Consider the following 288,358-nt stretch of genomic DNA (forward strand, 5'->3'; position numbering starts at 1 on the left):
AAAAGTAAGGTTCAACTCTGTTAGTTGAATGCACAGAACAGAAAGAATTTTCACAGAATGCTACTGTGTAGTTTATATTTGAATATATTCCTTTTTCCACTATTACCCTCTTAGCGCTCCGAATGTCCACTTGCATTTTCTACAGAAAGAGTGTTCAGAACTGCGCAATCAAAAGTATGGTTTAACTCTGTTAGCTTAATGAAAATATCAGAAATAATTTTCACACAATGCTTCTGTGTAGTTTTTATTTGAAGATATTATTTTTCCCAATAGAGGCCTCTTAGCGCTCAAAATGTCCAATTGCATTTTCTACAGAAAGAGTGTTTCAGAAAGGCTCAATCAAAAGTAAGGTTCAACTCTGTTAGTTGAATGCACAGAACAGAAAGAAGTTTCATACAATGCTTCTGTGTAGTTTATATATGAACATATTCTTTTTTCCACTATTACCCACTTAGCGCTACGAATGTCCAGTTGCATTTTCTACAGACAGAGTGTTTCAAAACTGCTCAATCAAAAGTATGGTTTAACTCTGTTAGCTGAATGCTCAGATCAGAAAGAAGTTTCACAGAATGCTTCTGTGTAGTTTATATTTGAATATATTCCTTTTTCCACTAATACGCTCTTAGCGCTCCAAATGTCCAGTTGCATTTTCTACAGAAAGTGTGTTCAGATCTGCTCAATCAAAAGTATGGTTTAACTCTGTTAGCTGAATGCACAGATCAGAAAGAAGTTTCACCGAATGATTCTGTGTAGTTTATATTTGAAGACATTCCTTTTTCCACTATTACCCTCTTAGCGCTCAGAATCTCCACTTGCATTTTCTACAAAAAGAGTGTTTCATAACTGTTCAATCAAAAATATGTTTTATCTCTGTTAACTGAATTTACAGATCAGAAATAAGTTTCACAGAATGCATCTGTGTAGTTTTTATTTGAAGATATTCTTTTTCCCAATGTAGGCCTCTTAGCGCTTAGCATGTCCAATTGCAGTATCTACAGAAAGAGTGTTTCAGAACGGCTCAATCAAAAGTAAGTTTCAACTCTGTTAGTTGAATGCACAGAACAGAAAGAATTTTCACAGAATGCTACTGTGTAGTTTATAATTGAATATATCCCTTTTTCCACTATTACCCTCTTAGCGCTCCGAATGTCCACTTGCATTTTCTACAGAAAGAGTGTTCAGAACTGCGCAATCAAAAGTATGGTTTAACTCTGTTAGCTTAATGAACATATCAGAAATAAGTTTCACACAATGCTTCTGTGTAGTTTTTATTTGAAGATATTATTTTTCCCAATATAGGCCTCTTAGCGCTCAGAATGTCCAATTGCAGATTCTACAGAAAGAGTGTTTCAGAAAGGCTCAATCAAAAGTAAGGTTCAACTCGGTTAGTTGAATGCACAGAACAGAAAGAAGTTTCATACAATGCTTCTGTGTAGTTTATATTTGAACATAGTCTTTTTTCCACTATTACCCACTTAGCGCTACGAATGTCCAGTTGCATTTTCTACAGACAGAGTGTTTCAAAACTGCTCAATCAAAAGTATGGTTTAACTCTGTTAGCTGAATGCTCAGATCAGAAAGAAGTTTCACAGAATGCTTCTGTGTAGTTTATATTTGAATATATTCCTTTTTCCACTACTACTCTCTTAGCGCTCCAAATGTCCAGTTGCATTTTCTACAGAAAGAGTGTTCAGATCTGCTCAATCAAAAGTATGGTTTAACCCTGTTAGCTGAATGCACAGATCAGAAAGAAGTTTCACAGAATGATTCTGTGTAGTTTATATTTGGAGACATTCCTTTTTCCACTATTACCCTCTTAGCGCTCTGAATCTCCACTTGCATTTTCTACATAAAGAGTGTTTCAGAACGGCTCAATCAAAACTAAGGTTCAACTCTTTTAGTTGAACAAACAGAACAGAAAGAAGTTTCACACAATTCTTCTGTGTAGTTTTTATTTGTAGACATTCTTTTTCCCAATATAGGCCTCTTAGCTCTCAGAATGTCCAATTGCAGTTTCTACAGAAAGAGTGTTTAAGAACGGCTCAATCAAAAGTAAGGTTCAACTCTGTTAGTTGAGTGCACAGAACAGAAAGAAGTTTCATACAATGCTTCTGTGTAGTTTATATTTGAACATATTCTTTTTTCCACTATTACCCACTTAGCGCTACGAATGTCCAGTTGCATTTTCTACAGACAGAGTGTTTCAAAACTGCTCAATCAAAAGTATGGTTTAACTCTGTTTGCTGAATGCTCAGATCAGAAAGAAGTTTCACAGAATGCTTCTGTGTAGTTTATATTTGAATATATTCCTTTTTCCACTACTACGCTCTTAGCGCTCCAAATGTCCAGTTGCATTTTCTACAGAAAGAGTGTTCAGATCTGCTCAATCAAAAGTATGGTTTAACTCTGTTAGCTGAATGCACAGATCAGAAAATGTTTCACAGAATGATTCTGTGTAGTTTATATTTGAAGACATTCCTTTTTCCACTATTACCCTCTTAGCGCTCCGAATCTCCACTTGCATTTTCTACAAAAAGAGTGTTTCATAACTGCTCAATTAAAAATATGTTTTATCTCTGTTAACTGAATTTACAGATCAGAAATAAGTTTCACAGAATGCATCTGTGTAGTTTTTATTTGAAGATATTCTTTTTCCCAATGTAGGCCTCTTAGAGCTTAGCATGTCCAATTGCAGTTTCTACAGAAAGAGTGTTTCAGATCGGCTCAATCAAAAGTAAGGTTCAACTCTGTTAGTTGAATGCACAGAACAGAAAGAATTTTCACAGAATGCTACTGTGTAGTTTATATTTGAATATATTCCTTTTTCCACTATTACCCTCTTAGCGCTCCGAATGTCCACTTGCATTTTCTACAGAAAGAGTGTTCAGAACTGCGCAATCAAAAGTATGGTTTAACTCTGTTAGCTTAATGAACATATCAGAAATAAGTTTCACACAATGCTTCTGTGTAGTTTTTATTTGAAGATATTATTTTTCCCAATAGAGGCCTCTTAGCGCTCAGAATGTCCAATTGCAGTTTCTACAGAAAGAGTGTTTCAGAAAGGCTCAATCAAAAGTAAGGTTCAACTCTGTTAGTTGAATGCACAGAACAGAAAGTAGTTTCATACAATGCTTCTGTGTAGTTTATATTTGCAAATATTCTTTTTTCCACTATTACCCACTTAGCGCTACGAATGTCCAGTTGCATTTTCTACAGACAGAGTGTTTCAAAACTGCTCAATCAAAAGTATGGTTTAAATCTGTTAGCTGAATGCTCAGATCAGAAAGAAGTTTCACAGAATGCTTCTGTGTAGTTTATATTTGGATATATTCCTTTTTCCACTATTACTCTCTTAGCGCTCCAAATGTCCAGTTGCATTTTCTACAGAAAGAGTGTTCAGATCTGCTCAATCAAAAGTATGGTTTAACTCTGTTAGCTGAATGCACAGATCAGAAAGAAGTTTCACAGAATGATTCTGTGTAGTTTATATTTGGAGACATTCCTTTTTCCACTATTACCCTCTTAGCGCTCCGAATCTCCACTTGCATTTTCTACAGAAAGAGTGTTTCAGAACGGCTCAATCAAAACTAAGGTTCAACTCTTTTAGTTGAACAAACAGAACAGAAAGAAGTTTCACAAAATTCTTCTGTGTAGTTTTTATTTGTAGACATTCTTTTTCCCAATATAGGCCTCTTTGCGCTCAGAATGTCCAATTGCAGTTTCTACAGAAAGAGTGTTTCAGAACGGCTCAATCAAAAGTAAGGTTCAACTCTGTTAGTTGAATGCACAGAACAGAAAGAAGTTTCATACAATGCTTCTGTGTAGTTTATATTTGAACATATTCTTTTTTTCACTATTACCCACTTAGCGCTACGAATGTCCAGTTGCATTTTCTACAGACAGAGTGTTTCAAAACTGCTCAATCAAAAGTATGGTTTAACTCTGTTAGCTGAATGCTCAGATCAGAAAGAAGTTTCACAGAATGCTTCTGTGTAGTTTATATCTGAATATATAACTTTTTCCACTAATACGCTCTTAGCGCTCCATATGTCCAGTTGCATTTTCAACAGAAAGAGTGTTCAGATCTGCTCAATCAAAAGTATGGTTTAACTCTGTTAGCTGAATGCACAGATCAGAAAGAAGTTTCACCGAATGATTCTGTGTAGTTTATATTTGAAGACATTCCTTTTTCCACTATTACCCTCTTAGCGCTCTGAATCTCCACCTGCATTTTCTACAAAAAGAGTGTTTCATAACTGCTCAATGAAAAATATGTTTTATCTCTGTTAACAGAATTTACAGATCAGAAATAAGTTGCACAGAATGCATCTGTGTAGTTTTTATTGGAAGATATTCTTTTTCCCAATGTAGGCCTCTTAGCGCTTAGCATGTCCAATTGCAGTATCTACAGAAAGAGTGTTTCAGAACGGCTCAATCAAAAGTAAGTTTCAACTCTGTTAGTTGAATGCACAGAACAGAAAGAATTTTCACAGAATGCTACTGTGTAGTTTATATTTGAATATATCCCTTTTTCCACTATTACCCTCTTAGCGCTCCGAATGTCCACTTGCATTTTCTACAGAAAGAGTGTTCAGAACTGCGCAATCAAAAGTATGGTTTAACTCTGTTAGCTTAATGAACATATCAGAAATAAGTTTCACACAATGCTTCTGTGTAGTTTTTATTTGAAGATATTATTTTTCCCAATATAGGCCTCTTAGCGCTCAGAATGTCCAATTGCAGATTCTACAGAAAGAGTGTTTCAGAAAGGCTCAATCAAAAGTAAGGTTCAACTCTGTTAGTTGAATGCACAGAACAGAAAGAAGTTTCATACAATGCTTCTGTGTAGTTTATATTTGAACATATTCTTTTTTCCACTATTACCCACTTAGCGCTATGAATGTCCAGTTGCATTTTCTACAGACAGAGTGTTTCAAAACTGCTCAATCAAAAGTATGGTTTAACTCTGTTAGCTGAATGCTCAGATCAGAAAGAAGTTTCACAGAATGCTTCTGTGTAGTTTATATTTGAATATATTCCTTTTTCCACTACTACTCTCTTAGCGCTCCAAATGTCCAGTTGCATTTTCTACAGAAAGAGTGTTCAGAACTGCGCAATCAAAAGTATGGTTTAACTCTGTTAGCTGAATGCTCAGATCAGAAAGAAGTTTCACAGAATGATTCTGTGTAGTTTATATTTGGAGACATTGCTTTTTCCACTATTACCCTCTTAGCGCTCCGAATCTCCACTTGCATTTTCTACAGAAAGAGTGTTACAGAACGGCTCAATCAAAACTAAGGTTCAACTCTTTTAGTTGAACAAACAGAACAGAAAGAAGTTTCACACAATTCTTCTGTGTAGTTTTTATTTGTAGACATTCTTTTTCCCATATAGGCCTCTTAGCGCTCAGAATGTCCAATTGCAGTTTCTACAGAAAGAGTGTTTCAGAACGGCTCAATCAAAAGCAAGGTTCAACTCTGTTAGTTGAATGCACAGAACAGAAAGAAGTTTCATACAATGCTTCTGTGTAGTTTATATTTGAACATATTCTCTTTTCCACTATTACCCACTTAGCGCTACGAATGTCCAGTTGCATTTCCTACAGACAGAGTGTTTCAAAACTGCTCAATCAAAAGTATGGTTTAACTCTGTTAGCTGTATGCTCAGATCAGAAAGAAGTTTCACAGAATGCTTCTGTGTAGTTTATATTTGAATATATTCCTTTTTCCACTACTACGCTCTTAGCGCTCCAAATGTCCAGTTGCATTATCAACAGAAAGAGTGTTCAGATCTGCTCAATCAAAAGTATGGTTTAACTCTGTTAGCTGAATGCACAGATCAGAAAGAAGTTTCACCGAATGATTCTGTGTAGTTTATATTTGAAGACATTCCTTTTTCCACTATTACCCTCTTAGCGCTCCGAATCTCCACTTGCATTTTCTACAAAAAGAGTGTTTCATAACTGCTCAATGAAAAATATGTTTTATCTCTGTTAACAGAATTTACAGATCAGAAATAAGTTGCACAGAATGCATCTGTGTAGTTTTTATTTGAAGATATTCTTTTTCCCAATGTAGGCCTCTTAGCGCTTAGCATGTCCAATTGCAGTATCTACAGAAAGAGTGTTTCAGAACGGCTCAATCAAAAGTAAGTTTCAACTCTGTTAGTTGAATGCACAGAACAGAAAGAATTTTCACAGAATGCTACTGTGTAGTTTATAATTGAATATATCCCTTTTTCCACTATTACCCTCTTAGCGCTCCGAATGTCCACTTGCATTTTCTACAGAAAGAGTGTTCAGAACTGCGCAATCAAAAGTATGGTTTAACTCTGTTAGCTTAATGAACATATCAGAAATAAGTTTCACACAATGCTTCTGTGTAGTTTTTATTTGAAGATATTATTTTTCCCAATATAGGCCTCTTAGCGCTCAGAATGTCCAATTGCAGATTCTACAGAAAGAGTGTTTCAGAAAGGCTCAATCAAAAGTAAGGTTCAACTCGGTTAGTTGAATGCACAGAACAGAAAGAAGTTTCATACAATGCTTCTGTGTAGTTTATATTTGAACATAGTCTTTTTTCCACTATTACCCACTTAGCGCTACGAATGTCCAGTTGCATTTTCTACAGACAGAGTGTTTCAAAACTGCTCAATCAAAAGTATGGTTTAACTCTGTTAGCTGAATGCTCAGATCAGAAAGAAGTTTCACAGAATGCTTCTGTGTAGTTTATATTTGAATATATTCCTTTTTCCACTACTACTCTCTTAGCGCTCCAAATGTCCAGTTGCATTTTCTACAGAAAGAGTGTTCAGATCTGCTCAATCAAAAGTATGGTTTAACCCTGTTAGCTGAATGCACAGATCAGAAAGAAGTTTCACAGAATGATTCTGTGTAGTTTATATTTGGAGACATTCCTTTTTCCACTATTACCCTCTTAGCGCTCTGAATCTCCACTTGCATTTTCTACATAAAGAGTGTTTCAGAACGGCTCAATCAAAACTAAGGTTCAACTCTTTTAGTTGAACAAACAGAACAGAAAGAAGTTTCACACAATTCTTCTGTGTAGTTTTTATTTGTAGACATTCTTTTTCCCAATATAGGCCTCTTAGCTCTCAGAATGTCCAATTGCAGTTTCTACAGAAAGAGTGTTTAAGAACGGCTCAATCAAAAGTAAGGTTCAACTCTGTTAGTTGAGTGCACAGAACAGAAAGAAGTTTCATACAATGCTTCTGTGTAGTTTATATTTGAACATATTCTTTTTTCCACTATTACCCACTTAGCGCTACGAATGTCCAGTTGCATTTTCTACAGACAGAGTGTTTCAAAACTGCTCAATCAAAAGTATGGTTTAACTCTGTTTGCTGAATGCTCAGATCAGAAAGAAGTTTCACAGAATGCTTCTGTGTAGTTTATATTTGAATATATTCCTTTTTCCACTACTACGCTCTTAGCGCTCCAAATGTCCAGTTGCATTTTCTACAGAAAGAGTGTTCAGATCTGCTCAATCAAAAGTATGGTTTAACTCTGTTAGCTGAATGCACAGATCAGAAAATGTTTCACAGAATGATTCTGTGTAGTTTATATTTGAAGACATTCCTTTTTCCACTATTACCCTCTTAGCGCTCCGAATCTCCACTTGCATTTTCTACAAAAAGAGTGTTTCATAACTGCTCAATTAAAAATATGTTTTATCTCTGTTAACTGAATTTACAGATCAGAAATAAGTTTCACAGAATGCATCTGTGTAGTTTTTATTTGAAGATATTCTTTTTCCCAATGTAGGCCTCTTAGAGCTTAGCATGTCCAATTGCAGTTTCTACAGAAAGAGTGTTTCAGATCGGCTCAATCAAAAGTAAGGTTCAACTCTGTTAGTTGAATGCACAGAACAGAAAGAATTTTCACAGAATGCTACTGTGTAGTTTATATTTGAATATATTCCTTTTTCCACTATTACCCTCTTAGCGCTCCGAATGTCCACTTGCATTTTCTACAGAAAGAGTGTTCAGAACTGCGCAATCAAAAGTATGGTTTAACTCTGTTAGCTTAATGAACATATCAGAAATAAGTTTCACACAATGCTTCTGTGTAGTTTTTATTTGAAGATATTATTTTTCCCAATAGAGGCCTCTTAGCGCTCAGAATGTCCAATTGCAGTTTCTACAGAAAGAGTGTTTCAGAAAGGCTCAATCAAAAGTAAGGTTCAACTCTGTTAGTTGAATGCACAGAACAGAAAGTAGTTTCATACAATGCTTCTGTGTAGTTTATATTTGCAAATATTCTTTTTTCCACTATTACCCACTTAGCGCTACGAATGTCCAGTTGCATTTTCTACAGACAGAGTGTTTCAAAACTGCTCAATCAAAAGTATGGTTTAAATCTGTTAGCTGAATGCTCAGATCAGAAAGAAGTTTCACAGAATGCTTCTGTGTAGTTTATATTTGGATATATTCCTTTTTCCACTATTACTCTCTTAGCGCTCCAAATGTCCAGTTGCATTTTCTACAGAAAGAGTGTTCAGATCTGCTCAATCAAAAGTATGGTTTAACTCTGTTAGCTGAATGCACAGATCAGAAAGAAGTTTCACAGAATGATTCTGTGTAGTTTATATTTGGAGACATTCCTTTTTCCACTATTACCCTCTTAGCGCTCCGAATCTCCACTTGCATTTTCTACAGAAAGAGTGTTTCAGAACGGCTCAATCAAAACTAAGGTTCAACTCTTTTAGTTGAACAAACAGAACAGAAAGAAGTTTCACAAAATTCTTCTGTGTAGTTTTTATTTGTAGACATTCTTTTTCCCAATATAGGCCTCTTTGCGCTCAGAATGTCCAATTGCAGTTTCTACAGAAAGAGTGTTTCAGAACGGCTCAATCAAAAGTAAGGTTCAACTCTGTTAGTTGAATGCACAGAACAGAAAGAAGTTTCATACAATGCTTCTGTGTAGTTTATATTTGAACATATTCTTTTTTTCACTATTACCCACTTAGCGCTACGAATGTCCAGTTGCATTTTCTACAGACAGAGTGTTTCAAAACTGCTCAATCAAAAGTATGGTTTAACTCTGTTAGCTGAATGCTCAGATCAGAAAGAAGTTTCACAGAATGCTTCTGTGTAGTTTATATCTGAATATATAACTTTTTCCACTAATACGCTCTTAGCGCTCCATATGTCCAGTTGCATTTTCAACAGAAAGAGTGTTCAGATCTGCTCAATCAAAAGTATGGTTTAACTCTGTTAGCTGAATGCACAGATCAGAAAGAAGTTTCACCGAATGATTCTGTGTAGTTTATATTTGAAGACATTCCTTTTTCCACTATTACCCTCTTAGCGCTCTGAATCTCCACCTGCATTTTCTACAAAAAGAGTGTTTCATAACTGCTCAATGAAAAATATGTTTTATCTCTGTTAACAGAATTTACAGATCAGAAATAAGTTGCACAGAATGCATCTGTGTAGTTTTTATTGGAAGATATTCTTTTTCCCAATGTAGGCCTCTTAGCGCTTAGCATGTCCAATTGCAGTATCTACAGAAAGAGTGTTTCAGAACGGCTCAATCAAAAGTAAGTTTCAACTCTGTTAGTTGAATGCACAGAACAGAAAGAATTTTCACAGAATGCTACTGTGTAGTTTATATTTGAATATATCCCTTTTTCCACTATTACCCTCTTAGCGCTCCGAATGTCCACTTGCATTTTCTACAGAAAGAGTGTTCAGAACTGCGCAATCAAAAGTATGGTTTAACTCTGTTAGCTTAATGAACATATCAGAAATAAGTTTCACACAATGCTTCTGTGTAGTTTTTATTTGAAGATATTATTTTTCCCAATATAGGCCTCTTAGCGCTCAGAATGTCCAATTGCAGATTCTACAGAAAGAGTGTTTCAGAAAGGCTCAATCAAAAGTAAGGTTCAACTCTGTTAGTTGAATGCACAGAACAGAAAGAAGTTTCATACAATGCTTCTGTGTAGTTTATATTTGAACATATTCTTTTTTCCACTATTACCCACTTAGCGCTATGAATGTCCAGTTGCATTTTCTACAGACAGAGTGTTTCAAAACTGCTCAATCAAAAGTATGGTTTAACTCTGTTAGCTGAATGCTCAGATCAGAAAGAAGTTTCACAGAATGCTTCTGTGTAGTTTATATTTGAATATATTCCTTTTTCCACTACTACTCTCTTAGCGCTCCAAATGTCCAGTTGCATTTTCTACAGAAAGAGTGTTCAGATCTGCTCAATGAAAAGTATGGTTTAACTCTGTTAGCTGAATGCACAGATCAGAAAGAAGTTTCACAGAATGATTCTGTGTAGTTTATATTTGGAGACATTCCTTTTTCCACTATTACCCTCTTAGCGCTCCGAATCTCCACTTGCATTTTCTACATAAAGAGTGTTTCAGAACGGCTCAATCAAAACTAAGGTTCAAATCTTTTAGTTGAACAAACAGAACAGAAAGAAGTTTCACACAATTCTTCTGTGTAGTTTTTATTTGTAGACATTCTTTTTCCCAATATAGGCCTCTTAGCTCTCAGAATGTCCAATTGCAGTTTCTACAGAAAGAGTGTTTCAGAACGGCTCAATCAAAAGTAAGGTTCAACTCTGTTAGTTGAATGCACAGAACAGAAAGAAGTTTCATACAATGGTTCTGTGTAGTTTATATTTGAACATATTCTTTTTTCCACTATTACCCACTTAGCGCTACGAATGTCCAGTTGCATTTTCTACAGACAGAGTGTTTCAAAACTGCTCAATCAAAAGTATGGTTTAACTCTGTTTGCTGAATGCTCAGATCAGAAAGAAGTTTCACAGAATGCTTCTGTGTAGTTTATATTTGAATATATTCCTTTTTCCACTACTACGCTCTTAGCGCTCCAAATGTCCAGTTGCATTTTCTACAGAAAGAGTGTTCAGATCTGCTCAATCAAAAGTATGGTTTAACTCTGTTAGCTGAATGCACAGATCAGAAAAAGTTTCACAGAATGATTCTGTGTAGTTTATATTTGAAGACATTCCTTTTTCCACTATTACCCTCTTAGCGCTCCGAATCTCCACTTGCATTTTCTACAAAAAGAGTGTTTCATAACTGCTCAATTAAAAATATGTTTTATCTCTGTTAACTGAATTTACAGATCAGAAATAAGTTTCACAGAATGCATCTGTGTAGTTTTTATTTGAAGATATTCTTTTTCCCAATGTAGGCCTCTTAGAGCTTAGCATGTCCAATTGCAGTTTCTACAGAAAGAGTGTTTCAGATCGGCTCAATCAAAAGTAAGGTTCAACTCTGTTAGTTGAATGCACAGAACAGAAAGAATTTTCACAGAATGCTACTGTGTAGTTTATATTTGAATATATTCCTTTTTCCACTATTACCCTCTTAGCGCTCCGAATGTCCACTTGCATTTTCTACAGAAAGAGTGTTCAGAACTGCGCAATCAAAAGTATGGTTTAACTCTGTTAGCTTAATGAACATATCAGAAATAAGTTTCACACAATGCTTCTGTGTAGTTTTTATTTGAAGATATTATATTTCCCAATAGAGGCCTCTTAGCGCTCAGAATGTCCAATTGCAGTTTCTACAGAAAGAGTGTTTCAGAAAGGCTCAATCAAAAGTAAGGTTCAACTCTGTTAGTTGAATGCACAGAACAGAAAGTAGTTTCATACAATGCTTCTGTGTAGTTTATATTTGCAAATATTCTTTTTTCCACTATTACCCACTTAGCGCTACGAATGTCCAGTTGCATTTTCTACAGACAGAGTGTTTCAAAACTGCTCAATCAAAAGTATGGTTTAAATCTGTTAGCTGAATGCTCAGATCAGAAAGAAGTTTCACAGAATGCTTCTGTGTAGTTTATATTTGGATATATTCCTTTTTCCACTATTACTCTCTTAGCGCTCCAAATGTCCAGTTGCATTTTCTACAGAAAGAGTGTTCAGATCTGCTCAATCAAAAGTATGGTTTAACTCTGTTAGCTGAATGCACAGATCAGAAAGAAGTTTCACAGAATGATTCTGTGTAGTTTATATTTGGAGACATTCCTTTTTCCACTATTACCCTCTTAGCGCTCCGAATCTCCACTTGCATTTTCTACAGAAAGAGTGTTTCAGAACGGCTCAATCAAAACTAAGGTTCAACTCTTTTAGTTGAACAAACAGAACAGAAAGAAGTTTCACAAAATTCTTCTGTGTAGTTTTTATTTGTAGACATTCTTTTTCCCAATATAGGCCTCTTTGCGCTCAGAATGTCCAATTGCAGTTTCTACAGAAAGAGTGTTTCAGAACGGCTCAATCAAAAGTAAGGTTCAACTCTGTTAGTTGAATGCACAGAACAGAAAGAAGTTTCATACAATGCTTCTGTGTAGTTTATATTTGAACATATTCTTTTTTTCACTATTACCCACTTAGCGCTACGAATGTCCAGTTGCATTTTCTACAGACAGAGTGTTTCAAAACTGCTCAATCAAAAGTATGGTTTAACTCTGTTAGCTGAATGCTCAGATCAGAAAGAAGTTTCACAGAATGCTTCTGTGTAGTTTATATCTGAATATATAACTTTTTCCACTAATACGCTCTTAGCGCTCCATATGTCCAGTTGCATTTTCAACAGAAAGAGTGTTCAGATCTGCTCAATCAAAAGTATGGTTTAACTCTGTTAGCTGAATGCACAGATCAGAAAGAAGTTTCACCGAATGATTCTGTGTAGTTTATATTTGAAGACATTCCTTTTTCCACTATTACCCTCTTAGCGCTCTGAATCTCCACCTGCATTTTCTACAAAAAGAGTGTTTCATAACTGCTCAATGAAAAATATGTTTTATCTCTGTTAACAGAATTTACAGATCAGAAATAAGTTGCACAGAATGCATCTGTGTAGTTTTTATTGGAAGATATTCTTTTTCCCAATGTAGGCCTCTTAGCGCTTAGCATGTCCAATTGCAGTATCTACAGAAAGAGTGTTTCAGATCGGCTCAATCAAAAGTAAGTTTCAACTCTGTTAGTTGAATGCACAGAACAGAAAGAATTTTCACAGAATGCTACTGTGTAGTTTATATTTGAATATATCCCTTTTTCCACTATTACCCTCTTAGCGCTCCGAATGTCCACTTGCATTTTCTACAGAAAGAGTGTTCAGAACTGCGCAATCAAAAGTATGGTTTAACTCTGTTAGCTTAATGAACATATCAGAAATAAGTTTCACACAATGCTTCTGTGTAGTTTTTATTTGAAGATATTATTTTTCCCAATATAGGCCTCTTAGCGCTCAGAATGTCCAATTGCAGATTCTACAGAAAGAGTGTTTCAGAAAGGCTCAATCAAAAGTAAGGTTCAACTCTGTTAGTTGAATGCACAGAACAGAAAGAAGTTTCATACAATGCTTCTGTGTAGTTTATATTTGAACATATTCTTTTTTCCACTATTACCCACTTAGCGCTATGAATGTCCAGTTGCATTTTCTACAGACAGAGTGTTTCAAAACTGCTCAATCAAAAGTATGGTTTAACTCTGTTAGCTGAATGCTCAGATCAGAAAGAAGTTTCACAGAATGCTTCTGTGTAGTTTATATTTGAATATATTCCTTTTTCCACTACTACTCTCTTAGCGCTCCAAATGTCCAGTTGCATTTTCTACAGAAAGAGTGTTCAGATCTGCTCAATGAAAAGTATGGTTTAACTCTGTTAGCTGAATGCACAGATCAGAAAGAAGTTTCACAGAATGATTCTGTGTAGTTTATATTTGGAGACATTCCTTTTTCCACTATTACCCTCTTAGCGCTCCGAATCTCCACTTGCATTTTCTACATAAAGAGTGTTTCAGAACGGCTCAATCAAAACTAAGGTTCAAATCTTTTAGTTGAACAAACAGAACAGAAAGAAGTTTCACACAATTCTTCTGTGTAGTTTTTATTTGTAGACATTCTTTTTCCCAATATAGGCCTCTTAGCTCTCAGAATGTCCAATTGCAGTTTCTACAGAAAGAGTGTTTCAGAACGGCTCAATCAAAAGTAAGGTTCAACTCTGTTAGTTGAATGCACAGAACAGAAAGAAGTTTCATACAATGCTTCTGTGTAGTTTATATTTGAACATATTATTTTTTCCACTATTACCCACTTAGCGCTACGAATGTCCAGTTGCATTTTCTACAGACAGAGTGTTTCAAAACTGCTCAATCAAAAGTATGGTTTAAATCTGTTAGCTGAATGCTCAGATCAGAAAGAAGTTTCACAGAATGCTTCTGTGTAGTTTATATTTGAATATATTCCTTTTTCCACTACTACGCTCTTAGCGCTCCAAATGTCCAGTTGCATTTTCTACAGAAAGAGTGTTCAGATCTGCTCAATCAAAAGTATGGTTTAACTCTTTTAGCTGAATGCACAGATCAGAAAGAAGTTTCACAGAATGATTCTGTGTAGTTTATATTTGAAGACATTCCTTTTTCCACTATTACCCTCTTAGCGCTCCGAATCTCCACTTGCATTTTCTACAAAAAGAGTGTTTCATAACTGCTCAATTAAAAATATGTTTTATCTCTGTTAACTGAATTTACAGATCAGAAATAAGTTTCACAGAATGCATCTGTGTAGTTTTTATTTGAAGATATTCTTTTTCCCAATGTAGGCCTCTTAGAGCTTAGCATGTCCAATTGCAGTTTCTACAGAAAGAGTGTTTCAGATCGGCTCAATCAAAAGTAAGGTTCAACTCTGTTAGTTGAATGCACAGAACAGAAAGAATTTTCACAGAATGCTACTGTGTAGTTTATATTTGAATATATTCCTTTTTCCACTATTACCCTCTTAGCGCTCCGAATGTCCACTTGCATTTTCTACAGAAAGAGTGTTCAGAACTGCGCAATCAAATGTATGGTTTAACTCTGTTAGCTTAATGAACATATCAGAAATAAGTTTCACACAATGCTTCTGTGTAGTTTTTATTTGAAGATATTATTTTTCCCAATAGAGTCCTCTTAGCGCTCAGAATGTCCAATTGCAGTTTCTACAGAAAGAGTGTTTCAGAACGGCTCAATCAAAAGTAAGGTTCAACTCTGTTAGTTGAATGCACAGAACAGAAAGAAGTTTCATACAATGCTTCTGTGTAGTTTATATTTGAACATATTCTTTTTTCCACTATTACCCACTTAGCGCTACGAATGTCCAGTTGCATTTTCTACAGACAGAGTGTTTCAAAACTGCTCAATCAAAAGTATGGTTTAACTCTGTTAGCTGAATGCTCAGATCAGAAAGAAGTTTCACAGAATGCTTCTGTGTAGTTTATATTTGAATATATTCCTTTTTCCACTACTACTCTCTTAGCGCTCCAAATGTCCAGTTGCATTTTCTACAGAAAGAGTGTTCAGATCTGCTCAATCAAAAGTATGGTTTAACTCTGTTAGCTGAATGCACAGATCAGAAAGAAGTTTCACAGAATGATTCTGTGTAGTTTATATTTGGAGACATTGCTTTTTCCACTATTACCCTCTTAGCGCTCCGAATCTCCACTTGCATTTTCTACAGAAAGAGTGTTACAGAACGGCTCAATCAAAACTAAGGTTCAACTCTTTTAGTTGAACAAACAGAACAGAAAGAAGTTTCACACAATTCTTCTGTGTAGTTTTTATTTGTAGACATTCTTTTTCCCATATAGGCCTCTTAGCGCTCAGAATGTCCAATTGCAGTTTCTACAGAAAGAGTGTTTCAGAACGGCTCAATCAAAAGCAAGGTTCAACTCTGTTAGTTGAATGCACAGAACAGAAAGAAGTTTCATACAATGCTTCTGTGTAGTTTATATTTGAACATATTCTCTTTTCCACTATTACCCACTTAGCGCTACGAATGTCCAGTTGCATTTTCTACAGACAGAGTGTTTCAAAACTGCTCAATCAAAAGTATGGTTTAACTCTGTTAGCTGTATGCTCAGATCAGAAAGAAGTTTCACAGAATGCTTCTGTGTAGTTTATATTTGAATATATTCCTTTTTCCACTACTACGCTCTTAGCGCTCCAAATGTCCAGTTGCATTTTCAACAGAAAGAGTGTTCAGATCTGCTCAATCAAAAGTATGGTTTAACTCTGTTAGCTGAATGCACAGATCAGAAAGAAGTTTCACCGAACGATTCTGTGTAGTTTATATTTGAAGACATTCCTTTTTCCACTATTACCCTCTTAGCGCTCCGAATCTCCACTTGCATTTTCTACAAAAAGAGTGTTTCATAACTGCTCAATCAAAAATATGTTTTATCTCTGTTAACTGAATTTACAATTCAGAAATAAGTTTCACAGAATGCATCTGTGTAGTTTTTATTTGAAGATATTCTTTTTACCAATGTAGGCCTCTTAGCGCTTAGCATGTCCAATTGCAGTTTCTACAGAAACAGTGTTTCAGAACGGCTCAATCAAAAGTAAGGTTCAACTCTGTTAGTTGAATGCACAGAACAGAAAGAATTTTCACAGAATGCTACTGTGTAGTTTATATTTGAATATATTCCTTTTTCCACTATTACCCTCTTAGCGCTCCGAATGTCCACTTGCATTTTCTACAGAAAGAGTGTTCAGAACTGCGCAATCAAAAGTATGGTTTAACTCTGTTAGCTTAATGAACATATCAGAAATAAGTTTCACACAATGCTTCTGTGTAGTTTTTATTTAAAGATATTATTTTTCCCAATAGAGGCCTCTTAGCGCTCAGAATGTCCAATTGCAGTTTCTACAGAAAGAGTGTTTCAGAAAGGCTCAATCAAAAGTAAGGTTCAACTCTGTTAGTTGAATGCACAGAACAGAAAGAAGTTTCATACAATGCTTCTGTGTAGTTTATATTTGAACATATTATTTTTTCCACTATTACCCACTTAGCGCTACGAATGTCCAGTTGAATTTTCTACAGACAGAGTGTTTCAAAACTGCTCAATCAAAAGTATGGTTTAACTCTGTTAGCTGAATGCTCAGTTCAGAAAGAAGTTTCACAGAATGCTTCTGTGTAGTTTATATTTGAATATATTCCTTTTTCCACTACTACTCTCTTAGCGCTCCAAATGTCCAGTTGCATTTTCTACAGAAAGAGTGTTCAGATCTGCTCAATCAAAAGTATGGTTTAACTCTGTTAGCTGAATGCACAGATCAGAAAGAAGTTTCAGAGAATGATTCTGTGTAGTTTATATTTGGAGACATTCCTTTTTCCACTATTACCCTCTTAGCGCTCCGAATCTCCACTTGCATTTTCTACAGAAAGAGTGTTTCAGAACGACTCAATCAAAACTAAGGTTCAACTCTTTTAGTTGAACAAACAGAACAGAAAGAAGTTTCACACAATTCTTCTGTGTAGTTTTTATTTGTAGACATTCTTTTTCCCAATATAGGCCTCTTAGCGCTCAGAATGTCCAATTGCAGTTTCTACAGAAAGAGTGTTTCAGAACGGCTCAATCAAACGTAAGGTTCAACTCTGTTAGTTGAATGCACAGAACAGAAAGAAGTTTCATACAATGATTCTGTGTAGTTTATATTTGAACATATTATTTTTTCCACTATTACCCTCTTAGCGCTACCAATGTCCAGTTGCATTTTCTACAGACAGAGTGTTTCAAAACTGCTCAATCAAAAGTATGGTTTAACTCTGTTAGCTGAATGCTCAGATCAGAAAGAAGTTTCACAGAATGCTTCTGTGTAGTTTATATTTGGATATATACCTTTTTCCACTAATACGCTCTTAGCGCTCCAAATGTCCAGTTGCATTTTCAACAGAAAGAGTGTTCAGATCTGCTCAATCAAAAGTATGGTTTAACTCTGTTAGCTGAATGCACAGATCAGAAAGAAGTTTCACCGAATGATTCTGTGTAGTTTATATTTGAAGACATTACTTTTTCCACTATTACCCTCTTAGCGCTCTGAATCTCCACTTGCATTTTCTACAAAAAGAGTGTTTCATAACTGCTCAATCAAAAATATGTTTTATCTCTGTTAACAGAATTTACAGATCAGAAATCAGTTGCACAGAATGCATCTGTGTAGTTTTTATTTGAAGATATTCTTTTTCCCAATGTAGGCCTCTTAGCGCTTAGCATGTCCAATTGCAGTATCTACAGAAAGTGTGTTTCAGAACGGCTCAATCAAAAGTAAGGTTCAACTCTGTTAGTTGAATGCACAGAACAGAAAGTATTTTCACAGAATGCTACTGTGTAGTTTATATTTGAATATATTCCTTTTTCCACTATTACCCTCTTAGCGCTCCGAATGTCCACTTGCATTTTCTACAGAAAGAGTGTTCAGAACTGCGCAATCAAAAGTATGGTTTAACTCTGTTAGCTTAATGAACATATCAGAAATAAGTTTCACACAATGCTTCTGTGTAGTTTTTATTTGAAGATATTATTTTTCCCAATAGAGTCCTCTTAGCGCTCAGAATGTCCAATTGCAGTTTCTACAGAAAGAGTGTTTCAGAACGGCTCAATCAAAAGTAAGGTTCAACTCTGTTAGTTGAATGCACAGAACAGAAAGAAGTTTCATACAATGCTTCTGTGTAGTTTATATTTGAACATATTCTTTTTTCCACTATTACCCACTTAGCGCTACGAATGTCCAGTTGCATTTTCTACAGACAGAGTGTTTCAAAACTGCTCAATCAAAAGTATGGTTTAACTCTGTTTGCTGAATGCTCAGATCAGAAAGAAGTTTCACAGAATGCTTCTGTGTAGTTTATATTTGAATATATTCCTTTTTCCACTACTACTCTCTTAGCGCTCCAAATGTCCAGTTGCATTTTCTACAGAAAGAGTGTTCAGATCTGCTCAATCAAAAGTATGGTTTAACTCTGTTAGCTGAATGCACAGATCAGAAAGAAGTTTCACAGAATGATTCTGTGTAGTTTATATTTGGAGACATTGCTTTTTCCACTATTACCCTCTTAGCGCTCCGAATCTCCACTTGCATTTTCTACAGAAAGAGTGTTACAGAACGGCTCAATCAAAACTAAGGTTCAACTCTTTTAGTTGAACAAACAGAACAGAAAGAAGTTTCACACAATTCTTCTGTGTAGTTTTTATTTGTAGACATTCTTTTTCCCATATAGGCCTCTTAGCGCTCAGAATGTCCAATTACAGTTTCTACAGAAAGAGTGTTTCAGAACGGCTCAATCAAAAGCAAGGTTCAACTCTGTTAGTTGAATGCACAGAACAGAAAGAAGTTTCATACAATGCTTCTGTGTAGTTTATATTTGAACATATTCTCTTTTCCACTATTACCCACTTAGCGCTACGAATGTCCAGTTGCATTTTCTACAGACAGAGTGTTTCAAAACTGCTCAATCAAAAGTATGGTTTAACTCTGTTAGCTGTATGCTCAGATCAGAAAGAAGTTTCACAGAATGCTTCTGTGTAGTTTATATTTGAATATATTCCTTTTTCCACTACTACGCTCTTAGCGCTCCAAATGTCCAGTTGCATTATCAACAGAAAGAGTGTTCAGATCTGCTCAATCAAAAGTATGGTTTAACTCTGTTAGCTGAATGCACAGATCAGAAAGAAGTTTCACCGAATGATTCTGTGTAGTTTATATTTGAAGACATTCCTTTTTCCACTATTACCCTCTTAGCGCTCCGAATCTCCACTTGCATTTTCTACAAAAAGAGTGTTTCATAACTGCTCAATGAAAAATATGTTTTATCTCTGTTAACAGAATTTACAGATCAGAAATAAGTTGCACAGAATGCATCTGTGTAGTTTTTATTTGAAGATATTCTTTTTCCCAATGTAGGCCTCTTAGCGCTTAGCATGTCCAATTGCAGTATCTACAGAAAGAGTGTTTCAGAACGGCTCAATCAAAAGTAAGTTTCAACTCTGTTAGTTGAATGCACAGAACAGAAAGAATTTTCACAGAATGCTACTGTGTAGTTTATAATTGAATATATCCCTTTTTCCACTATTACCCTCTTAGCGCTCCGAATGTCCACTTGCATTTTCTACAGAAAGAGTGTTCAGAACTGCGCAATCAAAAGTATGGTTTAACTCTGTTAGCTTAATGAACATATCAGAAATAAGTTTCACACAATGCTTCTGTGTAGTTTTTATTTGAAGATATTATTTTTCCCAATATAGGCCTCTTAGCGCTCAGAATGTCCAATTGCAGATTCTACAGAAAGAGTGTTTCAGAAAGGCTCAATCAAAAGTAAGGTTCAACTCGGTTAGTTGAATGCACAGAACAGAAAGAAGTTTCATACAATGCTTCTGTGTAGTTTATATTTGAACATATTCTTTTTTCCACTATTACCCACTTAGCGCTACGAATGTCCAGTTGCATTTTCTACAGACAGAGTGTTTCAAAACTGCTCAATCAAAAGTATGGTTTAACTCTGTTAGCTGAATGCTCAGATCAGAAAGAAGTTTCACAGAATGCTTCTGTGTAGTTTATATTTGAATATATTCCTTTTTCCACTACTACTCTCTTAGCGCTCCACATGTCCAGTTGCATTTTCTACAGAAAGAGTGTTCAGATCTGCTCAATCAAAAGTATGGTTTAACACTGTTAGCTGAATGCACAGATCAGAAAGAAGTTTCACAGAATGATTCTGTGTAGTTTATATTTGGAGACATTCCTTTTTCCACTATTACCCTCTTAGCGCTCCGAATCTCCACTTGCATTTTCTACATAAAGAGTGTTTCAGAACGGCTCAATCAAAACTAAGGTTCAACTCTTTTAGTTGAACAAACAGAACAGAAAGAAGTTTCACACAATTCTTCTGTGTAGTTTTTATTTGTAGACATTCTTTTTCCCAATATAGGCCTCTTAGCTCTCAGAATGTGCAATTGCAGTTTCTACAGAAAGAGTGTTTCAGAACGGCTCAATCAAAAGTAAGGTTCAACTCTGTTAGTTGAATGCACAGAACAGAAAGAAGTTTCATACAATGCTTCTGTGTAGTTTATATTTGAACATATTCTTTTTTCCACTATTACCCACTTAGCGCTACGAATGTCCAGTTGCATTTTCTACAGACAGAGTGTTTCAAAACTGCTCAATCAAAAGTATGGTTTAACTCTGTTTGCTGAATGCTCAGATCAGAAAGAAGTTTCACAGAATGCTTCTGTGTAGTTTATATTTGAATATATTCCTTTTTCCACTACTACGCTCTTAGCGCTCCAAATGTCCAGTTGCATTTTCTACAGAAAGAGTGTTCAGATCTGCTCAATCAAAAGTATGGTTTAACTCTGTTAGCTGAATGCACAGATCAGAAAAAGTTTCACAGAATGATTCTGTGTAGTTTATATTTGAAGACATTCCTTTTTCCACTATTACCCTCTTAGCGCTCCGAATCTCCACTTGCATTTTCTACAAAAAGAGTGTTTCATAACTGCTCAATTAAAAATATGTTTTATCTCTGTTAACTGAATTTACAGATCAGAAATAAGTTTCACAGAATGCATCTGTGTAGTTTTTATTTGAAGATATTCTTTTTCCCAATGTAGGCCTCTTAGAGCTTAGCATGTCCAATTGCAGTTTCTACAGAAAGAGTGTTTCAGATCGGCTCAATCAAAAGTAAGGTTCAACTCTGTTAGTTGAATGCACAGAACAGAAAGAATTTTCACAGAATGCTACTGTGTAGTTTATATTTGAATATATTCCTTTTTCCACTATTACCCTCTTAGCGCTCCGAATGTCCACTTGCATTTTCTACAGAAAGAGTGTTCAGAACTGCGCAATCAAAAGTATGGTTTAACTCTGTTAGCTTAATGAACATATCAGAAATAAGTTTCACACAATGCTTCTGTGTAGTTTTTATTTGAAGATATTATTTTTCCCAATAGAGGCCTCTTAGCGCTCAGAATGTCCAATTGCAGTTTCTACAGAAAGAGTGTTTCAGAAAGGCTCAATCAAAAGTAAGGTTCAACTCTGTTAGTTGAATGCACAGAACAGAAAGTAGTTTCATACAATGCTTCTGTGTAGTTTATATTTGCACATATTCTTTTTTCCACTATTACCCACTTAGCGCTACGAATGTCCAGTTGCATTTTCTACAGACAGAGTGTTTCAAAACTGCTCAATCAAAAGTATGGTTTAAATCTGTTAGCTGAATGCTCAGATCAGAAAGAAGTTTCACAGAATGCTTCTGTGTAGTTTATATTTGGATATATTCCTTTTTCCACTATTACTCTCTTAGCGCTCCAAATGTCCAGTTGCATTTTCTACAGAAAGAGTGTTCAGATCTGCTCAATCAAAAGTATGGTTTAACTCTGTTAGCTGAATGCACAGATCAGAAAGAAGTTTCACAGAATGATTCTGTGTAGTTTATATTTGGAGACATTCCTTTTTCCACTATTACCCTCTTAGCGCTCCGAATCTCCACTTGCATTTTCTACAGAAAGAGTGTTTCAGAACGGCTCAATCAAAACTAAGGTTCAACTCTTTTAGTTGAACAAACAGAACAGAAAGAAGTTTCACAAAATTCTTCTGTGTAGTTTTTATTTGTAGACATTCTTTTTCCCAATATAGGCCTCTTTGCGCTCAGAATGTCCAATTGCAGTTTCTACAGAAAGAGTGTTTCAGAACGGCTCAATCAAAAGTAAGGTTCAACTCTGTTAGTTGAATGCACAGAACAGAAAGAAGTTTCATACAATGCTTCTGTGTAGTTTATATTTGAACATATTCTTTTTTTCACTATTACCCACTTAGCGCTACGAATGTCCAGTTGCATTTTCTACAGACAGAGTGTTTCAAAACTGCTCAATCAAAAGTATGGTTTAACTCTGTTAGCTGAATGCTCAGATCAGAAAGAAGTTTCACAGAATGCTTCTGTGTAGTTTATATCTGAATATATAACTTTTTCCACTAATACGCTCTTAGCGCTCCATATGTCCAGTTGCATTTTCAACAGAAAGAGTGTTCAGATCTGCTCAATCAAAAGTATGGTTTAACTCTGTTAGCTGAATGCACAGATCAGAAAGAAGTTTCACCGAATGATTCTGTGTAGTTTATATTTGAAGACATTCCTTTTTCCACTATTACCCTCTTAGCGCTCTGAATCTCCACCTGCATTTTCTACAAAAAGAGTGTTTCATAACTGCTCAATGAAAAATATGTTTTATCTCTGTTAACAGAATTTACAGATCAGAAATAAGTTGCACAGAATGCATCTGTGTAGTTTTTATTTGAAGATATTCTTTTTCCCAATGTAGGCCTCTTAGCGCTTAGCATGTCCAATTGCAGTATCTACAGAAAGAGTGTTTCAGAACGGCTCAATCAAAAGTAAGTTTCAACTCTGTTAGTTGAATGCACAGAACAGAAAGAATTTTCACAGAATGCTACTGTGTAGTTTATATTTGAATATATCCCTTTTTCCACTATTACCCTCTTAGCGCTCCGAATGTCCACTTGCATTTTCTACAGAAAGAGTGTTCAGAACTGCGCAATCAAAAGTATGGTTTAACTCTGTTAGCTTAATGAACATATCAGAAATAAGTTTCACACAATGCTTCTGTGTAGTTTTTATTTGAAGATATTATTTTTCCCAATATAGGCCTCTTAGCGCTCAGAATGTCCAATTGCAGATTCTACAGAAAGAGTGTTTCAGAAAGGCTCAATCAAAAGTAAGGTTCAACTCTGTTAGTTGAATGCACAGAACAGAAAGAAGTTTCATACAATGCTTCTGTGTAGTTTATATTTGAACATATTCTTTTTTCCACTATTACCCACTTAGCGCTACGAATGTCCAGTTGCATTTTCTACAGACAGAGTGTTTCAAAACTGCTCAATCAAAAGTATGGTTTAACTCTGTTAGCTGAATGCTCAGATCAGAAAGAAGTTTCACAGAATGCTTCTGTGTAGTTTATATTTGAATATATTCCTTTTTCCACTACTACTCTCTTAGCGCTCCAAATGTCCAGTTGCATTTTCTACAGAAAGAGTGTTCAGATCTGCTCAATGAAAAGTATGGTTTAACTCTGTTAGCTGAATGCACAGATCAGAAAGAAGTTTCACAGAATGATTCTGTGTAGTTTATATTTGGAGACATTCCTTTTTCCACTATTACCCTCTTAGCGCTCCGAATCTCCACTTGCATTTTCTACATAAAGAGTGTTTCAGAACGGCTCAATCAAAACTAACGTTCAAATCTTTTAGTTGAACAAACAGAACAGAAAGAAGTTTCACACAATTCTTCTGTGTAGTTTTTATTTGTAGACATTCTTTTTCCCAATATAGGCCTCTTAGCTCTCAGAATGTCCAATTGCAGTTTCTACAGAAAGAGTGTTTCAGAACGGCTCAATCAAAAGTAAGGTTCAACTCTGTTAGTTGAATGCACAGAACAGAAAGAAGTTTCATACAATGCTTCTGTGTAGTTTATATTTGAACATATTATTTTTTCCACTATTACCCACTTAGCGCTACGAATGTCCAGTTGCATTTTCTACAGACAGAGTGTTTCAAAACTGCTCAATCAAAAGTATGGTTTAAATCTGTTAGCTGAATGCTCAGATCAGAAAGAAGTTTCACAGAATGCTTCTGTGTAGTTTATATTTGAATATATTCCTTTTTCCACTACTACGCTCTTAGCGCTCCAAATGTCCAGTTGCATTTTCTACAGAAAGAGTGTTCAGATCTGCTCAATCAAAAGTATGGTTTAACTCTTTTAGCTGAATGCACAGATCAGAAAGAAGTTTCACAGAATGATTCTGTGTAGTTTATATTTGAAGACATTCCTTTTTCCACTATTACCCTCTTAGCGCTCCGAATCTCCACTTGCATTTTCTACAAAAAGAGTGTTTCATAACTGCTCAATTAAAAATATGTTTTATCTCTGTTAACTGAATTTCCAGATCAGAAATAAGTTTCACAGAATGCATCTGTGTAGTTTTTATTTGAAGATATTCTTTTTCCCAATGTAGGCCTCTTAGAGCTTAGCATGTCCAATTGCAGTTTCTACAGAAAGAGTGTTTCAGATCGGCTCAATCAAAAGTAAGGTTCAACTCTGTTAGTTGAATGCACAGAACAGAAAGAATTTTCACAGAATGCTACTGTGTAGTTTATATTTGAATATATTCCTTTTTCCACTATTACCCTCTTAGCGCTCCGAATGTCCACTTGCATTTTCTACAGAAAGAGTGTTCAGAACTGCGCAATCAAAAGTATGGTTTAACTCTGTTAGCTTAATGAACATATCAGAAATAAGTTTCACACAATGCTTCTGTGTAGTTTTTATTTGAAGATATTATTTTTCCCAATAGAGTCCTCTTAGCGCTCAGAATGTCCAATTGCAGTTTCTACAGAAAGAGTGTTTCAGAACGGCTCAATCAAAAGTAAGGTTCAACTCTGTTAGTTGAATGCACAGAACAGAAAGAAGTTTCATACAATGCTTCTGTGTAGTTTATATTTGAACATATTCTTTTTTCCACTATTACCCACTTAGCGCTACGAATGTCCAGTTGCATTTTCTACAGACAGAGTGTTTCAAAACTGCTCAATCAAAAGTATGGTTTAACTCTGTTAGCTGAATGCTCAGATCAGAAAGAAGTTTCACAGAATGCTTCTGTGTAGTTTATATTTGAATATATTCCTTTTTCCACTACTACTCTCTTAGCGCTCCAAATGTCCAGTTGCATTTTCTACAGAAAGAGTGTTCAGATCTGCTCAATCAAAAGTATGGTTTAACTCTGTTAGCTGAATGCACAGATCAGAAAGAAGTTTCACAGAATGATTCTGTGTAGTTTATATTTGGAGACATTGCTTTTTCCACTATTACCCTCTTATCGCTCCGAATCTCCACTTGCATTTTCTACAGAAAGAGTGTTACAGAACGGCTCAATCAAAACTAAGGTTCAACTCTTTTAGTTGAACAAACAGAACAGAAAGAAGTTTCACACAATTCTTCTGTGTAGTTTTTATTTGTAGACATTCTTTTTCCCATATAGGCCTCTTAGCGCTCAGAATGTCCAATTGCAGTTTCTACAGAAAGAGTGTTTCAGAACGGCTCAATCAAAAGCAAGGTTCAACTCTGTTAGTTGAATGCACAGAACAGAAAGAAGTTTCATACAATGCTTCTGTGTAGTTTATATTTGAACATATTCTCTTTTCCACTATTACCCACTTAGCGCTACGAATGTCCAGTTGCATTTTCTACAGACAGAGTGTTTCAAAACTGCTCAATCAAAAGTATGGTTTAACTCTGTTAGCTGTATGCTCAGATCAGAAAGAAGTTTCACAGAATGCTTCTGTGTAGTTTATATTTGAATATATTCCTTTTTCCACTACTACGCTCTTAGCGCTCCAAATGTCCAGTTGCATTTTCAACAGAAAGAGTGTTCAGATCTGCTCAATCAAAAGTATGGTTTAACTCTGTTAGCTGAATGCACAGATCAGAAAGAAGTTTCACCGAATGATTCTGTGTAGTTTATATTTGAAGACATTCCTTTTTCCACTATTACCCTCTTAGCGCTCCGAATCTCCACTTGCATTTTCTACAAAAAGAGTGTTTCATAACTGCTCAATCAAAAATATGTTTTATCTCTGTTAACTGAATTTACAATTCAGAAATAAGTTTCACAGAATGCATCTGTGTAGTTTTTATTTGAAGATATTCTTTTTACCAATGTAGGCCTCTTAGCGCTTAGCATGTCCAATTGCAGTTTCTACAGAAACAGTGTTTCAGAACGGCTCAATCAAAAGTAAGGTTCAACTCTGTTAGTTGAATGCACAGAACAGAAAGAATTTTCACAGAATGCTACTGTGTAGTTTATATTTGAATATATTCCTTTTTCCACTATTACCCTCTTAGCGCTCCGAATGTCCACTTGCATTTTCTACAGAAAGAGTGTTCAGAACTGCGCAATCAAAAGTATGGTTTAACTCTGTTAGCTTAATGAACATATCAGAAATAAGTTTCACACAATGCTTCTGTGTAGTTTTTATTTAAAGATATTATTTTTCCCAATAGAGGCCTCTTAGCGCTCAGAATGTCCAATTGCAGTTTCTACAGAAAGAGTGTTTCAGAAAGGCTCAATCAAAAGTAAGGTTCAACTCTGTTAGTTGAATGCACAGAACAGAAAGAAGTTTCATACAATGCTTCTGTGTAGTTTATATTTGAACATATTATTTTTTCCACTATTACCCACTTAGCGCTACGAATGTCCAGTTGAATTTTCTACAGACAGAGTGTTTCAAAACTGCTCAATCAAAAGTATGGTTTAACTCTGTTAGCTGAATGCTCAGTTCAGAAAGAAGTTTCACAGAATGCTTCTGTGTAGTTTATATTTGAATATATTCCTTTTTCCACTACTACTCTCTTAGCGCTCCAAATGTCCAGTTGCATTTTCTACAGAAAGAGTGTTCAGATCTGCTCAATCAAAAGTATGGTTTAACTCTGTTAGCTGAATGCACAGATCAGAAAGAAGTTTCAGAGAATGATTCTGTGTAGTTTATATTTGGAGACATTCCTTTTTCCACTATTACCCTCTTAGCGCTCCGAATCTCCACTTGCATTTTCTACAGAAAGAGTGTTTCAGAATGACTCAATCAAAACTAAGGTTCAACTCTTTTAGTTGAACAAACAGAACAGAAAGAAGTTTCACACAATTCTTCTGTGTAGTTTTTATTTGTAGACATTCTTTTTCCCAATATAGGCCTCTTAGCGCTCAGAATGTCCAATTGCAGTTTCTACAGAAAGAGTGTTTCAGAACGGCTCAATCAAACGTAAGGTTCAACTCTGTTAGTTGAATGCACAGAACAGAAAGAAGTTTCAAACAATGATTCTGTGTAGTTTATATTTGAACATATTATTTTTTCCACTATTACCCACTTAGCGCTACCAATGTCCAGTTGCATTTTCTACAGACAGAGTGTTTCAAAACTGCTCAATCAAAAGTATGGTTTAACTCTGTTAGCTGAATGCTCAGATCAGAAAGAAGTTTCACAGAATGCTTCTGTGTAGTTTATATTTGGATATATACCTTTTTCCACTAATACGCTCTTAGCGCTCCAAATGTCCAGTTGCATTTTCAACAGAAAGAGTGTTCAGATCTGCTCAATCAAAAGTATGGTTTAACTCTGTTAGCTGAATGCACAGATCAGAAAGAAGTTTCACCGAATGATTCTGTGTAGTTTATATTTGAAGACATTACTTTTTCCACTATTACCCTCTTAGCGCTCTGAATCTCCACTTGCATTTTCTACAAAAAGAGTGTTTCATAACTGCTCAATCAAAAATATGTTTTATCTCTGTTAACAGAATTTACAGATCAGAAATAAGTTGCACAGAATGCATCTGTGTAGTTTTTATTTGAAGATATTCTTTTTCCCAATGTAGGCCTCTTAGCGCTTAGCATGTCCAATTGCAGTATCTACAGAAAGTGTGTTTCAGAACGGCTCAATCAAAAGTAAGGTTCAACTCTGTTAGTTGAATGCACAGAACAGAAAGAATTTTCACAGAATGCTACTGTGTAGTTTATATTTGAATATATCCCTTTTTCCACTATTACCCTCTTAGCGCTCCGAATGTCCACTTGCATTTTCTACAGAAAGAGTGTTCAGAACTGCGCAATCAAAAGTATGGTTTAACTCTGTTAGCTTAATGAACATATCAGAAATAAGTTTCACACAATGCTTCTGTGTAGTTTTTATTTGAAGATATTATTTTTCCCAATATAGGCCTCTTAGCGCTCAGAATGTCCAATTGCAGATTCTACAGAAAGAGTGTTTCAGAAAGGCTCAATCAAAAGTAAGGTTCAACTCTGTTAGTTGAATGCACAGAACAGAAAGAAGTTTCATACAATGCTTCTGTGTAGTTTATATTTGAACATATTCTTTTTTCCACTATTACCCACTTAGCGCTACGAATGTCCAGTTGCATTTTCTACAGACAGAGTGTTTCAAAACTGCTCAATCAAAAGTATGGTTTAACTCTGTTAGCTGAATGCTCAGATCAGAAAGAAGTTTCACAGAATGCTTCTGTGTAGTTTATATTTGAATATATTCCTTTTTCCACTACTACTCTCTTAGCGCTCCAAATGTCCAGTTGCATTTTCTACAGAAAGAGTGTTCAGATCTGCTCAATCAAAAGTATGGTTTAACTCTGTTAGCTGAATGCACAGATCAGAAAGAAGTTTCACAGAATGATTCTGTGTAGTTTATATTTGGAGACATTCCTTTTTCCACTATTACCCTCTTAGCGCTCCGAATCTCCACTTGCATTTTCTACATAAAGAGTGTTTCAGAACTGCTCAATCAAAACTAAGGTTCAACTCTTTTAGTTGAACAAACAGAACAGAAAGATGTTTCACACAATTTTTCTGTGTAGTTTTTATTTGTAGACATTCTTTTTCCCAATATAGGCCTCTTAGCTCTCAGAATGTCCAATTGCAGTTTCTACAGAAAGAGTGTTTCAGAACGGCTCAATCAAAAGTAAGGTTCAACTCTGTTAGTTGAATGCACAGAACAGAAAGAAGTTTCATACAATGCTTCTGTGTAGTTTATATTTGAACATATTCTTTTTTCCACTATTACCCACTTAGCGCTACGAATGTCCAGTTGCATTTTCTACAGAGAGAGTGTTTCAAAACTGCTCAATCAAAAGTATGGTTTAACTCTGTTAGCTGAATGCTCAGATCAGAAAGAAGTTTCACAGAATGCTTCTGTGTAGTTTATATTTGAATATATTCCTTTTTCCACTACTACGCTCTTAGCGCTCCAAATGTCCAGTTGCATTTTCTACAGAAAGAGTGTTCAGATCTGCTCAATCAAAAGTATGGTTTAACTCTGTTAGCTGAATGCACAGATCAGAAAGAAGTTTCACAGAATGATTCTGTGTAGTTTATATTTGAAGACATTCCTTTTTCCACTATTACCCCCTTAGCGCTCCAAATCTCCACTTGCATTTTCTACAAAAGGCGTGTTTCATAACTGCTCAATTAAAAATATGTTTTATCTCTGTTAACTGAATTTACAGATCAGAAATAAGTTTCACAGAATGCATCTGTGTAGTTTTTATTTGAAGATATTCTTTTTCCCAATGTAGGCCTCTTAGAGCTTAGCATGTCCAATTGCAGTTTCTACAGAAAGAGTGTTTCAGATCGGCTAAATCAAAAGTAAGGTTCAACTCTGTTAGTTGAATGCACAGAACAGAAAGAATTTTCACATAATGCTACTGTGTAGTTTATATTTGAATATATTCCTTTTTCCACTATTACCCTCTTAGCGCTCCGAATGTCCACTTGCATTTTCTACAGAAAGAGTGTTCAGAACTGCGCAATCAAAAGTATGGTTTAACTCTGTTAGCTTAATGAACATATCAGAAATATGTTTCACACAATGCTTCTGTGTAGTTTTTATTTGAAGATATTATTTTTCCCAATAGAGGCCTCTTAGCGCTCAGAATGTCCAATTGCAGTTTCTACAGAAAGAGTGTTTCAGAAAGGCTCTATCAAAAGTAAGGTTCAACTCTGTTAGTTGAATGCACAGAACAGAAAGAAGTTTCATACAATGCTTCTGTGTAGTTTATATTTGAACATATTTTTTTTCCACTATTACCCACTTAGCGCTACGAATATCCAGTTGCATTTTCTACAGACAGAGTGTTTCAAAACTGCTCAATCAAAAGTATGGTTTAACTCTGTTAGCTGAATGCTCAGATCAGAAAGAAGTTTCACAGAATGCTTCTGTGTAGTTTATATTTGAATATATTCCTTTTTCCACTACTACTCTCTTAGCGCTCCAAATGTCCAGTTGCATTTTCTACAGAAAGAGTGTTCAGATCTGCTCAATCAAAAGTATGATTTAACTCTGTTAGCTGAATGCACAGATCAGAAAGAAGTTTCACAGAATGATTCTGTGTAGTTTATATTTGGAGACATTCCTTTTTCCACTATTACCCTCTTAGCGCTCCGAAACTCCACTTGCATTTTCTACAGAAAGACTGTTACAGAACGGCTCAATCAAAACTAAGGTTCAACTCTTTTAGTTGAACAAACAGAACAGAAAGAAGTTTCACACAATTCTTCTGTGTAGTTTTCATTTGTAGACATTCTTTTTCCCAATATAGGCCTCTTAGCGCTCAGAATGTCCAATTGCAGTTTCTACAGAAAGAGTGTTTCAGAACGGCTCAATCAAAAGTAAGGTTCAACTCTGTTAGTTGAATGCACAGAACAGAAAGAAGTTTCATACAATGCTTCTGTGTAGTTTATATTTGAACATATTCTCTTTTCCACTATTACCCACTTAGCGCTACGAATGTCCAGTTGCATTTTCTACAGACAGAGTGTTTCAAAACTGCTCAATGAAAAGTATGGTTTAACTCTGTTAGCTGTATACTCAGATCAGAAAGAAGTTTCACAGAATGCTTCTGTGTAGTTTATATTTGAATATATTCCTTTTTCCACTACTACGCTCTTAGCGCTCCAAATGTCCAGTTGCATTTTCAACAGAAAGAGTGTTCAGATCTGCTCAATCAAAAGTATGGTTTAACTCTGTTAGCTGAATGCACAGATCAGAAAGAAGTTTCACCGAATGTTTCTGTGTAGTTTATATTTGAAGACATTCCTTTTTCCACTATTACCCTCTTAGCGCTCTGAATCTCCACTTGCATTTTCTACAAAAAGAGTGTTTCATAACTGCTCAATCAAAAATATGTTTTATCTCTGTTAACTGAATTTACAGATCAGAAATAAGTTTCACAGAATGCATCTGTGTAGTTTTTATTTGAAGATATTCTTTTTCCCAATGTAGGCCTCTTAGCGCTTAGCATGTCCAATTGCAGTTTCTACAGAAACAGTGTTTCAGAACGGCTCAATCAAAAGTAAGGTTCAACTCTGTTAGTTGAATGCACAGAACAGAAAGAATTTTCACAGAATGCTACTGTGTAGTTTATATTTGAATATATTCCTTTTTCCACTATTACCCTCTTAGCGCTCCGAATGTCCACTTGCATTTTCTACAGAAAGAGTGTTCAGAACTGCGCAATCAAAAGTATGGTTTAACTCTGTTAGCTTAATGAAAATATCAGAAATAATTTTCACACAATGCTTCTGTGTACTTTTTATTTGAAGATATTATTTTTCCCAATAGAGGCCTCTTAGCGCTCAAAATGTCCAATTGCATTTTCTACAGAAAGAGTGTTTCAGAAAGGCTCAATCAAAAGTAAGGTTCAACTCTGTTAGTTGAATGCACAGAACAGAAAGAAGTTTCATACAATGCTTCTGTGTAGTTTATATATGAACATATTCTTTTTTCCACTATTACCCACTTAGCGCTACGAATGTCCAGTTGCATTTTCTACAGACAGAGTGTTTCAAAACTGCTCAATCAAAAGTATGGTTTAACTCTGTTAGCTGAATGCTCAGATCAGAAAGAAGTTTCACAGAATGCTTCTGTGTAGTTTATATTTGAATATATTACTTTTTCCACTAATACGCTCTTAGCGCTCCAAATGTCCAGTTGCATTTTCTACAGAAAGTGTGTTCAGATCTGCTCAATCAAAAGTATGGTTTAACTCTGTTAGCTGAATGCACAGATCAGAAAGAAGTTTCACCGAATGATTCTGTGTAGTTTATATTTGAAGACATTCCTTTTTCCACTATTACCCTCTTAGCGCTCAGAATCTCCACTTGCATTTTCTACAAAAAGAGTGTTTCATAACTGTTCAATCAAAAATATGTTTTATCTCTGTTAACTGAATTTACAGATCAGAAATAAGTTTCACAGAATGCATCTGTGTAGTTTTTATTTGAAGATATTCTTTTTCCCAATGTAGGTCTCTTAGCGCTTAGCATGTCCAATTGCAGTTTCTACAGAAAGAGTGTTTCAGAACGGCTCAATCAAAAGTAAGGTTCAACTCTGTTAGTTGAATGCACAGAACAGAAAGAATTTTCACAGAATGCTACTGTGTAGTTTATATTTGAATATATTCCTTTTTCCACTATTACCCTCTTAGCGCTCCGAATGTCCACTTGCATTTTCTACAGAAAGAGTGTTCAGAACTGCGCAATCAAAAGTATGGTTTAACTCTGTTAGCTTAATGAACATATCAGAAATAAGTTTCACACAATGCTTCTGTGTAGTTTTTATTTGAAGATATTATTTTTCCCAATAGAGGCCTCTTAGCGCTCAGAATGTCCAATTGCAGTTTCTACAGAAAGAGTGTTTCAGAAAGGCTCTATCAAAAGTAAGGTTCAACTCTGTTAGTTGAATGCACAGAACAGAAATAAGTTTCATACAATGCTTCTGTGTAATTTATATTGGAACATATTCTTTTTTCCACTATTACCCACTTAGCGCTACGAATATCCAGTTGCATTTTCTACAGACAGAGTGTTTCAAAACTGCTCAATCAAAAGTATGGTTTAACTCTGTTAGCTGAATGCTCAGATCAGAAAGAAGTTTCACAGAATGCTTCTGTGTAGTTTATATTTGAATATATTCCTTTTTCCACTACTACTCTCTTAGCGCTCCAAATGTCCAGTTGCATTTTCTACAGAAAGAGTGTTCAGACCTGCTCAATCAAAAGTATGATTTAACTCTGTTAGCTGAATGCACAGATCAGAAAGAAGTTTCACAGAATGATTCTGTGTAGTTTATATTTGGAGACATTCCTTTTTCCACTATTACCCTCTTAGCGCTCCGAATCTCCACTTGCATTTTCTACAGAAAGACTGTTACAGAACGGCTCAATCAAAACTAAGGTTCAACTCTTTTAGTTGAACAAACAGAACAGAAAGATGTTTCACACAATTCTTCTGTGTAGTTTTCATTTGTAGACATTCTTTTTCCCAATATAGGCCTCTTAGCGCTCAGAATGTCCAATTGCAGTTTCTACAGAAAGAGTGTTTCAGAACGGCTCAATCAAAAGTAAGGTTCAACTCTGTTAGTTGAATGCACAGAACAGAAAGAAGTTTCATACAATGCTTCTGTGTAGTTTATATTTGAACATATTCTCTTTTCCACTATTACCCACTTAGCGCTACGAATGTCCAGTTGCATTTTCTACAGACAGTGTGTTTCAAAACTGCTCAATGAAAAGTATGGTTTAACTCTGTTAGCTGTATACTCAGATCAGAAAGAAGTTTCACAGAATGCTTCTGTGTAGTTTATATTTGAATATATTCCTTTTTCCACTACTACGCTCTTAGCGCTCCAAATGTCCAGTTGCATTTTCAACAGAAAGAGTGTTCAGATCTGCTCAATCAAAAGTATGGTTTAACTCTGTTAGCTGAATGCACAGATCAGAAAGAAGTTTCACCGAATGATTCTGTGTAGTTTATATTTGAAGACATTCCTTTTTCCACTATTACCCTCTTAGCGCTCCGAATCTCCACTTGCATTTTCTACAAAAAGAGTGTTTCATAACTGCTCAATCAAAAATATGTTTTATCTCTGTTAACAGAATTTACAGATCAGAAATAAGTTGCACAGAATGCATCTGTGTAGTTTTTATTTGAAGATATTCTTTTTCCCAATGTAGGCCTCTTAGCGCTTAGCATGTCCAATTGCAGTATCTACAGAAAGAGTGTTTCAGAACGGCTCAATCAAAAGTAAGTTTCAACTCTGTTAGTTGAATGCACAGAACAGAAAGAATTTTCACAGAATGCTACTGTGTAGTTTATATTTTAATATATCCCTTTTTCCACTATTACCCTCTTAGCGCTCAGAATGTCCACTTGCATTTTCTACAGAAAGAGTGTTCAGAACTGCGCAATCAAAAGTATGGTTTAACTCTGTTAGCTTAATGAACATATCAGAAATAAGTTTCACAAAATGCTTCTGTGTAGTTTTTATTTGAAGATATTATTTTTCCCAATATAGGCCTCTTAGCGCTCAGAATGTCCAATTTCAGATTCTACAGAAAGAGTGTTTCAGAAAGGCTCAATCAAAAGTAAGGTTCAACTCTGTTAGTTGAATGCACAGAACAGAAAGAAGTTTCATACAATGCTTCTGTGTAGTTTATATTTGAACATATTCTTTTTTCCACTATTACCCACTTAGCGCTACGAATGTCCAGTTGCATTTTCTACAGACAGAGTGTTTCAAAACTGCTCAATCAAAAGTATGGTTTAACTCTGTTAGCTGAATGCTCAGATCAGAAAGAAGTTTCACAGAATGCTTCTGTGTAGTTTATATTTGAATATATTCCTTTTTCCACTACTACTCTCTTAGCGCTCCAAATGTCCAGTTGCATTTTCTACAGAAAGAGTGTTCAGATCTGCTCAATGAAAAGTATGGTTTAACTCTGTTAGCTGAATGCACAGATCAGAAACAAGTTTCACAGAATGATTCTGTGTAGTTTATATTTGGAGACATTCCTTTTTCCACTATTACCCTCTTAGCGCTCCGAATCTCCACTTGCATTTTCTACATAAAGAGTGTTTCAGAAAGGCTCAATCAAAACTAAGGTTCAAATCTTTTAGTTGAACAAACAGAACAGAAAGAAGTTTCACACAATTCTTCTGTGTAGTTTTTATTTGTAGACATTCTTTTTCCCAATATAGGCCTCTTAGCTCTCAGAATGTCCAATTGCAGTTTCTACAGAAAGAGTGTTTCAGAACGGCTCAATCAAAAGTAAGGTTCAACTCTGTTAGTTGAATGCACAGAACAGAAAGAAGTTTCATACAATGCTTCTGTGTAGTTTATATTTGAACATATTATTTTTTCCACTATTACCCACTTAGCGCTACGAATGTCCAGTTGCATTTTCTACAGACAGAGTGTTTCAAAACTGCTCAATCAAAAGTATGGTTTAAATCTGTTAGCTGAATGCTCAGATCAGAAAGAAGTTTCACAGAATGCTTCTGTGTAGTTTATATTTGAATATATTCCTTTTTCCACTACTACGCTCTTAGCGCTCCAAATGTCCAGTTGCATTTTCTACAGAAAGAGTGTTCAGATCTGCTCAATCAAAAGTATGGTTTAACTCTGTTAGCTGAATGCACAGATCAGAAAGAAGTTTCCAGAATGATTCTGTGTAGTTTATATTTGAAGACATTCCTTTTTCCACTATTACCCTCTTAGCGCTCCGAATCTCCACTTGCATTTTCTACAAAAAGAGTGTTTCATAACTGATCAATTAAAAATATGTTTTATCTCTGTTAACTGAATTTACAGATCAGAAATAAGTTTCACAGAATGCATCTGTGTAGTTTTTATTTGAAGATATTCTTTTTCCCAATGTAGGCCTCTTAGAGCTTAGCATGTCCAATTGCAGTTTCTACAGAAAGAGTGTTTCAGATCGGCTCAATCAAAAGTAAGGTTCAACTCTGTTAGTTGAATGCACAGAACAGAAAGAATTTTCACAGAATGCTACTGTGTAGTTTATATTTGAATATATTCCTTTTTCCACTATTACCCTCTTAGCGCTCCGAATGTCCACTTGCATTTTCTACAGAAAGAGTGTTCAGAACTGCGCAATCAAAAGTATGGTTTAACTCTGTTAGCTTAATGAACATATCAGAAATAAGTTTCACACAATGCTTCTGTGTAGTTTTTATTTGAAGATATTATTTTTCCCAATAGAGGCCTCTTAGCGCTCAGAATGTCCAATTGCAGTTTCTACAGAAAGAGTGTTTCAGAAAGGCTCAATCAAAAGTAAGGTTCAACTCTGTTAGTTGAATGCACAGAACAGAAAGAAGTTTCATACAATGCTTCTGTGTAGTTTATATTTGCACATATTCTTTTTTCCACTATTACCCACTTAGCGCTACGAATGTCCAGTTGCATTTTCTACAGACAGAGTGTTTCAAAACTGCTCAATCAAATTATGGTTTAAATCTGTTAGCTGAATGCTCAGATCAGAAAGAAGTTTCACAGAATGCTTCTGTGTAGTTTATATTTGGATATATTCCTTTTTCCACTATTACTCTCTTAGCGCTCAAATGTCCAGTTGCATTTTCTACAGAAAGAGTGTTCAGATCTGCTCAATCAAAAGTATGGTTTAACTCTGTTAGCTGAATGCACAGATCAGAAAGAAGTTTCACAGAATGATTCTGTGTAGTTTATATTTGGAGACATTACTTTTTCCACTATTACCCTCTTAGCGCTCCGAATCTCCACTTGCATTTTCTACAGAAAGAGTGTTTCAGAACGGCTCAATCAAAACTAAGTTTCAACTCTTTTAGTTGAACAAACAGAACAGAAAGAAGTTTCACACAATTCTTCTGTGTAGTTTTTATTTGTAGACATTCTTTTTCCCAATATAGTCCTCTTTGCGCTCAGAATGTCCAATTGCAGTTTCTACAGAAAGAGTGTTTCAGAACGGCTCAATCAAAAGTAAGGTTCAACTCTGTTAGTTGAATGCACAGAACAGAAAGAAGTTTCATACAATGCTTCTGTGTAGTTTATATTTGAACATATTCTTTTTTCCACTATTACCCACTTAGCGCTACGAATGTCCAGTTGCATTTTCTACAGACAGAGTGTTTCAAAACTGCTCAATCAAAAGTATGGTTTAACTCTGTTAGCTGAATGCTCAGATCAGAAAGAAGTTTCACAGAATGCTTCTGTGTAGTTTATATCTGAATATATTCCTTTTTCCACTACTACGCTCTTAGCGCTCCAACGGTCCAGTTGCATTTTCTACAGAAAGAGTGTTCAGATCTGCTCAATCAATAGTATGGTTTAACTCTGTTAGCTGAATGCACAGATCAGAAAAAAGTTTCACCGAATGATTCTGTGTAGTTTATATTTGAAGACATTCCTTTTTCCACTATTACCCTCTTAGCGCTCCGAATCTCCACTTGCATTTTCTACAAAAAGGGTGTTTCATAACTGCTCAATCAAAAATATGTTTTATCTCTGTCAACTGAATTTACAGATCAGAAATAAGTTTCACAGAATGCATCTGTGTAATTTTTATTTGAAGATATTCTTTTTCCCAATATAGGCCTCTTAGCGCTTAGCATGTCCAATTGCAGTTTCTACAGAAAGAGTGTTTCAGAACGGCTCAATCAAAAGTAAGGTTCAACTCTGTGAGTTGAATGCACAGAACAGAAAGAGGTTTCACAGAATGCTACTGTGTAGTTTATATTTGAATATATTCCTTTTTCCACTATTACCCTCTTAGCGCTCCGATTGTCCACTTGCATTTTCTACAGAAAGAGTGTTCAGAACTGCGCAATCAAAAGTATGGTTTAACTCTTTTAGCTTAATGAACATATCAGAAATAAGTTTCACACAATGATTCTGTGTAGTTTTTATTTGAAGATATTATTTTTCCCAATATAGGCCTCTTAGCGCTCAGAATGTCCAATTGCAATTTCTACAGAAAGAGTGTTTCAGAAAGGCTCAATCAAAAGTAAGGTTCAACTCTGTTAGTTGAATGCACAGAACAGAAAGGAGTTTCATACAATGCTTCTGTGTAGTTTATATTTGAACATATTCTTTTTTCCACTATTACCCACTTAGCACTACGAATGTCCAGTTGCATTTTTTACAGACAGAGTGTTTCAAAACTGCTCAATCAAAAGTATGGTTTAACTCTGTTAGCTGAATGCTCAGATCAGAAAGAAGTTTCACAGAATGCTTCTGTGTAGTTTATATTTGAATATATTCCTTTTTCCACTACTACTCTCTTAGCGCTCCAAATGTCCAGTTGCATTTTCTACAGAAAGAGTGTTCAGATCTGCTCAATCAAAAGAATGGTTTAACTCTGTTAGCTGAATGCACAGATCAGAAAGAAGTTTCACAGAATGATTCTGTGTAGTTTATATTTGGAGACATTCCTTTTTCCACTATTACCCTCTTAGCGCTCCGAATCTCCACTTGCATTTTCTACATAAAGAGTGTTTCAGAACGGCTCAATCAAAACTAAGGTTCAACTCTTTTAGTTGAACAAACAGAACAGAAAGAAGTTTCACACAATTCTTCTGTGTAGTTTTTATTTGTAGACATTCTTTTTCCCAATATAGGCCTCTTAGCTCTCAGAATGTCCAATTGCAGTTTCTACAGAAAGAGTGTTTCAGAACGGCTCAATCAAAAGTAAGGTTCAACTCTGTTAGTTGAATGCACAGAACAGAAAGAAGTTTCATACAATGCTTCTGTGTAGTTTATATTTGAACATATTATTTTTTCCACTATTACCCACTTAGCGCTACGAATGTCCAGTTGCATTTTCTACAGACAGAGTGTTTCAAAACTGCTCAATCAATTGTATGGTTTAACTCTGTTAGCTGAATGCTCAGATCAGAAAGAAGTTTCACAGAATGCTTCTGTGTAGTTTATATTTGAATATATTCCTTTTTCCACTACTACGCTCTTAGCGCTCCAAATGTCCAGTTGCATTTTCTACAGAAAGAGTGTTCAGATCTGCTCAATCAAAAGTATGGTTTAACTCTGTTAGCTGAATGCACAGATCAGAAAGAAGTTTCACAGAATGATTCTGTGTAGTTTATATTTGAAGACATTCCTTTTTCCACTATTACCCTCTTAGCGCTCCGAATCTCCACTTGCATTTTCTACAAAAAGAGTGTTTCATAACTGCTCAATTAAAAATATGTTTTATCTCTGTTAACTGAATTTACAGATCAGAAATAAGTTTCACAGAATGCATCTGTGTAGTTTTTATTTGAAGATATTCTTTTTCCCAATGTAGGCCTCTTAGAGCTTAGCATGTCCAATTGCAGTTTCTACAGAAAGAGTGTTTCAGATCGGCTCAATAAAAAGTAAGGTTCAACTCTGTTAGTTGAATGCACAGAACAGAAAGAATTTTCACAGAATGCTACTGTGTAGTTTATATTTGAATATATTCCTTTTTCCACTATTACCCTCTTAGCGCTCCGAATGTCCACTTGCATTTTCTACAGAAAGAGTGTTCAGAACTGCGCAATCAAAAGTATGGTTTAACTCTGTTAGCTTAATGAACATATCAGAAATAAGTTTCACACAATGCTTCTGTGTAGTTTTTATTTGAAGATATTATTTTTCCCAATAGAGGCCTCTTAGCGCTCAGAATGTCCAATTGCAGTTTCTACAGAAAGAGTGTTTCAGAAAGGCTCAATCAAAAGTAAGGTTCAACTCTGTTAGTTGAATGCACAGAACAGAAAGAAGTTTCATACAATGCTTCTGTGTAGTTTATATTTGCACATATTCTTTTTTCCACTATTACCCACTTAGCGCTACGAATGTCCAGTTGCATTTTCTACAGACAGAGTGTTTCAAAACTGCTCAATCAAAAGTATGGTTTAAATCTGTTAGCTGAATGCTCAGATCAGAAAGAAGTTTCACAGAATGCTTCTGTGTAGTTTATATTTGGATATATTCCTTTTTCCACTATTACTCTCTTAGCGCTCCAAATGTCCAGTTGCATTTTCTACAGAAAGAGTGTTCAGATCTGCTCAATCAAAATTATGGTTTAACTCTGTTAGCTGAATGCACAGATCAGAAAGAAGTTTCACAGAATGATTCTGTGTAGTTTATATTTGGAGACATTCCTTTTTCCATTATTACCCTCTTAGCGCTCCGAATCTCCACTTGCATTTTCTACAGAAAGAGTGTTCAGAACTGCGCAATCAAAAGTATGGTTTAACTCTGTTAGCTTAATGAACATATCAGAAATAAGTTTCACACAATTCTTCTGTGTAGTTTTTATTTGTAGACATTCTTTTTCCCAATATATGCCTCCTAGCGCTCAGAATGTCCAATTGCAGTTTCTACAGAAAGAGAGTTTCAGAGCGGCTCAATCAAAAGTAAGGTTCCACTCTGTTAGTTGAATGCACAGAACAGAAAGAAGTTTCATACAATGATTCTGTGTAGTTTATATTTGAACATACTCTTTTTTCCACTATTACCCACTTAGCGCTACGAATGTCCAGTTGCATTTTCTACAGACAGAGTGTTTCAAAACTGCTCAATCAAAAGTATGGTTTAACTCTGTTAGCTGAATGCTCAGATCAGAAAGAAGTTTCACAGAATGCTTTTGTGTAGTTTATATCTGAATATATTCCTTTTTCCACTACTACGCTCTCAGCGCTCCAAATGCCCAGTTGCATTTTCTACAGAAAGAGTGTTCAGAAATGCTCAATCAAAAGTATGGTTTAACTCTGTTAGCTGAATGCACAGATCAGAAAGAAGTTTCACCGAATGATTCTGTGTAGTTTATATTTGAAGACATTCCTTTTTCCACTATTACCCTCTTAGCGCTCCGAATCTCCACTTGCATTTTCTACAAAAAGAGTGTTTCATAACTGCTCAATCAAAAATATGCTTTATCTGTGTTAACTGAATTTACAGATCAGAAATAAGTTTCACAGAATGCATCTGTGTAGTTTTTATTTGAAGATATTCTTTTTCCCAATGTAGGCCTCTTAGCGCTTAGCATGTCCAATTGCAGTTTCTACAGAAAGAGTGTTTCAGAACGGCTCAATCAAAAGTAAGGTTCAACTCTGTTAGTTGAATGCACAGAACAGAAAGAATTTTCACAGAATGCTACTGTGTAGTTTATATTTGAATATATTCCTTTTTCCACTATTACCCTCTTAGCGCTCCGAATGTCCACTTGCATTTTCTACAGAAAGAGTGTTCAGAACTGCGCAATCAAAAGTATGGTTTAACTCTGTTAGCTTAATGAACATATCAGAAATAAGTTTCACACAATGGTTCTGTGTAGTTTTTATTTGAAGATATTATTTTTCCCAATAGAGGCCTCTTAGCGCTCAGAATGTCCAATTGCAGTTTCTACAGAAAGAGTGTTTCAGAAAGGCTCAATCAAAAGTACGGTTCAACTCTGTTAGTTGAATGCACAGAACAGAAAGAAGTTTCATACAATGATTCTGTGTAGTTTATATTTGAACATATTCTTTTTTCCGGTATTACCCACGTAGCGCTACGAATGTCCAGTTGCATTTTCTACAGACAGAGTGTTTCAAAACTGCTCAATCAAAAGTATGGTTTAACTCTGTTAGCTGAATGCTCAGATCAGAAAGAAGTTTCACAGAATGCTTCTGTGTAGTTTATAACTGAATATATTCCTTTTTCCACTACTACGCTCTTAGCGCTCCAAATGTCCAGTTGCATTTTCTACAGAAAGAGTGTTCAGATCTGCTCAATCAAAAGTATGGTTTAACTCTGTTAGCTGAATGCACAGATCAGAAAGAAGTTTCACAGAATGATTCTGTGTAGTTTATATTTGAAGACATTCCTTTTTCCACTATTACCCTCTTAGCGCTCCGAATCTCCACTTGCATTTTCTACAAAAAGAGTGTTTCATAACTGCTCAATTAAAAATATGTTTTATCTCTGTTAACTGAATTTACAGATCAGAAATAAGTTTCACAGAATGCATCTGTGTAGTTTTTATTTGAAGATATACTTTTTCCCAATGTAGGCCTCTTAGAGCTTAGCATGTCCAATTGCAGTTTCTACAGAAAGAGTGTTTCAGATCGGCTCAATCAAAAGTAAGGTTCAACTCTGTTAGTTGAATGCACAGAACAGAAAGAATTTTCACAGAATGCTACTGTGTAGTTTATATTTGAATATATTCCTTTTTCCACTATTACCCTCTTAGCGCTCCGAATGTCCACTTGCATTTTCTACAGAAAGAGTGTTCAGAACTGCGCAATCAAAAGTATGGTTTAACTCTGTTAGCTTAATGAACATATCAGAAATAAGTTTCACACAATGCTTCTGTGTAGTTTTTATTTGAAGATATTATTTTTCCCAATAGAGGCCTCTTAGCGCTCAGAATGTCCAATTGCAGTTTCTACAGAAAGAGTGTTTCAGAAAGGCTCAATCAAAAGTAAGGTTCAACTCTGTTAGTTGAATGCACAGAACAAAAAGAAGTTTCATACAATGCTTCTGTGTAGTTTATATTTGCACATATTCTTTTTTCCACTATTACCCACTTAGCGCTACGAATGTCCAGTTGCATTTTCTACAGACAGAGTGTTTCAAAACTGCTCAATCAAAAGTATGGTTTAAATCTGTTAGCTGAATGCTCAGATCAGAAAGAAGTTTCACAGAATGATTCTGTGTAGTTTATATTTGGATATATTCCTTTTTCCACTATTACTCTCTTAGCGCTCCAAATGTCCAGTTGCATTTTCTACAGAAAGAGTGTTCAGATCTGCTCAATCAAAAGTATGGTTTAACTCTGTTAGCTGAATGCACAGATCAGAAAGAAGTTTCACAGAATGATTCTGTGTAGTTTATATTTGGAGACATTCCTTTTTCCATTATTACCCTCTTAGCGCTCCGAATCTCCACTTGCATTTTCTACAGAAAGAGTGTTTCAGAACGGCTCAATCAAAACTAAGGTTCAACTCTTTTAGTTGAACAAACAGAACAGAAAGAAGTTTCACACAATTCTTCTGTGTAGTTTTTATTTGTAGACATTCTTTTTCCCAATATAGGCCTCTTTGCGCTCAGAATGTCCAATTGCAGTTTCTACAGAAAGAGTGTTTCAGAACGGCTCAATCAAAAGTAAGGTTCAACTCTGTTAGTTGAATGCACAGAACAGAAAGAAGTTTCATACAATGCTTCTGTGTAGTTTATATTTGAACATATTCTTTTTTCCACTATTACCCACTTAGCGCTACGAATGTCCAGTTGCATTTTCTACAGACAGAGTGTTTCAAAACTGCTCAATCAAAAGTATGGTTTAACTCTGTTAGCTGAATGCTCAGATCAGAAAGAAGTTTCACAGAATTCTTCTGTGTAGTTTATATCTGAATATATTCCTTTTTCCACTACTACGCTCTTAGCGCTCCAACGGTCCAGTTGCATTTTCTACAGAAAGAGTGTTCAGATCTGCTCAATCAAAAGTATGGTTTAACTCTGTTAGCTGAATGCACAGATCAGAAAGAAGTTTCACCGAATGATTCTGTGCAGTTTATATTTGAAGACATTCCTTTTTCCACTATTACCCTCTTAGCGCTCCGAATCTCCACTTGCATTTTCTACAAAAAGAGTGTTTCATAACTGCTCAATCAAAAATATGCTTTATCTCTGTTAACTGAATTTCCAGATCAGAAATAAGTTTCACAGAATGCATCTGTGTAGTTTTTATTTGAAGATATTCTTTTTCCCAATGTAGGCCTCTTAGCGCTTAGCATGTCCAATTGCAGTTTCTACAGAAAGAGTGTTTCAGAACGGCTCAATCAAAAGTAAGGTTCAACTCTGTTAGTTGAATGCACAGAACAGAAAGAATTTTCACAGAGTGCTACTGTGTAGTTTATATTTGAATATATTCCTTTTTCCACTATTACCCTCTTAGCGCTCCGAATGTCCACTTGCATTTTCTACAGAAAGAGTGTTCAGAACTGCGCAATCAAAAGTATGGTTTAACTCTGTTAGCTTAATGAACATATCAGAAATAAGTTTCACACAATGCTTCTGTGTAGTTTTTATTTGAAGATATTATTTTTCCCAATATAGGCCTCTTAGCGCTCAGAATGTCCCATTGCAGTTTCTACAGAAATAGTGTTTCAGAACGGCTCAATCAAAAGTAAGGTTCAACTCTGTTAGTTGAATGCACAGAACAGAAAGAAGTTTCATACAATGCTTCTGTGTAGTTTATATTTGAACATATTCTTTTTTCCACTATTACCCACTTAGCGCTACGAATGTCCAGTTGCATTTTCTACTGACAGAGTGTTTCCAAACTGCTCAATAAAAAGTATGTTTTAACTCTGTTAGCTGAATGCTCAGATCAGAAAGAAGTTTCACAGAATGATTCTGTGTAGTTTATATTTGAAGACATTCCTTTTTCCACTATTACCCTCTTAGCGCTCCGAATCTCCACTTGCATTTTCTACAGAAAGAGTGTTTCAGAACGGCTCAATCAAAACTATGGTTCAACTCTTTTAGTTGAATGAACCGAACAGAATGAAGTTTCACAGAATGCTTTTGTGTAGATTTTATTTGTAGATAATCTTTTTCCCAATATAGGCCTCTTAGCGCTCAGAATGTCAAATTGCAGTTTCTACAGAAAGAGTGTTTCAGAACGGCTCAATCAAAGGTAAGGTTCAACCATGGTAGTTGAATGCTCAGAACAGAAAGAAGTTTCACAGAATGCTTCTGTGTAGTTTATATTTGAATATATTCCTTTTTCCACTATTACCCTCTTAGCGCTCCGAATGTCCACTTGCATTTTCTACAGAAAGAGTGTTCTGAACTGCGCAATCAAAAGTATGGTTTAACTCTGTTAGCTGAATGCACATATCAGAAATATGTTTCAAACAATTCTTCTGTGTAGTTTTTATTTGAAGTTATTATTTTTCCCAATATAGGCCTCTTAGCGCTCAGAATGTCCAATTGCAGTTTCTACAGAAAGAGTGTTTCAGAACGGCTCAATCAAATGTAAGGTTCAACTCTCTTAGTTGAATGCACAGAACAGAAAGAACTTTCACAGAATGCTAGTGTGTAGTTTATATTTGAATATATTCCTTTTTCCACTATTACCCTCTTAGCGCTCCGAATGTCCACTTGCATTTTCTACAGAAAGAGTGTTCGGAACTGCGCAATCAAAAGTATGGTTTAACTCTGTTAGCTGAATACACATATCAGAAATAAGTTTCACACAATGCATCTGTGTAGTTTTTATTTGAAGATATTATTTTTCCCAATATAGGCCTCTTAGCGCTCATAATGTCCATTTGCAGTTTCTACAGAAAGAGTGTTTCAGAACGGCTCAATCAAAAGTAAGGTTCAACTCTGTTAGTTGAATGCACAGAACAGAAAGTTGTTTCATACAATGCTTCTGTGTAGTTTATATTTGAACATATTCTTTTTTCCACTATTACCCACTTAGCGCTACGAATGTCCAGTTGCATTTTCTACAGACAGAGTGTTTCAAAACTGCTCAATCAAATGTATGGTTTAACTCTGTTAGCTGAATGCTCAGATCAGAATGAAGTTTCACAGAATGCTTCTGTGTAGTTTATATTTGTATATATTCCTTTTTCCACTACTACACTCTTAGCGCTCCAAATGTCCAGTTGCATTTTCTACAGAAAGAGTGTTCAGATCTGCTGAATCAAAAGTATGTTTTAACTCTGTTAGCTTAATGCACAGATCAGAAAGAAGTTTCACAGAATCATTCTGTGGAGTTTATATTTGAAGACATCCATTTTCCACTCTTACCCTCTTTGCGCTCCGAATCTCCACTTGCATTTTCTACAGAAAGAGTGTTTCAGAACAGCTCAATCAAATCTAAGGTTCAAATCTGTTAGTTGAATGCACAGAACAGAATGTAGTTTCACAGATTGCTTCTGTGTAGTTTGTATTTGAAGATATTCCTTTTTCCACTGTTACCCTCTTAGAGCTCAGAATGTCCCCTTGCATTTTCTACAGAAAGTGTGTTCAGAACTGCTCTATCAAAAGTATGGTTTAACTCTGTTAGGTGAATGCACAGATCAGAAATAAGTTTCACAGAATTCTTCTGTGTAGTTTATATATGAAGATATTCCATTTTCCACTATTACCCACTTAGCGCTCTGAATGTCCAGTTGCATTTTCTACAGAAAGAGTGTTTCAGAACTGCTCAATCAAAAGTATGGTTTAGCTCTGTTAGCTGAATGCACAGATCAGAAAGATGTTTCACAGAATGCTGCTGTGTAGTGTTTATATGGAGATATTCTTTTTACCAATATAGGCCTCTTAGCGCACAGAATGTCCAATTGCAGTTTCTACAGAATGAGTGTTTCAGAAAGGCTCAATCAAAAGTAAGGTTCAACTCTGTTAGTTGAATGAACAGAACAGAAAGAAGTTTCAGAGAATGATTCTGTGTAGTTTATATTTGAAGATATTCCTTTTTCCACTATTACCTTCTAAGCGCTCCGAATGTCCACTTGCATTTTCTACAGAAAGAGTGTTTCCGAACTGCTCAATCAAAAGTATGGTTTAACTCTGTTAGCTGAATGCACAGATCAGTACGAAGTTTCACAGAATGTTTCTGTGTAGTTTTCATTTGAAGATAGTCCTTTCTCAAATATAGGCCTCTTAGCGCTCCGAATATCCTATTGCAGTTTCTACAGAAAGAGTGTTTCAGAACGGCTCAATGAAAAGTAGGGTTCAACTCTTTTAGTTGAATTCACAGAACAGAAAGAAGTTTCACAGAATGCTTCTGTGTAGTATTTATTTGAAGGTATTCCTTTTTCCACTATTAACCTCTTAGCGCTCCAAATGTCCAGTTGCATTTTCTACAGAAGGAGTGTTCAGAACTGCTCAAACATAAGTGTGGTTTAACCCTGTTAGGTGAATGCACAGATCAGAAAGAAGTTTCACAGAATTCTTCTGTGTAGTATATATTTGAAGATATTCCATTTTTCACTATTACCCACTTAGCGCTCTGAATCTCCAGTTGCATTATCTACAGAAAGATTGTTTCAGAACTGCTCAATCAAAAGAATGGTTTAACTCTGTTAGCTGAATGCACAGAACAGAAAGAAGTTTCACAGAATGCTGCGGTGTAATGTTTATATGAAGATATTCTTTTTACCAATATAGGCCTCTTAGCGCTCAGAATGTCCAATTGCAGTTTCTACAGAAAGGGTGTTTCAGAAAGGCTCAATCAAAAATAAGGTTCAACTATGTTAGTTGAATGCACAGAACAGAAAGAGGTTTCACAGAATGCTTCTGTGTAGTTTATATTTGAATATATTGCTTTCTCCAATACTACCCTCTTAGCGCTCCAAATGTCCAGTTGTATTTTCTACAGAAAGAGTGTTCAGAACTGCTCAATCAAATGTATGATTTAACTCTCTTAGCTGAATGCACAGATTAGAAAGAAGTTGCACAGAATGCTTCTGTGTAGTTTTAATTTGAAGATATTCTTTTTCCCAATATAGGCCTCTAGCGCTCAGATTGTCCAATTGCAGTTTCTACACAAAGAGTGTTTCAGAACTGCTCCTTCAAAAGTAGGGCTCAACTCTGTTTTTTGAATGCACAGAACAGAAAGTAGTTTCACAGAATGCTTCTCTGTAGTTCATATTTGACGATATTACTTTTTCCACTATTACCCACTTAGAGCTCGGAATGTCCACTTGCATTTTCTACAGAAAGAGTGTTCAGAACTGCTCAATCAAAAGTATGGTTTAACTCTGTTAGCTGAATGCACAGATCAGAAAGAATTTTCACAGAATGCTTCTGTGTACTTTTTATTTGAAGATATTCCTTTCTCCAATATAGGAGTCTTAGCGGTCAGTATGTCCAATTGCAGTATCTACAGAAAGAGTGTTTCTGAACTGCTCAATCAAATGTAAGGTTCAACTCTGTTAGTTGAATGAATGGAACAGAAAGAAGTTTCATAGAATGCTTCTGTGTAGTTTATATTTGAAAATGTTCCTTTTTCCACTATTACCTTCTAAGCGCTCCGAATGTCCACTTGCATTTTCTACAGAAAGAGTGTTTCCGAACCGCTCAATCAAAAGTATGGTTTAATTCTGTTAGCTGAATGCACAGATCAGTACGAAGTTTCACGGAATGCTTCTGTGTAGTTTTTATTTGAAGATAGTCCTTTTTCCAATATAGGCCTCTTAGTGCTCCGAATATCCAATTGCAGTTTCTACAGAAAGAGTGTTTCAGAATGGCTCAATCAAAAGTAGGGTTCAACTCTTTTAGTTGAATGCACAGAACAGAAAGTAGTTTCACAGAATGCTTCTGTGTAGTATTTATTTGAATATATTCCTTTTTCCACTATTACCCTCTTAGCGCTCCGAATGTCCACTTGCAGTTTCTACAGAAAGAGTGTTTCAGGACTGCTCCTTCAAAAATAAGGCTCAACCCTGTTAGTTGAAAGCAGAGAACAGAAACAAGTTTCAGAGAATGCCTCTGTGTAGTTTTTATTTGAAGATATTCCTTTTTCCACAATTACCATCTTAGCGCACCGAATGACCACTTGCATTTTCTACAGAAAGAGTGTTTCAGAACTGCTAAATCAAAAGTATCGTTTAACTCTGTTAGCTGAATGCACAGATAAGAAAGAAGTTTCACAGAATGCATCTGTTTAGTTTTTATTTTAAGATATTCTTTATCCCAATATAGGCATCATAGCGCTCAGTTTGTTAAATTGCAGTTTCTACAGAAAGAGTGTTTCAGAACGGCTCAATCAAAAGTAAGGTTCAACTCTGTTAGTTGAATGCACAGAACAAAAAGAAGTTTCACAAAATGCTTCTGAGTAGTTTATATTTGAATATATTCCTTTTTCCACTATTACCCTCTTAGCGCTCCGAATGTCCACTTGCATTTTCTACATAAAGTGTGTTCAGAACGGCTCAATCAAAAATATGGTTTTACTCTGTTAGTTAAATGCACATATCAGAAATAAGTTTCAGAGAAGGCTTCTGTGTAGTATTTAGTTGAAGATATTCCTTTTTTGAATATTAACCTCTTAGCGCTCCGAATGTCCACTGGCAGTTTCTACACAAAGTGTTTTTCAGAACTGCTGCTTCAAAAGTAATTCTCAACACTGTAAGTTGAATGCAGAGAACAGAAAGAAGTTTCACAGAATGCTTCTGTGTAGTTTATATTTGAATATATTCCTTTTTTCAGTATTACCCTCTTAGCGCTCTGAATGTCCACCTGCATTTTCTACAAAAAGAGTGTTCAGAACTGCTCAATCAAAAGTATGGTTTATCTCTGTTAGCTGAATGCACATATCAGTACGAAGTTTCACAGAATGCTTCTGTGTAGTTTTTATTTGAAGATAGTCCTTTTTCAAATATAGGCCTCTTAGCGCTCCGAATATCCAACTGCAGTTTCTACAGAAAGAGTGTTTCAGAATGGCAAAATGAAAAGTAGGGTTCAACACTTTTAGTTGAATTCACAGAACAGAAAGTAGTTTCACAGATTGCTTCTGTGCAGTATTTATTTGAAGGTATTCCTTTTTCCACTATTACCCTAGTAGCGCTCGGAATGTCCACTTGCAGTTTCTACAGAAAGTGTGTTTCAGGGCTGCTCCTTCAAAAATAAGGCTCAACTCTGTTAGTTGAATGCAGAGAACAGAAAGAAGTTTCAGAGAATGCCTCTGTGTAGTTTTTATTTGAAGATATTACTTTTTCCACAATTACCAACTTAGCGCACCAAATGTCCACTTGCATTTTCTACAGAAAGAGTGTTTCAGAACTGCTAAATCAAATGTATCGTTTAATTCTGTTAGCTGAATGCACAGATCAGAAAGTAGTTTCAGAGAATGCATCTCTGTAGTTTTTATTTGAAGATATTATTTTTCTCAATATAGGACTCTTAGCGTTCAGAAATCCAATTACACTTTCTACAGAAAGAGTGTTTCAGAACTGCTCAATCAAAATTAAGGTTCAACTCTGTTAGTTGAATGCACAGAACAGAATGTAGTTTCACAGAATGCTTCTGTGTAGTTTATATTTGAATATACTCCATTTTCCACTATTACCCACTTAGCGCTCTGAATGTCCAGTTGCATTTTCTACAGAAAAAGTGTTTCAGAACTGCTCAATCAAAAGTATGGTTTAACTCTGTTAGCTGAATGCACAGATCAGAAAGCAGCTTCACAGAATGCTGCTGTGTAGTGTTTATATGAAGATATTCTTTTTACCAATATAGGCCTCTTAGATCTCCGAATGTCCACTTGCATTTTCTACAGAAAGTGTGTTCAGAACTGCTCTACCAAAGTATGGTTTAACTGTGTTAGGTGAATGCACAGATCAGAAATAAGTTTCACAGAATTCTTCTGTGTAGTTTATATTTGAAGATATTCCATTTTCCACTATTACCCACTTAGCGCTCTGAATGTCCAGTTGCATTTTCTACAGAAAGAGTGTTTCAGAACTGCTCAATCAAAAGTATGGTTTAACTCTGTTAGCTGAATGCACAGATCAGAAAGAAGTTTCACAGAATGCTGCTGTGTAGTGTTTATATGAAGATATTCTTTTTACCAATATAGGCCTCTTAGCGCTCAGAATGTCCAATTGCATTTTCTACAGAAAGAGTGTTTCAGAAAGGCTCAATCAAAAGTAAGGTTCAACTATGTTAGTTGAATGCACAGAACAGAAAGAAGTTTCACAGAATGCTTCTGTGTAGTTTATATTTGAATATATTCCTTTTTGCACTACTACCCTCTTAGCGCTCCAAATGTCCAGTTGTATTTTCTACAGAAAGAGTGTTCAGAACTGATCAATCAAATGTATGATTTAACTCTGTTAGCTGAATGCACAGATCAGAAAAAGTGTCACAGAATGCTTCTGTGTAGTTTTTATTTGAAGATATTCTTTTTCCCAATATAGGCCTCTTATCGCTCAGATTGTCCAATTGAATTTTCTACAGAAAGAGTGTTTCAGAATGGCTCTATCAAAAGTAAGGTTCAACTCTGTTATTTGAATGCACAGAACAGAAAGTAGTTTCACAGAATGCTTGTCTGTAGTTCTTATTTGACGATATTACTTTTTCCACTATTACCCTCTTAGAGCTCCGAATGTCTACTTGCATTTTCTACAGAAAGAGTGTTCAGAACTGCTCAATCAAAAGTATGGTTTAAGTCTGTTAGTTGAATGCACAGATCAGAAAGAAGTTTCACAGAATTCTTCTGTGTAGTTTTTATTTGAAGATATTCCTTTTTCCAATATAGGACTCTTAGCGTTCAGAATTTCCAATTGCAGTATCTACAGAAAGAGAGTTTCAGAACTGGTCAATCAAAAGTAAGGTTCAATATTGTTAGTTGAATGCAAGGAACAGAAAGAAGTTCTACAGAATGCTTCTGTGTAGTTTATATTTGAAGATATTCCTTTTTCCTCTATTACCCTCTTAGCGCTCCGAATCACCACTTGCATTTTCTACAGAAAGAGTGTTTCAGAACGGCTCAATCAAAAGTAAGGTTCAACTCTTTTAGTTGAATGCACAGAAAAGAAAGAAGTTTCACAGAATGCTTCTGTTTAGTATTTAGTTGAAGATATTCCTTTTTTGACTATTACCCTCTTAGCGTTCCGAATGTCCACTGGCAGTTTCTACACAAAGAGTGTTTCAGAACTGCTCCTTCAAAAGTAAGGCTCAACTCTGTTAGTTTAATGCAGAGAACAGAAAGGAGTTTCAGAGAATGCTTCTGTGTAGTTTTTATTTGGGGATATTCCTTTTTCCACTATTACAATCTTAGCGCTCCTAATGTCCACTTGCATTTCCTACAGAAACAGTGTTTAATAACTGCTCAATCAAAAGTATGGTTTAACTCTGTTAGCTGAATGCACAGATCAGAAATAAGTTTCACAGAATTCTTCTGAGTAGTTTTTATTTGGAGATATTCTTTTTCCCAATATAGGCCACTTAGCGCTCAGAATGTCCAATTGCAGTTTCTACAGAATGAGTGTTTCAGGACGGCTCAATCAAAAGTAAGGTTCAACTCTGTTAGTTGAATGCACAGAACAGAAAGAAGTTTCACAGAATTCTTCTGTGTAGTTTATATTTGAATATATTCCTTTTTCCTGTATTACCTTCTTAGTGCTCCGAATGTCCACTTGCATTTTCTTCAGAAAGAGTGTTCATAATGGCTCAATCAAAAGTATGGTTTTACTCTGTTAGTTGAATGCACATATCAGAAATAAGTTTCACAGAATGCTTCTGTGTAGTATTTAGCTGAAGATATTCCTTTTTCGACTTTTATCCTCTTAGCTCTCCGAATGTCCAATTTCAGTTTCTACACAAAGAGTGTTTCAGAACTGCTCCTTCAAAAGTAAGGCTCAACTCTGTTAGTGGAATGCAGAGAACAGAAAGAAGTTGCAGAGAACAGAAAGAAATTTCACAGAATGCTTCTGTTTACTTTATATTTGAATATATTCCTTTTTCCACTACTACCCTCTTAGCGCTGCAAATGTCCAGTTGCATTTTCTACAGAAAGAGTGTTCAGAACTGCTCAATCAAAAGTACGGTTTAACTCTGTTAGCTGAATGCACAGATCAGAAAGATGTTTCACAGAATGATTCTGTGTAGTTTATATTTGAAGATATTCCTTTCTGTTCTCTGCATTAAAATCAATCAAAAAATTATATTGAAATTGAAATACTGAATTTTATACTAAAGACAAGGCATACAACTGAAAATGAAATTTTCCAGGTGAAAATTTCCAAATCATAAATATGTAGGGACAAAAAACTTTATTTATTAAGAAAAAGATAATTCTAATTAATTGATGATTCAAAGGTTTACAACTTTAAAAGTAAATATTATCTTTGAAGTAAAGTCCATTTAAATTATTTATGCCGCCAAAATTTTAGTAATTGTATATGTATATCATGTAAACTTTTTCGAGAAAGATGGAATTGGAAATGTTAGAGTATTATGCGGAAAAAATCACCTAAAGGAAAAAATTATCTCCTCATGAAATATTACTTTAGCCACTTTGACAGGTGTAGGTAAAAGAACACTTAATGCACATCAATATGATTAGGAGATGCGCGCTTAGAAATACGTTATCATTGAAAAGAGAATTGTATTATCAGGTTTGCAGGGGCCCTTCTTATCCTTCATATTTATGTAACTTTGTCATCTATAGAAAGATTATAACAATTTTAAAAATAGCTGATAGTTAAGAAACATCACCATAACACTGTGCTGAATGCATAATAAAACATTTCCCTTCTCTCTAAAAGCCTTTTAAAATTATGTACCATAATCAGTATGGCCAGCAGAGGGTCATTTCCATGTTCAAGTTCCTCTGTTTCTCGAGGGTGAGAATCCTTCTATAGTCTTCTGAGGGTGACACTGTAGTGTTTTCTTAGCCTGATTATTTTTATCTATTTTTTCCGATCCTTTCCTTTGTATATTTACATTTTACATATTGAAAGTTATTTTTTCAAATATTTTATATGCAAATTTACAAAGTACAACGACTGTACATTAAAATAACTTATTTATGCCATATGGAAGATTAAATATAATTTTACAATATCTAATATTGATTGTTTAGTTTCTAATCATTGATACTTGACATGATTTTTCCCAGCATACCTCAAAATATTCTTCAAAATCCTGCGAATTAATTCCTGTAACACTTCTGAGGTGTATTAATAAGCTAGAGATGTAAAGAAGATTTGCAGAGAAAATTAGGTTCCCAAATTAGAAATTTTGTCCCACTATCGACTAGAAACCTCTTGAAATGATCAAAAACAATAATAATGCATGTCATAGAGGAAAACCAATAAGGCTGCTGCAGCATGACTACCTCTGTGACCTCATACAAGTTACGTGTGGGTCCCTACTTCTGTGACCTCAGACAAGTTACGTGTGGGTCCGCACTTATTTTCTTCATCTCTAATAAATATTTGACAAATCTCATTTTCAAAAGTCTTTTAAGGCCTATCCACCTTTATTTTTCAGATGGAGTTTTGCTCTCATTGCCCAGGCTGCAGTGCAATGTCATGGTCTCGGCTCACACAACCTCCGACTCCCGGGTTCATGTGATTCTCCTGCCTCCACCTCCTGAGTAGCTGGGATTACAGGTGCGCAACACAACGCCCAGCTAATTTTTTGTATTTTTAGTAGAGATGGGGTTTCACCATGTTGGTCAGGCTGGTCTTGAACTCCCGACCTCAGGTGATCTGCACGCCTCGGCCTCTCAAAGTGCTGGGATTACAGGCATGAGCAACCGCGGCCTGTGAGGGCTTTCTACTTTTAAGATGTCAGGACGTATAGCCTGGGAGGTAAATGGTAGTATATATATACATATATATATATATGTATATATATATACACACACACACTGTATATATATACATATATACGGTATATTATACTATATATACATATATACTGAATATTATACTCTATATATACATATCTACTCTATATTATATGTATATATATATATACACATACACACATACACACATACACACATGAGACAGAGAGAAGAGATAGACAATTTCATGTGAAAATATAAACTGTTAACATAATATTTTGCTTCTCTGAGGAATATTTAGCATTGTTCTCAATCTTCTCTGCAGAATTTAAGCATTTTTCTCAGAACTCACCAGATAGAATGAGGGAGGGGCCATATGATACGAGCCAGAGATGAAGGGAGAACAATAGAGAGGGTGCTTTGGGAAAAATAGTACAGTAAGGCTAGGGAATACTTCTCTCCAACAAAAAGACCAAGGTCACAGCTGTATCTCTTCAGAAGCCAAACTTTCTTTTAAAATGTCAATTTCCATCTATTTCTTGCTTCACAGACATTCCATTCATTGCTGGATTTCAAATAAAGCCTTTCCATGTGCAACCTTTCTATAGAAAAAGAGAAATATGGGGGACAGTACAGTCTAAGAAGTGATTAAGAATATCTAGTGGACTTTCCCAGACTGTAAATCTTTACATATATCTGAGCCTAATGAGGTGATTTATTGTGCTATAATGCACAGTGAACTATACAGATGCTTCTTTTTGATCATGCTGCAGAATGGAACTAAATACTAAATACCAAATAGCACTCCCATGATTCTTATACATGTCATTCATATGGCATATTTATGCTTTTTTATATAGCAATTCTTATTCTTAGCTCTTAGGCAATTACGGAACCTTTTTGTCATTTTAATAATCATGCTCCATTTGAGTTATGCAAGGTAGAAATTCTAAGTAGAAAATCTTGTTTTTATTGAAAGTTTTTAGTAAACATTTTGGAAAAAGTCTGTTTTTTGATGCTACTTCTGCACGCTTTCTCAACATGATATTACTTGGTATTGTCCTTATTAACCATAGTACACCATATTCTGCAAATGTTAGAGAGGGTTAAAAATCAGTCATGTATAAGTAAAGCTAATGAAATAGAAAGGAAACCATATTTAGGAAATGGAAGGCAGAAGCAAATGTATTAACCGTGAGTTAGAAACGGTTTAGTCTTTGGAATGAAGCAGCAAGAGTTTAAAAATCTGATTTGTGATTCACTAGCTTTGTGACCTTGGAGAATTACTTCAGATTTCTGAGTATCAGTTTAGTAGGTGATATCAATTGCAACTTCGCAGAAATATCACAAGTATTAAATAAAGGACTTAGTATCTGGGAGAGCATAGAAAATTACTAATAGTTACATTTTTGTTAATATTACCGTTATTATTATCATACGTATAGTATTTTCTTTCACTGACAATGCATTTAGGACATAAGGAGAACTATAGAACAGTGCTTCTCCAACTTAAATGCAGAGCATGAATCACCTGGAGTTTTGTCAAAATGCGAATTCTGACTCAGTAGCCCTGCAAACTAAGGAAATCTTGATAATGCTGGTGCTGCTAGTTCACCAACAGACCACACGTTTTGCAACAGCTATATAGAATGTCCTGTTTCTTTTTTTAATCACAAAACATGGCAAGCTCTAAAATAAAGCAGAATAACAGATTTAAATGTTAGTACTCATGTCCTCAATTTATAATTTCTCCCTCCCTAACAATGGTATAATTCTGATTAAAAATTAGCAAAGAAAAAAATGGAAATTAATCTTCCTATGTTTATTCTTTTAACAAATTCTGTGTGATTACTACTGGGTTACTTGCTGTAGGAAATAGAAAAATTGCTTTGACATAGATCCTCAAGAATCTGTCCCACTACAAGCTTATTTTTGTAGGAAGCTAAAAGATTTATATAAATAACCGTAATTAAAGAGACAAATGAAGAAGTGCAATGAAAGACGTAGGGAAAGTGCTAGAGGAGTTCGGGGTGGAGGAAAATTATCCTATAATAATATCTATGTGTAACATTATGCTATCTTCCCTAACCAGCGCTTGACCAGATTGTCACAGTGAACTTTGGTCCTTTCTTATATCTTAGTTTTGGTTCCCACATCCTTCTGTTTGGGGAAGTTCTTGTTTTCCTCATGTAATGACAACAACACTTAAACAATGTATACTAGATAAAAGGAACTATATTGCTTGCTTTATTTACATAGTTAATTTAATTTGTACAATGAACTATGAAGTAATCAGCATTATTTCCTTCATTTTACATATGAGAAAATGGAGAATCAGCGACATTGAATCATCTCAAGTTTCTAAAATATCCACTCTCACCAGGCTGTTTACCCTGTTTTTGTCTGTATGCTGCTATAACAAAATGCCACAGATTGAGTAATTCATAAAAAACAGAAATGTATTTCTCACAGTTCTGGGGCTGAGAAGTCCGAAATCAAGGCAGTGGAGATTTGGCAGTTGGTCCCGAGGTGGCACCTTCTTGCTTCGTCTTCACGTGACAAAAGTGGGCAAAAACGGACAATGTAACGACATGGCAGAAGAGACTGAGGAGCCCGGCATTCCTCTAAAGCATCTTTTACGAGGACGTTTATCTCATTCATGAGGGTGGATCCTTCTTCATTTAATCACTTAACCAAAAGCCCCATCTCTTGATGTCATTGTCCTGGGATTTTAGTTTCAACATACAAACTTTGGATGGGCACATAGGTTCAAATCATAGCACCCTCCAAATTATAATGCCTCTCTCATGCCTGTTCTCCTTGAAGTACCCTCTGGTTTTGCTCTCTTCATTCTTGCCATCACAGTTAACCCTTCAGTTCCATTTCTTTAAGTAATCTCTAAATTTGTAAGATGGTTCCATCTTTTTTTTTTGTATATGGCAGTCTCAAACATATTTGTCATATGAACTAAGCAGGTAAATATGTAAATGCCAGCTAAATTTTAGTGAATGATATAATGGCCTAAAGTTGTATCTACCCTTCAGCCAAATATATTTACTTTTAGTAGCAATCTCCTGTCATATACAAAGTCACGACTCTAGGGGTAAACATTTTAGCCTGTGGGTAAGATGTAAAGCAGTGGTATGTTATAGTGACAACTCACTGTCATAGCACTGGGACATGCTCCTCTATCTGCTACAAATTGAATCAACAAAATATATATGATTTTGTCAGATTTAAATGTATGCTCCTGTTAGTAAAATAAAAGTATGGGAAAACTTTACGGAGTAGATTTAATAGAAATGTTTTCCTGAGTTATCTGCCTTCTTTATTTTTATGTTATGCTTTAAGTCTATGGTCAATGTATAGAGCTATGATTGATGTGCTTTTCCAATTCTGTTCAGATCAGACAGGTTAATTTTCTTCTTTTAAATCTTCTTGAATTTTGTCTAACACTTTTTGTTCCAATTTCTTACTAGATTATACTCCCTTCCCTAACTGCTTCATGATTACTTATACACAAACAATATTATGATATTGACACATTGAATTCATTTTAGGTGATGATTTTGGTCATAAACATGAGCAGGTTGTGAAGTGTTTCAGCCATCCCAGGGCATGGCTGTGAGTCCCTTGTCTAATGTTTCAAAAAAATCTTGAATTTGTGATGATGCTGTGATGGTCCCTCAGATATTCTTACACACATCTTTGCCCCTTGTTCCCTCTAACTTTCCTCTTCTGATAAAAAAGCAAACACTGCCAAGCTCAAATGGAATTACATTTGGATGCAAGTGTCACTATGCAATGGTTGCCAATAAAAGTACACAAGGAATTTCATTATGGTGAATTAAAGGCAAACAGACTTCAGAGAAATGAGCACGAACATGAAAATGGCGCATGGTACGCGGATCTCACTGGAAAGTCATTCGGTACACAATGTTTTCACTAGAAAAATCCATTAGCTTTAGCTAGAAATTGAAATTACTTTGTAGGAAATCAGAATAAAATATGTGAAAACATTATATTCTGTGCAAGATTAATACCACGCCTGGTGTTGAAAGGTTTGTGGTCTTGCTTCGACGATGCTAAAAGGTCAGAAAGCACAAAGATGCATATGTGTTGTCGTTTGCACAGTTACTAATTTTTCTCATTATTTCCATAATGCGATGTGCTGTTTCAACAGAGAAACCCTCTGGAGAGTGGCTTGCACTGTTTTCAGGCAGCTCTTTTGCTTTCATGTTTTGGCCTTGGCCAGGGAATTCAGACAGACTTTTCAGTTATTTTTGACAAGAATGTATTCATTGATTGTTTTAAATAATAATAAATAGATTTTAAAATTACTGTACATTACTGCACTTTAAACGCCATGAGGTCAAGGACTCTAAAGTCTGGACATCATTGTATACCCTACATCTTGCACAAGGTTTAGAAAAAATGGCATGGACACCTATTTTTTGAATCAATAAATGAATACATAAAAGAATTCCAAACTCTAGTCCAAGGTTTTAGATTAATAATGTATTAAAATGCGTAAAATTTATAGACAAAACTCTTCTTATTTAGAAGTTTATTCTTTAGTTGGAGAGATAAAATATATGCACATAAAAGCTTAAGGAAAAATAATAAGGGTTTTGAAGTACTTACTATGTGAAAAATTTAGCATAAATCTTACATCCATTTATTTAACACATTTTATACGTTGCATTATTTATATATAGTGCTGATTGGTAGAATTCATATGTGAACGGAACTATAAAAATTTTGAGGATAAGCACTAGAAACACAGAATAAATAGAGTGTTAACATGCAAAACACAGAAATACTTAAATTGACTAGGTGAAAGAAAAGATTTCTGGTTCCATGTACACTGATTATTGAGGGATGAGTATGACATTATTATGCCAGAATCAATAAATATTTTAAATAGGGAGAAAACTATAATTATATATCTTTGTGTTCAACAGGAGTAGCAGTACTGATAAAGTAGAAGTTTGTTATACCTTTTTTATAGTCTTTTAAAGTTGTTTATAAATAAAATCTACTCTTAGTTAATTAATGGTTGATGTTCATTGAAGTGTTTTCAAATTTTTGACCTCTGAATTGCCTCGTACATATGGAGAAATAAAGCTTGCCTAGCATAATTTCTTGAGTGGAGAATGAATGATCTGGATAGATTTGTTGACAATATGTCTGTACTTATTTTATTAATTCTTTAATCTTCATGAAGAAAAATATAAGAGTCATATTCTAGTATTTTATAACATGGAAAAAATGTCTTATCCTTTTCCTAAGGAAAAATACATCATGACACAAAAGTAAAGTTAATTAAATTACTTACTTTATTAATTAACTGTCTATTATTTCTATGGGTTGAAGTAAATTTGATACTCAATGCTATTTAATCTAATTCTAAAAGCTTGAATGAGTAATGATTTTTTCATGTAAGGTTAGTTGAAATAAATTATCACTGATTTTCAGATTTAATATTAATTAGCTATTGCATATTCTTAATGGGAAATAAGTGTTTAAAAAGCCCTTTTTGGTTGCGAAAAGACCACGCCCATTGTAGACTTCTTAGAATACATCACATCTGGCCTCCTTTTTAGAGTGGGGAATTCAACTCATAAGTGGCTGGACATTGATTCTGAACATTTTGAACATTATTTGCCTGTCTTCACTCATACTGGTTGCTGTTCTTTTATAAGTAATCACCATGTTTAGCATGCACTTGAACTATTGTTACTTAGGGTGCTTGACTATTTACAAGTCTCACTAGGATTCTAGGTATTCATTAGTCTCGTGGTGTGTATTTGCTGATGGTCCTATTATCTTTGTTGGTTCAGTTACACAGTACCATCCAAGATGCTGCAACACATTATACACAGGCTATGGGTTGTGGGAGCTACAGATTTCAGTTATTATTTAGGCTCAGAAACTTAGAATCTCTGCAAGGTTGGACATGATCCTTAGTCTTGTTTTAAGACCGTCTTGTTTTAAAAGTTAAACCCAAATTCTTAAAATATAGAATAGGGGTGCTAGTAGTGCTCACAGAATTGTAGTAAAGATCAGCTGGGAAAGAAGAGCCTATTAAACAGAGCCTGGTATTTAATAAGTATCAGCTGCCTTCAATTAGGAATCTGTGTTGTCATGATTAGAAGATTGCTGGTTTATTTTACAGATCTGTAAGTATAGCCAAAATATGTCAAAATAACCACCAGAAAGAATCATATACCGTCCCTTGAACATTTCATCCCTAGAATCTAGCCAGATTAGCATGTCTATACTGGCAATACTGTTAACACAGATTGTGCTCAAACCCCTCATTGACTTTTCAGCACCTGTAAATTACTGGAGATTTAGGAAGAAGTCTGGGGTTATGGCTTAGTTAAGCTGAGTGGCCAGAAAGTGTGAGATGCTGGATGCCTCCTCCAGTTCATTTCTCCAGCGGCCGCACCAGGCGTATCCATAGCTCCGCTCCCGGGAGCTCGTCTCCGGCGTGGGGTGTGTGCGCACCCCTGGCCGGGCGGAGCCTGGAGCCTGCTCATTAGCAGCGCGGGCAGCTCGTGCGCCCGCAGGAGGGAGGCGGAAGCACAGCCCTGAGCCGCCAGCAGGAGGAGGGAGCGCAGCGGCTGCAGGCAGGGGAGGGAGAGGAAAGAACGGATGGACGGTTCCCGGACAGAGCGGGAGGAATCGGGGAGCGGCCAGTCCAGGGGGAGCTGCTCCGCTGCGCTGCGCTCGTTATTCACAGGACGCGGCGGCGCTTCCCGGGGCCGCTTCCCGGTCCCCTGGGTGGAGGCTGCCATCTAAACCTGACTCCAGGTGAGTTCCCCAAAGAGGCGAAGCGAGGGGTCTCGAACCAGAGACTTGGAACTGGCGAGGCTGCTCGGCTCCCCAAGCGCTGCTGCCTTGACATTTCCCGATTCACGGGAGGTTTTGGGGGCGGCTGCACAGGCTGGAGGGGCGGATGGGCGGTTGCGATCCTCAGCCGGCGTGGGGGCGTTCGGGAGGAATTAGCTTCAGTGAACGGGGTTTTAGGAGATGTCCGCAAGGCACGCGCTATGTACGCGTTTCTAGACGAGCTTTTGAGACAGAAATTTGGCTTCCCGGATGCCCGTTTTGGCCTTCTGTCCTTCCTTTTGCTTGCCTCATGCCCAATTTTCCAAGCCGAGGAAAGGACTGGAAGGGCGTGGAAGTAGGAGGTCTGGGCACAGCATTCGGCAGGGCAGCCCTGGTCTCCAAGTTTGGGGGTGGGGGGTGGGACTCTTTTCCTTTCAGCCTAATTTACCAGGGGAAAACCCGCAGAGCACCTTGAGGTGCCTTTGCTCCGCACCCTCCATAAGCTTATTAGAGGGAACTTGAGGCTCGCTAGACAACCTGTGACAGGTGACGGCAATTTAGCTTAAAAGCCATGTTGGTTCACTTCGTCTCCTCTTTATCCTTTGTTGCAAAATTGATACCTTTTTGGATTTCTTTAACAGCACAAAGTTTAAGTGGCCGGCTGACAGGAAATATTTCTTTTGAAAATGCTATGAGAAAAGTGATGAGTTAACGTTGAGAGAAAGGCAACTTTATTTTCTCGGAAGAACTTTGGGGAAAGAGATTGATAGGGAAATTCTGGGCATGAAATTATGGACATTTCCCACAGAACTTCCTTCATTTATTTATTTTTTTACATTTCCTTCATTTTTTTTTTAATCGTGTGTGTGTGTATCAGAGAGACAAAATTCGTTGGAGGTATTAGGACTTTATTTGGTTTAGAAGTTTCTTTCTTACTAATAGCACTAATTTGTGATCTTCATGATTATAAGAATTTACTAAGTGTTTTGCTTTTAGGTGTTTTGGGTCTGTTTTTTAAAAAAATTCAATACTTACTTTGTGGGCCTTGCTGAATACCTCTCAATAAAATCGGTGGGCATACAGTTAGTGACATGACCCCTGTGGATTTAATAGCAGGTAAGTATACAAATGATAAGTTTAGGAAATAAATGTCAGAATCAACATTTAGGTGTGAAATTGAAATATCTTTCAAATATTTACCAAACTCTCCTATAGGATCCAATGTCATTTTATGGTCAAGAGAGCTTAAAGGTTTCTCAGATTGAGATATATGTATCTACTTTGTTAATCCAAATGTAATGTTTTATTTTGTTCTTTAATGACTGTTTGAATTCAACAAATAAAACTTGCATATTTAATGTAAGGTTCTTTCACATATATTACTTCTCCAATTTTTAATATAAATTTAAGGAGAAAAGCAATATTCCATTTTGTAGATGAAGAGACTGTGTCACAGAAGTATTACTTTACCTAGATTTCTGTAATTATTATGTTATAAACTTAGAAATTACATATTATTCTGGAACATATAAAATATATGAATGTTATAAACCATAAGAATTCAGACCTATGCTATTTAACTTCAAGTTTAGTTCTTTACCCAAACAATTGCATGACTACATTGAGACTACTGAAGTAATTATATATGAACACGCTATACGAAAAAATACTTAAAACATTTCTTATTTTTGTCGTTTCTCTTTGATATAAAATATACTATAATTTAATGGAGTTATATTCCATATTTAGATGCTCCTAACTTCCAAATAACACCTAAACTCCTAAAAACTGACCTGTGTCCTTCTTAATAGAAGTGGCTTGACCGGGAGACCCAATTTTTACTAAGAATATTCTTGGGATAATTTATGTCTTATAATCAAGATAAACACAGGCCACATTTAGTTGTATTTTTAAACCACTTAGTGTGAAGTTGCAACGCAGACATAACTTGCTTTCAGGCTACACTGCCAGCTTTGCAGTGAATAGTCTTTAAGATTCCGTGGAAACATTGGCAGATATAGCTAATGTCTATCTGATGTAGGATTTATGAGAAAAGGAGAGGTAGAAACTGAATGCTCTTATATTTCATATGTGACCACATTCATAAAACTTTATTGATAAGTACTTTGTTGTCTGACACGGGCTGATACAAATAGGCTTCTTCAAGAGTTCAGGAAGAAAACTAAATCCCTATAATACAGCCTTTTTCCTCCTTTTCTTTCTTAAGCGGTAATAGTTGATCCTAGCTTTTGTGTGTCTATGCATGCTCAATACAGTTAGGGGTATAAGGAGAAGTTAAGCAAGAATATTGAATGCTAGCTAGGAAAGTTTTTGGAGTCTCAAATACTTTGGAACGATTTTTCACATTATATACATAAAATTCCTAGTTACATTTGGGAACTAAGTATATTATACACAACTTTGCATCTGATTACAGGATTCCCTGTACATTTATAGCTCAGGTATTCTGGAAAGAGTCAAGATAATTAGTTTTATGGCTCTTGCCCGTGTGACCTGTTTCTTTCTGGTCCTGATATTAAAAGGATGACTTAAATTTTCTGGAATGTCAAAATTTTCTCTTCCCTTGGATCCTACAAAATACTTCAAGCAGTGTATGTGTGATACTCGCTGTCATTCCAACATTTCCAATCCTCCTGAGAATGCTAAACAATGCCCTAGATTTCTTCCTTTGTAATTCTTTCAGATAGAGGGTTAGCTGAGTTAGGAAGAAAGGAGCGAGGGAGAGAAGAAGAGAGATGACATTTTATCCCTCAGGAAAGAACAAGACCAATTGTATTCCTAATTTAGAAATATTATTCTACAAACATTCCTGAACAAGAGGGCTTTGCATATACATTAAAGCAGAATACCTAGTCAACTTCTAGTTGTGCCATGTAGTGAAATGGAAGTAAGATGAGCAGGCCGAGATCATTTTTGTTGGAGAACTGAGACCACATGAAATAGGTAACAGAGTTACCCCAACTGGGGGGCAAGAGGACTTGAAAGTTTCCTCCATAAATTTGCAGTTAGTACAGGGCTGCTCCAGTGATCAGAGTCATGAATGCCCTAGAGTGTCTGTATAACCCTGTACACAGGCTGAGACAGCTCTAACGGCCCAGAAAAGCCTCTGGACAGAATCACTGCACCCTTGGACATTGTCCGACCGCATGTATGAGAATAGTGAGTGCTGAGGAGTTGTGGGTAGCTCGGTACAACTCTTGCTAAAGGAGTGTCATCAACATTCATTGCTGAAAGTGAATTTTTTCATTCACATATGTGATGCCTATTAGGTCATGATTTCTTGGATACCAATTTGTACAAGATATGAATTAATTTTTGAACATCCTTTCTTAAAAGTACCATGTTCATATAGTTGCTCATTTTAATATGAGTAGTTCAGATGGGACATAATAGAGTAAGGAAATGATTGAACATCCTAAGATCTAGTGTATATACCTTTGTTCATGATGAGATTCATCCCCTGTCCCCCTTTGTAGTGACACTGATGGCATAAGGAGTATTAGATGAAATTTAATGCAGAAAACAATGGGATATATGAATGGTAGATATGGTTGACAACCACCATTTTCACTGAAGTTGTTTCAAAGCAAAGAAATTTGGGATAAATTCATTTTATTTGCTCCTGAAGGGTAATTAGGAATAAGTAGGAATTGTGAAGAGGCTGTAGTGTTGACATTAAGAGAAGTTTTTGATTCTTAAAATAGGATATATTACACAAGAGTGAACAAACAGAAGATACTGAACAAATATTCTGTCATAAGTAAGTGATGGATTATTCGGACTTGTTGAACTATGTTTTTAAATGTATTATTTAAATATTTAAATATTATTAAAACCTTAAATAATATTTAAATATTATAAAAGTTGTAGAAAATTATGTTTTCAATACAAATATACACTTATAAGCTATATTGTAGATATGGGAGTAAACAATGCAATTTTTTTTAACTGAGTGAAAAATTTAGTTTTTTAAAATTCCAAATGGAGCTAACAGCTTAGTGTGATACATATTTTGAATTTCAAAATTTGTAACCAAATAGGACAAATGTGTTGAACTGTACTTTTCTTGAAGAACCGTGATAAGAATGAGCGGTGAAAAAATTACAGCATACTTACCAGGGATCAAATACTTGCTTAGGGTTAATAAGAAAAATCTCAGCAAACGCTAGAAATGAGGTACACGATCTATCAGAGACCCATGATTAAAGTGGTATCTTGTTAGGTATATGAGCTTGAAAAGAAACGGCATAGCTTCACTTTACCCCAGTTGCTTCTTTTGTAAAACGGGGAGACTAAGAGTGTGGTAACTCAAAATCCTTTGTTAATGATTTTCTTCTTAGAACAGTGCCAGGTCCAATTAGGATTAGATTGCTATTTTTATTATTGATATTTGCCCTAGTTCTGCCTTTTATTGACTGTGTGAAATTGGTGAAGATCCCTTTCTGAAGCTTTGTTTCTTACCTACAAGCTGGGAATAGAATACTTGCTATGAAGAGTGGTTGTTAGTACATTAGAAAGGCTGGATATTTGTTGATATAAGGGGCTCAGCGCATGGTAGAAATATGATAGCATTTTTTTCTTGCCCTCCCATGTATTACTGTGGAGACATCCCACATATTATGTCCAAGTTTTTATTTTCCCCTCAAATGCAATGTCAAGCACAAAACATTCCCATCTCCCAATTCTCTTCTGATGTTCTACAACCATTAAAGTATAGAAAACTAGAATGAGTGTTTTTATAACTTTTGCTGTACTTAAGCATGTGGAGAGAAGAGCGCTAGATCACAGGACACACTTTGATAGGAAAAGGGAAATATTTACACTGCAAACAACTTTCTCCTCATGCTTAACAGTTTTATGCTGTCATTCTGTCAGCACCAAGTGAGATTTTTCTATTTAAATAGTTTTCTATTTGTGGTATGATAATTCATGTATGGACTTCATGTAACTAACATAAATATAATGGATGGTTGAGAAGTGGTTTATTTTTACCAAGAGGAAAAAATGTGTACACGATTTTTTAAAATATTGCTTTGAAAATATTTAAAATTAATTTTGATTCAGTTGGTGGAAGATAGCGTCACAAATTCACTGCTAGTGGTATTCTTGAGAAGTAATGTTTGAATTTTCTAGGTATTGTCCCCAGACTGGCTTAAAAGAATTTAATTTTAGATGTAAATTTTCTGCTTAACATGGAAGATTTTCCCTGAAAATATTAGCTTCATCAGATACATAGTTGCTTAGGGGTAGCTGCATGGAATTATGGGAAGAGTGAAATAGAAAAAAATTTTCATGTCTAAGTTATACATACTGGTGTAATCATATTGATTGGATGATAATGATAATTACAGCAATAATGTGATTGAAAGGGTAAGCAAGTAACATATACTACAGTTACTAATATAATCCTGTGATTGAGTTTACCACTTCGTTTCTCTTTCCTGGAAACCCTTAAGTTTGTCACTATTGCACTTTATTTCCTTTGCTTATTGTAGTGGTGTATTAGTTGTATTACTGCTGCTATAACAAATTACGACACATTTACATAACTTAACACATATTTATTGTCTTGCAGTTTCAAAGGTCAGAAGTCCAAAATCACTTTAATATGGCTAAGTCAATGTGTCTGCAGTGTGGGTTCCTTCTGGAGGTGCTGAGGGGAGAATCCATTCTCTTGCATTTTCTGCTTCTGGTGGCACCTGTCTTCATTGTCTTTTCCCCATTCCTCCATTTTCAAGGTGCGTTGCTTTTATTTCTGTTTCTGTCTCCGCGCTGTCTCCTCCTTTAACTTTGAGTCCTTCTCTCCACTTCATCTAAGGACTCCTGTGATTACTTTGGACTCACGTGGATGATCTGGGATAATCACCTTGTCTCCAGATCCTTAAATGAATCGTATCTACAAGTCCTTTGGCTGTGTAAGGCAGCACATTCCCAGGGCCGGGAGATTAGGTGAAGAACATCTTTTGGGACTATTATGCAGCCTATCACAAGTGGTAATATCACTTTTATGCCTTGAGACCCTGAAATTAATGTACTTGCTTACGCATGGAAAAACAATGTATCTGTGGGGGTAACAGTTTATTTTTGAACCATTAGAAGGTATTGATGGGGAAGTTTTCATCTGACAACAGATACTGATAAATTAAATACCCTTAGATTTGTCAAAACTAGCTTTAGTAAAATATAAGTAAAAGTATTTGCACTGCTAGGGTCAAAAATATTAATTAAACCCATTATTTATCAAGGCCAAGTCCTGGATTAGTTAGGTTTAAATTAACCTAGAACATTATCTTCCATAGTGCTTAATTGTGAAGCTTAGTTCTTGTTGACAAAAGCTCATCCATATAAGAAAGCATCGAAAGGTTGGTGTTTTTTAACCTTTGCAGAATATAACTTTTCAAAGGGATGTTAGACAGTAGTTCCATCACAATTGATGCAGTTCACAGACATTCTTTGTGAATATTTTATCTCATGAGTTATATCTATGACACTAATCATAGACTTCTAGAAGAAATTTAGCAATGGTCATGTCAGCCTTTCAAATCTTTCTTTAACCTAGAAGAGGATCATTGCATAAGATAGATTCATTTTCCCCTTTATTCCATTGTTGCCAGAGAGAACTTGAAATGCCCTGTTCAAATTAATTTAATGCAAATGAATTCTTGCTGCCTCACAAGTAGTTTGTCCTTCATTTTTCTTAAAATTAGATTGAAAATGGATGTGACCTGCTTTACTGGTTGTTGTGCAGGAAGCGTTGTCCTTCCTGAAAGCTCCCTCAGTTGTCAAAATGAAGCCATTAAGAGAAAAGTAAATTATATTATCTGATCATAGTATCACAATTGACCTTAAAACAATAAATTTTATAATCAGTGCAAATTGCTGAATAGTGTTTGCAGTTGTAGAAATTTCAAAGGAAACCCTGGTTGAGATACAAAGCTGCTATAATCATTTTTAAAATCTTTGTTTTTCTTTTACTTTGGAACAGTAGTGCAGTAAGTACTTTTGCCTTATTGTTCTCTCTGCCTTCCAGAAACCCTCATTCAAATATTCTAAGTTTTTAAGTCTTTTTCATTTCTTTTAATATTGTAACATTTAACAATGTCAAAGAAAGTATAATTTTTCTGAAATCAAGCTAAAAATAAAGAGAAGCCGATGTAAATGAACATCAAATTAACAAGATTGATTAGGAAAAGTAATTTTTGAAAAGGGCCCAAAATCCCTTTGCACATAAATGCAAAAGAATTTAGTGAAAGAAGGTGAAACTGGAGTAAAGAACTCTACGGATGCGTAAGTAACTCTTAATAAGAATGAGTAACGTACATGCATATCTTTAGCTCCCAGTTTCAGAGATACAGTAGTTGTACAACAAATGGTCCTTTCCTGCTCTTAAGGAAGCCTCTCCTCCTCCAGCCATGCCATTCCTCAGAGCAAGCTCTTCCACTGAGTTTTCAGCAACCATAAGTAAGAAGGATGGTACGATAGGCTGCGTGTACATATGGCCCTCATTAGCAGGCCAACTGTTCCTTTTGCCCACCCACATCACTGGGGACATATGGCATTACTTTGACTGTTGAAACAAGTGTGTGTGGACATATCTTGGTATGAGTAAAAGACTGTTGATTGTCTTTCTCTTGTCGCTCGTGCAAGCGTCTCCTTGTGGAGATCGTATTATCCATAACACTAGATTTGAGGATGATAAATGACGTTGTTATTATTAACTGAATTTGCCTCTCTAGTTTGATCACAAAACCAGCGAATGTTTGCTTATGGAACATGTAAAGCTTATAGAAGACGGAAAGCTTACAGAAAGAAATGATGGCTTTTCTAAGCATAAGAATCAGGTCTTTTTCAATCAAAAACTAACTCATTCAAAAATTCAAGAGTTCTGTAAAACCAGAACAGCAGAGGTTTCAGAAATGCTATTGAGATCATTTATTATAAAATAGCCATTAATGAAATGTAATAGTGAGTCTGTTGTTGTGACTATGTGGAGAAATGAATGAGAAAATATAAGATAGGCTGGAATGAAGAGAGTCATCGGATCCCAGCATAATTCATTTTGTATAGTTCACAGTATTGTAACTTTAAAAAATTATGAATTTTTTCAGTACTGTGAATTCTGAATTTGCAATATGAGGCTTTTCAATCCTTGCAACAAGTGTGTATTTTTCAGTGGTTCTAGAATTATCGGGGCTTTCGAGCTGCTTCTGATAAGAAGGCAAGGCTAGAGGACTTGTGTTGAGGTGGCATTTGCACAGGACTTTAGATAACATACATCGATGATGTAGAGAGAAGAGCGGGTGATGTTGCTGTGGATTATAGGGGAAAGGCACCTTTTGCTCCCTCTGCTGACCTATTTGTGTATTCAGCTGTGTAGCATATTTCTTGTATAATTACATAGTAATTTCACACACTACATTAAGAAAATCTGAACAATTTTTACTAAACTCATGTTTTCTAAATATTAAGTAAATAAAACCAATATTTGGCTAGGTAACATTTATAAAAACAGGATTTCTAGATAGATGATGATAAATTTTCATCTATATCTATAGAGCTGATAAATTTTCAAAACCCTTTGAATATCACTTGTACTACAAAGTCTCGTTTCAGTTTCAGTGCCATGGCACATTGATTAATCACCACTAAAGCGGTACATGAAATATTTGGCAATATAGGTATTTGGTAATGGTGATTGATGCACAGAATACGGCACCATTATTATGCACTGGCCTTGAGAACTTTAGTTTTCATCTTCGTTCACCTGATAGAGAACAAACTAACAGCTTTTTTCTTTCACCTTGCTGGAGAATAAACTAACAACTTCAAATTATCTGATCCATCCAAAAACTTATTTCCGTGAAACTCACTGATTTATTTATTATTTCGTGGGGATCACTATTATTTGCTGTAGTAAAATATCAAATGATCGATGTTTTATACCAACATGGCAGCTCACATGGTAGGCAACAGAATGAAAACAAACAGGTTTACTACCAAGAATTATACTATATTGCTTTTATTGACAGAAAAAGCATACAGATAATTTTATTCAGAGATTTTATGTGAATTATTTTGATAAGTGTACACATATATTTATAACTGACCTTTCTTTGTCAAGTGTGTGCCCACACACGTATTCATACTAAATCAATCTTAGAGATCTTATCCAAAGATTGAATTTCTTAAAGTGACTGTTCCAAATATGTATAATTTATGGCAAAAAAGTCACAAAATGGCAATACAAGGAGGCATAAAACTGAAGATAAAGGGGGAGATGATGGTTAAAAACACCTGTAAATGAATAATTGATTTTGATTTAAATTCTTTTTAGTTCTTAGCTGATGAAATGAATATAAATGAAATTATTATGCAAAACACCTCTATTTGTTGTATATGTATGTACATATATGTGTTACAAATACAAAACTGATAGGATATTATTTAACATATATTCACACTCATAATGTGCATATATGTACAAAATGAAAATGAGTGCTTGTTTTATATGTATGTATACACACACATACACATATTGCATACTTTCATTTTTTAAAATTTTACTTTAAGTTCTGGGATACATGTGCTGAACATGCAGGTTTGTTACATAGGTATACTTGTGCCATGGTAATTTGCTGCACCCATCAACCCGTCATCTAGGTTTTAAGCTCCACATGCATTAGCTATTTGTCCTAATGCTCTCCCTCCCCTTTCCCCACACCCACCTACAGACCCCAGTGTGTGATGTTCCTCTCCCTGTGTCAACATGTTCTCATTGTTCAGCACCCACTTATGAGTGAGAACATGCAGTGTTTGGTTTTCTGTTCCTGTGTTAGTTTGCTGAGGATGATGGTTTCCAGCTTCATCCATATCCCCGCAAAGGACGTGAACTCATCCTTTTTTATGGCTGTGTAGTATTCCATGGTGAATATGTGCCACATTTTCTTCATCCAGTCTATCATTGATGGGCATTATGTTGGTTCCAAGTCTTTGCTATTGTAAATAGTCCCATGATAAACATATATGTACATGTGTCTTTAGAGTAGAATGATGTATAATCCTTTGGTATATACCCAGTAATGGGATTGCTGGGTCAAATGGTATTTCTGGTTTTATATCCTTGAGGAATCACCACATTGTATTCCACAATGGTTGAACTATTTTACAAGCCCACCAACAGTGTAAAAGTGTTCCTATTTCTCTGCATCTTCTCCAGCATCTGCTGTTTCCAGAATTTTTAATGATCACCATTCTAACTGGTGTGAGATGGTATGTCATTGTGGTTTTGATTTGCATTTCTCTAATGAACAGTGATAATGAGCTTTTTTCATATGTTTATTGGCCATATACATATCTTCTTTTGAGGAGTGTCTGTTCATATCCTTTGCCCACTTTTTGATGGGGTTGTTTGTTTTTTTTTTCTTGTAAATTTGTTTAAGTTCCTTCTAGATTCTGGATATTAGACCTTTGTCAGATGGATAGATTGCAAAAATTTTCTCATATTTTGTAGGTTGCCTGTTCACTCTTGTGATAGTTTATTTTACTGAGCAGAAGCTCTTTAGTTTGATTAGATTCCATCTGTCAATTTTGGCTGTTGTTTCAAGTGCTGTTGGTGATTTAGTCATGAAGTCTTTGCCCACACCTATGTCCTGAATCATATTGCCTAGGTTTTCTTCTAGGGTTTTTATAGTTTTAGGTTTTACATTTATGTTTTTAATCCACCTTGAGTTAATTCTTTTATAAGGTATAATGAAGGGGTCTAGTTTCTCTTTTCTGCATATGGCTACCCAGTTTTCCCAGCGCCATTAATTACATAGGGAATCCTTTCCCCATTGCTTGCTTTTGTCAGGTTTGTTGAAGATCAGATTGTTGTAGATGTGTGGTGTTATTTCTGAGGCCTCTATTCTGTTTCATTGGTCTATATATCTGTTTTGGTATTAGCACCATGCTGTTTTGGTTACTTTAGCTTTGTAATATAGTTTGAAGTCAGGCAGCGTCATGCCTCCAGCTTTGTTCTTTTTGCTTAGGTTAGCCTTGGCTCCACAGGCTCTTTTTTGCTTCCATATGAAATTTAACATAGTTTTTTTCTAGTTCTGTGAAGAAAGTCAATGGTAGCTTGATGGGAATAGCATTGAATCTATAAATTACTTTGGGCAATATGGCCATTTTCATGATATTGAGTCTTCCTATCCATGAGGATGGAGTGTTTCTCTATATGTTTGTGTCCTGTCATTTCCTTGAGCTCTGGTTTGTAGTTTTCTTTGAAGAGGTCCTTCACATCCCTTGTAGGTTGTATTCCTAGGTATTTTGTTTTCTTTATAGCAATTGTGAATGGGAGTTTACTAATGATTTGGCTCTCTGCTTGTCTGTTATTGGTATATAAGAATGATTGTGATTTTTGCACATTAATTTTATATCCTGAGACTTTGCCAAAGTTGCTTATCAGGTTAAGGAATTTTTGGGCTGAGGTGGTGGCGTTTTGTAAATATACAATCATGTCATCTGCAGACAGAGACAATTTGATTTCCTCTCTTCCTATTTGCATGCTTTTATTTCTTTCTCTTACTCGATTGCCCTGGCCAGAACTTCCAATACTATGTTGATAAGAGTGGGGAGAGAGGGCATCCTACTCTTGGGCCAGTTTTCAAAGGTAATGCTTCCAGCTTTCGGCCATTTAGCATGATATTAGCTATGCATTTGTCATAAATAGCTCTTATTTTTGTGAGATATGTTCCATCAATACCTAGTTTATTGAGAGTTTTTAGTATGAGGGGTGTTGAATTTTATTGAAGGCCTTTTCTGCATCTATTGAGATAATCATGTGGTTTTTGTCATTGGTTCTGTTTATGTGATGGATTATGTTTATTGATTTGCATATGTTGAACCAGCCTTTCATGCCAGGCATGAAGCCAACTTGATCGTGGTGGATAAGTTTTTGATGTGCTGCTGGATTCTCTTGCCAGTATTTTATTCAGGATTTTCGCATCGATGTTCATCAGTGATATTGGCCTGAAATTTTCTTTTTCTATTGGGTCTCCGCCAGGTTTTGGAATCAGAGTGATGCTGGCCTCATAAAATGATTTAGGGAGGAGTCTTTCTTTTTCTATTGTTCAGAATAGTTTCAGAAGGAATGGTACCAGCTCCTCTTTGTACCTCTGGTAGAACTCGGCTGTGAAGACATCTGGTCCTGGGCTTTTTTTGGTTGGTAGGCTAGTAATTACTGAGTCAATTTCAGAACTTGTTATTGGTCTATTCAGGGATTTGACTTCTTCCTGCTTTAGTCTTGGGAGGGTGTATGTGTCCAGGACTTTATCCATTTCTTCTAGATTTTCTAGTTTATTTGTGTAGAGGTGTTTACAGTATTCTCTAATAATAGTTTGTATTTCTGTGGGATCAGTGGTGATATCCCCTTTATCGTTTTTTAATGTGTCTATTTGATCTTTCTCTCTTTTCTTCCTTGTTAGTCTGGCTACCGGTCTATCTATTTTGTTAATCTTTTCAAAAAACCCACTCCTAGATTCATTGATTTTTTTTTGAAGGTTTTTTTGTGTTTCTCTCCCATTCGGTTCTGCTGTGATCTTAGTTATTTCTTGTTTTATACTAGGTTTTTAATGTGTTTTCCATTGCTTCTTTTGATTGTGATGTTAGGGTGTCTATTTTAGATCTTTCCCACTTTCTAATGTGGACATTTAATGCTGTAAATTTCCCTCTAAACACTGTTTTAACTGTATCCCAGAAATTCTGATATGTTGTGTCTTTGTTCTCATTGGTTTCAAAGAACTTATTTATTTCTGCCTTAATTTTGCTATTTACCCAGTAGTCATTCATAAGCAGGTTGTTCAGTTTCCATGTAGTTGTGCAGTTTTGAGTGAGCTTCTTAATTCTGAGTTCTAATTTGATTACACTGTGGTGTGAGAGATTGTTTGTTATGATTTTCATTCTTTTGCATTTGCTGAGGAGTGTTTTACTTCCAATTATGTGGTTGATTTTAGAATAAGTGCTATGTGGTGCTGAGAAGAATGTATATTCTGTTGATTTGGGGTGGAGAGTTCTGTAGGTATCTATTAGGTCCACTTGGACCAGAGCTGAGTTCAAGTCTGAATATCCTTGTTAATTTCCTTTCTTGTTGATCTGTCTAATATTGATAGTGGGTTGTTAAAGTTTCCCACTATTATTGTGTGGGAGTCTAAGTCTCCTTGTAGGTCTCTAGGAACTCGTTTTATGAATCCTGGTGCTCCTGTATTTGGCATATATATATATTTAGGATACTTAGCTCTTCTTGTTGCATTGATCCCTTTACTACTATGTAATGCCCTTCTTTGTCCTTTTTTATCCTTGTTGGTTTAAAGTCTGTTTTATTAGAGACTAGGATTGCAACTCCTGCTTTTTTTTTCTTTCTTTCCATTTGCTTGGTAAATATTCCTCCATCCCTTTATTTTGAGCCTATGTGTGACCTTGCAAGTGAGATGTGTCTCCTGAATACAGCACACCTGTGGGTATTGACTCTTTATCCAATTTGCCAGTGTATGTCTTTTAATTGGGGCATTTAGCTCATTTATATTTACCGTTAATATTGTTATGTGTGAATTTGGTCCTGTCATCATGATGTTAGCTGGTTATTCTGCACATTAGTTGAAGCAGTTTCTTCCTAGTTTCATTGGTTTATATATTTTGGTGTGTTTTTGCAGAGGCTGGTACTGGTTTTTCCTTTCCATGTTTAGTGCTTCCTTTAGGAGCTCTTGGAAGGCAGGTCTGATGGTGACTAAATCTGTCAGCATCTGCTTGTCTGTAAAGGATTTTATTTCTCATTCACTTATGAAGCTTAGTTTGGCTGGTTATGAAATTCCATATGTACATCATGGAAACGAGTGCATGTGATACACACACACACACACACGCACACACATTGCATACTTTCATTTTTGTGTCCATTTCTTTTCTGATTTTATCAGCAGCCAACTAAAGAAAATAGAAAAAAAAATTGGTAATTCGATCTTTCATGTTCTGCATCTTCCAGCTTCACAACTTATAGTTTTCTATTTTTATTGTTATTGTGATCAGAATGAAAATGTATACAATAGAATCAGAATCAGGTCAGAATCAACAAAAATACTATAATGTTTGTACATGCTTTCGATGCAGTTTGTCTCTGCAAAGGGTGTGTGTGTTTCTATGCACATGTGCATATACACAAGTGTGTAAATAAGTGTTTTATTCATGATGGAGAAAGGCTGGTCAAAATGATTCTGAATGAGATAGCACCACTACAGCAGATAATTAGGTCTCTATCAATAAAACAAGTCATTAAACATGTTTCTAAGCATCTACTCAGTATCTGGCACAATGTTAAGTATTGTAAATATAATCATTAGCAAAATTCAGCTTCTACCCTCAATGGTATATGTGTAGAACAAATTGGTAAAGCTGGAGTACATTTCAGGACCAAAAACAGTTTCTGTGTAGTTCCCACTTCATCAAGACCATGTTGTATACCTCTCATACACTTAAGCCATAGGGAAGCAATTATTCCATCCATCCTTTTACAGGGTAGTGGTGGGGAAGAAGAGCTGACTGTCATGCTTGAATTCACATAATTTCATAATTAAATAATTTCATGTTACATAATCTCGATAAACCTAAAATCCAATATATGATAAAGATAGTGTTTCAAATCAGTGGATAAGTGATAAACAGTTCATAAAATGGTGTTCAGATAATTGGCTATATGTATTTTATAGTTGCACAAAGGTATAATATGTCATTAATAAATATTAATTCCATAGTGGATGTCAAATACACTTTTCCAACATATAAAGAAAAAATACCATAGACAAATATCACTTGCAACATTACGGTTAAAATTAAATATCCAAACATAGCCCTAACCAATAACAGAAAATTTAAAAAAAAATTTATGGATTGGAATTTGTTAAAATATAAAACTTTTCTTTTTCAGAGGATACAATGAATATGTGTAAAAAGCAAATATCAAATCAGCAACAAGTGCTTGCAGTTCACTTGACATATTTAAAATATGAGTAGTTCCAACAAATCATAAATAAATGATTAGTAGTCCAATAAAAAAAAGACAAAGTACATTGACAGGAAACTGTATGAAACTCATGAACACTAAATGTCTTAGATTCTCTATTGTTAAACAAAATGCAAAAACAATAGAGAACATTATGAATATGGAGTTAATATTTAACAAAATTATTTTATCCATGTTATAAGTAAATATTTACATCCAAAAACCCTTGTTTTCTCTGAAAGTTGTCACTTATGAGTCTATTTTGAAAATGTTTAAAGAATAGTAATTAATTAACTTTAATAAATAGGTACTCCTATTGAGGGAAAACAGACATTTCCATAATTTTTCTTCTGTTTCTAATCTAGTAGATGGTAGGAAAATAATGACAATTGCATATTCATACCTGGAGAATATGCATTCCATTTCTTTTAAACTTTTGCATTCTCAAAACTATATTGATACCTCAAAGCATACCCTTTGCTGTTGAAAACAGCCTTTCAAGTATAAAGACACACACATCACTTTCCTTAAATCTTATATAAGGCAAGGGCCTAGATTCCTATCAGAAAATGTATTTCAAGAATGCTTTTTTAGTAGTTCCTGTGGCCTTATCTTATAGAGGAAGGTTTTTTTTTAAACATACACACAGTATTTGATGCACATTTTTATTGGAAAGAGCTTTTATTTCCTTAAATGTTTTGTTGTCTAAGTGTGAAAAGTATCCTGCAGTGGAATTTAGTGGCACAGATGCTTATTGTGATAGATGAGATGAACTTGCTTCCCTAAGCATGCATGGTCATGAAATGCATCTGGCTTCTGTACGTAAAAGTCAGTTATGTTCCCAAATGTGTCTCTGCATTTACACAGACGTTTAGGGGCAGACACCCTACTGTTCCCTCAAAAGGCGGCTCTGCTTAATTATGAAGTTCAAGTTAGACCAGAAGTTGGAAAATACTAAATTCCACATTGCAGACAGAGCCTGAGCAGGTGATGTCACCACTGCATTCTAAGGTGGCAAGTCCTCAGAGAAGTCACATATCACCTTACCATGGAGAAAAACAACCGTGTCCAGAACACAAGAGGATGCTTTTAGGTAGCGTACAATCAAGTGTGCAAACCTGTGCAATACATACCAGATGAAATCCAGTTCAGAGGCTCAGGAAAACAAACAAATGAGGATATGCTTTAAAAAATAGGACTTAATATAAACAGTCGTGAGAGTAAAACTATTGCTAAGCACATAGGAAACATAAACCAGGCTTTCAGGAAGGAGTTTGGCACATGTGTGCACTGGTAGGAGGTGTAATGTGCAGAAATCCGGCCTTTTGTGGCATAGCAACTAAAGTTCCTTTTCTATTGTCCAGACAACCTTAAATATTCCTTTATGCAGTACTATTTTAAAAAGGCCATCTACTGTGCACAATGTGTTAGCATCAAGGACATGAAATTTATCTGGAATATACCAAAACTTTAATCAATAGACTAGGACCAAAGCTTTTAAAAACAGGTTTTCGTAGATAAATCATTATAAGTTATTATTTCCTCGCCATAGGTAAGGCATGATAGATAACTTTACTTTTTCTCAGTCACTTAGTGTGTAGGTAGAATAATGACCCTTAGCAGGATGACCTTTTGAATGTGTTGTTAGGCAGCATGGAAGCATTATGGTTAGAGGTGGAATTAAGATTGCTAATCACCTCACCTTAAACTGGAGCGATTATCCTGAATTATCTAGGTGGGCCCACTGTAGTCACAAAGAACCTTCAGACAGGAAGGCGGAGAGACCAGAGTGAGCAGAAGAGCTTGGGGAAACTGGAGCCGAGGCTGAAGTGATGTGCTGTGTCCAAGATGTGCAGAGGCCAAGAGCTCAGGGATACATGTGACCCCTCAAACCTGGTGAATTCTCTCCTGGAATCTCTAGACAAAATATACACTTGATGATACCTTGATTTTAGCACACTAAGACCCATTTTGGACTTCTGACCCCCAGAAGTATAAAGAAAAAAAATGTGTTGTTTTAAGCCTCTGAGTTTATGTTAATTTACTGTAACAGCAGTAAGAAACTAACACAGTAAGACGGCTTTTATTTTTATGTGATGTATAGAATTAAATTGGATATGCTAGGAAATATTGGAAATTTATTGATTTATTTTTTTGTCTGAGCTGGAGTCTGGCTCTGTCGCCCAGGCTGGAGTGCAGTGGCGCGATCTCGGCTCACTGCATGCTCTGCCTCCCGGGTTCCCGCCATTCTCCTGCCTCAGCCTCCCGAGTAGCTGGGACTACAGGCGCCGCCACCACGCCGGCTAATTTTCTGTATTTTTAGTAGAGACGGGGTTTCACCGTGGTCTCGATCTCCTGACCTCGTGATCCGCCCGCCTCGGCCTCCCAAAGTGCTGGGATTACAAGTGTGAGCCACTGCGCCCGGCCAGGAATTTATTTTCTTAATATAGTTCTTCATATTAGAATAATGAGAACCATCGAGTAATGAAGTGTTCTATTTTGTGAAGGATGATTATATAAACAGTACGAAGGTTAAAAACCGGGCGGGACCGGCTGGGCACAATGGCTCGTTCATGTAATCCCAGCACTTTGGGAGGCCGGGGCAGGTGGATCTCTTGAGCCCAGGAGTCTCAGATCAGCCTGGGCAACATGTGAAACCCCATCTCCACAAAAATACAAAAAACAGGCAGACGTGGTGGCGGCGCCTGTGGTCCCAGCCACTCAGGAGGCTGCGGTGGAAGGATCGGAGCCCGGCAGGTGCAGGCTGCGGTGGACCGTGATTATGCCACTGCGCTCCAGTCTGGGTGACAGAGTGAGACCTTGTCTCCATTAAATAAATAGATAAATAAATATATATATAAGTAAAAGAGGAGGGTGTCTTTTGAAGGCTATTAAAGTCGTCTAAGTGTCCTCTGATTATATGAGGCTGGAATGGTGCATGGAATGTTGTGTTGAATAACCTGATACAGTCTCTGAAACTATAGAAGCATTAGTAATTTTAGCCTGAGAGTGCTATAATCTGGGATAATTTGGTCCAATACTTCCAGAGAGGGTTGAAGTTTTGAGATAGCTGGAGTTATTTCAGTTGAAGACCTGAATATGAGGCAACTGGATACTCAATTACAATTCAATTTCTACTCTTTATATAAGGTAGAAATGGGTAACATGTGGGACACTGTGTTAAAAGTAATGCAGCCATAGTGTAGTGGTAGAAGCAGATGAAAAGTACTATAATAGTCGTATAGATGAGGTACTGGAAAGAAGCAGAGTTGAAAAATTGGAGATAAATGTCAGTTTTCCAGAGCCATGGGATGAAAACCAAACAGGATTACAACAGATTCAATTCACTCAAGATGTCTAACTTGGTAATAGGTCAGAAAACTCAATTTGTCGTATTTTCTTAAAAGTACACAAAAATGTTCCTTTTGATAAAACACGTGTAGTGCACCTTCGGATTTGATTTTTCTTTATGTTCTGTAAACTGCTCACAGTAAAACAGAAAAAAAGTCTGACAAATATGATGGTCCTTAAATCTTGTAGGAGTATGATGCTTCTCCAAAGAATAGAGGTTTTCCTAGGAAGGCCCTAAGCAAGGAATCAAGTTTCCTTTTGCAAGAAATAAAATTCTCAAAAGTTCCCTGCACCTTGGAAAGGCTCTGGTTGAAATTAATAGCACAACGTTATTTATTTAAATTTTAACTTTTAAGTTCAGGGGTACAAGTGTAGGTTTGTTACAGAGGTAAGCTTATGCCATGGGATTGGTTGTACAGTTTATTTCATCACCCAGATATTAAGCCTAATATCCATTAGTTGTTTTTCCTGATCCTCATAGCAAATATTACCCCCATAAAGTTTTATGGTTACTTTTTTCTTATCTTCTGATTAATGCCATTAGATTCACCAATTGAAATTATTTTTCAGTAGTTTAATTCCCTCTAGAAGGTTTAAAAAATGTTTCCGAATTTCCTAAGTCTTCTTTCTTTGTTAGTCTTCTAAAAAGCTATATTCAATAGAATTCATGTGCTTAGGTACAGTTTCACTAAAAGCGTATCTTCAACATTTGATCTGTTTAAAAGTTCTTAAGGTGTTAAGGAACATTAGGTATCAGAGTTTATGGCATTTGATTAATCTGAATAAATCTTGGCATCAAATTGAATTCAGCAAAAGTAACAGTGATAAATCAGAGAGCAATATTTGAAATGTCTCCAGGAAACATTTTAAAACAATTTTTAAGTTCACTAATTTGAGTCATTACACTTGGCCCTAATATGGTAGATTTTAAGTGAAGCTCAGTCGAACCTGGCAGATATCATATACAAACTTTTAATAGTCCTAACAATTCCTGTACCTCATTTGGATAAAGATTATTTCCAGAGCATCAGTGCTTTGACCAGAAAGGCATTTATTATTCTGTAGCACTTTTCTTGAGAAATTAGCATGATTCATCATTTGAGTACGCTCTCTCAGATAAGATTCTAATATTTGGGTGTGAATAAAACTTCAGGGCATTGAAAACAGCTGGAAGATAGACAATAGGGTGATCATCCTCTCTTGTCATTCTCTATCAAGGTCCTCTTTAATTATTGGCCTAAACAGCTATAACTTTATGGTGAAAACAAACCGCTCGGATATAGCGTTAAAGGTTGAAATAATGAATTATACATAAATCGATTTAGTTCAGTTATATTCTGTTGAATTGGGAGAACATCGAATTTTTAAATTTCTCTGCATTTCTTGAAGTTAGGAATAAAAGCTGGGGTGGGGTCTCCTGAAATAATGAGGTCTAGAATAATTTCTGTTAAATTTACTTTTTAGTAGGATAAGTCTACTAAAATCAATATGAATGGAACCTTCAATGTACCACTGAAGATAATTAATCTTTGAGAGGTTAAGTAACCATTACAAGGTAATTTACCTAATTAGCAACTAAACCAACCAAATTTTAGATTTCTTAACTTTAAGACTATTGCTCACATAGTCACGTAAAGTATATCTTCCACATAGTCACAGGCAATCACAAGCTAACACGAGCAGTTAGCACAAAATAGATGTTCCACATAGAATGCAGAACAAAAAAAGACACTTTAAAAATCCTTTTCCCTTTTCCAAATTCATATTTAAAAAGTTTCTTGTGGAATTTCCCAAATGCCAGCATGGCCACATATAATACAGATTGATACTCAGACCTCTAATGAGAAACAGTTAGAATTATGCTAAACAAGGAACATTCTATATTGATTTCACAAATTCTCCTCTTTCCACTTATAGTTTCTCATAAAATGTAACATGTTTGTCTCGTGTGGAGTCTGTATAGAAAAAGTGTGATAACTGAAGATATAGACACACAGGTGTATGTATGTCTGTGTGTTCCTGTGTATTATAGCCTTTCTTTAATGGTTTTCTCTTTATATTTATATATATATATATATATATATATATACTTTAAGTTCTAGGACACATGTGCACAACGTGCAGGTTTGTTACATATGTATACATGTGCCATGTTGGTGTGCTGCACCCAGTAACTCATCATTTACATTAGGTATATCTCCAAATGCTGTCCCTCCCCCTCACCCCACCCCATGACAGGCCCCGGAGTGTGATGTTCCCCTTCCTGGGTCCATGTGTTCTCATTGTTCAATTCACACCTATGAGTGAGAACATGCAGCGTTTGGTTTTTTTTGTCCTTGTGATAGTTTGCTGAGAATTATGGTTTCCAGCTTCATCCATGTGTCTACAAAGGACATGAACTCATCCTTTTTTATGGCTGCATAGTATTCCATGGTGTATATGTGCCACATTTTCTTTTTTTTTTATTATACTTTAGGTTTTAGGGTACATATGCACAATGTGCAGGTTTGTTACATATGTATCCAGCCACATTTTCTTAATCCAGTCTATCATCGTTGGACGTTTGGGTTGGTTCCAAGTCTTTGCTATTGTGAATAGTGCCACAATAAACATACGTGTGCATGTGTCTTTATAGCAGCATGACTTATAATCCTTTGGGTATATATACATATATATATAAAAAAACTATATATATATATTTTGGGGACGGAGTTTCTCTCTGTCACCCAGCTGGAGTGCAGTGGCGCGATCTCGGCTCACTGCAAGCTCCGCCTCCCGGGTTCACACCATTCTCCTGCCTCAGCCTCCAGAGTAGCTGGGACTACAGGTGCCCGCCACCATGCCCGGCTAATTTTTTGCATTTTTAGTACAGACGGGGTTTCACCGTGTTAGCCAGGATGGTCTCGATCTCCTGACCTCATGATCCACCCTCCTCGGCCTCCCAAAGTGCTGGGATTACAGGCATGAACCACCGCGCCAGGTCTCTATTTAAGTTAGCTCTGTCCAGGGCAAACCAGCATTTCAAAGATACAAACTGTTTTTGCAAAAAACAGGTATACACCTATCCATAGTGCAGACATTATGTCTACTTATTTCTCTCTAAATAGATCTTTCATTTTAACAAGTACTTCACCTTCACAAAATTTAGTTGAGTCAGTGAACTCTTATCCAGATGCTATATCTTGGCCAGATTATCAAGAATTAAGCCTCACAGATAGGCTGTTTCCATTTCCTTTAACAAAGTTTATCAGTCCTGAGTTACTTCTTGATTTCTTGCCAGTGGCATATAATGATGACTCAGCCAAGTCAGTTCCCAGAGTTGGACTCTTTTTTTTCTTATACACAGGAAACTTCTTTTCCAAGAATACTTGTTCCAGTTGCTCACAATCTTCATAGTTGATGATTATAGAATGATCTATGTACTTTCAGTGTACCTTCAAAAATGAGATCTGCAGCTGGATAAGACGTGTGTGTGTGTGTGTGTGTGTGTGTCTTAGTAGACTTAAACCGTTCATTGAATAAGAAGCCTAGTTGATAGTGTAAGGTGAGAGTTAGAAGAACAGGGAATTATTTGGTTTAAGGAATTGTGAAGAAATGTGCTATGCCATTAAAATTTTTCTCTACTTTTGTGTTAAATCTTAATTTTGTGCAGAATTTACTAAGCTGCAGGAAACTGTCAAAATTGACTCTTGCTAAGTTCCATATTGGTTTGTAATTATCTTAAAACAAAAGTTGGTTGATACTAAAGTGCAGTTTTTCCTCTAGCTTTCATAAATTGAGACAGGTCTTTTTCTCACCCTCCACATACCTATGGCTGGAAGCCGAGGTGGTTGTTCTTGGTTCCCGTTACAACTTCTAGACTGTTAATTTCTCCGCTCCTTGCAAATTAGACTGTTCCTTTGAAACTCAAACCCCTTGGAAATATCGGCCATGCCCCTTTGGTATTACCATCATCAACAGACCTCCCTCCTGGGCACTCTGGTCTTATTTTTTTTTTTTTTTTTGAGATGGAGTCTTGCTCTGTCACCCATGCTGGAGTGTAATGGTGTGATCTCGGCTCACTGCAACCTCCTCCTCCCGGTTTCAAGTGATTCTCCTGCCTCAGGTTCCTGAGTAACTGGGATTACAGGTGCATACCACCACACCCAGCTAATTTTTGTATTTTTGGTAGAGACGGGGTTTCGCCATGTTGGCCAGGCTGGTCTCGAACTCCTGACCTCAGGTGATATGCCTGCCTCAGCCCCCCAAAGTTCTGGGATTACAGGCATGATCCACTGCACCTGGCCTCTTGCCATTTATTTAAGGCTGTAGATCTTTTGCTCAATATCATCTTCAGGCAAGTTCAGCCATCATTTTAGTGGCTCAGCTTTCACGTGAAAGGACCAGTACAAACCTCGGTTCCCCGTTTTTTGACATCTTTATTTCCATTACTTTTTTTCTTTCCTCCACTTTATTGTCATCAAATCTGAAACATTTTCTATAAGGGTATATACCACCAGGATCTAGATGCAAATATTCTGCCTCCTGGACATCACTCCTTGCCAGCTCGTTGGCCCAGATGTCCTCATTCCTACAACCCTTCATTTTCACTGAGACTCTTCTTAGGACACAGCTGCTGCTGCTCCCTCACGATCCATCCGTACTCTCTTGCTTTCAGTTTCCACGTTTTCCTCCTCAAATGCCATAGTTCATTTTTAGCATTCCCTTGCAACTACCCTGAGCTTCATTTTCCCACAATTTATTTGTTTCTGTTTCTCTTCCCAAATTTTAAATATTGATGTTTCTAAGGGTTCTGTCCTAATTGCTCTTCTTTTCTCTCCACACACATACTCTCTCTAAGCTCTAAACACTACTAAACAGCTCATAATTTCCAGTCTTAGAGTTTGGCCCAGACCTTTATTCTGGGAGTTGATGATTTACATGACAATAGCACTCGAATAATTCAGAGGTAACATGTCCTGGTTTCCCACATGTCAGTAAGTGGCACTGCCAGCCATGCTAGACGCTTATAAGTCATTTTTGGCCCTTCCTCAATATTCTGACAATATCCAATTCAACATTCATTTAAAAAATATTTTGGTTCCAAATACATCTGTAATTTCCTCCACCTCTTTTGATTTCCAATGTCCCCAGCCTAGCCAGAGCCACATATTTTCTTACCTATGCTTATTTTCTTAGGTCATCCTTAGTCAACCTACTTTAATTCTTAATCTCCTACACCCTGTTAGCTACAGAGAAACCAAAGTGATCTCTTAACATGTCTTTCAGTTTCCAACTCTCCCACTTTTCTGGTGTACTTGGACTAACATTTATGTTCCTCATCATTACTAATGAAGACCTGTACTGTTTCACATATCCTTCTCTTTCAGCCACGTCTCACATTAGTCTTTCTCCCTTCTGTACTTCATCCAGATTCCTACTTTTCAGTTTTTCATTTCATCCAATTCACAGGTTTCTTCTACATGCCAAGATCTTGCTCATATATTAGGGTCCATGAACACTGGGGGTTTTTCCTAAAAGACGAATCTTTCTGTAGTGTATGAAAAGCTAACTCTTTTTATTCTCAGGTCTTACCTTAAATATTCTCACTTGAAAGAAGTGGTTAGAATCTGTATAATCCAAATTAATATTTCTTTTTTTCTTTTTCTTTTGAGACAGGGTCTTGCTGTGTCACCCAGGCTGGAGTGCAGTGGCACAATCTTGGCTCACTGAAACCTCTGCCTCCTGGGTTCAAGCAGTTTTCCTTTCTCAGCCTCCTGAGTAGCTGGGACTACAAGCGCACACCACTACACCCGGCTAACTTTTTTATTTTTAGTAGAGATGGGGTTTTGCCATGTTGATCAGACTGGTCTGAAACTCCTGGACTGAAGTGATCCATCCGCCTTGGCCTCCCAAAATGCTGGCATTACAGGCATAAGCCACCACGCCCGGCCCAAATTAATATATCTATATATAAAAATTATATGTATGAATCTTATATAATCTGAATTAAGATTGTATCTAATGTTCGCCCCAAAACCCTTGTTGTATATTCAGTCCCTTGCTTCACTTTGCATGTGAACACATTTTGTAATAATCTCTTCTCTTTGCTCAGTTGGGTTTCTGTGCCTGTCTTTGTCTTCAGAATTGAAACCCTGGGAGTACAGGACTGTGGCTTTCTTATTCACCACTGCAGCTCCGTAACTAAGAGAGCATCTGATACATATGTGTGAAGGGAATTGGTTAAATATAGACCACTATGTCCAGTGGAGTCCACAGCCTATTCACTTCATGTAGTTTCCAAGAAACAAAGGCTTCTCAACATATATTAATGAATGAGATATGGGCCAGGATATCTGGTCTGGCTGGAGATGGCTTAACTTTGAGTTCACTTGAGAGGGTATCAGTGTGAGCAGGGATGCTTTCACTCACTTCAAGAATTGCATGGTGTTTAGGGGGAAGAATCACCCTGCTTCTCTGGAGAGACATGAGGGCTCTGTGGCTCCTGTGGGCTCTCAAACTGTTGGAAGATGACTGCTAAACCTGAGTTTTCAGGTCTCCTAGTTATATTCATTTAAACTTATAGATGATTTGTCACTATTTTAAGTTGTTTTTCACTGAAAATTCAGTCTGAATATAGAGCCTTATTTCATTCAGAACAGAAAGAATGGGTTACGGTGAAATCTGTTTATCTATAATTTTTAAGTAAGTACAATTTTATAAACCAGTTATTCCTAACTTGAGAGGCCTGGAGGATTTATTACAATGTGTATTTCAGGGCCACATCTGCAGAAGTTTTGATACAACATTTCCTTACTAATCCCCCTGACAGCACATTTTAGCAGGCATCCTGTGTTATTGAGAAGCAGAACGTTTATGCACCACACTTTGGGAGAGAGAAGTGCATGTTATGTTACCATTTAAAGATGCCTGGTTCTTGTGGGGCAAATTGGCAAATGATTTATCTGAACTAATGGCAGAGTGGAATTTTAATATTTTAGGGTTTTCAGGAATCTTAGAGCTGTTTTCATTTGTCTCATACATAGAGCCTGAACCTTGAAGACATTAATGAATTTGTCACAGAAATTAAATTGGGCCAAAATTTACATTTCCAACCCATGTCTGTGCTCTTCATTCTAAAGCACAATGGCCTAGAGTCATATTTTAACCTCTAACTTTTATCTTATTAAAAAATAAAATAAAATAAATAATTGTAAATACATGCATGTATTATACCTATATATACAATTTATATACATTACAATATTAATTTGAACTACACATGACATCACTAGTAAAGGCCAGTTACAGTTTAGACTGAGATAAGCCCTGTGAGAATTTACTAAGATCAAAAAGACTCCTTTTAATAGTGACTCAGTGGCACCTACTCTAAGGACAAAGGCTCCAGTATGTATCCTAATCTAAGTTATTACTGAATGTGAGTCCTGTGATAGCTTCTAATGAAAATTTCCCATTGGAAAAAATCAATGTTAATAACTGGAACTCGAGAGCTGTAATGGGTTCTGCTGTGTTTTTCGGGCTTAGACTGTGTGCTATAATATGCTAAGAAGAGGAGTTGATGACCTGTGAGCTCTGGTCACTTCCTGATCTCATTTGATTCTTTGGTCTTTAGTTTTAAAAGGGTGATCAGAGAGGTTGCTTTATAATGGAGAAGTTGAACAAAAGGACCATCAACCTGCAGGCTCACTGGCACAGCGCAAGTTTCACCGGATAAGCATTTCAGTAAAGAGGACTATTGCCAACAGCAATACTTGCAAGGAAGCTTTGTTCCAGAGAGGATTTTTGTTTTTAAAGAAGCTGCTAGAAAAACTGACACTAGAAGCTAACTAGAGTCACTCTTTCTAGATATCAATGAAATTGTAAGTCTGAAGACATTACTTACCTAGATACAGAAATGGACTTTATTTAAGAACCAACTTTATACATATCTAATATACCTAGGCTTGTTGATCAAGTTGGCTGGCTGGGGAAGAATAAGACCATCTAGAAGATCCACATGATGAGAGAAAGCATTCGGGGAGGGCAGACAGATACTTGATGCTGGCCACAGATAGAACCCAGAGACGCTCTGTGATTGAAGTGGTTCTAATACCTAGAAGCTTCGATTTGCTCTTATAACGTGTTCTAAAGCCATTTAATTCAAGACTACCCTTCCTGGTTGGTACCTGTAGATGTAATGCATCTCCTAAGGTATTACTCTAGGCTCCATCGGACAGAACAACTACATGGAGGTAGGTGGTGGAGCCTCCGGACTCCACGACACATTTCACAGTGCTGTTTACTCCAAAACACTGGCCTAATTGAACTAATGTAGCTATTGGGTAAGATGAGAAGTAATACACGAACATTCTTAAAGTCTGTTCTCTTTTGCCTTGTGACCTTAAACATTTGAAAGACCAAGATGAACACTATTGAATAGAATTGTGTTTCCATCGTCATAACTAACCTGAAAGCCTAAGTTTTACCTCTTTCACTGCACATCCGATCTATTTTATGGGCAGAAGAGCACAATGGGCTCAGCTATCCAGGCTTTAGGAGTTATTTTAATCTTTAAAGAACAATAGACACAAGTAAAAGTACATACATAAAGTAGGTATTTTATATTTAATTTTTATTTTCATATGCATGAAAAGGGTGTTCCAAAAAAAGATTAGAGAAGTCCATGGCATGTCTTTCTGGTTAATGTTACTTTATTTTTTGGTTCATCTACCATACTACTTACAAGTTACTTGATTTTGTTCATGGAAAATTATTTTAAATGAATTGATTTTACTTTTCATCAGCACAGTTGTTGACTAATACCAAAGTTAGTTAGAAGGTTATGATTTTTGTATTTATAGAATGGCAGGGGCAGCATTTAGATAATACATCATAGTAACTTGGCATTTATGAAATATTAGTTTTCCATAAACATGAACTCAGAGAGGAAGGTTACATTTTTTTAAATTATAATAACATTTTGAAAAGCATCTGTCCTTTAAAATGTTACTGAAATATATATTGGAACTGGTGTTTTAGATGCCAGTCCTTCCTGAAGAGTGTTTTGAGATTTTTTTCAAATACTGCCTCAGTTCTATATAAAATAGAAAAAATTCTGCCTTGTAAAATGACTACTGGATGTAGGTAAGAAGAAGTTAAGGAAATATTACATAAAAATAGATTTGCAAAGGTAATTTGCTGGAGGATTATTTACACTTTGATGAGTGGATCTGGATATTTTGATACTAAGTGAAAGTGGTTCCACTGGAATTAGAAGGGAACAGAGATCTGCAAGCAGGAGTGAAAAGAATGTGTGTAAGCCGGGCACGGTGGCTCATGCCTGACCTCAGGTGAGCCGCCCACTTCAGCCTCCCAAAGTGCTGGGATGACACGCTTGTTAAGTGGTACTCTAATTAATCAGTAATTTAAACCTCAAAAGAGATTCATTATGTACACAAAATTAATCTTGTGTAATCAAGTGTATAAGTAAAATTAATTGAAGAAATCAAAAAACGCACGGTGGCTGACACCTGTAATCTCAGTGCTTTCGGAAGTCCAGGTGGGAGGATCCCTTGACTTAAGGAGGCTGAGACCAGTCAAGCAACACGGTGGGACCCATCTCTGTAAAAAAATTAGCCGGGGATGGTGGTGCGTGCCTGTAGTCCGAGCTACTTGAGAGGCCGAGGCAAAAGTATCGCTTGAGCCTAGGACTTGGAGTCTGCAGTGAGCTATGATCACACCACTGACTCCAGCCAGAGCAACAGAGGGAGACAATGAGAACACGTGGACACAGGAAGGGGAACATCACACTCTGGGGACTGTGGTGGGGTGGGGGGAGGGGGCAGGGACAGCATTAGGAGATACACCTAATGCTAAATGACGAGTTAATGGGTGCAGCACATCAACATGGCACATGGATACATATGTAACAAACCTGCACATTGTGCACATGTACCCCAAAACTCAAAGTATAATAATAAATAAATAATAAACCACAAAACACTTGTAATTCCACATCCAGATATATAAACCACAGGAATACTTAGATAAACACACGCTATACACACATATAGTATATATATGATAAAATATATTTGTATGTTCAACTTGGGAAAGGTTGATGATTTTAGAAACAAACTAATAATTCTTTTGCCTTGTGCTCTAATGATTTTCAATATGAAGATGTATTTGGGATCAAATACATGAGGCTCCACATACAAGACATCTTTCTTTCCCCTCTTCTCAGCACCATTTTTTGGCTGATTATTGGACTACAACTGGGAGATCTAGAACTAAATTCCTGCTTAGTGTTTACTTGTTCAGAGCATAGGCTTTGAAATCGTCCTGTTTTGCCTCAGTCTCCACAGTGGTACCTACTAACCTCATGACTAGGGGATCGTGTAGCATTTCTCTAAGCCTTGTTTTCTTAGCTGTGAAGTGGTAAATTTTGGAAGTGCTTTGTTCATAGGATTTCTGTGAAAACTGAATTGGGTAAAGAATGTAAGGCATTTAGCACAGTAAAATAACCTGGATTACAGTAACTTTTCCAGGAGTGTTTATTAGTACTTAAACTGTCATTGTCATCAAAATTCTGTTTTTACATATGAACTTAGAAATGTCATTGTAACCTTCTCAACTCATTTGGTCATTTAAAATGGAGAGGTTGAGTTAGGTGTTTCTTAAATTTCTCTTTAGCTCTGATACTATGAGTCTGACGTTAAGTAATGCAAAGTTGGTAATTAAATCTTCCCCTTTCGTGATGTAGGAGAAAGGCATAAAAAATTTCTGGGTGACTGGATTCCCTTGCAAGTTTATTAGAATTGTAATTACGTAGCATTTTGAATAAAGCATTCATTCTGGAAATCATTAAGTTTATTTTTCTTAACTCCGTTATTTTGTCAACTGTGGAAAAATTGGGATTTAGGAGTAACCTCTGATTTAAAATTCCACCTACTAACCATTTAAATTGTAGTCTTGTAATTTCCTAACTTTAGTCTTGAAGGTGTTTCTCATTCTTATGCGTTATTATACTGTATTATATATTTATGCAACATAATATTTATAGTTTTAACTATTGCACATGTTTACATATGAAAGGTGTAATTTTGAACTTATCATTATTAAATTTGCTAGTTTTGCTTCACTATTCATTTTGGACACTTATCCATATTAGTACATGCAACTCAAGTTTATTCTTTTGAGCTACTGTATATCATTCAAATGTATGAATAAATAACCTTGCTTTGGTGGACATTTAAGTATTTTCATGTATCAGTATGAAAAGCAGTTTCAAAATGAACATTCAAATATACATTGTCATATATGTGTATAATATTTGTATATATGAAGGTTCCTGTGGGTCATATATCTGAAATCAAAATTACAAGTGTTTTGTACCTTCTATAATTAATTTTACTCTCAATTTTAAGTAAACAAGATTAGTTTTTGCACATGATGCATCTCTTTATTCAGTTAAAATTACTGACATAATTAGAATACCACTTAAAACTTGAGAATATTTTCAAGGGTATTTATGCAAAACTTACATAAATGTGTTGAAAAGTCCTTTTGTATATATGTAGAGATTACATGGTATGTTAAATTCATCAATTTGCCTAAATATCAAGTTATACTTAAGTAGTGTCCATACACCATGCTTTTGCTTGACTGAACTCCAATATGTATATCGGGAGTACTTTTTAACATTCATAGGTTAAGTGGCCTGTTTTGGAAAATGATATTAAAAATGGAATTCAGATGAATGCTTAAAGATTAAAAATGAATGAGCTTTCGTATTAATCATCAATATGACAACCCTAAAGGGAAGCATGATTTTCAAATGTACCTCCTTGTAGGCAGGATAATTCAGAAATGCACAGTGCATATTAGATATGGGATTTGAGTCGTAGTGTATTTCTCTAAGAATGTAATTTATTGTACTTTCACATCCACCCCACTGAATATGCAGAGTTTAAGATGCAATGGCCAGAAGACACGAGCGTGTCACTAGAAGGATGTGGACGTGGGCTCCGGGGCTGTTGATGATGACGGTGGTGTTTTGGGGTCATCTGGGGAATGGACAAGGCCAAGGTAAGTGCAAGGATTTTCTAATTCTTTGCGAGTTGGATACGAATTTCACTTTGTGATGAAATTATGTTTAGTGTTTGGTTTGATGTTTAAGCAATTTGTTACAATCTTCCGTCAGGTTTTTGTTACAGGGTATTGTAATATCTCTGCAGTTAAATTGAAATAGAATTAAGTGTGAGTAAATGCATCAAAATTGAAGCCATGTTTCTGAAATTGGCTTTTCTCTGTTGTAATTGATGATATGTATATATATGTGAGGTATTATGAGGCCATATATATGCGTGTGTCTCTGTTGCATTTGGTGACATGTATATATATGTGAGGTATTACGAGGCCATATAAATTCGAGTGTGTGGGTTTTGGGTGGGTGGGTGTGCCTGTGAGTTTGTGTATGTGGTATTTTACAGGAACACGTAGCATATAAAGTTGTTGTGATTTTGAAGAAAAGTTTTTGGACGTTTGTCTGTTTAGGGTTTTTATGTTTTTGGATGTTTGTCTCTTTAGGGTTTTTATGTTTAACATTTTAAAATTTCAAGAACCTATTCTTAAAGGATGTGATGTTCTTTAGAAATTAAATGAAAAATGTGACGTTTCTCGTTCTTCTGCCAAGGGTATTTAGGGGAAATTAATGAGAGAGTGGAGCTGCAAGGTTGTGGCATCCTGAAATGTCAGTTGGAGAGTAGAAAAGGGCCATAGATTTTGGAATAAGGCTTTCAATACTGATTTCATCAATAGCTGTATGGAGTGGTTTGTGCCAAATCTAGTATCTGTGAATGTATTTTGTGATAAGTATTGTATTATTTTTGGAGGTGTGTTGCCTGCTCATATACAAATTGCAATTCTGTACTTTATGTGATAAAACATCCTGACACCCCTGAAATTTTCTTTTCCTTTCGGGGCAAGTATATTCAGCATTGATTTTCTGCATTTTCAAGGCTTGAAATGAAATCTGTGAGCAGGAAGTTTACAGAGTTATTTCAAGGGATAGATATATTTCTCCAGATAAAATTGAAAGTGTGCAGTGTTATTATATAATTGTGATGAAGTTGAGCTTTGCTAGTTTGGAGTATCTAATAAAGTTTAACACTTTTTAAAAGATCCTTCAAAAAGGTCAGTTTTCTTGCCATATGTAATATTGTTCAATGAAGATTTGAAATGAAATAGATATTTTTTCAAAACCACAAATGCATCTGTGCCTTTGTATATGAACAGTTGTATATACATGTAAGCAGATAATACATTTTGTTAATTAAGATCAGCTTTGATTTTAATTTTTCTTTCCTGTCATTCAGAATTTGTATTTGCATCTAATAGAATTCTCATTTTTCTTTTGTGATAAAACTAATGTAAAATATATTCAATACACATAGTAGTTTTTTTCACCAAAGGTCTAAAACAAGAATATGTAGACAGTAGCTACGTTGGATTTCTTTGGCTATAAGAGTTGTCTATTTCTCTGGTGATGTGTAGAATTACTAAAATGCAGCATGACAACTGTTTCTCTGTAATAGTGATCCAACATGACATGTAGTATTACACAGGGTTGCTAATACCTTCCTCTGACCATCATTTCCAGTAATTGTGGCTTGTTTTAGATGAGGAATAGGTTATTAGATATTTAAAATATTTGAGAAAAATAGGTATCTTCTCTCTTATTTACCCAAACCCTTTTATTTACTCAATATTGATGGCTCAAGTATTCTATCTTTCACTAGGGACCATCATTTATTAAAAAATGGCCTGAAATCAATTCCAAGTCTAGCTGTAGTGAAGCTTCTAGTGGGAAATGCAAGTTAAGTAATTTGTTTTCTTTCTAAAAGGATAAATTAAAATAGACAATGATTCAAAGAACAAAACAACTTAATAGAAAACATAATGGAATACTTTGATACTATGATTCAGGGAATTTTGCTTCCTTAGTGGTAGCTAGATTGAGTGAAGGAGATTGCTTAGGTATAATGAGCAAATCTTATAATTGCAAGTATAACCCAAGCTGCATATCATCATTTAGCTCAATAAGCCTCATTAAATATTAAATATTACCTTTTAACTTTTATGCAATTAAGCAGAATTTAAAAATAAAAGTTTTAAAAATTAAAGTTTTTATTACTAAGTATCTTTTAAAATACAAATCTCACAGCTCCTTATTGTCAAGAAAAGAACACATGAAAATTTATAAATAAGGTTTTCTCTCTATTAAATTTACAGTCTTGCATTAAATATTGGTTATTGGGACCCACCATGTCCATGATTATGATTAAGTATCAATGAAAGATGACTCTTGCAGCAAATATGCATGCAAATGTTTTAAGATTATTTTCACATTATTTCACATAATTTCTTAAGCATAATAGGATAAGTAAATTATACTTTCTACACAAGCTCTTCATATTTATGAATAGACCATGTTCTAAATTTTTCAATCATTGGGGAATCCCAATGTCATATTTATGAATGGACCATGTTCTAAATGTTTCAGTCATTGGGGAATCCCAATGTCATATTTATGAATGGACCATGTTCTAAAAGTTTCAGTCATTGGGGAATCCCAGTGTCGTATTTATGAGTGGACCATGTTCTAAATGTTTCAGTCATTGGGGAATCCCAGTGTCGTATTTATGAATGGACCATGTTCAAAATGTTTCAGTCATTGGGGAATCCCAGTGTCGTATTTATGAATCGACCATGTTCTAAATGTTTCAGTCATTGAGGAATCTTCCTAGAGAAACCGTGTGAGAAATTGTAGCTAAGCTCAAAAACGGAAGACAAAAATCGATTTAACGAGGAATGTAGATTAATGTCATAGTATTATCGCGACTGTGTGCAACCACTACTTATAAACAATGATATAAGAAATGCAATCTGAAATCTGAATTCTAAATAGGAATGTAGTGCCATTATCCCTCTGGGACCCTTAGGGTCAAAATAAGATAAAAGGGATGAATGGTGGGTTGGAAGTCAGTCAGTGATCCTTGTCAAATTTTTGTATCTGTCAAGAAAAGCATCTGCTTGAGGACATCCATTTTCCTACTTCTGAGTTACAGAATAATAGGTACTTATCCTGAATGTGACATTCCCTGACGTGGACTCTGTCTTTGCTGCTTAGGTGGTGTGTGCATGAGAAAGTGCTTAACATCTGAAAACGGAGACAATCCTTAGAGAAAGATATATATGAATTTTAAAAGGAAATATACCTACGATGGAAATAAAACAAATAGCATAAATATCTAGCTGTATTTGGTCTTTTTGGTAACTATTACAATATATACATTTTCAAACAACTAAGTTCAGCACTGACTTTGGGAGAATCTAGATAAAACTGAACTGACATATAATAAGCATTGGTGTAATTAATAGCACAGCGGGCAGAACCATGGGGGTATTTCCTGAGGAAGAGGGACTATAGAGAGGCAAAAGAAAACCCAGCTCATTCTGGGGAGTGCCAGGAGCAGTTATTATATTCAGAACTGAGAACTTATTTCTAACTCACCAACCCATAGTTCTGGCTGAAGTGCAGTGGTGCAGTCATAGCTCATTCTCAGCCCCAAACTCCTGGGTTCATATGGTCCTCTCATCTCAGCCTCCTGGTAGCTATGACCACAGGTGTGCACTACTTTGTCCAGCCAGTTTATTTTATATTTTATTTTCATTTCATTTGTAAAGACTGGGTCTTGCTATGTTGCCCAGGCAGGTCACAAACTCCTATCCTCAAGCAGTCCTCTAACCTAGGCCTCCCAAAGTACTGACATTACAGGCATGAGCCATTGCATCTGGCTCAAAAATATTTCTGTCCTAATGGCTTTAACAAAGAAGTGCCGTTTTGGGGATATATACAATGGTGTGCTGCTTGGGAGTGACAAAAAAATAATTATAAGAAGAATGGAACGAATATGTCAGTATGTTTTCAAAAGCAAGTTAGCCCAAGTTTTTAAACAAGCATAATTTTAGGGTTTTTGTAACTAACTTAGGGTTTAAATGTAGCAAAAATTTTAAACATTATCATGAATACACAGAAAATTTTAATCAATTTGGTTTCCATGATGAATTTACATGCTTAAATTCCTAATTTCAATTTGCTGCTAGATATGAGAAAGTTTGAGATTTTGAAGAAGCAAGTGGTTCTTACAAATGTAGCAAACTTAAATTTTGAGGACAATTTAATTTAACTTCCATTTTTATGACCAGATTTTGGGTCAGCTGTTAAGCATTCAAAAAATAAAATCTGATAATATCTGGCAATTCCAATTTTCAGTTTTATTGATCTTCACCATGAAATAATATATAAGGTAAGGGGCAAAATTTTGGAAAAGCAGATCACTTTGTTGTCCTATTTAGCAAGTTCTCAAATTATGCCATCTTGGAATCATTACAAGTAATTATACGAAGACAGTATCTTGTGTTTTGTATTTCATTGTTACACATCCAATTGTTCTCTAGAGATATCAGAGAAAACCCACTCAAGAAGGGAAGGTTAGGTAAACAGCCCTCTCTCTCTCTCTCTCTGTCTTTGCCTCCATTTGGTTCCTTATGTTCATTTCTCAGTGCATTTCAGTTACTTTTATTGTTCCCTTCATTTTCTCTTTCATTCCAGAAGTTTAAGTGATTGCATAATTCTTTTGACAGCTGAAAGTAGTATCCGACTTTGAATGAAAGGTTTACAGCTACAGCTTTTCAATTAGAAAATCTCAGATCATGTGATCTATGAGTTTTAATATCTTAGGATCTCGACCAGTAAGGAATAATCACTTTGAAAAACCTTGATGCTACCTAGAGTTTGTGTTTTGTGAGGTTGCTTGGTAAATTATTCTCCTTTGATAATTGAATATTGCTTCAAGAGAGGTGAGCTCAGACGTTTGGCAATGAATATTGAATGTGTATTCCAAGAGACATGACCTTAAAATATCATCAAGCTAAGTAGTAGTGAAATTGAACTCTGCTGTATAATAGAAGTCAGTGTTTCTTACATCTTTGTGATATATAAATATTTTTACATTGTGGTAGATAATAATTTGTATGGGAACATTTAATTGAATTTAATTTATCCTATGGCAGAATTATGTTGCATAGGTCATTTTAGTTTTTGATTTAAGCATCTTAAAATTACAAATGCAAATATTCAACACGTAAAACCCACATGAATACACACTCCCAAACATTTGAAATCCTAACAGTCATTTCCAACAGCTTTTTCCTACAAAAGAAGTCAGCTCTTCTTAGAGAAGACATGCATTCCCATAGCTTGAGAGGTGCACACTATAAGGTAAACAGAGAAAGGATTACAGCAGTTTAAGTATACCAGCGGATTTACTTTATAGACAATAGACTTTTGAATTACTTGTCTTCAAAATTTGGTTTCTTGAGAAAATTATCTGTGTAGATTAATCATGCATTTCAGATACTTTCCAGACATCTGAATGTTGTTTTCTTAAAAGTAGCCAGCACGCCTTTTTATGCAGTCTGCATGGGAGATAGTAAGACATGTGTATGCTCTATATCTACTAGTAGAGATTTGTTTATGAGTGCTTCCTTAAAAAATTATTTTTTCTGAAGAAAGGGATTTCTTTTTTATAATTTAGATTAGATGATTTTAAATGTTTTTAGGTTTTAACCTCTCTGATCATCAGGGTCATTGCCATGGAAAAAATGCAAGTTATAGCATATTTCATTTTTATAAGGAAAGAAGTTGATAATTTAGACTTTTTTCTTTTACTAAATTGAATTACATCACTCAATATTTGGATGGCATTAATTCACAATAGCAACAAAAAAATCTTACTATTCAACAAAATAAAGTATGATTTCCTTCACATTTAACTTAATTTGTTCTTTAAAACATCTCCTAACGAAGGTTTTCTCATCCTCTGAAGCTGAATTTATTTAGGAAAAAATATTTTAAACACCATCCCAAGTGATATAACTATTTTTATTGAGCTTTGATGTTCTATTTGAACATATTTGAAGACTGTACAAGCACTCAATTTAGAATTAAGATTTTATTTGGAGATTTTGGTTGTATTTGAAATCTGTTGTGGAATTAAACATGAAGAATACGTCAATTTACTAGATGTCATTGTCTATGACACATTTTAGTCTTATCTTTCTGCCTATATGTAAAGAGGAATAGAAATAATTGGTATAAACAGGAAAAAAGAAGTAAAGTGGTAGGATCAGATGTGAGAAATATATAAGCTAAGATACTCTTTTTTTGTTTGTTTGTTTTTTGTTTTTGTGAGACAGAGTCTTGCTCTGTTGCCCAGGCTGGAGTGCAGTGACACAATCTTGGCTCACTGCGGCCTCCACCTCCCAGGCTCAATGGTTCTCCTGCCTCAGCCTCCTGTGTAGCTGGGATTACAGGTATGCATCACCACACCCGGCTAATTTTTGGATTTTTAGTAGAGACTAGGTTTGACCATGTTGGCTAGGCTAGTCTCAAACTCCTGACTTCAGTTGATCCGCCCACTTCAGCCTCCCAAAATTCTGGGATTTCAAGTGTGAGCCACCAGGGCCAGCCTAAGCTAAGATATTCTAGAAGCTATTAATAGTAAAATATAATGTAAATTGTTTAAAATTAATCTGTATATGAAATTTTTTCTAGGACTTTCCTGCCAGAAAAGTAGGAATAGAATGGCAAAAGGAAGGAGGTTCCTTCTACAAGTAGGCACACATCCTATTTCACTTTATCCTGTGATCAGTCTCATAACCATCTCCTGGTGTGAAGTGCTAAAACTGTGCTTTAAGAATAACTTAAGTCCTTTATGTACAAACTAAAGTATGAGAGCCTGAACCTTGGAAACCAAGAGATTCCAAAAAGCCTTATGTGTGAGACTGGGTGCCACAGATCTTGGCAGAAATTACTGCTTATTCTTAATTCTTATTGTTCCTTTCTAGCACTTCAATTTATAATGCCAATATCTACCTCAGCCTAAAGACAAGCTCTAGAATCACTTGTGTTACTTATTACATTTCTTTTAAAAAGCTCATGAATTACACATGAATTTCAAAGTTGCCAACTGAGATTCCAAGGACTTAGAAAAGAAAAAACGTGGCACCTTTCCATTATAAAGGCTGTACGCAGTCTTCATAGTGTTTGTCTTTAAGGGACAACATGCCTCATCCATCAGCAACTTTTCTTCCTTAAATCATCATATCTTGCCTAAAAAGGTTTTCTGAAAACTAAGATTTGCAGATTGTTATATCACATCTTAATCTACGTATCAACTTTAGCATTATCAAAGCATGAACTGTTCTGGGTTTTCATAGTTAATTATGTTTGTGGTAATAACTGGGATGCAATTGTTTTTCTTCTGATGATTTTGTACTTGCTTTTCTTATGGTAACTTCTGATGCTTGTTTGTAAGATCTTCCTCTCTTTTCTCCATCTGGTTATCTTCTTACCTTCTGTCCTTTAACTCAGATGTCACCCACACTGTGTGTCTTTCTGGATTGCTTCTTATTTAACTGTTGCTTCTCATAGTTTACATACCTCCTCCTGTACCACACTATCAACATTTCTCAAGCTGCACTATATGCTGGGTTGTGTCTTTATTTATTTATAAGTTCCTTGATAATTCGGACTATATATTAGTATATTCAAAAAATACTTATGAAGTGTTTACTTTGGGTCAGGAATTATTGAGTGAAGGAAATTGACCAAAACTCTGCCATCATGAAGCTCGCATTCTAACTTAGGGAGACAGATAACAGACAATGAGCCACATAAATATGCAAAGTATCGTAAGTTAGATGGTGAAAAGTAATCCTGGATGGGGATCAGATAATTTTGATAGGATAATTTTTAACTGGGTAGTCAAGAAAGGCCGCACAGAGAAGATGGCAATTGGAAGAACAAGGTGGTGAGAACTGCTGAGTCTGGAGCAAACACACAATTTGGAGCAGTAGAAGATTCCAGAAGTAACAGTATAGAGGCGAAGAAGTGGGAATTGTGTGGAGTCTTTTACTTGCTGTTGTAATGACCTTGGCTATGCTTTGAAGTGAGGTGGAAAGTTGGCAGGGACCTTAGTTTTCTTTTTAATAATTCACTATGAATTTTGAACGGTCACTATTATAGACTCAATAATTTTGCTTTATTACTCTTGCAATTGACTACAAAAGAGCATATTGAAGAAATGTTAAATTCTAATTTAAACTGATTGAAATAGGTTTTTATCTTTTTATGTTTCTCATCACTGAATATCTCATTTTTAATTAGTTTGAAAGCATTCTAAGATAGTGAGCCAATGCAATTTAGCATAATGCATAACTTATTATTCATCAGATTTAGGTATTTAACCGAGGATGCTAATTAGGAAAGTAACTTGTTCTGTTGGATGATTTTGATAAAGCTACTTTCAAATGATTATCACATCCATTGATGTCATATTAAGTTGTGTTTCTGGAAACCAAATTTAGGCAGTGGTAATGAGTTAATATCTCTAAGTGGATACCTTTTATCTCTACAGTCAAGGATACTTGAAAGTGGAAAAACATACTGGCTTCAAGTCTTGGGAACTAGGACTTACCGGAAATGTGTGTGTTTTTTTTGTTTCCTGGTGGAATTGTCTTCTCGGAAAGATGGTGTTTCCTTTTCAATAGGAAAAAATTGATCCTATGCTGCTTTACTTTAATGCTTTGCTTTTGTCAAAATAGTGTTTTCTTAGGAAAATTAACCTATCATAATATAATGAAAAGAGAAATGCTGAAGACACAAAATGATGTCCATGTTAATATTGAGTAGGAAGCATCAAGGGACATGAGAAGAGGGAAGCGAAGAGAGGGAGAAGAGAAATTTATAGTGTAACAACAATTAGTAAAAAGGATTAGCATATACATGTAGTCAATAAGTCAATAAATGGCTGTTTATAGAAAGCCTACCAGGCACTAGGGGATATAGCAGTGAAGAAGGCAAAGACACAATTGGCTATACTGTAGTGAGGAGGCAAAGAGGAGGAAGACATACAAATACCTAAAAAAAGCAATGGTGTGAAGGGCTATAAAGTACACTACTACGAAGAAGATTACATGTGATAACATGGCTGAGTAAAACTGTCAAGGAGGAAGGCACTGATCTGGCTGTAGGTATTTCAGAGCATTTTTCTCTCAGAGGAGGTAATATTTCATTTGAGAGTTGAGTGAAGACAAAGAGGAAGGTACTTTGAAGATCTGGGGTGCTCTGAGCAGAAAGAAGGGCAGATATAAAGATTCTGTAATTTAAAAAGAGAGCTTGATAGTTTCTTACAAAGAAAAGAAGGCCGGTTTGGCTGGAATGTCCATGAAGGAAGAGCATGGAGAGAGATTACATGAGTGTTCTCAGGGACCAAATCTAGATCTTATATCAAAATGTGAATATAAATTAACTACATTGAAAAGTGTATGATGGATGTGTGATACGATGAGGTTAGCTCTTAGGAGGGTGTACTATTGTGGAAGGGTACACTAGTGAAGGAAGGGGGTTCATTTAGCTGACTATTGCACCTGTCCAGTTGAAGGATGATGGTAGTTGGGATTATGAGTGTAGCAATAAAGTTGGAGAAAATCAGTTGAGATTGGAAGTTGATTTGAAGATGATTGAATTTACTGAGCAAGAATTATATCAAGGTATTTGGATTTAGGGACATGGGGGATTATGGTCACTTTTAGTGATATGGCAAAGTCTTGATGACATGAGGCAGTTTGCAAGTGACAGAGGTGTGGGTAGGTGCGTATGTGTGATTGATTTTACATTTTTTAATCTTAAATTAAGACGCTAGTTAGAATCCAAGTGGAGACATCAAGTAGGCACTGACAAGTTGACTTGGCTAGAGATGTGAGTTAGATCATCGTAGCCTATAGAGCATGCCTAAAGTCATGAATCTAGGTGAGGGGTTGGAAAACTATTATAGCCCATGAGCCAGATCTGGTCTGCCACCTATTTTTGTATGGCTCATGAGTTATAAGTACGTGTGGCATTTATAAGTCTAAAATGTAAAATACAGGGAAATTTTTCAGCAGGGAAAGTTCCATAAATTTGCCTCTTGGCAACACAAAGCCTGCAATATTTACTATCTGGCTCTTTGTCAAAAATGTTACTGACTCCTGATCTGGATGAAACCCTGTGAGGAGGGAGTGTTGACAGAAGAGAGAGAAGCATCACAGTGGAAATTAAAATTATGTCAACTGAAGTGTGTAGGGTAGAGAATTTAAGCCTGAGTATAACAGTAAGAGATTAAAATAACAGTAAATTCATTATCAGCGTGATCAATGAAACCTTTGGGGGCAAAGAGGAACTATCTTCGTCACACCTTTCACTCACTCATAGAAAGATCTTAGGCAGGAAATATAACTTGTTTGAAGATCTGAGATAAGGCTAATGTAGTTTGGACAAAGAAAGCCAATGGGAGGATGACATTACATCTGGCCAAAGATTTAGGGAAGAGTCAAATACTTCAGGCTTTTTAAAGTGATCTTTAGATAAAGAGGAGGTCATCAAGGCATTCCGAATTTGGAGGATCAAATCACATCTGATGGAAAAAATCTGGCTGTATGTGCATCTAGGATGTAAGGAAGCCAACATGGATGTGAAGTTAAAATTGTCCATTGCAAATAATAAAATGAAGGCCCCAGGTAGCCTTGGCAAGGGCAGATTTGGTATAAAATCCTTATTGGAATGGGCTTAAGCAGTAACGGGAATACGGATCTAGCTGTTGTGTTTAGTGGAATTTTATCAGTCTTTTTGTTGTGTATGATATATAGATGGTCAAAATAAGGAACTTCTACATTTTCGGTTTTTGTTTTATTTTAATTGAGATTTGAATTAAAAATAAGAAACTTTTATTTTGAAACTTGGAGACTGTGTTTAAAAAGTATAGAGTAGGGCTAGAAAAAAACCTAAAACTCTCCTGATGAGGAGAGTGCTAATCGTGACTCTAATAATAATAAAATACTTTTCTGATAATTTTTTGTGTGTTTCATTATTTATATATGTATGGGAAGTTGTACCCTAGCCAGATGCCAATTCACCTGGTGAACTTGCTCTTCAACGTGGCACAAATATTTCCTTCTATCTTTAGCCTTCCGGGGTTTCTCACATGGACTATTGGCTCTTCCTACATGAACCTGCTGGTAGTACCCTGTAGGAGACATGCTACTCCATGACAGCAGGCACCACGCTGTAGGGGAATTACCATACCTGTCAATCACTATCTCTAGAATGTGGCCTTTCATGAGCCCTGAGATTTCATACTGTTTCTCTGAGCTGTAACAATATTTATATTGAAAAAATAAACATGTTCTTCTATCTTTAATATTTTATATCTTATAATTTGAATATCCCATTTTCATTATACTACTTAGCTGCTAAGTTATGTTATAAAAACAAGTTTTAATTATCTGCAAACACCTTCAAATCTAATCCTTACCGGTGAAGACTGATGTCTGGTTAACATCTGTTAGGACATTTATTTCCATACAGTATTTATAGCGCCTTTTTGTTATTGATTGGTATGATAAATGTGTAACTCTTACACAAAGACAAAATTTTTAGATTTTTGTATTTAAAATACTGGTTATCAAAAGAAAAACCCAGATGTTATTTGTTTATGTTTCTGCTTGAGGTACTGAATCTATTTCAAGTCATATTTCTCAGTATTGATATACTTAATTTTGCTGAAATAATAACACACTAACTTTAGCTACTTTTTTTCTCAGTGTATCTCCTTGTCGCTCACCATTTCCGCCTCATTTCACTTCTCATCTTTATTTCTTTTTCTTTGGTCTTCTTTTACTTTAGGGATTCTTTCAATTTAGAAGTGTTCTTGTTTTCTGTTAATTACTATTCTTCTTGGATGTACACAGTTATCCTTTTCCATTTCATTTGTGAATTCATCTCAGAGGCATTTTGTATGTGCCTTTTACTCATAGCTTCTCAGAAGTCCCTTTCGAGGTTACCGATTTAACATGTCATGTACTATAAGATTTGCATGGCATGGTGGCAGCTGACTTTGGTCTTTACAAGGATTGAAATGTTCACTCAACATGGATTGGTAGAATTTATTTTTTCCTTAAACATTTCATCGCCTTGTAAACAAACAAAAGCAAACCCAAGACTCAAAACTGACATTACTATTGGTGCCCCTGGAAATAGCTACCTTCTCACTAAAGTAGATTTTGTCATCCAACTTTATGTGTTGTTGAACACACATGGTGCTGTATGAGCACTCACTCACTAGTCTAGAAAACATTGCTGTGACCAGTTACCAGAAAAATAAATTCAGATTGCTCTTCACCTTCCACAGATGACCCTTCTGAAAGCCATTTGAATTCATTATAAATTATAGTTATATTAGTGTGACTTTAATTCACTTGTAATCTGAACTTTATGTGCAATGCATTTTTTCCCGTGTTTAATCATTTTTGAATGCTAAATCATTTGCAAACAAATGGCTTGTCCTTGAGAAAGAATTTAAGGCTGAAAGTTCATTAAGTGCCATCTGGGTATCTGTGTCAATGGTTTTGTCACTACAAATGTGTGTGTGTGTGCATATCACCTACTTTATCACATTTATTTGATAAAATTGATATGCAATCTCTAAATCATTGTGTCTCCAACTTGTGTTATGCCACAAATACAAATTTTTGTCCTAAAGTTGATGGTACCCTTTGTAAAACTAGAAGTTCTCATTTGTGCAAAGGAAGGAAAAATAAAACAAGAAACAAATTCAATAAAAAAATTAAAGGTCAGATTTCTTTTATAGCTGCTGAATTCCTTTCTTTCCTTTCCATCATCCTCACATTCCCAAATCTCAACAAAGTTAAGAAATTAAAACACACATCATGAGATCATATGTTCACCTTGTTCAGGAACTGAAGGATTACATATACAAGACTATACCTTAATAAGTAGAGGGAGAAATATGAAGATATGAATAGAATATGAAAATTTATTATAATGCAGTTGTATTCTAAAGTGTTTCCTAGGCAGGCTAAGAGTATGTTGCCAGGAAATTTTAAGAGACCCACTCCATTATATAGAAGAGGATGTGTGTAGATCTCTTAATTCTGAAATGTTTAGAACTGAGTACAACAGGTCTTTGAATAACGACGTTTCATTCAATGTCATTTCATTATGATGTTGATGAGAAAAAACAAATTGATTCCAATTGGGGTTCACTGTCTGTGTAGAGCTTATGTATTCTCCCCATGTCTGCATTGATATTCTCTGGATGCTCCAGTTTCCTCTCACTTCCCAAGGCTGTGCATGTGAGGTTGATTGACGTGTCTATGTGGTCCCAGTCTGAGTAACTGTGGGTATGTGTGAGTGCACCTGCAATGCGACGGCACCCTGTCCAGGGCTGGTTCCCACATTGCGTCCTGAGCTGACAGGATAGGCTGCGGTCAACTGCAACCCTAAACTGAAATAAGTAGGTAAATAATGATTTTACTAGCTTTTATTAATCTTAAACGTATGAATAGCTGAAATTTATTTCAGCATTTAATATTAGAAGTGTTTTGATCTTTATTTACAAGTTTGTTGACGTTTTAGTTACCAAAAGCCATAGAAGCTTAACTCTTTTGATGTCAACCTATGGTAAAATGGGTTTCGCTGACTGTATTTTTGTACCAATTAACCATCCCCAATTTATCCCTCCGTATGCGTGTATCAAAACATCACGTGACCATAAATATATATACCTATGACCAGTTTTCAAGCACCTGTCAATGATGTTAAGTGAAGACTTATTGTAGTCCTTTTTTGGCATAACGAAAATGTGTGTGTTTTGTTCAAGATTGGAAAAGTTCTTTGTGTAAAGAACTAGACAGTAAATATTATAGGCTTTGCTGGCCATATGTAGTCTCTGTCTCTCCTTCATCTACTCATTCTTCTTCTCCCCTTCCTTCTCCTTCTTTAAACACTTCCAAAATGCCAAAACAATTTTTAGCTCTCAGCCATATGAAGCAAGCCATTGATTAAATTTGGCTTGTAGGCCCATAAGGTGTGAATTCCTTTACATCATCAGAATGCCGCATATATATGAAATGTTATCTATGAGAAATTAATGGGGCTCCCAGCAGAGAGAAATTAGCCTAAGTTAAGTTTGGGCTTTGGAATTCAGGGGAATGCCATGCACAAAAATGCTCTGCTTTTAAAACTAGTTACTAACAGTCCATTTCTGATATCAGAAATACATGAAAACTACCAATTGAACGGACATTATTCACTACTTTAGTGCTGCTACTCCTGTGTGGTGGAAAAAGAATCCAGAAAGTTTTCCTTTCCATTTGAACATTCATGCAATAAAAATTTCCAAATCTTTTTTTGAACACATTTTTATCTGATAGCTCTCTTGTGTACTTTATAAGTACGTTTTGCTGCTTATTCTCAGTAACTGTATTGAAACAATCTGTTTTCCTTTATCAATCAAAATAAAATAAGAAATTTAGCTTAATACTAATATTAAGCTGAAGTGCAAGATATATGAAAAAGAGAGAAAAGAAGCAGGATAAACTGACCTTTTGATAACTGCAGAGGACAGCAGATCAAAGACTGGACTTTAACGTCTGACATTTTCAGAATCTATCACAGTAAGTCCACTGGGTCCAGAAATAGGTTTTAATCCTAGATTGAAATGACAATGCTGTCATGACATTGAGTTTGATGGAAAAAGTGAAGTTAAAGTTTTTCTCAATATTTTTTTAAAATCAATGATTGATTTAACTATAAAATGGACTGATTCTGAAGAACTCATTCTGACGTTGGAGGTGAAAATGCTTTTACTCTAATCATTAAAATCAATTTCTCTAGATATCTGACTTTATTCTGCTTTATAACATAAAGAATGAAACTATATTTATTAATGAAGTGTAATCTAGCAAAGTGGCATAAGCATAATTATGAGTCACTTACTAAAGTTGTGTGTTTTTTTCCATTGCATGAAAACCCTGCCTTGTTTTAATTTTTATTGACTCTTTAAAAGCAATTTTAGGTTTGTAGAAAGAAGTGAATAAGCATTCACACGTCATCCTCAGCCTCTACCCCAATTTCCCCGATTTTTAACATCTTGCAATAGTGTGGTACATTTGTTAGAGTTGATGAGTCAATATTGGTACATTACTATTGACTAAAGTATGTAGTTTGTATTAGAGTTTACTCCTTGTCTTATGAATTCTATAGGTTTTGTCAAATGTGTAATGACAAATAATCCTCATTACAGTGTCATACAGAATAATGGATTCACTCTCCTAAAATTCTTCCTTGCTCCATCCGTTCATCGTTTCCTCTACTAATTTATGTAGAAGATAAATTAGTAGATTGAGTTGATGGTTATAGCAGTTTAAAGCACAGATAGAAAACTAGATTGACCTGCCTACCCAGACTGTGCTTCTCACTCTCACTGTGCCCTTTCTTAACCTTTGGAAATGCTTTTATTCATATATAAAATAGGCTATAACTTCATATAGTTGTATTACAAAAAGTTAATGCACAGAAAAAGACTTGTGCTAGGTATATGGTTTCTTCTCAGTTAAATGGAAGCCATTGCGTGTGTTTGTCAATAGAATTCGTCATACTTTATCTCACATATCTTTACGTCATTGTTGGCACATGACATGTTTAGACTGCACAAATCTCCTCCAAATCCCTAATAGCCACTGATCTCTTTACTGTCTCCATAGTTTTGCTTTCTCCAGAAGGTCATGTAGTTGAATCATACGGTATGTAGACTTTTCAGACTGGCTTCTTTCACTTGGCAATATGCATTTAAAGGTTCCTGTGTGTCTTCTGTAGCTTGACAGAATACTATTCCATTGCCTGGATATACCACAGTTTATTTTTCCATTCACTTCCTGAAGGACATTTCGATTTTAGTGATCATGAATAAGGCTCCTGTAACATTCATGGGAAGAAGGCTTTTGTGTGCATGTAAGTTTTCAAATCCTTTAAGTAAATACCGGGAATGTAATTGCTGGGTTGTGTGGTAGGAGTATGTTTAGTTTTATAAGAAACTGCCAAACTGACTGCCAAAGTAGCTGTACTATTCTGCATTCTCACAAGCAATGAATAAAAGTTCCTGTTTCTCCTCACATTTGCCAGCTTTTGGTATCATCAGACTTTTGGATATTGGTCATTTTAATAGTCATGTAATAATATCTCACGGTTGCTGTGACTTGCAGTTCCCTAATGATACATGACTAGTAACTTCAAAATCCCCATTTGACAGCTGTATTTAGACCTTTGGACTATTTTTTAAATGAGTTGTTTTCTTTCTTATTTTCGAGTTCTCTGTATACTTTAAATACCAGTAATTTATCTGATATGTTTTGAAAATGTTTTGAATATGTTTTGAAAAAATTTTCTCCCAACCTGTGGCTTTTGTTTTCATTCTAAGCACAGTTTTAATAACAAAAGTCTTTAATTTTAATGATGCTCAATTTCTCAATTTTTTCTTTGTCTAACCCAATAAATCAGAAAGCTTTTTATCATTTCACATGACTTAATATTCAGGCAAGGTCTATATAGGCCCCTTTCAAACAGTCATAAAGTTTAGAAGCTCTGACCTCACAAACAATAACAACGACAACATAGAAACAAAAATGACAGCTTTTGATGTTGTCTCAGTAATTTCTCAATTCAAGAACAGATTACTGAGCTTTATAAGCAATACGTATAGATATCAATTTCACAGTAAAATACCTTATGATATTTATCAAATCACCTTAGTTTTGGTCACTTATTACTATTAGACTAAAATGTAATTTGTCAGACATGAGAAATCCTTTGGAGTATTTTTTAGAGAACCAAGTATTTGTTTTAGCCTTTTCAGTTCTTCTCTTGCTGTTTCTCCAGTATAGTCATTCCAATTGTCTCTATAGATGTATTAATACCAGGTACATAGTAAACACAATTATCTCCCACGTGTACCCCAACCCCCTTCCCTGTTCATGCAGTGAACATAAAGGAAGCAGGTCAAAAGGAAGCAGGTCATGTACCCTGTGATGTGCTGGGTTGTAAGGAAAGGTACACAATTAATGTACCATGTCTGAGTTTTCTTCTTCTCTGTATTTGTTCCATTTAATGCATGTATGTTTTTTATTCCTTAGGCCTCTCCAGTCCTAACACACTCAGGGATACTTGATACAGCTATAAGGCTGTGTCTTTATCAGGTACCTTTGGGTTATCCCCGGCCAGGGGTGGGAAATAGAGGAAGTGAATGTCTGTATCCTCATTAAGTATCACACAGAGCAGAAACATAAAGAAGCCTGTGCCATGAATGGGTCTCTTCTTTCTCCAAAAACCACCTACCCCTTCAACTCCCACTGCTTAAAGGAAAATCTTGTATTAGTCTCCCCATTTGCTCCTCAAACTTGCTTTAGCAAAGCAGTTCCTAAACCTCTGTTAATGTATGTCCCCACCCCTAACTCAACACACAGTCTCATGTCACATCACAGAAAAGAAGTTCAAAACAAAACAAAACAAAGCAACAGTCTTATAAGAAAAATAGGTAAGTTTTACAAAAGTTCTGTACTGTATCTCTGCTTTGAATTTTGTCATTGGCCAAGGATAGTAAAACTCTTGGAAAACTATAAAACAGGAACTTACGTAACATGTTTTACCCAAGATTTTTCAAACATTTTTGGAAGGATACTTATTAACATCTTGCAGAGGTAATGTTACATGAAAAACTTAGCATAAGACCAATCAGGTATTCTATGCAATAATGCAGATATATGAAAAAATAATATAATGAAATAAATGACTTTTCAAAAGGTATTGATCCTAGATCCACATTCTTTTTTTGGTTCAGGTGAGGCAATTAGAATGTGAAAAAAAGAAGCATAGAACAACTGTCTAATGAGAGGGACGAATGCTCCTGGGTGGAAAGTTATTAGAAGATAAATTAGTAGATTGACCCTTTTGTGTAGTTTATATTTGGAGACATTCCTTTTTCCACTATTACCCTCTTAGCGCTCCGAATCTCCACTTGCATTTTCTACAGAAAGTGTGTTTCAGAACGGCTCAATCAAAACTAAGGTTCAACACTTTTAGTTGAACAAACAGAACAGAAAGAAGTTTCACAAAATTCTTCTGTGTAGTTTTTATTTGTAGACATTCTTTTTCCCAATATAGGCCTCTTAGCGCTCAGAATGTCCAATTGCAGTTTCTACAGAAAGAGTGTTTCAGAACGGCTCAATCAAAAGTAAGGTTCAACTCTGTTAGCTGAATGCACAGAACAGAAAGAAGTTTCATACAATGCTTCTGTGTAGTTTATATTTGAACATATTCTTTTTTCCACTATTACCCACTTAGCGCTACGAATGTCCAGTTGCATTTTCTACAGACAGAGTGTTTCAAAACTGCTCAATCAAAAGTATGGTTTAACTCTGTTAGCTGAATGCTCAGATCAGAAAGAAGTTTCACAGAATGCTTCTGTGTAGTTTATATTTGAATATATTCCTTTTTCCACTACTACGCTCTTAGCGCTCCAAATGTCCAGTTGCATTTTCTACAGAAAGAGTGTTCAGATCTGCTCAATCAAAAGTATCGTTTAACTCTGTTAGCTGAATGCACAGATCAGAAAGAAGTTTCACCGAATGATTCTGTGTAGTTTATATTTGAAGACATTCCTTTTTCCACTATTACCCTCTTAGCGCTCCGAATCTCCACTTGCATTTTCTACAAAAAGAGTGTTTCATAACTGCTCAATCAAAAATATGTTTTAACTCTGTTAACTGAATTTACAGATAAGAAATAAGTTTCACAGAATGCATCTGTGTAGTTTTTATTTGAAGATATTCTTTTTCCCAATGTAGGCCTCTTAGCGCTTAGCATGTCCAATTGCAGTTTCTACAGAAAGAGTGTTTCAGAACGGCTCAATCAAAAGTAAGGTTCAACTCTGTTAGTTGAATGCACAGAACAGAAAGAATTTTCACAGAATGCTACTGTGTAGTTTATATTTGAATATATTCCTTTTTCCACTATTACCCTCTTAGCGCTCCGAATGTCCACTTGCATTTTCTACAGAAAGAGTTTTCAGAACTGCGCAATCAAAAGTATGGTTTAACTCTGTTAGCCTAATGAACATATCAGAAATAAGTTTCACACAATGCTTCTGTGTAGTTTTTATTTGAAGATATTATTTTTCCCAATAGAGGCCTCTTAGCGCTCAGAATGTCCAATTGCAGTTTCTACAGAAAGAGTGTTTCAGAAAGGCTCAATCAAAAGTAAGGTTCAACTCTGTTAGTTGAATGCACAGAACAGAAAGAAGTTTCATACAATGCTTCTGTGTAGTTTATATTTGAACATATTCTTTTTTCCACTATTACCCACTTAGCGCTACGAATGTCCAGTTGCATTTTCTACAGACAGAGTGTTTCAAAACTGCTCAATCAAAAGTATGGTTTAACTCTGTTAGCTGAATGCTCAGATCAGAAAGAAGTTTCACAGAATGCTTCTGTGTAGTTTATATTTGAATATATTCCTTTTTCCACTACTACTCTCTTAGCGCTCCAAATGTCCAGTTGCATTTTCTACAGAAAGAGTGTTCAGATCTGCTCAATCAAAAGTATGGTTTAACTCTGTTAGATGAATGCACAGATCAGAAAGAAGTTTCACAGAATGATTCTGTGTAGTTTATATTTGGAGACATTCCTTTTTCCACTATTACCCTCTTAGCACTCCGAATCTCCACTTGCATTTTCTACAGAAAGAGTGTTTCAGAACGGCTCAATCAAAACTAAGGTTCAACTCTTTTAGTTGAACAAACAGAACAGAAAGAAGTTTCACACAATTCTTCTGTGTAGTTTTTATTTGTAGACATTCTTTTTCCTAATATAGGCCTCTTAGCGCTCAGAATGTCCAATTGCAGTTTCTACAAAAGAGTGTTTCAGATCGGCTCAATCAAAAGTAAGGTTCAACTCTGTTAGTTGAATGCACAGAACAGAAAGAAGTTTCATACAATGCTTCTGTGTAGTTTATATTTGAACATATTCTTTTTTCCACTATTACCCACTTAGCGCTACGAATGTCCAGTTGCATTTTCTACAGACAGAGTGTTTCAAAACTGCTCAATCAAAAGTATGGTTTAACTCTGTTAGCTGAATGCTCAGATCAGAAAGAAGTTTCACAGAATGCTTCTGTGTAGTTTATATTTGAATATATTCCTTTTTCCACTACTACGCTCTTAGCGCTCGAAATGTCCAGTTGCATTTTCTACAGAAAGAGTGTTCAGATCTGCTCAATCAAAATTATGGTTTAACTCTGTTAGCTGAATGCACAGATCAGAAAGAAGTTTCACCGAATGATTCTGTGTAGTTTATATTTGAAGACATTCCTTTTTCCACTATTAACCTCTTAGCGCTCCGAATCTCCACTTGCATTTTCTACAAAAAGAGTGTTTCATAACTGCTCAATGAAAAATATGTTTTATCTCTGTTAACGGAATTTACAGATCAGAAATAAGTTTCACAGAATGCATCTGTGTAGTTTTTATTTGAAGATATTCTTTTTCCCAATGTAGGCCTCTTAGCGCTTAGCATGTCCAATTGCAGTTTCTACAGAAAGAGTGTTTCAGAACGGCTCACTCAAAAGTAAGGTTCAACTCTGTTAGTTGAATGCACAGAACAGAAAGAATTTTCACAGAATGCTACTGTGTAGTTTATATTTGAATATAATCCTTTTTCCACTATTACCCTCTTAGCGCTCCGAATGTCCACTTGCATTTTCTACAGAAAGAGTGTTCAGAACTGCGCAATCAAAAGTATGGTTTAACTCTGTTAGCTTAATGAACATATCAGAAATAATTTTCACACAATGCTTCTGTGTAGTTTTTATTTGAAGATATTATTTTTCCCAATATAGGCCTCTTAGCGCTCAGAATGTCCAATTGCAGTTTCTACAGAAAGAGTGTTTCAGAAAGGCTCAATCAAAAGTAAGTTTCAACTCTGTTAGTTGAATTCACAGAACAGAAAGAAGTTTCATACACTGCTTCTGTGTAGTTTATATTTGAACATATTCTTTTTTCCACAATTACCCACTTAGCGCTACGAATGTCCAGTTGCATTTTCTACAGACAGAGTGTTTCAAAACTGCTCAATCAAAAGTATGGTTTAACTCTGTTAGCTGAATGCTCAGATCAGAAAGAAGTTTCACAGAATGCTTCTGTGTAGTTTATATTTGAATATATTCCTTTTTCCACTAGTACTCTCTTAGCGCTCCAAATGTCCAGTTGCATTTTCTACAGAAAGAGAGTTCAGATCTGCTCAATCAAAAGTATGGTTTAACTCTGTTAGCTGAATGCACAGATCAGAAAGAAGTTTCACCGAATGATTCTGTGTAGTTTATATTAGGAGACATTCCTTTTTCCACTATTACCCTCTTAGCGCTCCGAATCTCCACTTGCATTTTCTACAGAAAGAGTGTTTCAGAACGGCTCAATCAAAACTAAGGTTCAACTCTTTTAGTTGAACAAACAGAACAGAAAGAAGTTTCACACAATTCTCTGTGTAGTTTTTATTTGTAGACATTCTTTTTCCCAATATAGTCCTCTTAGCGCTCAGAATGTCCAATTGCAGTTTCTACAGAAAGAGTGTTTCAGAACGGCTCAATCAAAAGTAAGGTTCAACTCTGTTAGTTGAATGCACAGAACAGAAAGAAGTTTCATACAATGCTTCTGTGTAGTTTATATTTGAACATAATGTTTTTTCCACTATTACCCACTTAGCGCTACGAATGTCCAGTTGCATTTTCTACAGACAGAGTGTTTCAAAACTGCTCAATCAAAAGTATGGTTTAACTCTGTTAGCTGAATGCTCAGATCAGAAAAAAGTTTCATAGAATGCTTCTGTGTAGTTTATATTTGAATATATTCCTTTTTCCACTACTACGCTCTTAGCGCTCCAAATGTCCAGTTGCATTTTCTACAGAAAGAGTGTTCAGATCTGCTCAATCAAAAGTATGGTTTAACTCTGTTAGCTGAATGCACAGAACAGAAAGAAGTTTCACCGAATGATTCTGTGTAGTTTATATTTGAAGACATTCCTTTTTCCACTATTACCCTCTTAGCGCTCCGAATCTCCACTTGCATTTTCTACAAAAAGAGTGTTTCATAACTGCTCAATCAAAAATATGTTTTATCTCTGTTAACTGAATTTACAGATCAGAAATAAGTTTCACAGAATGCATCTGTGTAGTTTTTATTTGAAGATATTCTTTTTCCCAATGTAGGCCTCTTAGCGCTTAGCATGTCCAATTGCAGTTTTTACAGAAAGAGTGTTTCAGAACGGCTCAATCAAAAGTAAGGTTCAACTCTGTTAGTTGAATGCACAGAACAGAAAGAATTTTCACAGAATGCTACTGTGTAGTTTATATTTGAATATATTCCTTTTTCCACTATTACCCTCTTAGCGCTCCGAATGTCCACTTGCATTTTCTACAGAAAGAGTGTTCAGAACTGCGCAATCAAAAGTATGGTTTAACTCTGTTAGCTTAATGAACATATCAGAAATAAGTTTCACACAATGCTTCTGTGTAGTTTTTATTTGAAGATATTATTTTTCCCAATATAGGCCTCTTAGCGCTCAGAATGTCCAATTGCATTTTCTACAGAAAGAGTGTTTCAGAAAGGCTCAATCAAAAGTAAGGTTCAACTCTGTTAGTTGAATGCACAGAACAGAAAGAAGTTTCATACAATGCTTCTGTGTAGTTTATATTTGAACATATTCTTTTTTCCACAATTACCCACTTAGCGCTACGAATGTCCAGTTGCATTTTCTACAGACAGAGTGTTTCAAAACTGCTCAATCAAAAGTATGGTTTAACTCTGTTAGCTGAATGCTCAGATCAGAAAGAAGTTTCACAGAATGCTTCTGTGTAGTTTATATTTGAATATATTCCTTATTCCACTACTACGCTCTTAGCGCTCCAAATGTCCAGTTGCATTTTCTACAGAAAGAGTGTTCAGATCTGCTCAATCAAAAGTATGGTTTAACTCTGTTAGCTGAATGCACAGATCAGAAAGAAGTTTCACCGAATGATTCTGTGTAGTTTATATTTGTAGACATTCCTTTTTCCACTATTACCCTCTTAGCGCTCCGAATCTCCACTTGCATTTTCTACAAAAAGAGTGTTTCATAACTGCTCAATCAAAAATATGTTTTATCTCTGTTAACTAAATTTACAGATCAGAAATAAGTTTCACAGAATGCATCTGTGTAGTTTTTATTGGAAGATATTCTTTTTCCCAATGTAGGCCTCTTAGCGCTTAGCATGTCCAATTGCAGTTTCTACAGAAAGAGTGTTTCAGAACGGCTCAATCAAAAGTAAGGTTCAACTCTGTTAGTTGAATGCACAGAACAGAAAGAATTTTCACAGAATGCTACTGTGTAGTTTATATTTGAATATATTCCTTTTTCCACTATTACCCTCTTAGCGCTCCGAATGTCCACTTGCATTTAATACAGAAAGAGTGTTCAGAACTGCGCAATCAAAAGTATGGTTTAACTCTGTTAGCTTAATGAACATATCAGAAATAAGTTTCACACAATGCTTCTGTGTAGTTTTTATTTGAAGATATTATTTTTCCCAATATAGGCCTCTTAGCGCTCAGAATGTCCAATTGCAGTTTCTACAGAAAGAGTGTTTCAGAAAGGCTCAATCAAAAGTAAGGTTCATCTCTGTTAGTTGAATGCACAGAACAGAAAGAAGTTTCATACAATGCTTCTGTGTAGTTTATATTTGAACATATTCTTTTTTCCACTATTACCCACTTAGCGCTACGAATGTCCAGTTGCATTTTCTACAGACAGAGTGTTTCAAAACTGCTCAATCAAAAGTATGGTTTAACTCTGTTAGCTGAATGCTCAGATCAGAAAGAAGTTTCACAGAATGCTTCTGTGTAGTTTATATTTGAATATATTCCTTTTTCCACTACTATTCTCTTAGCGCTCCAAATGTCCAGTTGCATTTTCTACAGAAAGAGTGTTCCGATCTGCTCAATCAAAAGTATGGTTTAACTCTGTTAGCAGAATGCACAGAGCAGAAAGAAGTTTCACAGAATGATTCTGTGTAGTTTATATTTGGAGACATTCCTTTTTCCACTATTACCCTCTTAGCGCTCCGAATCTCCACTTGCATTTTCTACAGAAAGCGTGTTTCAGAACGGCTCAATCAAAACTAAGTTTCAACTCTTTTAGTTGAACAAACCGAACAGAAAGAAGTTTCACACAATTCTTCTGTGTAGTTTTTATTTGTAGATATTCTTTTTCCCAATATAGGCCTCTTAGCGCTCAGAATGTCCAATTGCAGTTTCTACAGAAAGAGTGTTTCAGAACGCCTCAATCAAAAGTGAGGTTCAACTCTGTTAGTTGAATGCACAGAACAGAAAGAAGTTTCATACAATGCTTCTGTGTAGTTTATATTTGAACATATTCTTTTTTCCACTATTACCCACTTAGCGCTACGAATGTCCAGTTGCATTTTCTACAGACAGAGTGTTTCAAAACTGCTCAATCAAAAGTATGGTTTAACTCTGTTAGCTGAATGCTCAGAATAGAAAGAAGTTTCACAGAATGCCTCTCTGTAGTTTATATTTGAATATATTCCTTTTTCCACTACTACGCCCTTAGCGCTCCAAATGTCCAGTTGCATTTTCTACAGAAAGAGTGTTCAGATCTGCTCAATCAAAAGTATGGTTTAACTCTGTTAGCTGAATGCACGGATCAGAAAGAAGTTTCACCGAATGATTCTGTGTAGTTTATATTTGAAGACATTCCTTTTTCCACTATTACCCTCTTACCACTCCCAATCTCAACTTGCATTTTCTACAAAAAGAGTGTTTCATAACTGCTCAATCAAAAATATGTTTTATCTCTGTTAACTGAATTTACAGATCAGAAATAAGTTTCACAGAATGCATCTGTGTAGTTTTTATTTGAAGATATACTTTTTCCCAATGTAGGCCTCTTAGCGCTTAGCATGTCCAATTGCAGTTTCTACAGAAAGAGTGTTTCAGAACGGCTCAATCAAAAGTAAGGTTCAACTCTGTTAGTTGAATGCACAGAACAGAAAGAATTTTCACAGAATGCTACTGTGTAGTTTATATTTGAATATATTCCTTTTTCCACTATTACCCTCTTAGCGCTCCGAATGTCCACTTGCATTTTCTACAGAAAGAGTGTTCAGAACTGCGCAATCAAAAGTATGGTTTAACTCTGTTAGCTTAATGAACATATCAGAAATAAGTTTCACACAATGCTTCTGTGTAGTTTTTATTTGAAGATATTATTTTTCCCAATATAGGCCTCTTAGCGCTCAGAATGTCCAATTGCAGTTTCTACAGAAAGAGTGTTTCAGAAAGGCTCAATCAAAAGTAAGGTTCAACTCTGTTAGTTGAATTCACAGAACAGAAAGAAGTTTCATACACTGCTTCTGTTTAGTTTATAATTGAACATATTTTTTTTCCACAATTACCCACTTAGCGCTACGAATGTCCAGTTGCATTTTCTACAGACAGAGTGTTTCAAAACTGCTCAATCAAAAGTATGGTTTAACTCTGTTAGCTGAATGCTCAGATCAGAAAGAAGTTTCACAGAATGCTTCTGTGTAGTTTATATTTGAATATATTCCTTTTTCCACTAGTACTCTCTTAGCGCTCCAAATGTCCAGTTGCATTTTCTACAGAAAGAGAGTTCAGATCTGCTCAATCAAAAGTATGGTTTAACTCTGTTAGCTGAATGCACAGATCAGAAAGAAGTTTCACATAATGATTCTGTGTAGTTTATATTTGGAGACATTCCTTTTTCCACTATTACCCTCTTAGCGCTCCGAATCTCCACTTGCATTTTCTACAGAAAGAGTGTTTCAGAACGGCTCAATCAAAACTAAGGTTCAACTCTTTTAGTTGAACAAACAGAACAGAAAGAAGTTTCACACAATTCTTCTGTGTAGTTTTTATTTGTAGACATTCTTTTTCCCAATATAGGCCTCTTAGCGCTCAGAATGTCCAATTGCAGTTTCTACAGAAAGAGTGTTTCAGAACGGCTCAATCAAAAGTAAGGTTCAACTCTGTTAGTTGAATGCACAGAACAGAAAGAAGTTTCATACAATGCTTCTGTGTAGTTTATATTTGAACATAATGTTTTTTCCACTATTACCCACTTAGCGCTACGAATGTCCAGTTGCATTTTCTACAGACAGAGTGTTTCAAAACTGCTCAATCAAAAGTATGGTTTAACTCTGTTAGCTGAATGCTCAGATCAGAAAGAAGTTTCACAGAATGCTTCTGTGTAGTTTATATTTGAATATATTCCTTATTCCACTACTACGCTCTTAGCGCTCCAAATGTCCAGTTGCATTTTCTACAGAAAGAGTGTTCAGATCTGCTCAATCAAAAGTATGGTTTAACTCTGTTAGCTGAATGCACAGATCAGAAAGAAGTTTCACCGAATGATTCTGTGTAGTTTATATTTGTAGACATTCCTTTTTCCACTATTACCCTCTTAGCGCTCCGAATCTCCACTTGCATTTTCTACAAAAAGAGTGTTTCATAACTGCTCAATCAAAAATATGTTTTATCTCTGTTAACTAAATTTACAGATCAGAAATAAGTTTCACAGAATGCATCTGTGTAGTTTTTATTTGAAGATATTCTTTTTCCCAATGTAGGCCTCTTAGCGCTTAGCATGTCCAATTGCAGTTTCTACAGAAAGAGTGTTTCAGAACGGCTCAATCAAAAGTAAGGTTCAACTCTGTTAGTTGAATGCACAGAACAGAAAGAATTTTCACAGAATGCTACTGTGTAGTTTATATTTGAATATATTCCTTTTTCCACTATTAGCCTCTTAGCGCTCCGAATGTCCACTTGCATTTTCTACAGAAAGAGTCTTCAGAACTGCGCAATCAAAAGTATGGTTTAACTCTGTTAGCTTAATGAACATATCAGAAATAAGTTTCACACAATGCTTCTGTGTAGTTTTTATTTGAAGATATTATTTTTCCCAATATAGGCCTCTTAGCGCTCAGAATGTCCAATTGCAGTTTCTACAGAAAGAGTGTTTCAGAAAGGCTCAATCAAAAGTAAGGTTCATCTCTGTTAGTTGAATGCACAGAACAGAAAGAAGTTTCATACAATGCTTCTGTGTAGTTTATATTTGAACATATTCTTTTTTCCACTATTACCCACTTAGCGCTACGAATGTCCAGTTGCATTTTCTACAGACAGAGTGTTTCAAAACTGCTCAATCAAAAGTATGGTTTAACTCTGTTAGCTGAATGCTCAGATCAGAAAGAAGTTTCACAGAATGCTTCTGTGTAGTTTATATTTGAATATATTCCTTTTTCCACTACTACTCTCTTAGCGCTCCAAATGTCCAGTTGCATTTTCTACAGAAAGAGTGTTCAGATCTGCTCAATCAAAAGTATGGTTTAACTCTGTTAGCAGAATGCACAGATCAGAAAGAAGTTTCACAGAATGATTCTGTGTAGTTTATATTTGGAGACATTCCTTTTTCCACTAGTACCCTCTTAGCGCTCCGAATCTCCACTTGCATTTTCTACAGAAAGTGTGTTTCAGAACGGCTCAATCAAAACTAAGTTTCAACTCTTTTAGTTGAACAAACCGAACAGAAAGAAGTTTCACACAATTCTTCTGTGTAGTTTTTATTTGTAGACATTCTTTTTCCCAATATAGGCCTCTTAGCGCTCAGAATGTCCAATTGCAGTTTCTACAGAAAGAGTGTTTCAGAACGCCTCAATCAAAAGTAAGGTTCAACTCTGTTAGTTGAATGCACAGAACAGAAAGAAGTTTCATACAATGCTTCTGTGTAGTTTATATTTGAACATATTCTTTTTTCCACTATTACCCACTTAGCGCTACGAATGTCCAGTTGCATTTTCTACAGACAGAGTGTTTCAAAACTGCTCAATCAAAAGTATGGTTTAACTCTGTTAGCTGAATGCTCAGATCAGAAAGAAGTTTCACAGAATGCCTCTCTGTAGTTTATATTTGAATATATTCCTTTTTCCACTACTACGCCCTTAGCGCTCCAAATGTCCAGTTGCATTTTCTACAGAAAGAGTGTTCAGATCTGCTCAATCAAAAGTATGGTTTAACTCTGTTAGCTGAATGCACGGATCAGAAAGAAGTTTCACCGAATGATTCTGTGTAGTTTATATTTGAAGACATTCCTTTTTCCACTATTACCCTCTTACCACTCCCAATCTCAACTTGCATTTTCTACAAAAAGAGTGTTTCATAACTGCTCAATCAAAAATATGTTTTATCTCTGTTAACTGAATTTACAGATCAGAAATAAGTTTCACAGAATGCATCTGTGTAGTTTTTATTTGAAGATATACTTTTTCCCAATGTAGGCCTCTTAGCGCTTAGCATGTCCAATTGCAGTTTCTACAGAAAGAGTGTTTCAGAACGGCTCAATCAAAAGTAAGGTTCAACTCTGTTAGTTGAATGCACAGAACAGAAAGAATTTTCACAGAATGCTACTGTGTAGTTTATATTTGAATATATTCCTTTTTCCACTATTACCCTCTTAGCGCTCCGAATGTCCACTTGCATTTTCTACAGAAAGAGTGTTCAGAACTGCGCAATCAAAAGTATGGTTTAACTCTGTTAGCTTAATGAACATATCAGAAATAAGTTTCACACAATGCTTCTGTGTAGTTTTTATTTGAAGATATTATTTTTCCCAATATAGGCCTCTTAGCGCTCAGAATGTCCAATTGCAGTTTCTACAGAAAGAGTGTTTCAGAAAGGCTCAATCAAAAGTAAGGTTCAACTCTGTTAGTTGAATTCACAGAACAGAAAGAAGTTTCATACACTGCTTCTGTTTAGTTTATAATTGAACATATTTTTTTTCCACAATTACCCACTTAGCGCTACGAATGTCCAGTTGCATTTTCTACAGACAGAGTGTTTCAAAACTGCTCAATCAAAAGTATGGTTTAACTCTGTTAGCTGAATGCTCAGATCAGAAAGAAGTTTCACAGAATGCTTCTGTGTAGTTTATATTTGAATATATTCCTTTTTCCACTAGTACTCTCTTAGCGCTCCAAATGTCCAGTTGCATTTTCTACAGAAAGAGAGTTCAGATCTGCTCAATCAAAAGTATGGTTTAACTCTTTTAGCTGAATGCACAGATCAGAAAGAAGTTTCACAGAATGATTCTGTGTAGTTTATATTTGGAGACATTCCTTTTTCCACTATTACCCTCTTAGCGCTCCGAATCTCCACTTGCATTTTCTACAGAAAGAGTGTTTCAGAACGGCTCAATCAAAACTAAGGTTCAACTCTTTTAGTTGAACAAACAGAACAGAAAGAAGTTTCACACAATTCTTCTGTGTAGTTTTTATTTGTAGACATTCTTTTTCCCAATATAGGCCTCTTAGCGCTCAGAATGTCCAATTGCAGTTTCTACAGAAAGAGTGTTTCAGAACGGCTCAATCAAAAGTAAGGTTCAACTCTGTTAGTTGAATGCACAGAACAGAAAGAAGTTTCATACAATGCTTCTGTGTAGTTTATATTTGAACATATTCTTTTTTACACTATTACCCACTTAGCGCTACGAATGTCCAGTTGCATTTTCTACAGACAGAGTGTTTCAGAACTGCTCAATCAAAAGTATGGTTTAACTCTGTTAGCTGAATGCTCAGATCAGAAAGAAGTTTCACAGAATGCTTCTGTGTAGTTTATATTTGAATATATTCCTTTTTCCACTACTACGCTCTTAGCGCTCCAAATGTCCAGTTGCATTTTCTACAGAAAGAGTGTTCAGATCTGCTCAATCAAAAGTATGGTTTAACTCTGTTAGCTGAATGCACAGATCAGAAAGAAGTTTCACCGAATGATTCTCTGTAGTTTATATTTGAAGACATTCCTTTTTCCACTATTACCCTCTTAGCGCTCCGAATCTCCACTTGCATTTTCTACAAAAAGAGTGTTTCATAACTGCTCAATCAAAAATATGTTTTATCTCTGTTAACTGAATTTACAGATCAGAAATAAGTTTCACAGAATGCATCTATGTAGTTTTTATTTGAAGATATTCTTTTTCCCAATGTAGGCCTCTTAGCGCTTAGCATGTCCAATTGCAGTTTCTACAGAAAGAGTGTTTCAGAACGGCTCAATCAAAAGTAAGGTTCAACTCTGTTAGTTGAATGCACAGAACAGAAAGAATTTTCACAGAATGCTACTGTGTAGTTTATATTTGAATATATTCCTTTTTCCACTATTACCCTCTTAGCGCTCCGAATCTCCATTGCATTTTCTACAGAAAGAGTGTTTCAGAACGGCTCAATCAAAACTAAGGTTCAACTCATTTAGTTGAACAAACAGAACAGAAAGAAGTTTCACAAAATTCTTCTGTGTAGTTTTTATTTGTAGACATTCTTTTTCCCAATATAGGCCTCTTAGCGCTCAGAATGTCCAATTGCAGTTTCTACAGAAAGAGTGTTTCAGAACGGCTCAATCAAAAGTAACGTTCAACTCTGTTAGTTGAATGCACAGAACAGAAAGAAGTTTCATACAATGCTTCTGTTTAGTTTATATTTGAACATATTCTTTTTTCCACTATTACCCACTTAGCGCTACGAATGTCCAGTTGCATTTTCTACAGACAGAGTGTTTCAAAACTGCTCAATCAAAAGTATGGTTTAACTCTGTTAGCTGAATGCTCAGATCAGAAAGAAGTTTCACAGAATGCTTCTGTGTAGTTTATATTTGAATATATTCCTTTTTCCACTACTACGCTCTTAGCGCTCCAAATGTCCAGTTGCATTTTCTACAGAAAGAGTGTTCAGATCTGCTCAATCAAAAGTATGGTTTAACTCTGTTAGCTGAATGCACAGATCAGAAAGAAGTTTCACCGAATGATTCTGTGTAGTTTATATTTGAAGACATTCCTTTTTCCACTATTACCCTCTTAGCGCTCCGAATCTCCACTTGCATTTTATACAAAAAGAGTGTTTCATAACTGCTCAATCAAAAATATGTTTTATCTCTGTTAACTGAATTTACAGATCAGAAATAAGTTACACAGAATGCATCTGTGTAGTTTTTATTTGAAGATATTCTTTTTCCCAAAGTAGGCCTCTTAGCGCTTAGCATGTCCAATTGCAGTTTCTACAGAAACAGTGTTTCAGAACGGCTCAATCAAAAGTAAGGTTCAACTCTGTTAGTTGAATGCACAGAACAGAAAGAATTTTCACAGAATGCTACTGTGTAGTTTATATTTGAATATATTCCTTTTTCCACTATTACCGTCTTAGCGCTCCGAATGTCCACTTGCATTTTCTACAGAAAGAGTGTTCAGAACTGCGCAATCAAAAGTATGGTTTAACTCTGTTAGCTTAATGAACATATCAGAAATAAGTTTCACACAATGCTTCTGTGTAGTTTTTATTTGAAGATATTATTTTTCCCAATATAGGCCTCTAAGCGCTCAGAATGTCCAATTGCAGTTTCTATAGAAAGAGCGTTTCAGAAAGGCTCAATCAAAAGTAAGGTTCAACTCTGTTAGTTGAATGCACAGAACAGAAAGAAGTTTCATACAATGCTTCTGTGTAGTTTATATTTGAACATATTCTTTTTTCCACTATTACCCACTTAGCGCTACGAATGTCCAGTTGCATTTTCTACAGACAGAGTGTTTCAAAACTGCTCAATCAAAAGTATGGTTTAACTCTGTTAGCTGAATGCTCAGATCAGAAAGAAGTTTCACAGAATGCTTCTGTGTAGTTTATATTTGAATATATTCCTTATTCCACTACTACGCTCTTAGCGCTCCAAATGTCCAGTTGCATTTTCTACAGAAAGAGTGTTCAGATCTGCTCAATCAAAAGTATGGTTTAACTCTGTTAGCTGAATGCACAGATCAGAAAGAAGTTTCACCGAATGATTCTGTGTAGTTTATATTTGTAGACATTCCTTTTTCCACTATTACCCTCTTAGCGCTCCGAATCTCCACTTGCATTTTCTACAAAAAGAGTGTTTCATAACTGCTCAATCAAAAATATGTTTTATCTCTGTTAACTAAATTTACAGATCAGAAATAAGTTTCACAGAATGCATCTGTGTAGTTTTTATTTGAAGATATTCTTTTTCCCAATGTAGGCCTCTTAGCGCTTAGCATGTCCAATTGCAGTTTCTACAGAAAGAGTGTTTCAGAACGGCTCAATCAAAAGTAAGGTTCAACTCTGTTAGTTGAATGCACAGAACAGAAAGAATTTTCACAGAATGCTACTGTGTAGTTTATATTTGAATATATCCCTTTTTCCACTATTACCCTCTTAGCGCTCCGAATGTCCACTTGCATTTTCTACAGAAAGAGTCTTCAGAACTGCGCAATCAAAAGTATGGTTTAACTCTGTTAGCTTAATGAACATATCAGAAATAAGTTTCACACAATGCTTCTGTGTAGTTTTTATTTGAAGATATTATTTTTCCCAATATAGGCCTCTTAGCGCTCAGAATGTCCAATTGCAGTTTCTACAGAAAGAGTGTTTCAGAAAGGCTCAATCAAAAGTAAGGTTCATCTCTGTTAGTTGAATGCACAGAACAGAAAGAAGTTTCATACAATGCTTCTGTGTAGTTTATATTTGAACATATTCTTTTTTCCACTATTACCCACTTAGCGCTACGAATGTCCAGTTGCATTTTCTACAGACAGAGTGTTTCAAAACTGCTCAATCAAAAGTATGGTTTAACTCTGTTAGCTGAATGCTCAGATCAGAAAGAAGTTTCACAGAATGCTTCTGTGTAGTTTATATTTGAATATATTCCTTTTTCCACTACTACTCTCTTAGCGCTCCAAATGTCCAGTTGCATTTTCTACAGAAAGAGTGTTCAGATCTGCTCAATCAAAAGTATGGTTTAACTCTGTTAGCAGAATGCACAGATCAGAAAGAAGTTTCACAGAATGATTCTGTGTAGTTTATATTTGGAGACATTCCTTTTTCCACTAGTACCCTCTTAGCGCTCCGAATCTCCACTTGCATTTTCTACAGAAAGTGTGTTTCAGAACGGCTCAATCAAAACTAAGTTTCAACTCTTTTAGTTGAACAAACCGAACAGAAAGAAGTTTCACACAATTCTTCTGTGTAGTTTTTATTTGTAGACATTCTTTTTCCCAATATAGGCCTCTTAGCGCTCAGAATGTCCAATTGCAGTTTCTACAGAAAGAGTGTTTCAGAACGCCTCAATCAAAAGTAAGGTTCAACTCTGTTAGTTGAATGCACAGAACAGAAAGAAGTTTCATACAATGCTTCTGTGTAGTTTATATTTGAACATATTCTTTTTTCCACTATTACCCACTTAGCGCTACGAATGTCCAGTTGCATTTTCTACAGACAGAGTGTTTCAAAACTGCTCAATCAAAAGTATGGTTTAACTCTGTTAGCTGAATGCTCAGATCAGAAAGAAGTTTCACAGAATGCCTCTCTGTAGTTTATATTTGAATATATTCCTTTTTCCACTACTACGCCCTTAGCGCTCCAAATGTCCAGTTGCATTTTCTACAGAAAGAGTGTTCAGATCTGCTCAATCAAAAGTATGGTTTAACTCTGTTAGCTGAATGCACGGATCAGAAAGAAGTTTCACCGAATGATTCTGTGTAGTTTATATTTGAAGACATTCCTTTTTCCACTATTACCCTCTTACCACTCCCAATCTCAACTTGCATTTTCTACAAAAAGAGTGTTTCATAACTGCTCAATCAAAAATATGTTTTATCTCTGTTAACTGAATTTACAGATCAGAAATAAGTTTCACAGAATGCATCTGTGTAGTTTTTATTTGAAGATATACTTTTTCCCAATGTAGGCCTCTTAGCGCTTAGCATGTCCAATTGCAGTTTCTACAGAAAGAGTGTTTCAGAACGGCTCAATCAAAAGTAAGGTTCAACTCTGTTAGTTGAATGCACAGAACAGAAAGAATTTTCACAGAATGCTACTGTGTAGTTTATATTTGAATATATTCCTTTTTCCACTATTACCCTCTTAGCGCTCCGAATGTCCACTTGCATTTTCTACAGAAAGAGTGTTCAGAACTGCGCAATCAAAAGTATGGTTTAACTCTGTTAGCTTAATGAACATATCAGAAATAAGTTTCACACAATGCTTCTGTGTAGTTTTTATTTGAAGATATTATTTTTCCCAATATAGGCCTCTTAGCGCTCAGAATGTCCAATTGCAGTTTCTACAGAAAGAGTGTTTCAGAAAGGCTCAATCAAAAGTAAGGTTCAACTCTGTTAGTTGAATTCACAGAACAGAAAGAAGTTTCATACACTGCTTCTGTTTAGTTTATAATTGAACATATTTTTTTTCCACAATTACCCACTTAGCGCTACGAATGTCCAGTTGCATTTTCTACAGACAGAGTGTTTCAAAACTGCTCAATCAAAAGTATGGTTTAACTCTGTTAGCTGAATGCTCAGATCAGAAAGAAGTTTCACAGAATGCTTCTGTGTAGTTTATATTTGAATATATTCCTTTTTCCACTAGTACTCTCTTAGCGCTCCAAATGTCCAGTTGCATTTTCTACAGAAAGAGAGTTCAGATCTGCTCAATCAAAAGTATGGTTTAACTCTTTTAGCTGAATGCACAGATCAGAAAGAAGTTTCACAGAATGATTCTGTGTAGTTTATATTTGGAGACATTCCTTTTTCCACTATTACCCTCTTAGCGCTCCGAATCTCCACTTGCATTTTCTACAGAAAGAGTGTTTCAGAACGGCTCAATCAAAACTAAGGTTCAACTCTTTTAGTTGAACAAACAGAACAGAAAGAAGTTTCACACAATTCTTCTGTGTAGTTTTTATTTGTAGACATTCTTTTTCCCAATATAGGCCTCTTAGCGCTCAGAATGTCCAATTGCAGTTTCTACAGAAAGAGTGTTTCAGAACGGCTCAATCAAAAGTAAGGTTCAACTCTGTTAGTTGAATGCACAGAACAGAAAGAAGTTTCATACAATGCTTCTGTGTAGTTTATATTTGAACATATTCTTTTTTACACTATTACCCACTTAGCGCTACGAATGTCCAGTTGCATTTTCTACAGACAGAGTGTTTCAGAACTGCTCAATCAAAAGTATGGTTTAACTCTGTTAGCTGAATGCTCAGATCAGAAAGAAGTTTCACAGAATGCTTCTGTGTAGTTTATATTTGAATATATTCCTTTTTCCACTACTACGCTCTTAGCGCTCCAAATGTCCAGTTGCATTTTCTACAGAAAGAGTGTTCAGATCTGCTCAATCAAAAGTATGGTTTAACTCTGTTAGCTGAATGCACAGATCAGAAAGAAGTTTCACCGAATGATTCTCTGTAGTTTATATTTGAAGACATTCCTTTTTCCACTATTACCCTCTTAGCGCTCCGAATCTCCACTTGCATTTTCTACAAAAAGAGTGTTTCATAACTGCTCAATCAAAAATATGTTTTATCTCTGTTAACTGAATTTACAGATCAGAAATAAGTTTCACAGAATGCATCTATGTAGTTTTTATTTGAAGATATTCTTTTTCCCAATGTAGGCCTCTTAGCGCTTAGCATGTCCAATTGCAGTTTCTACAGAAAGAGTGTTTCAGAACGGCTCAATCAAAAGTAAGGTTCAACTCTGTTAGTTGAATGCACAGAACAGAAAGAATTTTCACAGAATGCTACTGTGTAGTTTATATTTGAATATATTCCTTTTTCCACTATTACCCTCTTAGCGCTCCGAATCTCCATTGCATTTTCTACAGAAAGAGTGTTTCAGAACGGCTCAATCAAAACTAAGGTTCAACTCATTTAGTTGAACAAACAGAACAGAAAGAAGTTTCACAAAATTCTTCTGTGTAGTTTTTATTTGTAGACATTCTTTTTCCCAATATAGGCCTCTTAGCGCTCAGAATGTCCAATTGCAGTTTCTACAGAAAGAGTGTTTCAGAACGGCTCAATCAAAAGTAACGTTCAACTCTGTTAGTTGAATGCACAGAACAGAAAGAAGTTTCATACAATGCTTCTGTTTAGTTTATATTTGAACATATTCTTTTTTCCACTATTACCCACTTAGCGCTACGAATGTCCAGTTGCATTTTCTACAGACAGAGTGTTTCAAAACTGCTCAATCAAAAGTATGGTTTAACTCTGTTAGCTGAATGCTCAGATCAGAAAGAAGTTTCACAGAATGCTTCTGTGTAGTTTATATTTGAATATATTCCTTTTTCCACTACTACGCTCTTAGCGCTCCAAATGTCCAGTTGCATTTTCTACAGAAAGAGTGTTCAGATCTGCTCAATCAAAAGTATGGTTTAACTCTGTTAGCTGAATGCACAGATCAGAAAGAAGTTTCACCGAATGATTCTGTGTAGTTTATATTTGAAGACATTCCTTTTTCCACTATTACCCTCTTAGCGCTCCGAATCTCCACTTGCATTTTATACAAAAAGAGTGTTTCATAACTGCTCAATCAAAAATATGTTTTATCTCTGTTAACTGAATTTACAGATCAGAAATAAGTTACACAGAATGCATCTGTGTAGTTTTTATTTGAAGATATTCTTTTTCCCAAAGTAGGCCTCTTAGCGCTTAGCATGTCCAATTGCAGTTTCTACAGAAACAGTGTTTCAGAACGGCTCAATCAAAAGTAAGGTTCAACTCTGTTAGTTGAATGCACAGAACAGAAAGAATTTTCACAGAATGCTACTGTGTAGTTTATATTTGAATATATTCCTTTTTCCACTATTACCCTCTTAGCGCTCCGAATGTCCACTTGCATTTTCTACAGAAAGAGTGTTCAGAACTGCGCAATCAAAAGTATGGTTTAACTCTGTTAGCTTAATGAACATATCAGAAATAAGTTTCACACAATGCTTCTGTGTAGTTTTTATTTGAAGATATTATTTTTCCCAATATAGGCCTCTAAGCGCTCAGAATGTCCAATTGCAGTTTCTATAGAAAGAGCGTTTCAGAAAGGCTCAATCAAAAGTAAGGTTCAACTCTGTTAGTTGAATGCACAGAACAGAAAGAAGTTTCATACAATGCTTCTGTGTAGTTTATATTTGAACATATTCTTTTTTCCACTATTACCCACTTAGCGCTACGAATGTCCAGTTGCATTTTCTACAGACAGAGTGTTTCAAAACTGCTCAATCAAAAGTATGGTTTAACTCTGTTAGCTGAATGCTCAGATCAGAAAGAAGTTTCACAGAATGATTCTGTGAAGTTTATATTTGAATATATTCCTTTTTCCACTACTACGCTCTTAGCGCTCCAAATGTCCAGTTGCATTTTCTACAGAAAGAGTGTTCAGATCTGCTCAATCAAAAGTATGGTTTAACTCTGTTAGCTGAATGCACAGATCAGAAAGAAGTTTCACCGAATGATTCTGTGTAGTTTATATTTGAAGACATTCCTTTTTCCACTATTACCCTCTTAGCGCTCCGAATCTCCACTTGCATTTTCTACAAAAAGAGTGTTTCATAACTGCTCAATCAAAAATATATTTTATCTCTGTTAACTGAATTTACAGATCAGAAATAAGTTTCACAGAATGCATCTGTGTAGTTTTTATTTGAAGATATTCTTTTTCCCAGTGTAGGCCTCTTAGCGCTTAGCATGTGCAATTGCAGTTTCTAGAGAAAGAGTGTTTCAGAACGGCTCAATGAAAAGTAAGGTTCAACTCTGTTAGTTGAATGCACAGAACAGAAAGAATTTTCACAGAATGCTACTGTGTAGTTTATATTTGAATATATTCCTTTTTCCACTATTACCCTCTTAGCGCTCCGAATGTCCACTTGCATTTTCTACAGAAAGAGTGTTCAGAACTGCGCAAACAAAAGTATGGTTTAACTCTGTTAGCTTAATGAACATATCAGAAATAAGTTTCACACAATGCTTCTGTGTAGTTTTTATTTGAAGATATTATTTTTCCCAATATAGGCCTCTTAGCGCTCAGAATGTCCAATTGCAGTTTCTACAGAAAGAGTGTTTCAGAAAGGCTCAATCAAAAGTAAGGTTCAACTCTGTTAGTTGAATGCACAGAACAGAAAGAAGTTTCATACACTGCTTCTGTGTAGTTTATATTTGAACATATTCTTTTTTCCACAATTACCCACTTAGCGCTACGAATGTCCAGTTGCATTTTCTACAGACAGAGTGTTTCAAAACTGCTCAATCAAAACTATGGTTTAACTCTGTTAGCTGAATGCTCAGATCAGAAAGAAATTTCACAGAATGCTTCTGTGTAGTTTACATTTGAATATATTCCTTTTTCCACTACTACTCTCTCAGCGCTCCAAATGTCCAGTTGCATTTTCTACAGAAAGAGAGTTCAGATCTGCTCAATCAAAAGTATGGTTTAACTCTGTTAGCTGAATGCACAGATCAGAATAAAGTTTCACAGAATGATTCTGTGTAGTTTATATTTGGAGACATTCCTTTTTCCACTATTACCCTCTTAGCGCTCCGAATCTCCACTTGCATTTTCTACAGAAAGAGTGTTTCAGAACGGCTCAATCAAAACTAAGGTTCAACTCTTTTAGTTGAACAAACAGAACAGAAAGAAGTTTCACACAATTCTTCTGTGTAGTTTTTATTTGTAGACATTCTTTTTCCCAATATAGGCCTCTTAGCGCTCAGAATGTCCAATTGCAGTTTCTACAGAAAGAGTGTTTCAGAACGGCTCAATCAAAAGTAAGGTTCAACTCTGTTAGTTGAATGCACAGAACAGAAAGAAGTTTCATACAATGCTTCTGTGTAGTTTATATTTGAACATATTCTTTTTTCCACTATTACCCACTTAGCGCTACGAATGTCCAGTTGCATTTTCTACAGACAGAGTGTTTCAAAACTGCTCAATCAAAAGTATGGTTTAACTCTGTTAGCTGAATGCTCAGATCAGAAAGAAGTTTCACAGAATGCTTCTGTGTAGTTTATATTTGAATATATTCCTTTTTCCTCTACTACGCTCTTAGCGCTCCAAATGTCCAGTTGCATTTTCTACAGAAAGAGTGTTCAGATCTACTCAATCAAAAGTATGGTTTAACTCTGTTAGCTGAATGCACAGATCAGAAAGAAGTTTCACCGAATGATTCTGTGTAGTTTATATTTGAAGACATTCCTTTTTCCACTATTACCCTCTTAGCGCTCCGAATCTCCACTTGCATTTTCTACAAAAAGAGTGTTTCATAACTGCTCAATCAAAAATATGTTTTATCTCTGTTAACTGAATTTACAAATCAGAAATATGTTTCACAGAATGCATCTGTGTAGTTTTTATTTGAAGATATTCTTTTTCCCAATGTAGGCCTCTTAGCGCTTAGCATGTCCAATTCCAGTTTCTACAGAAAGAGTGTTTCAGAACGGCTCAATCAAAAGTAAGGTTCAACTCTGTTAGTTGAATGCACAGAACAAAAAGAATTTTCACAGAATGCTACTGTGTAGTTTATATTTGAATATATTCCTTTTTCCACTATTACCCTCTTAGCGCTCCGAATGTCCACTTGCATTTTCTACAGAAAGAGTGTTCAGAACTGCGCATTCAAAAGTATGGTTTAACTCTGTTAGCTTAATGAACATATCAGAAATAAGTTTCACACAATGCTTCTGTGTAGTTTTTATTTGAAGATATTATTTTTCCCAATATAGGCCTCTTAGCGCTCAGAATGTCCAATTGCAGTTTCTACAGAAAGAGCGTTTCAGAAAGGCTCAATCAAATGTAAGGTTCAACTCTGTTAGTTGAATGCACAGAACAGAAATAAGTTTCATACAATGCTTCTGTGTAGTTTATATTTGAACATATTCTTTTTTCCACTATTACCCACTTAGCGCTACGAATGTCCAGTTGCATTTTCTACAGACAGAGTGTTTCAAAACTGCTCAATCAAAAGTATGGTTTAACTCTGTTAGCTGAATGCTCAGATCAGAAAGAAGTTTCACAGAATGCTTCTGTGTATTTTATATTTGAATATATTCCTTTTTCCACTACTACGCTCTTAGCGCTCCAAATGTCCAGTTGCATTTTCTACAGAAAGAGTGTTCAGATCTGCTCAATCAAAAGTATGGTTTAACTCTGTTAGCTGAATGCACAGATCAGAAAGAAGTTTCACAGAATGATTCTGTGTAGTTTATATTTGGAGACATTCCTTTTTCCACTATTACCCTCTTAGCGCTCCGAATCTCCACTTGCATTTTCTACAGAAAGTGTGTTTCAGAACGGCTCAATCAAAACTAAGTTTCAACTCTTTTAGTTGAACAAACCGAACAGAAAGAAGTTTCACACAATTCTTCTGTGTAGTTTTTATTTGTAGACATTCTTTTTCCCAATATAGGCCTCTTAGCGCTCAGAATGTCCAATTGCAGTTTCTACAGAAAGAGTGTTTCCGAACGGCTCAATCAAAAGTAAGGTTCAACTCTGTTAGTTGAATGCACAGAACAGAAAGAAGTTTCATACAATGCTTCTGTGTAGTTTATATTTGAACATATTCTTTTTTCCACTATTACCCACTTAGCGCTACGAATGTCCAGTTGCATTTTCTACAGACAGAGTGTTTCAAAACTGCTCAATCAAAAGTATGGTTTAACTCTGTTACCTGAATGCTCAGATCAGAAAGAAGTTTCACAGAATGATTCTGTGTAGTTTATATTTGGAGACATTCCTTTTTCCACTATTACCCTCTTAGCGCTCCGAATCTCCACTTGCATTTTCTACAGAAAGTGTGTTTCAGAACGGCTCAATCAAAACTAAGTTTCAACTCTTTTAGTTGAACAAACCGAACAGAAAGAAGTTTCACACAATTCTTCTGTGTAGTTTTTATTTGTAGACATTCTTTTTCCCAATATAGGCCTCTTAGCGCTCAGAATGTCCAACTGCAGTTTCTACAGAAAGAGTGTTTCAGAACGGCTCAATCAAAAGTAAGGTTCAACTCTGTTAGTTGAATGCACAGAACAGAAAGAATTTTCACAGAATGCTACTGTGTAGTTTATATTTGAATATATTCCTTTTTCCACTATTACCCTCTTAGCGCTCCGAATCTCCATTGCATTTTCTACAGAAAGAGTGTTTCAGAACGGCTCAATCAAAACTAAGGTTCAACTCATTTAGTTGAACAAACAGAACAGAAAGAAGTTTCACACAATTCTTCTGTGTAGTTTTTATTTGTAGACATTCTTTTTCCCAATCTAGGCCTCTTAGCGCTCAGAATGTCCAATTGCAGTTTCTACAGAAAGAGTGTTTCAGAACGGCTCAATCAAAAGTAAGGTTCAACTCTGTTAGTTGAATGCACAGAACAGAAAGAAGTTTCATACAATGCTTCTGTGTAGTTTATATTTGAACATATTCTTTTTTCCACTACTACCCAATTAGCGCTACGAATGTCCAGTTGCATTTTCTACAGACAGAGTGTTTCAAAACTGCTCAATCAAAAGTATGGTTTAACTCTGTTAGCTGAATGCTCAGATCAGAAAGAAGTTTCACAGAATGCTTCTGTGTAGTTTATATTTGAATATATTCCTTTTTCCACTACTACGCTCTTAGCGCTCCAAATGTCCAGTTGCATTTTCTACAGAAAGAGTGTTCAGATCTGCTCAATCAAAAGTATGGTTTAACTCTGTTAGCTGAATGCACAGATCAGAAAGAAGTTTCACCGAATGATTCTGTGTAGTTTATATTTGAAGACATTCCTTTTTCCACTATTACCCTCTTAGCGCTCCGAATCTCCACTTGCATTTTCTACAAAAAGAGTGTTTCATAACTGCTCAATCAAAAATATGTTTTATCTCTGTTAACTGAATTTACAGATCAGAAATATGTTTCACAGAATGCATCTGTGTAGTTTTTATTTGAAGATATTATTTTTCCCAATGTAGGCTTCTTAGCGCTTAGCATGTCCAATTGCAGTTTCTACAGAAAGAGTGTTTCAGAACGGCTCAATCAAAAGTAAGGTTCAACTCTGTTAGTTGAATGCACAGAACAGAAAGAATTTTCACAGAATGCTACTGTGTAGTTTATATTTGAATATATTCCTTTTTCCACTATTACCCTCTTAGCGCTCCGAATGTCCACTTGCATTTTCTACAGAAAGAGTGTTCAGAACTGCGCAATCAAAAGTATGGTTTAACTCTGTTAGCTTAATGAACATATCAGAAATAAGTTTCACACAATGCTTCTGTGTAGTTTTTATTTGAAGATATTATTTTTCCCAATATAGGCCTCTTAGCGCTCAGAATGTCCAATTGCAGTTTCTACAGAAAGAGCGTTTCAGAAAGGCTCAATCAAATGTAAGGTTCAACTCTGTTAGTTGAATGCACAGAACAGAAATAAGTTTCATACAATGCTTCTGTGTAGTTTATATTTGAACATATTCTTTTTTCCACTATTACCCACTTAGCGCTACGAATGTCCAGTTGCATTTTCTACAGACAGAGTGTTTCAAAACTGCTCAATCAAAAGTATGGTTTATCTCTGTTAGCTGAATGCTCAGATCAGAAAGAAGTTTCACAGAATGCTTCTGTGTATTTTATATTTGAATATATTCCTTTTTCCACTAGTACTCTCTTAGCGCTCCAAATGTCCAGTTGCATTTTCTACAGAAAGAGAGTTCAGATCTGCTCAATCAAAAGTATGGTTTAACTCTGTTAGCTGAATGCACAGATCAGAAAGAAGTTTCACATAATGATTCTGTGTAGTTTATATTTGGAGACATTCCTTTTTCCACTATTACCCTCTTAGCGCTCCGAATCTCCACTTGCATTTTCTACAGAAAGAGTGTTTCAGAACGGCTCAATCAAAACTAAGGTTCAACTCTTTTAGTTGAACAAACAGAACAGAAAGAAGTTTCACACAATTCTTCTGTGTAGTTTTTATTTGTAGACATTCTTTTTCCCAATATAGGCCTCTTAGCGCTCAGAATGTCCAATTGCAGTTTCTACAGAAAGAGTGTTTCAGAACGGCTCAATCAAAAGTAAGGTTCAACTCTGTTAGTTGAATGCACAGAACAGAAAGAAGTTTCATACAATGCTTCTGTGTAGTTTATATTTGAACATATTCTTTTTTACACTATTACCCACTTAGCGCTACGAATGTCCAGTTGCATTTTCTACAGACAGAGTGTTTCAGAACTGCTCAATCAAAAGTATGGTTTAACTCTGTTAGCTGAATGCTCAGATCAGAAAGAAGTTTCACAGAATGCTTCTGTGTAGTTTATATTTGAATATATTCCTTTTTCCACTACTACGCTCTTAGCGCTCCAAATGTCCAGTTGCATTTTCTACAGAAAGAGTGTTCAGATCTGCTCAATCAAAAGTATGGTTTAATTCTGTTAGCTGAATGCACAGATCAGAAAGAAGTTTCACCGAATGATTCTGTGTAGTTTATATTTGAAGACATTCCTTTTTCCACTATTACCCTCTTAGCGCTCCGAATCTCCACTTGCATTTTCTACAAAAAGAGTGTTTCATAACTGCTCAATCAAAAATATGTTTTATCTCTGTTAACTGAATTTACAGATCAGAAATAAGTTTCACAGAATGCATCTATGTAGTTTTTATTTGAAGATATTCTTTTTCCCAATGTAGGCCTCTTAGCGCTTAGCATGTCCAATTGCAGTTTCTACAGAAAGAGTGTTTCAGAACGGCTCAATCAAAAGTAAGGTTCAACTCTGTTAGTTGAATGCACAGAACAGAAAGAATTTTCACAGAATGCTACTGTGTAGTTTATATTTGAATATATTCCTTTTTCCACTATTACCCTCTTAGCGCTCCGAATGTCCACTTGCATTTTCTACAGAAAGAGTGTTCAGAACTGCGCAATCAAAAGTATGGTTTAACTCTGTTAGCTTAATGAACATATCAGAAATAAGTTTCACACAATGCTTCTGTGTAGTTTTTATTTGAAGATATTATTTTTCCCAATATAGGCCTCTAAGCGCTCAGAATGTCCAATTGCAGTTTCTATAGAAAGAGCGTTTCAGAAAGGCTCAATCAAAAGTAAGGTTCAACTCTGTTAGTTGAATGCACAGAACAGAAAGAAGTTTCATACAATGCTTCTGTGTAGTTTATATTTGAACATATTCTTTTTTCAACTATTACCCACTAAGCGCTACGAATGTCCAGTTGCATTTTCTACAGACAGAGTGTTTCAAAACTGCTCAATCAAAAGTATGGTTTAACTCTGTTAGCTGAATGCTCAGATCAGAAAGAAGTTTCACAGAATGATTCTGTGAAGTTTATATTTGAATATATTCCTTTTTCCACTACTACGCTCTTAGCGCTCCAAATGTCCAGTTGCATTTTCTACAGAAAGAGTGTTCAGATCTGCTCAATCAAAAGTATGGTTTAACTCTGTTAGCTGAATGCACAGATCAGAAAGAAGTTTCACCGAATGATTCTGTGTAGTTTATATTTGAAGACATTCCTTTTTCCACTATTACCCTCTTAGCGCTCCGAATCTCCACTTGCATTTTCTACAAAAAGAGTGTTTCATAACTGCTCAATCAAAAATATGTTTTATCTCTGTTAACTGAATTTACAGATCAGAAATAAGTTTCACAGAATGCATCTGTGTAGTTTTTATTTGAAGATATTCTTTTTCCCAGTGTAGGCCTCTTAGCGCTTAGCATGTCCAATTGCAGTTTCTAGAGAAAGAGTGTTTCAGAACGGCTCAATGAAAAGTAAGGTTCAACTCTGTTAGTTGAATGCACAGAACAGAAAGAATTTTCACAGAATGCTACTGTGTAGTTTATATTTGAATATATTCCTTTTTCCACTATTACCCTCTTAGCGCTCCGAATGTCCACTTGCATTTTCTACAGAAAGAGTGTTCAGAACTGCGCAAACAAAAGTATGGTTTAACTCTGTTAGCTTAATGAACATATCAGAAATAAGTTTCACACAATGCTTCTGTGTAGTTTTTATTTGAAGATATTATTTTTCCCAATATAGGCCTCTTAGCGCTCAGAATGTCCAATTGCAGTTTCTACAGAAAGAGCGTTTCAGAAAGGCTCAATCAAATGTAAGGTTCAACTCTGTTAGTTGAATGCACAGAACAGAAATAAGTTTCATACAATGCTTCTGTGTAGTTTATATTTGAACATATTCTTTTTTCCACTATTACCCACTTAGCGCTACGAATGTCCAGTTGCATTTTCTACAGACAGAGTGTTTCAAAACTGCTCAATCAAAAGTATGTTTTAACTCTGTTAGCTGAATGCTCAGATCAGAAAGAAGTTTCACAGAATGCTTCTGTGTATTTTATATTTGAATATATTCCTTTTTCCACTAGTACTCTCTTAGCGCTCCAAATGTCCAGTTGCATTTTCTACAGAAAGAGAGTTCAGATCTGCTCAATCAAAAGTATGGTTTAACTCTGTTAGCTGAATGCACAGATCAGAAAGAAGTTTCACATAATGATTCTGTGTAGTTTATATTTGGAGACATTCCTTTTTCCACTATTACCCTCTTAGCGCTCCGAATCTCCACTTGCATTTTCTACAGAAAGAGTGTTTCAGAACGGCTCAATCAAAACTAAGGTTCAACTCTTTTAGTTGAACAAACAGAACAGAAAGAAGTTTCACACAATTCTTCTGTGTAGTTTTTATTTGTAGACATTCTTTTTCCCAATATAGGCCTCTTAGCGCTCAGAATGTCCAATTGCAGTTTCTACAGAAAGAGTGTTTCAGAACGGCTCAATCAAAAGTAAGGTTCAACTCTGTTAGTTGAATGCACAGAACAGAAAGAAGTTTCATACAATGCTTCTGTGTAGTTTATATTTGAACATATTCTTTTTTACACTATTACCCACTTAGCGCTACGAATGTCCAGTTGCATTTTCTACAGACAGAGTGTTTCAGAACTGCTCAATCAAAAGTATGGTTTAACTCTGTTAGCTGAATGCTCAGATCAGTAAGAAGTTTCACAGAATGCTTCTGTGTAGTTTATATTTGAATATATTCCTTTTTCCACTACTACGCTCTTAGCGCTCCAAATGTCCAGTTGCATTTTCTACAGAAAGAGTGTTCAGATCTGCTCAATCAAAAGTATGGTTTAACTCTGTTAGCTGAATGCACAGATCAGAAAGAAGTTTCACCGAATGATTCTGTGTAGTTTATATTTGAAGACATTCCTTTTTCCACTATTACCCTCTTAGCGCTCCGAATCTCCACTTGCATTTTCTACAAAAAGAGTGTTTCATAACTGCTCAATCAAAAATATGTTTTATCTCTGTTAACTGAATTTACAGATCAGAAATAAGTTTCACAGAATGCATCTGTGTAGTTTTTATTTGAAGATATTCTTTTTCCCAATGTAGGCCTCTTAGCGCTTAGCATGTCCAATTGCAGTTTCTACAGAAAGAGTGTTTCAGAACGGCTCAATCAAAAGTAAGGTTCAACTCTGTTAGTTGAATGCACAGAACAGAAAGAATTTTCACAGAATGCTACTGTGTAGTTTATATTTGAATATATTCCTTTTTCCACTATTACCCTCTTAGCGCTCCGAATGTCCACTTGCATTTTCTACAGAAAGAGTGTTCAGAACTGCGCAATCAAAAGTATGGTTTAACTCTGTTAGCTTAATGAACATATCAGAAATAAGTTTCACACAATGCTTCTGTGTAGTTTTTATTTGAAGATATTATTTTTCCCAATATAGGCCTCTTAGCGCTCAGAATGTCCAATTGCAGTTTCTACAGAAAGAGCGTTTCAGAAAGGCTCAATCAAATGTAAGGTTCAACTCTGTTAGTTGAATGCACAGAACAGAAAGAAGTTTCATACAATGCTTCTGTGTAGTTTATATTTGAACATATACTTTTTTCCACTATTACCCACTTAGCGCTACGAATGTCCAGTTGCATTTTCTACAGACAGAGTGTTTCAAAACTGCTCAATCAAAAGTATGGTTTAACTCTGTTAGCTGAATGCTCAGATCAGAAAGAAGTTTCACAGAATGCTTCTGTGTATTTTATATTTGAATATATTCCTTTTTCCACTACTACGCTCTTAGCGCTCCAAATGTCCAGTTGCATTTTCTACAGAAAGAGTGTTCAGATCTGCTCAATCAAAATTATGGTTTAACTCTGTTAGCTGAATGCACAGATCAGAAAGAAGTTTCACAGAATGATTCTGTGTAGTTTATATTTGGAGACATTCCTTTTTCCACTATTACCCTCTTAGCGCTCCGAATCTCCACTTGCATTTTCTACAGAAAGTGTGTTTCAGAACGGCTCAATCAAAACTAAGTTTCAACTCTTTTAGTTGAACAAACCGAACAGAAAGAAGTTTCACACAATTCTTCTGTGTAGTTTTTATTTGTAGACATTCTTTTTCCCAATATAGGCCTCTTAGCGCTCAGAATGTCCAATTGCAGTTTCTACAGAAAGAGTGTTTAAGAACGGCTCAATCAAAAGTAAGGTTCAACTCTGTTAGTTGAATGCACAGAACAGAAAGAAGTTTCATACAATGCTTCTGTGTAGTTTATATTTGAACATATTCTTTTTTCCACTATTACCCACTTAGCGCTACGAATGTCCAGTTGCATTTTCTACAGACAGAGTGTTTCAAAACTGCTCAATCAAAAGTATGGTTTAACTCTGTTAGCTGAATGCTCAGATCAGAAAGAAGTTTCACAGAATGATTCTGTGTAGTTTATATTTGGAGACATTCCTTTTTCCACTATTACCCTCTTAGCGCTCCGAATCTCCACTTGCATTTTCTACAGATAGTGTGTTTCAGAACGGCTCAATCAAAACTAAGTTTCAACTCTTTTAGTTGAACAAACCGAACAGAAAGAAGTTTCACACAATTCTTCTGTGTAGTTTTTATTTGTAGACATTCTTTTTCCCAATATAGGCCTCTTAGCGCTCAGAATGTCCAATTGCAGTTTCTACAGAAAGAGTGTTTCAGAACGGCTCAATCAAAAGTAAGGTTCAACTCTGTTAGCTGAATGCACAGAACAGAAAGAATTTTCACAGAATGCTACTGTGTAGTTTATATTTGAATATATTCCTTTTTCCACTATTACGCTCTTAGCGCTCCGAATCTCCATTGCATTTTCTACAGAAAGAGTGTTTCAGAACGGCTCAATCAAAACTAAGGTTCAACTCATTTAGTTGAACAAACAGAACAGAAAGAAGTTTCACACAATTCTTCTGTGTAGTTTTTATTTGTAGACATTCTTTTTCCCAATCTAGGCCTCTTAGCGTTCAGAATGTCCAATTGCAGTTTCTACAGAAAGAGTGTTTCAGAACGGCTCAATCAAAAGTAAGGTTCAACTCTGTTAGTTGAATGCACAGAACAGAAAGAAGTTTCATACAATGCTTCTGTGTAGTTTATATTTGAACATATTCTTTTTTCCACTATTACCCACTTAGCGCTACGAATGTCCAGTTGCAGTTTCTACAGACAGAGTGTTTCAAAACTGCTCAATCAAAAGTATGGTTTAACTCTGTTAGCTGAATGCTCAGATCAGAAAGAAGTTTCACAGAATGCTTCTGTGTAGTTTATATTTGAATATATTCCTTTTTCCACTACTACGCTCTTAGCGCTCCAAATGTCCAGTTGCATTTTCTACAGAAAGAGTGTTCAGATCTGCTCAATCAAAAGTATGGTTTAACTCTGTTAGCTGAATGCACAGATCAGAAAGAAGTTTCACCGAATGATTCTGTGTAGTTTATATTTGAAGACATTCCTTTTTCCACTATTACCCTCTTAGCGCTCCGAATCTCCACTTGCATTTTCTACAAAAAGAGTGTTTCATAACTGCTCAATCAAAAATATGTTTTATCTCTGTTAACTGAATTTACAGATCAGAAATAAGTTTCACAGAATGCATCTGTGTAGTTTTTATTTGAAGATATTCTTTTTCCCAGTGTAGGACTCTTAGCGCTTAGCATGTCCAATTGCAGTTTCTAGAGAAAGAGTGTTTCAGAACGGCTCAATGAAAAGTAAGGTTCAACTCTGTTAGTTGAATGCACAGAACAGAAAGAATTTTCACAGAATGCTACTGTGTAGTTTATATTTGAATATATTCCTTTTTCCACTATTACCCTCTTAGCGCTCCGAATGTCCACTTGCATTTTCTACAGAAAGAGTGTTCAGAACTGCGCAAACAAAAGTATGGTTTAACTCTGTTAGCTTAATGAACATATCAGAAATAAGTTTCACACAATGCTTCTGTGTAGTTTTTATTTGAAGATATTATTTTTCCCAATATAGGCCTCTTAGCGCTCAGAATGTCCAATTGCAGTTTCTACAGAAAGAGTGTTTCAGAAAGGCTCAATCAAAAGTAAGGTTCAACTCTGTTAGTTGAATGCACAGAACAGAAAGAAGTTTCATACACTGCTTCTGTGTAGTTTATATTTGAACATATTCTTTTTTCCACAATTACCCGCTTAGCGCTACGAGTGTCCAGTTGCATTTTCTACAGACAGAGTGTTTCAAAACTGCTCAATCAAAACTATGGTTTAACTCTGTTAGCTGAATGCTCAGATCAGAAAGAAATTTCACAGAATGCTTCTGTGTAGTTTACATTTGAATATATTCCTTTTTCCACTACTACTCTCTCAGCGCTCCAAATGTCCAGTTGCATTTTCTACAGAAAGAGAGTTCAGATCTGCTCAATCAAAAGTATGGTTTAACTCTGTTAGCTGAATGCACAGATCAGAATAAAGTTTCACAGAATGATTCTGTGTAGTTTATATTTGGAGACATTCCTTTTTCCACTATTACCCTCTTAGCGCTCCGAATCTCCACTTGCATTTTCTACAGAAAGAGTGTTTCAGAACGGCTCAATCAAAACTAAGGTTCAACTCTTTTAGTTGAACAAACAGAACAGAAAGAAGTTTCACACAATTCTTCTGTGTAGTTTTTATTTGTAGACATTCTTTTTCCCAATATAGGCCTCTTAGCGCTCAGAATGTCCAATTGCAGTTTCTACAGAAAGAGTGTTTCAGAACGGCTCAATCAAAAGTAAGGTTCAACTCTGTTAGTTGAATGCACAGAACAGAAAGAAGTTTCATACAATGCTTCTGTGTAGTTTATATTTGAACATATTCTTTTTTCCACTATTACCCACTTAGCGCTACGAATGTCCAGTTGCATTTTCTACAGACAGAGTGTTTCAAAACTGCTCAATCAAAAGTATGGTTTAACTCTGTTAGCTGAATGCTCAGATCAGAAAGAAGTTTCACAGAATGCTTCTGTGTAGTTTATATTTGAATATATTCCTTTTTCCACTACTACGCTCTTAGCGCTCCAAATGTCCAGTTGCATTTTCTACAGAAAGAGTGTTCAGATCTGCTCAATCAAAAGTATGGTTTAACTCTGTTAGCTGAATGCACAGATCAGAAAGAAGTTTCACCGAATGATTCTGTGTAGTTTATATTTGAAGACATTCCTTTTTCCACTATTACCCTCTTAGCGCTCCGAATCTCCACTTGCATTTTCTACAAAAAGAGTGTTTCATAACTGCTCAATCAAAAATATGTTTTATCTCTGTTAACTGAATTTACAGATCAGAAATAAGTTTCACAGAATGCATCTGTGTAGTTTTTATTTGAAGATATTATTTTTCCCAATGTAGGCCTCTTAGCGCTTAGCATGTCCAATTGCAGTTTCTACAGAAAGAGTGTTTCAGAACGGCTCAATCAAAAGTAAGGTTCAACTCTGTTAGTTGAATGCACAGAACAGAAAGAATTTTCACAGAATGCTACTGTGTAGTTTATATTTGAATATATTCCTTTTTCCACTATTACCCTCTTAGCGCTCCGAATGTCCACTTGCATTTTCTACAGAAAGAGTGTTCAGAACTGCGCAATCAAAAGTATGGTTTAACTCTGTTAGCTTAATGAACATATCAGAAATAAGTTTCACACAATGCTTCTGTGTAGTTTTTATTTGAAGATATTATTTTTCCCAATATAGGCCTCTTAGCGCTCAGAATGTCCAATTGCAGTTTCTACAGAAAGAGCGTTTCAGAAAGGCTCAATCAAATGTAAGGTTCAACTCTGTTAGTTGAATGCACAGAACAGAAATAAGTTTCATACAATGCTTCTGTGTAGTTTATATTTGAACATATTCTTTTTTCCACTATTACCCACTTAGCGCTACGAATGTCCAGTTGCATTTTCTACAGACAGAGTGTTTCAAAACTGCTCAATCAAAAGTATGTTTTAACTCTGTTAGCTGAATGCTCAGATCAGAAAGAAGTTTCACAGAATGCTTCTGTGTATTTTATATTTGAATATATTCCTTTTTCCACTAGTACTCTCTTAGCGCTCCAAATGTCCAGTTGCATTTTCTACAGAAAGAGAGTTCAGATCTGCTCAATCAAAAGTATGGTTTAACTCTGTTAGCTGAATGCACAGATCAGAAAGAAGTTTCACATAATGATTCTGTGTAGTTTATATTTGGAGACATTCCTTTTTCCACTATTACCCTCTTAGCGCTCCGAATCTCCACTTGCATTTTCTACAGAAAGAGTGTTTCAGAACGGCTCAATCAAAACTAAGGTTCAACTCTTTTAGTTGAACAAACAGAACAGAAAGAAGTTTCACACAATTCTTCTGTGTAGTTTTTATTTGTAGACATTCTTTTTCCCAATATAGGCCTCTTAGCGCTCAGAATGTCCAATTGCAGTTTCTACAGAAAGAGTGTTTCAGAACGGCTCAATCAAAAGTAAGGTTCAACTCTGTTAGTTGAATGCACAGAACAGAAAGAAGTTTCATACAATGCTTCTGTGTAGTTTATATTTGAACATATTCTTTTTTACACTATTACCCACTTAGCGCTACGAATGTCCAGTTGCATTTTCTACAGACAGAGTGTTTCAGAACTGCTCAATCAAAAGTATGGTTTAACTCTGTTAGCTGAATGCTCAGATCAGTAAGAAGTTTCACAGAATGCTTCTGTGTAGTTTATATTTGAATATATTCCTTTTTCCACTACTACGCTCTTAGCGCTCCAAATGTCCAGTTGCATTTTTTACAGAAAGAGTGTTCAGATCTGCTCAATCAAAAGTATGGTTTAACTCTGTTAGCTGAATGCACAGATCAGAAAGAAGTTTCACCGAATGATTCTGTGTAGTTTATATTTGAAGACATTCCTTTTTCCACTATTACCCTCTTAGCGCTCCGAATCTCCACTTGCATTTTCTACAAAAAGAGTGTTTCATAACTGCTCAATCAAAAATATGTTTTATCTCTGTTAACTGAATTTACAGATCAGAAATAAGTTTCACAGAATGCATCTGTGTAGTTTTTATTTGAAGATATTCTTTTTCCCAATGTAGGCCTCTTAGCGCTTAGCATGTCCAATTGCAGTTTCTACAGAAAGAGTGTTTCAGAACGGCTCAATCAAAAGTAAGGTTCAACTCTGTTAGTTGAATGCACAGAACAGAAAGAATTTTCACAGAATGCTACTGTGTAGTTTATATTTGAATATATTCCTTTTTCCACTATTACCCTCTTAGCGCTCCGAATGTCCACTTGCATTTTCTACAGAAAGAGTGTTCAGAACTGCGCAATCAAAAGTATGGTTTAACTCTGTTAGCTTAATGAACATATCAGAAATAAGTTTCACACAATGCTTCTGTGTAGTTTTTATTTGAAGATATTATTTTTCCCAATATAGGCCTCTTAGCGCTCAGAATGTCCAATTGCAGTTTCTACAGAAAGAGCGTTTCAGAAAGGCTCAATCAAATGTAAGGTTCAACTCTGTTAGTTGAATGCACAGAACAGAAAGAAGTTTCATACAATGCTTCTGTGTAGTTTATATTTGAACATATACTTTTTTCCACTATTACCCACTTAGCGCTACGAATGTCCAGTTGCATTTTCTACAGACAGAGTGTTTCAAAACTGCTCAATCAAAAGTATGGTTTAACTCTGTTAGCTGAATGCTCAGATCAGAAAGAAGTTTCACAGAATGCTTCTGTGTATTTTATATTTGAATATATTCCTTTTTCCACTACTACGCTCTTAGCGCTCCAAATGTCCAGTTGCATTTTCTACAGAAAGAGTGTTCAGATCTGCTCAATCAAAATTATGGTTTAACTCTGTTAGCTGAATGCACAGATCAGAAAGAAGTTTCACAGAATGATTCTGTGTAGTTTATATTTGGAGACATTCCTTTTTCCACTATTACCCTCTTAGCGCTCCGAATCTCCACTTGCATTTTCTACAGAAAGTGTGTTTCAGAACGGCTCAATCAAAACTAAGTTTCAACTCTTTTAGTTGAACAAACCGAACAGAAAGAAGTTTCACACAATTCTTCTGTGTAGTTTTTATTTGTAGACATTCTTTTTCCCAATATAGGCCTCTTAGCGCTCAGAATGTCCAATTGCAGTTTCTACAGAAAGAGTGTTTAAGAACGGCTCAATCAAAAGTAAGGTTCAACTCTGTTAGTTGAATGCACAGAACAGAAAGAAGTTTCATACAATGCTTCTGTGTAGTTTATATTTGAACATATTCTTTTTTCCACTATTACCCACTTAGCGCTACGAATGTCCAGTTGCATTTTCTACAGACAGAGTGTTTCAAAACTGCTCAATCAAAAGTATGGTTTAACTCTGTTAGCTGAATGCTCAGATCAGAAAGAAGTTTCACAGAATGATTCTGTGTAGTTTATATTTGGAGACATTCCTTTTTCCACTATTACCCTCTTAGCGCTCCGAATCTCCACTTGCATTTTCTACAGAAAGTGTGTTTCAGAACGGCTCAATCAAAACTAAGTTTCAACTCTTTTAGTTGAACAAACCGAACAGAAAGAAGTTTCACACAATTCTTCTGTGTAGTTTTTATTTGTAGACATTCTTTTTCCCAATATAGGCCTCTTAGCGCTCAGAATGTCCAATTGCAGTTTCTACAGAAAGAGTGTTTCAGAACGGCTCAATCAAAAGTAAGGTTCAACTCTGTTAGCTGAATGCACAGAACAGAAAGAATTTTCACAGAATGCTACTGTGTAGTTTATATTTGAATATATTCCTTTTTCCACTATTACGCTCTTAGCGCTCCGAATCTCCATTGCATTTTCTACAGAAAGAGTGTTTCAGAACGGCTCAATCAAAACTAAGGTTCAACTCATTTAGTTGAACAAACAGAACAGAAAGAAGTTTCACACAATTCTTCTGTGTAGTTTTTATTTGTAGACATTCTTTTTCCCAATCTAGGCCTCTTAGCGTTCAGAATGTCCAATTGCAGTTTCTACAGAAAGAGTGTTTCAGAACGGCTCAATCAAAAGTAAGGTTCAACTCTGTTAGTTGAATGCACAGAACAGAAAGAAGTTTCATACAATGCTTCTGTGTAGTTTATATTTGAACATATTCTTTTTTCCACTATTACCCACTTAGCGCTACGAATGTCCAGTTGCAGTTTCTACAGACAGAGTGTTTCAAAACTGCTCAATCAAAAGTATGGTTTAACTCTGTTAGCTGAATGCTCAGATCAGAAAGAAGTTTCACAGAATGCTTCTGTGTAGTTTATATTTGAATATATTCCTTTTTCCACTACTACGCTCTTAGCGCTCCAAATGTCCAGTTGCATTTTCTACAGAAAGAGTGTTCAGATCTGCTCAATCAAAAGTATGGTTTAACTCTGTTAGCTGAATGCACAGATCAGAAAGAAGTTTCACCGAATGATTCTGTGTAGTTTATATTTGAAGACATTCCTTTTTCCACTATTACCCTCTTAGCGCTCCGAATCTCCACTTGCATTTTCTACAAAAAGAGTGTTTCATAACTGCTCAATCAAAAATATGTTTTATCTCTGTTAACTGAATTTACAGATCAGAAATAAGTTTCACAGAATGCATCTGTGTAGTTTTTATTTGAAGATATTCTTTTTCCCAGTGTAGGACTCTTAGCGCTTAGCATGTCCAATTGCAGTTTCTAGAGAAAGAGTGTTTCAGAACGGCTCAATGAAAAGTAAGGTTCAACTCTGTTAGTTGAATGCACAGAACAGAAAGAATTTTCACAGAATGCTACTGTGTAGTTTATATTTGAATATATTCCTTTTTCCACTATTACCCTCTTAGCGCTCCGAATGTCCACTTGCATTTTCTACAGAAAGAGTGTTCAGAACTGCGCAAACAAAAGTATGGTTTAACTCTGTTAGCTTAATGAACATATCAGAAATAAGTTTCACACAATGCTTCTGTGTAGTTTTTATTTGAAGATATTATTTTTCCCAATATAGGCCTCTTAGCGCTCAGAATGTCCAATTGCAGTTTCTACAGAAAGAGTGTTTCAGAAAGGCTCAATCAAAAGTAAGGTTCAACTCTGTTAGTTGAATGCACAGAACAGAAAGAAGTTTCATACACTGCTTCTGTGTAGTTTATATTTGAACATATTCTTTTTTCCACAATTACCCGCTTAGCGCTACGAGTGTCCAGTTGCATTTTCTACAGACAGAGTGTTTCAAAACTGCTCAATCAAAACTATGGTTTAACTCTGTTAGCTGAATGCTCAGATCAGAAAGAAATTTCACAGAATGCTTCTGTGTAGTTTACATTTGAATATATTCCTTTTTCCACTACTACTCTCTCAGCGCTCCAAATGTCCAGTTGCATTTTCTACAGAAAGAGAGTTCAGATCTGCTCAATCAAAAGTATGGTTTAACTCTGTTAGCTGAATGCACAGATCAGAATAAAGTTTCACAGAATGATTCTGTGTAGTTTATATTTGGAGACATTCCTTTTTCCACTATTACCCTCTTAGCGCTCCGAATCTCCACTTGCATTTTCTACAGAAAGAGTGTTTCAGAACGGCTCAATCAAAACTAAGGTTCAACTCTTTTAGTTGAACAAACAGAACAGAAAGAAGTTTCACACAATTCTTCTGTGTAGTTTTTATTTGTAGACATTCTTTTTCCCAATATAGGCCTCTTAGCGCTCAGAATGTCCAATTGCAGTTTCTACAGAAAGAGTGTTTCAGAACGGCTCAATCAAAAGTAAGGTTCAACTCTGTTAGTTGAATGCACAGAACAGAAAGAAGTTTCATACAATGCTTCTGTGTAGTTTATATTTGAACATATTCTTTTTTCCACTATTACCCACTTAGCGCTACGAATGTCCAGTTGCATTTTCTACAGACAGAGTGTTTCAAAACTGCTCAATCAAAAGTATGGTTTAACTCTGTTAGCTGAATGCTCAGATCAGAAAGAAGTTTCACAGAATGCTTCTGTGTAGTTTATATTTGAATATATTCCTTTTTCCACTACTACGCTCTTAGCGCTCCAAATGTCCAGTTGCATTTTCTACAGAAAGAGTGTTCAGATCTGCTCAATCAAAAGTATGGTTTAACTCTGTTAGCTGAATGCACAGATCAGAAAGAAGTTTCACCGAATGATTCTGTGTAGTTTATATTTGAAGACATTCCATTTTCCACTATTACCCTCTTAGCGCTCCGAATCTCCACTTGCATTTTCTACAAAAAAGTGTTTCATAACTGCTCAATCAAAAATATGTTTTATCTCTGTTAACTGAATTTACAGATCAGAAATAAGTTTCACAGAATGCATCTGTGTAGTTTTTATTTGAAGATATTCTTTTTCCCAATGTAGGCCTCTTAGCGCTTAGCATGTCCAATTGCAGTTTCTACAGAAAGAGTGTTTCAGAACGGCTCAAACAAAAGTAAGGTTCAACTCTGTTAGTTGAAAGCACAGAAGAGAAAGAATTTTCACAGAATGCTACTGTGTAGTTTATATTTGAATATATTCCTTTTTCCACTATTACCCTCTTAGCGCTCCGAATGTCCACTTGCATTTTCTACAGAAAGAGTGTTCAGAACTGCGCAATCAAAAGTATGGTTTAACTCTGTTAGCTTAATGAACATATCAGAAATAAGTTTCACACAATGCTTCTGTGTAGTTTTTATTTGAAGATATTATTTTTCCCAATAGAGGCCTCTTAGCGCTCAGAATGTCCAATTGCAGTTTCTACAGAAAGAGTGTTTCAGAAAGGCTCAATCAAAAGTAAGGTTCAACTCTGTTAGTTGAATGCACAGAACAGAAAGAAGTTTCATACACTGCTTCTGTGTAGTTTATATTTGAACATATTCTTTTTTCCACAATTACCCACTTAGCGCTACGAATGTCCAGTTGCATTTTCTACAGACAGAGTGTTTCAAAACTGCTCAATCAAAAGTATGGTTTAACTCTGTTAGCTGAATGCTCAAATCAGAAAGAAGTTTCACAGAATGCTTGTATGTAGTTTATATTTGAATATATTCCTTTTTCCACTACTACTCTCTCAGCACTCCAAATGTCCAGTTGCATTTTCTACAGAAAGAGAGTTCAGATCTGCTCAATCAAAAGTATGGTTTAACTCTGTTAGCTGAATGCACAGATCAGAATAAAGTTTCACAGAATGATTCTGTGTAGTTTATATTTGGAGACATTCCTTTTTCCACTATTACCCTCTTAGCGCTCCGAATCTCCACTTGCATTTTCTACAGAAAGAGTGTTTCAGAACGGCTCAATCAAAACTAAGGTTCAACTCTTTTAGTTGAACAAACAGAACAGAAAGAAGTTCCACACAATTCTTCTGTGTAGTTTTTATTTGTAGACATTCTTTTTCCCAATATAGGCCTCTTAGCGCTCAGAATGTCCAATTGCAGTTTCTACAGAAAGAGTGTTTCAGAACGGCTCAATCAAAAGTAAGGTTCAACTCTGTTAGTTGAATGCACAGAACAGAAAGAAGTTTCATACAATGCTTCTGTGTAGTTTATATTTGAACATATTCTTTTTTCCACTATTACCCACTTAGCGCTACGGATGTCCAGTTGCATTTTCTACAGACAGAGTGTTTCAAAACTGCTCAATCAAAAGTATGGTTTAACTCTGTTAGCTGAATGCTCAGATCAGAAAAAAGTTTCACAGAATGCTTCTGTGTAGTTTATATTTGAATATATTACTTTTTCCACTACTACGCTCTTAGCGCTCCAAATGTCCAGTTGCATTTTCTACAGAAAGAGTGTTCAGATCTGCTCAATCAAAAGTATGGTTTAACTCTGTTAGCTGAATGCACAGATCAGAAAGAAATTTCACCGAATGATTCTGTGTAGTTTATATTTGAAGACATTCCTTTTTCCACTATTACCCTCTTAGCGCTACGAATCTCCACTTGCATTTTCTACAAAAAGACTGTTTCATAACTGCTCAATCAAAAATATGTTTTATCTCTGTTAACTGAATTTACAGATCAGAAATAAGTTTCACAGAATGCATCTGTGTAGTTTTTATTTGAAGATATTCTTTTTCCCAATGTAGGCCTCTTAGCGCTTAGCATGTCCAATTGCAGTTTCTACAGAAAGAGTGTTTCAGAACGGCTCAATCAAAAGTAAGGTTCAAATCTGTTAGTTGAATGCACAGAACAGAAAGAATTTTCACAGAATGCTACTGTGTAGTTTATATTTGAATATATTCCTTTTTCCACTATTACCCTCTTAGCGCTCCGAATGTCCACTTGCATTTTCTACAGAAAGAGTGTTCAGAACTGCGCAATCAAAAGTATGGTTTAACTCTGTTAGCCTAATGAACATATCAGAAATAAGTTTCACACAATGCTTCTGTGTAGTTTTTATTTGAAGATATTATTTTTCCCAATATAGGCCTCTTAGCGCTCAGAATGTCCAATTGCAGTTTCTACAGAAAGAGCGTTTCAGAAAGGCTCAATCAAATGTAAGGTTCAACTCTGTTAGTTGAATGCATAGAACAGAAAGAAGTTTCATACAATGCTTCTGTGTAGTTTATATTTGAACATATTCTTTTTTCCACTATTACCCACTTAGCGCTACGAATGTCCAGTTGCATTTTCTACAGACAGAGTGTTTCAAAACTGCTCAATCAAAAGTATGGTTTAACTCTGTTAGCTGAATGCTCAGATCAGAAAGAAGTTTCACAGAATGCTTCTGTGTAGTTTATATTTGAATATATTCCTTTTTCCACTACTACGCTCTTAGCGCTCCAAATGTCCAGTTGCATTTTCTACAGAAAGAGTGTTCAGATCTGCTCAATCAAAAGTATGGTTTAACTCTGTTAGCTGAATGCACAGATCAGAAAGAAGTTTCACCGAATGATTCTGTGTAGTTTATATTTGAAGACATTCCATTTTCCACTATTACCCTCTTAGCGCTCCGAATCTCCACTTGCATTTTCTACAAAAAGAGTGTTTCATAACTGCTCAATCAAAAATATGTTTTATCTCTGTTAACTGAATTTACAGATCAGAAATAAGTTTCACAGAATGCATCTGTGTAGTTTTTATTTGAAGATATTCTTTTTCCCAATGTAGGCCTCTTAGCGCTTAGCATGTCCAATTGCAGTTTCTACAGAAAGAGTGTTTCAGAACGGCTCAAACAAAAGTAAGGTTCAACTCTGTTAGTTGAAAGCACAGAACAGAAAGAATTTTCACAGAATGCTACTGTGTAGTTTATATTTGAATATATTCCTTTTTCCACTATTACCCTCTTAGCGCTCCGAATGTCCACTTGCATTTTCTACAGAAAGAGTGTTCAGAACTGCGCAATCAAAAGTATGGTTTAACTCTGTTAGCTTAATGAACATATCAGAAATAAGTTTCACACAATGCTTCTGTGTAGTTTTTATTTGAAGATATTATTTTTCCCAATAGAGGCCTCTTAGCGCTCAGAATGTCCAATTGCAGTTTCTACAGAAGGAGTGTTTCAGAAAGGCTCAATCAAAAGTAAGGTTCAACTCTGTTAGTTGAATGCACAGAACAGAAAGAAGTTTCATACACTGCTTCTGTGTAGTTTATATTTGAACATATTCTTTTTTCCACAATTACCCACTTAGCGCTACGAATGTCCAGTTGCATTTTCTACAGACAGAGTGTTTCAAAACTGCTCAATCAAAAGTATGGTTTAACTCTGTTAGCTGAATGCTCAGATCAGAAAGAAGTTTCACAGAATGCTTGTATGTAGTTTATATTTGAATATATTCCTTTTTCCACTACTACTCTCTCAGCGCTCCAAATGTCCAGTTGCATTTTCTACAGAAAGAGAGTTCAGATCTGCTCAATAAAAAGTATGGTTTAACTCTGTTAGCTGAATGCACAGATCAGAATAAAGTTTCACAGAATGATTCTGTGTAGTTTATATTTGGAGACATTCCTTTTTCCACTATTACCCTCTTAGCGCTCCAAATCTCCACTTGCATTTTCTACAGAAAGAGTGTTTCAGAACGGCTCAATCAAAACTAAGGTTCAACTCTTTTAGTTGAACAAACAGAACAGAAAGAAGTTTCACACAATTCTTCTGTGTAGTTTTTATTTGTAGACATTCTTTTTCCCAATATAGGCCTCTTAGCGCTCAGAATGTCCAATTGCAGTTTCTACAGAAAGAGTGTTTCAGAACGGCTCAATCAAAAGTAAGGTTCAACTCTGTTAGTTGAATGCACAGAACAGAAAGAAGTTTCATACAATGCTTCTGTGTAGTTTATATTTGAACATATTCTTTTTTCCACTATTACCCACTTAGCGCTACGGATGTCCAGTTGCATTTTCTACAGACAGAGTGTTTCAAAACTGCTCAATCAAAAGTATGGTTTAACTCTGTTAGCTGAATGCTCAGATCAGAAAAAAGTTTCACAGAATGCTTCTGTGTAGTTTATATTTGAATATATTACTTTTTCCACTACTACGCTCTTAGCGCTCCAAATGTCCAGTTGCATTTTCTACAGAAAGAGTGTTCAGATCTGCTCAATCAAAAGTATGGTTTAACTCTGTTAGCTGAATGCACAGATCAGAAAGAAGTTTCACCGAATGATTCTGTGTAGTTTATATTTGAAGACATTCCTTTTTCCACTATTACCCTCTTAGCGCTCCGAATCTCCACTTGCATTTTCTACAAAAAGACTGTTTCATAACTGCTCAATCAAAAATATGTTTTATCTCTGTTAACTGAATTTACAGATCAGAAATAAGTTTCACAGAATGCATCTGTGTAGTTTTTATTTGAAGATATTCTTTTTCCCAATGTAGGCCTCTTAGCGCTTAGCATGTCCAATTGCAGTTTCTACAGAAAGAGTGTTTCAGAACGGCTCAAACAAAAGTAAGGTTCAACTCTGTTAGTTGAAAGCACAGAACAGAAAGAATTTTCACAGAATGCTACTGTGTAGCTTATATTTGAATATATTCTTTTTTCCACTATTACCCTCTTAGCGCTCCGAATGTCCACTTGCATTTTCTACAGAAAGAGTGTTCAGAACTGCGCAATCAAAAGTATGGTTTAACTCTGTTAGCTTAATGAACATATCAGAAATAAGTTTCACACAATGCTTCTGTGTAGTTTTTATTTGAAGATATTATTTTTCCCAATAGAGGCCTCTTAGCGCTCAGAATGTCCAATTGCACTTTCTACAGAAAGAGTGTTTCAGAAAGCCTCAATCAAAAGTAAGGTTCAACTCTGTTAGTTGAATGCACAGAACAGAAAGAAGTTTCATACAATGCTTCAGTGTAGTTTATATTTGAACATATTCTTTTTTCCACAATTACCCACTTAGCGCTACGAATGTCCAGTTGCATTTTCTACAGACAGAGTGTTTCAAAACTGCTCAATCAAAAGTATGGTTTAACTCTGTTAGCTGAATGCTCAGATCAGAAAGAAGTTTCACAGAATGCTTGTATGTAGTTTATATTTGAATATATTCCTTTTTCCACTACTACTCTCTCAGCGCTCCAAATGTCCAGTTGCATTTTCTACAGAAAGAGAGTTCAGATCTGCTCAATCAAAAGTATGGTTTAACACTGTTAGCTGAATGCACAGATCAGAATAAAGTTTCACAGAATGATTCTGTGTAGTTTATATTTGGAGACATTCCTTTTTCCACTATTACCCTCTTAGCGCTCCGAATCTCCACTTGCATTTTCTAAAGAAAGAGTGTTTCAGAACGGCTCAATCAAAACTAAGGTTCAACTCTTTTAGTTGAACAAACATAACAGAAAAAGTTTCACACAATTCTTCTGTGTAGTTTTTATTTGTAGACATTCTTTTTCCCAATATAGGCCTCTTAGCGCTCAGAATGTCCAATTGCAGTTTCTACAGAAAGAGTGTTTCAGAACGGCTCAATCAAAAGTAAGGTTCAACTCTGTTAGTTGAATGCACAGAACAGAAAGAAGTTTCATACAATGCTTCTGTGTAGTTTATATTTGAACATATTCTTTTTTCCACTATTACCCACTTAGCGCTACGGATGTCCAGTAGCATTTTCTACAGACAGAGTGTTTCAAAACTGCTCAATCAAAAGTATGGTTTAACTCTGTTAGCTGAATGCTCAGATCAGAAAGAAGTTTCACAGAATGCTTCTGTGTAGTTTATATTTGAATATATTTCTTTTTCCACTACTACGCTCTTAGCGCTCCAAATGTCCAGTTGCATTTTCTACAGAAAGAGTGTTCAGATCAGCTCAATCAAAAGTATGGTTTAACTCTGTTAGCTGAATGCACAGATCAGAAAGAAGTTTCACCGAATGATTCTGTGTAGTTTATATTTGAAGACATTCCTTTTTCCACTATTACCCTCTTAGCGCTCCGAATCTCCACTTGCATTTTCTACAAAAAGACTGTTTCATAACTGCTCAATCAAAAATATGTTTTATCTCTGTTAACTGAATTTACAGATCAGAAATAAGTTTCACAGAATGCATCTGTGTAGTTTTTATTTGAAGATATTCTTTTTCCCAATGTAGGCCTCTTAGCGCTTAGCATGTCCAATTGCAGTTTCTACAGAAAGAGTGTTTCAGAACGGCTCAATCAAAAGTAAGGTTCAACTCTGTTAGTTGAATGCACAGAACAGAAAGAATTTTCACAGAATGCTACTGTGTAGTTTATATTTGAATATATTCCTTTTTCCACTATTACCCTCTTAGCGCTCCGAATGTCCACTTGCATTTTCTACAGAAAGAGTGTTCAGAACTGCGCAATCAAAAGTATGGTTTAACTCTGTTAGCTTAATGAACATATCAGAAATAAGTTTCACACAATGCTTCTGTGTAGTTTTTATTTGAAGATATTATTTTTCCCAATATAGGCCTCTTAGCGCTCAGAATGTCCAATTGCAGTTTCTACAGAAAGAGTGTTTCAGAAAGGCTCAATCAAAAGTAAGGTTCAACTCTGTTAGTTGAATGCACAGAACAGAAAGAAGTTTCATACAATGCTTCTGTGTAGTTTATATTTGAACATATTCTTTTTTCCACTATTACCCACTTAGCGCTACGAATGTCCAGTTGCATTTTCTACAGACAGAGTGTTTCAAAACTGCTCAATCAAAAGTATGGTTTAACTCTGTTAGCTGAATGCTCAGATCAGAAAGAAGTTTCACAGAATTCTTCTGTGTACTTTATATTTGAATATATTCCTTTTTCCACTACTACCCTCTTAGCGCTCCAAATGTCCAGTTGCATTTTCTACAGAAAGAGTGTTCAGATCTGCTCAATCAAAAGTATGGTTTAACTCTGTTTGCTGAATGCACAGATCAGAAAGAAGTTTCACCGAATGATTCTGTGTAGTTTATATTTGAAGACATTCCTTTTTCCACTATTACCCTCTTAGCGCTCCGAATCTCCACTTGCATTTTCTACAAAAAGAGTGTTTCATAACTGCTCAATCAAAAATATGTTTTATCTCTGTTAACTGAATTTACAGATCAGAAATAAGTTTCACAGAATGCATCTGTGTAGTTTTTATTTGAAGATATTCTTTTTCCCAATGTAGGCCTCTTAGCGCTTAGCATGTCCAATTGCAGTTTCTACAGAAAGAGTGTTTCAGAACGGCTCAATCAAAAGTAAGGTTCAACTCTGTTAGTTGAATGCACAGAACAGAAAGAATTTTCACAGAATTCTACTGTGTAGTTTATATTTGAATATATTCCTTTTTCCACTATAACCCTCTTAGCGCTCCGAATGTCCACTTGCATTTTCTACAGAAAGAGTGTTCAGAACTGCGCAATCAAAAGTATGGTTTAACTCTGTTAGCTTAATGAACATATCAGAAATAAGTTTCACACAATGCTTCTGTGTAGTTTTTATTTGAAGATATTATTTTTCCCAATAGAGGCCTCTTAGCGCTCCGAATGTCCAATTGCAGTTTCTACAGAAAGAGTGTTTCAGAAAGGCTCAATCAAAAGTAAGGTTCAACTCTGTTAGTTGAATGCACAGAACAGAAAGAAGTTTCACAGAATGCTTCTCTGTAGTTTATATTTGAACATATTCTTTTTTCCACTATTACCCACTTAGCGCTACGAATGTCCAGTTGCATTTTCTACAGACAGAGTGTTTCAAAACTGCTCAATCAAAAGTATGGTTTAACTCTGTTTGCTGAATGCTCAGATCAGAAAGAAGTTTCACAGAATGCTTCTGTGTAGTTTATATTTGAATATATTCCTTTTTCCACTACTACGCTCTTTGCGCTCCAAATGTCCAGTTTCATTTTCTACAGAAAGAGTGTTCAGATCTGCTCAATCAAAAGTATGGTTTAACTCTGTTAGCTGAATGCACAGATCAGAAAGAAGTTTCACCGAATGATTCTTTGTAGTTTATATTTGAAGACATTCCTTTTTCCACTATTACCCCCTTAGCGCTCCGAATCTCCACTTGCATTTTCTACAAAAAGAGTGTTTCATAACTGCTCAATCAAAAATATGTTTTATCTCTGTTAACTGAATTTACAGATCAGAAATAAGTTTCACAGAATGCCTCTGTGTAGTTTTTATTTGAAGATATACTTTTTCCCAGTGTAGGCCTCTTAGCGCTTAGCATGTCCAATTGCAGTTTCTACAGAAAGAGTGTTTAAGAACAGCTCAATCTAAAGTAAGGTTCAACTCTGTTAGTTGAAAGCACAGAACAGAAAGAATTTTCACAGAATGCTACTGTGTAGTTTATATTTGAATATATTCCTTTTTCCACTATTACCCTCTTAGCGCTCCGAATGTCCACTTGCATTTTCTACAGAAAGAGTGTTCAGAACTGCGCAATCAAAAGTATGGTTTAACTCTGTTAGCTTAATGAACATATCAGAAATAAGTTTCACACAATGCTTCTGTGTAGTTTTTATTTGAAGATATTATTTTTCCCAATAGAGGCCTCTTAGCGCTCAGAATGTCCAATTGCAGTTTCTACAGAAAGAGTGTTTCAGAAAGGCTCAATCAAAATAAGGTTCAACTCTGTTAGTTGAATGCACAGAACAGAAAGAAGTTTCATACACTGCTTCTGTGTAGTTTATATTTGAACATATTCTTTTTTCCACAATTACCCACTTAGCGCTACGAATGTCCAGTTGCATTTTCTACAGACAGAGTGTTTCAAAACTGCTCAATCAAAAGTATGGTTTAACTCTGTTAGCTGAATGCTCAAATCAGAAAGAAGTTTCACAGAATGCTTGTATGTAGTTTATATTTGAATATATTCCTTTTTCCACTACTACTCTCTCAGCACTCCAAATGTCCAGTTGCATTTTCTACAGAAAGAGAGTTCAGATCTGCTCAATCAAAAGTATGGTTTAACTCTGTTAGCTGAATGCACAGATCAGAATAAAGTTTCACAGAATGATTCTGTGTAGTTTATATTTGGAGACATTCCTTTTTCCACTATTACCCTCTTAGCGCTCCGAATCTCCACTTGCATTTTCTACAGAAAGAGTGTTTCAGAACGGCTCAATCAAAACTAAGGTTCAACTCTTTTAGTTGAACAAACAGAACAGAAAGAAGTTCCACAAAATTCTTCTGTGTAGTTTTTATTTGTAGACATTCTTTTTCCCAATATAGGCCTCTTAGCGCTCAGAATGTCCAATTGCAGTTTCTACAGAAAGAGTGTTTCAGAACGGCTCAATCAAAAGTAAGGTTCAACTCTGTTAGTTGAATGCACAGAACAGAAAGAAGTTTCATACAATGCTTCTGTGTAGTTTATATTTGAACATATTCTTTTTTCCACTATTACCCACTTAGCGCTACGGATGTCCAGTTGCATTTTCTACAGACAGAGTGTTTCAAAACTGCTCAATCAAAAGTATGGTTTAACTCTGTTAGCTGAATGCTCAGATCAGAAAAAAGTTTCACAGAATGCTTCTGTGTAGTTTATATTTGAATATATTACTTTTTCCACTACTACGCTCTTAGCGCTCCAAATGTCCAGTTGCATTTTCTACAGAAAGAGTGTTCAGATCTGCTCAATCAAAAGTATGGTTTAACTCTGTTAGCTGAATGCACAGATCAGAAAGAAATTTCACCGAATGATTCTGTGTAGTTTATATTTGAAGACATTCCTTTTTCCACTATTACCCTCTTAGCGCTACGAATCTCCACTTGCATTTTCTACAAAAAGACTGTTTCATAACTGCTCAATCAAAAATATGTTTTATCTCTGTTAACTGAATTTACAGATCAGAAATAAGTTTCACAGAATGCATCTGTGTAGTTTTTATTTGAAGATATTCTTTTTCCCAATGTAGGCCTCTTAGCGCTTAGCATGTCCAATTGCAGTTTCTACAGAAAGAGTGTTTCAGAACGGCTCAATCAAAAGTAAGGTTCAAATCTGTTAGTTGAATGCACAGAACAGAAAGAATTTTCACAGAATGCTACTGTGTAGTTTATATTTGAATATATTCCTTTTTCCACTATTACCCTCTTAGCGCTCCGAATGTCCACTTGCATTTTCTACAGAAAGAGTGTTCAGAACTGCGCAATCAAAAGTATGGTTTAACTCTGTTAGCCTAATGAACATATCAGAAATAAGTTTCACACAATGCTTCTGTGTAGTTTTTATTTGAAGATATTATTTTTCCCAATATAGGCCTCTTAGCGCTCAGAATGTCCAATTGCAGTTTCTACAGAAAGAGCGTTTCAGAAAGGCTCAATCAAATGTAAGGTTCAACTCTGTTAGTTGAATGCATAGAACAGAAAGAAGTTTCATACAATGCTTCTGTGTAGTTTATATTTGAACATATTCTTTTTTCCACTATTACCCACTTAGCGCTACGAATGTCCAGTTGCATTTTCTACAGACAGAGTGTTTCAAAACTGCTCAATCAAAAGTATGGTTTAACTCTGTTAGCTGAATGCTCAGATCAGAAAGAAGTTTCACAGAATGCTTCTGTGTAGTTTATATTTGAATATATTCCTTTTTCCACTACTACGCTCTTAGCGCTCCAAATGTCCAGTTGCATTTTCTACAGAAAGAGTGTTCAGATCTGCTCAATCAAAAGTATGGTTTAACTCTGTTAGCTGAATGCACAGATCAGAAAGAAGTTTCACCGAATGATTCTGTGTAGTTTATATTTGAAGACATTCCATTTTCCACAATTACCCTCTTAGCGCTCCGAATCTCCACTTGCATTTTCTACAAAAAGAGTGTTTCATAACTGCTCAATCAAAAATATGTTTTATCTCTGTTAACTGAATTTACAGATCAGAAATAAGTTTCACAGAATGCATCTGTGTAGTTTTTATTTGAAGATATTCTTTTTCCCAATGTAGGCCTCTTAGCGCTTAGCATGTCCAATTGCAGTTTCTACAGAAAGAGTGTTTCAGAACGGCTCAAACAAAAGTAAGGTTCAACTCTGTTAGTTGAAAGCACAGAACAGAAAGAATTTTCACAGAATGCTACTGTGTAGTTTATATTTGAATATATTCCTTTTTCCACTATTACCCTCTTAGCGCTCCGAATGTCCACTTGCATTTTCTACAGAAAGAGTGTTCAGAACTGCGCAATCAAAAGTATGGTTTAACTCTGTTAGCTTAATGAACATATCAGAAATAAGTTTCACACAATGCTTCTGTGTAGTTTTTATTTGAAGATATTATTTTTCCCAATAGAGGCCTCTTAGCGCTCAGAATGTCCAATTGCAGTTTCTACAGAAGGAGTGTTTCAGAAAGGCTCAATCAAAAGTAAGGTTCAACTCTGTTAGTTGAATGCACAGAACAGAAAGAAGTTTCATACACTGCTTCTGTGTAGTTTATATTTGAACATATTCTTTTTTCCACAATTACCCACTTAGCGCTACGAATGTCCAGTTGCATTTTCTACAGACAGAGTGTTTCAAAACTGCTCAATCAAAAGTATGGTTTAACTCTGTTAGCTGAATGCTCAGATCAGAAAGTAGTTTCACAGAATGCTTGTATGTAGTTTATATTTGAATATATTCCTTTTTCCACTACTACTCTCTCAGCGCTCCAAATGTCCAGTTGCATTTTCTACAGAAAGAGAGTTCAGATCTGCTCAATAAAAAGTATGGTTTAACTCTGTTAGCTGAATGCACAGATCAGAATAAAGTTTCACAGAATGCTTCTGTGTAGTTTATATTTGGAGACATTCCTTTTTCCACTATTACCCTCTTAGCGCTCCAAATCTCCACTTGCATTTTCTACAGAAAGAGTGTTTCAGAACGGCTCAATCAAAACTAAGGTTCAACTCTTTTAGTTGAACAAACAGAACAGAAAGAAGTTTCACACAATTCTTCTGTGTAGTTTTTATTTGTAGACATTCTTTTTCCCAATATAGGCCTCTTAGCGCTCAGAATGTCCAATTGCAGTTTCTACAGAAAGAGTGTTTCAGAACGGCTCAATCAAAAGTAAGGTTCAACTCTGTTAGTTGAATGCACAGAACAGAAAGAAGTTTCATACAATGCTTCTGTGTAGTTTATATTTGAACATATTCTTTTTTCCACTATTACCCACTTAGCGCTACGGATGTCCAGTTGCATTTTCTACAGACAGAGTGTTTCAAAACTGCTCAATCAAAAGTATGGTTTAACTCTGTTAGCTGAATGCTCAGATCAGAAAAAAGTTTCACAGAATGCTTCTGTGTAGTTTATATTTGAATATATTACTTTTTCCACTACTACGCTCTTAGCGCTCCAAATGTCCAGTTGCATTTTCTACAGAAAGAGTGTTCAGATCTGCTCAATCAAAAGTATGGTTTAACTCTGTTAGCTGAATGCACAGATCAGAAAGAAGTTTCACCGAATGATTCTGTGTAGTTTATATTTGAAGACATTCCTTTTTCCACTATTACCCTCTTAGCGCTCCGAATCTCCACTTGCATTTTCTACAAAAAGACTGTTTCATAACTGCTCAATCAAAAATATGTTTTATCTCTGTTAACTGAATTTACAGATCAGAAATAAGTTTCACAGAATGCATCTGTGTAGTTTTTATTTGAAGATATTCTTTTTCCCAATGTAGGCCTCTTAGCGCTTAGCATGTCCAATTGCAGTTTCTACAGAAAGAGTGTTTCAGAACGGCTCAATCAAAAGTAAGGTTCAACTCTGTTAGTTGAATGCACAGAACAGAAAGAATTTTCACAGAATGCTACTGTGTAGTTTATATTTGAATATATTCCTTTTTTCACTATTACCCTCTTAGCGCTCCGAATGTCCACTTGCATTTTCTACAGAAAGAGTGTTCAGAACTGCGCAATCAAAAGTATGGTTTAACTCTGTTAGCTTAATGAACATATCAGAAATAAGTTTCACACAATGCTTCTGTGTAGTTTTTATTTGAAGATATTATTTTTCCCAATATAGGCCTCTTAGCGCTCAGAATGTCCAATTGCAGTTTCTACAGAAAGAGTGTTTCAGAAAGGCTCAATCAAAAGTAAGGTTCATCTCTGTTAGTTGAATGCACAGAACAGAAAGAAGTTTCATACAATGCTTCTGTGTAGTTTATATTTGAACATATTCTTTTTTCCACTATTACCCACTTAGCGCTACGAATGTCCAGTTGCATTTTCTACAGACAGAGTGTTTCAAAACTGCTCAATCAAAAGTATGGTTTAACTCTGTTAGCTGAATGCTCAGATCAGAAAGAATTTTCACAGAATTCTTCTGTGTACTTTATATTTGAATATATTACTTTTTCCACTACTACGCTCTTAGCGCTCCAAATGTCCAGTTGCATTTTCTACAGAAAGAGTGTTCAGATCTGCTCAATCAAAAGTATGGTTTAACTCTGTTAGCTGAATGCACAGATCAGAAAGAAGTTTCACCGAATGATTCTGTGTAGTTTATATTTGAAGACATTCCATTTTCCACTATTACCCTCTTAGCGCTCCGAATCTCCACTTGCATTTTCTACAAAAAGAGTGTTTCATAACTGCTCAATCAAAAATATGTTTTATCTCTGTTAACTGAATTTACAGATCAGAAATAAGTTTCACAGAATGCATCTGTGTAGTTTTTATTTGAAGATATTCTTTTTCCCAATGTAGGCCTCTTAGCGCTTAGCATGTCCAATTGCAGTTTCTACAGAAAGAGTGTTTCAGAACGGCTCAAACAAAAGTAAGGTTCAACTCTGTTAGTTGAAAGCACAGAACAGAAAGAATTTTCACAGAATGCTACTGTGTAGCTTATATTTGAATATATTCCTTTTTCCACTATTACCCTCTTAGCGCTCCGAATGTCCACTTGCATTTTCTACAGAAAGAGTGTTCAGAACTGCGCAATCAAAAGTATGGTTTAACTCTGTTAGCTTAATGAACATATCAGAAATAAGTTTCACACAATGCTTCTGTGTAGTTTTTATTTGAAGATATTATTTTTCCCAATAGAGGCCTCTTAGCGCTCAGAATGTCCAATTGCACTTTCTACAGAAAGAGTGTTTCAGAAAGCCTCAATCAAAAGTAAGGTTCAACTCTGTTAGTTGAATGCACAGAACAGAAAGAAGTTTCATACAATGCTTCAGTGTAGTTTATATTTGAACATATTCTTTTTTCCACAATTACCCACTTAGCGCTACGAATGTCCAGTTGCATTTTCTACAGACAGAGTGTTTCAAAACTGCTCAATCAAAAGTATGGTTTAACTCTGTTAGCTGAATGCTCAGATCAGAAAGAAGTTTCACAGAATGCTTGTATGTAGTTTATATTTGAATATATTCCTTTTTCCACTACTACTCTCTCAGCGCTCCAAATGTCCAGTTGCATTTTCTACAGAAAGAGAGTTCAGATCTGCTCAATCAAAAGTATGGTTTAACACTGTTAGCTGAATGCACAGATCAGAATAAAGTTTCACAGAATGATTCTGTGTAGTTTATATTTGGAGACATTCCTTTTTCCACTATTACCCTCTTAGCGCTCCGAATCTCCACTTGCATTTTCTACAGAAAGAGTGTTTCAGAACGGCTCAATCAAAACTAAGGTTCAACTCTTTTAGTTGAACAAACATAACAGAAAAAGTTTCACACAATTCTTCTGTGTAGTTTTTATTTGTAGACATTCTTTTTCCCAATATAGGCCTCTTAGCGCTCAGAATGTCCAATTGCAGTTTCTACAGAAAGAGTGTTTCAGAACGGCTCAATCAAAAGTAAGGTTCAACTCTGTTAGTTGAATGCACAGAACAGAAAGAAGTTTCATACAATGCTTCTGTGTAGTTTATATTTGAACATATTCTTTTTTCCACTATTACCCACTTAGCGCTACGGATGTCCAGTAGCATTTTCTACAGACAGAGTGTTTCAAAACTGCTCAATCAAAAGTATGGTTTAACTCTGTTAGCTGAATGCTCAGATCAGAAAGAAGTTTCACAGAATGCTTCTGTGTAGTTTATATTTGAATATATTTCTTTTTCCACTACTACGCTCTTAGCGCTCCAAATGTCCAGTTGCATTTTCTACAGAAAGAGTGTTCAGATCAGCTCAATCAAAAGTATGGTTTAACTCTGTTAGCTGAATGCACAGATCAGAAAGAAGTTTCACCGAATGATTCTGTGTAGTTTATATTTGAAGACATTCCTTTTTCCACTATTACCCTCTTAGCGCTCCGAATCTCCACTTGCATTTTCTACAAAAAGACTGTTTCATAACTGCTCAATCAAAAATATGTTTTATCTCTGTTAACTGAATTTACAGATCAGAAATAAGTTTCACAGAATGCATCTGTGTAGTTTTTATTTGAAGATATTCTTTTTCCCAATGTAGGCCTCTTAGCGCTTAGCATGTCCAATTGCAGTTTCTACAGAAAGAGTGTTTCAGAACGGCTCAATCAAAAGTAAGGTTCAACTCTGTTAGTTGAATGCACAGAACAGAAAGAATTTTCACAGAATGCTACTGTGTAGTTTATATTTGAATATATTCCTTTTTCCACTATTACCCTCTTAGCGCTCCGAATGTCCACTTGCATTTTCTACAGAAAGAGTGTTCAGAACTGCGCAATCAAAAGTATGGTTTAACTCTGTTAGCTTAATGAACATATCAGAAATAAGTTTCACACAATGCTTCTGTGTAGTTTTTATTTGAAGATATTATTTTTCCCAATATAGGCCTCTTAGCGCTCAGAATGTCCAATTGCAGTTTCTACAGAAAGAGTGTTTCAGAAAGGCTCAATCAAAAGTAAGGTTCAACTCTGTTAGTTGAATGCACAGAACAGAAAGAAGTTTCATACAATGCTTCTGTGTAGTTTATATTTGAACATATTCTTTTTTCCACTATTACCCACTTAGCGCTACGAATGTCCAGTTGCATTTTCTACAGACAGAGTGTTTCAAAACTGCTCAATCAAAAGTATGGTTTAACTCTGTTAGCTGAATGCTCAGATCAGAAAGAAGTTTCACAGAATTCTTCTGTGTACTTTATATTTGAATATATTCCTTTTTCCACTACTACCCTCTTAGCGCTCCAAATGTCCAGTTGCATTTTCTACAGAAAGAGTGTTCAGATCTGCTCAATCAAAAGTATGGTTTAACTCTGTTTGCTGAATGCACAGATCAGAAAGAAGTTTCACCGAATGATTCTGTGTAGTTTATATTTGAAGACATTCCTTTTTCCACTATTACCCTCTTAGCGCTCCGAATCTCCACTTGCATTTTCTACAAAAAGAGTGTTTCATAACTGCTCAATCAAAAATATGTTTTATCTCTGTTAACTGAATTTACAGATCAGAAATAAGTTTCACAGAATGCATCTGTGTAGTTTTTATTTGAAGATATTCTTTTTCCCAATGTAGGCCTCTTAGCGCTTAGCATGTCCAATTGCAGTTTCTACAGAAAGAGTGTTTCAGAACGGCTCAATCAAAAGTAAGGTTCAACTCTGTTAGTTGAATGCACAGAACAGAAAGAATTTTCACAGAATTCTACTGTGTAGTTTATATTTGAATATATTCCTTTTTCCACTATAACCCTCTTAGCGCTCCGAATGTCCACTTGCATTTTCTACAGAAAGAGTGTTCAGAACTGCGCAATCAAAAGTATGGTTTAACTCTGTTAGCTTAATGAACATATCAGAAATAAGTTTCACACAATGCTTCTGTGTAGTTTTTATTTGAAGATATTATTTTTCCCAATAGAGGCCTCTTAGCGCTCCGAATGTCCAATTGCAGTTTCTACAGAAAGAGTGTTTCAGAAAGGCTCAATCAAAAGTAAGGTTCAACTCTGTTAGTTGAATGCACAGAACAGAAAGAAGTTTCACAGAATGCTTCTCTGTAGTTTATATTTGAACATATTCTTTTTTCCACTATTACCCACTTAGCGCTACGAATGTCCAGTTGCATTTTCTACAGACAGAGTGTTTCAAAACTGCTCAATCAAAAGTATGGTTTAACTCTGTTTGCTGAATGCTCAGATCAGAAAGAAGTTTCACAGAATGCTTCTGTGTAGTTTATATTTGAATATATTCCTTTTTCCACTACTACGCTCTTTGCGCTCCAAATGTCCAGTTTCATTTTCTACAGAAAGAGTGTTCAGATCTGCTCAATCAAAAGTATGGTTTAACTCTGTTAGCTGAATGCACAGATCAGAAAGAAGTTTCACCGAATGATTCTTTGTAGTTTATATTTGAAGACATTCCTTTTTCCACTATTACCCCCTTAGCGCTCCGAATCTCCACTTGCATTTTCTACAAAAAGAGTGTTTCATAACTGCTCAATCAAAAATATGTTTTATCTCTGTTAACTGAATTTACAGATCAGAAATAAGTTTCACAGAATGCATCTGTGTAGTTTTTATTTGAAGATATACTTTTTCCCAGTGTAGGCCTCTTAGCGCTTAGCATGTCCAATTGCAGTTTCTACAGAAAGAGTGTTTTAGAACAGCTCAATCTTAAGTAAGGTTCAACTCTGTTAGTTGAATGCACAGAACAGAAAGAATTTTCACAGAATGCTACTGTGTAGTTTATATTTGAATATATTCCTTTTTCCACTATTACCCTCTTAGCGCTCCGAATGTACACTTGCATTTTCTACAGAAAGAGGGTTCAGAACTGCGCAATCAAAAGTATGGTTTAACTCTGTTAGCTTAATGAACATATCAGAAATAAGTTTCACACAATGCTTCTGTGTAGTTTTTATTTGAAGATATTATTTTTCCCAATAGAGGCCTCTTAGCGCTCAGAATGTCCAATTGCAGTTTCTACAGAAAGAGTGTTTCAGAACGGCTCAATCAAAAGTAAGGTTCTACTCTGTTAGTTGAATGCACAGAACAGAAAGAAGTTTCACAGAATGCTTCTGTGTAGTTTATATTTGAACATATTCTTTTTTCCACTATTACCCACTTAGCGCTACGAATGTCCAGTTGCATTTTCTACAGACAGAGTGTTTCAAAACTGCTCAATCAAAAGTATGGTTTAACTCTGTTAGCTGAATGCTCAGATCAGAAAGAAGTTTCACAAAATGCTCCTGTGTAGTTTATATTTGAATATATTCCTTTTTCCACTACTCCTCTCTTAGCGCTCCAAATGTCCAGTTGCATTTTCTACAGAAAGAGTGTTCAGATCTGCTCAATCAAAAGTATGGTTTAACTCTGTTAGCTGAATGCACAGATCAGAAAGAAGTTTCACAGAATGATTCTGTGTAGTTTATATTTGGAGACATTCCTTTTTCCACTATTACCCTCTTAGCGCTCCGAATCTCCACTTGCATTTTCTACAGAAAGAGTGTTTCAGAACGGCTCAATCAAAACTAAGGTTCAACTCCTTTAGTTGAACAAACAGAACAGAAAGAAGTTTCACACAATTCTTCTGTGTAGTTTTTATTTGTAGACATTCTTTTTCCCAATATAGGCCTCTTAGCGCTCAGAATGTCCAATTGCAGTTTCTACAGAAAGAGTGTTTCAGAACGGCTCAATCAAAAGTAAGGTTCAACTCTGTTAGTTGAATGCACAGAACAGAAAGAAGTTTCATACAATGCTTCTGTGTAGTTTATATTTGAACATATTCTTTTTTCCACTATTACCCACTTAGCGCTACGAATGTCCAGTTGCATTTTCTACAGACAGAGTGTTTCAAAACTGCTCAATCAAAAGTATGGTTTAACTCTGTTTGCTGAATGCTCAGATCAGAAAGAAGTTTCACAGAATGCTTCTGTGTAGTTTATATTTGAATATATTCCTTTTTCCACTACTACGCTCTTAGCGCTCCAAATGTCCAGTTGCATTTTCTACAGAAAGAGTGTTCAGATCTGCTCAATCAAAAGTATGGTTTAACTCTGTTAGCTGAATGCACAGATCAGAAAGAAGTTTCACCGAATGATTCTGTGTAGTTTATATTTGAAGACATTCCTTTTTCCACTATTACCCTCTTAGCGCTCCGAATCTCCACTTGCATTTTCTACAAAAAGAGTGTTTCATAACTGCTCAATCAAAAATATGTTTTATCTCTGTTAACTGAATTTACAGATCAGAAAAAAGTTTCACAGAATGCATCTGTGTAGTTTTTATTTGAAGATATTCTTTTTCCCAATGTAGGCCTCTTAGCGCTTAGCATGTCCAATTGCAGTTTCTACAGAAAGAGTGTTTCAGAACGGCTCAATCAAAAGTAAGGTTCAACTCTGTTAGTTGAATGCACAGAACAGAAAGAATTTTCACAGAATGCTACTGTGTAGTTTATATTTGAATATATTCCTTTTTCCACTATTACCCTCTTAGCGCTCCGAATGTCCACTTGCATTTTCTACAGAAAGAGTGTTCAGAACTGCGCAATCAAAAGTATGGTTTAACTCTGTTAGCTTAATGAACATATCAGAAATAAGTTTCACACAATGCTTCTGTGTAGTTTTTATTTGAAGATATTATTTTTCCCAATATAGGCCTCTTAGCGCTCAGAATGTCCAATTGCACTTTCTACAGAAAGAGTGTTTCAGAAAGGCTCAATCAAAAGTAAGGTTCAACTCTGTTAGTTGAATGCACAGAACAGAAAGAGGTTTCATACAATGCTTCTGTGTAGTTTATATTTGAACATATTCTTTTCTCCACTATTACCCACTTAGCGCTACGAATGTCCAGTTGCATTTTCTACAGACAGAGTGTTTCAAAACTGCTCAATCAAAACTATGGTTTAACTCTGTTAGCTGAATGCTCAGATCAGAAAGAAGTTTCACAGAATGCTTCTGTGTAGTTTATATTTGAATATATTCCTTTTTCCACTACTACGCTCTTAGGGCTCCAAATGTCCAGTTGCATTTTCTACAGAAAGAGTGTTCAGATCTGCTCAATCAAAAGTACGGTTTAACTCTGTTAGCTGAATGCACAGATCAGAAAGAAGTTTTACCGAATGATTCTGTGTAGTTTATATTTGAAGACATTCCTATTTCCACTATTACCCTCTTTGCGCTCCGAATCTCCACTTGCATTTTCTACAAAAAGAGTGTTTCATAACTGCTCAATCAAAAATATGTTTTATCTCTGTTAACTGAATTTACAGATCAGAAATAAGTTTCACAGAATGCATCTGTGTAGTTTTTATTTGAAGATATTCTTTTTCCCAATGTAGGCCTCTTAGCGCTTAGCATGTCCAATTGCAGTTTCTACAGAAAGAGTGTTTCAGAACGGCTCAATCTAAAGTAAGGTTCAACTCTGTTAGTTGAATGCACAGAACAGAAAGAATTTTCACAGAATGATACTGTGTAGTTTATATTTGAATATATTCCTTTTTCCACTATTACCCTCTTAGCGCTCCGAATGTCCACTTGCATTTTCTACAGAAAGAGTGTTCAGAACTGCGCAATCAAAAGTATGGTTTAACTCTGTTAGCTTAATGAACATATCAGAAATAAGTTTCACACAATGCTTCTGTGTAGTTTTTATTTGAAGATATTATTTTTCCCAATAGAGGCCTCTTAGCGCTCAGAATGTCCAATTGCAGTTTCTACAGAAAGAGTGTTTCAGAACGGCTCAATCAAACGTAAGGTTCAACTCTGTTAGTTGAATGCACAGAACAGAAAGTAGTTTCACAGAATGCTTCTGTGTAGTTTATATTTGAACATATTCTTTTTTCCACTATTACCCACTTAGCGCTACGAATGTCCAGTTGCATTTTCTACAGACAGAGTGTTTCAAAACTGCTCAATCAAAAGTATGGTTTAACTCTGTTAGCTGAATGCTCAGATCAGAAAGAAGTTTCACAGAATGCTTCTGTGTAGTTTATATTTGAACATATTCTTTTTTCCACTATTACCCACTTAGCGCTACGAATGTCCAGTTGCATTTTCTACAGACAGATTGTTTCAAAACTGCTCAATCAAAAGTGTGGTTTAACTCTGTTAGCTGAATGCTCAGATCGGAAAGAAGTTTCACAGAATGCTTCTGTGTAGTTTATATTTGAATATATTCCTTTTTCCACTACTACTCTCTTAGCGCTCCAAATGTCCAGTTGCATTTTCTACAGAAAGAGTGTTCAGATCTGCTGAATCAAAAGTATGTTTTAACTCTGTTAGCTGAATGCACAGATCAGAAAGAAGTTTCACAGAATGATTCTGTGTAGTTTATATTTGGAGACATTCCTTTTTCCACTATTACCCTCTTAGCGCTCCGAATCTCCACTTGCATTTTCTACAGAAAGAGTGTTTCAGAACGGCTCAATCAAAACTAAGGTTCAACTCCTTTAGTTGAACAAACAGAACAGAAAGAAGTTTCACACAATTCTTCTGTGTAGTTTTTATTTGTAGACATTCTTTTTCCCAATATAGGCCTCTTAGCGCTCAGAATGTCCAATTGCAGTTTCTACAGAAAGAGTGTTTCAGAACGGCTCAATCAAAAGTAAGGTTCAACTCTGTTAGTTGAATGCACAGAACAGAAAGAAATTTCATACAATGCTTCTGTGTAGTTTATATTTGAACATATTCTTTTTTCCACTATTACCCACTTAGCGCTACGAATGTCCAGTTGCATTTTCTACAGACAGAGTGTTTCAAAACTGCTCAATCAAAAGTATGGTTTAACTCTGTTAGCTGAATGCACAGATCAGAAAGAAGTTTCACCGAATGATTCTGTGTAGTTTATATTTGAAGACATTCCTTTTTCCACTATTACCCTCTTAGCGCTCCGAATCTCCACTTGCATTTTCTACAAAAAGAGTGTTTCATAACTGCTCAATCAAAAATATGTTTTATCTCTGTTAACTGAATTTACAGATCAGAAATAAGTTTCACAGAATGCATCTGTGTAGTTTTTATTTGAAGATATTCTTTTTCCCAATGTAGGCCTCTTAGCGCTTAGCATGTCCAATTGCAGTTTCTACAGAAAGAGTGTTTCAGAACGGCTCAATCAAAAGTAAGTTTCAACACTGTTAGCTGAATGCACAGAACAGTAAGAGTTTTCACAGAATGCTACTGTGTAGCTGATATTTGAATATATTCCTTTTTCCACTATTACCCTCTTAGCGCTCCGAATGTCCACTTGCATTTTCTACAGAAAGAGTGTTCAGAACTGCGCAATCAAAAGTATGGTTTAACTCTGTTAGCTTAATGAACATATCAGAAATAAGTTTCACACAATGCTTCTGTGTAGTTTTTATTTGAAGATATTATTTTTCCCAATAGAGGCCTCTTAGCGCTCAGAATGTCCAATTGCAGTTTCTACAGAAAGAGTGTTTCAGAAAGGCTCAATCAAAAGTAAGGTTCAACTCTGTTAGTTGAATGCACAGAACAGAAAGTAGTTTCATACAATGCTTCTGTGTAGTTTATATTTGAACATATTCATTTCTCAACTATTACCCACTTAGCGCTACAAAGGTCCAGTTGCATTTTCTACAGACAGAGTGTTTCAAAACTGCTCAATCAAAAGTATGGTTTAACTATGTTAGCTGAATGCTCAGATCAGAAAGAAGTTTCACAGAATGCTTCTGTGTAGTTTATATTTGAATATATTCCTTTTTCCACTACTACTCTCTTAGCGCTCCAAATGTCCAGTTGCATTTTCTACAGAAAGAGTGTTCAGATCTGCTCAATCAAAAGTATGGTTTAACTCTGTTAGCTGAATGCACAGAGCAGAAAGAAGTTTCACCGAATGATTCTGTGTAGTTTATATTTGAAGACATTCCTTTTTCCACTATTACCCTCTTAGCGCTCCGAATCTCCACTTGCATTTTCTACAAAAAGAGTGTTTCATAACTGCTCAATCAAAAATATGTTTTATCTCTGTTAACTGAATTTACAGATCAGAAATAAGTTTCACAGAATGCATCTGTGTAGTTTTTATTTGAAGATATTCTTTTTCCCAATGTAGGCCTCTTAGCGCTTAGCATGTCCAATTGCAGTTTCTACAGAAAGAGTGTTTCAGAACGGCTCAATCAAAAGTAAGGTTCAACTCTGTTAGTTGAATGCACAGAACAGAAAGAATTTTCACAGAATGCTACTGTGTAGTTTATATTTGAATATATTCCTTTTTCCACTATTACCCTCTTAGCGCTCCGAATGTCCACTTGCATTTTCTACAGAAAGAGTGTTCAGAACTGCGCAATCAAAAGTATGGTTTAACTCTGTTAGCTTAATGAACATATCAGAAATAAGTTTCACACAATGCTTCTGTGTAGTTTTTATTTGAAGATATTATTTTTCCCAATAGAGGCCTCTTAGTGCTCAGAATGTCCAATTGCAGTTTCTACAGAAAGAGTGTTTCAGAAAGGCTCAATCAAAACTAAGGTTCAACTCTGTTAGTTGAATGCACAGAACAGAAAGAAGTTTCATACAATGCTTCTGTGTAGTTTATATTTGAACATATTCTTTTTTCCACTATTACCCACTTAGTGCTACGAATGTCCAGTTGCATTTTCTACAGACAGAGTGTTTCAAAACTACTCAATCAAAAGTATGGTTTAACTCTGTTAGCTGAATGCTCAGATCAGAAAGAAGTTTCACAGAATGATTCTGTGTAGTTTATATTTGAATATATTCCTTTTTCCACTACTACTCTCTTAGCGCTCCAAATGTCCAGTTGCATTTTCTACAGAAAGAGTGTTCAGATCTGCTCAATCAAAAGTATGTTTTAACTCTGTTAGCTGAATGCACAGATCAGAAAGAAGTTTCACCGAATGATTCTGTGTAGTTTATATTTGAAGACATTCCTTTTTCCACTATTACCCTCTTAGCGCTCCGAATCTCCACTTAAATTTTCTACAAAAAGAGTGTTTCATAACTGCTCAATCAAAAATATGTTTTATCTCTGTTAACTGAATTTACAGATCAGAAATAAGTTTCACAGAATGCATCTGTGTAGTTTTTATTTGAAGATATTCTTTTTCCCAATGTAGGCCTCTTAGCGCTTAGCATGTCCAATTGCAGTTTCTACAGAAAGAGTGTTTCAGAACGGCTCAATCAAAAGTAAGGTTCAACTCTGTTAGTTGAATGCACAGAACAGAAAGAATTTTCACAGAATGCTACTGTGTAGTTTATATTTGAATATATTCCTTTTTCCACTATTACCCTCTTAGCGCTCCGAATGTCCACTTGCATTTTCTACAGAAAGAGTGTTCAGAACTGCGCAATCAAAAGTGTGGTTTAACTCTGTTAGCTTAATGAACATATCAGAAATAAGTTTCACACAATGCTTCTGTGTAGTTTTTATTTGAATATATTTTTTTTCCCAATAGAGGCCTCTTAGCGCTCAGAATGTCCAATTGCAGTTTCTACAGAAAGAGTGTTTCAGAAAGGCTCAATCAAAAGTAAGGTTCAACTCTGTTAGTTGAATGCACAGAACAGAAAGAAGTTTCATACAATGCTTCTGTGTAGTTTATATTTGAACATATTCTTTTTTCCACTATTACCCACTTAGCGCTACGAATGTCCAGTTGCATTTTCTACAGACAGAGTGTTTCAAAACTGCTCAATCAAAAGTATGGTTTAACTCTGTTAGCTGAATGCTCAGATCAGAAAGAAGTTTCACAGAATGCTTCTGTGTAGTTTATATTTGAATATATTCCTTTTTCCACTACTAATCCCTTAGCGCTCCAAATGTCCAGTTGCATTTTCTACAGAAAGAGTTTTCAGATCTGCCTAATCAAAAGTATAGTTTAACTCTGTTAGCTGAATGCACAGATCAGAAAGAAGTTTCACAGAATGATTCTGTGTAGTTTATATTTGTAGACATTCCTTTTTCCACTATTAACCTCTTAACACTCCGAATCTCCACTTGCATTTTCTACAGAAAGATTGTTTCTGAACGGCTCAATCAAAACTAAGGTTCAACTCTTTTAGTTGAACAAACAGAACAGAAAGAAGTTTCACACAATTCTTCTGTGTAGTTTTTATTTGTAGACATTCTTTTTCCCAATATAGGCCTCTTAGCGCTCAAAATGTCCAATTGCAGTTTCTACAGAAAGAGTGTTTCAGAACGGCTCAATCAAAAGTAAGGTTCAACTCTGTTAGTTGAATGCACAGAACAGAAAGAAGTTTCATACAATGCTTCTGTGTAGTTTATATTTGAACATATTTTTTTTACACTATTACCCACTTAGCGCTACGAATGTCCAGTTGCATTTTCTAGAGACAGAGTGTTTCAAAACTGCTCAATCAAAAGTATGGTTTAACCCTGTTAGCTGAATGCTCAGATCAGAAAGGTGTTTCACAGAATGCTTCTGTGTAGTTTATATTTGAATATATTCCTTTTTCCACTACTACTCTCTTAGCGCTCCAAATGTCCAGTTGCATTTTCTACAGAAAGAGTGTTCAGATCTGCTCAATCAAAAGTATGGTTTAACACTGTTAGCTGAATGCACAGATCAGAAAGAAGTTTCACAGAATGATTCTGTGTAGTGTATATTTGGAGACATTCCTTTTTCCACTATTACCCTCTTAGCGCTCCGAATCTCCACTTGCATTTTCTACAGAAAGAGTGTTTCAGAACGGCTCAATCAAAACTAAGGTTCAACTCTTTTAGTTGAACAAACAGAACAGAAAGAAGTTTCACACAATTCTTCTGTTTAGTTTTTATTTGTAGACATTCTTTTTCCCAATATAGGCCTCTTAGCGCTCAGAATGTCCAATTGCAGTTTCTACAGAAAGAGTGTTTCAGAACGGCTCAATCAAAAGTAAGGTTCAACTCTGTTAGTTGAATGCACAGAACAGCAAGAAGTTTCACAGAATGCTTCTGTGTAGTTTATATTTCAACATATTCTTTTTTCCACTATTACCCACTTAGCGCTACGAATGTCCAGTTGCATTTTCTACAGACAGAGTGTTTCAAAACTGCTCAATCAAAAGTATGGTTTAACTCTGTTAGCTGAATGCTCAGATCAGAAAGAAGTTTCACAGAATGCTTCTGTGTAGTTTATATTTGAATATATTCCTTTTTCCACTACTACGCTCTTAGCGCTCCAAATGTCCAGTTGCATTTTCTACAGAAAGAGTGTTCAGATCTGCTCAATCAAAAGTATGGTTTAACACTGTTAGCTGAATGCACAGATCAGAAAGAAGTTTCACCGAATGATTCTGTGTAGTTTATATTTGAAGACATTCCTTTTTCCACTATTACCCTCTTAGCGCTCCGAATCTCCACTTGCATTTTCTACATAAAGAGTGTTTCATAACTGCTCAATCAAAAATATGTTTTATCTCTGTTAACTGAATTTACAGATCAGAAATAAGTTTCACAGAATGCATCTGTGTAGTTTTTATTTGAAGATATTCTTTTTCCCAATGTAGGCCTCTTAGCGCTTAGCATGTCCAATTGCAGTTTCTACAGAAAGAGTGTTTCAGAAAGGCTCAATCAAAAGTAAGGTTCAACTCCGTTAGCTGAATGCACAGAACAGTAAGAGTTTTCATAGAATGCTACTGTGTAGTTTATATTTGAATATATTCCTTTTTCCACTATTACCCTCTTAGCGCTCCGAATGTCCACTTGCATTTTCTACAGAAAGAGTGTTCAGAACTGCGCAATCAAAAGTATGGTTTAACTCTGTTAGCTTAATGAACATATCAGAAATAAGTTTCACACAATGCTTCTGTGTAGTTTTTATTTGAAGATATTATTTTTCCCAATAGAGGCCTCTTAGCGCTCAGAATGTCCAATTGCAGTTTCTACAGAAAGAGTGTTTCAGAAAGGCTCAATCAAAAGTAAGGTTCAACTCTGTTAGTTGAATGCACAGAACAGAAAGTAGTTTCATACAATGCTTCTGTGTAGTTTATATTTGAACATATTCCTTTCTCCACTATTACCCACTTAGCGCTAGGAATGTCCAGTTGCATTTTCTACAGACAGAGTGTTTCAAAACTGCTCAATCAAAAGTATGGTTTAACTCTATTAGCTGAATGCTCAGATCAGAAAGAAATTTCACAGAATGATTCTGTGTAGTTTATATTTGGAGACATTCCTTTTTCCACTATTACCCTCTTAGCGCTCCGAATCTCCACTTGCATTTTCTACAGAAAGAGTGTTTCAGAACGGCTCAATCAAAACTAAGTTTCAACTCTTTTAGTTGTACAAACAGAACAGAAAGTAGTTTCACACAATTCTTCTGTGTAGTTTTTATTTGCAGACATTCTTTTTCCCAATATAGGCCTCTTAGCGCTCAGAATGTCCAATTACAGTTTCTACAGAAAGAGTGTTTCAGAACGGCTCAATCAAAAGTAAGGTTTAACTCTGTTAGTTGAATGCACAGAACAGAAAGAAGTTTCACAGAATGCTTCTGTGTAGTTTATATTTGAACATATTCTTTTTTCCACTATTACCCACTTAGCGCTACGAATGTCCAGTTGCATTTTCTACAGCCAGAGTGTTTCAAAACTGCTCAATCAAAAGTATGGTTTAACTCTGTTAGCTGAATGCTCAGATGAGAAAGAAGTTTCACAGAATGCTTCTGTGTAGTTTATATTTGAATATATTCCTTTTTCCACTACTACGCTCTTAGCGCTCCAAATGTCCAGTTGCATTTTCTACAGAAAGAGTGTTCAGATCTGCTCAATCAAAAGTATGGTTTAACTCTGTTAGCTGAATGCACAGATCAGAAAGAAGTTTCACCGAATGATTCTGTGTAGTTTATATTTGAAGACATTACTTTTTCCACTATTACCCTCTTAGCGCTCCGAATCTCCACTTGCATTTACTACAAAAAGAGTGTTTCATAACTGCTCAATCAAAAATATATTTTATCTCTGTTAACTGAATTTACAGATCAGAAATAAGTTTCACAGAATGCATCTGTGTAGTTTTTATTTGAAGATATTCTTTTTCCCAATGTAGGCCTCTTAGCGCTTAGCATGTCCAATTGCAGTTTCTACAGAAAGAGTGTTTCAGAACGGCTCAATCAAAAGTAAGGTTCAACTCTGTTAGTTGAATGCACAGAACAGAAAGAATTTTCACAGAATGCTACTGTGTAGTTTATATTTGAATATATTCCTTTTTCCACTATTACCCTCTTAGCGCTCCGAATGTCCACTTGCATTTTCTACAGAAAGAGTGTTCAGAACTGCGCAATCAAAAGTATGGTTTAACTCTGTTAGCTTAATGAACATATCAGAAATAAGTTTCACACAATGCTTCTGTGTAGTTTTTATGTGAAGATATTATTTTTCCCAATAGAGGCCTCTTAGCGCTCAGAATGTCCAATTGCAGTTTCTACAGAAAGAGTGTTTCAGAAAGGCTCAATCAAATGTAAGGTTCAACTCTGTTAGTTGAATGCTCAGATCAGAAAGAAGTTTCACAGAATGCTTCTGTGTAGTTTATATTTGAATATATTCCTTTTTCCACTACTACTCTCTTAGCGCTCCAAATGTCCAGTTGCATTTTCTACAGAAAGAGTGTTCAGATCTGCTGAATCAAAAGTATGGTTTAACTCTGTTAGCTGAATGCACAGATCAGAAAGAAGTTTCACAGAATGATTCTGTGTAGTTTATATATGGAGACATTCCTTTTTCCACTATTACCCTTTTAGCGCTCCGAATCTCCACTTGCATTTTCTACAGAAAGAGTGTTTCAGAACGGCTCAATCAAAACTAAGGTTCAACTCTTTTAGTTGAACAAACAGAACAGAAAGAAGTTTCACACAATTCTTCTGTGTAGTTTTTATTTGTAGACATTCTTTTTCCCAATATAGGCCTCTTAGCGCTCAGAATGTCCAATTGCAGTTTCTACAGAAAGAGTGTTTCAGAACGGCTCAATCAAAAGTAAGGTTCAACTCTGTTAGTTGAATGCACAGAACAGCAAGAAGTTTCACAGAATGCTTCTGTGTAGTTTATATTTGAACATATTCTTTTTTCCACTAATACCCACTTAGCGCTACGAATGTCCAGTTGCATTTTCTACAGACAGAGTGTTTCAAAATTGCTCAATCAAATTATGGTTTAACTCTGTTAGCTGAATGCTCAGATCAGAAAGAAGTTTCACAGAATGCTTCTGTGTAGTTTATATTTGAATATATTCCTTTTTCCACTACTACGCTCTTAGCGCTCCAAATGTCCAGTTGCATTTTCTACAGAAAGAGTGTTCAGATCTGCTCAATCAAAAGTATGGTTTAACTCTGTTAGCTGAATGCACAGATCAGAAAGAAGTTTCACCGAATGATTCTGTGTAGTTTATATTTGAAGACATTCCTTTTTCCACTATTACCCTCTTAGCGCTCCGAATCTCCACTTGCATTTTCTACAAAAAGAGTGTTTCATAACTGCTCAATGAAAAATATGTTTTATCTCTGTTAACTGAATTTACAGATCAGAAATAAGTTTCACAGAATGCATCTGTGTAGTTTTTATTTGAAGATATTCTTTTTCCCAATGTAGGCCTCTTAGCGCTTAGCATGTCCAATTGCAGTTTCTACAGAAAGAGTGTTTCAGAACGGCTCAATCAAAAGTAAGGTTCAACTCTGTTAGTTGAATGCACAGAACAGAAAGAATTTTCACAGAATGCTACTGTGTAGTTTATATTTGAATATATTAATTTTTCCACTATTACCCTCTTAGCGCTCCGAATGTCCACTTGCATTCTCTACAGAAAGAGTGTTCAGAACTGCGCAATCAAAAGTATGGTTTAACTCTGTTAGCTTAATGAACATATCAGAAATAAGTTTCACACAATGCTTCTGTGTAGTTTTTATTTGAAGATATTATTTTTCCCAATAGAGGCCTCTTAGTGCTCAGAATGTCCAATTGCAGTTTTTACAGAAAGAGTGTTTCAGAAAGGCTCAATCAAAAGTAAGGTTCAACTCTGTTAGTTGAATGCACAGAACAGAAAGAAGTTTCATACAATGCTTCTGTGTAGTTTATATTTGAACATATTCTTTTTTCCACTATTACCCACTTAGCGCTACGAATGTCCAGTTGCATTTTCTACAGACAGAGTGTTTCAAAACTGCTCAATCAAAAGTATGCTTTGACTCTGTTAGCTGAATGCTCAGATCAGAAAGAAGTTTCACAGAATGCTTCTGTGTAGTTTATATTTGAATATATTCCTTTTTCCACTACTACTCTCTTAGTGCTCCAAATGTCCAGTTGCATATTCTACAGAAAGAGTGTTCAGATCTGCTCTATCAAAAGTATGGTTTAACTCTGTTAGCTGAATGCACAGATCAGAAAGAAGTTTCACAGAATGATTCTGTGTAGTTTATATTTGGAGACATTCCTTTTTCCACTATTACCCTCTTAGCGCTCCGAATCTCCACTTGCATTTTCTACAGAAAGAGTTTCTCAGAACGGCCCAATCAAAACTAAGGTTCATCTCTTTTAGTTGAACAAACAGAACAGAAAGAAGTTTCACACAATTCTTCTCTGTAGTTTTTATTTGTAGACATTCTTTTTCCCAATATAGGCCTCCTAGCGCACAGAATGTCCAATTGCAGTTTCTACAGAAAGAGTGTTTCAGAACGGCTCAATCAAAAGTAAGGTTCAACTCTGTAAGTTGAATGCACAGAAGAGAAAGAAGTTTCATACAATGCTTCTGTGTAGTTTATATTTGAGCATACTCTTTTTTCCACTATTACCCACTTAGCGCTACGAATGTCCAGTTGCATTTTCTACAGACAGAGTGTTTCAAAACTGCTCAATCAAAAGTATGGTTTAACTCTGTTAGCTGAATGCTCAGATCAGAAAGAAGTTTCACAGAATGCTTCTGTGTAGTTTATATTTGAATATATTCCTTTTTCCACTACTACGCTCTTAGCGCTCCAAATGTCCAGTTGCATTTTCTACAGAAAGAGTGTTCAGATCTGCTTAATCAAAAGTATGGTTTAACTCTGTTAGCTGAATGCACAGATCGGAAAGAAGTTTCACCGAATGATTCTGTGTAGTTTATAATTGAAGACATTCCTTTTTCCACTATTACCCTCTTAGCGCTCCGAATCTCCACTTGCATTTTCTACAAAAAGAGTGTTTCATAACTGCTCAATCAAAAATATGCTTTATCTCTGTTAACTGAATTTACAGATCAGAAATAAGTTTCACAGAATGCATCTGTGTAGTTTTTATTTGAAGATATTCTTTTTCCCAATGTAGGCCTCTTAGCGCTTAGCATGTCCAATTGCAGTTTCTACAGAAAGAGTGTTTCAGAACGGCTCAATCAAAAGTAAGGTTCAACTCTGTTAGTTGAATGCACAGAACAGAAAGAATTTTCACAGAATGCTACTGTGTAGTTTATATTTGAATATATTCCTTTTTCCACTATTACCCTCTTAGCGCTCCGAATGTCCACTTGCATTCTCTACAGAAAGAGTGTTCAGAACTGCGCAATCAAAAGTATGGTTTAACTCTGTTAGCTTAATGAACATATCAGAAATTAGTTTCACACAATGCTTCTGTGTAGTTTTTATTTGAAGATATTATTTTTCCCAATAGAGGCCTCTTAGTGCTCAGAATGTCCAATTGCCGTTTTTACAGAAAGAGTTTTTCAGAAAGGCTCAATCAAAAGTAAGGTTCAACTCTGTTAGTTGAATGCACAGAACAGAAAGAAGTTTCATACAATGCTTCTGTGTAGTTTATATTTGAACATATTCTTTTTTCCACTATTACCCACTTAGCGCTACGAATGTCCAGTTGCATTTTCTACAGACAGAGTGTTTCAAAACTGCTCAAACAAAAGTATGGTTTAACTCTGTTAGCTGAATGCTCAGATCAGAAAGAAGTTTCACAGAATGCTTCTGTGTAGTTTATATTTGAATATATTCCTTTTTCCACTACTACTCTCTTAGCGCTCCAAATGTCCAGTTGCATTTTCTACAGAAAGAGTGTTGAGATCTGCTCTATCAAAAGTATGGTTTAAATCTGTTAGCTGAATGCACAGATCAGAAAGAAGTTTCACAGAATGATTCTGTGTAGTTTATATTTGGAGACATTCCTTTTTCCACTATTACCCTCTTAGCGCTCCGAATCTCCACTTGCATTTTCTACAGAAAGAGTTTCTCAGAACGGCTCAATCAAAACTAATGTTCAACTCTTTTAGTTGAACAAACAGAACAGAAAGAAGTTTCACACAATTCTTCTCTGTAGTTTTTATTTGTAGACATTCTTTTTCCCAATATAGGCCTCCTAGCGCTCAGAATGTCCAATTGCAGTTTCTACAGAAAGAGTGTTTCAGAACGGCTCAATCAAAAGTAAGGTTCAACTCTGTTAGTTGAATGCACAGAAGAGAAAGTAGTTTCATACAATGCTTCTGTGTAGTTTATATTTGAACATACTCTTTTTTCCACTATTACCCACTTAGCGCTACGAATGTCCAGTTGCATTTTCTACAGAGAGAGTGTTTCAAAACTTCTCAATCAAAAGTATGGTTTAACTCTGTTAGCTGAATGCTCAGATCAGAAAGAAGTTTCACAGAATGCTTCTGTGTAGTTTATATTTGAATATATTCCTTTTTCCACTACTACGCTCTTAGCGCTCCAAATGTCCAGTTGCATTTTCTACAGAAAGAGTGTTCAGATCTGCTCAATCAAAAGTATGGTTTAACTCTGTTAGCTGAATGCACAGATCGGAAAGAAGTTTCACCGAATGATTCTGTGTAGTTTATATTTGAAGACATTCCTTTTTCCACTATTACCCTCTTAGCGCTCCGAATCTCCACTTGCATTTTCTACAAAAAGAGTGTTTCATAACTGCTCAATCAAAAATATGCTTTATCTCTGTTAACTGAATTTACAGATCAGAAATAAGTTTCACAGAATGCATCTGTGTAGTTTTTATTTGAAGATATTCTTTTTCCCAATGTAGGCCTCTTAGCGCTTAGCATGTCCAATTGCAGTTTCTACTGAAAGAGTGTTTCAGAACGGCTCAATCAAAAGTAAGGTTCAACTCTGTTAGGTGAATGCACAGAAGAGAAAGAATTTTCACAGAATGCTACTGTGTAGTTTATATTTGAATATATTCCTTTTTCCACTATTACCCTCTTAGCGCTCCGAATGTCCACTTGCATTTTCTACAGAAAGAGTGTTCAGAACTGCGCAATCAAAAGTATGGTTTAACTCTGTTAGCTTAATGAACATATCAGAAATAAGTTTCACACAATGCTTCTGTGTAGTTTTTATTTGAAGATATTATTTTTCCCAATAGAGGCCTCTTAGTGCTCAGAATGTCCAATTGCAGTTTTTACAGAAAGAGTGTTTCAGAAAGGCTCAATCAAAAGTAAGGTTCAACTCTGTTAGTTGAATGCACAGAACAGAAAGAAGTTTCATAGAATGCTTCTGTGTAGTTTATATTTGAACATATTCTTTTTTCCACTATTACCCACTTAGCGCTACGAATGTCCAGTTGCATTTTCTACAGACAGAGTGTTTCAAAACTGCTCAATCAAAAGTATGGTTTAACTCTGTTAGCTGAATGCTCAGATCAGATAGAAGTTTCACAGAATGCTTCTGTGTAGTTTATATTTGAATATATTCCTTTTTCCACTACTACTCTCTTAGCGCTCCAAATGTCCAGTTGCATTTTCTACAGAAAGAGTGTTCAGATCTGCTCTATCAAAAGTATGGTTTAACTCTGTTAGCTGAATGCACAGATCAGAAAGAAGTTTCACAGAATAATTCTGTGTAGTTTATATTTGGAGAAATTCCTTTTTCCACTATTACCCTCTTAGCGCTCCGAATCTCCACTTGCATTTTCTACAGAAAGAGTGTTTCAGAACGGCTCAATCAAAACTAAGGTTCAACTCTTTTAGTTGAACAAACAGAACAGAAAGAAGTTTCACACAATTCTTCTCTGTAGTTTTTATTTGTAGACATTCTTTTTCCCAATATAGGCGTCCTAGCGCTCAGAATGTCCAATTGCAGTTTCTACAGAAAGAGTGTTTCAGAACGGCTCAATCAAAAGTAAGGTTCAACTCTGTTAGTTGAATGCACAGAACAGAAATAAGTTTCATACAATGCTTCTGTGTAGTTTATATTTGAACATATTCTTTTTTCCACTATTACCCACTTAGCGCTACGAATGTCCAGTTGCATTTTCTACAGACAGAGTGTTTCAAAACTGCTCAATCAAAAGTATGGTTTAACTCTGTTAGCTGAATGCTCAGATCAGAAAGAAGTTTCACAGAATGCTTCTGTGTAGTTTATATTTGAATATATTCCTTTTTCCACTACTACTCTCTTAGCGCTCCAAATGTCCATTTGCATTTTCTACAGAAAGAGTGTTCAGATCTGCTCAATCAAAAGTATGGTTTAACTCTGTTAGCTGAATGCACAGATCAGAAAGAAGTTTCACCGAATGATTCTGTGTAGTTTATATTTGAAGACATTCCTTTTTCCACTGTTACCCTCTTAGCGCTCCGAATCTCCACTTGTATTTTCTACAAAAAGAGTGTTTCATAACTGCTCAATCAAAAATATGTTTTATCTCTGTTAACTGAATTTACAGATCAGAAATAAGTTTCACAGAATGCATCTGTGTAGTTTTTATTTGAAGATATTCTTTTTCCCAATGTAGGACTCTTAGCGCTTAGCATGTCCAATTGCAGTTTCTACAGAAAGAGTGTTTCAGAACGGCTCAATCAAAAGTAAGGTTCAACTCTGTTAGTTGAATGCACAGAACAGAAAGAATTTTCACAGAATGCTACTGTGTAGTTTATATTTGAATATATTCCTTTTTCCACTATTACCCTCTTAGCGCTCCGAATGTCCATTTGCATTTTCTACAGAAAGAGTGTTCAGAACTGCGCAATCAAAGTATGGTTTAACTCTGTTAGCTTAATGAACATATCAGAAATAAGTTTCACACAATGCTTCTGTGTAGTTTTTATTTGAAGATATTATTTTTCCCAATAGAGGCCTCTTAGCGCTCAGAATGTCCAATTGCAGTTTCTACAGAAAGAGTGTTTCAGAACGGCTCAATCAAAAGTAAGTTTCAACTCTGTTAGTTGAATGCACAGAACAGAAAGAAGTTTCATACAATGCTTCTGTATAGTTTATATTTGAACATATTCTTTTTTCCACTATTACCCACTTAGCGCTACGAATGTCCAGTTGCATTTTCTACAGACAGAGTGTTTCAAAACTGCTCAATCAAAAGTATGGTTTAATTCTGTTAGCTGAATGCTCAGATCAGAAAGGAGTTTCACAGAATGATTCTGTGTAATTTATATTTGAATATATTCCTTTTTCCACTACTACTCTCTTAGCGCTCCAAATGTCCAGTTGCATTTTCTACAGAAAGAGTGTTCAGATCTGCTCAATCATAAGTATGGTTTAAATCTGTTAGCTGAATGCACAGATCAGAAAGAAGTTTCACAGAATGATTCTGTGTAGTTTATATTTGGAGACATTCCTTTTTCCACTATTACCCTCTTAGCGCTCCGAATCTCCACTTGCATTTTCTACAGAAAGAGTGTTTCAGAACGGCTCAATCAAAACTAAGGTTCAAATCTTTTAGTTGAAAAAACAGAACAGAAAGAAGTTTCACACAATTCTTCTGTGTAGTTTTTATTTGTAGACATTCTTTCTCCCAATATAGGCCTCTTAGCGCTCAGAATGTCCAATTGCAGTTTCTACAGAAAGAGTGTTTCAGAACGGCTCAATCAAAAGTAAGGTTCAACTCTGTTAGTTGAATGCACAGAACAGAAAGAAGTTTCATACAATGCTTCTGTGTAGTTTATATTTGAACATATTCTCTTTTCCACTATTACCCACTTAGCGCTAGGAATGTCCAGTTGCATTTTCTACAGACAGAGTGTTTCTAAACTGCTCAATCAAAAGTATGGTTTAACTCTGTTAGCTGAATGCTCAGATCAGAAAGAAGTTTCACAGAATGCTTCTGTGTAGTTTATATTTGAATATATTCCTTTTTCCACTACTACGCTCTTACTGCTCCAAATGTCCAGCTGCATTTTCAACAGAAAGAGTGTTCAGATCTGCTCAATCAAAAGTATGGTTTAACTCTCTTAGCTGAATGCACAGATCAGAAAGAAGTTTCACCGAATGATTCTGTGTAGTTTATATTTGAAGACATTCGTTTTTCCACTATTACCCACTTAGCGCTCCGAATCTACACTTGCATTTTCTACAAAAAGAGTGTTTCATAACTGCTCAATCAAAAATATGTTTTATCTCTGTTAACTGAATTTACAGATCAGAAATAAGTTTCACAGAATGCATCTGTGTAGTTTTTATTTGAAGATATTCTTTTTCCCAATGTAGGCCTCTTAGCGCTTAGCATGTCCAATTGCAGTTTCTACAGAAAGAGTGTTTCAGAACGGCTCAATCAAAAGTAAGGTTCAACTCTGTTAGTTGAATGCACAGAACAGAAAGAATTTTCACAGAATGCTACTGTGTAGTTTATATTTGAATATATTCCTTTTTCCACTATTACCCTCTTAGCGCTCCGAATGTCCACTTGCATTTTCTACAGAAAGAGTGTTCAGAACTGCGCAATCAAAAGTATGGTTTAACTCTGTTAGCTTAATGAACATATCAGAAATAAGTTTCACACAATGCTTCTGTGTAGTTTTTATTTGAAGATATTATTTTTCCCAATAGAGGCCTCTTAGCGCTCAGAATGTCCAATTGTAGTTTCTACAGAAAGAGTGTTTCAGAAAGGCTCAATCAAAAGTAAGGTTCAACTCTGTTAGTTGAAAGCACAGAACAGAAAGAAGTTTCATACAATGCTTCTGTGTAGTTTATATATGAACATATTCTTTTCTCCACTATTACCCACTTAGCGCTACGAATGTCCAGTTGCATTTCCTACAGACAGAGTGTTTCAAAACTGCTCAATCAAAATTATGGATTAACTCTGTTAGCTGAATGCTCAGATCAGAGAGAAGTTTCACAGAATGCTTCTGTGTAGTTTATATTTGAATATATTCCTTTTTCCACTACTACTCTCTTAGCGCTCCAAATGTCCAGTTGCATTTTTTACAGAAAGAGTGTTCAGATCTGCTCAATCAAAAGTATGGTTTAACTCTGTTAGCTGAATGCACAGATCAGAAAGAAGTTTCACAGAATGATTCTGTGTAGTTTATATTTGGAGACATTCCTTTTTCCACTATTACCCTCTTAGCGCTCCGAATCTCCACTTGCATTTTCTACAGAAAGAGTGTTTCAGAACGGCTCAATCAAAACTAAGGTTCAACTCTTTTAGTTGAACAAACAGAACAGAAAGAAGTTTCACACAATTCTTCTGTGTAGTTTTTATTTGTAGACATTCTTTTTCCCAATATAGGCCTCTTAGCGCTCAGAATGTCCAATTGCAGTTTCTACAGAAAGAGTGTTTAAGAACGGCTCAATCAAAAGTAAGGTTCAACTCTGTTAGTTGAATGCACAGAACAGAAAGAAGTTTCATACAATGCTTCTGTGTAGTTTATATTTGAACATATTCTTTTTTCCACTATTACCCACTTAGCGCTAGGAAGGTCCAGTTGCATTTTCTACAGACAGAGTGTTTCAAAACTGCTCAATCAAAAGTATGGTTTAAATCTGTTAGCTGAATGCTCAGATCAGAAAGAAGTTTCACAGAATGCTTCTGTGTAGTTTATATTTGAATATATTCCTTTTTCCACTACTACGCTCTTAGCGCTCCAAATGTCCAGTTGCATTTTCTACAGAAAGAGTGTTCAGATCTGCTCAATCAAAAGTATGGTTTAACTCTGTTAACTGAATGCACAGATCAGAAAGAAGTTTCACCGAATGATTCTGTGTAGTTTATATTTGAAGACATTCCTTTTTCCACTATTACCCTCTTAGCGCTCCGAATCTCCACTTGCATTTTCTACAAAAAGAGTGTTTCATAACTGCTCAATCAAAAATATGTTTTATCTCTGTTAAATGAATTTACAGATCAGAAATAAGTTCCACAGAATGCATCTGTGTAGTTTTTATTTGAAGATATTCTTTTTCCCAATGTAGGCCTCTTAGCGCTTAGCATGTCCAATTGCAGTTTCTACAGAAAGAGTGTTTCAGAATGGCTCAATCAAAAGTAAGGTTCAACTCTGTTAGTTGAATGCACAGAACAGAAAGAATTTTCACAGAATGCTACTGTGTAGTTTATATTTGAATATATTCCTTTTTCCACTATTACCCTCTTAGCGCTCCGAATGTCCACTTGCATTTTCTACAGAAAGAGTGTTCAGAACTGCGCAATCAAAAGTGTGGTTTAACTCTGTTAGCTTAATGAACATATCAGAAATAAGTTTCACACAATGCTTCTGTGTAGTTTTTATTTGAAGATATTATTTTTCCCAATAGAGGCCTCTTGGCGCTCAGAATGTCCAATTGCAGTTTCTACAGAAAGAGTGTTTCAGAAAGGCTCAATCAAAAGTAAGGTTCAACTCTGTTAGTTGAATGCACAGAACAGAAAGTAGTTTCATACGATGCTTCTGTGTAGTTTATATTTGAACATACTCTTTTTTGCACTATTACCCACTTAGCGCTCCGAATGTCCAGTTGTATTTTCTACAGACAGAGTGTTTCAAAACTGCTCAATCAAAAGTATGGTTTAACTCTGTTAGCTGAATGCTCAGATCAGAAAGAAGTTTCACAGAATGCTTCTGTGTAGTTTATATTTGAATATATTCCTTTTTCCACTACTACTCTCTTAGCGCTCCAAATGTCCAGTTGCATTTTCTACAGAAAGAGTGTTCAGATCTGCTCAATCAAAAGTATGGTTTAACTCTGTTAGCTGAATGCACAGATCAGAAAGAACTTTCACAGAATGATTCTGTGTAGTTTATATATGGAGACATTCCTTTTTCCACTATTACCCTCTTAGCGCTCCGAATCTCCACTTGCATTTTCTACAGAAAGAGTGTTTCAGAACGGCTCAATCAAAACTAAGGTTCAACTCTTTTAGTTGAACAAACAGAACAGAAAGAAGTTTCACACAATTCTTCTGTGTAGTTTTTATTTGTAGACATTCTTTTTCCCAATATAGGCCTCTTAGCGCTCAGAATGTCCAATTGCAGTTTCTACAGAAAGAGTGTTTCAGAACGGCTCAATCAAAAGTAAGGTTCAACTCTGTTAGTTGAATGCACAGAACAGAAAGAAGTTTCATACAATGCTTCTGTGTAGTTTATATTTGAACATATTCTTTTTTCCACTACTACCCACTTAGCGCTACGAATGTCCAGTTGCATTTTCTACAGACAGAGTGTTTCAAAACTGCTCAATCAAAAGTATGGTTTAAATCTGTTAGCTGAATGCTCAGATCAGAAAGAAGTTTCACAGAATGCTTCTGTGTAGTTTATATTTGAATATATTCATTTTTCCACTACTACGCTCTTAGCGCTCCAAATGTCCAGTTGCATTTTCTACAGAAAGACTGTTCAGATCTGCTCAATCAAAACTATGGTTTAACTCTGTTAGCTGAATGCACAGATCAGAAAGAAGTTTCACCGAATGATTCTGTGTAGTTTATATTTGAAGACATTCCTTTTTCCACTATTACCCTCTTAGCGCTCCGAATCTCCACTTGCATTTTCTACAAAAAGAGTGTTTCATAACTGCTCAATCAAAAATATGTTTTATCTCTGTTAAATGAATTTACAGATCAGAAATAAGTTCCACAGAATGCATCTGTGTAGTTTTTATTTGAAGATATTCTTTTTCCCAATGTAGGCCTGTTAGCGCTTAGCATGTCCAATTGCAGTTTCTACAGAAAGAGTGTTTCAGAACGGCTCAATCAAAAGTAAGGTTCAACTCTGTTAGTTGAATGCACAGAACAGAAAGAATTTTCACAGAATGCTACTGTGTAGTTTATATTTGAATATATTCCTTTTTCCACTATTACCCTCTTAGCGCTCCGAATGTCCACTTGCATTTTCTACAGAAAGAGTGTTCAGAACTGCGCAATCAAAAGTATGGTTTAACTCTGTTAGCTTAATGAACATATCAGAAATAAGTTTCACACAATGCTTCTGTGTAGTTTTTATGTGAAGATATTATTTTTCCCAATAGAGGCCTCTTAGCGCTCAGAATGTCCAATTGCAGTTTCTACAGAAAGAGTGTTTCAGAAAGGCTCAATCAAAAGTAAGGTTCAACTCTGTTAGTTGAAAGCACAGAACAGAAAGAAGTTTCATACGATGCTTCTGTGTAGTTTATATTTGAACATACTCTTTTTTCCACTATTACCCACTTAGCGCTACGAATGTCCAGTTGTATTTTCTACAGACATAGTGTTTCAAAACTGCTCAATCAAAAGTATGGTTTAACTCTGTTAGCTGAATGCTCAGATCAGAAAGAAGTTTCACAGTATGCTTCTGTGTAGTTTATATTTGAATATATTCCTTTTTCCACTACTACTCTCTTAGCGCTCCAAATGTCCAGTTGCATTTTCTACAGAAAGAGTGTTCAGATCTGCTCAATCAAAAGTATGCTTTAACTCTGTTAGCTGAATGCACAGATCAGAAAGAAGTTTCACAGAATGATTCTGTGTAGTTTATATATGGAGACATTCCTTTTTCCACTATTACCCTCTTAGCGCTCCGATTCTCCACTTGCATTTTCTACAGAAAGAGTGTTTCAGAACGGCTCAATCAAAACTAAGGTTCAACTCTTTTAGTTGAACAAACAGAACAGAAAGAAGTTTCACACAATTCTTCTGTGTAGTTTTTATTTGTAGACATTCTTTTTCCCAATATAGGCCTCTTAGCGCTCAGAATGTCCAATTGCAGTTTCTACAGAAAGAGTGTTTCAGAACGGCTCAATCAAAAGTAAGGTTCAACTCTGTTAGTTGAATGCACAGAACAGAAAGAAGTTTCATACAATGCTTCTGTGTAGTTTATATTTGAACATATTCTTTTTTCCACTATTACCCACATAGCGCTACGAATGTCCAGTTGCCTTTTCTACAGACAGAGTGTTTCAAAACTGCTCAATCAAAAGTATGGTTTAAATCTGTTAGCTGAATGCTCAGATCAGAAAGAAGTTTCACAGAATGCTTCTGTGTAGTTTATATTTGAATATATTCCTTTTTCCACTACTACGCTCTTAGCGCTCCAAATGTCCAGTTGCATTTTCTACAGAAAGAGTGTTCAGATCTGCTCAATCAAAAGTATGGTTTAACTCTGTTAGCTGAATGCACAGATCAGAAAGAAGTTTCACGGAATGATTCTGTGTAGTTTATATTTGAAGACATTCCTTTTTCCACTATTACCCTCTTAGCGATCCGAATCTCCACTTGCATTTTCTACAAAAAGAGTGTTTCATAACTGCTCATTCAAAAATATGTTTTATCTCTGTTAACTGAATTTACAGATCAGAAATAAGTTTCACACAATGCATCTGTGTAGTTTTTATTTGAAGATATTCTTTTTCCCAATGTAGGCCTCTTAGCGCTTAGCATGTCCAATTGCAGTTTCTACAGAAAGAGTGTTTCAGAACGGCTCCATCAAAAGTAAGGTTCAACTCTGTTAGTTGAATGCACAGAACAGAAAGAATTTTCACAAAATGCTACTGTGTAGTTTATATTTGAATATATCCCTTTTTCCACTATTACCCTCTTAGCGCTCCGAATGTCCACTTGCATTTTCTACAGAAAGAGTGTTCAGAACTGCGCAATCAAAAGTATGGTTTAACTCTGTTAGCTTAATGAACATATCAGAAATAAGTTTCACACAATGCTTCAGTGTAGTTTTTATTTGAAGATACTGTTTTTCCCATTAGAGGCCTCTTAGCGCTCAGAATGTCCAATTGCAGATTCTACAGAAAGAGTGTTTCAGAAAGGCTCAATTATAAGTAAGGTTCAACTCTGTTAGTTGAATGCACAGAACAGAAAGAAGTTTCATACAATGCTTCTGTGTAGTTTATATTTGAACATATTCTTTTTTCCACTATTACCCACTTAGCGCTACGAATGTCCAGTTGCATTTTCTACAGAGAGAGTGTTTCAAAACTGCTCAATCAAAAGTATGGTTTAACTCTGTTAGCTGAATGCTCAGATCAGAAAGAAGTTTCACAGAATGCTTCTGTGTAGTTTATATTTGAATATATTCCTTTTTCCACTACTACGCTCTTAGCGCTCCAAATGTCCAGTTGCATTTTCTACAGAAAGAGTGTTCAGATCTGCTCAATCAAAAGTATGGTTTAACTCTGTTAGCTGAATGCACAGATCAGAAAGAAGTTTCACCGAATGATTCTGTGTAGTTTATATTTGAAGACATTCCTTTTTCCACTATTACCCTCTTAGCGCTCCGAATCTCCACTTGCATTTTCTACAAAAAGAGTGTTTCATAACTGCTCAATCAAAAATATGTTTTATCTCTGTTAAATGAATTTACAGATCAGAAATAAGTTCCACAGAATGCATCTGTGTAGTTTTTATTTGAAGATATTCTTTTTCCCAATGTAGGCCTCTTAGCGCTTAGCATGTCCAATTGCAGTTTCTACAGAAAGAGTGTTTCAGAACGGCTCAATCAAAAGTAAGGTTCAACTCTGTTAGTTGAATGCACAGAACAGAAAGAATTTTCACAGAATGCTACTGTGTAGTTTATATTTGAATATATTCCTTTTTCCACTATTACCCTCTTAGCGCTCCGAATGTCCACTTGCATTTTCTACAGAAAGAGTGTTCAGAACTGCGCAATCAAAAGTATGGTTTAACTCTGTTAGCTTAATGAACATATCAGAAATAAGTTTCACATAATGCTTCTGTGTAGTTTTTATGTGAAGATATTATTTTTCCCAATAGAGGCCTCTTAGCGCTCAGAATGTCCAATTGCAGTTTCTACAGAAAGAGTGTTTCAGAAAGGCTCAATCAAAAGTAAGGTTCAACTCTGTTAGTTGAATGCACAGAACAGAAAGAAGTTTCATACGATGCTTCTGTGTAGTTTATATTTGAACATACTCTTTTTTCCACTATTACCCACTTAGCGCTACGAATGTCCAGTTGTATTTTCTACAGACATAGTGTTTCAAAACTGCTCAATCAAAAGTATGGTTTAACTCTGTTAGCTGAATGCTCAGATCAGAAAGAAGTTTCACAGAATGCTTCTGTGTAGTTTATATTTGAATATATTCCTTTTTCCACTACTACTCTCTTAGCGCTCCAAATGTCCAGTTGCATTTTCTACAGAAAGAGTGTTCAGATCTGCTCAATCAAAAGTATGCTTTAACTCTGTTAGCTGAATGCACAGATCAGAAAGAAGTTTCACAGAATGATTCTGTGTAGTTTATATATGGAGACATTCCTTTTTCCACTATTACCCTCTTAGCGCTCCGAATCTCCACTTGCATTTTCTACAGAAAGAGTGTTTCAGAACGGCTCAATCAAAACTAAGGTTCAACTCTTTTAGTTGAACAAACAGAACAGAAAGAAGTTTCACACAATTCTTCTGTGTAGTTTTTATTTGTAGACATTCTTTTTCCCAATATAGGCCTCTTAGCGCTCAGAATGTCCAATTGCAGTTTCTACAGAAAGAGTGTTTCAGAACGGCTCAATCAAAAGTAAGGTTCAACTCTGTTAGTTGAATGCACAGAACAGAAAGAAGTTTCATACAATGCTTCTGTGTAGTTTATATTTGAACATATTCTTTTTTCCACTATTACCCACATAGCGCTGCGAATGTCCAGTTGCCTTTTCTACAGACAGAGTGTTTCAAAACTGCTCAATCAAAAGTATGGTTTAAATCTGTTAGCTGAATGCTCAGATCAGAAAGAAGTTTCACAGAATGCTTCTGTGTAGTTTATATTTGAATATATTCCTTTTTCCACTACTACGCTCTTAGCGCTCCAAATGTCCAGTTGCATTTTCTACAGAAAGAGTGTTCAGATCTGCTCAATCAAAAGTATGGTTTAACTCTGTTAGCTGAATGCACAGATCAGAAAGAAGTTTCACCGAATGATTCTGTGTAGTTTATATTTGAAGACATTCCTTTTTCCACTATTACCCTCTTAGCGATCCGAATCTCCACTTGCATTTTCTACAAAAAGAGTGTTTCATAACTGCTCAATCAAAAATATGTTTTATCTCTGTTAACTGAATTTACAGATCAGAAATAAGTTTCACACAATGCATCTGTGTAGTTTTTATTTGAAGATATTCTTTTTCCCAATGTAGGCCTCTTAGCGCTTAGCATGTCCAATTGCAGTTTCTACAGAAAGAGTGTTTCAGAACGGCTCAATCAAAAGTAAGGTTCAACTCTGTTAGTTGAATGCACAGAACAGAAAGAATTTTCACAGAATGCTACTGTGTAGTTTATATTTGAATATATCCCTTTTTCCACTATTACCCTCTTAGCGCTCCGAATGTCCACTTGCATTTTCTACAGAAAGAGTGTTCAGAACTGCGCAATCAAAAGTATGGTTTAACTCTGTTAGCTTAATGAACATATCAGAAATAAGTTTCACACAATGCTTCAGTGTAGTTTTTATTTGAAGATACTGTTTTTCCCATTAGAGGCCTCTTAGCGCTCAGAATGTCCAATTGCAGATTCTACAGAAAGAGTGTTTCAGAAAGGCTCAATTATAAGTAAGGTTCAACTCTGTTAGTTGAATGCACAGAACAGAAAGAAGTTTCATACAATGCTTCTGTGTAGTTTATATTTGAACATATTCTTTTTTCCACTATTACCCACTTAGCGCTACGAATGTCCAGTTGCATTTTCTACAGAGAGAGTGTTTCAAAACTGCTCAATCAAAAGTATGGTTTAACTCTGTTAGCTGAATGCTCAGATCAGAAAGAAGTTTCACAGAATGCTTCTGTGTAGTTTATATTTGAATATATTCCTTTTTCCACTACTACGCTCTTAGCGCTCCAAATGTCCAGTTGCATTTTCTACAGAAAGAGTGTTCAGATCTGCTCAATCAAAAGTATGGTTTAACTCTGTTAGCTGAATGCACAGATCAGAAAGAAGTTTCACCGAATGATTCTGTGTAGTTTATATTTGAAGACATTCCTTTTTCCACTATTACCCTCTTAGCGCTCCGAATCTCCACTTGCATTTTCTACAAAAAGAGTGTTTCATAACTGCTCAATCAAAAATATGTTTTATCTCTGTTAAATGAATTTACAGATCAGAAATAAGTTCCACAGAATGCATCTGTGTAGTTTTTATTTGAAGATATTCTTTTTCCCAATGTAGGCCTCTTAGCGCTTAGCATGTCCAATTGCAGTTTCTACAGAAAGAGTGTTTCAGAACGGCTCAATCAAAAGTAAGGTTCAACTCTGTTAGTTGAATGCACAGAACAGAAAGAATTTTCACAGAATGCTACTGTGTAGTTTATATTTGAATATATTCCTTTTTCCACTATTACCCTCTTAGCGCTCCGAATGTCCACTTGCATTTTCTACAGAAAGAGTGTTCAGAACTGCGCAATCAAAAGTATGGTTTAACTCTGTTAGCTTAATGAACATATCAGAAATAAGTTTCACATAATGCTTCTGTGTAGTTTTTATGTGAAGATATTATTTTTCCCAATAGAGGCCTCTTAGCGCTCAGAATGTCCAATTGCAGTTTCTACAGAAAGAGTGTTTCAGAAAGGCTCAATCAAAAGTAAGGTTCAACTCTGTTAGTTGAATGCACAGAACAGAAAGAAGTTTCATACGATGCTTCTGTGTAGTTTATATTTGAACATACTCTTTTTTCCACTATTACCCACTTAGCGCTACGAATGTCCAGTTGTATTTTCTACAGACATAGTGTTTCAAAACTGCTCAATCAAAAGTATGGTTTAACTCTGTTAGCTGAATGCTCAGATCAGAAAGAAGTTTCACAGAATGCTTCTGTGTAGTTTATATTTGAATATATTCCTTTTTCCACTACTACTCTCTTAGCGCTCCAAATGTCCAGTTGCATTTTCTACAGAAAGAGTGTTCAGATCTGCTCAATCAAAAGTATGCTTTAACTCTGTTAGCTGAATGCACAGATCAGAAAGAAGTTTCACAGAATGATTCTGTGTAGTTTATATATGGAGACATTCCTTTTTCCACTATTACCCTCTTAGCGCTCCGAATCTCCACTTGCATTTTCTACAGAAAGAGTGTTTCAGAACGGCTCAATCAAAACTAAGGTTCAACTCTTTTAGTTGAACAAACAGAACAGAAAGAAGTTTCACACAATTCTTCTGTGTAGTTTTTATTTGTAGACATTCTTTTTCCCAATATAGGCCTCTTAGCGCTCAGAATGTCCAATTGCAGTTTCTACAGAAAGAGTGTTTCAGAACGGCTCAATCAAAAGTAAGGTTCAACTCTGTTAGTTGAATGCACAGAACAGAAAGAAGTTTCATACAATGCTTCTGTGTAGTTTATATTTGAACATATTCTTTTTTCCACTATTACCCACATAGCGCTGCGAATGTCCAGTTGCCTTTTCTACAGACAGAGTGTTTCAAAACTGCTCAATCAAAAGTATGGTTTAAATCTGTTAGCTGAATGCTCAGATCAGAAAGAAGTTTCACAGAATGCTTCTGTGTAGTTTATATTTGAATATATTCCTTTTTCCACTACTACGCTCTTAGCGCTCCAAATGTCCAGTTGCATTTTCTACAGAAAGAGTGTTCAGATCTGCTCAATCAAAAGTATGGTTTAACTCTGTTAGCTGAATGCACAGATCAGAAAGAAGTTTCACCGAATGATTCTGTGTAGTTTATATTTGAAGACATTCCTTTTTCCACTATTACCCTCTTAGCGATCCGAATCTCCACTTGCATTTTCTACAAAAAGAGTGTTTCATAACTGCTCAATCAAAAATATGTTTTATCTCTGTTAACTGAATTTACAGATCAGAAATAAGTTTCACACAATGCATCTGTGTAGTTTTTATTTGAAGATATTCTTTTTCCCAATGTAGGCCTCTTAGCGCTTAGCATGTCCAATTGCAGTTTCTACAGAAAGAGTGTTTCAGAACGGCTCAATCAAAAGTAAGGTTCAACTCTGTTAGTTGAATGCACAGAACAGAAAGAATTTTCACAGAATGCTACTGTGTAGTTTATATTTGAATATATCCCTTTTTCCACTATTACCCTCTTAGCGCTCCGAATGTCCACTTGCATTTTCTACAGAAAGAGTGTTCAGAACTGCGCAATCAAAAGTATGGTTTAACTCTGTTAGCTTAATGAACATATCAGAAATAAGTTTCACACAATGCTTCTGTGTAGTTTTTATTTGAAGATATTGTTTTTCCCATTAGAGGCCTCTTAGCGCTCAGAATGTCCAATTGCAGATTCTACAGAAAGAGTGTTTCAGAAAGGTTCAATTATAAGTAAGGTTCAACTCTGTTAGTTGAATGCACAGAACAGAAAGAAGTTTCATACAATGCTTCTGTGTAGTTTATATTTGAACATATTCTTTTTTCCACTATTACCCACTTAGCGCTACGAATGTCCAGTTGCATTTTCTACAGAGAGTGTGTTTCCAAACTGCTCAATCAAAAGTATGGTTTAACTCTGTTAGCTGAATGCTCAGATCAGAAAGAAGTTTCACAGAATGCTTCTGTGTAGTTCATATTTGAATATATTCCTTTTTCCACTACTACTCTCTTAGCGCTCCAAATGTCCAGTTGCATTTTCTACAGAAAGAGTGTTCAGATCTGCTCAATCAAAAGTATGGTTTAACTCTGTTAGCTGAATGCACAGATCAGAAAGTAGTTTCACAGAATGATTCTGTGTAGTTTATATTTGGAGACATTCCTTTTTCCACTATTACCCTCTTAGCACTCCGAATCTCCACTTGCCTTTTCTCCATAAAGAGTGTTTCAGAACGGCTCAATCAAAACTAAGGTTCAACTCTTTTAGTTGAACAAACAGAACAGAAAGAAGTTTCACACAATTCTTCTGTGTAGTTTTTATTTTTAGACATTCTTTTTCCCAATATAGGCCTCTTAGCTCTCAGAATGTCCAATTGCAGTTTCTACAGAAAGAGTGTTTCAGAACGGCTCAATCAAAAGTAAGGTTCAACTCTGTTAGTTGAATGCACAGAACAGAAAGAAGTTTCATACAATGCTTCTGTGTAGTTTATATTTGAACATATTCTTTTTTCCGCTATTACCCACTTAGCGCTACGAATGTCCAGTTGCATTTTCTACAGACAGAGTGTTTCAAAACTGCTCAATCAAAAGTATGGTTTAACTCTGTTAGCTGTATGCTCAGATCAGAAAGAATTTTCACAGAATGCTTCTGTGTAGTTTATATTTGAATATATTCCTATTTCCACTACTACGCTCTTAGCGCTCCAAATGTCCAGTTGCATTTTCTACACAAAGAGTGTTCAGATCTGCTCAATCAAAAGTATGGTTTAACTCTTTTAGCTGAATGCACAGATCAGAAAGAAGTTTCACCGAATGATTCTGTGTAGTTTATATTTGAAGACATTACTTTTTCCTCTATTACCCTCTTAGCGCTCCGAATCTCCACTTGCATTTTCTACAAAAAGAGTGTTTCATAACTGCTCAATCAAAAATATGTTTTATCTCTGTTAACTGAAATTACAGATCAGAAATAAGTTTCACAGAATGCATCTGTGTAGTTTTTATTTGAAGATATTCTTTTTCCCAATGTAGGCCTCTTAGCGCTTAGCATGTCCAATTGCAGTTTCTACAGAAAGAGTGTTTCAGAAAGGCTCAATCAAAAGTAAGGTTCAACTCTGTTAGTTGAATGCACAGAACAGAAAGAATTTTCACAGAATTCTACTGTGTAGTTTATATTTGAATATATTCCTTTTTCCACTATTACCCTCTTAGCGCTCCGAATGTCCACTTGCATTTTCTACAGAAAGAGTGTTCAGAACTGCGCAATCAAAAGTATGGTTTAACTCTGTTAGCTTAATGAACATATCAGAAATAAGTTTCACACAATGCTTCTGTGTAGTTTTTATTTGAAGATATTATTTTTCCCAATATAGGCCTCTTAGCGCTCAGAATATCCAATTGCAGTTTCTACAGAAAGAGTGTTTCAGAAAGGCTCAATCAAAAGTAAGGTTCAACTCTGTTAGTTGAATGCACAGAACAGAAAGTAGTTTCATACAATGCTTCTGTGTAGTTTATATTTGAACATATTCTTTTTTCCACTATTACCCACTTAGCGCTACGAATGTCCAGTTGCATTTTCTACAGACAGAGTGTTTCAAAACTGCTCAATCAAAAGTATGGTTTAACTCTGTTAGCTGAATGCTCAGATCAGAAAGAAGTTTCACAGAATGCTTCTGTGTAGTTTATATTTGAATATATTCCTTTTTCCACTACTACTCTCTTAGCGCTCCAAATGTCCAGTTGCATTTTCTACAGAAAGAGTGTTCAGATCTGCTCAATCAAAAGTATGCTTTAACTCTGTTAGCTGAATGCACAGATCAGAAAGAAGTTTCACAGAATGATTCTGTGTAGTTTATATATGGAGACATTCCTTTTTCCACTATTACCCTCTTAGCGCTCCGAATCTCCACTTGCATTTTCTACAGAAAGAGTGTTTCAGAACGGCTCAATCAAAACTAAGGTTCAACTCTTTTAGTTGAACAAACAGAACAGAAAGAAGCTTCACACAATTCTTCTGTGTAGTTTTTATTTGTAGACATTCTTTTTCCCAATATAGGCCTCTTAGCGCTCAGAATGTCCAATTGCAGTTTCTACAGAAAGAGTGTTTCAGAACGGCTCAATCAAAAGTAAGGTTCAACTCTGTTAGTTGAATGCACAGAACAGAAAGAAGTTTCATACAATGCTTCTGTGTAGTTTATATTTGAACATATTCTTTTTTCCACTATTACCCACATAGCGCTACGAATGTCCAGTTGCCTTTTCTACAGACAGAGTGTTTCAAAACTGCTCAATCAAAAGTATGGTTTAAATCTGTTAGCTGAATGCTCAGATCAGAAAGAAGTTTCACAGAATGCTTCTGTGTAGTTTATATTTGAATATATTCCTTTTTCCACTACTACGCTCTTAGCGCTCCAAATGTCCAGTTGCATTTTCTACAGAAAGAGTGTTCAGATCTGCTCAATCAAAAGTATGGTTTAACTCTGTTAGCTGAATGCACAGATCAGAAAGAAGTTTCACCGAATGATTCTGTGTAGTTTATATTTGAAGACATTCCTTTTTCCACTATTACCCTCTTAGCGATCCGAATCTCCACTTGCATTTTCTACAAAAAGAGTGTTTCATAACTGCTCAATCAAAAATATGTTTTATCTCTGTTAACTGAATTTACAGATCAGAAATAAGTTTCACACAATGCATCTGTGTAGTTTTTATTTGAAGATATTCTTTTTCCCAATGTAGGCCTCTTAGCGCTTAGCATGTCCAATTGCAGTTTCTACAGAAAGAGTGTTTCAGAACGGCTCAATCAAAAGTAAGGTTCAACTCTGTTAGTTGAATGCACAGAACAGAAAGAATTTTCACAGAATGCTACTGTGTAGTTTATATTTGAATATATCCCTTTTTCCACTATTACCCTCTTAGCGCTCCGAATGTCCACTTGCATTTTCTACAGAAAGAGTGTTCAGAACTGCGCAATCAAAAGTATGGTTTAACTCTGTTAGCTTAATGAACATATCAGAAATAAGTTTCACACAATGCTTCTGTGTAGTTTTTATTTGAAGATATTGTTTTTCCCATTAGAGGCCTCTTAGCGCTCAGAATGTCCAATTGCAGATTCTACAGAAAGAGTGTTTCAGAAAGGTTCAATTATAAATAAGGTTCAACTCTGTTAGTTGAATGCACAGAACAGAAAGAAGTTTCATACAATGCTTCTGTGTAGTTTATATTTGAACATATTCTTTTTTCCACTATTACCCACTTAGCGCTACGAATGTCCAGTTGCATTTTCTACAGAGAGTGTGTTTCCAAACTGCTCAATCAAAAGTATGGTTTAACTCTGTTAGCTGAATGCTCAGATCAGAAAGAAGTTTCACAGAATGCTTCTGTGTAGTTCATATTTGAATATATTCCTTTTTCCACTACTACTCTCTTAGCGCTCCAAATGTCCAGTTGCATTTTCTACAGAAAGAGTGTTCAGATCTGCTCAATCAAAAGTATGGTTTAACTCTGTTAGCTGAATGCACAGATCAGAAAGTAGTTTCACAGAATGATTCTGTGTAGTTTATATTTGGAGACATTCCTTTTTCCACTATTACCCTCTTAGCACTCCGAATCTCCACTTGCCTTTTCTCCATAAAGAGTGTTTCAGAACGGCTCAATCAAAACTAAGGTTCAACTCTTTTAGTTGAACAAACAGAACAGAAAGAAGTTTCACACAATTCTTCTGTGTAGTTTTTATTTTTAGACATTCTTTTTCCCAATATAGGCCTCTTAGCTCTCAGAATGTCCAATTGCAGTTTCTACAGAAAGAGTGTTTCAGAACGGCTCAATCAAAAGTAAGGTTCAACTCTGTTAGTTGAATGCACAGAACAGAAAGAAGTTTCATACAATGCTTCTGTGTAGTTTATATTTGAACATATTCTTTTTTCCGCTATTACCCACTTAGCGCTACGAATGTCCAGTTGCATTTTCTACAGACAGAGTGTTTCAAAACTGCTCAATCAAAAGTATGGTTTAACTCTGTTAGCTGTATGCTCAGATCAGAAAGAATTTTCACAGAATGCTTCTGTGTAGTTTATATTTGAATATATTCCTATTTCCACTACTACGCTCTTAGCGCTCCAAATGTCCAGTTGCATTTTCTACACAAAGAGTGTTCAGATCTGCTCAATCAAAAGTATGGTTTAACTCTTTTAGCTGAATGCACAGATCAGAAAGAAGTTTCACCGAATGATTCTGTGTAGTTTATATTTGAAGACATTACTTTTTCCTCTATTACCCTCTTAGCGCTCCGAATCTCCACTTGCATTTTCTACAAAAAGAGTGTTTCATAACTGCTCAATCAAAAATATGTTTTATCTCTGTTAACTGAAATTACAGATCAGAAATAAGTTTCACAGAATGCATCTGTGTAGTTTTTATTTGAAGATATTCTTTTTCCCAATGTAGGCCTCTTAGCGCTTAGCATGTCCAATTGCAGTTTCTACAGAAAGAGTGTTTCAGAAAGGCTCAATCAAAAGTAAGGTTCAACTCTGTTAGTTGAATGCACAGAACAGAAAGAATTTTCACAGAATTCTACTGTGTAGTTTATATTTGAATATATTCCTTTTTCCACTATTACCGTCTTAGCGCTCCGAATGTCCACTTGCATTTTCTACAGAAAGAGTGTTCAGAACTGCGCAATCAAAAGTATGGTTTAACTCTGTTAGCTTAATGAACATATCAGAAATAAGTTTCACACAATGCTTCTGTGTAGTTTTTATTTGAAGATATTATTTTTCCCAATATAGGCCTCTTAGCGCTCAGAATATCCAATTGCAGTTTCTACAGAAAGAGTGTTTCAGAAAGGCTCAATCAAAAGTAAGGTTCAACTCTGTTAGTTGAATGCACAGAACAGAAAGTAGTTTCATACAATGCTTCTGTGTAGTTTATATTTGAACATATTCTTTTTTCCACTATTACCCACTTAGCGCTACGAATGTCCAGTTGCATTTTCTACAGACAGAGTGTTTCAAAACTGCTCAATCAAAAGTATGGTTTAACTCTGTTAGCTGAATGCTCAGATCAGAAAGAAGTTTCACAGAATGCTTCTGTGTAGTTTATATTTGAATATATTCCTTTTTCCACTACTACTCTCTTAGCGCTCCAAATGTCCAGTTGCATATTCTACAGAAAGAGTGTTCAGATCTGCTCAATCAAAAGTATGGTTTAACTCTGTTAGCTGAATGCACAGATCAGAAAGAAGTTTCACAGAATGATTCTGTGTAGTTTATATTTGGAGACATTCCTTTTTCCACTATTACCCTCTTAGCGCTCCGAATCTCCACTTGCATTTTCTACAGAAAGAGTGTTTCAGAACGGCTAAATCAAAACTAAGGTTCAACTCATTTAGTTGAACAAACAGAACAGAAAGAAGTTTCACACAATTCTTCTGTGTAGTTTTTATTTGTAGACATTCTTTTTCCCAATATAGGCCTCTTAACGCTCAGAATGTCCAATTGCAGTTTCTACAGAAAGAGTGTTTCAGAACGGCTCAATCAAAAGTAAGGTTCAACTCTGTTAGTTGAATGCACAGAACAGAAAGAAGTTTCATACAATGCTTCTGTGTAGTTTATATTTGAACATATTCTTTTTCCACTATTACCCACTTAGCGCTACGAATGTCCAGTTGTATTTTCTACAGACAGAGTGTTTCAAAACTGCTCAATCAAAAGTATGGTTTAACTCTGTTAGCTGTATGCTCAGATCAGAAAGAAGTTTCACAGAATGCTTCTGTGTAGTTTATATTTGAATATATTCCTTTTTCCACTACTACGCTCTTAGCGCTCCAAATGTCCAGTTGCATTTTCTACAGAAAGAGTGTTCAGATCTGCTCAATCAAAAGTATGGTTTAACTCTGTTAGCTGAATGCACAGATCAGAAAGAAGTTTCACCGAATGATTCTGTGTAGTTTATATTTGAAGACATTCCTTTTTCCACTATTACCCTCTTAGCGCTCCGAATCTCCACTTGCATTTTCTACAAAAAGAGAGTTTCATAACTGCTCAATCAAAAATATGTTTTATCTCTGTTAACTGAATTTACTGATCAGAAATAAGTTTCACAGAATGCATCTGTGTAGTTTTTATTTGAAGATATTCCTTTTCCCAATGTAGGCCTCTTAGCGCTTAGCATGTCCAATTGCAGTTTCTACAGAAAGAGTGTTTCAGAACGGCTCAATCAAAAGTAAGGTTCAACTCTGTTAGTTGAATGCACAGAACAGAAAGAATTTTCACAGAATGCTACTGTGTAGTTTATATTTGAATATATTCCTTTTTCCACTATTACCCTCTTAGCGCTCCGTATGTCCACTTGCATTTTCTACAGAAAGAGTGTTCAGAACTGCGCAATCAAAAGTATGGTTTAACTCTGTTAGCTTAATGAACATATCAGAAACAAGTTTCACACAATGCTTCTGTGTAGTTTTTATTTGAAGATATTATTTTCCCCAATAGAGGCCTCTTAGCGCTCAGAATGTCCAATTGCAGTTTCTACAGAAAGAGTGTTTCAGAAAGGCTCAATCAAATGTAAGGTTCAACTCTGTTAGTTGAATGCACAGAACAGAAAGAAGTTTCATACAATGCTTCTGTGTAGTTTATATTTGAACATATTATTTTTTCCACTATTACCCTCTTAGCGCTGCGAATGTCCAGTTGCATTTTCTAGAGACAGAGTGTTTCAAAACTGCTCAATCAAAAGTATGGTTTAACTCTGTTAGCTGAATGCTCATATCAGAAAGAAGTTTCACAGAATGCTTCTGTGTAGTTTATATTTGAATATATTACTTTTTCCACTACTACTCTCTTAGCGCTCCAAATGTCCAGTTGCATTTTCTACAGAAAGAGTGTTCAGATCTGCTCAATCAAAAGTATGGTTTAACTCTGTTAGCTGAATGCACAGATCAGAAAGAAGTTTCACAGAATGATTCTGTGTAGTTTATATTTGGAGACCTTCCTTTTTCCACTATTACCATCTTAGCGCTCAGAATCTCCACTTGCATTTTCTACAGAAAGAGTGTTTCAGAACGGCTCAATCAAAACTAAGGTTCAACTCTTTTAGTTGGACAAACAGAAGAGAAAGAAGTTTCACACAATTCTTCTCTGTAGTTTTTATTTGTAGACATTCTTTTTCCCTATATAGGCCTCCTAGCGCTCAGAATGTCCAATTGCAGTTTCTACAGAAAGAGTGTTTCAGAACGGCTCAATCAAAAGTAAGGTTCAACTCTGTTATTTGAATGCAAAGAAAAGAAAGAAGTTTCATACAATGCTTCTGTGTAGTTTATATTTGAACATATTCTTTTTTCCACTATTACCCACTTAGCGCTACGAATGTCCAGTTTCATTTTCTACAAACAGAGTGTTTCAAAACTGCTCAATCAAAAGTATGGTTTAACTCTGTTAGCTGAATGCTCAGATCAGAAAGAAGTTTCACAGAATGCTTCTGTGTAGTTTATATTTGAATATATTCCTTTTTCCACTACTACGCTCTTAGCGCTCCAAATGTCCAGTTGCATTTTCTACAGAAAGAGTGTTCAGATGTGCTCAATCAAAAGTATGGTTTAACTCTGTTAGCTGAATGCACAGATCAGAAAGAAGTTTCACCGAATGATTCTGTGTAGTTTATATTTGAAGACATTCCTTTTTCCACTATTACCCTCTTAGCGCTCCGAATCTCCACTTGCATTTTCTACAAAAAGAGGGTTTCATAACTGCTCAATCAAAAATATGTTTTATCTCTGTTAACTGAATTTACAGATCAGAAATAAGTTTCACAGAATGCATCTGTGTAGTTTTTATTTGAAGATATTGTTTTTCCCAATGTAGGCCTCTTAGCGCTTAGCATGTCCAATTGCAGTTTCTACAGAAAGAGTGTTTCAGAACGGCTCAATCAAAAGTAAGGTTCAACTCTGTTAGTTGAATGCACAGAACAGAAAGAATTTTCACAGAATGCTACTGTGTAGTTTATATTTGAATATATCCCTTTTTCCACTATTACCCTCTTAGCGCTCCGAATGTCCACTTGCATTTTCTACAGAAAGAGTGTTCAGAACTGCGCAATCAAAAGTATGGTTTAACTCTGTTAGCTTAATGAACATATCAGAAATAAGTTTCACACAATGCTTCAGTGTAGTTTTTATTTGAAGATACTGTTTTTCCCATTAGAGGCCTCTTAGCGCTCAGAATGTCCAATTGCAGATTCTACAGAAAGAGTGTTTCAGAAAGGCTCAATAATAAGTAAGGTTCAACTCTGTTAGTTGAATGCACAGAACAGAAAGAAGTTTCATACAATGCTTCTGTGTAGTTTATATTTGAACATATTCTTTTTTCCACTATTACCCACTTAGCGCTACGAATGTCCAGTTGCATTTTCTACAGAGAGAGAGTTTCAAAACTGCTCAATCAAAAGTATGGTTTAAATCTGTTAGCTGAATGCTCAGATCAGAAAGAAGTTTCACAGAATGCTTCTGTGTAGTTTATATTTGAATATATTCCTTTTTCCACTACTACGCTCTTAGCGCTCCAAATGTCCAGTTGCATTTTCTACAGAAAGAGTGTTCAGATCTGCTCAATCAAAAGTATGGTTTAACTCTGTTAGCTGAATGCCCAGATCAGAAAGAAGTTTCACCGAATGATTCTGTGTAGTTTATATTTGAAGACATTCCTTTTTCCACTATTACCCTCTTAGCGCTCCGAATCTCCACTTGCATTTTCTACAAAAAGAGTGTTTCATAACTTCTCAATCAAAAATATGTTTTATCTCTGTTAAATGAAGTTACAGATCAGAAATAAGTTCCACAGAATGCATCTGTGTAGTTTTTATTTGAAGATATTCTTTTTCCCAATGTAGGCCTCTTAGCGCTTAGCATGTCCAATTGCAGTTTCTACAGAAAGAGTGTTTCAGAACGGCTCAATCAAAAGTAAGGTTCAACTCTGTTAGTTGAATGCACAGAACAGAAAGAATTTTCACAGAATGCTACTGTGTAGTTTATATTTGAATATATTCCTTTTTCCACTATTACCCTCTTAGCGCTCCGAATGTCCACTTGCATTTTCTACAGAAAGAGTGTTCAGAACTGCGCAATCAAAAGTATGGTTTAACTCTGTTAGCTTAATGAACATATCAGAAATAAGTTTCACACAATGCTTCTGTGTAGTTTTTATGTGAAGATATTATTTTTCCCAATAGAGGCCTCTTAGCGCTCAGAATGTCCAATTGCAGTTTCTACAGAAAGAGTGTTTCAGAAAGGCTCAATCAAAAGTAAGGTTCAACTCTGTTAGTTGAATGCACAGAACAGAAAGAAGTTTCATACGATGCTTCTGTGTAGTTTATATTTGAACATACTCTTTTTTCCACTATTACCCACTTAGCGCTACGAATGTCCAGTTGTATTTTCTACAGACATAGTGTTTCAAAACTGCTCAATCAAAAGTATGGTTTAACTCTGTTAGCTGAATGCTCAGATCAGAAAGAAGTTTCACAGAATGCTTCTGTGTAGTTTATATTTGAATATATTCCTTTTTCCACTACTACTCTCTTAGCGCTCCAAATGTCCAGTTGCATTTTCTACAGAAAGAGTGTTCAGATCTGCTCAATCAAAAGTATGCTTTAACTCTGTTAGCTGAATGCACAGATCAGAAAGAAGTTTCACAGAATGATTCTGTGTAGTTTATATATGGAGACATTCCTTTTTCCACTATTACCCTCTTAGCGCTCCGAATCTCCACTTGCATTTTCTACAGAAAGAGTGTTTCAGAACGGCTCAATCAAAACTAAGGTTCAACTCTTTTAGTTGAACAAACAGAACAGAAAGAAGTTTCACACAATTCTTCTGTGTAGTTTTTATTTGTAGACATTCTTTTTCCCAATATAGGCCTCTTAGCGCTCAGAATGTCCAATTGCAGTTTCTACAGAAAGAGTGTTTCAGAACGGCTGAATCAAAAGTAAGGTTCAACTCTGTTAGTTGAATGCACAGAACAGAAAGAAGTTTCATACAATGCTTCTGTGTAGTTTATATTTGAACATATTCTTTTTTCCACTATTACCCACATAGCGCTACGAATGTCCAGTTGCCTTTTCTACAGACAGAGTGTTTCAAAACTGCTCAATCAAAAGTATGGTTTGAATCTGTTAGCTGAATGCTCAGATCAGAAAGAAGTTTCACAGAATGCTTCTGTGTAGTTTATATTTGAATATATTCCTTTTTCCACTACTACGCTCTTAGCGCTCCAAATGTCCAGTTGCATTTTCTACAGAAAGAGTGTTCAGATCTGCTCAATCAAAAGTATGGTTTAACTCTGTTAGCTGAATGCACAGATCAGAAAGAAGTTTCACCGAATGATTCTGTGTAGTTTATATTTGAAGACATTCCTTTTTCCACTATTACCCTCTTAGCGATCCGAATCTCCACTTGCATTTTCTACAAAAAGAGTGTTTCATAACTGCTCAATCAAAAATATGTTTTATCTCTGTTAACTGAATTTACAGATCAGAAATAAGTTTCACACAATGCATCTGTGTAGTTTTTATTTGAAGATATTCTTTTTCCCAATGTAGGCCTCTTAGCGCTTAGCATGTCCAATTGCAGTTTCTACAGAAAGAGTGTTTCAGAACGGCTCAATCAAAAGTAAGGTTCAACTCTGTTAGTTGAATGCACAGAACAGAAAGAATTTTCACAGAATGCTACTGTGTAGTTTATATTTGAATATATCCCTTTTTCCACTATTACCCTCTTAGCGCTCCGAATGTCCACTTGCATTTTCTACAGAAAGAGTGTTCAGAACTGCGCAATCAAAAGTATGGTTTAACTCTGTTAGCTTAATGAACATATCAGAAATAAGTTTCACACAATGCTTCTGTGTAGTTTTTATTTGAAGATATTGTTTTTCCCATTAGAGGCCTCTTAGCGCTCAGAATGTCCAATTGCAGATTCTACAGAAAGAGTGTTTCAGAAAGGCTCAATTATAAGTAAGGTTCAACTCTGTTAGTTGAATGCACAGAACAGAAAGAAGTTTCATACAATGCTTCTGTGTAGTTTATATTTGAACATATTCTTTTTTCCACTATTACCCACTTAGCGCTACGAATGTCCAGTTGCATTTTCTACAGAGAGAGTGTTTCAAAACTGCTCAATCAAAAGTATGGTTTAACTCTGTTAGCTGAATGCTCAGATCAGAAAGAAGTTTCACAGAATGCTTCTGTGTAGTTCATATTTGAATATATTCCTTTTTCCACTACTACTCTCTTAGCGCTCCAAATGTCCAGTTGCATTTTCTACAGAAAGAGTGTTCAGATCTGCTCAATCAAAAGTATGGTTTAACTCTGTTAGCTGAATGCACAGATCAGAAAGAAGTTTCACAGAATGATTCTGTGTAGTTTATATTTGGAAACATTCCTTTTTCCACTATTACCCTCTTAGCACTCCGAATCTCCACTTGCCTTTTCTCCATAAAGAGTGTTTCAGAACGGCTCAATCAAAACTAAGGTTCAAATCTTTTAGTTGAACAAACAGAACAGAAAGAAGTTTCACACAATTCTTCTGTGTAGTTTTTATTTTTAGACATTCTTTTTCCCAATATAGGCCTCTTAGCTCTCAGAATGTCCAATTGCAGTTTCTACAGAAAGAGTGTTTCAGAACGGCTCCATCAAAAGTAAGGTTCAACTCTGTTAGTTGAATGCACAGAACAGAAAGAAGTTTCATACAATGCTTCTGTGTAGTTTATATTTGAACATATTCTTTTTTCCGCTATTACCCACTTAGCGCTACGAATGTCCAGTTGCATTTTCTACAGACAGAGTGTTTCAAAACTGCTCAATCAAAAGTATGGTTTAACTCTGTTAGCTGTATGCTCAGATCAGAAAGAATTTTCACAGAATGCTTCTGTGTAGTTTATATTTGAATATATTCCTATTTCCACTACTACGCTCTTAGCGCTCCAAATGTCCAGTTGCATTTTCTACACAAAGAGTGTTCAGATCTGCTCAATCAAAAGTATGGTTTAACTCTTTTAGCTGAATGCACAGATCAGAAAGAAGTTTCACCGAATGATTCTGTGTAGTTTATATTTGAAGACATTACTTTTTCCTCTATTACCCTCTTAGCGCTCCGAATCTCCACTTGCATTTTCTACGAAAAGAGTGTTTCATAACTGCTCAATCAAAAATATGTTTTATCTCTGTTAACTGAAATTACAGATCAGAAATAAGTTTCACAGAATGCATCTGTGTAGTTTTTATTTGAAGATATTCTTTTTCCCAATGTAGGCCTCTTAGCGCTTAGCATGTCCAATTGCAGTTTCTACAGAAAGAGTGTTTCAGAACGGGTCAATCAAAAGTAAGGTTCAACTCTGTTAGTTGAATGCACAGAACAGAAAGAATTTTCACAGAATTCTACTGTGTAGTTTATATTTGAATATATTCCTTTTTCCACTACTACGCTCTTAGCGCTCCAAATGTCCAGTTGCATTTTCTACAGAAAGAGTGTTCAGATGTGCTCAATCAAAAGTATGGTTTAACTCTGTTAGCTGAATGCACAGATCAGAAAGAAGTTTCACCGAATGATTCTGTGTAGTTTATATTTGAAGACATTCCTTTTTCCACTATTACCCTCTTAGCGCTCCGAATCTCCACTTGCATTTTCTACAAAAAGAGGGTTTCATAACTGCTCAATCAAAAATATGTTTTATCTCTGTTAACTGAATTTACAGATCAGAAATAAGTTTCACAGAATGCATCTGTGTAGTTTTTATTTGAAGATATTCTTTTTCCCAATGTAGGCCTCTTAGCGCTTAGCATGTCCAATTGCAGTTTCTACAGAAAGAGTGTTTCAGAACGGCTCAATCAAAAGTAAGGTTCAACTCTGTTAGTTGAATGCACAGAACAGAAAGAATTTTCACAGAATGCTACTGTGTAGTTTATATTTGAATATATTACTTTTTCCACTATTACCCTCTTAGCGCTCCGAATGTCCACTTGCATTTTCTACAGAAAGAGTGTTCAGAACTGCGCAATCAAAAGTATGGTTTAACTCTGTTAGATTAATGAACATATCAGAAACAAGTTTCACACAATGCTTCTGTGTAGTTTTTATTTGAAGATATTATTTTCCCCAATAGAGGCCTCTTAGCGCTCAGAATGTCCAATTGCAGTTTCTACAGAAAGAGTGTTTCAGAAAGGCTCAATCAAAAGTAAGGTTCAACTCTGTTAGTTGAATGCACAGAACAGAAAGAAGTTTCATACAATGCTTCTGTGTAGTTTATATTTGAACATATTCTTTTTTCCACTATTACCCTCTTAGCGCTGCGAATGTCCAGTTGCATTTTCTAGAGACAGAGTGTTTCAAAACTGCTCAATCAAAAGTATGGTTTAACTCTGTTAGCTGAATGCTCATATCAGAAAGAAGTTTCACAGAATGCTTCTGTGTAGTTTATATTTGAATATATTCCTTTTTCCACTACTACTCTCTTAGCGCTCCAAATGTCCAGTTGCATTTTCTACAGAAAGAGTGTTCAGATCTGCTCAATCAAAAGTATGGTTTAACTCTGTTAGCTGAATGCACAGATCAGAAAGAAGTTTCACAGAATGATTCTGTGTAGTTTATATTTGGAGACCTTCCTTTTTCCACTATTACCCTCTTAGCGCTCAGAATCTCCACTTGCATTTTCTACAGAAAGAGTGTTTCAGAACGGCTCAATCAAAACTAAGGTTCAACTCTTTTAGTTGGACAAACAGAACAGAAAGAAGTTTCACACAATTCTTCTCTGTAGTTTTTATTTGTAGACATTCTTTTTCCCTATATAGGCCTCCTAGCGCTCAGAATGTCCAATTGCAGTTTCTACAGAAAGAGTGTTTCAGAACGGCTCAATCAAAAGTAAGGTTCAACTCTGTTATTTGAATGCAAAGAAAAGAAAGAAGTTTCATACAATGCTTCTGTGTAGTTTATATTTGAACATATTCTTTTTTCCACTATTACCCACTTAGCGCTACGAATGTCCAGTTTCATTTTCTACAGACAGAGTGTTTCAAAACTGCTCAATCAAAAGTATGGTTTAACTCTGTTAGCTGAATGCTCAGATCAGAAAGAAGTTTCACAGAATGCTTCTGTGTAGTTTATATTTGAATATATTCCTATTTCCACTACTACGCTCTTAGCGCTCCAAATGTCCAGTTGCATTTTCTACACAAAGAGTGTTCAGATCTGCTCAATCAAAAGTATGGTTTAACTCTTTTAGCTGAATGCACAGATCAGAAAGAAGTTTCACCGAATGATTCTGTGTAGTTTATATTTGAAGACATTACTTTTTCCTCTATTACCCTCTTAGCGCTCCGAATCTCCACTTGCATTTTCTACAAAAAGAGTGTTTCATAACTGCTCAATCAAAAATATGTTTTATCTCTGTTAACTGAAATTACAGATCAGAAATAAGTTTCACAGAATGCATCTGTGTAGTTTTTATTTGAAGATATTCTTTTTCCCAATGTAGGCCTCTTAGCGCTTAGCATGTCCAATTGCAGTTTCTACAGAAAGAGTGTTTCAGAAAGGCTCAATCAAAAGTAAGGTTCAACTCTGTTAGTTGAATGCACAGAACAGAAAAAATTTTCACAGAATTCTACTGTGTAGTTTATATTTGAATATATTCCTTTTTCCACTATTACCCTCTTAGCGCTCCGAATGTCCACTTGCATTTTCTACAGAAAGAGTGTTCAGAACTGCGCAATCAAAAGTATGGTTTAACTCTGTTAGATTAATGAACATATCAGAAACAAGTTTCACACAATGCTTCTGTGTAGTTTTTATTTGAAGATATTATTTTCCCCAATAGAGGCCTCTTAGCGCTCAGAATGTCCAATTGCAGTTTCTACAGAAAGAGTGTTTCAGAAAGGCTCAATCAAAAGTAAGGTTCAACTCTGTTAGTTGAATGCACAGAACAGAAAGAAGTTTCATACAATGCTTCTGTGTAGTTTATATTTGAACATATTCTTTTTTCCACTATTACCCTCTTAGCGCTGCGAATGTCCAGTTGCATTTTCTAGAGACAGAGTGTTTCAAAACTGCTCAATCAAAAGTATGGTTTAACTCTGTTAGCTGAATGCTCATATCAGAAAGAAGTTTCACAGAATGCTTCTGTGTAGTTTATATTTGAATATATTCCTTTTTCCACTACTACTCTCTTAGCGCTCCAAATGTCCAGTTGCATTTTCTACAGAAAGAGTGTTCAGATCTGCTCAATCAAAAGTATGGTTTAACTCTGTTAGCTGAATGCACAGATCAGAAAGAAGTTTCACAGAATGATTCTGTGTAGTTTATATTTGGAGACCTTCCTTTTTCCACTATTACCCTCTTAGCGCTCAGAATCTCCACTTGCATTTTCTACAGAAAGAGTGTTTCAGAACGGCTCAATCAAAACTAAGGTTCAACTCTTTTAGTTGAACAAACAGAACAGAAAGAAGTTTCACACAATTCTTCTCTGTAGTTTTTATTTGTAGACATTCTTTTTCCCTATATAGGCCTCCTAGCGCTCAGAATGTCCAATTGCAGTTTCTACAGAAAGAGTGTTTCAGAACGGCTCAATCAAAAGTAAGGTTCAACTCTGTTATTTGAATGCAAAGAAAAGAAAGAAGTTTCATACAATGCTTCTGTGTAGTTTATATTTGAACATATTCTTTTTTCCACTATTACCCACTTAGCGCTACGAATGTCCAGTTTCATTTTCTACAGACAGAGTGTTTCAAAACTGCTCAATCAAAAGTATGGTTTAACTCTGTTAGCTGAATGCTCAGATCAGAAAGAAGTTTCACAGAATGCTTCTGTGTAGTTTATATTTGAATATATTCCTTTTTCCACTACTACGCTCTTAGCGCTCCAAACGTCCAGTTGCATTTTCTACAGAAAGAGTGTTCAGATGTGCTCAATCAAAAGTATGGTTTAACTCTGTTAGCTGAATGCACAGATCAGAAAGAAGTTTCACCGAATGATTCTGTGTAGTTTATATTTGAAGACATTCCTTTTTCCACTATTACCCTCTTAGCGCTCCGAATCTCCACTTGCATTTTCTAAAAAAAGAGGGTTTCATAACTGCTCAATCAAAAATATGTTTTATCTCTGTTAACTGAATTTACAGATCAGAAATAAGTTTCACAGAATGCATCTGTGTAGTTTTTATTTGAAGATATTCTTTTTCCCAATGTAGGCCTCTTAGCGCTTAGCATGTCCAATTGCAGTTTCTACAGAAAGAGTGTTTCAGAACGGCTCAATCAAAAGTAAGGTTCAACTCTGTTAGTTGAATGCACAGAACAGAAAGAATTTTCACAGAATGCTACTGTGTAGTTTATATTTGAATATATTCCTTTTTCCACTATTACCCTCTTAGCGCTCCGAATGTCCACTTGCATTTTCTACAGAAAGAGTGTTCAGAACTGCGCAATCAAAATATGGTTTAACTCTGTTAGCTTAATGAATATATCAGAAACAAGTTTCACACAATGCTTCTGTGTAGTATTTATTTGTAGATATTATTTTTCCCAATAGAGGCCTCTTAGCGCTCAGAATGTCCAATTGCAGTTTCTACAGAAAGAGTGTTTCAGAACGGCTCAATCAAAAGTAAGGTTCAACTCTGTTAGTTGAATGCACAGAACAGAAAGAAGTTTCATACAATGCTTCTGTGTAGTTTATATTTGAACATATTCTTTTTTCCACTATTACCCACTTAGCGCTACGAATGTCCAGTTGCATTTTCTACAGACAGAGTGTTTCAAAACTGCTCAATCAAAAGTATGGTTTAACTCTGTTAGCTGAATGCTCAGATCAGAAAGAAGTTTCACAGAATGCTTCTGTGTAGTTTATATTTGAATATATTCCTTTTTCCACTACTACTCTCTTAGCGCTCCAAATGTCCAGTTGCATTTTCTACAGAAAGAGTGTTCAGATCTGCTCAATCAAAAGTATGGTTTAACTCTGTTAGCTGAATGCACAGATCAGAAAGAAGTTTCACAGAATGATTCTGTGTAGTTTATATTTGGAGACATTCCTTTTTCCACTATTACCCTCTTAGCGCTCCGAATGTCCACTTGCATTTTCTACAGAAAGAGTGTTCAGAACTGCGCAATCAAAAGTATGGTTTACCTCTGTTAGCTTAATGAACATATCAGAAATAAGTTTCACACAATGTTTCTGTGTAGTTTTTATTTGAAGATATTATTTTTCCCAATATAGGCCTCTTAGCGCTCAGAATGTCCAATTGCAGTTTCTACAGAAAGAGTGTTTCAGAAAGGCTCAATCAAAAGTAAGGTTCAACTCTGTTAGTTGAATGCACAGAACAGAAAGAAGTTTCATACAATGCTTCTGTGTAGTTTATATTTGAACATATTCTTTTCTCCACTATTACCCACTTAGCGCTACGAATGTCCAGTTGCATTTTCTACAGACAGAGTGTTTCAAAACTACTCAATCAAAAGTATGGTTTAACTCTGTTAGCTGAATGCTCAGATCAGAAAGAAGTTTCACAGAATGCTACTGTGTAGTTTATATTTGAATATATTCCTTTTTCCACTCTTACCCTCTTAGCGCTCCGAATGTCCACTTGCATTTTCTACAGAAAGAGTGTTCAGAACTGCGCAATCAAAAGTATGATTTAACTCTTTTAGCTTAATGAACATATCAGAAATAAGTTTCACACAATGCTTCCGTGTAGTTTTTATTTGAAGATATTATTTTTCCCAATAGAGGCCTCTTAGCGCTCAGAATGTCCAATTGCAGTTTCTACAGAAAGAGTGTTTCAGAAAGGCTCAATCAAAAGTAAGGTTCAACTCTGTTAGTTGAATGCACAGAACAGAAAGAAGTTTCATACAATGCTTCTGTGTAGTTTATATTTGAACATATTCTTTTTTCCACTATTACCCACTTAGCGCTACGAATGTCCAGTTGCATTTTCTACAGACAGAGTGTTTCAAAACTGCTCAATCAAAAATATGGTTTAACTCTGTTAGCTGAATTCTCAGATCAGAAATAAGTTTCACAGAATGCTTCTGTGTAGTTTATATTTGAATATATTCTTTTTTCCACTACTACTCTCTTAGCGCTCCAAATGTCCAGTTGCATTTTCTACAGAAAGAGTGTTCAGATCTGCTCAATCAAAAGTATGGTTTAACTCTGTTAGCTGAATGCACAGATCAGAAATAAGTTTCACAGAATGATTCTGTGTAGTTTATATTTGGAGACATTCCTTTTTCCACTATTACCCTCTTAGCGCTCCGAATCTCCACTTGCATTTTCTACAAAAAGAGTGTTTCATAACTGCTCAATCAAAAATATGTTTTATCTCTGTTAACTGAATTTACAGATCAGAAATAAGTTTCACACAATTCTTCTGTGTAGTTTTTATTTGTAGACATTCTTTTTCCCAATATAGGCCTCTTAGCGCTCAGAATGTCCAATTGCAGTTTCTACAAAAGAGTGTTTCAGAACGGCTCAATCAAAAGTAAGGTTCAACTCTGTTAGTTGAATGCACAGAACAGAAAGAAGTTTCATACAATGCTTCTGTGTAGTTTATATTTGAACATATTCTTTTTTCCACTATTACCCACTTAGCGCTACGAATGTCCAGTTGCATTTTCTACAGACAGAGTGTTTCAAAACTGCTCAATCAAAAGTATGGTTTAACTCTGTTAGCTGAATGCTCAGATCAGAAAGAAGTTTCACAGAATGCTTCTGTGTAGTTTATATTTGAATATATTCCTTTTTCCACTACTACGCTCTTAGCGCTCCAAATGTCCAGTTGCATTTTCTACAGAAAGAGTGTTCAGATCTGCTCAATCAAAAGTATGGTTTAACTCTGTTAGCTGAATGCACAGATCAGAAAGAAATTTCACCGAATGATTCTGTGTAGTTTATATTTGAAGACATTCCTTTTTCCACTATTACCCTCTTAGCGCTCCGAATCTCCACTTGCATTTTCTACAAAAAGAGTGTTTCATAACTGCTCAATCAAAAATATGTTTTATCTCTGTTAACTGAATTTACAGAACAGAAATAAGTTTCACAGAATGCATCTGTGTAGTTTTTATTTGAAGATATTCTTTTTCCCAATGTAGGCCTCTTAGCGCTTAGCATGTCCAATTGCAGTTTCTACAGAAAGAGTGTTTCAGAACGGCTCAATCAAAAGTAAGGTTCAACTCTGTTAGTTGAATGCACAGAACAGAAAGAATTTTCACAGAATGCTACTGTGTAGTTTATATTTGAATATATTGCTTTTTCCACTATTACCCTCTTAGCGCTCCGAATGTCCACTTGCATTTTCTACAGAAAGAGTGTTCAGAACTGCGCAATCAAAAGTATGGTTTAACTCTGTTAGCTTAATGAACATATCAGAAATAAGTTTCACACAATGCTTCTGTTTAGTTTTTATTTGAAGATATTATTTTTCCCAATATAGGCCTCTTAGCGCTCAGAATGTCCAATTGCAGTTTCTACAGAAAGAGTGTTTCAGAAAGGCTCAATCAAAAGTAAGGTTCAACTCTGTCAGTTGAATGCACAGAACAGAAAGAAGTTTCATACAATGCTTCTGTGTAGTTTATATTTGAACATATTCTTTTTTCCACTATTACCCACTTAGCGCTACGAATGTCCAGTTGCATTTTCTACAGACAGAGTGTTTCAAAACTGCTCAATCAAAAGTATGGTTTAACTCTGTTAGCTGAATGCTCAGATCAGAAAGAAGTTTCACAGAATGCTTCTGTGTAGTTTATATTTGAATATATTCCTTTTTCCACTACTACTCTCTTAGCGCTCCAAATGTCCAGTTGCATTTTCTACAGAAAGAGAGTTCAGATCTGCTCAATCAAAAGTATGGTTTAACTCTGTTAGCTGAATGCACAGATCAGAAAGAAGTTTCACCGAATGATTCTGTGTAGTTTATATTTGGAGACATTCCTTTTTCCACTATTACCCTCTTAGCGCTCCGAATCTCCACTTGCATTTTCTACAGAAAGAGTGTTTCAGAACGGCTCAATCAAAACTAAGGTTCAACTCTTTTAGTTGAACAAACAGAAAAGAAAGAAGTTTCACAAAATTCTTCTGTGTAGTTTTTATTTGTAGACATTCTTTTTCCCAATATAGGCCTCTTAGCGCTCAGCATGTCCAATTGCAGTTTCTACAGAAAGAGTGTTTCAGAACGGCTCAATCAATAGTAAGGTTCAACTCTGTTAGTTGAATGCACAGAACAGAAAGAAGTTTCATACAATGCTTCGGTGTAGTTTATATTTGAACATATTCTTTTTTCCACTATTACCCACTTAGCGCTACGAATGTCCAGTTGCATTTTCTACAGACAGAGTGTTTCAAAACTGCTCAATAAAAGTATGGTTTAACTCTGTTAGCTGAATGCTCAGATGAGAAAGAAGTTTCACAGAATGCTTCTGTGTAGTTTATATTTGAATATATTCCTTTTTCCACTACTACGCTCTTAGCGCTCCAAATGTCCAGTTGCATTTTCTACAGAAAGAGTGTTCAGATCTGCTCAATCAAAAGTATGGTTTAACTCTGTTAGCTGAATGCACAGAACAGAAAGAAGTTTCACCGAATGATTCTGTGTAGTTTATATTTGAAGTCATTCCTTTTTCCACTATTACCCTCTTAGCGCTCCGAATCTCCACTTGCATTTTCTACAAAAAGAGTGTTTCATAACTGCTCAATCAAAAATATGTTTTATCTCTGTTAACTGAATTTACAGATCAGAAATAAGTTTCACAGAATGCATCTGTGTAGTTTTTATTTGAAGATATTCTTTTTCCCAATGTAGGCCTCTTAGCGCTTAGCATGTCCAATTGCGGTTTCTACAGAAAGAGTGTTTCAGAACGGCTCAATCAAAAGTAAGGTTCAACTCTGTTAGATGAATGCACAGAACAGAAAGAATTTTCACAGAATGCTACTGTGTAGTTTATATTTGAATATATTCCTTTTTCCACTATTACCCTCTTAGCGCTCCGAATGTCCACTTGCATTTTCTACAGAAAGAGTGTTCAGAACTGCGCAATCAAAAGTATGGTTTAACTCTGTTAGCTTAATGAACATATCAGAAATAAGTTTCACACAATGCTTCTGTGTAGTTTTTATTTGAAGATATTATTTTTCCCAATAGAAGTCTCTTAGCGCTCAGAATGTCCAATTGCAGTTTCTACAGAAAGAGTGTTTCAGAAAGGCTCAATCAAAAGTAAGGTTCAACTCTGTTAGTTGAATGCACAGAACAGAAAGAAGTTTCATACAATGCTTCTGTGTAGTTTATATTTGAACATATTCTTTTTTCCACTATTACCCACTTAGCGCTACGAATGTCCAGTTGCATTTTCTACAGACAGAGTGTTTCAAAACTGCTCAATCAAAAGTATGGTTTAACTCTGTTAGCTGAATGCTCAGATCAGAAAGAAGTTTCACAGAATGCTTCTGTGTAGTTTATATTTGAATATATTCCTTTTTCCACTACTACTCTCTTAGCGCTCCAAATGTGCAGTTGCATTTTCTACAGAAAGAGTGTTCAGATCTGCTCAATCAAAAGTATGGTTTAACTCTGTTAGCTGAATGCACAGATCAGAAAGAAGTTTCACAGAATGATTCTGTGTAGTTTATATTTGGAGACATTCGTTTTTCCACTATTACCCTCTTAGCGCTCCGAATCTCCACTTGGATTTTCTACAAAAAGAGTGTTTCATAACTGCTCAATCAAAAATATGATTTATCTCTGTTAACTGAATTTACAGATCAGAAATATGTTTCACACAATTCTTCTGTGTAGTTTTTATTTGTAGACATTCTTTTTCCCAATATAGGCCTCTTAGCGCTCAGAATGTCCAATTGCAGTTTCTAAAAAAGAGTGTTTCAGAACGGCTCAATCAAAAGTAAGGTTCAACTCGGTTAGTTGAATGCACAGAACAGAAAGAAGTTTCATACAATGCTTCTGTGTAGTTTATATTTGAACATATTCTTTTTTCCACTATTACCCACTTAGCGCTACGAATGTCCAGTGGCATTTCCTACAGACAGAGTATTTCAAAACTGCTCAATCAAAAGTATGGTTTAACTCTGTTAGCTGAATGCTCAGATCAGAAAGAAGTTTCACAGAATGCTTCTGTGTAGTTTATATTTGAATATATTCCTTTTTCCACTACTACGCTCTTAGCGCTCCAAATGTCCAGTTGCACTTTCTACAGAAAGAGTGTTCAGATCTGCTCAATCAAAAGTATGGTTTAACTCTGTTAGCTGAATGCACAGATCAGAAAGAAGTTTCACCGAATGATTCTGTGTAGTTTATATTTGAAGACATTCCTTTTTCCACTATTACCCTCTTAGCGCTCCGAATCTCCACTTGCATTTTCTACAAAAAGTGTGTTTCATAACTGCTCAATCAAAAATATGTTCTATCTCTGTTAACTGAATTTACAGATCAGAAATAAGTTTCACAGAATGCATCTGTGTAGTTTTTATTTGAAGATATTCTTTTTCCCAATGTAGGCCTCTTAGCGCTTAGCATGTCCAATTGCAGTTTCTACAAAAAGAGTGTTTCAGAACGGCTCAATCAAAAGTAAGGTTCAACTCTGTTAGTTGAATGCACAGAACAGAAAGAATTTTCACAGAATGCTACTGTGTAGTTTATATTTGAATATATTCCTTTTTCCACTATTACCCTCTTAGCGCTCCGAATGTCCACTTGCATTTTCTACAGAAAGAGTGTTCAGAACTGCGCAATCAAAAGTATGGTTTAACTCTGATAGCTTAATGAACATATCAGAAATAAGTTTCACACAATGCTTCTGTGTAGTTTTTATTTGAAGATATTATTTTTCCCAATATAGGCCTCTTAGAGCTCAGAATGTCCAATTGCAGTTTCTACAGAAAGAGTGTTTCAGAAAGGCTCAATCAAAAGTAAGGTTCAACTCTGTCAGTTGAATGCACAGAACAGAAAGGAGTTTCATACAATGCTTCTGTGTAGTTTATATTTGAACATATTCTTTTTTCCACTATTACCCACTTAGCGCTACGAATGTCCAGTTGCATTTTCTACAGACAGAGTGTTTCAAAACTGCTCAATCAAAAGTATGGTTTAACTCTGTTAGCTGAATGCTCAGATCAGAAAGAAGTTTCACAGAATGCTTCTGTGTAGTTTATATTTGAATATATTCCTTTTTGCACTACTACTCTCTTAGCGCTCCAAATGTCCAGTTGCATTTTCTACAGAAAGAGAGTTCAGATCTGCTCAATCAAAAGTATGGTTTAACTCTGTTAGCTGAATGCACAGATCAGAAAGAAGATTCACAGAATGATTCTGTGTAGTTTATATTGGAGACATTCCTTTTTCCACTATTACCCTCTTAGCGCTCCGAATCTCCACTTGCATTTTCTACAGAAAGAGTGTTTCAGAACGGCTCAATCAAAACTAAGGTTCAACTCGTTTAGTTGAACAAACAGAACAGAAAGAAGTTTCACACAATTCTTCTGTGTAGTTATTATTTGTAGACATTCTTTTTCCCAATATAGGCCTCTTAGCGCTCAGAATGTCCAATTGCAGTTTCTACAGAAAGAGTGTTTCAGAACGGCTCAATCAAAAGTAAGGTTCAACTCTGTTAGTTGAATGCACAGAACACAAAGAAGTTTCATACAATGCTTCTGTGTAGTTCATATTTGAACATATTCTTTTTTCCACTATTACCCACTTAGCGCTACGAATGTCCAGTTGCATTTTCTACAGACAGAGTGTTTCAAAACTGCTCAATCAAATGTATGGTTTAACTCTGTTAGCTGAATGCTCAGATCAGAAAGAAGTTTCACAGAATGCTTCTGTGTAGTTTATATTTGAATATATTCCTTTTTCCACTACTACTCTCTTAGCGCTCCAAAGGTCCAGTTGCATTTTCTACAGAAAGAGAGTTCAGATCTGCTCAATCAAAAGTATGGTTTAACTCTGTTAGCTGAATGCTCAGATCAGAAAGAAGTTTCACAGAATGCTTCTGTTTAGTTTATATTTGAATATATTCCTTTTTCCACTACTACGCTCTTAGCGCTCCAAATGTCCAGTTGCATTTTCTACAGAAAGAGTGTTCAGATCTGCTCAATCAAAAGTATGGTTTAACTCTGTTAGCTAAATGCACAGATCAGAAAGAAGTTTCACCGAATGATTCTGTGTAGTTTATATTTGAAGACATTCCTCTTTCCACTATTACCCTCTTAGCGCTCCGAATCTCCACTTGCATTTTCTAGAAAAAGAGTGTTTCATAACTGCTCAATCAAAAATATGTTTTATCTCTGTTAACTGAATTTACAGATCAGAAATAAGTTTCAAAGAATGCATCTGTGTAGTTTTTATTTGAAGATATTCTTTTTCAAAATGTAGGCCTCTTAGCGCTTAGCATGTCCAATTGCAGTTTCTACAGAAAGAGTGTTTCAGAACGGCTCAATCAAAAGTAAGGTTCAACTCTGTTAGTTGAATGCACAGAACAGAAAGAATTTTCACAGAATGCTACTGTGTAGTTTATATTTGAATATATTCCTTTTTCCACTATTACCCTCTTAGCGCTCCGAATGTCCACTTGCATTTTCTACAGAAAGAGTGTTCAGAACTGCGCAATCAAAAGTATGGTTTAACTCTGTTAGCTTAATGAACATATCAGAAATAAGTTTCACACAATGCTTCTGTGTAGTTTTTATTTGAAGATATTATTTTTCCCAATATAGGCCTCTTAGCGCTCAGAATGTCCAATTGCAGTTTCTACAGAAAGAGTGTTTCAGAAAGGCTCAATCAAAAGTAAGGTTCAACTCTGTCAGTTGAATGCACAGAACAGAAAGAAGTTTCATACAATGCTTCTGTGTAGTTTATATTTGAACATATTCTTTTTTCCACTATTACCCACTTAGCGCTACGAATGTCCAGTTGCATTTTCTACAGACAGAGTGTTTCCAAACTGCTCAATCAAAAGTATGGTTTAACTCTGTTAGCTGAATGCTCAGATCAGAAAGAAGTTTCACAGAATGCTTCTGTGTAGTTTATATTTGAATATATTCCTTTTTCCACTACTACTCTCTTAGCGCTCCAAATGTCCAGTTGCATTTTCTACAGAAAGAGAGTTCAGATCTGCTCAATCAAAAGTATGGTTTAACTCTGTTAGCTGAATGCACAGATCAGAAAGAAGTTTCACCGAATGATTCTGTGTAGTTTATATTTGGAGACATCCCTTTTTCCACTATTACCCTCTTAGCGCTCCCAATCTCCACTTGCATTTTCTACAGAAAGAGTGTTTCAGAACGGCTCAATCAAAACTAAGGTTCAACTCTTTTAGTTGAACAAACAGAAAAGAAAGAAGTTTCACACAATTCTTCTGTGTAGTTTTTATTTGTAGACATTCTTTTTCCCAATATAGGCCTCTTAGCGCTCAGAATGTCCAATTGCAGTTTCTACAGAAAGAGTGTTTCAGAACGGCTCAATCAAAAGTAAGGTTCAACTCTGTTAGTTGAATGCACAGAACAGAAAGAAGTTTCATACAATGCTTCTGTGTAGTTTATATTTGAACATATTCTTTTTTCCACTATTACCCACTTAGCGCTACGAATGTCCAGTTGCATTTTCTACAGACAGAGTGTTTCAAAACTGCTCAATCAAAAGGATGGTTTAACTCTGTTAGCTGAATGCTCAGATCAGAAGGAAGTTTCACAGAATGCTTCTGTGTAGTTTATATTTGAATATATTCCTTTTTCCACTACTACGCTCTTAGCGCTCCAAATGTCCAGTTGCATTTTCTACAGAAATAGTGTTCAGATCTGCTCAATCAAAAGTATGGTTTAACTCTGTTAGCTGAATGCACAGATCAGAAAGAAGTTTCACAGAATGATTGTGTAGTTTATATTTGGAGACATTCCTTTTTCCACTATTACCCACTTAGCGCTCCGAATCTCCACTTGCATTTTCTACAGAAAGAGTGTTTCAGAACGGCTCAATCAAAACTAAGGTTCAACCCTTTAGTTGAACAAACAGAACAGAAAGAAGTTTCACACAATTCTTCTGTGTAGTTTTTATTTGTAGACATTCATTTTCCCAATATAGGCCTCTTAGCGCTCAGCATGTCCAATTGCAGTTTCTACAAAAAGAGTGTTTCATAACTGCTCAATCAAAAATATGATTTATCTCTGTTAACTGAATTTACAGATCAGAAATAAGTTTCACACAATTCTTCTGTGTAGTTTTTATTTGTAGACATTCTTTTTCCCAATATAGGCCTCTTAGCGCTCAGAATGTCCAATTGCAGTTTCTACAAAAGAGTGTTTCAGAACGGCTCAATCAAAAGTAAGGTTCAACTCGGTTAGTTGAATGCACAGAACAGAAAGAAGTTTCATACAATGCTTCTGTGTAGTTTATATTTGAACATATTCTTTTTTCCACTATTACCCACTTAGCGCTACGAATGTCCAGTGGCATTTCCTACAGACAGAGTATTTCAAAACTGCTCAATCAAAAGTATGGTTTAACTCTGTTAGCTGAATGCTCAGATCAGAAAGAAGTTTCACAGAATGCTTCTGTGTAGTTTATATTTGAATATATTCCTTTTTCCACTACTACGCTCTTAGCGCTCCAAATGTCCAGTTGCATTTTCTACAGAAAGAGTGTTCAGATCTGCTCAATCAAAAGTATGGTTTAACTCTGTTAGCTGAATGCACAGATCAGAAAGAAGTTTCACCGAATGATTCTGTGTATTTTATATTTGAAGACATTCCTTTTTCCACTATTACCCTCTTAGCGCTCCGAATCTCCACTTGCATTTTCTACAAAAAGTGTGTTTCATAACTGCTCAATCAAAAATATGTTTTATCTCTGTTAACTGAATTTACAGATCAGAAATAAGTTTCACAGAATGCATCTGTGTAGTTTTTATTTGAAGATATTCTTTTTCCCAATGTAGGCCTCTTAGCGCTTAGCATGTCCAATTGCAGTTTCTACAGAAAGAGTGTTTCAGAACGGCTCAATCAAAAGTAAGGTTCAACTCTGTTAGTTGAATGCACAGAACAGAAAGAATTTTCACAGAATGCTACTGTGTAGTTTATATTTGAATATATTCCTTTTTCCACTATTACCCTCTTAGCGCTCCGAATGTCCACTTGCATTTTCTACAGAAACAGTGTTCAGAACTGCGCAATCAAAAGTATGGTTTAACTCTGATAGCTTAATGAACATATCAGAAATAAGTTTCACACAATGCTTCTGTGTAGTTTTTATTTGAAGATATTATTTTTCCCAATATAGGCCTCTTAGAGCTCAGAATGTCCAATTGCAGTTTCTACAGAAAGAGTGTTTCAGAAAGGCTCAATCAAAAGTAAGGTTCAACTCTGTCAGTTGAATGCACAGAACAGAAAGGAGTTTCATACAATGCTTCTGTGTAGTTTATATTTGAACATATTCTTTTTTCCACTATTACCCACTTAGCGCTACGAATGTCCAGTTGCATTTTCTACAGACAGAGTGTTTCAAAACTGCTCAATCAAAAGTATGGTTTAACTCTGTTAGCTGAATGCTCAGATCAGAAAGAAGTTTCACAGAATGCTTCTGTGTAGTTTATATTTGAATATATTCCTTTTTGCACTACTACTCTCTTAGCGCTCCAAATGTCCAGTTGCATTTTCTACAGAAAGAGAGTTCAGATCTGCTCAATCAAAAGTATGGTTTAACTCTGTTAGCTGAATGCACAGATCAGAAAGAAGTTTCACAGAATGATTCTGTGTAGTTTATATTGGAGACATTCCTTTTTCCACTATTACCCTCTTAGCGCTCCGAATCTCCACTTGCATTTTCTACAGAAAGAGTGTTTCAGAACGGCTCAATCAAAACTAAGGTTCAACTCGTTTAGTTGAACAAACAGAACAGAAAGAAGTTTCACACAATTCTTCTGTGTAGTTATTATTTGTAGACATTCTTTTTCCCAATATAGGCCTCTTAGCGCTCAGAATGTCCAATTGCAGTTTCTACAGAAAGAGTGTTTCAGAACGGCTCAATCAAAAGTAAGGTTCAACTCTGTTAGTTGAATGCACAGAACACAAAGAAGTTTCATACAATGCTTCTGTGTAGTTCATATTTGAACATATTCTTTTTTCCACTATTACCCACTTAGCGCTACGAATGTCCAGTTGCATTTTCTACAGACAGAGTGTTTCAAAACTGCTCAATCAAAAGTATGGTTTAACTCTGTTAGCTGAATGCTCAGATCAGAAAGAAGTTTCACAGAATGCTTCTGTGTAGTTTATATTTGAATATATTCCCTTTTCCACTACTACTCTCTTAGCGCTCCAAAGGTCCAGTTGCATTTTCTACAGAAAGAGAGTTCAGATCTGCTCAATCAAAAGTATGGTTTAACTCTGTTAGCTGAATGCTCAGATCAGAAAGAAGTTTCACAGAATGCTTCTGTTTAGTTTATATTTGAATATATTCCTTTTTCCACTACTACGCTCTTAGCGCTCCAAATGTCCAGTTGCATTTTCTACAGAAAGAGTGTTCAGATCTGCTCAATCAAAAGTATGGTTTAACTCTGTTAGCTAAATGCACAGATCAGAAAGAAGTTTCACCGAATGATTCTGTGTAGTTTATATTTGAAGACATTCCTCTTTCCACTATTACCCTCTTAGCGCTCCGAATCTCCACTTGCATTTTCTACAAAAAGAGTGTTTCATAACTGCTCAATCAAAAATATGTTTTATCTCTGTTAACTGAATTTACAGATCAGAAATAAGTTTCAAAGAATGCATCTGTGTAGTTTTTATTTGAAGATATTCTTTTTCAAAATGTAGGCCTCTTAGCGCTTAGCATGTCCAATTGCAGTTTCTACAGAAAGAGTGTTTCAGAACGGCTCAATCAAAAGTAAGGTTCAACTCTGTTAGTTGAATGCACAGAACAGAAAGAATTTTCACAGAATGCTACTGTGTAGTTTATATTTGAATATATTCCTTTTTCCACTATTACCCTCTTAGCGCTCCGAATGTCCACTGGCATTTTCTACAGAAAGAGTGTTCAGAACTGCGCAATCAAAAGTATGGTTTAACTCTGTTAGCTTAATGAACATATCAGAAATAAGTTTCACACAATGCTTCTGTGTAGTTTTTATTTGAAGATATTATTTTTCCCAATATAGGCCTCTTAGCGCTCAGAATGTCCAATTGCAGTTTCTACAGAAAGAGTGTTTCAGAAAGGCTCAATCAAATGTAAGGTTCAACTCTGTTAGTTGAATGCACAGAACAGAAAGAAGTTTCATACACTGCTTCTGTGTAGTTTATATTTGAACATATTCTTTTTTCCACAATTACCCACTTAGCGCTACGAATGTCCAGTTGCATTTTCTACAGACAGAGTGTTTCAAAACTGCTCAATCAAAAGTACGGTTTAACTCTGTTAGCTGAATGCTCAGATCAGAAAGAAGTTTCACAGAATGCTTCTGTGTAGTTTATATTTGGATATATTCCTTTTTCCACTACTACTCTCTTAGCGCTCCAAATGTCCAGTTGCATTTTCTACAGAAAGAGAGTTCAGATCTGCTCAAACAAAAGTATGGTTTAACTCTGTTAGCTGAATGCACAGATCAGAAAGAAGTTTCACCGAATGATTCTGTGTTGTTTATATTTGGAGACATTCCTTTTTCCACTATTACCCTCTTAGCGCTCCGAATCTCCACTTGCATTTTCTACAGAAAGAGTGTTTCAGAACGTCTCAATCAAAAGTAAGTTTCAACTCTTTTAGTTGTACAAACAGAACAGAAAGAATTTTCACACAATTCTTCTGTGTAGTTTTTATTTGTAGACATTCTTTTTCCCAATATAGGCCTCTTAGCGCTCAGAATGTCCAATTGCAGTTTCTACAGAAAGAGTGTTTCAGAACAGCTCAATCAAAAGTAAGGTTCAACTCTGTTAGTTGAATGCACAGAACAGAAAGAAGTTTCATACAATGCTTCTGTGTAGTTTATATTTGAACATATTCTTTTTTCCACTATTACCCACTTAGCGCTACGAATGTCCAGTTGCATTTTCTACAGACAGAGTGTTTCAAAACTGCTCAATCAAAAGTATGGTTTAACTCTGTTAGCTGAATGCTCAGATCAGAAAGTAGTTTCACAGAATGCTTCTGTTTAGTTTATATTTGAATATATTCCTTTTTCCACTACTATGCTCTTAGCGCTCCAAATGTCCAGTTGCATTTTCTACAGAAAGAGTGTTCAGATCTGCTCAATCAAAAGTATGGTTTAACTCTGTTAGCTGAATGCACAGATCAGAAAGAAGTTTCACCGAATGATTCTGTGTAGTTTATATTTGAAGACATTCCTTTTTCCACTATTACCCTCTTAGCGCTCCGAATCTCCACTTGCATTTTCTACAAAAAGAGTGTTTCATAACTGCTCAATCAAAAATATGTTTTATCTCTGTTAACTGAATTTACAGATCAGAAATAAGTTTCACAGAATGCATCTGTGTAGTTTTTATTTGAAGATATTCTTTTTCCCAATGTAGGCCTCTTAGCGCTTAGCATGTCCAATTGCAGTTTCTACAGAAAGAGTGTTTCAGAACGGCTCAATCAAAAGTAAGGTTCAACTCTGTTAGTTGAATGCACAGAACAGAAAGAATTTTCACAGAATGCTACTGTGTAGTTTATATTTGAATATATTCCTTTTTCCACTATTACCCTCTTAGCGCTCCGAATGTCCACTTGCATTTTCTACAGAAAGAGTGTTCAGAACTGCGCAATCAAAAGTATGGTTTAACTCTGTTAGCTTAATGAACATATCAGAAATAAGTTTCACACAATGCTTCTGTGTAGTTTTTATTTGAAGATATTATTTTTCCCAATATAGGCCTCTTAGCGCTCAGAATGTCCAATTGCAGTTTCTACAGAAAGAGTGTTTCAGAAAGGCTCAATCAAAAGTAAGGTTCAACTCTGTCAGTTGAATGCACAGAACAGAAAGAAGTTTCATACAATGCTTCTGTGTAGTTTATATTTGAACATATTCTTTTTTCCACTATTACCCACTTAGCGCTACGAATGTCCAGTTGCATTTTCTACAGACAGAGTGTTTCAAAACTGCTCAATCAAAAGTATGGTTTAACTCTGTTAGCTGAATGCTCAGATCAGAAAGAAGTTTCACAGAATGCTTCAGTGTAGTTTATATTTGAATATATTCCTTTTTCCACTACTACTCTCTTAGCGCTCCAAATGTCCAGTTGCATTTTCTACAGAAAGAGAGTTCAGATCTGCTCAATCAAAAGTATGGTTTAACTCTGTTAGCTGAATGCACAGATCAGAAAGAAGTTTCACCGAATGATTCTGTGTAGTTTATATTTGGAGACATCCCTTTTTCCACTATTACCCTCTTAGCGCTCCGAATCTCCACTTGCATTTTCTACAGAAAGAGTGTTTCAGAACGGCTCAATCAAAACTAAGGTTCAAATCTTTTAGTTGAACAAACAGAAAAGAAAGAAGTTTCACACAATTCTTCTGTGTAGTTTTTATTTGTAGACATTCATTTTCCCAATATAGGCCTCTTAGCGCTCAGAATGTCCAATTGCAGTTTCTACAGAAAGAGTGTTTCAGAACGGCTCAATCAAAAGTAGGGTTCAACTCTGTTAGTTGAATGCACAGAACAGAAATAAGTTTCATACAATGCTTCTGTGTAGTTTATATTTGAACATATTCTTTTTTCCACTATTACCCAGTTAGCGCTACGAATGTCCAGTTGCATTTTCTACAGACAGAGTGTTTCAAAACTGCTCAATCAAAAGGATGGTTTATCTCTGTTAGCTGAATGCTCAGATCAGAAGGAAGTTTCACAGAATGCTTCTGTGTAGTTTATATTTGAATATATTCCTTTTTCCACTACTACGCTCTTAGCGCTCCAAATGTCCAGTTGCATTTTCTACAGAAATAGTGTTCAGATCTGCTCAATCAAAAGTATGGTTTAACTCTGTTAGCTGAATGCACAGATCAGAAAGAAGTTTCACAGAATGATTGTGTAGTTTATATTTGGAGACATTCCTTTTTCCACTATTACCCACTTAGCGCTCCGAATCTCCACTTGCATTTTCTACAGAAAGAGTGTTTCAGAACGGCTCAATCAAAACTAAGGTTCAACTCTTTTAGTTGAACAAACAGAACAGAAAGAAGTTTCACACAATTCTTCTGTGTAGTTTTTATTTGTAGACATTCTTTTTCCCAATATAGGCCTCTTAGCGCTCAGCATGTCCAATTGCAGTTTCTACAGAAAGAGTGTTTCAGAACGGCTCAATCAATAGTAAGGTTCAACTCTGTTAGTTGAATGCACAGAACAGAAAGAAGTTTCATACAATGCTTCTGTGTAGTTTATATTTGAACATATTCTTTTTTCCACTATTACCCACTTAGCGCTACGAATGTCCAGTTGCATTTTCTACAGACAGAGTGTTTCAAACTGCTCAATAAAACTATGGTTTAACTCTGTTAGCTGAATGCTCAGATCAGAAAGAAGTTTCACAGAATGCTTCTGTTTAGTTTATATTTGAATATATTCCTTTTTCCACTACTACGTTCTTAGCGCTCCAAATGTCCAGTTGCATTTTCTACAGAAAGAGTGTTCAGATCTGCTCTATCAAAAGTATGGTTTAACTCTGTTAGCTAAATGCACAGATCAGAAAGAAGTTTCACCGAATGATTCTGTGTAGTTTATATTTGAAGACATTCCTCTTTCCACTATTACCCTCTTAGCGCTCCGAATCTCCACTTGCATTTTCTACAAAAAGAGTGTTTCATAACTGCTCAATCAAAAATATGTTTTATCTCTGTTAACTGAATTTACAGATCAGAAATAAGTTTCAAAGAATGCATCTGTGTAGTTTTTATTTGAAGATATTCTTTTTCAAAATGTAGGCCTCTTAGCGCTTAGCATGTCCAATTGCAGTTTCTACAGAAAGAGTGTTTCAGAACGGCTCAATCAAAAGTAAGGTTCAACTCTGTTAGTTGAATGCACAGAACAGAAAGAATTTTCACAGAATGCTACTGTGTAGTTTATATTTGAATATATTCCTTTTTCCACTATTACCCTCTTAGCGCTCCGAATGTCCACTGGCATTTTCTACAGAAAGAGTGTTCAGAACTGCGCAATCAAAAGTATGGTTTAACTCTGTTAGCTTAATGAACATATCAGAAATAACTTTCACACAATGCTTCTGTGTAGTTTTTATTTGAAGATATTATTTTTCCCAATATAGGCCTCTTAGCGCTCAGAATGTCCAATTGCAGTTTCTACAGAAAGAGTGTTTCAGAAAGGCTCAATCAAATGTAAGGTTCAACTCTGTTAGTTGAATGCACAGAACAGAAAGAAGTTTCATACACTGCTTCTGTGTAGTTTATATTTGAACATATTCTTTTTTCCACAATTACCCACTTAGCGCTACGAATGTCCAGTTGCATTTTCTACAGACAGAGTGTTTCAAAACTGCTCAATCAAAAGTATGGTTTAACTCTGTTAGCTGAATGCTCAGATCAGAAAGAAGTTTCACAGAATGCTTCTGTGTAGTTTATATTTGGATATATTACTTTTTCCACTACTACGCTCTTAGCGCTCCAAATGTCCAGTTGCATTTTCTACAGAAAGAGAGTTCAGATCTGCTCAAACAAAAGTATGGTTTAACTCTGTTAGCTGAATGCACAGATCAGAAAGAAGTTTCACCGAATGATTCTGTGTAGTTTATATTTGGAGACATTCCTTTTTCCACTATTACCCTCTTAGCGCTCCGAATCTCCACTTGCATTTTCTACAGAAAGAGTGTTTCAGAACGGCTCAATCAAAACTAAGGTTCAACTCTTTTAGTTGTACAAACAGAACAGAAAGAATTTTCACACAATTCTTCTGTGTAGTTTTTATTTGTAGACATTCTTTTTCCCAATATAGGCCTCTTAGCGCTCAGAATGTCCAATTGCATTTTCTACAGAAAGAGTGTTTCAGAACAGCTCAATCAAAAGTAAGGTTCAACTCTGTTAGTTGAATGCACAGAACAGAAAGAAGTTTCATACAATGCTTCTGTGTAGTTTATATTTGAACATATTCTTTTTTCCACTATTACCCACTTAGCGCTACGAATGTCCAGTTGCATTTTCTACAGACAGAGTGTTTCAAAACTGCTCAATCAAAAGTATGGTTTAACTCTGTTAGCTGAATGCTCAGATCAGAAAGAAGTTTCACAGAATGCTTCTGTTTAGTTTATATTTGAATATATTCCTTTTTCCACTACTATGCTCTTAGCGCTCCAAATGTCCAGTTGCATTTTCTACAGAAAGAGTGTTCAGATCTGCTCAATCAAAAGTATGGTTTAACTCTGTTAGCTGAATGCACAGATCAGAAAGAAGTTTCACCGAATGATTCTGTGTAGTTTATATTTGAAGACATTCCTTTTTCCACTATTACCCTCTTAGCGCTCCGAATCTCCACTTGCATTTTCTACAAAAAGAGTGTTTCATAACTGCTCAATCAAAAATATATTTTATCTCTGTTAACTGAATTTACAGATCAGAAATAAGTTTCACAGAATGCATCTGTGTAGTTTTTATTTGAAGATATTCTTTTTCAAAATGTAGGCCTCTTAGCGCTTAGCATGTCCAATTGCAGTTTCTACAGAAAGAGTGTTTCAGAACGGCTCAATCAAAAGTAAGGTTCAACACTGTTAGTTGAATGCACAGAACAGAAAGAATTTTCACAGAATGCTACTGTGTAGTTTATATTTGAATATATTCCTTTTTCCACTATTACCCTCTTAGCGCTCCGAATGTCCACTTGCATTTTCTACAGAAAGAGTGTTCAGAACTGCGCAATCAAAAGTATGGTTTAACTCTGTTAGCTTAATGAACATATCAGAAATAAGTTTCACACAATGCTTCTGTGTAGTTTTTATTTGAAGATATTATTTTTCCCAATATAGGCCTCTTAGCGCTCAGAATGTCCAATTGCAGTTTCTACAGAAAGAGTGTTTCAGAAAGGCTCAATCAAAAGTAAGGTTCAACTCTGTTAGTTGAATGCACAGAACAGAAAGAAGTTTCATACAATGTTTCTGTGTAGTTTATATTTGAACATATTCTTTTCTCCACTATTACCCACTTAGCGCTACGAATGTGCAGTTGCATTTTCTACAGACAGAGTGTTTCAAAACTGCTCAATCAAAAGTATGGTTTAACTCTGTTAGCTGAATGCTCAGATCAGAAAGAAGTTTCACAGAATGCTTCTGTGTAGTTTATATTTGAATATATTCCTTTTTCCACTACTACGCTCTTAGCGCTCCAAATGTCCAGTTGCATTTTCTACAGAAAGAGTGTTCAGTTCTGCTCAATCAAAAGTATGGTTTAACTCTGTTAGCTGAATGCACAGATCAGAAAGAAGTTTCACAGAATGATTCTGTGTAGTTTATATTTGGAGACATTCCTTTTTCCACTATTACCCTCTTAGCGCTCCGAATCTCCACTTGCATTTTCTGCAGAAAGAGTGTTTCAGAACGGCTCAATCAAAACTAAGGTTCAAATCTTTTAGTTGAACAAACAGAACAGAAAGAAGTTTCACACAATTCTTCTCTGTAGTTTTTATTTGTAGACATTCTTTTTCCCAATATAGGTCTCTTAGCGCTCAGAATGTCCAATTGCAGTTTCTACAGAAAGAGTGTTTCAGAACGGCTCAAGCAAAAGTAAGGTTCAACTCTGTTAGTTGAATGCACAGAACAGAAAGAAGTTTCATACAATGCTTCTGTGTAGTTTATATTTGAAGATATTATTTTTTCCACTATTACCCACTTAGCTCTACGAATGTCCAGTTGCATTTTCTACAGACAGAGTGTTTCAAAACTGCTCAATCAAAAGTATGGTTTAACTCTGTTAGCTGAATGCTCAGATCAGAAAGAAGTTTCACAGAATGCTTCTGTGTAGTTTATATTTGAATATATTCCTTTTTCCACTACTATGCTCTTAGCGCTCCAAATGTCCAGTTGCATTTTCTACAGTAAGAGTGTTCAGATCTGCTCAATCAAAAGTATGGTTTAACTCTCTTAGCTGAATGCACAGATCAGAAAGAAGTTTCACAGAATGCTACTGTGTAGTTTATATTTGAATATATTCCTTTTTCCACTATTACCCTCTTAGCGCTCCGAATGTCCACTTGCATTTTCTACAGAAAGAGTGTTCAGAACTGCACAATCAAAAGTATGGTTTAACTCTGTTAGCTTAATGAACATATCAGAAATAAGTTTCACACAATGCTTCTGTGTAGTTTTTATTTGAAGATATTATTTTTCCCAATATAGGCCTCTTAGCGCTCAGAATGTCCAATTGCAGTTTCTACAGAAAGAGTGTTTCAGAAATGCTCAATCAAAAGTAAGGTTCAACTCTGTTAGTTGAATGCACAGAACAGAAAGAAGTTTCATACAATGTTTCTGTGTAGTTTATATTTGAACATATTCTTTTCTCCACTATTACCCACTTAGCGCTACGAATGTCCAGTCGCATTTTCTACAGACAGAGTGTTTCAAAACTGCTCAATCAAAAGTATGGTTTAACTCTGTTAGCTGAATGCTCAGATCAGAAAGAAGTTTCACAGAATGCTTCTGTGTAGTTTATATTTGAATATATTCCTTTTTCCACTACTACGCTCTTAGCGCTCCAAATGTCCAGTTGCATTTTCTACAGAAAGAGTGTTCAGATCTGCTCAATCAAAAGTATGGTTTAACTCTGTTAGCTGAATGCACAGATCAGAAAGAAGTTTCACCGAATGATTCTGTGTAGTTTATATTTGGAGACATTTCTTTTTCCACTATTACCCTCTTAGCGCTCCGAATCTCCACTTGCATTTTCTGCAGAAAGAGTGTTTCAGAACGGCTCAATCAAAACTAAGGTTCAAATCTTTTAGTTGACCAAACAGAACAGAAAGAAGTTTCACACAATTCTTCACTGTAGTTTTTATTTGTAGACATTCTTTTTCCCAATATAGGTCTCTTAGCGCTCAGGATGTCCAATTGCAGTTTCTACAGAAAGAGTGTTTCAGAACGGCTCAATCAAAAGTAAGGTTCAACTCTGTTAGTTGAATGCACAGAACAGAAAGAAGTTTCATACAATGCTTCTGTGTAGTTTATATTTGAACATATTCTTTTTTCCACTATTACCCACTTAGCTCTACGAATGTCCAGTTGCATTTTCTACAGACAGAGTGTTTCAAAACTGCTCGATCAAAAGTATGGTTTAACTCTGTTATCTGAATGCTCAGATCAGAAAGAAGTTTCACAGAATGATTCTGTGTAGTTTATATTTGAATATATTCCTTTTTGCACTACTACTCTCTTAGCGCTCCAAATGTCCAGTTGCATTTTCTACAGAAAGAGAGTTCATTTCTGCTCAATCAAAAGTATGGTTTAACTCTGTTAGCTGAATGCACAGATCAGAAAGAAGTTTCACAGAATGATTCTGTGTAGTTTATATTGGAGACATTCCTTTTTCCACTATTACCCTCTTAGCGCTCCGAATCTCCACTTGCATTTTCTACAGAAAGAGTGTTTAAGAACGGCTCAATCAAAACTAAGGTTCAACTCGTTTAGTTGAACAAACAGAACAGAAAGAAGTTTCACACAATTCTTCTGTGTAGTTATTATTTGTAGACATTCTTTTTCCCAATATAGGCCTCTTAGCGCTCAGAATGTCCAATTGCAGTTTCTACAGAAGGAGTGTTTCAGAACGGCTCAATCAAAAGTAAGGTTCAACTCTGTTAGTTGAATGCACAGAACACAAAGAATTTTCATACAATGCTTCTGTGTAGTTCATATTTGAACATATTCTTTTTTCCACTATTACCCACTCAGCGCTACGAATGTCCAGTTGCATTTTCTACAGACAGAGTGTTTCAAAACTGCTCAATCAAAAGTATGGTTTAACTCTGTTAGCTGAATTCTCAGATCAGAAAGAAGTTTCACAGAATGCTTCTGTGTAGTTTATATTTGAATATATTCCTTTTTCCACTACTACTCTCTTAGCGCTCCAAAGGTCCAGTTGCATTTTCTACAGAAAGAGAGTTCAGATCTGCTCAATCAAAAGTATGGTTTAACTCTGTTAGCTGAATGCTCAGATCAGAAAGAAGTTTCACAGAATGCTTCTGTGTAGTTTATATTTTAATATATTCCTTTTTCCACTACTACGCTCTTAGCGCTCCAAATGTCCAGTTGCATTTTCTACAGAAAGAGTGTTCAGATCTGCTCAATCAAAAGTATGGTTTAACTCTGTTAGCTGAATGCTCAGATCAGAAAGAAGTTTCACCGAATGATTCTGTGTAGTTTATATTTGAAGACATTCCTCTTTACACTATTACCCTCTTAGCGCTGCGAATCTCCACTTGCATTTTCTACAAAAAGAGTGTTTCATAACTGCTCAATCAAAAATATGTTTTATCTCTGTTAACTGAATTTACAGATCAGAAATAAGTTTCACAGAATGCATCTGTGTAGTTTTTATTTGAAGATATTCTTTTTCAAAATGTAGGCCTCTTAGCGCTTACCATGTCCAATTGCAGTTTCTACAGAAAGAGTGTTTCATAACGGCTCAATCAAAAGTAAGGTTCAACTCTGTTAGTTGAATGCACAGAACAGAAAGAATTTTCACAGAATGCTACTGTGTAGTTTATATTTGAATATATTCCTTTTTCCACTATTACCCTCTTAGCGCTCCGAATGTCCACTTGCATTTTCTACAGAAAGAGTGTTCAGAACTGCGCAATCAAAAGTATGGTTTAACTCTGTTAGCTTAATGAACATATCAGAAATAAGTTTCACACAATGCTTCTGTGTAGTTTTTATTTGAAGATATTATTTTTCCCAATATAGGCCTCTTAGCGCTCAGAATGTCAAATTGCAGTTTCTACAGAAAGAGTGTTTCAGAAAGGCTCAATCAAAAGTAAGGTTCAACTCTGTTAGTTGAATGCACAGAACAGAAAGAAGTTTCATACACTGCTTCTGTGTAGTTTATATTTGAACATATTCTTTTTTCCACAATAACCCACTTAGCGCTACGAATGTCCAGTTGCATTTTCTACAGACAGAGTGTTTCAAAACTGCTCAATCAAAAGTATGGTTTAACTCTGTTAGCTGAATGCTCAGATCAGAAAGAAGTTTCACAGAATGCTTCTGTGTAGTTTATATTTGGATATATTCCTTTTTCCACTACTACTCTCTTAGCGCTCCAAATGTCCAGTTGCATTTTCTACAGAAAGAGTGTTCAGATCTGCTCAATCAAAATAAGGTTTAACTCTCTTAGCTGAATGCACAGATCAGAAAGAAGTTTCACAGAATGATTCTGTGTAGTTTATATTTGGAGACATTCCTTTTTCCACTATTACCCTCTTAGCGCTCCGTATCTCCACTTGCATTTTCTAAAGAAAGAGTGTTTCAGAACGGCTCAATCAAAACTAAGGTTCAACTCTTTTAGTTGAACAAACAGAACAGAAAGAAGTTTCACACAATTCTTCTGTGTAGTTTTTATTTGTAGACATTCTTTTTCCCAATATAGGCCTCTTAGCGCTCAGAATGTCCAATTGCAGTTTCCACAGAAAGAGTGTTTCAGAACGGCTCAATCAAAAGTAAGGTTCAACTCTGTTAGTTGAATGCACAGAACAGAAAGAAGTTTCATACAATGCTTCTGTGTAGTTTATATTTGAACATATTCTTTTTTCCACTATTACCCACTTAGCGCTACGAATGTCCAGTTGCATTTTCTACAGACAGAGTGTTTCAAAACTGCTCAATCAAAAGTATGGTTTAACTCTGTTAGCTGAATGCTCAGATCTGAAAGAAGTTTCACAGAATGCTTCTGTGTAGTTTATATTTGAATATATTCCTTTTTCCACTACTACGCTCTTAGCGCTCCAAATGTCCAGTTGCATTTTCTACAGAAAGAGTGTTGAGATCTGCTCAATCAAAAGTATGGTTTAACTCTGTTAGCTGAATGCACAGATCAGAAAGAAGTTTCACCGAATGATTCTGTGTAGTTTATATTTGAAGACATTCCTTTTTCCACTATTACCCTCTTAGCGCTCCGAATCTCCACTTGCATTTTCTACAAAAAGTGTGTTTCATAACTGCTCAATCAAAAATATGTTTTATCTCTGTTAACTGAATTTACAGATCAGAAATAAGTTTCAAAGAATGCATCTGTGTAGTTTTTATTTGAAGATATTCTTTTTCCCAATGTAGGCCTCTTAGCGCTTAGCATGTCCAATTGCAGTTTCTACAGAAAGAGTGTTTCAGAACGGCTCAATCAAAAGTAAGGTTCAAATCTGTTAGTTGAATGCACAGAACAGAAAGAATTTTCACAGAATGCTACTGTGTAGTTTATATTTGAATATATTCCTTTTTCCACTATTACCCTCTTAGCGCTCCGAATGTCCACTTGCATTTTCTACAGAAAGAGTGTTCAGAACTGCACAATCAAAAGTATGGTTTAACTCTGTTAGCTTAATGAACATATCAGAAATAAGTTTCACACAATGCTTCTGTGTAGTTTTTATTTGAAGATATTATTTTTCCCAATATAGGCCTCTTAGCGCTCAGAATGTCCAATTGCAGTTTCTACAGAAAGAGTGTTTCAGAAAGGCTCAATCAAAAGTAAGGTTCAACTCTGTTAGTTGAATGCACAGAACAGAAAGAAGTTTCATACAATGTTTCTGTGTAGTTTATATTTGAACATATTCTTTTCTCCACTATTACCCACTTAGCGCTACGAATGTCCAGTCGCATTTTCTACAGACAGAGTGTTTCAAAACTGCTCAATCAAAAGTATGGTTTAACTCTGTTAGCTGAATGCTCAGATCAGAAAGAAGTTTCACAGAATGCTTCTGTGTAGTTTATATTTGAATATATTCCTTTTTGCACTACTACTCTCTTAGCGCTCCAAATGTCCAGTTGCATTTTCTACAGAAAGAGAGTTCAGATCTGCTCAATCAAAAGTATGGTTTAACTCTGTTAGCTGAATGCACAGATCAGAAAGAAGTTTCACAGAATGATTCTGTGTAGTATATATTGGAGACATTCCTTTTTCCACTATTACCCTCTTAGCGCTCCGAATCTCCACTTGCATTTTCTACAGAAAGAGTGTTTCAGAACGGCTCAATCAAAACTAAGGTTCAACTCGTTTAGTTGAACAAACAGAACAGAAAGAAGTTTCACACAATTCTTCTGTGTAGTTATTATTTGTAGACATTCTTTTTCCCAATATAGGCCTCTTAGCGCTCAGAATGTCCAATTGCAGTTTCTACAGAAGGAGTGTTTCAGAACGGCTCAATCAAAAGTAAGTTCAACTCTGTTAGTTGAATGCACAGAACACAAAGAAGTTTCATACAATGCTTCTGTGTAGTTCATATTTGAACATATTCTTTTTTCCACTATTACCCACTCAGCGCTACGAATGTCCAGTTGCATTTTCTACAGACAGAGTGTTTCAAAACTGCTCAATCAAAAGTATGGTTTAACTCTGTTAGCTGAATTCTCAGATCAGAAAGAAGTTTCACAGAATGCTTCTGTGTAGTTTATATTTGAATATATTCCTTTTTCCACTACTACTCTCTTAGCGCTCCAAAGGTCCAGTTGCATTTTCTACAGAAAGAGAGTTCAGATCTGCTCAATCAAAAGTATGGTTTAACTCTGTTAGCTGAATGCTCAGATCAGAAAGAAGTTTCACCGAATGATTCTGTGTAGTTTTTATTTGAAGACATTCCTCTTTACACTATTACCCTCTTAGCGCTGCGAATCTCCACTTGCATTTTCTACAAAAAGAGTGTTTCATAACTGCTCAATCAAAAATATGTTTTATCTCTGTTAACTGAATTTACAGATCAGAAATAAGTTTCACAGAATGCATCTGTGTAGTTTTTATTTGAAGATATTCTTTTTCAAAATGTAGGCCTCTTAGCGCTTAGCATGTCCAATTGCAGTTTCTACAGAAAGAGTGTTTCATAACGGCTCAATCAAAAGTAAGGTTCAACTCTGTTAGTTGAATGCACAGAACAGAAAGAATTTTCACAGAATGCTACTGTGTAGTTTATATTTGAATATATTCCTTTTTCCACTATTACCCTCTTAGCGCTCCGAATGTCCACTTGCATTTTCTACAGAAAGAGTGTTCAGAACTGCGCAATCAAAAGTATGGTTTAACTCTGTTAGCTTAATGAACATATCAGAAATAAGTTTCACACAATGCTTCTGTGTAGTTTTTATTTGAAGATATTATTTTTCCCAATATAGGCCTCTTAGCGCTCAGAATGTCAAATTGCAGTTTCTACAGAAAGAGTGTTTCAGAAAGGCTCAATCAAAACTAAGGTTCAACTCTGTTAGTTGAATGCACAGAACAGAAAGAAGTTTAATACACTGCTTCTGTGTAGTTTATATTTGAACATATTCTTTTTTCCACAATTACCCACTTAGCGCTACGAATGTCCAGTTGCATTTTCTACAGACAGAGTGTTTCAAAACTGCTCAATCAAAAGTATGGTTTAACTCTGTTAGCTGAATGCTCAGATCAGAAAGAAGTTTCACAGAATGCTTCTGTGTAGTTTATATTTGGATATATTCCTTTTTCCACTACTACTCTCTTAGCGCTCCAACTGTCCAGTTGCATTTTCTACAGAAAGAGTGTTCAGATCTGCTCAATCAAAATATGGTTTAACTCTCTTAGCTGAATGCACAGATCAGAAAGAAGTTTCACCGAATGATTCTGTGTAGTTTATATTTGAAGACATTCCTTTTTCCACTATTACCCTCTTAGCGCTCCGAATCTCCACTTGCATTTTCTACAAAAAGTGTGTTTCATAACTGCTCAATCAAAAATATGTTTTATCTCTGTTAACTGAATTTACAGATCAGAAATAAGTTTCACAGAATGCATCTGTGTAGTTTTTATTTGAAGATATTCTTTTTCCCAATGTAGGCCTCTTAGCGCTTAGCATGTCCAATTGCAGTTTCTACAGAAAGAGTGTTTCAGAACGGCTCAATCAAAAGTAAGGTTCAACTCTGTTAGTTGAATGCACAGAACAGAAAGAATTTTCACAGAATGCTACTGTGTAGTTTATATTTGAATATATTCCTTTTTCCACTATTACCGTCTTAGCGCTCCGAATGTCCACTTGCATTTTCTACAGAAACAGTGTTCAGAACTGCGCAATCAAAAGTATGGTTTAACTCTGTTAGCTTAATGAACATATCAGAAATAAGTTTCACACAATTCTTCTGTGTAGTTTTTATTTGTAGACATTTTTTTTCCCATTATAGGCCTCTTAGCGCTCAGAATGTCCAATTGCAGTTTCTACAGAAAGAGTGTTTCAGAAAGGCTCAATCAAAAGTAAGGTTCAACTCTGTTAGTTGAATGCACAGAACAGAAAGAAGTTTCATACAATGCTTCTGTGTAGTTTATATTTGAACATATTCTTTTTTCCACTATTACCCACTTAGCGCTACGAATGTCCAGTCGCATTTTCTACAGACAGAGTGTTTCAAAACTGCTCAATCCAAAGTATGGTTTAACTCTGTTAGCTGAATGCTCAGATCAGAAAGAAGTTTCACAGAATGCTTCTGTGTAGTTTATATTTGAATATATTCCTTTTTCCACTACTACGCTGTTAGCGCTCCAAATGTCCAGTTGCATTTTCTACAGAAAGAGTGTTCAGATCTGCTCAATCAAAAGTATGTTTTAACTCTGTTAGCTGAATGCACAGATCAGAAAGAAGTTTCACCGAATGATTCTGTGTAGTTTATATTTGAAGACATTCCTTTTTCCACTATTACCCTCTTAGCGCTCCGAATCTCCACTTGCATTTTCTACAAAAAGAGTGTTTCATAACTGCTCAATCAAAAATATGTTTTATCTCTGTTAACTGAATTTACAGATCAGAAATAAGTTTCACAGAATGCATCTGTGTAGTTTTTATTTGAAGATATTCTTTTTCAAAATGTAGGCCTCTTAGCGCTTAGCATGTCCAATTGCAGTTTCTACAGAAAGAGTGTTTCAGAACGGCTCAATCAAAAGTAAGGTTCAACACTCTTAGGTGAATGCACAGAACAGAAAGAATTTTCACAGAATGCTACTGTGTAGTTTATATTTGAATATATTCCTTTTTCCACTATTACCCTCTTAGCGCTCCGAATCTCCATTGCATTTTCTACAGAAAGAGTGTTTCAGAACGGCTCAATCAAAACTAAGGTTCAACTCTTTTAGTTGAACAAACAGAACAGAAAGAAGTTTCACACAATTCTTCTGTGTAGTTTTTATTTGTAGACATTCTTTTTCCCAATATAGGCCTCTTAGCGCTCAGAATGTCCAATTGCAGTTTCTACAGAAAGAGTGTTTCAGAACGGCTCAATCAAAAGTAAGGTTCAACTCTGTTAGTTGAATGCACAGAACAGAAAGAAGTTTCATACAATGCTTCTGTGTAGTTTATATTTGAACATATTCTTTTTTCCACTATTACCCACTTAGCGCTACGAATGTCCAGTTGCATTTTCTACAGACAGAGTGTTTCAAAACTGCTCAATCAAAAGAATGGTTTAACTCTGTTAGCTGAATGCTCAGATCAGAAAGAAGTTTCACAGAATGCTTCTGTGTAGTTTATATTTGAATATATTCCTTTTTCCACTACTACGCTCTTAGCGCTCCAAATGTCCAGTTGCATTTTCTACAGAAAGAGTGTTCAGATCTGCTCAATCAAATGTATTGTTTAACTCTGTTAGCTGAATGCACAGATCAGAAACAAGTTTCACCGAATGATTCTGTGTAGTTTATATTTGAAGACATTCCTTTTTCCACTATTACCCTCTTAGCGCTCCGAATCTCCACTTGCATTTTCTACAAAAAGAGTGTTTCATAACTGCTCAATCAAAAATATGTTTTATCTCTGTTAACTGAATTTACAGATCAGAAATAAGTTTCACAGAATGCATCTGTGTAGTTTTTATTTGAAGATATTCTTTTTCCCAATGTAGGCCTCTTAGCGCTTAGCATGTCCAATTGCAGTTTCTACAGAAAGAGTGTTTCAGAACGGCTCAATCAAAAGTAAGGTTCAACTCTGTTAGTTGAATGCACAGAACAGAAAGTATTTTCACAGAATGCTACTGTGTAGTTTTTATTTGAATATATTCCTTTTTCCACTATTACCCTCTTAGCGCTCCGAATGTCCACTTGCATTTTCTACAGAAAGAGTGTTCAGAACTGCGCAATTAAAAGTATGGTTTAACTCTGTTAGCTTAATGAACATATCAGAAATAAGTTTCACAAAATGCTTCTGTGTAGTTTTTATTTGAAGATATTATTTTTCCCAATATAGTCCTCTTAGCGCTCAGAATGTCCAATTGCAGTTTCTAGTGAAAGAGTGTTTCAGAAAGGCTCAATCAAAAGTAAGGTTCAACTCTGTTAGTTGAATGCACAGAACAGAAAGAAGTTTCATACAATGCTTCTGTGTAGTTTATATTTGAACATATTCTTTTTTCCACTATTACCCACTTAGCGCTACGAATGTCCAGTTGCATTTTCTACAGACAGAGTGTTTCAAAACTGCTCAATCAAAAGTATGGTTTAACTCTGTTAGCTGAATGCTCAGATCAGAAAGAAGTTTCACAGAATGCTTCTGTGTAGTTTATATTTGAATATATTCCTTTTTCCACTACTACTCTCTTAGCGCTCCAAATGTCCAGTTGCATTTTCTACAGAAAGAGAGTTCAGATCTGCTCAATCAAAAGTATGGTTTAACTCTGTTAGCTGAATGCACAGATCAGAAAGAAGTTTCACAGAATGATTCTGTGTAGTTTATATTTGGAGACATTCCTTTTTCCACTATTACCCTCTTAGCGCTCCGAATCTCCACTTGCATTTTCTACAGAAAGTGTGTTTCAGAACGGCTCAATCAAAACTAAGGTTCAACTCTTTTTGTTGAACAAACAGAACAGAAAGAAGTTTCACACAATTCTTCTGTGTAGTTTTTATTTGTAGACATTCTTTTTCCCAATATAGGCCTCTTAGCGCTCAGAATGTCCAATTGCAGTTTCTACAGAAAGAGTGTTTCAGAACGGCTCAATCAAAAGTAAGGTTCAACTCTGTTAGTTGAATGCACAGAACAGAAAGAAGTTTCATACAATGCTTCTGTGTAGTTTATATTTGAACATATTCTTTTTTCCACTATTACCCAATTAGCGCTACGAATGTCCAGTTGCATTTTCTACAGACAGAGTGTTTCAAAACTGCTCAATCAAAAGTATGGTTTAACTCTGTTAGCTGAATGCTCAGATCAGAAAGAAGTTTCACAGAATGCTTCTGTGTAGTTTATATTTGAATATATTCCTTTTTCCACTACTACGCTCTTAGCGCTCCAAATGTCCAGTTGCATTTTCTACAGAAAGAGTGTTCAGATCTGCTCAATCAAAAGTATGGTTTAACTCTGTTAGCTGAATGCAAAGATCAGAAAGAAGTTTCACCGAATGATTCTGTGTAGTTTATATTTGAAGACATTCCTTTTTCCACTATTACCCTCTTAGTGCTCCGAATCTCCACTTGCATTTTCTACAAAAAGAGTGTTTCATAACTGCTCAATCAAAAATATGTTTTATCTCTGTTAACTGAATTTACAGATCAGAAATAAGTTTCACAGAATGCATCTGTGTAGTTTTTATTTGAAGATATTCTTTTTCCCAATGTAGCCCTCTTAGCGCTTAGCATGTCCAATTGCAGTTTCTACAGAAAGAGTGTTTCAGAACGGCTCAATCAAAAGTAAGGTTCAACTCTGTTAGTTGAATGCACAGAACAGAAAGAATTTTCACAGAATGCTACTGTGTAGTTTATATTTGTATATATTCCTTTTTCCACTATTACCCTCTTAGCGCTCCGAATGTCCACTTGCATTTTCTACAGAAAGAGTGTTCAGAACTGCGCAATCAAAAGTATGGTTTAACTCTGTTAGCTTAATGAACATATCAGAAATAAGTTTCACACAATGCTTCTGTGTAGTTTTTATTTGTAGACATTCTTTTTCCCATTATAGGCCTCTTAGCGCTCAGAATGTCCAATTGCAGTTTCTACAGAAAGAGTGTTTCAGAAAGGCTCAATCAAAAGTAAGGTTCAACTCTGTTAGTTGAATGCACAGAACAGAAAGAAGTTTCATACAATGCTTCTGTGTAGTTTATATTTGAACATATTCTTTTTTCCACTATTACCCACTTAGCGCTACGAATGTCCAGTTGCATTTTCTACAGACAGAGTGTTTCAAAACTGCTCAATCAAAAGTGTGGTTTAACTCTGTTAGCTGAATGCTCAGATCAGAAAGAAGTTTCACAGAATGCTTCTGTGTAGTTTATATTTGAATATATTCCTTTTTCCACTACTACGCTGTTAGCGCTCCAAATGTCCAGTTGCATTTTCTACAGAAAGAGTGTTCAGATCTGCTCAATCAAAAGTATGGTTTAACTCTGTTAGCTGAATGCACAGATCAGAAAGAAGTTTCACCGAATGATTCTGTGTAGTTTATATTTGAAGACATTCCTTTTTCCACTATTACCCTCTTAGCGCTCCGAATCTCCACTTGCATTTTCTACAAAAAGAGTGTTTCATAACTGCTCAATCAAAAATATGTTTTATCTCTGTTAACTGAATTTACAGATCAGAAAGAAGTTTCACAGAATGCATCTGTGTAGTTTTTATTTGAAGATATTCTTTTTCAAAATGTAGGCCTCTTAGCGCTTAGCATGTCCAATTGCAGTTTCTACAGAAAGAGTGTTTCAGAACGGCTCAATCAAAAGTAAGGTTCAACTCTGTTAGTTGAATGCACAGAACAGAAAGAATTTTCACAGAATGCTACTGTGTAGTTTATATTTGAATATATTCCTTTTTCCACTATTACCCTCTTAGCGCTCCGAATCTCCATTGCATTTTCTACAGAAAGAGTGTTTCAGAACGGCTCAATCAAAACTAAGGTTCAACTCTTTTAGTTGAACAAACAGAACAGAAAGAAGTTTCACACAATTCTTCTGTGTAGTTTTTATTTGTAGACATTCTTTTTCCCAATATAGGCCTCTTAGCGCTCAGAATGTCCAATTGCAGTTTCTACAGAAAGAGTGTTTCAGAACGGCTCAATCAAAAGTAAGGTTCAACTCTGTTAGTTGAATGCACAGAACAGAAAGAAGTTTCATACAATGCTTCTGTGTAGTTTATATTTGAACATATTCTTTTTTCCACTATTACCCACTTAGCGCTACGAATGTCCAGTTGCATTTTCTACAGACAGAGTGTTTCAAAACTGCTCAATCAAAAGAATGGTTTAACTCTGTTAGCTGAATGCTCAGATCAGAAAGAAGTTTCACAGAATGCTTCTGTGTAGTTTATATTTGAATATATTCCTTTTTCCACTACTACGCTCTTAGCGCTCCAAATGTCCAGTTGCATTTTCTACAGAAAGAGTGTTCAGCGGCCGGGCGCGGTGGCTCAAGCCTGTAATCCCAGCACTTTGGGAGGCCGAGGCGGGCGGATCACGAGGTCAGGATATCGAGACCATCCTGGCTAACACGGTGAAACCCCATCTCTACTAAAAATACAAAAAATTAGCTGGGCGTGGTGGCGGGCGCCTGTAATCCCAGCTACTCAGGAGGCTGAGGCAGGAGAATGGCGTGAACCCGAGAGGTGGAGCTTGCAGTGAGCCGAGATCGTGCCAGTGCACTCCAGCCTGGGGAACAGAGAAAGACTCCGTCTCAAAAAAAAAAAAAAAAAAAAAAAAAAAAAAAAAAAAAAAAGAGTGTTCAGATCTGCTCAATAAAAAGTATGGTTTAACTGTGTTAGCTGAATGCACAGATCAGAAAGAAGTTTCACCGAATGATTTTGTGTAGTTTATATTTGAAGACATTCCTTTTTCCACTATTACCCTCTTAGCGCTCCGAATCTCCACTTGCATTTTCTACAAAAAGAGTGTTTCATAACTGCTCAATCAAAAATATGTTTTATCTCTGTTAACTGAATTTACACATCAGAAATAAGTTTCACAGAATGCATCTGTGTAGTTTTTATTTGAAGATATTCTTTTTCCCAATGTAGGCCTCTTAGCGCTTAGCATGTCCAATTGCAGTTTCTACAGAAAGAGTGTTTCAGAACGGCTCAATCAAATGTAAGGTTCAACTCTGTTAGTTGAATGCACAGAACAGAAAGTATTTTCACAGAATGCTACTGTGTAGTTTATATTTGAATATATTCCTTTTTCCACTATTACCCTCTTAGCGCTCCGAATGTCCACTTGCATTTTCTACAGAAAGAGTGTTCAGAACTGCGCAATCAAAAGTATGGTTTAACTCTGTTAGCTTAATGAACATATCAGAAATAAGTTTCACACAATGCTTCTGTGTAGTTTTTATTTGAAGATATTATTTTTCCCAATAAAGGCCTCTTAGCGCTCAGAATGTCCAATTGCAGTTTCTAGCGAAAGAGTGTTTCAGAAAGGCTCAATCAAAAGTAAGGTTCAACTCTGTTAGTTGAATGCACAGAACAGAAAGAAGTTTCATACACTGCTTCTGTGTAGTTTATATTTGAACATATTCTTTTTTCCACTATTACCCACTTAGCGCTACGAATGTCCAGTTGCATTTTCTACAGACAGAGTGTTTCAAAACTGCTCAATCAAAAGTATGGTTTAACTCTGTTAGCTGAATGCTCAGATCAGAAAGAAGTTTCACAGAATGCTTCTGTGTAGTTTATATTTGAATATATTCCTTTTTCCACTACTACTCTCTTAGCGCACCAAATGTCCAGTTGCATTTTCTACAGAAAGAGAGTTCAGATCTGCTCAATCAAAAGTATGGTTTAACTCTGTTAGCTGAATGCACAGATCAGAAAGAAGTTTCACAGAATGATTCTGTGTAGTTTATATTAGGAGACATTCCTTTTTCCACTATTACCCTCTTAGCGCTCCGAATCTCCACTTGCATTTTCTACAGAAAGTGTGTTTCAGAACGGCTCAATCAAAACTAAGCTTCAACTCTTTTAGTTGAACAAACAGAACAGAAAGAAGTTTCACACAATTCTTCTTTGTAGTTTTTATTTGTAGACATTCTTTTTCCCAATATAGGCCTCTTAGCGCTCAGAATGTCCAATTGCAGTTTCTACAGAAAGAGGGTTTCAGAACGGCTCAATCAAAAGTAAGGTTCAAATCTGTTAGTTGAATGCACAGAACAGAAAGAAGTTTCATACAATGCTTCTGTGTAGTTTATATTTGAACATATTCTTTTTTCCACTATTACCCACTTAGCGCTACGAATGTCCAGTTGCATTTCCTACAGACAGAGTGTTTCAAAACTGCTCAATCAAAAGTATGGTTTAACTCTGTTAGCTGAATGCTCAGATCAGAAAGAAGTTTCACAGAATGCTTCTGTGTAGTTTATATTTGAATATATTCCTTTTTCCACTACTACGCTCTTAGCGCTCCAATTGTCCAGTTGCATTTTCTACAGAAAGAGTGTTCAGATCTGCTCAATCAAAAGTATGGTTTAACTCTGTTAGCTGAATGCACAGATCAGAAAGAAGTTTCACCTAATGATTCTGTGTAGTTTATATTTGAAGACATTCCTTTTTCCACTATTACCCTCTTAGCGCTCCGAATCTCCACTTGCATTTTCTACAAAAAGAGTGTTTCATAACTGCTCAATCAAAAATATGTTTTATCTCTGTTAACTGAATTTACAGATCAGAAATAAGTTTCACAGAATGCATCTGTGTAGTTTTTATTTGAAGATATTCTTTTTCCCAATGTAGGCCTCTTAGCGCTTAGCATGTCCAATTGCAGTTTCTACAGAAAGAGTGTTTCAGAACGGCTCAATCAAAAGTAAGGTTCAACTCTGTTAGTTGAATGCACAGAACAGAAAGAATTTTCACAGAATGCTACTGTGTAGTTTATATTTGTATATATTCCTTTTTCCACTATTACCCTCTTAGCGCTCCGAATGTCCACTTGCATTTTCTACAGAAAGAGTGTTCAGAACTGCGCAATCAAAAGTATGGTTTAACTCTGTTAGCTTAATGAACATATCAGAAATAAGTTTCACACAATGCTTCTGTGTAGTTTTTATTTGTAGACATTCTTTCTCCCATTATAAGCCTCTTAGCGCTCAGAATGTCCAATTGCAGTTTCTACAGAAAGAGTGTTTCAGAAAGGCTCAATCAAAAGTAAGGTTCAACCCTGTTAGTTGAATGCACAGAACAGAAAGAAGTTTCATACAATTCTTCTGTGTAGTTTATATTTGAACATATTCTTTTTTCCACTATTACCCACTTAGCGCTACGAATGTCCAGTTGCATTTTCTACAGACAGAGTGTTTCAAAACTGCTCAATCAAAAGTATGGTTTAACTCTGTTAGCTGAATGCTCAGATCAGAAAGAAGTTTCACAGAATGCTTCTGTGTAGTTTATATTTGAATATATTCCTTTTTCCACTACTACGCTGTTAGCGCTCCAAATGTCCAGTTGCATTTTCTACAGAAAGAGTGTTCAGATCTGCTCAATCAAAAGTATGGTTTAACTCTGTTAGCTGAATGCACAGATCAGAAAGAAGTTTCACCGAATGATTCTGTGTAGTTTATATTTGAAGACATTCCTTTTTCCACTATTACCCACTTAGCGCTCCGAATCTCCACTTGCATTTTCTACAAAAAGAGTGTTTCATAACTGCTCAATCAAAAATATGTTTTATCTCTGTTAACTGAATTTACAGATCAGAAATAAGTTTCACACAATTCTTCTGTGTAGTTTTTATTTGTAGACATTCTTTTTCCCAATATAGGCCTCTTAGCGCTCAGAATGTCCAATTGCAGTTTCTACAGAAAGAGTGTTTCAGAACGGCTCAATCAAAAGTAAGGTTCATCTCTGTTAGTTGAATGCACAGAACAGAAAGAAGTTTCATACAATGCTTCTGTGTAGTTTATATTTGAACATATTCTTTTTTCCACTATTACCCACTTAGCGCTACGAATGTCCAGTTGCATTTTCTACAGACAGAGTGTTTCAAAACTGCTCAATCAAAAGTATGGTTTAACTCTGTTAGCTGAATGCTCAGATCAGAAAGAAGTTTCACAGAATGTTTCTGTGTAGTTTATATTTGAATATATTCCTTTTTCCACTAGTACGCTCTTAGCGCTCCAAATGTCCAGTTGCATTTTCTAAAGAAAGAGTGTTCAGATCTGCTCAATCAAAAGTATGGTTTAACTCTGTTAGCTGAATGCACAGATCAGAAAGAAGTTTCACCGAATGATTCTGTGTAGTTTATATTTGAAGACATTCCTTTTTCCACTATTACCCTCTTAGCGCTCCGAATCTCCACTTGCATTTTCTACAAAAAGAGTGTTTCATAACTGCTCAATCAAAAATATGTTTTATCTCTGTTAACTAAATTTACAGATCAGAAATAAGTTTCACAGAATGCATCTGTGTAGTTTTTATTTGAAGATATCCTTTTTCCCAATGTAGGCCTCTTAGCGCTTAGCATGTCCAATTGCAGTTTCTACAGAAAGAGTGTTTCAGAACGGCTCAATCAAAAGTAAGGTTCAACTCTGTTAGTTGAATGCACAGAACAGAAAGAAGTTTCATACACTGCTTCTGTGTAGTTTATATTTGAACATATTCTTTTTTCCACTATTACCCACTTAGCGCTACGAATGTCCAGTTGCATTTTCTACAGACAGAGTGTTTCAAAACTGCTCAATCAAAAGTATGGTTTAACTCTGTTAGCTGAATGCTCAGATCAGAAAGAAGTTTCACAGAATGCTTCTGTGTAGTTTATATTTGAATATATTCCTTTTTCCACTACTACTCTCTTAGCGCTCCAAATGTCCAGTTGCATTTTCTACAGAAAGAGAGTTCAGATCTGCTCAATCAAAAGTATGGTTTAACTCTGTTAGCTGAATGCACAGATCAGAAAGAAGTTTCACAGAATGATTCTGTGTAGTTTATATTTGGAGACATTCCTTTTTCCACTATTACCCTCTTAGCGCTCCGAATCTCCACTTGCATTTTCTACAGAAAGTGTGTTTCAGAACGGCTCAATCAAAACTAAGCTTCAACTATTTTAGTTGAACAAACAGAACAGAAAGAAGTTTCACACAATTCTTCTTTGTAGTTTTTATTTGTAGACATTCTTTTTCCCAATATAGGCCTCTTAGCGCTCAGAATGTCCAATTGCAGTTTCTACAGAAAGAGTGTTTCAGAACGGCTCAATCAAAAGTAAGGTTCAACTCTGTTAGTTGAATGCACAGAACAGAAAGAAGTTTCATACAATGCTTCTGTGTAGTTTATATTTGAACATATTCTTTTTTCCACTATTACCCACTTAGCGCTACGAATGTCCAGTTGCATTTTCTACAGACAGAGTGTTTCAAAACTGCTCAATTAAAAGTATGGTTTAACTCTGTTAGCTGAATGCTCAGAGCAGAAAGAAGTTTCACAGAATGCTTCTGTGTAGTTTATATTTGAATATATTCCTTTTTCCACTAGTACGCTCTTAGCGCTCCAAATGTCCAGTTGCATTTTCTAAAGAAAGAGTGTTCAGATCTGCTCAATCAAAAGTATGGTTTAACTCTGTTAGCTGAATGCACAGATCAGAAAGAAGTTTCACCGAATGATTCTGTGTAGTTTATATTTGAAGACATTCCTTTTTCCACTATTACCCTCTTAGCGCTCCGAATCTCCACTTGCATTTTCTACAAAAAGAGTGTTTCATAACTGCTCAATCAAAAATATGTTTTATCTCTGTTAACTGAATTTACAGATCAGAAATAAGTTTCACAGAATGCATCTGTGTAGTTTTTATTTGAAGATATTCTTTTTCCCAATGTAGGCCTCTTAGCGCTTAGCATGTCCAATTGCAGTTTCTACAGAAAGAGTGTTTCAGAACGGCTCAATCAAATGTAAGGTTCAACTCTGTTAGTTGAATGCACAGAACAGAAAGTATTTTCACAGAATGCTACTGTGTAGTTTATATTTGAATATATTCCTTTTTCCACTATTACCCTCTTAGCGCTCCGAATGTCCACTTGCATTTTCTACAGAAAGAGTGTTCAGAACTGCGCAATCAAAAGTATGGTTTAACTCTGTTAGCTTAATGAACATATCAGAAATAAGTTTCACACAATGCTTCTGTGTAGTTTTTATTTGAAGATATTATTTTTCCCAATATAGGCCTCTTAGCGCTCAGAATGTCCAATTGCAGTTTCTAGCGAAAGAGTGTTTCAGAAAGGCTCAATCAAAAGTAAGGTTCAACTCTGTTAGTTGAATGCACAGAACAGAAAGAAGTTTCATACACTGCTTCTGTGTAGTTTATATTTGAACATATTCTTTTTTCCACTATTACCCACTTAGCGCTACGAATGTCCAGTTGCATTTTCTACAGACAGAGTGTTTCAAAACTGCTCAATCAAAAGTATGGTTTAACTCTGTTAGCTGAATGCTCAGATCAGAAAGAAGTTTCACAGAATGCTTCTGTGTAGTTTATATTTGAATATATTCCATTTTCCACTACTACTCTCTTAGCGCTCCAAATGTCCAGTTGCATTTTCTACAGAAAGAGAGTTCAGATCTGCTCAATCAAAAGTATGGTTTAACTCTGTTAGCTGAATGCACAGATCAGAAAGAAGTTTCACACAATGATTCTGTGTAGTTTATATTTGGAGACATTCCTTTTTCCACTATTACCCTCTTAGCGCTCCGAATCTCCACTTGCATTTTCTACAGAAAGTGTGTTTCAGAACGGCTCAATCAAAACTAAGCTTCAACTCTTTTAGTTGAACAAACAGAACAGAAAGAAGTTTCACACAATTCTTCTGTGTAGTTTTTATTTGTAGACATTCTTTTTCCCAATATAGGCCTCTTAGCGCTCAGAATGTCCAATTGCAGTTTCTACAGAAAGAGTGTTTCAGAACGGCTCAATCAAAAGTAAGGTTCAACTCTGTTAGTTGAATGCACAGAACAGAAAGAAGTTTCATACAATGCTTCTGTGTAGTTTATGTTTGAACATATTCTTTTTTCCACTATTACCCACTTAGCGCTACGAATGTCCAGTTGCATTTTCTACAGACAGAGTGTTTCAAAACTGCTCAATCAAAGGTATGGTTTAACTCTGTTAGCTGAATGCTCAGATCAGAAAGAAGTTTCACAGAATGCTTCTGTGTAGTTTATATTTGAATATATTCCTTTTTCCACTACTACGCTCTTAGCGCTCCAAATGTCCAGTTGCATTTTCTACAGAAAGAGTGTTCAGATCTGCTCAATCAAAGTATGGTTTAACTCTGTTAGCTGAATGCACAGATCAGAAAGAAGTTTCACCGAATGATTCTGTGTAGTTTATATTTGAAGACATTCCTTTTTCCACTATTACCCTCTTAGCGCTCCGAATCTCCACTTGCATTTTCTACAAAAAGAGTGTTTCATAACTGCTCAATCAAAAATATGTTTTATCTCTGTTAACTGAATTTACAGATGAGAAATAAGTTTCACAGAATGCATCTGTGTAGTTTTTATTTGAAGATATTCTTTTTCCCAATGTAGGCCTCTTAGCGCTTAGCATGTCCAATTGCAGTTTCTACAGAAAGAGTGTTTCAGAACGGCTCAAACAAAAGTAAAGTTCAACTCTGTTAGTTGAATGCACAGAACAGAAAGAATTTTCACAGAATGCTACTGTGTAGTTTATATTTGTATATATTCCTTTTTCCACTATTACCCTCTTAGCGCTCCGAATGTCCACTTGCATTTTCTACAGAAAGAGTGTTCAGAACTGCGCAATCAAAAGTATGGTTTAACTCTGTTAGCTTAATGAACATATCAGAAATATGTTTCACACAATGCTTCTGTGTAGTTTTTATTTGTAGACATTCTTTTTCCCATTATAGGCCTCTTAGCGCTCAGAATGTCCAATTGCAGTTTCTACAGAAAGACTGTTTCAGAAAGGCTCAATCAAAACTAAGGTTCAACTCTGTTAGTTGAATGCACAGAACAGAAAGAAGTTTCATACAATGCTTCTGTGTAGTTTATATTTGAACATATTCTTTTTTCCACTATTACCCACTTAGCGCTACGAATGTCCAGTTGCATTTTCTACAGACAGAGTGTTTCAAAACTGCTCAATCAAAAGTATGGTTTAACTCTGTTAGCTGAATGCTCAGATCAGAAAGAAGTTTCACAGAATGCTTCTGTGTAGTTTATATTTGAATATATTCCTTTTTCCACTACTACGCTGTTAGCGCTCCAAATGTCCAGTTGCATTTTCTACAGAAAGAGTGTTCAGATCTGCTCAATCAAAAGTATGGTTTAACTCTGTTAGCTGAATGCACAGATCAGAAAGAAGTTTCACCGAATGATTCTGTGTAGTTTATATTTGGAGACATTCCTTTTTCCACTATTACCCTCTTAGCGCTCCGAATCTCCACTTGCATTTTCTACAGAAAGAGTGTTTCAGAACGGCTCAATCAAAACTAAGGTTCAACTCTTTTAGTTGAACAAACAGAACAGAAAGAAGTTTCACACAATTCTTCTGTGTAGTTTTTATTTGTAGACATTCTTTTTCCCAATATAGGCCTCTTAGCGCTCAGAATGTCCAATTGCAGTTTCTACAGAAAGAGTGTTTCAGAACGGCTCAATCAAAAGTAAGGTTCAACTCTGTTAGTTGAATGCACAGAACAGAAAGTAGTTTCATACAATGCTTCTGTGTAGTTTATATTTGAACATATTCTTTTTTCCACTATTACACACTTAGCGCTACGAATGTACAGTTGCATTTTCTACAGACAGAGTGTTTCAAAACTGCTCAATCAAAAGTATGGTTTAACTCTGTTAGCTGAATGCTCAGATCAGAAAAAAGTTTCACAGAATGCTTCTGTGTAGTTTATATTGAATATATTCCTTTTTCCACTACTACGCTCTTAGCGCTCCAAATGTCCAGTTGCATTTTCTACAGAAAGAGTGTTCAGATCTGCTCAATCAAAAGTATGGTTTAACTCTGTTAGCTGAATGCACAGATCAGAAAGAAGTTTCACCGAATGATTCTGTGTAGTTTATATTTGAAGACATTCCTTTTTCCACTATTACCCTCTTAGCGCTCCGAATCTCCACTTGCATTTTCTACAAAAAGAGTGTTTCATAACTGCTCAATCAAAAATATGTTTTATCTCTGTTAACTGAATTTACAGATCAGAAATAAGTTTCACAGAATGCATCTGTGTAGTTTTTATTTGAAGATATTCTTTTTCCCAATGTAGGCCTCTTAGCGCTTAGCATGTCCAATTGCAGTTTCTACAGAAAGAGTGTTTCAGAACGGCTCAATCAAAAGTAAGGTTCAACTCTGTTAGTTGAATGCACAGAACAGAAAGTATTTTCACAGAATGCTACTGTGTAGTTTATATTTGAATATATTCCTTTTTCCACTATTACCCTCTTAGCGCTCCGAATGTCCACTTGCATTTTCTACAGAAAGAGAGTTCAGAACTGCGCAATCAAAAGTATGGTTTAACTCTGTTAGCTTAATGAACATATCAGAAATAAGTTTCACACAATGCTTCTGTGTAGTTTTTATTTGAAGATATTATTTTTCCCAATATAGGCCTCTTAGCGCTCAGAATGTCCAATTGCAGTTTCTAGCGAAAGAGTGTTTCAGAAAGGCTCAATCAAAAGTAAGGTTCAACTCTGTTAGTTGAATGCACAGAACAGAAAGAAGTTTCATACACTGCTTCTGTGTAGTTTATATTTGAACATATTCTTTTTTCCACTATTACCCACTTAGCGCTACGAATGTCCAGTTGCATTTTCTACAGACAGAGTGTTTCAAAACTGCTCAATCAAAAGTATGGTTTAACTCTGTTAGCTGAATGCTCAGATCAGAAAGAAGTTTCACAGAATGCTTCTGTGTAGTTTATATTTGAATATATTCCTTTTTCCACTACTACTCTCTTAGCGCTCAAAATGTCCAGTTGCATTTTCTACAGAAAGAGAGTTCAGATCTGCTCAATCAAAAGTATGGTTTAGCTCTGTTAGCTGAATGCACAGATCAGAAAGAAGTTTCACACAATGATTCTGTGTAGTTTATATTTGGACACATTCCTTTTTCCACTATTACCCTCTTAGCGCTCCGAATCTCCACTTGCATTTTCTACAGAAAGTGTGTTTCAGAACGGCTCAATCAAAAATAAGGTTCAACTCTTTTAGTTGAACAAACAGAACAGAAAGAAGTTTCACACAATTCTTCTGTGTAGTTTTTATTTGTAGACATTCTTTTTCCCAATATAGGCCTCTTAGCGCTCAGAATGTCCAATTGCAGTTTCTACAGAAAGAGTGTTTCAGAACGGCTCAATCAAAAGTAAGGTTCAACTCTGTTAGTTGAATGCACAGAACAGAAAGAAGTTTCATACAATGCTTCTGTGTAGTTTGTATTTGAACATATTCTTTTTTCTACTATTACCCACTTAGCGCTACGAATATCCAGTTGCATTTTCTACAGACAGAGTGTTTCAAAACTGCTCAATCAAAAGTATGGTTTAACTCTGTTAGCTGAATGCTCAGATCAGAAAGAAGTTTCACAGAACGCTTCTGTGTAGTTTATATTTGAATATATTCCTTTTTCCACTACTACGCTCTTAGCGCTCCAAATGTCCAGTTGCATTTTCTACAGAAAGAGTGTTCAGATCTGCTCAATCAAAAGTATGCTTTAACACTGTTAGCTGAATGCACAGATCAGAAAGAAGTTTCACCGAATGATTCTGTGTAGTTTATATTTGAAGGCATTCCTTTTTCCACTATTACCCTCTTAGCGCTCCGAATCTCCACTTGCATTTTCTACAAAAAGAGTGTTTCATAACTGCTCAATCAAAAATATGTTTTATCTCTGTTAACCTAATTTACAGATCAGAAATAAGTTTCACAGAATGCATCTGTGTAGTTTTTATTTGAAGATATTCTTTTTCCCAATGTAGGCCTCTTAGCGCTTAGCATGTCCAATTGCAGTTTCTACAGAAAGAGTGTTTCAGAACGGCTCAATCAAAAGTAAGGTTCAACTCTGTTAGTTGAATGCACAGAACAGAAAGAATTTTCACAGAATGCTACTGTGTAGTTTATATTTGAATATATTCCTTTTTCCACTATTACCCTCTTAGCGCTCCGAATGTCCACTTGCATTTTCTACAGAAAGAGTGTTCAGAACTGCGCAATCAAAAGTATGGTTTAACTCTGTTAGCTTAATGAACATATCAGAAATAAGTTTCACACAATGTTTCTGTGTAGTTTTTATTTGAAGATATTATTTTTCCCAATATAGGCCTCTTAGCGCTCAGAATGTCCAATTGCAGTTTCTACAGAAAGAGTGTTTCAGAACGGCTCAATAAAAAGTAAGGTTCAACTCTGTTAGTTGAATGCACAGAACAGAAAGAAGTTTCATACAATGCTTCTGTGTAGTTTATATTTGAACATATTCTTTTTTCCACAATTACTCACTTAGTGCTACGAATGTCCAGTTGCGTTTTCTACAGACAGAGTGTTTCAAAACTGCTCAATCAAAAGTATGGTTTAACTCTGTTAGCTGAATGCTCAGATCAGAAAGAAGTTTCACAGAATGCTTCTGTGTAGTTTATATTTGAATATATTCCTTTTTCCACTACTACTCTCTTAGCGCTCCAAATGTCCAGTTGCATTTTCTACAGAAAGAGAGTTCAGATCTGCTCAATCAAAAGTATGGTTTAACTCTGTTAGCTGAATGCACAGATCAGAAAGATGTTTCACAGAATGATTCTGTGTAGTTTATATTTGGAGACATTCCTTTTTCCACTATTACCCTCTTAGCGCTCCGAAACTCCACTTGCATTTTCTACAGAAAGAGTGTTTCAGAACGGCTCAATCAAAACTAAGGTTCAACTCTTTTAGTTGAACAAACAGAACAGAAAGAAGTTTCACACAATTCTTCTGTGTAGTTTTTATTTGTAGACATTCTTTTTCCCAATATAGGCCTCTTAGCGCTCAGAATGTCCAATTGCAATTTCTACAGAAAGAGTGTTTCAGAACGACTCAATCAAAAGTAAGGTTCAACTCTGTTAGTTGAATGCACAGAACAGAAAGAAGTTTCATACAATGCTTCTGTGTAGTTTATATTTGAACATATTCTTTTTTCCACTATTACCCACTTAGCGCTACGAATGTCCAGTTGCATTTTCTACAGACAGAGTGTTTCAAAACTGCTCAATCAAAAGTATGGTTTAACTCTGTTAGCTGAATGCTCAGATCATAAAAAAGTTTCACAGAATGCTTCTGTGTAGTTTATATTTGAATATATTCCTTTTTCCACTACTACGCGCTTAGCGCTCCAAATGTCCAGTTGCATTTTCTACAGAAAGAGTGTTCAGATCTGCTCAATCAAAAGTATGGTTTAACTCTGTTAGCTGAATGCACAGATCAGAAAGAAGTTTCACCGAATGATTCTGTGTAGTTTATATTTGAAGACATTCCTTTTTCCACTATTACCCTCTTAGCGCTCCGAATCTCCACTTGCATTTCCTACAAAAAGAGTGTTTCATAACTGCTCAATCAAAAATATGTTTTATCTCTGTTAACTGAATTTACAGATCAGAAATAAGTTTCACAGAATGCATCTGTGTAGTTTTTATTTGAAGATATTCTTTTTCCCATTGTAGGCCTCTTTGCGCTTAGCATGTCCAATTGCAGTTTCTACAGAAAGAGTGTTTCAGAACGGCTCATTCAAAAGTAAGGTTCAACTCTGTTAGTTGAATGCACAGAACAGAAAGAATTTTCACAGAATGCTACTGTGTAGTTTATATTTGAATATATTCCTTTTTCCACTATTACCCTCTTAGCGCTCCGAATGTCCACTTGCATTTTCTACAGAACGAGTGTTCAGAACTGCGCAATCAAAAGTATGTTTTAACTCTGTTAGCTTAATGAACATATCAGAAATAAGTTTCACACAATGCTTCTGTGTAGTTTTTATTTGAAGATATTATTTTTCCCAATATAGGCCTCTTAGCGCTCAGAATGTCCAATTGCACTTTCTACAGAAAGAGTGTTTCAGAAAGGCTCAATCAAAAGTAAGGTTCAACTCTGTTAGTTGAATGCACAGAACAGAAAGAAGTTTCATACAATGCTTCTGTGTAGTTTATATTTGAACATATTCTTTTTTCCACTATTACCCACTTAGCGCTACGAATGTCCAGTTGCATTTTCTACAGACAGAGTGTTTCAAAACTGCTCAATCAAAAGTATGGTTTAACTCTGTTAGCTGAATGCTCAGATAAGAAAGAATTTTCACAGAATGCTTCTGTGTAGTTTATATTTGAATATATTCCTTTTTCCACTACTACTCTCTTAGCGCTCCAAATGTCCAGTTGCATTTTCTACAGAAAGAGAGTTCAGATCTGCTCAATCAAAAGTATGGTTTAACTCTGTTAGCTGAATGCACAGATCAGAAAGAAGTTTCACAGAATGATTCTGTGTAGTTTATATTTGGAGACATTCCTTTTCCCACTATTACCCTCTTAGCGCTCCGAATCTCCACTTGCATTTTCTACAGAAAGAGTGTTTCAGAACGGCTCAATCAAAACTAAGGTTCAACTCTTTTAGTTGAACAAACAGAACAGAAAGAAGTTTCACACAATTCTTCTGTGTAGTTTTTATTTGTAGACATTCTTTTTCCCAATATAGGCCTCTTAGCGCTCAGAATGTCCAATTGCAGTTTCTACAGCAAGAGTGTTTCAGAACGGCTCAATCAAAAGTAAGGTTCAACTCTGTTAGTTGAATGCACAGAACAGAAAGTAGTTTCATACAATGCTTCTGTGTAGTTTATATTTGAACATATTCTTTTTTCCACTATTACCCACTTAGCGCTACGAATGTACAGTTGCATTTTCTACAGACAGAGTGTTTCAAAACTGCTCAATCAAAAGTATGGTTTAACTCTGTTAGCTGAATGCTCAGATCAGAAAAAAGTTCCACAGAATGCTTCTGTGTAGTTTATATTGAATATATTCCTTTTTCCACTACTACGCTCTTAGCGCTCCAAATGTCCAGTTGCATTTTCTACAGAAAGAGTGTTCAGATCTGCTCAATCAAAAGTATGGTTTAACTCTGTTAGCTGAATGCACAGATCAGAAAGAAGTTTCACCGAATGATTCTGTGTAGTTTATATTTGAAGACATTCCTTTTTCCACTATTACCCTCTTAGCGCTCCGAATCTCCACTTGCATTTTCTACAAAAAGATTGTTTCATAACTGCTCAATCAAAAATATGTTTTATCTCTGTTAACTGAATTTACAGATCAGAAATAAGTTTCACAGAATGCATCTGTGTAGTTTTTATTTGAAGATATTCTTTTTCCCAATGTAGGCCTCTTAGCGCTTAGCATGTCCAATTGCAGTTTCTACAGAAAGAGTGTTTCAGAACGGCTCAATCAAAAGTAAGGTTCAACTCTGTTAGTTGAATGCACAGAACAGAAAGTATTTTCACAGAATGCTACTGTGTAGTTTATATTTGAATATATTCCTTTTTCCACTATTACCCTCTTAGCGCTCCGAATGTCCACTTGCATTTTCTACAGAAAGAGTGTTCAGAACTGCGCAATCAAAAGTATGGTTTAACTCTGTTAGCTTAATGAACATATCAGAAATAAGTTTCACACAATGCTTCTGTGTAGTTTTTATTTGAAGATATTATTTTTCCCAATATAGGCCTCTTAGCGCTCAGAATGTCCAATTGCAGTTTCTAGCGAAAGAGTGTTTCAGAAAGGCTCAATCAAAAGTAAGGTTCAACTCTGTTAGTTGAATGCACAGAACAGAAAGAAGTTTCATACACTGCTTCTGTGTAGTTTATATTTGAACATATTCTTTTTTCCACTATTACCCACTTAGCGCTACGAATGTCCAGTTGCATTTTCTACAGACAGAGTGTTTCAAAACTGCTCAATCAAAAGTATGGTTTAACTCTGTTAGCTGAATGCTCAGATCAGAAAGAAGTTTCACAGAATGCTTCTGTGTAGTTTATATTTGAATATATTCCTTTTTCCACTACTACTCTCTTAGCGCTCAAAATGTCCAGTTGCATTTTCTACAGAAAGAGAGTTCAGATCTGCTCAATCAAAAGTATGGTTTAACTCTGTTAGCTGAATGCACAGATCAGAAAGAAGTTTCACACAATGATTCTGTGTAGTTTATATTTGGAGACATTCCTTTTTCCACTATTACCCTCTTAGCGCTCCGAATCTCCACTTGCATTTTCTACAGAAAGTGTGTTTCAGAACGGCTCAATCAAAACTAAGGTTCAACTCTTTTAGTTGAACAAACAGAACAGAAAGAAGTTTCACACAATTCTTCTGTGTAGTTTTTATTTGTAGACATTCTTTTTCCCAATATAGGCCTCTTAGCGCTCAGAATGTCCAATTGCAGTTTCTACAGAAAGAGTGTTTCAGAACGGCTCAATCAAAAGTAAGGTTCAACTCTGTTAGTTGAATGCACAGAACAGAAAGAAGTTTCATACAATGCTTCTGTGTAGTTTGTATTTGAACATATTCTTTTTTCTACTATTACCCACTTAGCGCTACGAATATCCAGTTGCATTTTCTACAGACAGAGTGTTTCAAAACTGCTCAATCAAAAGTATGGTTTAACTCTGTTAGCTGAATGCTCAGATCAGAAAGAAGTTTCACAGAATGCTTCTGTGTAGTTTATATTTGAATATATTCCTTTTTCCACTACTACGCTCTTAGCGCTCCAAATGTCCAGTTGCATTTTCTACAGAAAGAGTGTTCAGATCTGCTCAATCAAAAGTATGGTTTAACACTGTTAGCTGAATGCACAGATCAGAAAGAAGTTTCACCGAATGATTCTGTGTAGTTTATATTTGAAGACATTCCTCTTTCCACTATTACCCACTTAGCGCTCCGAATCTCCACTTGCATTTTCTACAAAAAGAGTGTTTCATAACTGCTCAATCAAAAATATGTTTTATCTCTGTTAACTGAATTTACAGATCAGAAATAAGTTTCACAGAATGCATCTGTGTAGTTTTTATTTGAAGATATTCTTTTTCCCAATGTAGGCCTCTTAGCGCTTAGCATGTCCAATTGCAGTTTCTACAGAAAGAGTGTTTCAGAACGGCTCAATCAAAAGTAAGGTTCAACTCTGTTAGTTGAATGCACAGAACAGAAAGAATTTTCACAGAATGCTACTGTGTAGTTTATATTTGAATATATTCCTTTTTCCACTATTACCCTCTTAGCGCTCCGAATATCCACTTGCATTTTCTACAGAAAGAGTGTTCAGAACTGCGCAATCAAAAGTATGGTTTAACTCTGTTAGCTTAATGAACATATCAGAAATAAGTTTCACACAATGCTTCTGTGTAGTTTTTATTTGAAGATATTATTTTTCCCATTATAGGCCTCTTAGCGCTCAGAATGTCCAATTGCAGTTTCTACAGAAAGAGTGTTTCAGAACGGCTCAATCAAAAGTAAGGTTCAACTCTGTTAGTTGAATGCACAGAACAGAAAGAAGTTTCATACAATGCTTCTGTGTAGTTTATATTTGAACATATTCTTTTTTCCACTATTACCCACTTAGCGCTACGAATGTCCAGTTGCATTTTCTACAGACAGAGTGTTTCAAAACTGCTCAATCAAAAGAATGGTTTAACTCTGTTAGCTGAATGGTCAGATCAGAAAGAAGTTTCACAGAATGCTTCTGTGTAGTTTATATTTGAATATATTCCTTTTTCCACTACTACGCTCTTAGCGCTCCAAATGTCCAGTTGCATTTTCTACAGAAAGAGTGTTCAGATCTGCTCAATCAAAAGTATGGTTTAACTCTGTTAGCTGAATGCACAGATCCGAAAGAAGTTTCACCGAATGATTCTGTGTAGTTTATATTTGAAGGCATTCCTTTTTCCACTATTACCCTCTTAGCGCTCCGAATCTCCACTTGCATTTTCTACAAAAAGAGTGTTTCATAACTGCTCAATCAAAAATATGTTTTATCTCTGTTAACCTAATTTACAGATCAGAAATAAGTTTCACAGAATGCATCTGTGTAGTTTTTATTTGAAGATATTCTTTTTCCCAATGTAGGCCTCTTAGCGCTTAGCATGTCCAATTGCAGTTTCTACAGAAAGAGTGTTTCAGAACGGCTCAATCAAAAGTAAGGTTCAACTCTGTTAGTTGAATGCACAGAACAGAAAGAATTTTCACAGAATGCTACTGTGTAGTTTATATTTGAATATATTCCTTTTTCCACTATTACCCTCTTAGCGCTCCGAATGTCCACTTGCATTTTCTACAGAAAGAGTGTTCAGAACTGCGCAATCAAAAGTATGGTTTAACTCTGTTAGCTTAATGAACATATCAGAAATAAGTTTCACACAATGTTTCTGTGTAGTTTTTATTTGAAGATATTATTTTTCCCAATATAGGCCTCTTAGCGCTCTGAATGTCCAATTGCAGTTTCTACAGAAAGAGTGTTTCAGAAAGGCTCAATAAAAAGTAAGGTTCAACTCTGTTAGTTGAATGCACAGAACAGAAAGAAGTTTCATACAATGCTTCTGTGTAGTTTATATTTGAACATATTCTTTTTTCCACAATTACCAACTTAGCGCTACGAATGTCCAGTTGCATTTTCTACAGACAGAGTGTTTCAAAACTGCTCAATCAAAAGTATGGTTTAACTCTGTTAGCTGAATGCTCAGATCAGAAAGAAGTTTCACAGAATGCTTCTGTGTAGTTCATATTTGAATATATTCCTTTTTCCACTACTACTCTCTTAGCGCTCCAAATGTCCAGTTGCATTTTCTACAGAAAGAGAGTTCAGATCTGCTCAATCAAAAGTATGGTTTAACTCTGTTAGCTGAATGCACAGATCAGAAAGATGTTTCACAGAATGATTCTGTGTAGTTTATATTTGGAGACATTCCTTTTTCCACTATTACCCTCTTAGCGCTCCGAAACTCCACTTGCATTTTCTACAGAAAGAGTGTTTCAGAACGGCTCAATCAAAACTAAGGTTCAACTCTTTTAGTTGAACAAACAGAACAGAAAGAAGTTTCACACAATTCTTCTGTGTAGTTTTTATTTGTAGACATTCTTTTTCCCAATATAGGCCTCTTAGCGCTCAGAATGTCCAATTGCAATTTCTACAGAAAGAGTGTTTCAGAACGACTCAATCAAAAGTAAGGTTCAACTCTGTTAGTTGAATGCACAGAACAGAAAGAAGTTTCATACAATGCTTCTGTGTAGTTTATATTTGAACATATTCTTTTTTCCACTATTACCCACTTAGCGCTACGAATGTCCAGTTGCATTTTCTACAGACAGAGTGTTTCAAAACTGCTCAATCAAAAGTATGGTTTAACTCTGTTAGCTGAATGCTCAGATCAGAAAAAAGTTTCACAGAATGCTTCTGTGTAGTTTATATTTGAATATATTACTTTTTCCACTACTACGCGCTTAGCGCTCCAAATGTCCAGTTGCATTTTCTACAGAAAGAGTGTTCAGATCTGCTCAATCAAAAGTATGGTTTAACTCTGTTAGCTGAATGCACAGATCAGAAAGAAGTTTCACCGAATGATTCTGTGTAGTTTATATTTGAAGACATTCCTTTTTCCACTATTACCCTCTTAGCGCTCCGAATCTCCACTTGCATTTTCTACAAAAAGAGTGTTTCATAACTGCTCAATCAAAAATATGTTTTATCTCTGTTAAGTGAATTTGCAGATCAGAAATAAGTTTCACAGAATGCATCTGTGTAGTTTTTATTTGAAGATATTCTTTTTCCCATTGTAGGCCTCTTTGCGCTTAGCATGTCCAATTGCAGTTTCTACAGAAAGAGTGTTTCAGAACGGCTCAATCAAAAGTAAGGTTCAACTCTGTTAGTTGAATGCACAGAACAGAAAGAATTTTCACAGAATGCTACTGTGTAGTTTATATTTGAATATATTCCTTTTTCCACTATTACCCTCTTAGCGCTCCGAATGTCCACTTGCATTTTCTACAGAACGAGTGTTCAGAACTGCGCAATCAAAAGTATGGTTTAACTCTGTTAGCTTAATGAACATATCAGAAATAAGTTTCACACAATGCTTCTGTGTAGTTTTTATTTGAAGATATTATTTTTCCCAATATAGGCCTCTTAGCGCTCAGAATGTCCAATTGCACTTTCTACAGAAAGAGTGTTTCAGAAAGGCTCAGTCAAATGTAAGGTTCAACTCTGTTAGTTGAATGCACAGAACAGAAAGAAGTTTCATACAATGCTTCTGTGTAGTTTATATTTGAACATATTCTTTTTTCCACTATTACCCACTTAGCGCTACGAATGTCCAGTTGCATTTTCTACAGACAGAGTGTTTCAAAACTGCTCAATCAAAAGTATGGTTTAACTCTGTTAGCTGAATGCTCAGATCAGAAAGAATTTTCACAGAATGCTTCTGTGTAGTTTATATTTGAATATATTCCTTTTTCCACTACTACTCTCTTAGCGCTCCAAATGTCCAGTTGCATTTTCTACAGAAAGAGAGTTCAGATCTGCTCAATCAAAAGTATGGTTTAACTCTGTTAGCTGAATGCACAGATCAGAAAGAAGTTTCACAGAATGATTCTGTGTAGTTTATATTTGGAGACATTCCTTTTTCCACTATTACCCTCTTAGCGCTCCGAATCTCCACTTGCATTTTCTACAGAAAGAGTGTTTCAGAACGGCTCAATCAAAACTAAGGTTCAACTCTTTTAGTTGAACAAACAGAACAGAAAGAAGTTTCACACAATTCTTCTGTGTAGTTTTTATTTGTAGACATTCTTTTTCCCAATATAGGCCTCTTAGCGCTCAGAATGTCCAATTGCAGTTTCTACAGAAAGAGTGTTTCAGAACGGCTCAATCAAAAGTAAGGTTCAACTCTGTTAGTTGAATGCACAGAACAGAAAGTAGTTTCATACAATGCTTCTGTGTAGTTTATATTTGAACATATTCTTTTTTCCACTATTACCTACTTAGCGCTACGAATGTACAGTTGCATTTTCTACAGTCAGAGTGTTTCAAAACTGCTCAATCAAAAGTATGGTTTAACTCTGTTAGCTGAATGCTCAGATCAGAAAAAAGTTTCACAGAATGCTTCTGTGTAGTTTATATTGAATATATTCCTTTTTCCACTACTACGCTCTTAGCGCTCCAAATGTCCAGTTGCATTTTCTACAGAAAGAGTGTTCAGATCTGCTCAATCAAAAGTGTGGTTTAACTCTGTTAGCTGAATGCACAGATCAGAAAGAAGTTTCACCGAATGATTCTGTGTAGTTTATATTTGAAGACATTCCTTTTTCCACTATTACCCTCTTACCGCTCCGAATCTCCACTTGCATTTTCTACAAAAAGAGTGTTTCATAACTGCTCAATCAAAAATATGTTTTATCTCTGTTAACTGAATTTACAGATCAGAAATAAGTTTCACAGAATGCATCTGTGTAGTTTTTATTTGAAGATATTATTTTTCCCAATGTAGGCCTCTTAGCGCTTAGCATGTACAATTGCAGTTTCTACAGAAAGAGTGTTTCAGAACGGCTCAATCAAAAGTAAGGTTCAACTCTGTTTGTTGAATGCATAGAACAGAAAGAATTTTCACAGAATGCTACTGTGTAGTTTATATTTGAATATATTCCTTTTTCCACAATTACCCTGTTAGTGCTCCGAATGTCCACTTGCATTTTCTACAGAAAGAGTGTTCAGAACTGCGCAATCAAAAGTATGGTTTAACTCTGTTAGCTTAATGAACATATCAGAAATAAGTTTCACACAATGCTTCTGTGTAGTTTTTATTTGAAGATATTATTTTTCCCAATATAGGCCTCTTAGCGCTCAGAATGTCCAATTGCAGTTTCTACAGAAAGAGTGTTTCAGAAAGGCTCAATCAAAAGTAAGGTTCAACTCTGTTAGTTGAATGCACAGAACAGAAAGGTGTTTCATACAATGCTTCTGTGTAGTTTATATTTGAACATATTCTTTTTTCCACTATTACCCACTTAGCGCTACGAATGTCCAGTTGCATTTTCTACAGACAGAGTGTTTCAAAACTGCTCAATCAAAAGTATGGTTTAACTCTGTTAGCTGAATGCTCAGATCAGAAAGAAGTTTCACAGAATGCTTCTGTGTAGTTTATATTTGAATATATTCCTTTTTCCACTACTACTCTCTTAGCGCTCCAAATGTCCAGTTGCATTTTCTACAGAAAGAGAGTTCAGATCTGCTCAATCAAAATTATGGTTTAACTCTGTTAGCTGAATGCACAGATCAGAAAGATGTTTCACAGAATGATTCTGTGTAGTTTATATTTGGAGACATTCCTTTTTCCACTATTACCCTCTTAGCGCTCCGAAACTCCACTTGCATTTTCTACAGAAAGAGTGTTTCAGAACGGCTCAATCAAAACTAAGGTTCAACTCTTTTAGTTGAACAAACAGAACAGAAAGAAGTTTCACACAATTCTTCTGTGTAGTTTTTATTTGTAGACATTCTTTTTCCCAATATAGGCCTCTTAGCGCTCAGAATGTCCAATTGCAATTTCTACAGATAGAGTGTTTCAGAACGACTCAATCAAAAGTAAGGTTCAACTCTGTTAGTTGAATGCACAGAACAGAAAGAAGTTTCATACAATGCTTCTGTGTAGTTTATATTTGAACATATTCTTTTTTCCACTATTACCCACTTAGCGCTACGAATGTCCAGTTGCATTTTCTACAGACAGAGTGTTTCAAAACTGCTCAATCAAAAGTATGGTTTAACTCTGTTAGCTGAATGCTCAGATCAGAAAAAAGTTTCACAGAACGCTTCTGTGTAGTTTATATTTGAATATATTACTTTTTCCATTACTACGCGCTTAGCGCTCCAAATGTCCAGTTGCATTTTCTACAGAAAGAGTGTTCAGATCTGCTCAATCAAAAGTATGGTTTAACTCTGTTAGCTGAATGCACAGATCAGAAAGAAGTTTCACCGAATGATTCTGTGTAGTTTATATTTGAAGACATTCCTTTTTCCCCTATTACCCTCTTAGCGCTCCGAATCTCCACTTGCATTTTCTACAAAAAGAGTGTTTCATAACTGCTCAATTAAAAATATGTTTTATCTCTGTTAACTGAATTTACAGATCAGAAATAAGTTTCACAGAATGCATCTGTGTAGTTTTTATTTGAAGATATTCTTTTTCCCAATGTAGGCCTCTTAGCGCTTAGCATGTCCAATTGCAGTTTCTACAGAAAGAGTGTTTCAGAACGGCTCAATCAAAAGTAAGGTTCAACTCTGTTAGTTTAATGCACAGAACAGAAAGAATTTTCACAGAATGCTACTGTGTAGTTTATATTTGAATATATTCCTTTTTCCACTATTACCCTGTTAGCGCTCCGAATGTCCACTTGCATTTTCTACAGAAAGAGTGTTCAGAACTGCGCAATCAAAAGTATGGTTTAACTCTGTTAGCTTAATGAACATATCAGAAATAAGTTTCACACAATGCTTCTGTGTAGTTTTTATTTGAAGATATTATTTTTCCCAATATAGGCCTCTTAGCGCTCAGAATGTCCAATTGCAGTTTCTACAGAAAGAGTGTTTCAGAAAGGCTCAATCAAAAGTAAGGTTCAACTCTGTTAGTTGAATGCACAGAACAGAAAGATGTTTCATACAATGCTTCTGTGTAGTTTATATTTGAACATATTCTTTTTTCCACTATTACCCACTTAGCGCTACGAATGTCCAGTTGCATTTTCTACAGACAGAGTGTTTCAAAACTGCTCAATCAAAAGTATGGTTTAACTCTGTTAGCTGAATGCTCAGATCAGAAAGAAGTTTCACAGAATGCTTCTGTGTAGTTTATATTTGAATATATTCCTTTTTCCACTACTACTCTCTTAGCGCTCCAAATGTCCAGTTGCATTTTCTACAGAAAGAGAGTTCAGATCTGCTCAATCAAAAGTATGGTTTAACTCTGTTAGCCGAATGCACAGATCAGAAAGATGTTTCACAGAATGATTCTGTGTAGTTTATATTTGGAGACATTCCTTTTTCCACTATTACCCTCTTAGCGCTCCGAAACTCCACTTGCATTTTCTACAGAAAGAGTGTTTCAGAACGGCTCAATCAAAACTAAGGTTCAACTCTTTTAGTTGAACAAACAGAACAGAAAGAAGTTTCACACAATTCTTCTGTGTAGTTTTTATTTGTAGACATTCTTTTTCCCAATATAGGCCTCTTAGCGCTCAGAATGTCCAATTGCAATTTCTACAGAAAGAGTGTTTCAGAACGACTCAATCAAAAGTAAGGTTCAACTCTGTTAGTTGAATGCACAGAACAGAAAGAAGTTTCATACAGTGCTTCTGTGTAGTTTATATTTGAACATATTCTTTTTTCCACTATTACCCACTTAGCGCTACGAATGTACAGTTGCATTTTCTACAGTCAGAGTGTTTCAAAACTGCTCAATCAAAAGTATGGTTTAACTCTGTTAGCTGAATGCTCAGATCAGAAAAAAGTTTCACAGAATGCTTCTGTGTAGTTTATATTGAATATATTCCTTTTTCCACTACTACGCTCTTAGCGCTCCAAATGTCCAGTTGCATTTTCTACAGAAAGAGTGTTCAGATCTGCTCAATCAAAAGTATGGTTTAACTCTGTTAGCTGAATGCACAGATCAGAAAGAAGTTTCACCGAATGATTCTGTGTAGTTTATATTTGAAGACATTCCTTTTTCCACTATTACCCTCTTAGCGCTCCGAATCTCCACTTGCATTTTCTACAAAAAGAGTGTTTCATAACTGCTCAATCAAAAATATGTTTTATCTCTGTTAACTGAATTTACAGATCAGAAATAAGTTTCACAGAATGCATCTGTGTAGTTTTTATTTGAAGATATTCTTTTTCCCAATGTAGGCCTCTTAGCGCTTAGCATGTCCAATTGCAGTTTCTACAGAAAGAGTGTTTCAGAACGGCTCAATCAAAAGTAAGGTTCAACTCTGTTAGTTGAATGCACAGAACAGAAAGAATTTTCACAGAATGCTACTGTGTAGTTTATATTTGAATATATTCCTTTTTCCACTATTACCCTCTTAGCGCTCCGAATGTACACTTGCATTTTCTACAGAAAGAGTGTTCAGAACTGCGCAATCAAAAGTATGGTTTAACTCTGTTAGCTTAATGAACATATCAGAAATAAGTTTCACACAATGCTTCTGTGTAGTTTTTATTTGAAGATATTATTTTTCCCAATATAGGCCTCTTAGCGCTCAGAATGTCCAATTGCAGTTTCTAGCGAAAGAGTGTTTCAGAAAGGCTCAATCAAAAGTAAGGTTCAACTCTGTTAGTTGAATGCACAGAACAGAAAGAAGTTTCATACACTGCTTCTGTGTAGTTTATATTTGAACATATTCTTTTTTCCACTATTACCCACTTAGCGCTACGAATGTCCAGTTGCATTTTCTACAGACAGAGTGTTTCAAAACTGCTCAATCAAAAGTATGGTTTAACTCTGTTAGCTGAATGCTCAGATCAGAAAGAAGTTTCACAGAATGCTTCTGTGTAGTTTATATTTGAATATATTCCTTTTTCCACTACTACTCTCTTAGCGCTCAAAATGTCCAGTTGCATTTTCTACAGAAAGAGAGTTCAGATCTGCTCAATCAAAAGTATGGTTTAACTCTGTTAGCTGAATGCACAGATCAGAAAGAAGTTTCACACAATGATTCTGTGTAGTTTATATTTGGAGACATTCCTTTTTCCACTATTACCCTCTTAGCGCTCCGAATCTCCACTTGCATTTTCTACAGAAAGTGTGTTTCAGAACGGCTCAATCAAAACTAAGGTTCAACTCTTTTAGTTGAACAAACAGAACAGAAAGAAGTTTCACACAATTCTTCTGTGTAGTTTTTATTTGTAGACATTCTTTTTCCCAATATAGGCCTCTTAGCGCTCAGAATGTCCAATTGCAGTTTCTACAGAAAGAGTGTTTCAGAACGGCTCAATCAAAAGTAAGGTTCAACTCTGTTAGTTGAATGCACAGAACAGAAAGAAGTTTCATACAATGCTTCTGTGTAGTTTGTATTTGAACATATTCTTTTTTCTACTATTACCCACTTAGCGCTACGAATATCCAGTTGCATTTTCTACAGACAGAGTGTTTCAAAACTGCTCAATCAAAAGTATGGTTTAACTCTGTTAGCTGAATGCTCAGATCAGAAAGAAGTTTCACAGAATGCTTCTGTGTAGTTTATATTTGAATATATTTCTTTTTCCACTACTACGCTCTTAGCGCTCCAAATGTCCAGTTGCATTTTCTACAGAAAGAGTGTTCAGATCTGCTCAATCAAAAGTATGGTTTAACACTGTTAGCTGAATGCACAGATCAGAAAGAAGTTTCACCGAATGATTCTGTGTAGTTTATATTTGAAGACATTCCTCTTTCCACTATTACCCACTTAGCGCTCCGAATCTCCACTTGCATTTTCTACAAAAAGAGTGTTTCATAACTGCTCAATCAAAAATATGTTTTATCTCTGTTAACTGAATTTACAGATCAGAAATAAGTTTCACAGAATGCATCTGTGTAGTTTTTATTTGAAGATATTCTTTTTCCCAATGTAGGCCTCTTAGCGCTTAGCATGTCCAATTGCAGTTTCTACAGAAAGAGTGTTTCAGAACGGCTCAATCAAAAGTAAGGTTCAACTCTGTTAGTTGAATGCACAGAACAGAAAGAATTTTCACAGAATGCTACTGTGTAGTTTATATTTGAATATATTCCTTTTTCCACTATTACCCTCTTAGCGCTCCGAATATCCACTTGCATTTTCTACAGAAAGAGTGTTCAGAACTGCGCAATCAAAAGTATGGTTTAACTCTGTTAGCTTAATGAACATATCAGAAATAAGTTTCACACAATGCTTCTGTGTAGTTTTTATTTGAAGATATTATTTTTCCCATTATAGGCCTCTTAGCGCTCAGAATGTCCAATTGCAGTTTCTACAGAAAGAGTGTTTCAGAACGGCTCAATCAAAAGTAAGGTTCAACTCTGTTAGTTGAATGCACAGAACAGAAAGAAGTTTCATACAATGCTTCTGTGTAGTTTATATTTGAACATATTCTTTTTTCCACTATTACCCACTTAGCGCTACGAATGTCCAGTTGCATTTTCTACAGACAGAGTGTTTCAAAACTGCTCAATCAAAAGAATGGTTTAACTCTGTTAGCTGAATGGTCAGATCAGAAAGAAGTTTCACAGAATGCTTCTGTGTAGTTTATATTTGAATATATTCCTTTTTCCACTACTACGCTCTTAGCGCTCCAAATGTCCAGTTGCATTTTCTACAGAAAGAGTGTTCAGATCTGCTCAATCAAAAGTATGGTTTAACTCTGTTAGCTGAATGCACAGATCCGAAAGAAGTTTCACCGAATGATTCTGTGTAGTTTATATTTGAAGGCATTCCTTTTTCCACTATTACCCTCTTAGCGCTCCGAATCTCCACTTGCATTTTCTACAAAAAGAGTGTTTCATAACTGCTCAATCAAAAATATGTTTTATCTCTGTTAACCTAATTTACAGATCAGAAATAAGTTTCACAGAATGCATCTGTGTAGTTTTTATTTGAAGATATTCTTTTTCCCAATGTAGGCCTCTTAGCGCTTAGCATGTCCAATTGCAGTTTCTACAGAAAGAGTGTTTCAGAACGGCTCAATCAAAAGTAAGGTTCAACTCTGTTAGTTGAATGCACAGAACAGAAAGAATTTTCACAGAATGCTACTGTGTAGTTTATATTTGAATATATTCCTTTTTCCACTATTACCCTCTTAGCGCTCCGAATGTCCACTTGCATTTTCTACAGAAAGAGTGTTCAGAACTGCGCAATCAAAAGTATGGTTTAACTCTGTTAGCTTAATGAACATATCAGAAATAAGTTTCACACAATGTTTCTGTGTAGTTTTTATTTGAAGATATTATTTTTCCCAATATAGGCCTCTTAGCGCTCTGAATGTCCAATTGCAGTTTCTACAGAAAGAGTGTTTCAGAAAGGCTCAATAAAAAGTAAGGTTCAACTCTGTTAGTTGAATGCACAGAACAGAAAGAAGTTTCATACAATGCTTCTGTGTAGTTTATATTTGAACATATTCTTTTTTCCACAATTACCAACTTAGCGCTACGAATGTCCAGTTGCATTTTCTACAGACAGAGTGTTTCAAAACTGCTCAATCAAAAGTATGGTTTAACTCTGTTAGCTGAATGCTCAGATCAGAAAGAAGTTTCACAGAATGCTTCTGTGTAGTTCATATTTGAATATATTCCTTTTTCCACTACTACTCTCTTAGCGCTCCAAATGTCCAGTTGCATTTTCTACAGAAAGAGAGTTCAGATCTGCTCAATCAAAAGTATGGTTTAACTCTGTTAGCTGAATGCACAGATCAGAAAGATGTTTCACAGAATGATTCTGTGTAGTTTATATTTGGAGACATTCCTTTTTCCACTATTACCCTCTTAGCGCTCCGAAACTCCACTTGCATTTTCTACAGAAAGAGTGTTTCAGAACGGCTCAATGAAAACTAAGGTTCAACTCTTTTAGTTGAACAAACAGAACAGAAAGAAGTTTCACACAATTCTTCTGTGTAGTTTTTATTTGTAGACATTCTTTTTCCCAATATAGGCCTCTTAGCGCTCAGAATGTCCAATTGCAATTTCTACAGAAAGAGTGTTTCAGAACGACTCAATCAAAAGTAAGGTTCAACTCTGTTAGTTGAATGCACAGAACAGAAAGAAGTTTCATACAATGCTTCTGTGTAGTTTATATTTGAACATATTCTTTTTTCCACTATTACCCACTTAGCGCTACGAATGTCCAGTTGCATTTTCTACAGACAGAGTGTTTCAAAACTGCTCAATCAAAAGTATGGTTTAACTCTGTTAGCTGAATGCTCAGATCAGAAAAAAGTTTCACAGAATGCTTCTGTGTAGTTTATATTTGAATATATTACTTTTTCCACTACTACGCGCTTAGCGCTCCAAATGTCCAGTTGCATTTTCTACAGAAAGAGTGTTCAGATCTGCTCAATCAAAAGTATGGTTTAACTCTGTTAGCTGAATGCACAGATCAGAAAGAAGTTTCACCGAATGATTCTGTGTAGTTTATATTTGAAGACATTCCTTTTTCCACTATTACCCTCTTAGCGCTCCGAATCTCCACTTGCATTTTCTACAAAAAGAGTGTTTCATAACTGCTCAATCAAAAATATGTTTTATCTCTGTTAAGTGAATTTGCAGATCAGAAATAAGTTTCACAGAATGCATCTGTGTAGTTTTTATTTGAAGATATTCTTTTTCCCATTGTAGGCCTCTTTGCGCTTAGCATGTCCAATTGCAGTTTCTACAGAAAGAGTGTTTCAGAACGGCTCAATCAAAAGTAAGGTTCAACTCTGTTAGTTGAATGCACAGAACAGAAAGAATTTTCACAGAATGCTACTGTGTAGTTTATATTTGAATATATTCCTTTTTCCACTATTACCCTCTTAGCGCTCCGAATGTCCACTTGCATTTTCTACAGAACGAGTGTTCAGAACTGCGCAATCAAAAGTATGGTTTAACTCTGTTAGCTTAATGAACATATCAGAAATAAGTTTCACACAATGCTTCTGTGTAGTTTTTATTTGAAGATATTATTTTTCCCAATATAGGCCTCTTAGCGCTCAGAATGTCCAATTGCACTTTCTACAGAAAGAGTGTTTCAGAAAGGCTCAGTCAAATGTAAGGTTCAACTCTGTTAGTTGAATGCACAGAACAGAAAGAAGTTTCATACAATGCTTCTGTGTAGTTTATATTTGAACATATTCTTTTTTCCACTATTACCCACTTAGCGCTACGAATGTCCAGTTGCATTTTCTACAGACAGAGTGTTTCAAAACTGCTCAATCAAAAGTATGGTTTAACTCTGTTAGCTGAATGCTCAGATCAGAAAGAATTTTCACAGAATGCTTCTGTGTAGTTTATATTTGAATATATTCCTTTTTCCACTACTACTCTCTTAGCGCTCCAAATGTCCAGTTGCATTTTCTACAGAAAGAGAGTTCAGATCTGCTCAATCAAAAGTATGGTTTAACTCTGTTAGCTGAATGCACAGATCAGAAAGAAGTTTCACAGAATGATTCTGTGTAGTTTATATTTGGAGACATTCCTTTTTCCACTATTACCCTCTTAGCGCTCCGAATCTCCACTTGCATTTTCTACAGAAAGAGTGTTTCAGAACGGCTCAATCAAAACTAAGGTTCAACTCTTTTAGTTGAACAAACAGAACAGAAAGAAGTTTCACACAATTCTTCTGTGTAGTTTTTATTTGTAGACATTCTTTTTCCCAATATAGGCCTCTTAGCGCTCAGAATGTCCAATTGCAGTTTCTACAGAAAGAGTGTTTCAGAACGGCTCAATCAAAAGTAAGGTTCAACTCTGTTAGTTGAATGCACAGAACAGAAAGTAGTTTCATACAATGCTTCTGTGTAGTTTATATTTGAACATATTCTTTTTTCCACTATTACCTACTTAGCGCTACGAATGTACAGTTGCATTTTCTACAGTCAGAGTGTTTCAAAACTGCTCAATCAAAAGTATGGTTTAACTCTGTTAGCTGAATGCTCAGATCAGAAAAAAGTTTCACAGAATGCTTCTGTGTAGTTTATATTGAATATATTCCTTTTTCCACTACTACGCTCTTAGCGCTCCAAATGTCCAGTTGCATTTTCTACAGAAAGAGTGTTCAGATCTGCTCAATCAAAAGTGTGGTTTAACTCTGTTAGCTGAATGCACAGATCAGAAAGAAGTTTCACCGAATGATTCTGTGTAGTTTATATTTGAAGACATTCCTTTTTCCACTATTACCCTCTTACCGCTCCGAATCTCCACTTGCATTTTCTACAAAAAGAGTGTTTCATAACTGCTCAATCAAAAATATGTTTTATCTCTGTTAACTGAATTTACAGATCAGAAATAAGTTTCACAGAATGCATCTGTGTAGTTTTTATTTGAAGATATTATTTTTCCCAATGTAGGCCTCTTAGCGCTTAGCATGTACAATTGCAGTTTCTACAGAAAGAGTGTTTCAGAACGGCTCAATCAAAAGTAAGGTTCAACTCTGTTTGTTGAATGCATAGAACAGAAAGAATTTTCACAGAATGCTACTGTGTAGTTTATATTTGAATATATTCCTTTTTCCACAATTACCCTGTTAGTGCTCCGAATGTCCACTTGCATTTTCTACAGAAAGAGTGTTCAGAACTGCGCAATCAAAAGTATGGTTTAACTCTGTTAGCTTAATGAACATATCAGAAATAAGTTTCACACAATGCTTCTGTGTAGTTTTTATTTGAAGATATTATTTTTCCCAATATAGGCCTCTTAGCGCTCAGAATGTCCAATTGCAGTTTCTACAGAAAGAGTGTTTCAGAAAGGCTCAATCAAAAGTAAGGTTCAACTCTGTTAGTTGAATGCACAGAACAGAAAGGTGTTTCATACAATGCTTCTGTGTAGTTTATATTTGAACATATTCTTTTTTCCACTATTACCCACTTAGCGCTACGAATGTCCAGTTGCATTTTCTACAGACAGAGTGTTTCAAAACTGCTCAATCAAAAGTATGGTTTAACTCTGTTAGCTGAATGCTCAGATCAGAAAGAAGTTTCACAGAATGCTTCTGTGTAGTTTATATTTGAATATATTCCTTTTTCCACTACTACTCTCTTAGCGCTCCAAATGTCCAGTTGCATTTTCTACAGAAAGAGAGTTCAGATCTGCTCAATCAAAATTATGGTTTAACTCTGTTAGCTGAATGCACAGATCAGAAAGATGTTTCACAGAATGATTCTGTGTAGTTTATATTTGGAGACATTCCTTTTTCCACTATTACCCTCTTAGCGCTCCGAAACTCCACTTGCATTTTCTACAGAAAGAGTGTTTCAGAACGGCTCAATCAAAACTAAGGTTCAACTCTTTTAGTTGAACAAACAGAACAGAAAGAAGTTTCACACAATTCTTCTGTGTAGTTTTTATTTGTAGACATTCTTTTTCCCAATATAGGCCTCTTAGCGCTCAGAATGTCCAATTGCAATTTCTACAGATAGAGTGTTTCAGAACGACTCAATCAAAAGTAAGGTTCAACTCTGTTAGTTGAATGCACAGAACAGAAAGAAGTTTCATACAATGCTTCTGTGTAGTTTATATTTGAACATATTCTTTTTTCCACTATTACCCACTTAGCGCTACGAATGTCCAGTTGCATTTTCTACAGACAGAGTGTTTCAAAACTGCTCAATCAAAAGTATGGTTTAACTCTGTTAGCTGAATGCTCAGATCAGAAAAAAGTTTCACAGAACGCTTCTGTGTAGTTTATATTTGAATATATTACTTTTTCCATTACTACGCGCTTAGCGCTCCAAATGTCCAGTTGCATTTTCTACAGAAAGAGTGTTCAGATCTGCTCAATCAAAAGTATGGTTTAACTCTGTTAGCTGAATGCACAGATCAGAAAGAAGTTTCACCGAATGATTCTGTGTAGTTTATATTTGAAGACATTCCTTTTTCCCCTATTACCCTCTTAGCGCTCCGAATCTCCACTTGCATTTTCTACAAAAAGAGTGTTTCATAACTGCTCAATTAAAAATATGTTTTATCTCTGTTAACTGAATTTACAGATCAGAAATAAGTTTCACAGAATGCATCTGTGTAGTTTTTATTTGAAGATATTCTTTTTCCCAATGTAGGCCTCTTAGCGCTTAGCATGTCCAATTGCAGTTTCTACAGAAAGAGTGTTTCAGAACGGCTCAATCAAAAGTAAGGTTCAACTCTGTTAGTTGAATGCACAGAACAGAAAGAATTTTCACAGAATGCTACTGTGTAGTTTATATTTGAATATATTCCTTTTTCCACTATTACCCTGTTAGCGCTCCGAATGTCCACTTGCATTTTCTACAGAAAGAGTGTTCAGAACTGCGCAATCAAAAGTATGGTTTAACTCTGTTAGCTTAATGAACATATCAGAAATAAGTTTCACACAATGCTTCTGTGTAGTTTTTATTTGAAGATATTATTTTTCCCAATATAGGCCTCTTAGCGCTCAGAATGTCCAATTGCAGTTTCTACAGAAAGAGTGTTTCAGAAAGGCTCAATCAAAAGTAAGGTTCAACTCTGTTAGTTGAATGCACAGAACAGAAAGATGTTTCATACAATGCTTCTGTGTAGTTTATATTTGAACATATTCTTTTTTCCACTATTACCCACTTAGCGCTACGAATGTCCAGTTGCATTTTCTACAGACAGAGTGTTTCAAAACTGCTCAATCAAAAGTATGGTTTAACTCTGTTAGCTGAATGCTCAGATCAGAAAGAAGTTTCACAGAATGCTTCTGTGTAGTTTATATTTGAATATATTCCTTTTTCCACTACTACTCTCTTAGCGCTCCAAATGTCCAGTTGCATTTTCTACAGAAAGAGAGTTCAGATCTGCTCAATCAAAAGTATGGTTTAACTCTGTTAGCCGAATGCACAGATCAGAAAGATGTTTCACAGAATGATTCTGTGTAGTTTATATTTGGAGACATTCCTTTTTCCACTATTACCCTCTTAGCGCTCCGAAACTCCACTTGCATTTTCTACAGAAAGAGTGTTTCAGAACGGCTCAATCAAAACTAAGGTTCAACTCTTTTAGTTGAACAAACAGAACAGAAAGAAGTTTCACACAATTCTTCTGTGTAGTTTTTATTTGTAGACATTCTTTTTCCCAATATAGGCCTCTTAGCGCTCAGAATGTCCAATTGCAATTTCTACAGAAAGAGTGTTTCAGAACGACTCAATCAAAAGTAAGGTTCAACTCTGTTAGTTGAATGCACAGAACAGAAAGAAGTTTCATACAGTGCTTCTGTGTAGTTTATATTTGAACATATTCTTTTTTCCACTATTACCCACTTAGCGCTACGAATGTACAGTTGCATTTTCTACAGTCAGAGTGTTTCAAAACTGCTCAATCAAAAGTATGGTTTAACTCTGTTAGCTGAATGCTCAGATCAGAAAAAAGTTTCACAGAATGCTTCTGTGTAGTTTATATTGAATATATTCCTTTTTCCACTACTACGCTCTTAGCGCTCCAAATGTCCAGTTGCATTTTCTACAGAAAGAGTGTTCAGATCTGCTCAATCAAAAGTATGGTTTAACTCTGTTAGCTGAATGCACAGATCAGAAAGAAGTTTCACCGAATGATTCTGTGTAGTTTATATTTGAAGACATTCCTTTTTCCACTATTACCCTCTTAGCGCTCCGAATCTCCACTTGCATTTTCTACAAAAAGAGTGTTTCATAACTGCTCAATCAAAAATATGTTTTATCTCTGTTAACTGAATTTACAGATCAGAAATAAGTTTCACAGAATGCATCTGTGTAGTTTTTATTTGAAGATATTCTTTTTCCCAATGTAGGCCTCTTAGCGCTTAGCATGTCCAATTGCAGTTTCTACAGAAAGAGTGTTTCAGAACGGCTCAATCAAAAGTAAGGTTCAACTCTGTTAGTTGAATGCACAGAACAGAAAGAATTTTCACAGAATGCTACTGTGTAGTTTATATTTGAATATATTCCTTTTTCCACTATTACCCTCTTAGCGCTCCGAATGTACACTTGCATTTTCTACAGAAAGAGTGTTCAGAACTGCGCAATCAAAAGTATGGTTTAACTCTGTTAGCTTAATGAACATATCAGAAATAAGTTTCACACAATGCTTCTGTGTAGTTTTTATTTGAAGATATTATTTTTCCCAATATAGGCCTCTTAGCGCTCAGAATGTCCAATTGCAGTTTCTACAGAAAGAGTGTTTCAGAAAGGCTCCATCAAAAGTAAGGTTCAACTCTGTTAGTTGAATGCACAGAACAGAAAGAAGTTTCATACAATGCTTCTGTGTAGTTTATATTTGAACATACTCTTTTTTCCACTATTACCCACTTAGCGCTACGAATGTCCAGTTGCATTTTCTACAGACAGAGTGTTTCAAAACTGCTCAATCAAAAGTATGGTTTAACTCTGTTAGCTGAATGCTCAGATCAGAAAGAAGTTTCACAGAATGCTTCTGTGTAGTTTATATTTGAATATATTCCTTTTTCCACTACAACTCTCTTAGCGCTCCAAATGTCCAGTTGCATTTTCTACAGAAAGAGTGTTCTGATCTGCTCAATCTAAAGTATGGTTTAACTCTGTTAGCTGAATGCACAGATCAGAAAGAAGTTTCACCGAATGATTCTGTGTAGTTTATATTTGAAGACATTCCTTTTTCCACTATTACCCTCTTAGCGCTCCGAATCTCCACTTGCATTTTCTACAAAAAGAGGGTTTCAGAACGGCTCAATCAAAAGTAAGGTTCAACTCTGTTAGTTGAATGCACAGAACAGAAAGAATTTTCACAGAATGCTACTGTGTAGTTTATATTTGAATATATTCCTTTTTCCACTATTACCCTCTTAGCGCTCCGAATGTCCACTTGCATTTTCTACAGAAAGAGTGTTCAGAACTGCGCAATCAAAAGTATGGTTTAACTCTGTTAGCTTAATGAACATATCAGAAATAAGTTTCACACAATGCTTCTGTGTAGTTTTTATTTGAAGATATTATTTTTCCCAATAGAGGCCTCTTAGCGCTCAGAATGTCCAATTGCAGTTTCTACAGACAGAGTGTTTCAGAAAGGTTCAATCAAAAGTAAGGTTCAACTCTGTTAGTTGAATGCACAGAACAGAAAGATGTTTCATACAATGCTTCTGTGTAGTTTATATTTGAACATATTCCTTTTTCCACTATTACCCACTTAGCGCTACGAATGTCCAGTTGCATTTTCTACAGACAGAGTGTTTCCAAACTGCTCAATCAAAAGTATGGTTTAACTCTGTTAGCTGAATGCTCAGATCAGAAAGAAGTTTCACAGAATGCTTCTGTGTAGTTTATATTTGAATATATTCCTTTTTCCACTACTACTCTCTTAGCGCTCCAAATGTGCAGTTGCATTTTCTACAGAAAGAGTGTTCAGATCTGCTCAATCAAAAGTATGGTTTAACTCTGTTAGCTGAATGCACAGATCAGAAAGAAGTTTCACGGAATGATTCTGTGTAGATAATTTGGAGACATTCCTCTTTCCACTATTACCCTCTTAGCGCTCCGAATCTCCACTTGCAATTTCTACAGAAAGGGTGTTTCAGAACGGCTCAATCAAAACTAAGGTTCAACTCTTTAGTTGAACAAACATAACAGAAAGAAGTTTCACACAATTCTTCTGTGTAGTTTTTATTTGTAGACATTCTTTTTCCCAATATAGGCCTCTTAGCGCTCAGAATGTCCAATTGCAGTTTCTACAGAAACAGTGTTTCAGAACGGCTCAATCAAAAGTAAGGTTCAACTCTGTTAGTTGAATGCGCAGAACACAAAGAAGTTTCATACAATGCTTTTGTGTAGTTTATATTTGAACATATTCTTTTTTCCACTATTACCCACTTAGCGCTACGAATGTCCAGTTGCATTTTCTACAGACAGAGTGTTTCAAAACTGCTCAATCAAAAGTATGGTTTAACTCTGTTAGCTGAATGCTCAGATCAGAAAGAAGTTTCACAGAATGCTTCTGTGTAGTTTATATTTGAATATATTCCTTTTTCCACTACTACGCTCTTAGCGCTCCAAATGTCCAGTTGCATTTTCTACAGAAAGAGTGTTCAGATCTGCTCAATCAAAAGAATGTTTTAACTCTGTTAGCTGAATGCACAGATCAGAAAGAAGTTTCACCGAATGATTCTGTGTAGTTTATATTTGAAGACATTCCTTTTTCCACTATTACCCTCTTAGCGCTCCGAATCTCCACTTGCATTTTCTACAAAAAGAGTGTTTCATAACTGCTCAATCAAAAATATGTTTTATCTCTGTTAACTGAATTTACAGATCAGAAATAAGTTTCACAGAATGCATCTGTGTAGTTTTTATTTGAAGATATACTTTTTCCCAATGTAGGCCTCTTAGCGCTTAGCATGTCCAATTGCAGTTTCTACAGAAAGAGTGTTTCAGAACGGCTCAATCAAAAGTAAGGTTCAACTCTGTTAGTTGAATGCACAGAACAGAAAGAATTTTCACAGAATGCTACTGTGTAGTTTATATTTGAATATATTCCTTTTTCCACTATTACCCTCTTAGCGCTCCGAATGTCCACTTGCATTTTCTACAGAAAGAGTGTTCAGAACTGCGCAATCAAAAGTATGGTTTAACTCTGTTAGCTTAATGAACATATCAGAAATAAGTTTCACACAATGCTTCTGTGTAGTTTTTATTTGAAGATATTATTTTTCCCAATATAGGCCTCTTAGCGCTCAGAATGTCCAATTGCAGTTTCTACAGAAAGAGTGTTTCAGAAAGGCTCAATCAAATGTAAGGTTCAACTCTGTCAGTTGAATGCACAGAACAGAAAGAAGTTTCATACAATGCTTCTGTGTAGTTTATATTTGAACATATTCTTTTTTCCACTATTACCCACTTAGCGCTACGAATGTCCAGTTGCATTTTCTACAGACAGAGTATTTCCAAACTGCTCAATCAAAAGTATGGTTTAACTCTGTTAGCTGAATGCTCAGATCAGAAAGAAGTTTCACAGAATGCTTCTGTGTAGTTTATATTTGAATATATTGCTTTTTGCACTACTACTCTCTTAGCGCTCCAAATGTCCAGTTGCATTTTCTACAGAAAGAGTGTTCAGATCTGCTCAATCAAAAGTATGGTTTAACTCTGTTAGCTGAATGCACAGATCAGAAAGAAGTTTCACAGAATGATTCTGTGTAGTTTATATTTGTAGACATTCCTTTTTCCACTATTACCCTCTTAGCGCTCCGAATCTCCACTTGCATTTTCTACAGAAAGTGTGTTTCAGAACGGCTCAATCAAAACTAAGGTTCAAATCTTTTAGTTGAACAAACAGAACAGAAAGAAGTTTCACACAATTCTTCTGTGTAGTTTTTATTTGTAGACATTCTTTTTCCCAATATAGGCCTGTTAGCGCTCAGAATGTCCAATTGCAGTTTCTACAGAAAGAGTGTTTCAGAACGGCTCAATCAAAAGTAAGGTTCAACTCTGTTAGTTGAATGCACAGAACAGAAAGAAGTTTCATACAATGCTTCTGTGTAGTTTATATTTGAACATATTCTTTTTTCCACTATTACCCACTTAGCGCTACGAATGTCCAGTTGCATTTTCTACAGACAGAGTGTTTCAAAACTGCTCAATCAAAAGTATGGTTTAACTCTGTTACCTGAATGCTCAGATCAGAAAGAAGTTTCACAGAATGCTTCTGTGTAGTTTATATTTGAATATATTCCTTTTTCCACTACTACGCTCTTAGCGCTCCAAATGTTCAGTTGCATTTTCTACAGAAAGAGTGTTCAGATCTGCTCAATCAAAAGTATGGTTTAACTCTGTTAGCTGAATGCACAGATCAGAAAGAAGTTTCACCGAATGATTCTGTGTAGTTTATATTTGAAGATATTCCTTTTTCCACTATTACCCTCTTAGCGCTCCGAATCTCCACTTGCATTTTCTACAAAAAGAGTGTTTCATAACTGCTCAATCAAAAATATGTTTTATCTCTGCTAACTGAATTTACAGATCAGAAATAAGTTTCACAGAATGCATCTGTGTAGTTTTTATTTGAAGATATTCTTTTTCCCAATGTAGGCCTCTTAGCGCTTAGCATGTCCAATTGCAGTTTCTACAGAAAGAGTGTTTCAGAACAGCTCAATCAAAAGTAAGGTTCAACTCTGTTAGTTGAATGCACAGAACAGAAAGAATTTTCACAGAATGCTACTGTGTAGTTTATATTTGAATATATTCCTTTTTCCACTATTAACCTCTTAGCGCTCCGAATGTCCACTTGCATTTTCTACAGAAAGAGTGTTCAGAACTGCGCAATCAAAAGTATGGTTTAACTCTGTTAGCTTAATGAACATATCAGAAATAAGTTTCACACAATGCTTCTGTGTAGTTTTTATTTGAAGATATTATTTTTCCCATTACAGGCCTCTTAGCGCTCAGAATTTCCAATTGCAGTTTCTACAGAAAGAGTGTTTCAGAAAGGCTCAATCAAAAGTAAGGTTCAACTCTGTTAGTTGAATGCACAGAACAGAAAGAAGTTTCATACAATGATTCTGTGTAGTTTATATTTGAACATACTATTTTTTCCACTATTACCCACTTAGCGCTACGAATGTCCAGTTGCATTTTCTACAGACAGAGTGTTTCAAAACTGCTCAATCAAAAGTATGGTTTAACTCTGTTAGCTGAATGCTCAGATCAGAAAGAAGTTTCACAGAATGCTTCTGTGTAGTTTATATTTGAATATATTCCTTTTTCCACTACTACTCTCTTAGCGCTCCAAATGTCCAGTTGCATTTTCTACAGAAAGAGTGTTCTGATCTGCTCAATCTAAAGTATGGTTTAACTCTGTTAGCTGAATGCACAGATCAGAAAGAAGTTTCACAGAATGATTCTGTGTAGTTTATATTTGGAGACATTCCTTTTTCCACTATTACCCTCTTAGCGCTCCGAATCTCCACTTGCATTTTCTACAGAAAGAGTGTTTCAGAACGGCTCAATCAAAACTAAGGTTCAACTCTTTTAGTTGAACAAACAGAACAGAAAGAAGTTTCACACAATTCTTCTGTGTAGTTTTTATTTGTAGACATTCTTTTTCCCAATATAGGCCTCTTAGCGCTCAGAATGTCCAATTGCAGTTTCTACAGAAAGAGTGTTTCAGAACGGCTCAATCAAAAGTAAGGTTCAACTCTGTTAGTTGAATGCACAGAACAGAAAGAAGTTTCATACAATGCTTCTGTGTAGTTTATATTTGAACATATTCTTTTTTCCACTATTACCCACATAGCGCTACGAATGTCCAGTTGCATTTTCTTCAGACAGAGTGTTTCAAAACTGCTCAATTAAAAGTATGGTTTAACTCTGTTAGCTGAATGCTCAGATCAGAAAGAAGTTTCACAGAAGGCTTCTGTGTAGTTTATATTTGAATATATTCCTTTTTCCACTACTACTCTCTTAGCGCTCCAAATGTCCAGTTGCATTTTCTACAGAAAGAGTGTTCTCATCTGCTCAATCAAAAGTATGGTTTAACTCTGTTAGCTGAATGCACAGATCAGAAAGAAGTTTCACCGAATGATTCTGTGTAGTTTATATTTGAAGACATTCCTTTTTCCAATATTACCCTCTTAGTGCTCTGAATCTCCACTTGCATTTGCTACAAAAAGAGTGTTTCATAACTGCTCAATCAAAAATATGTTTTATCTCTGTTAACTGAATTTACAGATCAGAAATAATTTTCACAGAATGCATCTGTGTAGTTTTTATTTGAAGATATTCTTTTTCCCAATGTAGGCCTCTTAGCGCTTAGCATGTCCAATTGCAGTTTCTACAGAAAGAGTGTTTCAGAACGGCTCAATGAAAAGTAAGGTTCAACTCTGTTAGTTGAATGCACAGAACAGAAAGAATTTTCACAGAATGCTACTGTGTAATTTATATTTGAATATATTCCTTTTTCCACTATTACCCTCTTAGCGCTCCGAATGTCCACTTGCATTTTCTACAGAAAGAGTGTTCAGAACTGCGCAATCAAAAGTATGGTTTAACTCTGTTAGCTTAATGAACATATCAGAAATAAGTTTCACACAATGCTTCTGTGTAGTTTTTATTTGAAGATATTATTTTTCCCAATAGAGGCCTCTTAGCGCTCAGAATGTCCAATTGCAGTTTCTACAGAAAGAGTGTTTCAGAAAGGCTCAATCAAAGTAAGGTTCAACTCTGTTAGTTGAATGCACAGAACAGAAAGAAGTTTCATACAATGCTTCTGTGTAGTTTATATTTGAACATATTCTTTTTTCCACTATTACCCACTTAGCGCTACGAATGTCCAGTTGCATTTTCTACAGACAGAGTGTTTCCAAACTGCTCAATCAAAAGTATGGTTTAACTCTGTTAGCTGAATGCTCAGATCAGAAAGAAGTTTCACAGAATGCTTCTGTGTAGTTTATATTTGAATATATTCCTTTTTCCACTACTACTCTCTTAGCGCTCCAAATGTCCAGTTGCATTTTCTACAGAAAGAGTGTTCAGATCTGCTCAATCAAAAGTATGGTTTAACTCTGTTAGCTGAATGCACAGATCAGAAAGAAGTTTCACGGAATGATTCTGTGTAGTTTATATTTGGAGACATTCCTCTTTCCACTATTACCCTCTTAGCGCTCCGAATCTCCACTTGCATTTTCTACAGAAAGAGTGTTTCAGAACGGCTCAATCAAAACTAAGGTTCAACTCTGTTAGTTGAACAAACAGAACAGAAAGAAGTTTCACACAATTCTTCTGTGTAGTTTTTATTTGTAGACATTCTTTTTCCCAATATAGGCCTCTTAGCGCTCAGAATGTCCAATTGCAGTTTCTACAGAAAGAGTGTTTCAGAACGGCTCAATCAAAAGTAAGGTTCAACTCTGTTAGTTGAATGCGCAGAACAGAAAGAAGTTTCATACAATGCTTCTGTGTAGTTTATATTTGAACATATTCTTTTTTCCACTATTACCCACTTAGCGCTACGAATGTCCAGTTGCATTTTCTACAGACAGAGTGTTTCAAAACTGCTCAATCAAAAGTATGGTTTAACTCTGTTACCTGAATGCTCAGATCAGAAAGAAGTTTCACAGAATGCTTCTGTGTAGTTTATATTTGAATATATTCCTTTTTCCACTACTACGCTCTTAGCGCTCCAAATGTCCAGTTGCATTTTCTACAGAAAGAGTGTTCAGATCTGCTCAATCAAAAGTATGGTTTAACTCTGTTAGCTGAATGCACAGATCAGAAAGAAGTTTCACCGAATGATTCTGTGTAGTTTATATTTGAAGACATTCCTTTTTCCACTATTACCCTCTTAGCGCTCCGAATCTCCACTTGCATTTTCTACAAAAAGAGTGTTTCATAACTGCTCAATCAAAAATATGTTTTATCTCTGTTAGCTGAATTTACAGATCAGAAATAAGTTTCACAGAATGCATCTGTGTAGTTTTTATTTGAAGATATTCTTTTTCCCAATGTAGGCCTCTTAGCGCTTAGCATGTCCAATTGCAATTTCTACAGAAAGAGTGTTTCAGAACGGCTCAATCAAAATTAAGGTTCAACTCTGTTAGTTGAATGCACAGAACAGAAAGTATTTTCACAGAATGCTACTGTGTAGTTTATATTTGAATATATTCCTTTTTCCACTATTACCCTCTTAGCGCTCCGAATGTCCACTTGCATTTTCTACAGAAAGAGTGTTCAGAACTGCGCAATCAAAAGTATGGTTTAACTCTGTTAGCTTAATGAACATATCAGAAATAAGTTTCACACAATGCTTCTGTGTAGTTTTTATTTGAAGATATTATTTTTCCCATTACAGGCCTCTTACCGCTCAGAATGTCCAATTGCAGTTTCTACAGAAAGAGTGTTTCAGAAAGGCTCAATCAAAAGTAAGGTTCAACTCTGTTAGTTGAATGCACAGAACAGAAAGAAGTTTCATACAATGATTCTGTGTAGTTTATATTTGAACATACTCTTTTTTCCACTATTACCCACTTAGCGCTACGAATGTCCAGTTGCATTTTCTACAGACAGAGTGTTTCAAAACTGCTCAATCAAAAGTATGGTTTAACTCTGTTAGCTGAATGCACAGATCAGAAAGAAGTTTCACAGAATGATTCTGTGTAGTTTATATTTGGAGACATTCCTTTTTCCACTATTACCCTCTTAGCGCTCCGAATCTCCACTTGCATTTTCTACAGAAAGAGTGTTTAAGAACGGCTCAATCAAAACTAAGGTTCAAATCTTTTAGTTGAACAAACAGAACAGAAAGAAGTTTCACACAATTCTTCTGTGTAGTTTTTATTTGTAGACATTCTTTTTCCCAATATAGGCCTCTTAGCGCTCAGAATGTCCAATTGCAGTTTCTACAGAAAGAGTGTTTCAGAACGGCTCAATCAAAAGTAAGGTTCAACTCTGTTTGTTGAATGCACAGACAGAAAGAAGTTTCATACAATGCTTCTGTGTAGTTTATATTTGAACATATTCTTTTTTCCTCTATTACCCACTTAGCGCTACGAATGTCCAGTTGCATTTTCTACAGACAGAGTGTTTCAAAACTGCTCAATCAAAAGTATGGTTTAACTCTGTTAGCTGAATGCTCAGATCAGAAAGAAGTTTCACAGAATGCTTCTGTGTAGTTTATATTTGAATATATTCCTTTTTCCACTACTACGCTCTTAGCGCTCCAAATGTCCAGTTGCATTTTCTAGAGAAAGAGTGTTCAGATCTGCTCAATCAAAAGTATGGTTTAACTCTGTTAGCTGAATGCACAGATCAGAAAGAAGTTTCACCGAATGATTCTGTGTAGTTTATATTTGAAGACATTCCTTTTTCCACTATTACCCTCTTAGCGCTCCGAATCTCCACTTGCATTTTCTACAAAAGAGTGTTTCATAACTGCTCAATCAAAAATATGTTTTATCTCTGTTAACTGAATTTACAGATCAGAGATAAGTTTCACAGAATGCATCTGTGTAGTTTTTATTTGAAGATATTCTTTTTCCCAAAGTAGGCCTCTTAGCGCTTAGCATGTCCAATTGCAGTTTCTACGGAAAGAGTGTTTCAGAACGGCTCAATCAAAAGTAAGGTTCAACTCTGTTAGTTGAATGCACAGAACAGAAGGTATTTTCACAGAATGCTACTGTGTAGTTTATATTTGAATATATTCCTTTTTCCACTATTACCCTCTTAGCGCTCCGAATGTCCACTTGCATTTTCTACAGAAAGAGTGTTCAGAACTGCGCAATCAAAAGTATGGTTTAACTCTGTTAGCTTAATGAACATATCAGAAATAAGTTTCACACAATGCTTCTGTGTAGTTTTTATTTGAAGATATTATTTTTCCCAATAGAGGCCTCTTAGCGCTCAGAATGTCCAATTGCAGTTTCTACAGAAAGAGTGTTTCAGAAAGGCTCAATCAAAAGTAAGGTTCAACTCTGTTAGTTGAATGAACAGAACAGAAAGAAGTTTCATACAATGCTTCTGTGTAGTTTATATCTGAACATACTCTTTTTTCCACTATTACCCACTTAGCGCTACGAATGTCCAGTTGCATTTTCGACAGACAGAGTGTTTCAAAACTGCTCAATCAAAAGTATGGTTTAACTCAGTTAGCTGAATGTTCAGATCAGAAAGAAGTTTCACAGAATGCTTCTGTGTAGTTTATATTTGAATATATTCCTTTTTCCACTACTACTCTCTTAGCGCTCCAAATGTCCAGTTGCATTTTCTACAGAAAGTGTGTTCAGATCTGCTCAATCAAAAGTATGGTTTAACTCTGTTAGCTGAATGCACAGATCAGAAAGAAGTTTCACAGAATGATTCTGTGTAGTTTATATTTGGAGACATTCCTTTTTCCACTATTACCCTCTTAGCACTCCGAATCTCCACTTGCATTTTCTACAGAAAGAGTGTTTCAGAACGGCTCAATCAAAACTAAGTTTCAACTCTTTTAGTTGAACAAACAGAACAGAAAGAAGTTTCACACAATTCTTCTGTGTAGTTTTTATTTGTAGACATTCTTTTTCCCAATATAGGCCTCTTAGCGCTCAGAATGTCCAATTGCAGTTTCTACAGAAAGAGTGTTTCAGAACGGCTCAATCAAAAGTAAGGTTCAACTCTGTTAGTTGAATGCGCAGAACAGAAAGAAGTTTCATACAATGCTTCTGTGTAGTTTATATTTGAACATATTCTTTTTTCAACTATTACCCACTTAGCGCTACGAATGTCCAGTTGCATTTTCTACAGACAGAGTGTTTCAAAACTGCTCAATCAAAAGTATGGTTTAACTCTGTTAGCTGAATGCTCAGATCAGAAAGAAGTTTCACAGAATGCTTCTGTGTAGTTTATATTTGAATATATTCCTTTTTCCACTACTACGCTCTTAGCGCTCCAAATGTCCAGTTGCATTTTCTACAGAAAGAGTGTTCAGATCTGCTCAATCAAAAGTATGGTTTAACTCTGTTAGCTGAATGCACAGATCAGAAAGAAGTTTCACCGAATTATTCTGTGTAGTTTATATTTGAAGACATTCCTTTTTCCACTATTACCCTCTTAGCGCTCCGAATCTCCACTTGCATTTTCTACAAAAAGAGTGTTTCATAACTGCTCAATCAAAAATATGTTTTATCTCTGTTAACTGAATTTATAGATCAGAAATAAGTTTCACAGAATGCATCTGTGTAGTTTTTATTTGAAGATATTCTTTTTCCCAATGTAGGCCTCTTAGCGCTTAGCATGTCCAATTGCAGTTTCTACAGAAAGAGTGTTTCAGAACGGCTCAATCAAAAGTAAGGTTCAACTCTGTTAGTTGAATGCACAGAACAGAAAGAATTTTCACAGAATG

This window comes from Symphalangus syndactylus, chromosome 12, assembly GCF_028878055.3.
Source record: "Symphalangus syndactylus isolate Jambi chromosome 12, NHGRI_mSymSyn1-v2.1_pri, whole genome shotgun sequence".
In the NCBI taxonomy this organism is placed as follows: domain Eukaryota; kingdom Metazoa; phylum Chordata; class Mammalia; order Primates; family Hylobatidae; genus Symphalangus; species Symphalangus syndactylus.